The following is a 288358-nucleotide window of genomic DNA, read 5'->3' as shown; positions in this document are numbered from 1 at the left end:
GGAATGTAGAATAGAATATAATGGAATGTAGAATGGAATGGAATGGAATGTGGAATGGAAAGTGGAATGGAATGGAATGGAATGTGGAACGGAAAAGAATGGAATGTGGAATGACTTGTGGAATGGAACGGAATGGAATGTGGAATTGAATGTGGAATGCAATGTGGAATGGAACGCAGAATGCAATCCGGATTGGAATGTAATGGAATGTGGAATGGAATGTGGAATGGAATGGAATGGAATGTGGAATGGAAGGTGGAGTTGAATGGAATGAAATGTGGAATGGAATGAAATGGTATGGGGAATAGAATCTGGAATGGAATGGAATGGAATTTGGATTGGAATATTGAACTTTATGTGGAATGGAATGTAGAATGGAATGTGGAATGGAAAGTGGAAAGGAATGTGCAATGGAACTTGGAAGAGAATGTGGAAATGAATAGAATGGAATGTGGAATGGAATGGAATGGAATGGAATGTGGAATGGAATGGTGTGGAATGTGGAATGGAATGTGGAAAGAAATGTGGAATGGAATGTGGAATGGATTGTGGAATGGAATGGAATGTGAAATCAAATGGAATGGAATGATACGTGGAATGGAATGTGAAACTGAAAGGAATGGAATGTGGAATAGAATGTGGAACGGAATGGAATGGAATGTGGAATGGAATGGAGTGGTATGTGAAATGGACTGGAATTTAATATGGAATGGATTGTAAAGTAATGAAATGGAATGTGAAATTGAAGTTGGAATGGAATGGAATGGAATGTGGAAAGGAATGTGGAAACGACTGTATTGGAATGTGTAATGGAAGATGGAATGGAATGGAATGGAATGTGGAATGCAATTGAATGAAACGTGGAATGGAAGGTTGAATGGGACTTGGAATGGAACTTGAAATGCAACGAGGAGTGAACGGTTGAATGCAATCGAATGAATTCTGGAATGGAATGTAATGGAACGTGTAATGGAAATGAATGGAATGTGGAATGGAAAGGAATGGAACGTGGAATGCCATGGAATGGCATGGAAAGTTGAATGGAATGGAATGGAATGGAATGGAATGTGCAATGGAATGGAATGTGCAATGGAATGGAATGGAGTGTGGAATGGAATAGAATTGAATGTGGAATGGAATGGAATGGAATGCGGAGAGGGATTGAATGGAAAGGAATGTGGAATTGAATGCAATGTAATAGAATGAAATGTAATGGAATGTGGAATGCACCGTGGAATGGAAGGTGGAACGGAATTGAATGGATTGTGGAATGGAACTTAATGGAATGCAATGGAATAGAATGAAATGGAATGGAATGTGGAATGGAATTTGCAATGGAATGGAATTGAATGGAATGTGGAATGGAATGGAACGTGGTATGAAACGTAGAATGGAACTTGGAATGGAATGTGGAACGGATCGTGGAACAGAATGTGAAATGGAATTTGTAATGGAACGTGGAAAGGAACCTGGAATGGAATGAAATTAAATGCGGAATGGAATGTGGAATGCAGAGTGGAATTGAATGTGAAATGGAATTTGTAATGGAACGTGGAATGGAACCTGGAATGGAATGAAATGGAATGCGGAATGGAATGTGGAATGGATCGTGGAAAGGAAAGAAGCATGGAATGAAATGGATTGTGGAATGGCATGTGCAATGGAATAGAATGGAATGTGGAATGGAATGTGGAATAGAAAGTGGAATATAGTGCAATGGAATGTGGAAAGGAATGTGAAGTGAAATGGAATTTAATGTGCAATGGAATGTGTAATGGCATGTGGAATGCAATGGAGTATAACGTGGAACGGAATGTGGAATGGAATGGAATGGAATATGGAATGGAATGTGGTATGGAAAGAGGCATGGTATGTGGAATGGAATGTTGAATGGAAAATAAAGTAATGTGGAAAGTAATTTGGAATGGAATGTGGAATGGAAAGTGGAATGGAATGGAATGGAAGATGGAATGGAAAGTTGAATTCAACGTGCAATGGAACGTGGAAAGGAACGTGGAATGGAACATGGAACGGAACGTGGAAAGGAATGTGCTATGGAATGTGGAATGGATCGTGCAATGGAATGTGCATTGAAATGTGAAATGGAACGTGGAATAGAATGGAATGGAACATGGAATTGAACGTGGAATGGAATGGAATGGAAAACGGAATTGAATGTGGAATGGAAGGTGCAATGGAATGGAATGGATCATGGAATGGAACGTGGAATGGAATGGAATGGAACGTGGAATGCAATGTGGAATGGAATGTGGAATGAAACGTGGAATGGAATGTGTAATGGAATGTGGAAAGGAAGGTTATGGAATGTGGAATGGAATGCAATGGCATGTGGAATGGAATTCAACGGAATGCAGAATGGAATGTGCTATGGAATGGAATGGAATTTAATGGTATGGAATGTGTAATGGAATTGAATGGAATGTGCAGTGGAATCTGTAATGGAATGGAATGGAACCTGGAATGGAACATGGAATTTAACGTGGAATGGAACACGGAATGGAACGTGGAATGGAACGTGGAATGGAATGTGCAATGGTATGCGGAGTGGAAAGTGGAACGAAATGGAATGAAACGTGGAATGGACCATGGAATTGAATGGAAAGGAACTTGTAATGGAATGTGGATTGGAATGTAGAATGGAACGTGGAATGGAACGTGGAATGGAATGGAATGGAATGTGGAAGGGAACGCGGAATGGAACGTGGAAAGGATCCTGGAATTGAATGGGCAATGGTAAGCGGAATGAACATGGAATGGAATAGAATGGAACATGGAATGGAATGTGGATTGGAAAGTGGAATGGAATGTGAAATGGAATGGAATGGAAAGTGTAATGGAACGTGCACAGGAACGTGGGATGTGGCTTGGAATGGAACGTGGACAGAAACATAGAATGTAACGTGGAATGGTATGGAATGGAATGTATAGTGAAACGGAATGGAATGTCAAATGGAATGAGGAATGGAATGTGGAACTGAATGTGGAATGGAATGTGGAGTTGAAAGTGGAATGGAATGTGGAAATGAATGTGGAATGGAACAGAATGGAATGTGAAATGGGAAGGAATGGAATGTGGAATGGAATCTTGAGTGGAATGTGGAAAGGAATGTGGAATGGAATGAGGAAAGAAATGTGGAATGGAAAGGAATGGAATGAGAAATGGAATGGAAAGGAATGCGGAATGGAATTGAATGGAATGTAGAACAGAATGTGGAACGCAATGTGGATTGGAATGTGGAAAGGAATGTGGAATGGAATGTGGAACATAATGTGGAATGCAATGTGGGATGGAATGTGGAAAGGAATGTGAAATTAAACGGAATGTAATGTGAAATGGAATGGAATGGAATGTTGAATGGAGAGGGATGGAATGTGGAGTGTAATGTGGAATGAAATGGAATGGAATGTGGAATGGAATGTGGAATGGGACGTGTAATGGAAAGTGGAATGGAACGAGAAATGGAACGTCAAAAAGAATGTGGAATGGAACAGAATGGAATGTGGAATGGAATGGAATGGAATGGAATGTGGAATGGAATGGAATGGAATGCGGAATGGAATGGAATGGAATATGGAATGGAATGGAGTGGAATGGAATATGGAATGGAATGTGGAATGGAATAAAATGGAATGTGGAATGGAATGGAATGGAATTTGGAATGTCATGTGGAATGGAATGTGGAATGTAATATGGAATGGAATGGAATGGAATGTGGAATGGAAAGGAATGGAATGTGGAATGGCTTGTGGAATGGAACGTGAAATGTAATGTGAAATAGAACGGAATAAAATGTGGAATTGAATGTGGAATGGAATGTGGAATGGAACGTGGAATGGAATGTGGAATATAACGTGGGGTGGAATGGAATGACATGTGGAATGGAATGAAATGGAATATGGTATGTAATGTGGAAAGTAATGGAATGGAATTTGGAATGGAATAGATTGGAATGTGGAACAGAATGGAATGGAATGTGTAGTGGAAAGGAATGCAATGGAATGTGGAATGGAATGCAACGGAATAGAATGAAATGTTTGCAATGTGAAATGGACCATGGAATGGAAGGTGGAATGGAATGGAATGAATTGTGGAATGGAATGGAAAGGAACGTGGAATTTAAATTAATTGAACGTGCAATGAATTGGGTTGGTATGTAATGTGGAATGAAATGCAATGGAATGGAATAGAATGTGTAAAGTAATTGATTGGAATGTGGAATTGAATAGAATAGAAAGTGTAATTGAACATTTTGGAATGTGGAGAAGATTGGAATGGAAAGGAATGTGGAATGGAATGCAATGGAATAGATTGAAATGGAAGGGAATGTGGAATGGAATGTGAAATGTAATGGAATGCAATGCAATGTGGAATGAAATGGAACGTGGAATGGAACGCGGAATGAAACTTGGAATGGAATGTCGAAAGGAAAGTGGAATGCAATGTGAAATGGCATTTGGAATGGAACATGGAATGGAACCTGGAATGGAATGGAATGGAATGTGGAATAGAAGGTGGAATGGAAAGAGGAATGGAAAGGAATGTATTGTGTAATGGAATGTGCAATGGAATGGAAATGAATGTGTAATGGAATGTGGAATACAATGTGGAATACAATGGAGTGGAATGCGGAATGGAAAGTGGACTGGAATGGAATGGAATGTGGAATAGAATGGAATGGAATGTGGAATCAAATGTGGAATGCAATGCAAAGGGATGTGGAATGGAATGTGGACTAAAATGGAATTGAATAAGGAATGGAATGTGGTATGGAATGTGGAAAGTATTGTGCAATGGAATGGAATATACTGTGGAATGGAATGTGGAATAGAATGGAATGGAAAGTGGAATTGAAGGTGAAATGTAATTTGGAATGATATGTGGAATGGAACGTGGAATGGAACATAATGTAATATGGAATGGAAAGTGGAAAGGAATGTGGAATGGAAAGTGGAATGGAATGCTCGGAATGTGGAATGGAAAGTGGAATGGAATGCTAGGAATGTGGAAAGGAATGTGCATTGGAATGTGGAATAGAATAGAATGGAATATGGAATGGAATGTGGACAGGAATGGAATGGATTGTGGAATGGAATGGAATGGAATGTGGAATGGAATGCTGAGTGGAAGGTGGAATGGAATATGGAATCCAATGGAATGGAATGTGGAATACAATGTGGAATAGAATGTGAAATGGAATGGAATGGAAAGTGGAATGTAATGTGGAATATAATGTGGAATTGAATATGGAATGGAATTGAATGGAATGTGGAATGGAATGGATAGGAATTTAGAAAGGAATGTGTAATGGAATGAAATGGAATGTGTAATGGAATGGAATGGAATGTGGAATGGAATGTGGAATGGAACGGAATGGAATGTGGAATGGAATGTGAAATGAAGTGTGGAATGGAATGTGGAATGGAAAGGAATGGACTGTGGAATGAAATGTGTAATGGAGAGTGGAAGGGAATGTGGAACGGCACGGAATGGAGTGTGTAACGGAATGTTGAATGAAATATGGAATGGAATGGATTGTGTAATGGAATGGAATGGAATGGTATGGAAAATGGAATGGAATGGAATGGAATGTGGAATGGATCGTGGAAAGGATCATAGAATGGAACGTTTAATGGAAAGTGGAATGGAAGGTGGAAAGCAAAGGAATGGATCATGGAATGGAATGTGGAATAGAATGGAAAGGAACGTGGAATGGAATGTTGAATGGCGTGGAATGGAATGTTGAATGGCATGGAATGGAACTTCTAATGTAATGTGGGATGGAATGGAATGGAATGTGGAATGAAAGGTGCAATGGAATGTGGAAAAGAATGTGGAATGGCATGTGGAATGGAACGTGGAATGTAATTGAATGGTATGTGGAATGGAATGGAAAGGATTGTGGAATAGAATGGAATGGAATGGAATGTGGAATAGAATGGAATGCCATGGAATTTAATGCGGAATGGAATGGAATGGAATGTGAAATGCAATGTAATATAATTGAATATGAAATTGAATGTAATGGAACTGAATGTGGAATGGAATGGAATGGAATCTCGAAAGGAAAGTAATGGGGAGTGGAATGCAATGTGGAATGCAATGTGGAAAGGAATGTGGAATGGATTGCAAAGGAAAGTGGAATGGAATGTGGAATGTAATGTCGAGTGAAATGGAACGGAATGTGGAACGGAAAGGAATGGAGTGGAATGTGGAATAGGATGAAAAGGAATGAAATGTGGAATGGAATGTGGAAAGTAATGGAATGGAATGTGGAATTGAATGGAATTGAAAGTGGAACGGAATGGAATGGAATGTGGAAAGGAATGGAACGTGGAATGGAATGGAATGGAATGTGGATTGGAATGGAATGGAATGTGCAATGGAATGGAGTGGAATGGAATGGAAAGTGAAATGGAATGCAGAATGCAATGGGAAATGGAATGCAGAATGGAATGTGAAATGGAAAGTGGAATGGAATGAAATGGATCATGGAAAGAAATGGAATGGAACGTGGAATGGAAAGTGGAATGGAAATTGGAAAGTAATGTGGAATGGAATGTGAAATGGAATGTGCAATGGAATGTGGAAATGAATGGATTGGAATGTGCAGTGGAATGTGGAATGGAAAAAAATGGAATGTGGAATGGACTTTGGAACGGAACGTGGAATGGAACGTGGAATAGAACGTGGAATGAAATGTGGAATTGAATGGAATGCAATGTGGAATGAAATGTTGAAAGGAAAGCAAAGAAATGAGGAATGGAATTTGGAATGGAATGGAATGGAATGTTGAATGGAATGGGGTGGAACGTGGAAAAGAATGTGGAATGGAATGTGGAAGGGAATGTGGAAAGGAATGGAATGGAATGTGGAGTGGAATTGAATGGAATGTGGATTGGAATGGAATGGAATGTGGAATATAATGGAATGGAATAGAATGGAATGCGGAATTGAAAGGAATGGAATGTGGAATGCAATGGAATGGAATGGAATGTAGAATTGAATGGAATGGAATGAAGAAACTAATGGAATATAATGTGGAATAGTATGGAATGCAACGTGGAATAGAATGTGGAAAGTAATTGAATGGAATGTGGAATGTAATAGAATGGAATGTGGAACACAATGGAATGGAATGGAATGTGGTATAGAATGGAAGGCAATGGAATGGAATGCGGAATGGAATGGAATGGAATGTGGAATGCAAGGGAATGGAATGAAATGTGGAATTAAATGGAATTGAATGTCGAATGTAATGGAATACAATGTGCAATGGAATGGAATGGAACGTGGATTAGAATGTGGAATGGCATATGGAATGGAATGTGGAATGGAATTGAATGGAATTGAATGGAATGTGGGATATAATGGAATAGAATTTGGAATAGAATGTAATGGAATGGAATGTGGAATAGAATGGAATGCATTGGATTGGAATGTGGAATGGAATGGAATATAATGTAGAATGGAATCTTGATTGGAATGTGGAATTGAATGTGGAATGAAATGTGGAATGGAAAGGAATGTAATGTGGAATGGAACTTAATGGGATGTGGAATGGCATGTGAAATAGAGTGTGTAAAGGAATGTGGAATGCAAAGTAATAAAATGTGGAAAGGAATGTGGAATGGATTGTGGAATGGAATGGGGAATGGAATGGAAAGGAATGTGGAATGGAATGTGGAATGGAATGTGCAATGGAATGGAGTGGATTGTGGAATGGAATTGAATGGAATGCTGTGGAATATGGAATGGAATGCAGTGGAAAGTGGAATGGAACGTGGAAAGGAACGTGGAATGGAACGTGGAATGCAACGTGGAATCGAAGGTGGAATGGAATGCAATGGAATATGAAAAGGATTGGAACTTGGAATTGAATGGATTGGAATGTGGATTGGAATGGAATGGAATGTGCAATGGAATGGAATGGAACGGAATGGAAATTGAAATGGAAAGTGCAATGGACTGTGAAAAGGAATGTGGAATGGAATGTGGAATGGAAAGTGTAATGGAATGAAACGGAACGGGGAATGGAATGGAATGGATTGTAGAATGGAATGGAATGGAAAGTGGAATGGAATGTGTGATGGAATGGAATGTGTGATGGCATGGAATGGAATGTGGAATGGAATGTTGAGCGGAATGTGGAATGGAATGTGGAACGGAACGAAATGGAATGTAGAATGGAATGTGGAATGGAATGTGGAATGAAAAGGAATGTAAAGTGAAATGTAATGTGGAATGGAATGTGGAATGGAAAATGGAATAGAATAGAATGCAATGTGGAATGGAACGTGGTATGGAATGGAATGGAATATGTAGTGGAACGTGGAATGCATTGTGGCATGGAAAGTGGAATGGAATGAAATGTGGAATGGAAATGAACAATGTGGAATGGAAAGTGAAGTGAAACGTGGAATTGAAGGTTGAATGGAATGGAAAGGAAAGTAAAATGGAATGGGGAATGGAATGTGGAAGGGAACATGGAATGTAATGCAGTGGAATATGGAATGGAATGTGGAATAGAATGAGGAATGGAATGTGGAAAACACTGCCATGAATGTGTAATGGAATGTGGAATAGAATGTGAAATGGAATGTGTAGTGGAATGGAATGTGGAATGGAATAGATTGGAATGTGGAAAGGAATGTTGAATGGAATGCAATGGAATGTGGCATGGAATGGAATGGAATGTGTAATGCAATGTGGAATGTAATGAGGAATGAAACGGAATGGAATGTGGATTGCAATGTGGATTGAAGTGTGGAATGGAATGTGGAAAGGAAAGGAATTGAATGTGGAATGGAAAGAAATTGAATGTTGAATGGAATGTGGAATGGAATGAGCAATGGAATGGAATGCATTGTGGAATAGAAACGAATGGAATAGTAAGGAATATGGAATGCAGAGGAATGTAATGTGGAAAGGAACGTGGCATGGAACATGGAATGGGAGGTGGAATGGAATGCAATGGAAGGAGGAATGGAATGTGGAATGGAATGGAATGGTATGTGGAATGGATTGGAATGTGGAATGGAATGGAATTGAATGGAATGTTGAACTGAAGATTGAATTGAATGGAACCGAATGTGGAAAGGAATGTGGAAAGGAGTGCAGTGGAATGTGGAAAGGAAGGTCGAATGGAATAGAATGTGGAATGGAATGGAATGAAACGTGGAACGGAACGTGGAATGCAATATGAAATGGAACGTGGAATAGAATGGAAAGTTATGTGGAATGTAACGTGGAATGCAATGGAATGGAACGCGGAATTGAAAGTGGAATGGAATGTGTAATGGAATGTATTTGATGTTGGAATGGAACGTGGAAAGGAATGGAAAGGAACGTGGAATGTAATGTGGAATGGAATGTGGAAGGGAACATGGAATGGTACGTGGAATGGAATGAAATGTGGAATGGACTGTGGAATGGAATGGAAAGGAAGGTAATGGAATGGGGAATGAAATGTGAAATGGAATGGAATGGAATGCGGCATCGTATGAAATGGAATGTTGAAAGGGATGTCGAATGGAATGGAATGGAATGTGGAATGGATTGTAGAATGGAAAGTGGAATGGAATGGAACAGACTGGGAATGGAAAGTGCAATGGAATGTTTAAGGGAATGTGGAATGGAATGTGGAATAGAACGGAAAGGAATGTGGAATTGAAAGTGGAATGCAATGTGGAATGGAACGTGGAATTGAACGTGGATTGGAGTGGAATGGAACGTGAAATAGAATGTGGAATGGAATGGAATGGAATGTGGAATGGAATGTGGAGTGGAATGGAATGGAATGTGGAATGGAATGAAATGGAATGTGGAATGGAATGTAGAACAGAATGGAATGGAATGTGCAATGAAATGGAATGGAACATGGAGTGGAATGTGAGATGGAATGGAATGCAATGTTGAATTCAATGGAATGGAATGTGGAATGGATTGTGGAATGGAATGGAATGGAATGTGGAATGGAATGTGAAATAGAATGTGCAAACTAATGTGGAATGTAATGGACTGAAATGTAAAATGGAATGTGGAATAGAATGGAATGGAATGTGGAATGGAATATGAAATGGAATGTTGAATGGAATGTGGAATGGAATAAGGATTGGTTTGGAACGGAATATGGAATTGAATGGAATGGAATGTGGAGTGGAATGTGGAATGAAAAGGAATTGATTGTCGAATGGAATGGAATGAATTGAAGAATGGAATGTGAAATGGAATGTGAAATGGAGTGTGGAATGTAATGGAATGGAATGTGGAATGGAATGTGGAATGGACAGTAGAACAGAAAGGAATGGAATGTCGAATAGAACGTGGAATGGTATGGAATGGAATGTGGAATCGAACGTTGAACGGAACGTGCAATGGAATCTGGAACGTAATGTGGAATGGAAGGAACAAAGGAATATGCAACAGAAAGTGTAATGGAACGACGAATTGAAAGAAATGGAACCTGGAATGCAACATGCAAAGGAATGAAATGCAACGTGGAATGGAATGTGGATTGGAAAGCAGAATGGAACGTGGAATGGAATGTGGAATGGAATGTAATGGAATGTGGAATGGAATTGAATGGAATATGGAATGGAATGTGGAATGGAATGTGGAATGGAATGGAATGGAATGTGAATAGGAATTGAATGGAATGAGGAATGGAATGGAATGCAATGTGGAATGGAATGTGGACTGGAAAGCTTTGGAATGTGGAATATATTGTGGAAAGAAATGGAATGGAATGGAATATGGAATGGAATGTGGAATGGAATGTGGAACGGAATGTGGACTGGAATGTCAACAGGAGTGCAATGGAATGTGGAATGGAATGTGGAATGGAGTAGAATGGAAAGTGGAATGGAATGTGGATTGGACAGAGGACAGGAAATCAATGGAATGTGGAACGGAATGTGGAATGGAATGCAATGGAATGTGGAATGGAAAGTGAAATGGAACAGAATGGAATGGAATGTGGAATAGAGTGAAATGGAATAGAATGAATTGTAAGGTAATGTGGAATAGACTGTGTAATGGATGGTGGAATGGATTGGAATGGAAGGTGGAATGGAATGGAATGGAACGTGGAACAGAAAGGAATGGAATGGGTAATGGAAAGGAATGTAATGTGGAATGCAATGGAATGGTATGGAATGTGGAATCGAATGGAGTGGAATGGAATGGAATTTGCAATGGACTGGATTGGAATGTGGAATGGAATACAAAAGAATGTGGAATGGAATGGAGTGGAATGTGGAGAGGACTCGAACGGATTGGAATGAGGAATGGAATGCAATGTAATAGAATGAAATGGAATGCAATGTGGAATGGAATGTGATATGGAATGGAATGCAATCGAATGTGGAATGGAATGGAACATGGAATGGAATGTGGAATGAAATGTGGAATGGAACGTGGAATAGGACGAGGAATGGAATGGAATGGATTGTGGAATGGAATGTGCAATGGAGCAGAATGGACTGTGAAACAGAATGTGGAATAGAATATATAATAGAATGGAATGGAATGTGGAATGAGAAGTGGATTGGAATAGAATGGAAAGGAATGTGGAATGCAAAGTGGATTGGAATGAAACGGAATGTGGAATGGAATGGAGTGGAATGTGGAATTGAAAGAGGACTGGAAGGCAAAGGGATGTGGAATGGAATGAGGAATGGATTGTGGAATGGTATGTGGAATGGAATGTGGAATGGAACATAATGTAATGTGAAATAGAACGTCTAAGAGAATGGAATGGAACGTGGAATGAAGTGGAATGGTACGCGGAATTGAATGTGGAATGGAACGTGGAATGGAATAGAACGAGGAATGGAATGGAAAGGAACGTGGGATGGAATGTGGAATGAAGTGTGGAATGCAACGTGGAATTGAATGAGGAATGGAATGTGGAATGGAAAGTTATGGAATGTGGAATGGAATGGAATGGAATGTGGAATGGAATTTAATGGAATGCAGAATGGAATGTGTAATGGAATGGAATGGAAGGTGGAATGGAATGTGGAAACGAATGGAATGTGGAATGGAATGGAAGTTAATTGTATGGAATGTGGAATGGAATGGAATCTAATGTGCAGTGGAATCTGGAATGGAATCAAATGGAATGTGGAATGGAAAATGGAATTGAACGAGGAACGGAACGCGGAATGGAACGTGGAATGGAACATGGAATGAAATGTGGAATGGAATGTGGAATGGAAGGGAATGTAATGTGCAATGCAATGTGGAATGGAATGGAATGAAATGGAATGGAATGTGGAATTGAATTCAATGGAATGTGTAATGGAAATGAATGGAATTTGGAATGGAATGGAATGTTATGATATATGGAATGGTATTGAATGGTATGCACTGGAACGTGGAATGGAATGGAATGTGGAATAGAATGGAATAAAACGTGAAATGGAAAGTGAAATGGAGTGTAGAATGGGACGTGGAATGGAATGCTGAATGGAAAGTGGAACGGAAAGTTATGGGATGTGGAATGGAATGGAATGGAATGTGTAATGGAATGGAATGGAATGATGAATGGAATGAAATGGAATGTTGAATGGAATGTGGAATGGAATTGAACTGAATGTGGAATGCAATGGAATGGAATGTGGAAAGGAATGGAATGGAACGTCGAATGCAATGTCGAATGCAATGTGGAATGGAATGGAATGGAATGTGGAATGGAATGGAATGCAATTTGGAATGGCAGAGAATAGTATGGAATGCGGAATGGAATGGAATGGAACGGGGAATGGAATGTGGAATGGAATGTAGAATGGAAAGTGGAATGGAATGGATTGTAATGCAATCTGGAATGGAATGTGGAATGCAATGAAATGGAATGCGGAAAGGAATGTAATGGAATGTGGAAGAGAATGGAACGTGGAATGGAAGGGAATGCAATGTGGATTGGAATGGAATGGAATGTGGAATGGAATGTGAAATGGAATGTATAAGGGAATGTGGAATGGAATGAAACGGATCATGGAATGGAATGAAATGGAACGTGGAATGGAAAGGAATGGGAAGTGGAATGGAATGGGGAATGTAACGTGCAATGGAATGTGCAATGGAATGCGGAATGGAACGAGGAATTGAATGGAATGGAATGTTGAATGGATCGTGGAATGGAATGGAATGGAACGTGTAATGGAAAGTGAACTGGAATATGGAATGGAACGTGGAATGGAATGGAAAGCAACGTGGAATGGAACTTGAAAAGGAACGTGGACAAGAACATGGAACGTAAAGTGGAATGGAAATGATTGGAATGAGGAATGAAATGAAATGGAAGGGAATGTGGAACGGAATGTGGAATGGAATGTGGAATGGAATGTGGAAAGGAATGTGGAAAGGAATGTGGAATGCAGTGGAATGGAATGTGAAATGGAATGGATTGGAATGTGGAATGGAATGTGGATTGGAATGTGTAATGGAAGGTAGAATGGAATGCGGAAACGAATGTGGAATGTAACGGAATGGAATGTGAAATGGATTGGATTGGAATGTGGAACTGAATGGAATGGAATGTGGAATGGAACTTGGAAAGCAACGTGTACAGGAACGTATAATGAAACGTGGAATGGAAAGGAATGGAACGAGGAGTGACCCGAAATGGAATGGTATGTGGAATGGAATGTGGAACGGAATGTGGAATGGAATGTGGAATGGAATGTGGAAAGGAATGTGCAATGGAGCGGAATAGAATGTGAAATGGAATGGATTGGAATGTGGAATGGAATATGGATTGGAATGTGTAATGGACGGTGGAATCGAATGTTGAAACTAATGTGGAATGTAACGGAATGGAATGTGAAATTGAATAGATTGGAATGTGGAAACGGACGGAATGGAATGTGGAATGGAACTTGGAAAACAACGTGGACAGGAACATGGAATGTAACGTGGAATGGTAAGCAATGGATTGTGGAATTAAGTGAAATGGATTGGAATGTGGAATGGAATGTGTATTGCAATGTGGAACGGAATGTGGAATGGAATGTGGAATGGAATGTGGAAAGGAATGTGGAATGGAGCGGAATGGAATGTGAAATGGAATGGATTGGCATGTGGATTAGAATGTGTAAAGGACGTTGGAATGGAATGTGGAAACGAATGTGGAATGGAACGGAATGGAATGTGAAATGGAATGGATTGGAATGTGGAACCGAATGGAATGGAACGTGGAATGGAATGTGGAATGAATTTGAATGGAGTGTGCAATGGAATGGAATGGAACGTAGAATTGAATCTGGGACAGAATGTGGAATGGAATGTGGAATGGAATGTGGAAAGGAATGTGGAATTGAACGGAATGGAATGTGAAATGGAATGGAATGGAGAGTGGAAAGGGATGTGGAATGAAGTGGAATGGAATGTGGAATGAAATGTGGAAATGAATGTGGAAAGGAGAGGAATGGAATGTGGAATTGAATGTGGAATGGAAAGGAATGGAATGTGGAATTGAATGTGGAATGGATTGTGGAATGTAATGTGGAACGGAATGTGAAATGGAATGTGGAATGAAAAGGAATGGAATGTGGAGTGGAATGGAATGGAGAGTGGAATGGAATGGAATGGAAAGGAATGGAATGTGAAGTGGAATGGAATGGAATGGAATGTGGAATGGAATGGAATGGAATGTGGAAAGAAAGTGAAATGCAATGGGATGGAATGTGGAACTGAATGAAATGGAAAGTGGAATGGAATGGGGAATGGAATCTGGAAAGGTATGTGGAATGGAATGTGTAATGGACTGTGGAATGGAGTGTGAAATTGAATGTGGAATGGATTGTGGAAAGGAATGTGAAATGGAATCTGGAATGGAATGGAATTTAATGTGAAATGGAATGCAATGGAATGTGGAATGGAATGTGGAATGTAATCTGGAAAGGAATGTGGAATGGAAAGGAATGGAAGGTGCAATGGAATGTGGAATTGAGTGTGGAATGGAATGTGTAATGGAATGGATTAGAATGTGGAATGGAATGTAGAATGGGGAATGGAATCTGGAAAGGTATGTGGATTGGAATGGAATGGAATGTGTAATGGACTGTGGAATGGAGTGTGAAATTGAATGTGGAATGGATTGTGGAAAGGAATGTGAAATGGAATCTGGAATGGAATGGAATTTAATGTGAAATGGAATGGAATGGAATGTGGAATGGAATGTGGAATGTAATCTGGAAAGGAATGTGGAATGGAACGGAATGGAAGGTGCAATGGAATGTGGAGTGGAGTGTGGAAAGGAATGTGGAATGGAATGGAATAAAATGTGGAAAGGAATGTAGAATGGAGTGTGGAATGGAAAGTGGAATGGACTTGATGGAACGTGGAATAGAATGTGGAATGGAATGTAGCAAAGAACGTGAAAAAGAATGGAAATGACTGTGGAATTGAACGTGGAATGAAATGAAATGGGACGTGGAACGGAAAGAGGAATGGAACGCAGAATGGAGAGGAATGGCACTATAAATGGAAAGTGGAATGGAATGTGGAAATTAATGGAATGGAATTTGGAATGGAATGTAAAATGGAATGTGGAATGGAATGGAATGGAATGTGGAATGGAATCGAGTGGAATGTGGAATGGAATGTGGAATGGAATGTGGAATGGAATGCGGAATGAAAGTAGAATGGAACGGAATGGAACGTAAAATGGAATGTGGAATGTAATGGATTGGAATGTGGAATGAATATGGAATGGAATGGCATGGAATGTGAAATGGAATGCGGAATGGAATGGAATAGAATGTGGAATGGGTTGTGAAACGCAATGTAGAAAGGAATGTGGAAAGGAATGTGGAATGGAACGGAATGGAATGTGAAATGCAATGGAATGGAATGTGGTATGCAATGTGGAATGTAATGGAATGAACTGAGGTATAGAATGTGGAAAGGAACGTGGAATGGTATGGAATGGAATGTGGGATGGAATGTGGAATGGAGTGTGGATTGGAATGTGGAATGGAATGTGGAATGCAATGAGGAAACGAATGTGGAAAGGAATGCGGAATGGAACGGAATGCAATGTGGAATGGAATGTGAAATGGAATGTGGAATGGAATGGAATGGAAAGTGGAATGGAATGGAATGGAATGTGGAATGGAATGTGGAATGGAATGTTAAATGGATTGTGGAATGGAATGTGTAATGGAACGGAATGCAATGTGAAACGGAATGTGGAATGGAATGTGTAATGGGAAGTCAAATATAATGCAGTGGAATGTGGAATTTAAGGTGGAATGGAAAGGAATGGAACGTGGAATGGAATGTGGGATGGAATGTGGAATGGAATGTGGAATGGAATGGAAAGGAGTGTGCAAAGGAATATGGAAAGTAATGAGGAATGGAATGTGGAAAGAAACGCAATGGATTGTGGAATGGAAAGTGGAAGGGAACGTGGAACGGCATGAAATGGAATGTAGAACTGAATGGAATGGAATGTGAAATGGAATGGAATGAAATGTGGAATGGAAAGTGGAATAGAACGTGGAATGGAAGGTGGAATGGAACGTGGAATTGAATGGAATGGAAAGTGCAATGGAATGTGCAAAGGAATTGAAAGGACTGGGCCAAGGAATATGGAATGGAATGTGGAATGGAATGCAGAATGGACCTTGGAATGGAACGTGGATTGAAAAGCAGAATGGAATGGAATGGAAAGTGGAATGGAACGTGGAATTGAAAGTGGAATGGAAAGTGGAATGTAATGTGGAACGGAATGGAAAAGAATGTGGAATAGAATGTAGAATGCAAAAGGGAATTGAATGGAATGGAATAGAACGGGACAAGGAATGTGGAATGGAATGTCAAATGGAACGTAGAATGGAATGTGGAGTGGAATGGAATGGAATGTTATGTGGAATGGAATGTGGAATGAAATGTGGAAAGGAATGGAATGTAATATGGAATGAAATGTGGAATGGAATGGAATGGAATGGGGAATGGAATGGAATGGAATATGCATTGGAACGCGGAATGGACCATCGAATGTAATGGAATGGAACATATAAGGGAATGTGGAATGGAATGAAATGGAACGTGGAATGGAATGTGGGATGGAATAGAATGGAAAGTGGAATGGAATGGAATGGAAAGTGGAATGGAATGTGGAATGGAATTTTTAATGGAGGGTGGAATGGAATGTATAATGGAATGGAAATGAATGTGGAATGGAAGGTGGAATGGAATGCGGAATGGAACTGATGTAATTGGGAAAGGTATGTGTAGTGGAATGTGGAAAGAAAAGTGGAACGGAATTTAATGGAACATGGAAAGGAACGTGGAATGGAATGGAACGTGGAAAGTAACGTGGGATGCAACGTGAAATGCAATGTTTAAAGGAATGCAAAGGAAGGTGGAATGGAATGGAATGGAATGTGGAATGGAATGAAATGGAATATGGAAGGGAATGGAATGTAGAATGGAATGTGGAATGCAATGTGGAATGGAATGTGGAATGGAAAGTGGAATGGAAAGCGGAATATAACCTAGAATGTAACGTGGAATGGAAAGTGGAATGGAATAGAAAGGAATGTGGAAAGGAATGGAATGTAATATGGAATGGAAAAGAATAGAATCTGGAATGGAAAGTCGAATGCAATGGAATGGAAAGGAATGTGGAATGGAAAGTATTGGAATAGAATGTGGAAAGGAAAGTCACGGAAAGGAATGTGGAATTGAAGATGGAATGGAATGTAATGGAATGTGGAGAGGAATGGAGTATGGAATGTGGAATGGTAGGAATGGAACATGGAATGGAACGTGGAATGGAATGAGGAATGGAAAGTGGAATGCAACGTGGAATGGAAAGTGGAAGGGAAAGTGGAATGGAAAGGAATGGAAAGTGGAGTGGAATGGAATGGAATGGAATGTGGAATGGAATGTGGAATGGAATGAAATGGAATGTGGAATGGAATGGAATGGAATGGAATGTGGAATTAAATGGAATTGAATGGTGTGGAATGCGGAATGGAATCGAATCGAATTTGGAATGAAATTGAATAGAAATCTATGGAATGTGAAATGGAATGGAATGCAATGTGGAATGGAACGTGGAATGGAACGTGGAATGGAACGTTGAATGGAACATGGAATGGAATGTGGAATATAACGTGGAACGGAATGTGGAATAGAATATGGAATGGAATGGTATAGAATTAGTAATGAAATGGAATGCAACGGAATGCAATGTCGAATGGGACGGAATGGAATGCGGAAAGGAATGGAGTGGAATGGAATGTGGAATTGAATGGAATGGAATGTGGAATGGAATGGAATGGAATGTGAAATAGAATGGAATGGAATGGAATGTGGAATGGAATGTGGAATGGAATGGAATGGAATGTGGAATGGAATGGAATGGAATGTGGAATGGAATGGAATGGAATGTTTAATGGAATGGAACGGAATGTGGTGTGAAATGGAATGGAATCTGGAATGGAATTGAACGTGGAATGGAATGGAATCTTGAATGGAATTGAACGTGGAATGGAAAGGAATGTGGAATGCAATGGAATGGAATGTGGATTGGAATGGAATGGAATGTGGAATGGAATTGAATGGAATGGAATGGAATGTGAAATTGAATATACAAAGAAATGTGGAATGGAATGGACTGGAATGTGAAATGGAATGTGTAGTGGAATGAAATGGAATGTGGAGTGGAATGTGGAATGGAATGTGGAAAGTAACATGGAATGGAATGGAATGGAAAGTGCAATGGAATGTGGAATGGAATGGAGTGCAATGGATTGTGTAATGGAATGTGGAATGGAATGTGTAATGGAATGGAAAGAAATGAGGAATGGAATATGGAGATTAATGGAAAGGTATGTGTAATGGAATGTGGGGTGGAATAGAATGGAATGTGGAATGCAACGCAATGGAATGTGGAATAGAATGTGGAATGGAAAGGAATGGAATGAGGAATGGAAAGTTGAATGGAATGTTTAGCGGAGTGGAATGGAAAGAAGAATGCAATGTCAAATGTAATGGAATGGCACATGGAATTAAAGGTGGAATGGAATGGCATGGAACATGGAATGCAATTTGCGATGGAATGGAATGGACTGGATTGTGGAACGGAATGTGGAATGGAATGGAGTGGAATGTGGAATGGACTCTCAAATGGAATGTAATGGAATGTTAAATGGAATGTGGATTGGAATGTGGAATGGAACGTGGAATGGAAAGTGCAATGGAATGGAATGTAACGTGAAATGGAATGTGGAGTGGAATGGAATGGAAAGAGGAATGGAATGTGGAATGTAATGGGATGGATTGTGGAGTGGAATGGAATGGAATGTGGAATGAAATGTGGAATGGAAAGTGGAATGGAACGGAATGTAATGTGGAATGGAATGTGAAAAAGAATGTGGAATGGCATGTAATGTAACGTGTAATGGAATGTGGAATGGAATAAAATGGAACTAGGAATGGAACACGGAATGTAACGTGGAATGCAATGTGGAATGGAATGGAATTGAATGTGGAATGGAATGGAATGGAATGTGTAATGGAATTGACTGGAATGTGGAATGAAATGTGGAGTGGTATGTGGAATGGAATGTGGAGTGGAACGGCATGAAATGTGGAATGGAACATACAGTGAAGTGTGGAATGGAATGTAGAATGGAAGCTAATGTAAAGTGGAAGGGAATGTGGAATGGAATGTGGAATGGAATTTAAAATGTAATGGAAAGGAATGTGGAATGGAAGGTGGAATGGAATGTGGAATGGAATGTGGAATGGAATGTGGAAGGGAACACGACATGAAATGGAATGGAATGTGGAATGGAATGTGGAATACAATGTGGAATGGAATGTCGAATGGAATTGAACGGAATGTGCAAAATATTGGAATGGAACGTGGAATAGAATGTGGAATGGAATGTGTAATGGAAAGCAATATAGTGCTGAATGGAATGGATTGGAATGCAGAAAGGAATGTGTAATGGAAAGCAATGGAATGTGGAATGGAACGGAATGGAATGTGGAATGGAGTGTGGAATGGAATGTGGAATGGAATGTGGAAAAGAAAGTGGAATGGAATGGAATGGATTGTGGAATGGAATGGAATGGAATGGTATGGAATATGGAATGGAATGGAATGGAATGCGAAATGGAAAGAGGAAAGGAACGTGGAATGCAACGTGGAATGTAACGTGAAATGGAAGTTGGAATTGAATGGTATGGAAATTGTAATGGAATGTGGGATGGAATGGAATGGAATGTGGAATTGAATGTGGAATGCAATGTGGATTAGAATGTGGAATGGAATGTGGAATGGAATGTGGACAGTAATTGAATGGAATGTGGAACGGAATGGAATGGAATGTGGAATAGAATGCAATGGAAAAGAATGTGGAACAGAATGTGGAACAGAATGTAGAATGTAATGAGGAATGGAATGGAATGCAAAGTGGAATGCAATGTTGAATGGAATGATTAATGGAAGGTGGAATGGAATGGAATGGAATGTGGAATGGAACGGAAGTTATTTGGAATGTAACGTGGAATGGAATGTGGAAAGGAAACTGGAACGGAATGGAACAGAACGTGAAACGGAACGTGGAATGGAACATGTAATACAAAGTGGAATGGAATGTGGAGTGGAATGGAATGGAATCTGAAATGGAATGGAAGGCATTGTGGAATGAAAAGTGGAATAGAATGCGGAATGGAATGTGGAATGGAACGGATTGGAATGTGGAATATAATGTGGAGTGGAGCATGCTATCAAATGTGGATTGGAACGGAATGGAAAGTGGAATGGAATTTGTAATGGTATAGTGGAATGGAACGTGAAATGGAATGGAATGGAATGTGGAGAGGAACGTGGATTTTAATGGAAAGGAACACAGAATGGATCGTGGGATGCAACGTGGAATGGAATGGAATGGAACGTGGAAAGTAATGTGGAGTGGAATGCGGAAAGGATTGGAATATGGAAAGGAATGGAAAGGAATGGAATGGAGAATGGAATGCAAAGGAATGTGTAACGGAATGTTGAATGGAATGCGAAATGGAAGGCAGAATGAAATGTGGAATGGAACAGAATGGAACATGGAAAGGAAAGGAATGGAACGTGGAATGGAAAGTGGAATGGAACATGGAATTGAATGTCGGATGGTATGGAGTGTAATGGAATGTGGAATGGATTGTGTAATGGAATGGAATGGAATGTGGAATGGAATGTGGAATGGAATGAAGCAGAATGAGGAATGGAATGTAGAATGGAATGTGGAATGCAGTGTGGCATGGAAAGTTGAATGCAATGGATTGGAAGGTGGAAATGAATGTAGAAATGAATGGAAAGGAAAGTGGAATGGAAAGTTTAAAGGAAAGTGAATGGAACGCGGAATGGAATGTGGAATGAAATGGAATTGAATGTGGAATTGAGTGGCTTGGAATGTGTAACAGAAAGTGGAATGGAATTTTGAATGGAAAGGAATGGATTGCAGAATGGAATGTGGAATGGAATGTGGAATGGAATGTGGAATGGAAAGGAATTGAATGTGCAATGGAATGGATTTTAATTAGGAAAGGAATGTGGAAGGGAATGCAATGCAATGTGGAATGTAACGCAATGGAATGTGGAATAGAAAGTGGAATGGAATGTGAAAAGGAATGGAACGGAATGTGGAATGGAATGTGGAATGCCGTGTGGAATGGAATGCGGAATGGAACGGAATGAAATGTGGAATGGAACATGGCAAGGAGTGTGGAGTGGAACGTGGAATGGAACAGAATGGAAAGTGGAATAGAATGTGGAATGGAATATGGAATGGAAAGTGGAATGGATTGGAATGGAATGCAAAAAGAAATGGAATGGAATGTGGAATTGAACGTTGAATGGAATGTAATGGAACATGGAATGGAACGTGGAATGGAAAGTTGAAAGCAATGTAATGTCACGTGGAATTAAAAGTGGAAAGGAATGTGGAAAGGATTGGAATGTGGAAAGGAATGGAATGGAATGGGAAATGGAAGGGAATGGAAGGTGAAATGGAATGTGGTTTGGAATGTGGAACGGAATGGAATGGAATGTGGAATGGTGTGGAATGGAAAGTGGAATGAAATGTGGAATGGAACGTGGAATGGAATATCGGATGCAATGGAATGCAATGTTGAATGCAATGGAATGGAATGTGGAATGGAATGTCAAGTGGAATGGAATGGAATGAAATGTGGAATCGAGTGTGAAATGGAATGTGGAAAGGAATGTGGAATTGAATGGAATGGAATGTGGAATGGAAAGGAAAGGAATGTGGAACGGAATATGAAATAGAATGTGGAATGGAATGTGGAATGCAGTATAGAATGGTGTGGAATGGAATATGGAATTGAATGGAATGCAATGTGGAATGGAAAGTGGAATGGGATGGAAAGGATTGAAGAATAGAATGTTTAATGGAATGTGGAAAGGAATCTAGAATGGAATGGAATGGAATGTGGAATGGAATGTGGAATGGAATGGAATGCAATGTGGAATGGAATGTGGAATGGAATGTAATGTAATGTGGAATTGTATGGAATGGAATGTGGAATGCAATCAAATGGAATGTGGAATGGAATGGAATGGAATTGAAAGGAATGTGGAATGGAATGGAATGTGGAAAGCAATGGAATGTAATGTGCAATGGAAAGGAATGGAATGTGCAATTGAAGGTGGAATGGAGTGGAATGGAATGTGGTAAGGAATGTGGAAGGCAGTGGACTGGAAAGTGGAATGGAAGATAGTATGGAATGGAATGTGGAATGGAATGGGATGAAACGTGGAATGGATCGTGGAATGGAATGTGGTTTGGAAGGTGAAGTGGAATTTGGAATGGAACGTGGAATGAGAGGTGGAATGGAATGGAATGCATTGTGGAATTGAATGGTATGGAATATGGAGAGGAATGGAATTGAAAGTGGAATGGAATGGAATGGAATGTGGAATGGAATGTAGTGGAATGGAATGTGGAATGGAATGCAATGGAAAGTGGAATTGAATGTGGATTTGAAGGGAATGGAATGAGGAATGGAATGTGAAATGGAATGCAATGGAATGAGAAATGGATCGTGGAATGGAACGTGGAATGGGATGCGGACTGGAAAGTGGAATGGAATGCAATGGAATGTGTAATGCAATGGAATGCAATGTTGACCGGAATGGAAAGAAACGTGGAATGGAAAGGAATGGAATGTGTAATGGAAAGAAAGGGAATGTGGAATGCCATGGAAAGTTATGTAATTTTCAATGGAATGGAATGGAATGGAATGGAAAGTGCAATGGAATGGAATGGAATGTGGAATGGATTAGGATGGAATCTGAAATGGAATGGAATGGAATAAGGAATGGGATGCAATTGAATGGAATATGGTGTGCCATGCAATGGAATAGAATGAAATGTAATGGAATGCGGAATGTTTCGTGGGATGGAAGGTGGAATGGAATGGAATGCATTTTGGAATGGAAGGGAATGTGGAATGGAATGGAATGGAATGTGGAATGGAATGTTGAATGGAATGATTAATGGAATGTGGAATGGAAAGGAATGGAATCCGGAATGGAATGTTGGATGGAATGTGGAATGGAAGATAAGTAATCTGAAATGTAATGTGGAATGGAAACTGGAATGGAATGGAATAGAATGTGCAATGGAACGTGTAATGGAATGGAATGGAAAGTGGAACAGAACGTGGAATGGAACGTGGAATGCAACGTGGAATAGAATGTGGAGTGGAATGGAATGGAATGTGGAATGGAATGGGATGCAATTTGGAACGAAATGTGGAATCGAATGTGGAATGGAATGTGTAATGGAACACAATGGAATGTGGAGCAGAACGTGGAATGGAATGGAATGGAACATGGAGTGGAAAGTGGAAAGGAAAATGGAATGGAATGGAATGGAACGTTGAATGGAATGTCGACCGGAAAGTGGACAGGATTGGAATGTGTAAACGAATTGAATGGAATGTGGAATGGAATGGAATGGAAAGTGGAATGGAATGGTAAGGAATGTGTAATGGAAAGACGAATGGAATGCGAAATGCAAGGTGGAATGAAATGTGGAATGGAACAGATTGGAACATGGAATGGAAAAGAATGGAATGTCAAATGGAATGGAATGGAATGGAATGTCGAATGGAAGGTGGAATTGAATGTAATGGAATGTGGAATGGAATGTGGAATAGAATAGAATGGAATGTGGAATGGAATGTGGAATGGAATAGAATGGAATGTGGAATGGAATGTGAAATGGAACGTGGAATGGAAAGTGGAATGGAATGGATTGGAATGTGGAATGGAATGTGGGATGGAATGGAATGGAATGTGTAATGGAATGTGGAATGCAGTGTGAAATGGAATGGAAAATGGAATGTAATGTAGAATGGAATGGAATGGAATGTTTAAATGGAATGGTATGGAATGCAGAATGGAATATGTTCCGTAATGGAATGCAATGTGCAATGGAATGTGGAATGTATTGGAATGGAACGTGGAATGAAACGTGGAATGGAACGTGGAATGAAATATGGGATAGAATAGAATGGAATCTGTAATGAAAGGGAATGGAATGTGGAATGGAATGTGAAATGGAATGGAATGGAAAGGAATGGCATGTGTAAGGCAATGGTATCGAATGTGGAGTGGAAGGAAACGGAACGTGGAATGCAATGAGGAATGAAACGAGGAATGCAATGTGGAATGGAACGTGTAATGGAAAGTGGAATGGAATGGAATGGAATGTGGAATGGTAGGGAATGGAACGCGGAATGCAACGTGGAATGGAAAGTGGAATGCAACGTGGAGTGGAACTTGGAGTGGAACGTGGAATGGAATTGAATGGAATGTGGAATGGAATGGAATGGAATGTCGAATGGAATGGAATGTAGTGGAATTTGGAATGGAATGTAATGGAATGAGAAATGTAATGGAATGGAATGTGGAATGGAATGGAATGGAATGGAATGGAAAGTGGAAAAGAAAGGAATGGAATGGAATGTGGAATGGAATGTCGAATTTAATGTGGAATTGAATGGAAAGGCATGTGGAATGGAATGGAATGGTGCGTAGGATGGTTTCGACTGGAAAGGGGAATGGAATGTGGAAAGGAACGAGGAATGGAGTGGAATGGAACTTGGAATCGAATGTGGAATGGAATGCAATGGTATGTGGAATGGAACTTGGAATGGAACGTGGAATGGAATGCAATGGAATATGGAATGGAATGCAATGGAATGTGAAATGGAACATGGAACGGAATGTGGAATGGAAAGTGGAATTGAACGTGGAATGGAATGGAATGGAAGGTTGAATGGAATGTGGAATGGAATGTGGAATGGAACGTTCCATTTCACATTCCATTCCATTCCATTCCAAATTCCTTTCCATTCCATTCCGCATTCCATTCAATTGCATTCCACATTCCATTCCACATTCCATTCCATTACGTTGCACAATCCTTTCCATTCCATTCCACATTACATTCCACACTCCATTCCACATACCATTCCATTCCATTCCACTTTCCATTCCATTGCAGTTCACATTCCATTCCATTCCATTCAACATTCCATTCCACATTCCATTCCTTTCCATTCCACATTCCGTTCCATTGCATTCCACATTCCATTCCATTCCATTCCATTCTATTCCACATTCCATTCCCCATTGCATTCCACGTTCCTTTCCACGTTCTATTCCACATTCCATTCCATTCCATTCCACATTCCATTCCACGTTCCATTCCATTCCATTCCGCATTGCTTTCCACATTCCACTCCATTCCATTCCACATTTCATTCAACATTCCATCCCATTCCATTTCACATTCCATTCCACGTTACATTCCATTCCATTTCATATACCATTCCACATTCCATTCCATTCAATTCCACATTTAATTCCACATTTCATTACATTGCATTCCACATTCCATTCCATTCCATTTCAAATTTCATTTGATTCTATTGCATTCCACTCTACATTCCATTGCATTCCATTCCGGATTCCATTCCATTCCGTTCCACGTTCCATTCCACAATCCATTCCAATCCATTCCATTCCACGTTACAGTACATATTCCATTCCATTCCATTCCAGAGTGCATTCCAAATTCTTTTCCATTCCTTTCCACATTCCAAGGTGTTCCATTCCACATTCCATTCCATTCCATTCCACATTCCATTCCACATTCCATTTCATTCCATTCCATTGCACATTCCATTCCACATTCCATTCCATTCCACATTCCATTCCACATTCCATTACATTCCATTCCACAAACCATTCCAAATTCCTCCCCATTCCACATTCCATTCCACATTCCATTCCATCATATTCCACATTCCATTCCATTCCACATTGCATTGAATTCCTTTCCACCTTCCATTCCCCGTTACATTGCATGATCCATTCCACGTTGCATTCTACCTTCCATTCAATTCCACTCCACAATACATTTCACCATTCATTTGACGTTCCATTCCATGTTCCATTCCCCGTTTCATTCCATTACATTTCATGTACCATTCCGCATTCCATACCATTCCATTCCACATTCCATTCCATTCCATTCCATTCCACATTCCATTCCATTCCATTCCATTCCATTCCACATAGCATTCCATGATCCATTCCACGTTCCATTCCATTACATTGCACATTAAATTGCACATTCCTTTCCATTCCATTGCGTTCCACATTCCATTCCATTCCATCCCACATTTCATTTCAAATTCCATTCCATTCCTTTCCATTCCTTTCCAAATTCCATTCCACATTGCATTCCATTCCGTACCATTCCACATTCCAATCCACATTCCATATTCCATTCCATTTCATTCCTTTCCTTTCCATTCAATTCCATTCCAAATGCCATTCCACATTCCATTCCATTCCATTCCTTTTCATTCCATTCCTTTCCATTCCATTCCATGTTACATTCCAGATTCCATTCCATTCCACATTCCCTCCACTGCAAATTCCATTCCACGTTCCATGCCAAGTTCCATTCCACGTTCCATTCCACGTTCCATTCCACATTCAATTCCATTCCATTCCACATTCCTTTCCACTGCATTCCACTTTCCATTCCATTCCAGATTCCATCCATTCCATTTCTCTTTCTTTTCGATTCCATTCCACGTTCCATTCCACATTCCGTTCCATTCCATTCCACTTTCCATTCCATTCCATTCCACGTTCCATTCCACATTCCTTTCCATTCCATTCCACGTGCCATTCCATATTAGATTCCATTCCACTCCACATTCAATTTCTTTCCATACCACATACCATTCCACAATCCATTCCTCTCCATTACATTCGACATTGCATCCCATTCTATTTCCTCCCATTTCACATTCCATTCCGTTGCATTCCGCATTCCTTTCCATTCCATTCCACATTCAATTCAACATTCATTTTCAAGTTCTATTCCACTTTCCATTCCATGTTCCATTGGACGTTCCATTCTGCGTTCCATTCCAAATTTCATTCCATTCCATTTCAAATTCCATTCCATTCCATTCCATTAAATTCCACATTCCATTCCATTGCATTCCATTGCCCATTCCATTCCATTCCAAATTCCATTCCACTTTCCGTTCCACATTCCATTCAATTACATTCCACATTTCACATCTTTCCACATTCGATTCCACATTCCATTCCTCATTGCATTCCATTCCTTTATGCATTTCTTTCCATTCCATATTACATTCCACATTCCATTCCACATGCCATTCCATTCCACATTCCATTCCATTCCATTCCACATTCCATTCCATTCCATTCCACATTCCATTCAATTCAATACCCTTCCATTCCAAATTCCATTCCTTTCCATTCCACATTCCATTACATTCCATTGCAAATTACATTTCACTCCATTCCATATTCCATTCCATTCCACATTCCATTCAATTCAATACCCTTCCATTCCAAATTCCATTCCTTTCCATTCCACATTCCATTCCATTCCATTGCAAATTACATTTCACTCCATTCCATATTCCATTCCATTCCATTCCACATTCCATTCCATTCCATTGCACATTCCATTCCATTGGATTCCACTTTCCATTACATTCCATTCCACATTCCATTCCACATTCCATTCCATTACGCATTCCATTCCATTCCGTTCCACACTGCATTCCATTCCATTCCATTCCACATTCCATTCAACTTTCCTTTCCATTCCATACCACATTCCATTCCATTCCATTCCACATTCCATTCCAATCCAAATTCCATTCCACATTCCATTCCAGTCCATTCAATTCCATTTTCCATTCCATTCCACTCCATTTCATTCCAAATTCCATTCCACATTCCATTCCACATTCCATTCTGTTGCATTCCATTGCATTCCACATTCCATTCCATTCCATTCCACATTCCATTCCATTGCATTTCACACTATATTCCACTCAATTCCATTACATTCAAAATTCCATTCCATTGCATTCCACATTCCATTACATTCTATTCCACATTCTATTTCACATTCCTTTCCATACCATTCCACGTTCCATTCCAAATTCAATTCCATTCCATTCCACATTCCATTCCGTTCCAATCCATTCAAGTCCACATTCCTTTCCATTCCATTCCATTACACATTCGATTCCATTACGTTACACATTCCATTCCATATATATTCTATTCCACTCCATTACACATTCGATTCCATTACATTACACATTCCATTCCACATTCATTCCATTGCATTCCACTTTCCATTCCACAATCCATTCCACATTCCGTCACATTCCATTCCACATTACATTCCATTCCATTCCACATTCCATTCCCTTCCTTTTCTTTACTTCTCATTCCATTTCATTTCATACTCCATTCCACATTACCTTCCATTCCACTCCACGTTCCATTCCGCATTCCATTCCATTCCATTCCACATTCCATTCCATTCCATTTCATATTCTATTCCATTCCATTCCACATTCCAATCCATTCGATTCCACATACCATTCTATTCCATTCCATTCCACATTCCATTCCATTCCATTAAACATTCTATTCCACATTGCATTCCATTACACATTCCATTCGTGTATCCATTCCATTCCACATTGTATTCCATATTCCTTTCCATTCCAATCCCTATTCCATTCCATTGCATTACATATTCTATTCCACTTTCCATTCCATTCCATTCCACATTCCATTCCACAATCCTCTCCTTTACGTTTCACATTATATTCCATTCCATTCAATTGCATTCCATTCCCTTCAATTCCACATTCCATTCCTCTTTCCATTCCATTCCATTCCACATTCCATTCCATATTTCATTACATTCCATTGAACATTCCATTACACTTTCCATTCACTTTCATTGCACTCCACATTCCTTTCCGTTCCATTCCTTCATTCTACTTTCCAATCCATTCCATTCCATTCCTGCTTTCTACCTTCCAATCCATTCAATTTCACATTCATTTGCATTCCATTCCACATTCCATTGCATTCCATTCCACATTCAATTGCAAATTCCATTCCATTCCATTCCATTCCACATTCCATTGCAAACTCCATTCCATTCCATTCCAGATTCCATTCCAAATTGCATTCCATTCCATTCCACGTTCAATTCCACGTTCCATTCCTCTTTCCTTTCTACGTTCCATTCCACGTTCCATTCCACATTTCTTTCCACTGTCCATTCCATGTTCCATTCTAAATTTCATTCCATTCCATTTCATATTCCATTCCAATTTCCATTCCATTCTATTCCATGTTCCATTCCATATTCCATTCCATTCCATTCCACATTCCATTTAATTTTGTTTCGCATTCCATTCCATTGCATTCCATTCCATTCCACATTCCATTCCATTCCATTCCATTGCATTCCACATTCCATTCCATTGCATTCCATTACATATTCCATTCCACATTCCATTCCACGTTCCATTCCATGTTCCATTCCATTCCATGATACATTCCAATCCACCTTCCATTCCATTCCATTCTACCATCCATTCCATTCCATTCCACATTCCATTCCACATTCCATTACGTATCATTCCACATTGCATTAAATATTCCATTCCACGTTCCATTCTATTCCCTTCCACATTCCATTCCATTCATTTCCACATTCCATTCCACACTCCATTCCATTCCATTCTTCATTCCATTGCGTTACATTCTTCATTCCATTGCATATTCCATCCCATTTCATTCCACTTTCCATTCCATTCTTTTCCATTCCATTCCTGATTCCATTTCACATTCCATTCCTTTCCATTCTATGTTCCTTTCCATTCCTTTCCACGTTCCATTCCACATTTCATTCCATTTCATTACACATTCCATTCCATTCCATTCCATTCCATTCCATTCCATTCCATTCCATATTCCATTCCATACCATTCCATTGCACAATCCATTCCATTTTATTTCACATTCCATTCCTTTCCATTCCATTCCACAGTCCATTCCATTCCTTTCCACATTCCTTTCCGCATTCCATTCCACTTTCCACTCCATTGCATTCCACATTCCAATCCGTTTCGTTCCAATCCTTTCCATTCCCCATTCCATTTCATTCGATTCTACATTCCATTCCCCTCCTTTTCACAATCCATTCCATTCTATTCCACATTCCATTCCATTCCATTCCACTCCACTTTGCATTCCATATTCCATTCCACGTTCCATTCCACTTTCCATTACACATTCCACTCCACGTTCCACTCCATGTTCCATTCCATTCCATTCCATGTTCCATTCCTCATTCCATTTCACTTTCCATTCCATTCTATTTCACATTCCGTTGCACATTCCATTCCGCTTTCCATTCCCTTCCATTCCTCATTCCATTCCATTCCGTTCCACATTTCATTCCACTTTCCATTCCATTCCATTCCATATTCCATTACACATTCCATTCCATTCCACATTCCATTACACATTCCATTCTATTACAGTCCACATTACATTCCATTCTTTTCCCTTAAATTCCTCATTCCATTTCACATTCCATTCCATTCCATTCCATGTTCTATTCCACATTCCATTCCACGTTCCTCTCCACATTTCATTCCGTTTCATTCTACATTCCATTCCATTCCATTCCTCATTCCATTCCACATTCCATTCCATATTCCATTCTATTCCATTCCATATTCCTTTCCATTCCATTCCACTTTCCATTGCATTCCATTCCTCATTCCATTCCATTGCATTCCACATTCAATTCCATTCAGTTCCACATTCCGTTCCAATCAATTCCAATCGATTCCTATCCATTCCACATTCCATTCCACTGCCTTACACATTCCTTTCCACATTCCATTCCATTCCATTCCATATTCCATTCCATTCCAAATTCCATACTATTCAATTCCACATTCCAGTCCATTCCATTCCACTGCATTCCACATTCCATTCCTTTCCATTCCACTTTCCATTCCATTCCATTCCACATTCCACTCTATTCCATTCCACTTTCCATTCCATTAACCTTCCTTTCCTTTCCATTTCATTCACATTCCATTCCTTTCCACTCCAGATTCAATTCCATTCCATTCCACATTAAATTAGACTCCATTCCATTCACCTTCCATTACTTTCCATTTCATTCGCATTCCATTCCTTTCCATTCCACATTCAATTCAATTCCATTCCACATTAAATTCCATTGCATTCCACATTCCGTTCCATTCCACATTCCATTGTATTCCATTTATTTCCATTCCACATTCCATTCCACACCATTCCATTCCATTCCATTCAATTTCACATTCCATTAACTTTCAATCCTTTCCACAGTCCTTTCCATTCCATTTCACATTCCATTCCCTTCCATTGCATTCCACAGTGCATTCTATTCCATTCCTTTCGGTTCCACATTCCATTCTGTATTACATTCCATTCCAAATTCCATTCCACTTTCCATTCCTTTCCTTTCTACTTTGCATTGCATTCAATTCCACATTCCATTGCATTCAATTCCGCATTCCATTGCATTCAATTCCACAATTCGTTCCATTCCATTACACATTTCATTCTATAGCCTTCCATTCCACTTTCCATTCCAAATTCCATTCCACATTCCATTATATTCCATTCCATTCCATTTTCCATTCCATTCCGCGTTCCTTTCCACTTTCAATTCCACATTCCATTCTATTCCATTCCATTGCATTCCATGTTCCATTCCACATTCCATTCCACATTCCATTGCATTGCATTCGACATCCCATTCCAATCCATTACACGTTCCATTCCATTCCACATTCTATTTCACATTCCATTCCATTCCATTCCACTTTCCCTTCCACATTCAATTCTATTCCATTCCACACTCCATTCCATACCATTCCACATTCCCTTCTATTTCCATTTCACTTTCCATTCCATTACATTCCACATTCCATTGCATTCCATTCCACATTCTCTTCCATTTAATTCCATTCTATTCCACTTTCCACTACCCTATCCTTTGCATTCTGGTACACATTCCATTCCATTCCAATTTGCATTCGATTCCATTCCACTTTCCATTCCATTCCATTGCACACTGCATTCCATTCCATTCCATTCCACACGCCATTCCCATCCATTCAACATTGCATACCACGTTCCATTAAATTCCATTCCACTTTCCGTTCCACATTCCATTGCACATTCCATTGTTTACCGTTCCATTCCACTCCACGTTCCATTCCACATTCCATTCCCCATTCATTTCCACTCCATTCCGCGTTCCACTCCATTTCATTCCATTCCATTGCATTCCATCTTCCATTCCTTTTCATTGCATTCCACATTCCTTTCCAATCCATTCTATTTTCCTTTTCATTCCTTTCCACATTCCGTTCCACATTCCATTCCATTACACTATCGTTTTCACATTCCATTCCACTTTTGATTTCACATTCCATTCAATTCCATTACATTCCATTCTGTTGCATTCCATATTACATTCCCTTCCATTCCATTAAACATTCCATTACATTCCACTGCATATTCCATTCCATTCCATTTCACATTCCATTCCATTCCATTCCACGATCCATTCCATATTCCATTCCATTCCACATTCTATTCCAATTCATACCACATTCCATTCCACATTCCTTTCCATTCCACTCCATTCCATTCCATTCCACCTTCCATTCCACATTCCGTTCCACATTCCATTCCCCATTCTATTCCATTCCTCTCCATTCCATTTCATTCCACGTTCCAATCCACATTTCATTCCACATTACGTTCCACATTCCATTCCATTCCATTCCACTTTCCATTCCACATTCCATTCCACATTCCATTCCATTACATTCCATTACTTTACATTCCGTTGCACATTCTGTTCCATTCCACATAGCATTCCATTAATTTCCCCATTCCATTCCATTCCTCTCTATTCCATTTCATTCCACGTTCCATTCCACATTTCATTCCACATTCCATTCCACATTCCACTCCATTCAATTCCACTTTCCATTCCACATTCCATTCCACATTCCTTTAAATTCCATTCCATTACATTACATTACATTGCACATTCTGTTCCATTCCACATTCCAGTCCATTAATTTCCACATTCCATTCCATTCCTTTCCACATTCCATTCCATTGCATTCCATTCTATTCCATTCTATTGCACCTTGCATTTCAGTTTCCGTTCCACGTTCCATTCCACATTCCTTTCCATCCCATTGCATTCCACATTCCATTCCACATTCCAACCCACTCTATTCCAAATTACTTTCCATTCCATTTCACACTCCATTCCACATTCCAATCCACTACATTCCAAATTCCATTCCACATTCCACTTCATACCATTCCACAGTCCATTCCTTTCTTTTCCACTTTCCATTCCACATTCCATTCCATTCCACATTCCATTCCATTTTCCATTCCATTACATTGCATTCCACTTTCCATTCCATTCCATTCCAAATTACACTACATTCAATTCCACATTCCATTCCACTTAAAATTCCATTCTATTCCACGTTGCATTACTCATTCCTTTCCACATTCCATTCCAATCCATTCCATTCCACATTCAATTCCATTCTATTCTATTTCAATCCACTTTCTATTGCATTCCATTCCACATTCCATTGCATTGCATTCCACATTCCATTCCATTCCATTCCACATTCCATTCCGTTTGCTTTCAATTCCATTCCATTCCTCATTCCATTCCATTCCTTTCCATTCCATTCCACTTTACATACCCTTCCATTCCACATTCCAATCACTTCCATTCCAAATTCCATTCCATTCCATTCCACATTCCATTCCATTCAATTCCATATTCCATTCAACTTTCCATTCAATTCCATTCCATTCCACATTCTGTTCCATTCCATTCCACATTCCATTGCATTCCATTCATATTCGATTCCACATTCCATTCCATTCCACATTCCATTGCATTCTATTCCACAGTAAATTCTACATTCCATTCCATTCCATTCCACGTTCCTTTCCCTTGCTTCCTATATTCCATTCCATTCCATTGCATTCCACATTCGATTCCATTCGATTCCATATTCCATCCCATTCCATTCTATATTCCTTTCCATTCCATTCGACATTCCATTCCATTTCATTTCACATTCCATTCCAATCAATTTCACATTCCATTCCATTCCATTCCATTCCACATTCCATTCCGTTCCATTCCACAATCAATTCAATTCCATTCCATTCCATTCCACATTCCATTCCACATACCATTGCACATTCCATTCCGTTGCATTTCACATTCCATTAAATTCCATTCCATTTCACATTCCGTTCCATTACTTTCCATTCCACTTTGCATTCCATTTCATTCCATTAAACATTCTGTTCCAGATTCCATTCCCAAACATTCCAAATCCCATTCTGCTTTCAATTCCATTCTATTACACCTTCCATTCCACATTCCATTCCATTCTATTCCGCATTCCATTCCATTCCATTCCACATTCCATTCCATTCCATTCGATATTCCATTCCATTCCACATTCCATTCCACATTGCATTCCATTACACATTCCATTACACATTCCATTCCATATTCAATTCCCCATTCCATTCCATTTCATTTAATTCTTTTCCATATTGCATTCCTTATTCCATTCCATTCCTGTCAATTAAATTTCCTTTCAGTCCACATTCCATTCCATTCCACATTCCATTCCATCTATTTCACATTCCTTTCCATTACATTCCTTTCCTTTCTATTGCAACTTCTATTCCACATTCCATTCCATTTCATTCCAGGTTCCATTCCACAATTCACTCCACATTCCATTCCATTCCATTCCATTCCATTCCACGTTCCATTCCACACTCCATTCCACATTCCATTCCATTCCATTCCGTTCCATTACACGTTCCATTCCACACTTCATTCCACCTTCCATTCCGTTCCATTTCATTCCATTCCACATTCCATTCCACATTCCATTCCATTCTATTCCACATTCCATTACACTCCATTCCATTCCATTGCATTCCACATTCCAATTCTGTCCATTCTGTTCGACTTTCCAATCCATTCGACATTCCATTCCATTCCATTCCACATTCCTTTCCATTCCATTACAATTTCCATTACACATTCCATTCCACATCCTATTCCATTCCATTCCACTCCATTCCACATCCCATTCCATTCCATTCCACGTTGCATTCCACATTTCATTCTATTCCACATTCGATTCAATTCCACGTTACTTTACACATTCCTTCCCACATTCTTTTCCGTGTTCCAATCCACTTTCATTCCATTGTATTAAACATTCAGTTCCGCATTCTATTCCATTCTGTTCCATTCCATTGCACATTCTGTTCCATTCCACATTCCATTCCATTCCATTCCACATACCATTCCATTCCATTTTATTCCACATTCCATTCGACTTTCCGTTCCACATTCAATTCCATTGCATTCCACATTCCATTCCTTTCTGTTCCACGTTCCAATCCATTCAATTCCACATTCCATTCCATTCCATTCCACTTTCCATTCCATTCCGTTCCACATTCCATTCCATTGCATTCAACGTTCCATTGCACATTGCATTCCATTCCATTTCATTGGATTCCACATTCCATTCCTTTCCATTCCATTACACTTTGCATTCCGTTTCATACCACATTCTATTCCATTCCTTTCGACATTCCATTTCTGATTGAATTCCATTCCATTCCATGTGCCTTTCCACTTTCCTTTCAATTCCAATCCATATTCCATTCCAATGTATTCCACATTCCATTCCACATTCAATTACATTGCATTGCATTCCATTTCATTCCACGTTTCATTCCACATTCCGTTCCATTCCATTTCGCATTCCTTTGCACGTTCCATTTCATGTTCCATCCCACGTTAAATTCCACGTTCCATTCCACTTTCCATTCCTTTCCTTTCAACATTCCATTCCATTCCATTCCACATTCCATTCCATTCTAGGTTCCATTCCAAATTCCATTCTATTCTATTCCACATTCCATTCTATTGCATTCCGCATTCCATTCCACATTCCATACTATTCCATTCCATTCCAAATTACATTCCACATTCCTTTCCTGTCCATTCCACATTCAATTCCATTCCATTCTGCATTGCATGCCATTCCATTCCACATTCTATTCCACATTCCATGCCATTCCATTCCATTCAGCATTCCTTTCCATTTCCACTTCACATTCCATTCCATTCCATACTATTCCACATTCCGTTCCATTCCATTCCATTCCTTTCCACATTCCATTCCATTCAATTCCATTCCACATTGCTTCCCACGTTCCAATCCATTGATTTCCACATTCCATTCTGTTCCATTCCGTATTCCATTCATTTCCATTCCACATTCCATTCCTTTCCATTCCACATTCCATTCCATTCAAACCGATTACACATTCCGTTCTATTCCATTCCATTCCATTCTGCATTCCATTCCATTCCATTCCACTTTCCATTACAGATTCCATTCCATTCCATTCCACTTTCCATTCCACGTTCCATTCCATTTCACTCCACATTCCAGTCCACATTACATTCTGTTCCATTCCACATTGCTTTACACATTTCATTCCAATCCATCCCACATTCCATTCCACGTTCCATCCCATTCCATTCCACATTCCATTCCAACTGGCTTTCTGCGTTCCATTCCACCTTCCCTTAGACGTTCCATTCCACATTCCATTCCACATTTCATTCCATTCCATTTCATATACCATTCCACTTTCCCTTCCATTCCATTCCATTCCACATTCAATTCCACTTTCCATTCCATTCCATTCCACATTCCTTTCCAATCCATTGCAAATTCCATTCCTTTCCATTTCACATTCCATTCCATTCCATTGCATACCACATTCCTTTCTATTCCATTCCACACTCCATTAATTTCCATTTCATTCCATTCCATATTCCATTCCACATTCCACTCCACATTACATTACATTCCTTTTCACATTCCATTCCGTTCCACTCAATTCCACAGTCCATTCCATTGCATTCCACATTCCATTCCACATTCCATACCAAATTCCAATCCACATTCCATTGCATTCCATTCCACAATCAATTCCATTGCATTCCACATTCCATTCCTTTCGTTTTCACATTCCATTCCATTCCATTCCATTCCACAGTCCATTCCATTGCATTCCACATTCCATTCCACATTCCATTCCAAATTCCATTCAACATCTCTTTCCATTCCATTCCACATTCCATTTCATTCCATTCCATTGCATTCCAGATTCCGTTCCATTTCATTCCATTCCACATTCCCTTCCACATTCTATTGCATTCAATTCCACATTGCATTCCCCATTCCACTCCATTCCATTCCACATTCCATACCATTCCACTCCTCCTTCCATTCCATTCCATTACACATTTCATTCCATTCCATTCCAATTCTTTCCATTGCATGCCACATTCCATTCCAATCCATTCAATTCCATATTCGTTTCCATTGCATTCCACATTCCATTGCATCCCATTCCACATTCCATTCCATCCCATTACACTTTCCATTCCACTTTCCATTACACTGCATTCCACATTCCATTCCCATTCCATTCCATTCCATTCCACATTCCATTCTAAGCATTCCGCATTCCATTCCTCATACCATTCGATTCCGTTCCACATTCCATTCCACATTCCATTGCATTCCATTCCACATTCCATTGCAATCCATTCCACATTCCATTTCATTGCATTCCACATTCCATTCCTATCCATTCGACATTCAATTCCGCTTTCCATTTCTTTCCATTCCACATTCCATTTCACATTCCATTCCATTTCATTCCACGTTCCATTCCACATTCCATTCCATTCCTTTCCACATTCCTTTCCATTCCATTCCAAATTCCATTCCATTCCATTCCACAATGCTTTACATTGCATGCCACATTCCCTTCCAAATTGCATTACATTCCTTTCCACATTCCATTCCATGACACTTCACCTTCCATTCCATTCCTTTTCACATTCCATTCCACATTCAATTCCATTCCATTCCACGTTTCGTAACATTCCGTATTCCATTCCATTCCATACGATTCCACATAGAATTCCAATCCACTTTCCATTACACATTCCATTCTATTCCATTCCAAATTCCAGTCCATTCCACAATCCATTCAATTCCGTTCCACAATCCTTTACATTCCATTCCTCATTCCATTCCAAATTCCATTACTTTCCTTTCCACATTCCATTCCATTGCAGTTCACATTCCATTCCATTCCATTCCACATTCCATTCCATTCCATATTCCATTACGTTGCATTCTATTCCAATTTCCCATCCTTTGCCTTGCAATCCGCATTCAATTCAGTTCCTTTCCGTTCCACGTTTCATTCCACATTCCATTCCACATTCCATTCCATTCCACTCCATTACATTCCACATTCCATTCCATTCCATTCCACATTCCATTCCATTCCATTCCATTCCTCATTTCATTCAACGTTCCATTCCATTCCATTTCACATTGCATTCCACATTACATTCCATTCCATTTCATACACCATTCCATATTCCATTCCATTCCATTCCACATTCAATTCCTCGTTTCATTATATTCCATTCCACATTCCATTCAATTCCATTTCAAATTCCATTCGATTCCATTGCATTCCACTCTACATTTCATTGCATTCCATTTCACATTCCATTCCATTCCATTGCACGTTCCATTCCACATTCCATTCCACTCCATTCCATTACAGGTTCAATTGCACATTCCATTCCATTCCATTCCAGAGTGCATTCCAAATTCGTTTACATTCCATTCCACATTCCATTCCTTTCAACGTTCCACTCCACGTTCCATTCCATCCTCCATTCCATGTTCCGTTCCACGTTCTATTCCAATCCATTCCGCATTCCATTCCATTCCATTCCACATTCCATTCCTTTCCATTCCGCATTCCATTCCATTTCATTTCACTTTCATTTTCACATTCCATGCCATTCCATTCCACATTCCTTTCCACATTCCATGCCATTCCATTCCAAAAATCATTCCATTCCATTCCACATTCCATTCCATTCCATTCCACATTCCATTCCATTGCCGTTAACATTCCATTCCATTCCATTCCACATTGCATTCCACATTCCATTCCATTCTATTCTACATTCAATTCCGTACCATATTCCATTCGATGTCATTCCATTCCAAATTCCATTCCATTCCATTCCACGTTGCATTCCATTCCATTCCACATTCCATTCCAATCTACATTCCATTCCATTCCATTCCATTCCATTACACACTGCATTCCACTGCATTCAATTCCACATTCCATTCAAAATTCCATTCCATTCCACATTCCATTCCATTCCATTCCTCGTTCCATTCCACATACCATTCCACATTCCATTCCATTCCACGTTCCATTCCACATTCCATTCCCTTCCATTCCACATTCTATTCCGCATTCCCTTGCATCGCATTCCACATTCCATTGCACATTCCATTTCATCTCATTCAACATTACATTCCACATTCCATTACATTCCATTCCAAATTCCATTCCACATTCCATTCCACATTCCATTGCATTGCATTCCATTCCACATTCCGTTCCAGTACACAATCCATTCCACTTTCCATTCTACGTTCTATTCCATTCCATTCCACTTTGCATTCCATTCCATTACATATTCGATTCCACACACCGATTCATTGCATTCAACATTGCATTCCACATTCCATTCCAAATTTCATTCCATTCTATTCAACTGCGTTCCACTTTCCATTCCATCCCACATTCCTATCCACATTCCATTCTATATTCCATTCCACATTCCATTCCATACCATTCCACATTCCATTCTACATACCATACCGCAGTCCATTCCATTCCATTCAACACTACATTCCATTCCACATTCCATTCCTCATTCCTTTCCATTCCATTCCAAATTCCATTCCACATTCCGTTCAATTCCATACCACGTTCCATTCCATTCCACATTCCATTCCACCTTCCATTCCTCATTCCTTTCCATTCTCTTCACATTCAATTCCATTCCACATTCCATTCCACTTTCCATTCCGCATTCCATTCCATTCCATTCCACATTCCATTCTACATTCCATTCTATTCAAATACACTTTCCATTCCACATTCCGTTCTACGTTCCAATCCAAGATGCATACCAAATTTCATTCCATTCCATTTCACTTTCCATTCCATTTCATGCCACATTCATTTCCATTCCATTCCACATTCCATTCCATTGCATTCCATTCCGCATTCCTTTCCATTCCACGTTCCATTCCACTTTACATTCCACTTTCCATTCCACGTTCCATTCCAATCCATTCCTTTCAACATTCCATTCCATCCCATTCCACATTCGATTCCACACTCCGTTTCATTCCATTTCACATTCCATTCCACACTCCATTTCACATTCCATTCCATTCCAATCCATTCCATTCCACATTACTTTCCATTCCACATTACGTTCCAGATTCCATTCCACATTCCATTTCATTCCATTCCACATTCCATTCAACATTCCATTCCACATTCTATTACATTAAGTTCCACATTCCATTCCATTCCACGTTCCAATCCACATTCCATTCCTGATAACATTCCTTTCCATTACACATTTGTTTCCATGCCACATTCCATTCCGCATTCCATTCCACTTTCCATTCCATTCCATTTCATTCCACATTCCATTCCATTCCATTCTTCGTTCCATTCCACTTTACATTACACATTCCATTCCTTTCCATTTCATTCCATTCCATTCCATTCCATTCCATTCCATTCCACATTCCATTCCATTCCATTCTGATGCCTTCCACATTACCTTCCATTCCATGACACTTTCCATTCCCTTCCATTCCGCATTCCATTCCACATTCCATTCCAAGTTGCATTCCACTCCGTTCCACCTTCCATTGCATTCTACGTTCCATTCCATTCCATTCCACGTTTCATTCCATTCCACGTTCCGTTCCATTCCATTCCATGCTCCATTACATTCCATTCCACGCTCCATTCCATTCCACGTTCCATTCTACATTCCACTCCACTTTCCATTCCACGTTCCATTCCACGTTCCATTCCTTTCCATTCCACTTACCAATCCTCATTCCATTCGACATTCCATTTTATTCCGTTCCACATTTCTTTCCATATTCCAATCCACAATCACATTTCATTCCACATTCCATTGCATTACTTTCCACATTCCATTCCATTCTTTTCCATTCTATTCCTCTTTCCATTACACATTCCTTTCCATTGCATTCCAAGTTGCATTCCATCCCATTCCACATTCCATTACACATACCATTCCATTGCATTCCAAGTTGCATTCCATTCCATTCCACATTCCATTACACATACCATTCCATTTCTTTCAACATTCCAATCCATATTGCATTCCTTTCCATTCCACATATCACTGCATTTCATTCCCTTCAATTCCATATTCAATTCCATTACATTCCTCATTCCATTCCATTCAATTCACGTCCATTTGAAATTCCATTCCATTCCATTCCACATTCCATTCCATTCCATTCCATTCCATTCCACATTCCATTACATTCCTTTCCACATTCCTTTCCCTTCCATTGCACATTCCATTACATTCCTTTCCACATTCCGTTCTGTTACATTGCACATTCAATTCCAGTCCATTACATTCCATTCAACATTGGATTTCATTGATTCCATTTCACATTCCTTTCAACATTCCATTCCATTACATTCCACATTCCATTCCATTCCATTCCTCATTGCATTCCGCATAACATTCCACATACCATTCCACATTCCATTACATTCCAATCCACATTCCATTCCGTTTCATTTCACGTTCCATTCCGCATCCCATTCTATTCCATTCCGCATTCCATTACACATTCCATTCCATCACATTCAACGTCCCATTCCACATTCCTTTACATTCCGTTCCACTTTCCATTCCACTTTCCATTCTATTCCATTCCACATTCCATTCCATTCCACGTTTCATTGCAGATTCCATTCCACCTTCCATTCCACGTTCCATTCGATTCCATTCCAGATTCCATTCCCTTCCATTCCTCATTCGATTCCACACACCGTTTCATTCCATTCCACATTCCATTCCACATTCCGTTCCCGATTCCATTCCTTTCCATTGCATTGCATTCCATATTCCATTCCATTCCACATTCCATTCCACATTCCATTCCACATTACATTCCACATTCGATTACATTCCATTCCACATTCCAAACTACATTCCCTTCCACATTCCATTCCCTTCCATTCCACATTACATCACATTCCAATTTCCATTCCATATTCCATTCCACTTTCCATTCCAATCCATTCCACATTCCATTGCACATTCCATTCAATTCCATTCCACATTCCATTCCATTCCCCTTTACATTCAACATTCCATTCCTCATTCCCTTCCATTCCATTCCTCATTCCATTCCATTCCATATTCCACTACACATTCCATTTCCCATTCCATCTCTTTCCATTCTATTCCGTTCCACCTTCCATTCCATTTCATTGCATGTTCTATTCCACATTACATTCCACATTCCATTGCATTCCATTCCACATTCCATTCCATTCCATTTCACATCACATTACATTCCATTCCACTTTCCATTCCACGTTCCAATGCAATACATTCCACATTCCTTTCCAAATTACTTTCCATTCCATTACACATCCCATTATGCTTTCTATTCCTTTCTATTCCACATTCCATTGTCTTCCATTCCACATTCCGTTCCACATTCCATTCCACGTTCCATTCCTCGTTCCATTCCACGTTCCACTTCACTTTCCATTGCACGTTCTATTCCTCGTTGAGTTCCACGTTCCATTCCATTCCATTCCACTTTGCATTCCACATTCCGCTTCATTCCATTCCACGTTCCATTCCACATTCCATTCAATTTAATTCCACATTCCATTCCACTGCATTCCAAATTCCATTCCACATTCCGTTACATTACATTCCATTCCACATTCCATTTCATTCCATTCTATGCCTCATTCCATTCCTTTCCCTTCTATTCCATTCCACCTTGCATTCCACATTCCATTCCACGTTCCTTTCCATCCCTTTCCACTTTCAATTCCATTCCATTCAACATTCCATTCCACATTCCATTCCATTCAATTAAAGATTGCATCCCATTCCATTCCGCATTCCATTCCATACGATTTCATTCCATTCTGCATTGCATTCCATTCCAGTCCATTTCACATTCCATTCTTTTCGATTCCATTACACATTCCATTCCACTCCACATTGCATTCCATTCCATTCCATTCCACATTCCATTCCCTTCCATTCCACATTCCATTCCATTCCATTACATTCTACATTCCATTCCCTTCCATTCCACATTCCATTCCATTCCATTACATTCCACATTCCATTCCATTCTGTTACACGTTCCCTTCCTCATTCCATTACACATTCCCTTCCATTCCATTCCACGTTCCATTCCATTCCATTCCGCTTTCCATCAGCATACCGTTGCATTCCTTCCCACATTCCATTACGTATTCCATTACATTCCAATCCACATATCATTCCTTTACTTTCTCTTCCTTTCCACATTGCATTCCATTCCATTCCACATTCCGTTCCAATCCATTCCATTCCAAATTCCATTCCATTCCATTCCACATTCCATTCCATTCCATTTCACATCCCATTACATTCCATTCCACCTTCCATTCCATTCCACATTCCATTCAATTCCATTCCATCCTATTCCATTTAATTCCGTTCCACATTGCATTCCATTCCATTCCATTCCATATTCTCTTCAACATTTCATTTCATTCCATTCCACATTCTATTCCATTCCATTCCACGGTCCATTCCACATGCCATTCCACATTCCATTCCATTCCATTCCACATTCCATTCAACATTCCATTCCGCATTTCATTCCATTCCCTCCCACATTCCATTACACATTGCATTCTATCCCATTCCACATTCCAGTCAACTTTCCATTTCGTTCCATTCCACATTCCATTCCACATTCCATTACACATTGCATTCTATCCCATTCCACATTCCAGTCAACTTTCCATTCCGTTCCATTCCACATTCCATTCCACATACCATTACAATCCATTCAACTTTCCAATCCATTGCTTTCCACATTCCATTCAACATTCCATTCCATTCCATTCCATTCCAAAATCCTTTCCACATTCCATTCCACTCCATTCCACCTTCCATTTCATTCCATTCCACATTCTATCCCACATTCCATTCTATTCTATCCCCATTCCATTCCATTCCATTCCATATTCCATTCCATTTCATTCCACTTTCTATTCCACATTCCATTCCATTCCATTCCATGCTTCATTGCATTTAATTTCACATTCGGTTAAGTTTAGTTAAACATTCGTTTCCATTCCATTGAATTCAAGTCCTCATTCCGTTCCATTCAATTTCTCATTCCATTCCATTCACTTCTACATTCCACTCCATTCCATTCCAATCAAGTCCACTTTCCATTTCACATTCCATTCCATTCCATATAAGTCCATATCGCATTCCATTCCATTCCATTCCACATTCCATGCCATTCCATTCTACATTCCATCCCAGATTACATTCCATTCCATATCACATTGCATTCGACGTTCAATTCCGCTTTCCATTCCTTTCAATTCCACGTTACATTCCACGATCCTTTCCACATTCAATGACACGTTCCATTCCACGTTCCATTACATTCCATTCCATGTTCCATTCCATGTTCCATTCCACTTTCCATTACACATTCCATTGAACATTTGATTACTTATTCGATTCCTTTACATTCCACATGCCATTGCAAATTACATTCTACATTCCAATCCACATTCCATTCCATTGCATTTCACATTCCATAACACATTCCATTCCATTCCATTCCCTTGAATTCCACATTCCATTCCACATTCCATTCCACGTTTCTTTCCATGTTCCTTTCCACGTTCCATTCCACATTCAATTCAGTTCCATTCCATTGCATTCCACATTCCATTCCATTCCACATTCCATTTCACTTTCCATTCCAATGCTTTCCAAATTCCATTCTATTGCATTTTTCATTCCATTCCATTGCATTCCACATTACATTTCATTTCACAATTAATTCCATTCCCCATTCCACTCCATTCCATTCCACTTTCCATTTCATTCCATTCCACGTTTCATTCCATTCCATTCTATTCCATTCCAAATTCTATTCCACATTCCATTCCATTCCATGCCATTCCACATTCCATTGCACATTCCAGTCCACATTGCTTTCCATTAAATCCCACATTACATTCCAGTATAATCCACTTTCCATTCCATTCCATTTCACATACTATTCCATTCCATTCCATTCCATTCTATTCCGTTCCATTCCACATTCCATTCCATTTATTTCCACATTACATTCCACGTTCCATTCCACGTTCCATTCCACGTTCCATTCCACATTCCATTCCAAGATACTTTCCACGTTCCATTCCGCTTTCCATTCCTCATTGCATTCCACTTTCCATTCCACTTTCCATTCCTCATTCCATTCCACATTCCATTCCAAATTCCATTCCATTCCATTCCACATTGCATTGCCTTCCATTCCACATTCTTTTCCATTCATTCCACATTCCATATCACATTCTTTTCCTTTCCATTCCAAATTCCTTTCTCTTCCATTCCACATTCCATTCCATTCCACATTCCTTTCCATTCCACATTCCATTTCATTCCATTCCATTCCATTCCAAGTTCCATTCCATTCCTTTCCACATTCCATTCCATTCCATTCCACATTCCATTCCATTCTACATTCAATTCCATTTCACGTTCCATTCCCCATTCCATTCCCCATTCCATTCCGCATTCCATTCCATTCCATTTTCCATTCTACATTCCATTCCATTCCATTCCGGATTCCATTCCACATTCCTTTCCACATTCCATTCCACGTCCCATTCCACTTTCCATTCCACATTCCATTCCACATTCCTTTCCACATTCCATTGCACATTCCAGTCCACATTGCTTTCCATTCCATCCCACATTACATTCCAGTATAATCCACTTTCCATTCCATTCCATTTCACATACTATTCCATTCCATTCCATTCCATTCTATTCCGTTCCATTCCACATTCCATTCCATTCATTTCCACATTACATTCCACGTTCCATTCCACGTTCCATTCCACGTTCCATTCCACATTCCATTCCAAGATACTTTCCACCTTCCATTCCACTTTCCATTCCTCATTGCATTCCACTTTCCATTCCTCATTCCATTCCACATTCCATTTCAAATTCCATTCCATTCCATTCCACATTGCATTGCCTTCCATTCCACATTCTTTTCCTTTCATTCCACATTCCATTCCACATTCTTTTCCTTTCCATTCCAAATTCCTTTCTCTTCCATTCCACATTCCATTCCATTCCACATTCCTTTCCATTCCACATTCCATTTCATTCCATTCAATTCCATTCCAAGTTCCATTCCATTCCTTTCCACATTCCATTCCATTCCATTCCACATTCCATTCCATTCTACATTCAATTCCATTTCACGTTCCATTCCTCATTCCATTCCACAATCCATTCCGCATTCCTTTCCATTCCATTTTCCATTCTACATTCCATTCCATTCCATTCCACATTCCATTCCACATTCCTTTCCACATTCCATTCCATGTCCCATTCCACTTTCCATTCCACATTCCATTCCACATTCCTTTCCATTCAATTCTATGTTCCATTCCACAATCAATTCCATTTGTTTCCACATTCCATTCCTTTTCTCTTCCCTTTCCATTCCACATTCCGTTCCATTCCATTCCACTCCACATTCCATTCCATTCGGTTCCACATCCCATTACATGTTCTATTCCATTCCTTTCCACATTCCATCCCATTCCACATTCCATTCCATTCCATTGCACATTCCATTCCACGAACCATTCCACGTTCCATTTCATTCCATTCCACCTTCCTTTCGATTTTCCATTCCATGTTACATTCCACATTCCATTGTACATTGCATTCCACATTCAATTCCATTCCATTCCACATTCCAATGCACATTCCATTACACAGTACTTTCCATTCCATTTCACATTCCATTCCATTCCATTAAACATTCCATTACACCTTCCATTCCGTCCATACCACATTCCGTTCCACGTTCCATTCCATTCCATTCCACTTTCCACTCCATGTAGCATTCCACGTTCCATTACACATTCCATTCCACTTTACATTCCATGTCCCATTCCATGTTCCATTACACATTCAATTCCAATTTCCATTCCATTCCATTGCAGATTCCATTCCATTCCATACCACATTCCATTCCATTACATTACCCTTTCAATTCCATTACATTCCATATTCCATTGCATTCAATCTGACGTTCAATTCCACTTTCCTTTCCATTCCATTCCACATTCCACTTCACATTCCATTCCATTCCATTCCATGTTCCATTCCTTTCCAATCCAAGTTCCATTCCATATTCCGTTCGATTTCATTCCACATTCCATTCCAGATTCCGTTCCATTCCTTTCCACATTGTGTCTCATTACATTCTCTTCCATTCCACTTTCCATTCCCTTCCATTCCACTTTCCATTCCCTTCCATACCACATTCCATTTCATTCCATTCCACATTCCATTCCACATTCAATTCCACTTTCCCTTCCACAATCCATTCCTCTTTCCATTCCATGTTCCATTCTATGTTGCATTCCACGTTCCGTTCCAAATTCCATTCCGTTCCATTTCAAATTCCATTCCATTTCATTCCATTCCATTCCACATTCCATTCCATTCCATTCGACATTCCATTCCATTGCATTTCATTCCATATTCCTATCCATTCCACGTTCCATTCCACGTTCCATTCCACGTTCCTTTCCATGTTCCATTCCATTCCAATACACTTTTCATTACATTCTATTCCCCATACGATTCCACAATCCATATCATTCCATTCCACATTCCATTCCTCGTTCCATTCCATTTCACATTCCTTTCCATTCCACTTTCCATTCCAGATTCCATTCCAACTTCCATTCCACATTCCACTCCATTCCATTCCACATTCCATTCCACATTCTGTACAACATTCGACACCATTCCATTCCACATTCCATTCCATTGCATTCCACATTCCATTCAACTTTCAATTCCACATTCCATTCAATTCCATTCCACATTCCTTTCCATTCCACATTCCAATCCATATTCCATTCCACATTAAATTGCGTTCTATTGCATTCCATTCCATTCCATTCCACATTTCACACCATTCCGTTCCATTCCATTCCACGTTCCATCCCACTTTAAATTCCAATGCATTTCACATTCATTCCATTCCATTCCACATTCCATTCCATTCTATTAAGCATTCCATTCTATTTGCATTTCACATGCCATTCAATTCCATTCCATTCCACATTCCTTTCCATTTCCTTTCACATTCCATTCCAAATTCTGTTCCATTCCATTCTACATTCCATTATGTTCCATTTAACACTCCATTGCATTCCATTCCACTTTCAATTCCACATTTCATTCCATTCCATTCCACATTCCTTTGCCATCCACATTCAATTCCATTCCATTCCACATTCCAATCCACATTCCATTTTATTCCTTTCCATTTCATTCCATTCCACGTTCCTTGCCTTTCCATTATACATTCCATTCCACATTCCATTCCATTGCACATTCCATTACATTCCATTCCACGTTCCCTTCCACATTCCATTCCATTCCATTCGACATTCCATTCCACATTCCATTCCATTCCATTCCATTCTACATTCCTTTCCTTTCCATTCCACATTCCTTACCATTCCATTCCATTCCATGTTCCATTCCACATTCCATTCCATGACATACCACATTCCATTCTATTCCATTACACAGTCCACTCCATTCAATTCAATTCAAGTCCAAATTCCATTCCATTCCATTCCATTCCATTCCACATTCCATTCCATTCCATTCCATTCCACATTCCATTGCATTCCATTCCATTCCACATTCAATTCCTTTCCAGTCCACAGTCATTTCCATTCCATTCCATTCCATTCCAATTTCCGTTCCTTTCCGTTCCGCATTCTGTTACACATTCCATTCCATTCCATTTCACACTTCATTCCATTCAAGTCCAGATTCGATTCCATTCTATTCCACATTCCATTCCATTCCATTACAGTCAAGTTCAGATTGCATTCCACATTCTATTCCATTCCATACCAGTCCCCATTCCATTCTTTTCCATTCCATACCACATTCCATTCCATTCCATTCCACATTTCCTTCCACATTCCATTCCATTCAATTCCACATTCCGTTCCCTTCCTTTCCACATTCCGTCCCACATTCCATTCCACATTCCATTACATGATCCATTCCACGTTTCACTCCACGTTCCATTTCATGTTCATTCCATTCCACTCCACTTTCTAATCCACGTTAAATTCCATTTTCCTTTCCATGTTCCAGTCCATTAAATTCCATATTCTATTCCAAATTACATTCCATTCCATTACACATTCCTTTACACATTCCATTCCATTCCATTCCATATTCCATTCCCTTACATTCCACATTCCATTCCAAGTTCCATTCCACGTTCCATTCCACCTTCCACTCCACATTCCATTCCATGTTCCTTTCCATTTTTCATTCCATTCCATTGCCAATTCCATTCCACATTCCATTCCATTCCTTTCCACACTCCATTCCACATGAATTTCCGTTCCATTCCACATTCCATTCCATTCCATTCCACATTCCATTCCATTCCAATCCCCTTTCCATTACATTCCACATTCCATTCCATTCCTTTCCACATTCCATTCCATTTCTTTCCACATTCCGTTCCATTCTATATTCTATTCCATTCCATTCCATTCCAAATTCCAATCCTTTCAAATCTTTTCCATTCCACATTCCATTCTGTTCCATTCCACATGCCATTCCTTTCAAATCTACATTACTTTGCACTTTCCATTCCATTCTATTCCATTACTTTCCACATTCCATTCCATTGCATTCCACACACCATTCCATTCCATTGCATTCCACATTCCATTCCATTGCATTCCGTTACAGATTCCATTCCATTTCGTTCCAGATTCCATTCCATATTCCATTCCATTCCATTCCATTCCATTCTGTTCCACGTTCCATTCCACATTTCATTCCACTTTCTATTCCATTACATTCCACCTTTCATTCCATTCCATTCCTCATTCCATTCCACATTCCATTACACATTGCATTCCACATTCCATTCCATTCCTTTCAACATTCCATTCAATTCCATTGCACTTTCCCTTTGACGTTCCTTTCCACTCCTTTCCACTTTCCATTCCATTCCATGATGTATTCAATTACATTCCACGTTCCATTCCACGTTCCATTCCACTTTCCATTCCATTCCATTGCACGATGAATTCCTCATTCCACTCCACATTCCATTCCATTAAATTCCACATTCCAATCGGCATTCAATTCCACGTTCCATTCCACATTCCATTCCACATTCCATTCCGTTCCATTCCATACCATTCCAAATTCCATTCCTTTCCCTTCCACATTCCATTCAATTCCATTTCTTTTCATTCCACATACGAATGCACATTCTATTCCATTCCATTCCACATCCCATTCCACATTACATTCCACATCCCATTCCACATTCCATTCCATTCCATTCCTCATTCCATTCCATTCTATCCACATTCCATTCCATTCCATTCCACTTTCCATTACAATTACCAATCCACATTCCATTCCATTCCACTTCACATTCCATTCCATTACATTCCATCCACATTCCATTCTTTCCATTCCACATTCTATTCCATTCCATTCCATTCCACATTCCATTCTCATTCCATTTCAATCCATTTCACATTCCACTACATTCCATTCAATTCCAAATTCCATTCCATCCCATTCCATTCCATTGAAAATTCCATTCCACATTCCATTCCATTAAATTCCACATTCCATTCCACATTAGATTCCATTCCATTCCACATTCCATTCCCTTGCCTTCCACCTTCCATTCCATTCTATTACAGTCCACTTTCCTTTTCATTCCATTGCACATTCTGTTCCCTTGCATTCCACATTCCATTCTATTCCATTCCGTTCCATTTCATTCCATATTCCATTCCATTCTGTTCCACATTCCATTCCATTCCATTCCACATTCCATTCTATTCCTTTCCACATTCCATTTCACATTCCATTCCATTCCATTTCGCAATCCATTGCATTCCATTAAACATTCCATTCCATTCCACTTTCCATTACATTCCATTTGAATTTGCAATCCATTACATTCCATTCCACATTCAATTCCACATTCCATTCCACATTCCATGACATTCCACTGCAATTTCCATTCCGTTCCATTCCTCATTCCCTTCCATTCCATTCCACATTCCATTACATTCCGCATTCCACATTCAATTCCCTTCCATTCCATTAAACATTCCATTCCATTCCTTTCCACATTCCATTCCGTTCATTTCCACATTGCATTCCATTCCACATTCCACATTGCATTCCATTCCATTCCACATTCCATTCTTTCCACACTCCACATTCCATTCCATTCCACATTCCAGTCCATTCCGTTCCATATTACATTCCACATTCCATTCCATTCCATTCCATTCCATATTCCATTATATTCTATTCTATTCCACATTGCATTCCATTCCATTCCATTCCACATTCCATTCCATTCCATTCCTTTCCATTCCACGTTCCATTCCAGAATCCATTCCACATTCCCTTACATTCCATTCCATTCCAAGTTCCATTCCACATTCCATTCCATTACATTCAAAATTCTATTATGTTCCATTCCACATTCCATTCCATTCCATTCCTCAATCCATTCCATTGAATTCCATTGCATTCCACATTCAATTCCATTCCATTAAGTTCCATTACACATTCCATTGCTTTCCATACCACATTCCTTTCCGTTTCATTCCACATTACATTCCATTCCATTCCACATTCTATTCCACATTGAATTCCATTCCTTTACACATTCCACTCCGTTCCACTAAACATTCCATTCTTTTTCCATTTCACTTTAAATTCCATTCCATTGAATTCCACATTCCGTTCTGTTCCCTTCCATTACATTCCACATTCCATTCCATTCCACATTGCATTCCTTTCCATTCCGTTGCATTCCGCATTCCATTCCATTCCATTCCAAATTCCATTCCGTTCCATTCCAAATTCCATTGCATGTTCCATTCTGTTCCATTTCACCTTCCATTCCATTCCATTACACATTCCATTCTATTCCATTAAACATTCCATTCTATTTCTATTTCACCTTCCATTCCATTCCATTACATTCCACATCAAACTCCATTCCGATACATTCCATGTCACATTTCAACCCACTTTCCATTCCATTCCATTTCAATTTGCATTCCATTCCATTCCACAAACCATTCCACATTCCACATTCCATTCCATTCCATTCCACATTCCATTCCATTACATTAAACATTCCATCCTATTTCCATTTCACTTTCCATTCTTTTCCATTCCATTACACATTCCGTCCCATTCCATTCCATTCCATTCCACATTCTATTCCTTTCCATTGCATTCCAAATTCCATAACGTTCCCTTACACATTCCACTCCACATTCCTTTCTATTGCTTTCGAGATTGCATTGCACATTCCATTGCATTCGATTCCACATTCCATTCCATACCATTCCACGTTGCATTCCCCATTCCTTTCCATTTCATTCCAAATTCCACTCTATTCCATTCCACTTTCCTTCCAGTTCGATTGCATTCCATTCTACATTCCAATCCACATTGTTTCCACATTCCATTCCACATCCCATGCCATTCTTTTCACTTTCCACTCCATTCCATTACATTCCACATTCCATTGAATTCCATTTCACATTCCATTCCATTCCATTCCACATTTCATTTCACATTCCATTCCACTCCATTTCACATTCCATTCCACTCCATTCCACATTCCATTTCACATTCCTTTCCATTCCATTCCACTTTACATTCTACCTGCATTCCACATTACATTCCACGTTCCATTCCACATTCCATTCCATTGCATTCCACATTCCATTCCACTTTCCATTCTGCGTTCCCTTCGATTTCATTCCATGTTCCATTCCACATTCGTTTCCATTCCATTCCACATTACATTCCACATTACATTGCCTAGCAATTCACAATCCATTCCACATTCCATTCCACATTCCATTCCGCTGTCCATTCCAAATTCCATTCCACATTCCAGTCCACGTTCCATTCTCATTCCATTGCATTTCTTTCCACTTTCCATTCCACATTCCATTGCAAACCAAGTCACATGCCATTCCACATTCCAATCCATTCCATTCCATTCCATTCCATATTCTATTCCACATTCCATTCCACATTCCATTCCTCTGTCCATTCCATTCCATTCCACATTCCATTCAATTTCAATCAACATTCCATTTCACATTTCATTCCATTCCATTTCACATTCCATTCCACATTCCATTCCACATTCCATTCCATAGCAGTTGAGATTCCATTCCCTTCCATCCATTCGTTTGCATGTTCCGTTCCATTTTCCATTAAATTCTATTCCACATTCCAGTCCATTCCATTACTCATTCTACTCCATTCCAATCCACTTTTTATTCCAGAATTCATTCCATTCCATTCCACATTCCATTCCATTCCATTCCCCGTTCCATTCCATTCCATTTCATTCCATTGCATATTCCATTCCATTCCATTCCATTCCACATTCCATTCTGCATTCCATTCCACGTTCTCTTCCATTCCATTTCTCGTTCCTTTCCACTTTCCATTCCACGTTCCATTCCATTCCATTCCACATTCCAATCGACATTGCATTCCATTCCATTCCACGTTACATTCCACATTCCTTTCCATTCCATTGCATATTCCATTCCACTTTCCATTCGACATTAAATTCCATTCTATTCCACATTCCATTCCACATTCCATTCCACATGCCATTCCCTTCCATTCCACATTCCATTTCTTTCTATTCCAAGTTCCATTCCACGTTCCGTTACACGTTTCATTCTACGTTCCATTCCACTTTCCCTTCCATTACAATCCACATTCCATTTCAAATTCCATTCCATTTCATTCCACATTCCAAACCATTCCATTCCATTCCATTCCACATTGCTTTCCTTTCTATTCCACATTCCATTCCACTTTCCATTCCAAGTTCCATTCCATATACCATTCCATGTTGTATTCCACATTCCCTTCTACTTTCCACTCCACGTTCCCTTCTATTCCAGTCCACATTCCATTACACATTCAATTCCATTCCATTCCACATTCCATTCCATTAATTCCACATTCCATTCCATTCCATTCAACATTCCATGCCACATTGCACTCCATTCCATTCCACATTCCATTCCACATTACTTTCCATTATGTCCGTATTCCATTTCAATCCATTCCACACTCCATTCAACATTTCATTCCACATCCCATTGCATTGCATTCCACATTCCATTCCGTTTCATTCCATGTTCCATTCCAGGTTCCTTTCCACATTCCATTCCAGATTCCATTCCACTTTACGATCCATTCCATTCCACGTTCCATTCCACGTTCCATTCCATTCCATTCCACTTTCCTTTCTTCATTCCATTCCACATTCCATTCCACATTCCATTCCATTCCATTCAATATTCTATTGCACATTCCATTCCACATTCCATTGTACTTTCCATTACATTCCATTCCTCATTCCATTCCACATTCCATTGCATTACATTCCACATTCCATTCCACTTTCCATTTCATTCCACTCCTCATTCCATTCCTCATTGCATTCCATTCCATTCCACATCCCATTCCACATACCATTCCATCCTTTTTACATTCCATTCCATTCCATAACACATTCCATTCCACTTTTCTTTCCACATCGCATTCCTTCCCTTTCCATATTCCATTCCACATTCCATTCCACCTTCCTTTCCTCATTCCATTGCATTCCATTTCACATTCCATTCCTCATTCCATTCCACATTCTATTCCACATTCCATTGCATTCCAATTCACATTCAGTTCCACATTCCTTTCCACATTCCATTCCGCAGTCCATTTTGCAGTCCATTCCACATTCCATTCCACATTCCATTCCACGTTCCATTTTCATTCCATTGCATTTCATTCCACATTCCATTCCACAATCCATTGCATTTCAATTCACATGGCATTCCACATTCCATTACATTGTATTCCATTCCTTTCCACCTTCCATTCCACATCCATTCCACTGTCCATTCTGCAGTCCTTCACTTTCCTTTCCACTTTCCATTCAATTGCTATCCACATTCCATTCCATATTTCATTCCATTCCATTCCACATTCCATTCCACATTCCATTCCACATTCCATTCCATTGCATTCCACATTTGATTCCATTCCATTCCATTCCATGTTCCATTCCAATTTCTTTTAAATTCAATTCTATATTCCAGTACATTCCAATCCACATTCCATTCGATTCCAATCCACAATTCTTTCCACATTTCTTTCCATTCCATTCCACATTCCATTCCACATTCCATTACATTCCATTCCACAATGCATTCCCTTCCATTCCATTCCATGTTCCATTCCACATTCTTTTCCATTCCATTGCACATTCCATTCGACACTCAATTCCACATTCCATTCCACATTCCATTCCGTTCCATTCCACATTTCTTTTCACATTGTATCCAACGTTCCATTCCACGTTACATTGCACATTCAGTTCCATTGAATTTCACATTCCGTTCCACAGTCCATTCCGTTCCTTTCCAACTTCCATTCCACATTCCATTCCACTTTCCATTCAATTCCATTCTCCTTTCCATTCCACGTTCCATTTCATTCCATTCCACGTTCCATTCCATATTCCATTGCATTATGTTCCAGGTTCCATTCCACACTGCAATCCACCTTCCATTCCATATTCTATTGCGTTCCATTCCACATTCCATTCCACAATCCATTCCACATTCCAATCCACTTTCCATTCCACATTCCATTAAAATACCTGCCACATTCCATTCCACATTCCATTCCATTCCATTCCTCACTCCATTCCACATTCCATTCCACATTCCGTTCCATTCCATTTCACATTCCATTCCACATTCCATTCCACTTTCCATTCCGCGTTCCATTCGATTTCATTCCATGTTCCATTCCACATTCCATTCCATTCCATTCCAGTTTCCATTCCACATTTGATTGCATTTTCCATTCCACTTTACATTCCGTTCCATTCCACATTGTAATCCACAATCCATTCCATTCCATTACACATTCCATTATATTACGGTGCACATTTCATTCCACATTCCCTTCCATTTCATTCCATATTCTATTCCAAGTTCCGTTCCATTGAATTCCACGTTCCATTACACGTTTGATTCCACATTTCATTCCACATTCCATTCCACATTCCAATCCATTCCATTCCACATTCCATTTCACATTCCATTCCATTCTATTCCACATTCCGTTCTCATTCCCTTTCATTGCATTCCACATTCCATTCCACATTCCATTCTATTCAATTCCACATTTCATAACACATTCCACTCCATTGCATTCCACATTCCATTCCACTTTCCATTCCACTTTCCATTCCATGTTCCTTTCCACGTTCCATTCCACGTTCCACTCCATTCCATTCCACGTTGCATTTCATTACATTCCACATTCCGTTTCACAATCCGTTCCACATTCTATTTCACTTTCCATTCCATTCCATTCTATTCCATTCTTTTACAAATTCCATTCCATTAAATTCCACATTTCATTCGATTCAATTGCACATTCCTTTCCACGTTCCATTCCACATTTCATTCCATTTCATTCTATTCCACTTTCCACTCCATTCCATTGCACAATCCATTAAACATTCCATTTCATATTCCATTCAACTTTATATTTCATTGTATTACACATTCCAATCCATTCTATTCCTCATTTCATTCCATTCAATTCCACATCGCATTCCACTCCATTCCATTTCATTTCATTCCACATTCCACTCCATTCTTTTCCATTCCACATTCCATTCCATTCCATTCCACGTTCCATTCCACGTTCCATTCCACGTTGCGTTCCATGTTCCATTCCACGTCCTATTTCACATTCCAATCCTTTCCATTCCACATTCCATTCCATTCCATTCCATTCTACATTCCATTTCATTCCATTCCACGTTCCATTCCATTCCATTCCACATGCCATTCCACGTTCCATTCCATTCCATTCCACGTTCCATTCCACGTTGTGTTCCACATTCCATTCCACATTCCAATGCATTGAATTCCACATTCCATTCAATTCAGTTTCACGTTTCTTTCCATATTCCATTCTACATTGCATTCCACATTCTATTTCACGTTCCATTCCACAATCCATTCCACATTCAATTCCAGGATAGATTGCACGTACCATTCCACATACCATTCCACTTTGCATTCCACATTCCTTTCCAAGTTCCATTCTATGTTCCATTCCACATTCCTTTTCATTCCATTCCAAGTTCAATTCTATGTTCCATTCCATTCCATTCGATTCAACTTTCCATTCTATATTACATTGCACATCACATTCCACGTTCCATTCCATGTTCCATTCCACATCGCATTCCACGTTCCATTCCATGTTCCATTCCACATTCCGTTCCATTCCACATTCCTTTCCATTCCATTCCACTTTCCATTCCACATTCCATTCCACTTTAAATTCCACATCACATTCCACGTTACATTCCCTTCCATTGCAGATAACATTCCACATTCAATTCCACATTCCATTCCGTTCCACTCCACTTTCCATTCCACATTCCATTCCATATTCCACTCCACATTACATTCCTCTTTCCATTCCACATTCCATTCCATATTCCATTCCACATTCCTTTCTATTCCATTCCACTTTCCCTTCCACATTACACTCTCTTTCCATTGCATTTCATTTAAAAATTGCATTTCACATTCCTTTGCATTCCTATACACAGTCCATTCCACATTCCATTCCATTCCATTCCAGTTTCAGTTCCGCATTCCATTGAACATTCCCTTCCGAAGGACATTCCAAATTCCATTCCACATTCCATTCTCATTCCATTACATTTCTCTCCACTTTGCATTCCACATTTCATTATACATTCCATTCCATCCCATTCCACATTCCATTCCATTCCAATCAACGTTCCATTCCACAATTAATTCCATTCCATTCCACATTCCATTCCACTTTCCATTCCCCATTCCATTCCAGTCCATTTCAAATTTCATTCCATTCCATTCCATTCCATATTCCAATCCACTTTCCATTACATTCTATTCCACATTCCATTCCACATTCCATTCCATTCGAATGCACATTTCTTTCAACAATTCATTCCATTTCTTTACACTTTCTATCCCACATTGCTTTCCACGTTCCATTCCATTACATTCCACATTCCATTCCACATTTCTTTCCATAATCTATTCCACATTCCATTCCATTACATTCCACATTCCATTCCATTCCATTCCACATTCCATTGCATTCCATTCCACATTCCATTCCATGTTCCATTCAATTCCATTCCACGTTCCATTCAACGTTCTATTCCACATTCCATTCAACGTTCCAGTCCATTCCAAACTGCGTTCCATTCCACGTTCCATTCCACAGTCCATTCCACATTCCATTCCATTCGATGCCACATTCCATTCCACATTACTTTCCACAGTCCATTCCACATTTCATTCCACATTGCAGTCCATTCCATTTCACATTCCATTCCATAATACTTTCCACATTCCTTTCCACATTTCATTCCATTCCGCATTCCATTCCATTCCATTTCACATTTCAATTCGTTATATTCCACATTCCATTCCACATTCCATTCCACATTCCATTCCACATTCCGTTCCATAATCCTTTGCACATTCCATTGCATTTCATTCCTCATTCCATTCCATTCCATTCCACATTCCATTCTATTTCATTTCGCATTCCATTCTGTTCAATTCCACATTTATTTCGACATTTAATTCCACATTCCATTCCACATTGCGTTCCATTCCTTTCCACATTCCTTTCCACATTCCTTTCCATTGCATTCCACATTCCATTCCACGTTCCATTCAATGTTCTATTCCACCTTCCATTCCATTCCATTCCACGTCCATTCCAATTTCCATTAAATTCAATTCCACGTTCCATTCCACATTCCATTCCATTCAATTCCACATTACATTTCACATTCCATTAAACATTCCATTTCACATTCCATTCCACATTCCATTTCACATTCCATTCTACATTCCATTTCACATTCCATTCCATTCCATTACACTTTCCATTTCCCATTCCATTCCACATTCCATTCAACATTCCATTTCACATTCCATTCTGTTCCCTTCCAAAACTCATTCCATTCCATGTTCCCTTCCACATTCCATTGCATTCCACGTTCCATTATGCATTCCATGCCATTCCAATCCACTTTCCATTCCACATTCCAATCTACATTCCATTCCTCATTCCATTCCACGTTCCATTCCATTCCATTCCACGTTCCATTCCGCATTCCATTCCGCGTTCCATTGCACGTTCCTTTCTACGTTCCTTTCCACGTTCCATTCCATTCCATTCCATATTCTCTACCATTAATTTACATTCCTCTCCACACTTCAATACATTCCATTTCACATTCCATTCCCTTCCTTTCCACATTGCATTCCACATTCCATTGCTTTAAATTCCTCATTCCATTACATTCCACTCCGCATTCCTTTCCTTTACATTCCACATTTCATTGCACATTCCATTCCACATTCCTTTGCATTCCATTCCACGTTCCATTCAACGTTCCATTCCACATTCCATTCCACATTCCATTCCGTTCCATTACACATTCCTTTCCACATTTCATTTCACAATCCATTCCTCATTCCATTCCACATTCCATTCCATTGCACATTCCGTTCCATTCCATTCCACATGCCATTGCATTCCATTCCACATCCCATTCCACGTTCCATTAAATTCCATTCCACATTCCATTCAACGTTCCTGTCCATTCCAATCCATGTTTCATTCCACCTTCCATTCCACCTTTCATTCCACATTCCATTCCTCATTCCATTCCATTCGATTCCACATTCCATTCCATTCCGCTCCACATTCCATTTCACATTTCATTTCACATTGCAGTCCATTCCATTCCACATTCCATTCCACATTACTTTCCACGTTCCATTCCACATTTCATTCCACATTGCAGTCCATTCCATTCCACCTTCCATTCCACTTTCCATTGCACATTCCATTCCACTTTCCTTTCTTTTCCGCAGTCCATTCCATTCCATTTCAGATTCCATTCCGTTATATTCCACCTTCCTTTCCACATTCCATTCAACTTTACATTCCACATTCCGTTCCATAATCCTTTCCACATTCCATTGCATTCCATGTCTCATTCCATTCCGTTGCATTCCACATTCCATTCCATTTCATTTCACATTCCATTCTTTTCAATTCCACATTCATTTCCACATTCCATTCCACATTCCGTTCCACATTCCATTCCACTTTCCGTTCCATTCCATTCCACATTCCATTCCACATTCCATTCTATTCAATTCCACATTCCATTTCACATTCCATTCCACATTCCATTTCACATTCCATTCCACATTCCATTTCACATTCCATTCCATTCCTTTCCACATTCCATTTCCCATTCCATTCCACATTCCATTCCACATTCCATTTCCCATTCCATTCCACATTCCATTCAACATTCCATTTCCCATTCCTTTCCATTCCCTTCCAAATTTCATTCCATTCCATGTTCCCTTCCACATTCCATTGCACATTCTACTCCTCATCCCATTCCTTTGCATTCCACGTTCCATTACACATTCCCTTCAATTCCATTCTACTTTCCATTCCACATTCAAATCTACATTCCATTCCCCATTCCATTCCACGTTCCACTCCATTCCATTCCACATTTCATTCCACTTTCCGTTCCATTCCAATTCCAAGTTCCATTCCACATTACATTCCACATTGCATTCCATTGTATTCCGCATTCCGTTCCACATTCCATTCCATTCCACTCCACGTTCCATTCCAAGTTACATTCCACGTTCCATTCCACTTTGCATTCCATTCCATTCCACATTACATTCCACTTTCCATTCCATTCAATTCCACGTTCCATTCCACATTCCATTGCACATTCCATTCGAATTTCTCTTCCACATTCCATTCCACGTTTCATTCCATGTTCCATTTCGTTCAAGTTCCTATTGACATTGCATTTCATTCTATTCCACGTTCCATTCCACATTCCATTCCAGTACATTACACATTGCATTCCTCATTTCATTCCACATTGCATTAAATTCCATTCCACGTTCCATTCCACTTTCAATTAGACTTTCCTTTCTACGTTGCATTCCACTTTCCATCATATTCCATTCCACGTTCCATTCCACATTCCATTCCACGTTCCATTCCAAGTTTCTTTCCACGTTTCATTCCACGTTCCATTCCACGTTTCATTCCATGATCCATTCCATGATCCATTCCACACTCCATTCCATTATATTTCACGTTCCATTCCACATTCTATTCCACGTTCCACTCGAAGTTCCATTACACCTTCCACTCCATGTTCCATTCCATTCCATTCTACTCCATATTCCATTCCATTCCATTCCATTCCACATTCCATCGTATTCCATTAAACATTCCTTTCCACATTCCATTCCACCTCCCATTCCACTTTACATTCCATTCCATTTCACATTCCATTCCCTCCAATTCCACATTCCATTCCACATTGCATTCCACATTCCATTCCATTCCATTCCACATTCCATTCCACATTCCATTCCATTCCATTCTATTTCAGATTCCATTCCATTCCACTTCATTCCATTCCACATTTCATTTCATTCCACTCCACATAACTTTCCATTCCTTTCCACATTCCATTCCATTCCATTCCATATTCCCTTCCATTACATATTCCAGTCCTTTCCGTTCCATTCCACATTGCATTCCATTCCTTTCCATGTTCCATTCCAGTCCTTCCTATTCGATTCCATTCCATTCCACATTCCATTCCATTTCACATTGCATTCCATTCCACTCCACATTTCATTCCATACCATTCCACATTCCATTCAATTCCATTCCGCATTCCATTCCATTGCAATCCACATTCCATTCCATTCCGCCATCCATTCCATTCCATTCCATTACACATTACATTCCACATTCCGTTGCATTCCACATTCCATTATATTCCATTCCAAATTCCATTTCATTCCATTCCATATTCCATTCCATACCATTCCACTTTCCATTCCATTCCATTCCTCATTTCATTCCATTCCATTCAACTTCCCGTTCCATTTCTTTCCTCATTCCATTCCATTCCATTTTCAATTCCATTCCATTCCTCATTCCATTCCATTCCATTTTCCATTCCATTCCATTCCATTACACATTCCATTTCACTTTCCATTCCATTTCAAATTTCATTCAATTCCATTCCATTCCACATTACATTCAATTCCTTTCCATTCCAAATTCCTTTCTATTACATTCCACATTCCAATCTGTTCCATTCTATTCCTTTCCATTCCCCATTCTATTCCATTCAATTGTACTTTCCATTCCATTACATTGCATTCCATTCCGCATTCCATTCCATTCCATTCCATTCCACATTCCATTCCATTCCAATCCACATTCCATTCCATTCCATTTGATTCCACATGCCATTCCAAATTGCATTCCATTCCATTCCATTTTCCACACCATTCTATTCCACTTTCCATTCCATTCTGTTCCATTACACATTCCATTCCATGTCATTCCACTTTCCATTCCATTCCATTCCATTCCACATTCAATTCCATTCCAATTCACTTTCCATTCCATTCCATTTCGCATTCCACAATCCATTCCACGTTCCATTCCACTTTCTATTCCACGTTGCATTCCACGTTTCATTCCACTCCATTCCATGTTCCATTCCACATTGCATTACACATTCCATTCCATTCAATTCCACATTTGATTCGATTCCATTGCACATTCCTTTCCATTCCATTCCATTCCATTCCACATTCCATTCCATTCCATATTCCAATCGATTCCATTCCATTTTCCAATCCATTCTATTCCATTCCATATTCCATTCCATATTCCATTCCATTCAACATTCCAATCCATTCCAGTGCATTCTCCATTACATTCCTTTCCATTCCATTCCATTCCATTTCACATTCCATGACAAATTCCATTCCATTCCACATTTCATTCCATTCCATTCCATTCCACATTCCATTCTATTCCATTCCATTCCATTCCATTCCATTCCTCATTCCATTACACATTCCATTCCATTCCAACCTGTATTCCATTCCATATCATTCCATATCATTCCACTTTACATTCCATTCCATTACACATTCCATTCCTTTCCTTTCCACATTCCATTCCTTTCCATTCCACATTCCTTTCCATTCAATTCCATTTCATTCCTTTCCTCATTCCATTCCATTTCAACAAATTCCACATTCAGTTCCACTCCATACCATATTCCACTCCATTCTCTTCAACATTCCATTCCATTCCATTCCATTCCATTCCATTCCATTTCAAATTCCATTCCATTGCATTCCACATTCCATTGCATTCCTTTCCAAATTCCATTCCATACCATTCCACATTTTATTCTATTCCATTCCATTCCATTCCTTTCCACATTCCATTCAATTCCATTGAATTCCAGATTCAATTCCATTCCATTCCATATTCTATCCCATTCCATTCCACATTCCATTCCATTCCACATTCCATTCCACATTCCATTCCATTCCACATTTTATTCCATTCCATTCCATTCCACATTCCATTCCATTCCTTTCCACATTCCATTACATTCCACATTGTATTCCATTCCATTCCATTCCATTCCACATTCCATTCCATTTCACTTCACATTCTGTTCTGTACAATTCTACATTCCTTTCCACATTCCATTCCATTCCATTGCACATTCCATTTCACATTCCTTTCCATTCCATTCGACATTCAATTCCATTGCATTCCACGTTAAATTCCAAGTTACTGTCACTATTCGATTACAAGTTCCATTCCGCATTCCTTTCCATTCCATTCTGCATTCTATTCCTTTATACTCCACATTCCATTCCACTTTCCATTCCACTTTCCATTCCACATTCATTTTCACATTCCATTCCATTCCATTTCACATTCCTTTCCACGTTGCATTACACATTGCATTCCATCCCATTCCACATTCTGTTCCACAATCCATTCCATTCCATTCCACATTCCATTCCATTCCATTCCACATTCCATTCCATTCCATTCCGCATTCCATTCCACATTCCATTCCATTCAATTTCACCCACTCCACATTCCATTCCACATTCCATTGCACATTCTTTTCCATTCCATTCCACATTACATTCCATGTTCCATTCCACCTTCCATTCAACGTTCCATTCCATGTGCCATTCCATTCCATTCTACATTTCATTTCACTTTCCATTAAAATCAATTCCACTTTCCATTTCAAATTCCATTCCATTCCATTCCACATTCCATTTAATTCTATTTCACATTCCATTTCCCATTCCATTCCACATTCCATTCCATTCCATTCCATTCCACATTCCATTATACGCTACATTCCATTCTATTTCACATTTCATTCCACTTTACATTTCACATTCCATTCTACATTCCATCCCATTCTTTTCAATATTCCATTCCACAATCCATTGTATCCCATTCCACATTTCATTCCTTTCCGTTCCATTCCATTCCACATTCCATTCCATTCATTTCCATTCCACTTTCCATTTCACAATCAATTTCACTCCCTTCCACTTTCCATTCCATTCCATTCCAGTCCACATTCCATTCCATTCCATTCGATTCCACGTTGCATTCCATTCCATTACACATTCCATTGCATTCCACATTAATTCCATTCTGTTCCACATTCAATTCCATTCCGTTTCTTTCCACGTTCCATTCCATGTTCCTTTCCACGTTCCATTCCACATCCCATTCCACGTTCCACACCATCTTCCATTCCATTCAATCCCACATTCCATTCCATTCCATTCCACATTCCATTCCATATTCCATTCCATTACAATACACATTCCATTACACATTCCATTCCATTTCATTCTACATTCCATTCCACTTTACATTCCAATCCATTCCATTCCTCATTCTATTCCATTCCATTCCACATTTCATTCCATAATCCATTACATTCCATTCCATTCCTCCTTCTATTCCATTCCGTTCCACATTCCATTCCACATTCCATTCCATTCCATATTCCGTTCCATTCCATTCAAGTCCACATTCCATTCCATTCCATTCCAGTCCACGTTCAACTTCCATATTCCATTTCATTCCATTGCACATTCCATTCCACATTTCACTCCATTCCATTCCACATTCAATTCCACATTCCATTCCATTCCATTCTATTCCACATTCCATTCCACTTTAAATTCCTCTTTACATTCCACATTCTCTCTCATTCCATTCCACATTCCATTCATTCCTATTCAACATTTCATTCCTTTCCATTCTATTCCATTCGATATTTCATTCCATTCCATTCCATTCCACAATCCATTTCACAATCGATTACATTCCAATCCACATTACATTCCTTTCCATTACAGTCCACATTCCATTCCATTCCATTGCATTCCACACTCGATTCCATTGCATTCTTTTCCATTCCAATCCATTCCACAATCCACTCCATTCCTTTCCACAGTCCATTCCATTCCATTCCATTCAATTCCACCTTCCATTCCATTCCATTCAACATTCCACTCCTTTTCATTTCACGTTCCATTAGTTTCCATTCCATATTCCACAATCCATTACATTCCATATTCCATTCCACATTCCATTAAACAGTCCATTCCACTTTCCATTCAAAGTTGCATTCCACATTCCATTCCACTTTCCATTCAACATTCCATTACATACAAGTCCACATTCCATTACATTCCCTTCCACTTTCCTTTACATTCCATTTCATTCCACTTCCATTCCACTCCATACCACATTCAATTCATTTCCATTCCACGTTCCATTCCATTCCAAATTTCATTGCATTCCATTCCACTTTCCATTCCACATTCCACTCCATTCCATTCCATTCCATTCTTTTCGATTCCAAATTCCTTTCCATTACATTCTATTTTGTATTCAATTACATTCCATTCCATTTCATTCCACATTGCATTCCACATTCCATTCCATATCACTCCCCATTCCATTCCATTCCTTTCCATTCAACATTCCATTCCATTCCATTCCACTTTCCATTCCAATCAATTCAACATTCCATATTCAATTCCATTCCATTCCACATTATTTCCATTCCATGCCACATTCCATTACATTCCGCTACATATTCCATTCCATTCCATTCCATTTCAGTTTCCTTTGCACATTCCACTCCATTCCATTCAGTCTTCCATTCCACATTCCATTACTTTCCATTCCACATTGTATTCCATTTCATTCCACATTCCTTTATATTTCATTCGACTTTCCATTTCAAATTCCATTCCATTCCAGTCCACATACCATTCCACATTCCTTTCCATTATATTCCACATTCCACTTCATTCCATTCCACATTCAATTCCATTCTACATTCCATTCCACATTCCATTCAATTCCATTCCACATTCTCTTCCATTCCTTTCCTCATTCCTTTCCATTCCATTCCACATTGCATTCCATTCCGTTCCACATTCCGTTCCGCATTCAATTACATTCCATTGAAGATTCCATTCCAAATTCCATTCTATATTCTATGTGAAATGGAATGGAATGTAAAGTGGAATGGAATATGGAATGGAATGGAATTGAATGCAATGTGGAATGGAAAAGAATGGAATGGAAAATGTAATGGATTGGAATTCAATGTGGAATGGAATGCATTGGAATGTGGAATGGAATGCAATGGAATATGGAATGGAATGGAATTAAGTGTGGAATGGAATGTGGAATCGAATGGAATCGAAAGTCGAATGGAATGGAATGGAGTGTGGATTGGAAATGGAATGAGGAACGGAGTGTGGAATGGAATGTGGAATGGAATGGAATGGAATGTGGAATGGAATGGGGAATGGAATGGAAAGAATGTGGAATGTAATGTGGAATGGATTATGGAATGGAATTTGGAATGGCATGTGGAAATCAATGGAATGGAATGTGTAATGAAATGTGGAATGGAATGGAAAGGGATGTGGAATGGAATGCGTAATGCAATGTAAAGGAATGTGGAATGGAATGTAATGGAATGTGTAATGGAATGGAATTGAATGTGGAATGGAAATTGGAATGCAATGTGGAATGGAATGTTGAATGGGATGTGGAACGGAACGTGGAATGGAATGGAATGTGGAATGCAATGTGGAATGGAATGTGGAATATCATGTGGAATGGAATGTGAAATAGAATGGAATGGAATGGGGAAAGGAAACTGGAATGGAATGGAAAGGAATGTGGAATGGAATGTGGAATAGAACGTGGAATGGAATGCAGAATAGTACATGGAATTGAATGGAATGGCATGTGGAATGGAACCTGGAACAGAATGTGGAAAGGAACATTGAATGGAATGCAGGAATGGAATGCAATGCCAAGTGAAATGGAAAGGAAGGTGGAATGGAATGGATTGGAATGCTGACTGGAATGGAATGGAATGTGGAAAGGAATTTGGAATTGAATAGAATGCAATGTGGAATGGAATGGAATGTGGAAAGGAATTTGGAATTGAATAGAATGCAATGTGGAATGGAATGTGGAATGGAATGATACATCGAATGGAATGAAAAGAAATGTGGAAGGGAATTGAATGGAATGTAGAATTTAATGTGGAAAGGAATGGAATGCTATGTGAAATGGAATGTGGAATCGAATGGAATGTGCAATCGAATGGAATGTGGAATGGAATGTTGAATCGAATGTGGAATGGAATGGAATGTTAGACGGATTGTGGAATGGAATGGAAAGGAATGGAATGTGCAGTGGAATGGAATGGAATGCGGAATGGAATGGGATGGAATGCCGAATAGAGTGGAATGGATTGGAATGGAATGGAACGCGGAATGGAATTGAATGGAATGAGGAATGGAATGTAGAATGGAATGTGGAAAAGGATGCAATGCAATGTGTTATGGAATGCAATAGAATGTGGAATGGAATGCAAAAGAATGCAGAATGGAATCTGTAATGGAATGGAATGCAAAGAGGAATAGAAAGTGGATTTGAGCAGAAGTTGGAATGGAAGGGAATGGAATGTGGAAAGGAATGGAATGGAATGGAATGTGGAATAGAATATGGAATGGATTTTAATGGAATGTGAATGGATGGTATAGTGGAATGGAAACAAATGTGTAATGTAATGGAATGTAATGGAAAGGAATGTGGAATGGAAAGTAATTGAATATGGAATGGAATATGGAATGGAATGTAACGGAATATGGAATGGAATGTGGAATGGAAGGGAAAGAAATGTGTAAAGGAATGTGGAATGGAATGGAATGGAATGTGGAATCGAAAGTGGAATGGAATGGAATAGAATGTGGAATGGAATGTGGAATGGAATGGAATGGAATGTGGGATTGAATGGAATGTGGAATGGAATGTGAAATGGATTGTGGAATGGAATGTGGAACGGACTGTGGAATGGATTGTGGAATGGAAAGAGGAATGGATTGTGGAATGGAATGGAATGGAATGTGGAATCGAAAGTGGAAAGGAATGGAATAGAATGTGGAATGGAATGTGGAATGGAATAGAATGTGGAATGGAATGTGGAATGGAATGGAATGTGGAATGGAATTGGGAATGGAATGGAATGGAATGTGGAATGGAGTGTGGAATGGATTGTGGAATGGAATGTGGAATGTAATGTGGAATGGATTGTGGAATGGAATGTGGAATGGATTGTGGAATGGAATGTGGAATGGAATGAGGAATGGTTTGTGGAATGGAATGTGGAATGGAATGTGGAATGGAATGAAATGGAATGTGTAATGAAATGTGGAATGGAACGGAAAGGAATGTGCAATGGAAAGTGGAATGCAATGGAATGGAATGTGGATTGGAATGCAATGAAATATGGAATGGAATGGAATTGAATGTGGAATGGAAATTGGAATGGAACGAGGAATGGAATGTGAAATGGAATGTGGAATGGAACGTGGAATGGAATGAAATGTGGAATGGAATGTGGAATGGAACGTGTATGAAATGCAACATGGAATGGATTGTGGAATGGAATGTTGAATGGAATGTGGAATAGAATGGAATGGAATATGGAATGGAACGTGGAATGGTATGGAATGGAATCGAATGGAATGTGAAATGGAATGAGGAATGGAATGGAATGGAATGGAATGGAATGTGGAATAGAACCTGCAATGGAATGTGGAATGGAACTTTGAATGTAATGCTGGAATGGAATGGAAAGCCGCGTGAAATGGAATGGAAGGTGGAGTGGAATAGAATGGAATGCGGAATAGAATGGAATGGAAAATAGAGTGGAATTTGGAATGGAATGGAATCCATAGTAAAATGGAATGTGGAATGGAATGATACGTGGAATGGAATGGAATGGAATATGAAATGGAACGGAATGGAATGTAGAATGGAACGTGGAATGGAATGGAATGCAATGCATAATGGAATGTGGAATCGAATGGAATGTGGAATCAAATGGAATGTGGAATATAATGTGGAATTGAACATGGAATTAAATGGAATGTGGAATTGATTTCGGAATGGAATGGAATGGAATGAAATGTGCAGTGGAATGGAATGGAATGTGGAATGGAATTAGATGGAATGCGGAATGTAATGGAATTGAATGTAATGGAAAGGAAAGTGGAATGGAATGAAATGTCATGTGAAATGGAATGGAATGGAATGTGGAATGGAATGTGGAATGGTATGTGGAATGGAATGCAGGAATGGAATTTAATGCTGAATGAAACGAAATGGAAGGTGGAATGGAATGGAATGGATTGGAATGTAGAATGGAATGGAATGGAATGCGGAATGGAATGGAATGGAATGTTGAATGGAATCTGGAAAGGAATGCAACGCAATGTGGAATGGAATGGAATTGAATGTGGAATGTAGAATGTAACGTGGAATTCAATGTGGAATGCAGAATGGAATGTGGAATTGAATGGAATGCAATATGGAATGGAATGTGGAATCATATGAAAGGTGGAATGGAAGGGAATGGAATGCAATGGAATGGAATGTGGAATGGAATATGTAATTGATTAGAATGGAAAGTGGAATGGAAGGTGTAGTGGAAAGGAATGAAATGTTGAATGGAATGGAATGGAATGGAAAGGAAAGTGGAATGGAATGGAATGTGGAATGGAATGGAATTCTGTATAGAATGTAAAGTGGAATGGAATGGAAATAAATGAAATGAGCAATGGAATATTTGATGGAATGCAATGGAATGTGAAATGGAATGTGGAATCCAATGGAATATAATGTTGAATGGAATGGAAAAGAAAGTGTTATGGAATGGAATGGATTGTGCGATGGAATGTGGAATTTAATGGAATGGAATGTGCAATGGAAGGTGGAATGGAATGGATTGGATGGTGGAATGGAACGTGCAATGGAACGTGGAATGTAATGCAATGTAACATGGAATAGAAAGTGGAATGTAACGTGGAATTTAATGGAATGGAACGTGGAATGGAAGGTGGAATTCAACGTGGAATGGAACGTGGAATGGAATGTAATAGAACGTGGAATGGAACGTGGAATGGAAAGTGGAATGTCAGGGATTGGAACGTGGAATTCAACATGGAAAGGAAAGTAGAATTTAACGGGGAATGGAACGTGGAATGGAACGTGAAAGGAACATGGAATAGAATGGAATGGATGGTGGAATGGTGAGAAATGGCCTCTGGAATGGTATGGAATGGAATAGAATGTGGACTGGTATGGAATGGAATGGAATGGAATGTGGAATGGAATGGAATCGAATGTGGAGTGGAATGGAATGTGTAATGGAATTGAATGGAATGTAGAAGGGAATGTGGAATGAAACGTGGAATGGAGTGGAATTTGGAATGTACTGTGTGAATAGATTGGAATGGAAAGGAAGGTGGAATGGAATGGAATGCAGTGTTGAACGGAACGTCCAATGGAAAGAGGAATGGAACGTGGAATGGAATAGAATGTGGAATGGAATGTGGAATGGAACATGGAATGGAAAGGAATGTGGAACGGATTGTGGAATGGAATGGAATGGAAATTAATGTGGAATGGAATTGAATGGAATGTGAAATGGAATGGAAAGTGGAATGGAATTGAAGGGAATATTGAGTGGAATGGAATGGAATGGAATGTGGAATGGAAGGGAAGGGAATGTGCAATGGAATGGAATGGAATATGGAATGGAATGGAATGGAATGCAATGTGGAATGGAACGGAATGGAAGGCAATGTGGAGTCCAATGGAATGGAATGTGGAGTGGAATATGAAATGGAATGGAATGAAATGTGGAATGGAACGTGGAATTTAACGTGGAATGGAACTTGGAATGGAACTTTGAATGGAAAGTGAAATGCAATTGGAATGGAACGTGGAATGGAATGGAAAGGAATTTAAGGGAATGTGAAATGGAGTGGAATGGAATGTGGAATGGAATGGAATGGAATCGAATGTGGAGTGGAATGGAATGTGTAATGGAATTGAATGGAATGTGGAAGGGAATGTGGAATGAAACGTGGAATGGAGTGGAATTTGGAATGTATTGTGCGAATGGATTGGAATGGAAAGGATTGTGGAATGGAATGGAATGCAGGGTTGAACGGAGTGTCCAATGGAAAGAGGAATGGATCGTGGAATGGAATAGAATGTGGAATGGAATGTGGAATGGAACATGGAATGGAATGGAATGTGGAATGGATTCTGGAATGGAATGGAATGGAAATTAATGTGGAATGGAATTGAACGGAATGTGAAATGGAATGGAAAGTGGAATGGAATTGAAGGGAATATTGAGTGGAATGGAATGGAATGGAATGTGGAAAGAAAGGGAATGGAATGTGCAATGGAATGGAATGGAATATGGAATGGAATGGAATGGAATGCAATGTGGAATGGAACGGAATGGAATGAAATATGGAGTCCAATGGAATGGAATGTGGAATGGAATATGAAATGGAATGGAATGAAATGTGGAATGGAACGTGGAATTTAACGTGGAATGGAACTTGGAATGGAACTTGGAATGGAAAGTGAAATGCAATTGGAATGGAATGTGGAATGGAATGGAAAGGAATTTAAGGGAATGTGAAATGGAGTGGAATGGAATGTGGAATGGAATGGAAAGGAATGTGGAATGGAATGTAGAATGGAATGTAATGAAATGGAATGGAATGTGGAATGGAGTGGAATGTAGAATGGAATGGAATGGAATGCGTAATGGAATGTAATGGAATGTAGAATTGAATGTGGAAAGGTATGCAAGGCAATGTGGAATGGAATGTGGAATCGAATGGAATGTGGATTGGAATGGAACGGAATGTGGAATGGAATGGAATGGAATGGAATGTGGAATGCCATGTGGAATGGATTGGACAGGAATGTGGAATGGAAGTTGTAGTGGAATGGAATGGAAAGTGGAATGGAATGGAATAAAATGGAAAGAAAAGTGGAATGGAATGGAATGGAATATGGAAAGGAATGTGGAATTGAATGGAATGGAAAGTGGAATGGCATGGAATGGAATGATGAATGGAAGGAAATGGAATGTGGAATGGAATGGGGAATGGTACGGAATGGAACGGAATGGAATGTGGAATGGAATAGAATGGAATATAGAACAGCATTTGGAATGCAATGGAAAGAAAATTGGAATGGAAGGTGGAATGTCAGGTGGCTTGGAACATGGAATGATACGTGGAAGGGAATGGAATAGAACATGGAATGGAACGTGGAAGGGAATGGAATGGAACGTGGAATGGAATGTGGCATGGAACGTGGAATGGAACGTGGAATGGAATTGAATTGAACCTGGAATGGCATGGATTGGAATGTGGAATGGAATGGAAGGGAATGTGGAATAGAATGGAATGGAAGGTGGCATGGAATGGAATTCAATGGAATGTGGACAGGAATGGAATGGAATGTGGAATGGAATTTCGAATGGAATTGAAAGGAATATGGAATAGTATGGAATGGAATGTGGAACACAATGGAATGGAAAGTAGAATGGAATGGAACGGAATGTGGAAAGGAATGTGGAATGGAGCAGAATGGAATGTGGAGTGGAATCGAATGGAATATGGAATGGAATGGAATGGAATGTGGAAAGGAATGGAATGGTTTTGCAATGGAATGGAATGGAATTTGCAGTGGAATGGAATGGAATGTGGAGTGGAATTGACTGCATTGGAACGTGGAATTGAATGGAATGGAATGTGAAATGGAATGTAGTGGAATGTGGAATTGAATTGAATCTAATGCACCTTGTAATTGAATTCAAACGGTCGTGGATTGGAATGTAATGAACGTGGAATGGAATGGATTGGAATGTGGTAGGGAATGGAACAGAAGGTGCAATGGAATGGAATGGAATCGAATGTGGAATGGATTGGAATGTTGAATGGAATGGAAAGGAATGGAACTTGGAATGGAGTGGAATGTGGAATGGAATGGAATGTGGATTGGAATTGGATGGAATGGAATGGAAAGTGGAATGGAATGGAATGGTAAGTGGAATGGAATGGATCGTAAAGTGGAATCAAATGGAATGAAACTTGGAATGGATTGGAATGTAATGTAGAATGGAACGGAAGGGAATGGAATGTGGAATGGAATAGAATGTGAAATGGAATGGGATGGAATGCAGAATGGCATGGAAAGGAATGTGGAATGGAATGGAATGTTGTATGGAATGTGCAGTGGAATGGAATGCAATGTGGAATGCACTATGGATGGAATGTTGAATGGAATGTGGAATGAAATGAAATGGAATGTGGAATGGAATCTGGAATGGAAAGTGGAATATAATGGAATGGAATGCGGAATGGAACATGGAATGTAAGGTTGAATGGAACATCGAATGGAACGTGAGATTGAATGACGAATTGAAAGTGGAATGGAACATTGAATGTAAAGTTGAATGGAATATCGAACAGAACGAGCGATGGAACGACAAATGGAACGTGCAATGGAATGCAGAATGAAATATGGAATGGAACGGAATGGAATCTGAAGTGCAATGTAATGGGATGTGGAATGGAATGGAATGTGGAATGGAATGGAATGGAATGTGGAATGGAATGTGGAATGGAATGTGGAATGGAAATGAATGGAATGGCAAGCAATGTGGAATGGAAAGGAATGGAATGGAATGTGGAATTGAATGGAACAGAATGAAAAGGAATGGAAAGGAATGGAATGGAATAGAATGTGGAATGGAATGGAATGATATGTGCAGTGGAGGGGAATGAAATGGAATGTGGAATGGAATGGAATGTGGAATGGAATGTGGATAGGAATATTATGTGGAATGGAATGGAATGTGGAATGGAATGCATTGCAATGTGGAATGGATTGAAATAGAATGTGGAATGAAATTAAATGTAATGTGGAATGGACAGGAATGGAATGGAATATGGACTGGAATGGATTGATATGGGATGTCGAATGGAATGGAATGGAATGTGAACTGCAATGGAATGGAATGGAATGTTCAATGGAATGTGGAATGGAATGGAATAGAATGGAATGGAATACGGAATGGAATGTGGAATGAAATGGAATGGAATGTGGAATGGAATGTGGAATGGAGTGGAATGTGGAATGGGATGGAATGTGGAATGTAGAATGGAATTGAATGGAATGGAAACTGGAATGGAATGTGGACTGGAATGGAATGGAATGTAACGAAATGTGGAATGGAATGTGAAATGGAATGGAATGGAAAGGAAAGTGAAATGGAATGGAATGTTGAATGAAATGCAATGGAATGGAATGGGATGTGGAATGGAGTGGAATGGAATGGAATGTGGAATGCAATGGAATGAAATGTGGAGAGGAGTGGAATGAAATACAAAATGGAATGGAATGTTGAGTGGAATGGAATGGAATGTGAAATGGACTGGAATTCAATGGAATGGAATGGAAAGAGAAATGGAATGGAATGGAATGTGGAAAGGAATTGAATGGAATGTGGAAAGCAATGGAATGGAATATGAAATGGAAAGTTGCATGGGAATGCAATGTGGCGTGGAGTGGAATGGAATGTGGAGTGGAATGGAATGGAATTTGGAGTGGTTTGGAATGGAATATGGAATGGAATGTGGCCTGGAATAAAATGGAATGGAATGGAATGGAATGTGGAATGGAAGGGAATGAAATGTGGAATGGAATGGAATGGAATGCAACGTGGAATGGAATGGAATGGAAAGTGGAAAGGAATGGAATGAAATATGGCATGGAATGAAATGTGGAATGGTATGCGAAATGGAATGAAATGGAATGGACTGGAATGGAATGTGGAATGGAATAGAATGTGGAGTGGAATGGAAAGGAATGTTGGAAGGAAAGTGAAATGTAATGGAATGGAATGTGGAATGGAATGTGGAATGGAGGGAATGGAATGTGGAATGGAATATAATGGAATGTGGAATGGAATGGAATGGAAAGGAATGTGGAATGGAATGGAAAGGAATGTGGAATGGAATGGAAATGAATGTGGAATGGAATGCAGTAGAATGTGGAATGGAATGTGGATTGGAATGGAAAGTGGAATGGAATGGAATGTAATGGAATGGAATGTATAATGGAATTGAATGTGGAATGGAATGGAAGGAAACATGGAAAGGAAGGAGGAATGGAACGTGGCATGGAATATAGAATGGAAATTGGAATGGAATGTAATGGAACGTGGAATGTAATGGAAGGGAATGTGGAATCAAACGTGGAATGGAACAGATAGGAATGTGGAATGGAATGCGAAATGCAATGGAATGGAATGTGTAATATAATGTAATGCAATGTGGAACGGAATGGAAAGGAACGTGGAATGGAAATTGTAATGAAACGTGGAATGGAAGGTGGAATGGAATGGAATGCAGTGGATTGTGGAATGTTATGTGGAATGGAATGTGAAATGGAATGTAATGGAATGTAGAATGGAATGTGCAAAGAAACCGAATTGCATTTGGAATGGAATGCAATGGAATGTGGAATGCAACGTGGAATGGGGTGGAATGGAATGTGGAATGGGAGGTGGAAAGGAATGTGGAATGGAAAGTGGAATGGAATGGAATGTGGAATGGAATGTGTAATGGAACGTGGAATGGAATGGAATGTAGAATGGATTGTGGAATGGAATGTGGAAAACTATGTGGAATGCAATTTAATGGAATGTGGAATGGAATGTGAAATGAGATGGAATGGAATGTGGAATGGAATGGAATGGAGAATGGAATGAAAAGTGGAATGGCATGGAACGTAATGTGGAATGGAACGGAATGGAATGTGGAATGGAATAGAATGGGGAATTGAATGGGATGGAATTTGGAATGGCTTGGAATGGAATATCGAATGGAATGGAATGGAATGTGAAATGGAATGTGGAATGGAATGGAATGCAATAAGGAATGGAATGTGGAATGGAAGGTTGAATGTATTGTGTAATGGAATGGAATGGAATGTGGAATGAAATGTGGAATGGAATGGAGTGGAATGGAATCGAATGTGGAATAGAACGTGGATTGGAACCTGGAATGGAACTTGGAATGTTACGTGGAATGAAATGTCAAATGGAACGTGGAATGGAATGTCTAATGGAACGTGGAATGGAATGCGCAATGGAATGTGCAATGGAATGGAATGGAATGAAATGCAATGTGGAATTGTAGGTGGAATGGAAAAGAATAGAAAGTGGAATGGAAGTGAATGGAATGGAACACGGAATGGATTGGAATGTGAAGTGGAATGGAATGGAATGGAATTGGACGTGAAATGGAAAGGAAGGTGCAGTGGAATGAAATGTGAAATGGAATGGATTGGAAAGTAGAATGGAATGGAATGGAAGGTGGCATCAAATGTATGGAACAGGGAATGGAATGGAATGCAAGGTGGAATGGAATGGATAACAACGTGGAATGGAATTGAGTGTCATGGGGAATGGAATGGAATGGAATGTGGAATGGAACGTATTGGAATGGAATGTGGATTCGAATAGAATGTGGAATGGAATGGAATGTCGACTGGACTGGAAAGTGGAATGGATTTGAATGAATCGTGGAATGGATTGGAAAGGAATGGAAAGTGGAATGGAACGTGGAATCGAAAGGAAAGGAATGTGGTATGGAACATGGAATGGAATGCAATGGAATGTGGAATGGAAAGTGGAATGGAATGGAATGGAACGTGGAATGGAAGGCGGAACGGAAATTGGAATGGAATGTGGAATATGGAATGGAATGGAATGGATGTGGAATGGAATAGAATTGAATGTGTAATTGAATGGAATGGAACGTGGAATGGAATGGAATCGAATGAATTTGGAATCGAACAGAATGTAATGTGGAATGGAATGCGGAATGGAATGCAATGGAATGTAGACTGGAATGGAATCCCATGTGCAATGGAATGGAAAGGAATGTAGAATTGAATGGAATGGAATGTGGAATGCAATGTACAATGGAAGGAAATAGAATGGAATGGAATTGAACGTAGAATGGAATGGAATGGAATGTGGAATAGAATGTGGAATGGAACGGAATGGAAGGAGGAATGGAATGTTGAATGGAATGAAATGGAATGCGGAAAGTAAATTGGAATGGAATGTGGAAAGGAATGGAAGGGAAGGTGCAAAGGAATGGAATGGAATCTGGAAAGGAATGTGGAATGCAAAGAAATGGAAAGTAGAATGGAATGGAATGGAATGTGAAATAGAATGGAAAGGAATGTGGACGGAATAAAATGGAATGTGGATTGGAATGGCATGGAATGTGGAATGGAATGGAATGGAATGTGGAATAGAATGTGGAATGAAATGCACTCTCAAATGGAATGGAATGAAATGTGGAATTGAATGGCATAAGAAATATAATGGAATGGAAAGTGAAATGCAATGGAATGGAATGTGGAATGGAATGGAATGGAATGTGGAATGGAATGTAGAATGGAATGGAATGGAATGTGGAATGCTATGGAATGGAAAGTGGAATGGAATGGAATGGAAGATTGAATGGAATGTGGAATGGAATGGAATGGAATTGAATGTGGAATGGAAGGGAATGGAATGTGGAATGTGGAATGGAATGGAATGCGGAATGGAATGGAATGGAATGGATTGGAATGAAATGTGGAAAGGAATGGAATGGAATGTGGAATGGAATGGAATGGAACGTGTAAAGAAATGTGTAATGAAATGGAAAATTATGGAATGGAATGTGGAATTAAATGGAATGGAATGTGGAAATAAATGGAATCGAATGGAATGTGAAATGGAAATAGAATGGAATGCTTAATGGAATGGAATGGAATGTGGAAAGTAATGGAAGGGAATGTGGAATAGAATGTGGAATGGAATGGAATGGAATGTAGAATGGAATGGAATGGAAAGTGGAATGGAATGGAATGGAATGTGTCATGGAATTTAATGGAACGGAATTGAATATGGGATGCAATGGAATTGAATGGAATGGAAAGAGGAATACAATGGAATGGAATCGGTAATGGAATGGAAAGGAATGTGTAACGGAATGGAAAGGAATGTGGAATGCAATGTGGAATAGTATGGAATTTAATGTGGAATGGAATGGAATGCACTGTGCAATGCAATGTGGAATGGAAAGGAACGGGGGGTGGAATGTGTAAGGGAATTGAATGGAATCTGAAATGCAATGTAAGGGAATGGAATGTGGAATGGAATGGAATGGAATAGAATGGAACGAAATGTGGAATGGAATGGATTGGGATGGAATGGAATGTGGAATGGAAGGTAATGGCATGTGGAAAGAAATGGATTAGAATTTGGAGTGCAATGTGGAATGGAATGGAATGGAAGGGAATGTTGAACGGAATGTGGAATGGAATGGAATGGAATGGAAAGAAATGTGTAATGGAAAGGAATGGAATGGAATGTGAAATTGAAATAGAATGGAATGTTTAATGGAATGGCATGGAATGTGGAATGAAATGAAATGGAATGTGGAATGGAATGTGGAATGGAATGGAATGGAAAGTGAAATGGAATGGAATGGAAAGTGGGATGGAATCTGAAATGGAATGTAACGGAATGGAGTTTAGTGTGCAATGGAATGGAATGGAAATGAATGTGAAATGAAATAGAATCGAATGTTTAATGGAATGGAATCGAATATGGAATGGAATGGAATGGAACGTGGAAAGGCATTTGGAATGGAATGAGATGGAAAGTGGAAGGGAATAGAGTGGAATGTGGAATGGAATGGAATAGAATGTGGAAAGCAAAGGAATGGAATGGAATGGAGTGTGGAATGGAATGGAATGTGGAATGGAATGGAATGGAATGGAACGAAAAGTGGAATGGAACGGAAAGGAATGGAATGTGAAATGGAAATAGAATGGAATGCTTAATGGAATGGAATGGAATGTGGAAAGTAATGGAAAGGAATGTGGAATAGAATGTGGAATGGAATGTGGAATGGAATGGAATGGAAAGTGGAATGGAATGGAATGGAATGTGTCATGGAATTTAATGGAAAGGAATTGAATGTGGAATGCAATGGAATTGAATGGAATGGAAAGAGGAATACAATAGAATGGAATGTGGAATGGAATGGAATGGAATGTTGAATGTAATGGAATGGAACTTGAAATGGAACGTGGAAAGGAATGTAATGGAATGTGGAATGGATTGTGGAATGGAACGTGGAAAGGAACGGAATGTAATGGAATGGAATGTGGAAAGGATTGAAATGGAATGGAATGGAATGTGGAATAGAATGGAAAGTAATTGAATATGGAATAGAATTGAATGAAATGGAATGTGGAATGAAATGTGTAATGGAACTGAATGGAATGTGGAATGGAATGGAATGGAATGTGGAATGGAATGGAATTTGGAATGGAATGGAAAGGAATGGAATAGAATATAAAGTGGAAGGGAAGGGAATGGAATGTGGAATGGAAAGGAATGGACTGTGGAATGGAATGGAATGGAAAGGAAGGTGGAATGGAATGGAATGGAATGTGGAATGAAATGGAATCTAATGTGGAATGGAATGGGGAATGGAAAGGAATGGGATGTGGATTGGAAGGTGAAATAGAAAGTAATGGAATGTAGAATGGAATGGAATGGAATGTGGAATGGAATAGAATGGAAATTGGAATGGAATGGAATGTGAAATGGAAGGAAATGGAATGTGAATGTGATGTGGAATGGAAAGTGGAATGGAATGGAATAGAATGTGGAATAGAATAGAATGGAATGTGGAATGGAATAGAATGGAAAGGAATGTGAAGTGGAATGGAATGGACTCTGGAATGGAATCTGTAATGGAAGGTGGAATGGAATTTAATGGAATGTGGATGGAATGGAATGGAATCTGGAATGGAATGGAAGGTAATGTGGAATGGAATGGAATGGAAAGTGGAATGCAATGGAATGGAATGTGGAATGGGATGTGGAATGGAATGGTATAGAATGTGGAATGGAACGTGGAAGTCAAAGTATTGGAATTGAATGGAATGTGGAATTGAAAGGAATGCAATTTGGAATGGTATTTAATGGAATGGAATCGAATGTGCAATGGAATGTGGAATGGAATGTGGAAAGGCATGCGGAATGGAATGTGGAATGGAATGGAATGGAATGTGGAGTGGAATGAGAAATGTAACGTGGAATGGAATGTAATGGAAAGTGAAATGGAAAGTGGAATGGAATGTGGAATGGAACGTGGAATGGAATTGAATACAACGTGGAGTTTATTGGAACGTGCAATGGAGTGGAAAGGAGCGTGGAATGGATTGTAGAATGGAATGGAATGAAATGTGGAATGGAATGGAATGGAAGGTGGAAAGGAATGTCTAATTGAATGTGGAATTGAACGTGGAATGGAATGGAATGGCATGGAATATGGAATGGAATGTGGAATGGAATGGAATGGAAGCTGTAATGGAATGGAATGGAATGGAATGGAATGTGGAACGCAATGGAATGGAATGGTATGTGGAAAGCAACGGAATGGAATGTGGAATGGAATGGAATGGAATGGATTGGAAAGTGGAAAGGAATGTGGAATGGAAAGGAAAGGAATGTGGAATAGAATGGAGTGGAATGTGGAATGGAATGGTATGCAATGTATTGGATTGTGGAATGGAACGGAATGTGGAATGGAATGGAATGGAATGGAATGTAGACTGGAACGGAATTGGAATGGAATGGAATGGAATGTCGAATGGAATGGAATAAAATGTGGAAATGGAAAGTGGAAAGGAATGGAATGGAATTTCGAATGGACCGGAATGTAATGTGCAATGGAACGTGGAATGTAATGTGTAATGGAATCGAACGGAATGTGGAACGCAATGGAATGGAGGGTGGAATGGAAAGTTAAATGGAATGCAATCAAATGTGGAATGGAATGGAATGGAACATGGAATGGAATGGAAGGGGGTGTAGAATTTAATGGAATGGAATTTGGAATGGAATGTTGAATGGAATGGAATGGCATGTGGAATTGAATGTGGATTGAAATGGAATGGAATTGAATGGAATGTGAAATGGAGTGGAAAAGAATGTGGATTAGAATGGAAAGGAAAGTGGAATGGAATGGAATGGAATGTGGAATGGAATGTGGAAAGGAAGGGAGTGGAATGTGGAATGGAATGGAATGGAATGTGGAATGCAATGTAGTATGAATGGAATGGAAAGTGAAATGGAAGGGAATGGAAAGTGGAATGGAATGGAATGGAATGGGGAATGGAATGGAATGGAATTTGGAATGGAATAGAATGCAGTGTGGGATGGAATTGAATGGAATGTGGAATGGAATGCAAAGGAATGTGGAATGGAATGGAATTGAATGTGGAATGGAATGGAATGTGGAAAGGAATGGAAGGTGGAATGGATTTCAATGGAAAGTGGAATTGAATATAATCCAAAGGAATGTGGAATGGAATTGGGAATGGAATTGAATGTGGAATGGAATAAAATGTGGAATGGAAAGGAATGGAATCTGCAAAGGAATGGAATGGAATGTGGAATGGTATGGAATGGAATGGAAAGTGGAATGGATTGGAATGGAATGTGGAACGCAATGGAGTGGAATGTGGAACGCAATGGAATGGAATGTGGAATGGAATGGAATGGAATGTGGAATGGAACGTGGAATGGAACGCGGAATGTAACATGGAATGGAAGGTGGAACATAATGTGGAATGGAAGGGAATGGAAATTGAAATGGAATGGAAGGTAAAGTGGAATGGAACATAATGGGAAGGAATGGAATGTGGAATGGAATGGAATGGAATGTGGAATGGAATGGAATGAAATGAAATTGAATGGATTGGAATGTGGAATGTAATCAGGAATGGAACGTGCAATGGAATGGAAAGGACAGTGGAATGAAATCGAATGCGGAATGGTACGTGGAATGTAATGTGGAATGGAATGTAATGAAAGGAAATGACGAATGGAATGTGGAATGGAATGTGGAATAGAATGGAATATGGAATGGAATTGAATGCATTGTGGAATGAAATGCGGAATGGAAAGTGCAATGGAATGGAATGGAATGTAGAATGGAATGTGGAACGCAAAGTGGAATGTAATGTAATGTGGAATGGAAGGGAATGGAATGTGGAATGGAATGTAGAAAGGAATGCGAAATGGAATGGAAGGGAATGTGGAATGGAATCTGGAATGGAATGTGGAATGTAATGTGGAATGGAATGGAATGTGGAATGGAATTAAATGGAATGTGGAATGAAATGTGGAATGGAATGTGGAATGAAATGGAATGCAGAATGGAATGCAATGGAATGGAATGTGCAATGGAATGGAATGTTGAATGGGATGGATTGGAATATGTAATGGAATGTGGAATGGAATGGAAAGGAATGCAGAGTGGAATGTGGAATGGAATGGAATGGAATGCTGAATGGTAAGAGGAATGGAACGTGGAATATAATGCAATGGAATGTGGAATGCAATGGAATGGAAAGTTGAATGGAATGAGGAAAGGAATGGAATGGAATGCAAAGTGGAGTGGAATGGAATGCAAAGTGGAAAGGAGTGGAATGCAATTGAAAGGATTGTGGAATTTATTGGAATGGAATGTGAAATGGAACGTGGAATGGAATGGAATGTGACATGGAATGGAATAGAACAGAATGGGAAATGGAAGGGAATGCATCTTAGAATGGAATGGAACGGAACGTGGAATGCAATGGAATGAAATGTGGATAGTAATGGAATTGAAATTGGAATTCAATGGAATTGAATGTGGAATGGAATGGAATGGAATGTGGAATGGAAAGGAATGGAATGAGAAATGGAATGGAATGGAATATGAAACGGAATTTGGAATGTAAGAGAATGCAGTGCAGGATGGAATGGAATGGAATATGGAATGGAAAGCAATGGAATGTGGAATGGAATTTAATTGAATGTGGAATTGAATGGAATGTGGAATGGAATGGAATGGAAGGTGGAATGGATTGGAAGGGAATGGAATGTGGAATGGAATTGAATGGAATCTGTAATGGAAAGTGGAATGCAATCGACTGGAATGGAATGGAATGTGGAATGTAATGCAATGTGGAATGGAATGGAATGGAATGTGGAATGGCATGAAATGCAATGTGGAAAGGACTGCAGTGGAATGTGGAATGGAATGTGTAAAGGAATGCAACGGAATGTGGTATGGAATGTGGAAAGGAATGGAATGGAATGGTTAACAGTATTGAATGGAATGTGTAATGTAATTGAAGGGTATGTGGGAAGGAATGTGGAACTGAACGTGGAATGGAATATGCAATTGAATGGAATCTGGAATGGAATGAGAAAGGAATGGAATGGTATGTAGAATGGAACATGGAATGCAATGTTGAATGGAATGTGGAATGGAATGGAATGGAACTTGGAATGGAATGGAAAGGAATGGAATGTGGAATGGAATGGAATGGAATGGAACGTGGAATGGAATTGAATGGAATGTGCAATGGAATGGAATATAAAGTGGAATGGAATGAAATGGAACTTGGAATGGAATGGAAAGGAATGGAATGTGGAATGGAATGGAATGGAACGTGGAATGGAATTGAATGGAATGTGCAATGGAATGGAATATAATGTGGAAAGGAATCTGGAATGGAAAGGAATGGAAAGTGGAATGGAATATGAAATGGAATATAGTGGAATGGAATGGAATGTGGAATGGACTTTAGTGGAATGGAATGGAAAATTGAATGGAGTTCGGAATGGAAAGGAATGTGGAATGGAAAGTGGAATTGAACGGAATGGAATATGGAATGGAATGTGGAATGGAATGTGGAATGGAACGTAGAATGCTATGTGGAATGGAATGAGGAATGGAATGTGGACAGGAATGGAATGGGATTTGGAATGGAATGCAATGGAATGTGGAATGAATAGGAATGGAATGAGGAATGGAAAGGAATTGAATGGAGTTGAGTGTGGAATGGAATGTAATGGAATAACTAATGAAACTTAGAATGGAATGAAATGGAACGCGGGATTGAATGGAATGGACGGGAATAGAACATGGATTGAAATGGAATGGAATGTGGAATTTAACGTGGAATGGAATGTGGAATGGAACGTGTAATGTGTTGGAATGTCAAAAGGAATGGGAAATGGAACGTGGAATGAAATGGAATGGAATGTGGAATGGAATGGGGAATGGAAACACGAATGGATCATGGAATGGAATGGAATGTGGAATTCAATGGAATGGCATATGCAATGGATTGTAATTCAATGTGGAATGGAATGGAATGGAATGGAATGTGGAACGAAATGTAGAATGGAATGGATTGGAATGTGGAATGGAATGTGGAATGGCATGATTAATGGAACGTGGAATGCTATGTGGAATGGAATGTGGAATGGAACGTGGAAAGGAATGGAATGTGGAAAGGAATATGTAATTTAATTGAATGCAGTGCTATCTGGAATGGAATGGAATAGAATGTGGAATGGAATGGAATGGAATCTGGAATAGAAAAAAGTAGAATGGAATGTGTAATAGAATGTAATGGAATGTGAAATGGAATGTAATGGAATGTAGAATGGAATGTGGAATGGAATGGAAAGGAATGTGAAGTGGAATGGAATGGAATGGAATGGAATGTGGAATGGAAAGTGGAATGGAGTGGAATTGAATGTGGAATGCAGTGGAATGCAATGTGGAATGGAATGGAATGGAAAGAAGAATGGAGTGCGGAATGGAATGTGGAATGGAATGCGGAATGGAATGCGGAATGCAATGGAATAGAATGTGGAATGGAATGGAATGGAATGTGGAATGGAATGGGCAATGGAATGGAATGGAATTTGGAATGCAATGCAGAATGGAATGGAAAGGAAAGTGGAATGGAAAGTGAAACGGAATGGAATGGAATGTATAATAGAATGCAGAATGGAACGGAAAGGAATGTGGAATGGAATGTGGAACGGAAAGGAATGGAATGTGGAATGGAATGGGGAATGGAATGGAAAGGAACTTGGAATGGAATGGAATGGAATGTGGAATGGGATGTGAAATTGAAAGGAATGGAATTCCTACTGGAAGGTGGAATGAAATGGAATGCATTCTGGAATGGAATGGAATGGAATGTGGAATTCAATGTGGAATGGAATGGATTGGAATGTGAAATGGAACGTGGAATGGAAAATGGAATAGAATGTTTAATGGTACATGGAATGGAATGGAAAGTGGAATGGAATGGAATGGAACGGAATATGGAATGGAACGTGCAATGCAAAGAGGAATGAAACGTGGAATGTAGTGGAACATGGAATGGATTGTGGAATGTAACTTGGAATGGAATAGAATGTGGAATGGATTGTGGAATGTAATTTGGAATGGAAAGTGGAATGGAAAGGAATGGAAGGTGGAAAGGAATGTGGAATGGGATCAAAGGAATGTGGAATGGAATGGATAGCAATGTGGAATGAAACGTGGATTCGCATGGAGTGGAATGTGGAATGGAATGTAGAATGGAATGTGGAAGGGAACGTGGAATGGAATGAAATGCGGAATGGAAAGTGGAATAGATCGTGGAATGGAATGGAATGTGGCACGGATAGTGGAATGGAAGGTGGTATGCAATGTGGAATGGAATGCAATGGAATGTGGAATGGAATGTGGAAAAAATGGAATGGAATGTGGAATGGAATGTGGAATGAAATGGAATGGAATGTGGAATGGAATGGAATGGAATCTTGAATTCAACGTTAAGTGGAATGGAATGGAATGTGAAATGGAACGTGGAATGAATTGTGGAATGGAACTTGTAATGGAATGGAAAGTGGAATGGAATATGGAATGGAACATGGAATGGAATGTATTGTGGAATGGAATGGAATGGAATGTGGAATGGAACGTGTAATGGAAAGTGGAATGGAACGTGTAATGGAGTGGAAAGTGGAATGGATCGTGGAATGGAACTTGCAATGGAATTGAATGTTGAATGGATTGTGGAATGTAATTTGGATTGCAACGTGAAATGGAATGGAATGGAATATGGAATGGAATGTGGAATGAGATTGAATGAAACGTGGAATGGAATGGACTGGAATGTGGAATGGAAAGTGAAATCAAATCGAATGGGATGTGGAATAGAACGTGGAATGGAATGTGGAAAGGAACGTGGAATGGAATGGAATGCGGAATGGAAACTGGAATGGATCATGGAATGAAATGGAATTTGGAAAGAATTGTGGAATGGAAAGTGGTATGGAATGTGGAATGGAAAGGAATGGAATGTGGAATGGAATGTGAAATGGAACGTGGAGTGGAAAGGAATGGAATGGAATAGAATGTGGAATGGAAAGTGGAATGGAATGGAAGTGAATGCGGAATGGAATGGAAAGCAATGTGGAATGGAATGTGGAATGGAATGTGGAATGTAATGGAGTGCAACGTGGAATGGGATGGAATGCAATCGAATGGAATGTGGAATGGAATGGAAAGGGAAGTGAATTGGAATACTATGGAACGTGGAATGGAATGGAATGGAGTGGAAATTGGAATGGAATGGAATGGAATGGAATGGAATGGAATGGAATGTGGAATGGAATGTAGAATGGAATGTGGAATGGAATGTGGAATGGAATGATGAATGTAATCTGCAAAGGAATGTGGAATGCAATGGAATGAAACTGGAATGGAACGTGGAATGGATGGTGGAATGGAACGTGGAATGGAAGATGGAATGGAATGTGGAATGGAATGGAATGGAATGTAAAATGGAACATGGAATGGAACGGAATGGAACGTGGAATGGAATGGAATGGAGAGTGGAATGGAATCTAATGGAATGTAGAATGGAATGGAGTGGAATGTAGTATGGAATGGAAAGGAAAGTGCAATGCAACGTGGAATGGAATGGAATGGAATGTGGAAAGGAATGAAAGGGAATGCGGAATGGAATGGATTGGAATGTGGAATGGAATGTGGAATGCAATGGAATGGAATGTGGAATGGTTTGGAATGGAGTGGAATGTGGAATGGAGTGGAAAGAAATGTGGAATGGAAAGTAGAATGGAATCTGGAATTCAATGCTGAATGCAATGTGGAATGGAATGGAATGGAATGTGGAATGTAGTGGAATAGAAAGTTAATTGGAATGGAGTGGAATGGAATGGAATGTGAAATGCAAAGAAATGTGGAAGGGAATTCAATTCAATACTGGAATGGATTGGAAAGGAATGTGAAATGGAATGGAATGGAAACTGGTATGGAAATTGGAATGGAATGGAATGGAATGTGGAATGGAATGGAATGGATTGCGGAATGGAATGGAATGGAATGAAATGTGGAATGGAATGGAATGGAAACGAATGGAATGGAATGTGGAACAGAATCTAATGGAAAGTGGAATGGAATGTACTGGAAAGTGCAAAGGAATGGAAAGAAAAGTAGAATGTAACGCAATGGAAAGTGGAATGAAATGGAATGGAACGTGGAATGGGATGGAACGGAATGGAATATGGAATGGAATGTGGAATGGAATGTGGACTGGAAAAAAATGGAATGTGGAATGGAAAGGAATGGAATGCGTAATGGAATGGAATGGAATGTGGAATGGAATGTGGAATGGAATGTAGAATGAATGTGGAATGGAATGTGGAATGGAATGATGAATGTAATCTGCAAAGGAATGTGGAATGCAATGGAATGAAACTGGAATGGAACGTGGAATGGATGGTGGAATGGAACGTGGAATGGAAGATGGAATGGAATGTGGAATGGAATGGAATGGAATGTTAAAGGGAACATGGAATGGAATGGAATGGAACATGGAATGGAATGGAATGGATAGTGGAATGGAATCTAATGGATTGTAGAAAGGAATGGAGTGGAATGTAGTATGGAATGGAAAGGAAAATGCAATGGAACGTGGAATGGAATGGAATGGAATGTGGAAAGGAATGAAAGGGAATGTGGAATGGAATGGATTGGAATGTGGAATGGAATGTGGAATGCAATGGATTGGAATGTGGAATGGAATGTAATGGAGTGGAATGTGGAATGGAGTGGAATGAAATGTGGAATGGAATGTAGAATGGAATCTGGAATGCAATGCTGAATACAATGTGGAATCGCATGGAATGGAATGCGGAATGTAGTGGAATAGAAAGTTAATTGGAATGGAATGGAATGGAATGGAATGTTAAATGCAAAGAAATGTGGAAGGGAATTCAATCCAATATTGGAATGGTATGGAAAGGAATGTGGAATGGAATGGAATGGAAACTGGTATGGAAATTGGAATGCAATGGAATGGAAGGTGGAATGGAATGGAATGGATTGCGGAATGGAATGGAATGGAATGGAATGTGTAATGGAATGGAATGGAAACGAATGTAATGGAAAGTGGAATAGAATGTAATGGAAAGTGGAATGGAATGTAATGGAAAGTGCAATGGAATGGAAAGAAAAATAGAATGTAACGCAATGGAAAGTGGAATGAAATGGAATGGAACGTGGAATGGGATGGAATGGAATGGAACATGGAATGGAATGTGGAATTGAATGTGGACTGGAAAAAAATGGAATGTGGAATGGAAAGAAATGTGCATTGGAATGTGGACTGGAAAGGAATGGAATGCGCAATGGAATGGAATGGAACGGAATGAAATGTGGAATGGAATGTTTAATGGAATGTGGAATGGAATGTTTAAAGGAATGTGGAATGGAATGTGGTATGGGAAGTAATGGCTTGTGGAATGGAATTGAATGGAATATGGAATGGTATCAGGACTGGAAAGGAATGGAATGTGGAATGGTATGGAATGGTATGAGGAATGGAATGGAATGGAATATGGAATGGAAAGTGGAATGAAATGGAATGGAATGTGGCATGGAATGAGGAATTGAATGTGGATTGGGAAGGAATGGAATGTGGAATGGAGTGGAATGGAATGTGAAATGGAATGGAATGGAATGTGGAATGGAATGTGCAATGGAAAGGAATGCAACGTGGAATGAAATGTGGAATGGAATGTGGAAATTAAAGTGGATTGCAATTTCCAATGGGATGGAAAGGAATGTGGAATAGAATGCAATGTAGTGTGGAATGGAATGGAATGGAGAGCAATGTAAAATGGCATGGAATGGAATGTTTATTGGAATGTGGAATGCAATGTTTAATGGAATGAAGTCGAATGTGGCGTGGAATGAGGAACGGAATGTGGAATGGAATGGAGTGGAATGTGGAATTGAATCGAAATGAGTGGAAAATGAAATGGAGAGGAATGTGGAATGGAATGGAATGTATAATGGAATGTGGAGTGGAATTAAATGGAATGTGGAATGGAATGTGGTATTTAATGGAAAGGAATATAATATAGAATGTGGAATTGAATGTGGAATGGAACGTGGAATGGAATGGAATGGAACGTGGAATGGAAAGTAAGGGAACGTAGAATGCAATGCAGCAGAATGTGGAATGGAATGGAATGGAATGAAATGGAAATTGAAATGGCATGGAATTGAATGTGGTATGGAATGGAATGGAATGGAATGGACTGTGGAAAGGAATGTAATGCAATGGAATGGACTGGAATGGAATGTGGAATGGAATGGAATGGAATGTGGAATGGAAGGTGAAATGGAATGGAATGGAGTGGAATTTCAAATGTAACTTAATGGAGTGAAACGTGAAATGCAATAGAATGGAATGGAAGGCGGACAGGAATGGAATGTAATGTGGAATGGAACGTGAAATGGAACGTGAAATGGAATGTGGAATGGAATGGAATGGAACATTTAGTGGAAAGTGGAATGGAACGTGGAATGGAATGTGAAATGCAATAGAATGCAATGTGGAATGCAATGGAATGGAAGGTGGAATGGAGTGGAATGCAATGTGGAATGGAATGGAATGGAATGTGGAAATGAATGGGACGGAATTTGGAATGGAATGTGGAATGTAGTGGAATGGAAAGTGGAATGGAATGTGGAATGGAATGGAATGGAATGTGGAATGGAAAAGAATGGAATGTGAAAAGGAATGGAATGGAATGTGGAAAAGAATGGAATGCAATGTGGAATGCAACGGAATGGAATGTGGAATGGAATGTTGAATGTAATGATTAATGGAATGTGGAATGGAATGGAATGGAATGTGGAATGGGATGTGGAATGGAATGTGGAGTGGCAAGGAAGTAATGTGGAATGGAATGTGGAAAGGAATCTGGAACGGAATGGAATAGAACATGGAAAGTGACGTTTAATGGAATGGAATGGAACACGGAATGGTATGTGGAATGGAACGGGTAATGCAATGTGGAATAGAAAGTGGAATGGAATGGAAAGGAATATGGAATGAAATGGAATGCAATATGCAATGAAATGTGGAATCGAATGTGGAATGGAATGTGGAATGGAAAGGAATGGAATGTGGAATGGAATGTGGAGTGGAGAGTGGAATTGAATGTGGAATGGAACGGAATGGAAAGTGAAGTGGAATTTGTAATGGAATTGTGGAAAGGAACGTGAAATGCAATCGAATGGAATGTTTAGCAGAACGTGGAGTGGAATGGAATGGAACATGGAATGGAACGTGGAATGGAAAGTGGAATGGAATGGAATGGAATGTTTAATGGTATCTGGACTGGAAAGTGGAAAGGATTGGAATGTGGAAAGGAATGGAATGGAATGTGGAATGGAAAGTGGAATGGCGTGGTAAGGAATGTGTAATGGAATGTGTAATGGAATGTGGAATGGAATGGAAAGGAATGTAGAATGGAATGAAGAATAGAATGTGTAATGGAACGTGGAATGGAATGCAATGCAACGCGGAATGGAACGTGGAAAGGAAAGTGGAATGGAATATGGAATGGAATGTGTAATCTATTGTGGAATGGAACGTAGAATGTAAAGGAGTAGAACGTGTAATAGAACAAGGAATTGAATGGATGTAACGTGGAGTGGAACATGGAATGCAATGTGGAATGTAATGTGGAATAGAAGGTGGAATGGAATGTAATGGAATGTAGAATTGAACGTGAAATGTTATGGAATGGAAAGTGGAATAGAATGTGGAATGGAACCTAATGGAACGTGGAATGGATCATGGAATGGAACGTGGAGTGGAAGGTAGAATTGAAGAGAATGGAATGTGGAATGAAAGGGAATGGAATGTGGAATGGAATGTGGAATGGAATGTGGAATGGAATGTAATGGAATGGAATGTGGAAAGGAATGGAATGTAATGTGGAATGGAAAGAATGGAATTTGGAATGGAATAGAATGGTATGGAATGTAGAATGGAATGGAATGGAGTGGAATGGAATGTGGAATGGAATGGAATTTAGTGTGGAATGCAAAGGAATGGAATGTGGATTGGAAAGGAATAGAACGTGGAGTTGAATGGAATGGAATGGAGTGGAATGTGAAATGGAATGTGGAAGTGAATGTGAAATAGAATGTGGAAAGGAATGAGGAACGGAGTAAAATGGAACGTGGAAAAGAATGGAATGGAATGTGGAGTGGAATGGAATGGAAGCTGGAATGGAAAGAGGAATAGAACTTTGAATGCAACGTCGAATGGAATGTGGAAGGAATGTAGAATGAAACGGAATGGAATGTGGAATGGAATATAATGGAATGCAGAATGGAATGTGGTATGGAAAGGAATGGAACGTGAAACGGAATGTGGAATGGAATCGACTGTGTAGTGGAATGTAATTTAATGGTATGGAATATGGATTGGAATGAAATGAAAAGTGCAGTGGAATATGGAATGGAATGGAATGGAACGTGCAATGGAACATGGAATTGAACATGGAATGGAACGCGGAATGGAAAGTGGAATGGAACGTGGAATGAAATGTCGAATGGAATCTAATGGAAGGTGGAATGGAAGGGAAAGTAATGTGTAATGGAATGTGGAATGGAAGTAAATGTAATGCGTAATGGAATGTGGAAGGGAATAGAATGAAATGTAATGGAATGTGGAATGGAATGCAACGGAATGTCTAATGGAAAGGAATGGAATGTGGAATGGAATGGAATAATATGGAATGTGGAATGGAACTGAATGAAATGGAATGGAATGTGGAATGGAATGGAATAGAATGTGGAATATAATGGGATGAAACGTTGATTGGAATGTGAAATGGAATGTGGAATGGAACGTGGAAAGGAATGTGGAATGGAATGTGGAATTAAATGGAATGGAATGGGGAATGGGATGTGGAATGGAATGGGGAATTGAATGATGAATGGAATGGAATGAAATGTGGAATCGGATGGAATGGAATGTGGAATGGAATGTGGAATGGAATGGAATGGAATGTGGAATGAATTGTGAAATGGAATGTGGAATGCATTGGAATAGAATGTGGAATGGAATGTGCAATGGAAAGGAATGGAATGTGGAATGGAATGTGGAATTGAATGTGGAATGGAATGTGGAATGGAACGTGGAATGGAATGTGGATCGGAATGGAATGGAACGTGGAATGGAACGTGGAATGGAATGTGGAATGGAATGGAATGGAATGTATAAGGGATCATGGAGTGGAATGGAATGGAATGTGGAATGGAATGAAATCGAATGTGGAATGGCATCTGGAATGGAATGGAATGAAATTTGGAATGGAATGTTGAATTTAATCTGGAATGTATTGTGGAATGGAACATGGAATGGAAAGTGCAATGGAACGTGGAATTGAACGTGGAATAGAATGTGGAACGGAATAGAATGGAATGTGGAATGGAATGGAATGGAATGGAATGGACTGGAATGTGGAATGCAATTGAATGAAAAGTGGAATGGAATTTTGAATGGAATGGAATGGAACGGAATGCAATGTGGAATTGAAGATGGAATGGAATGTGGAATGGAATGTGGAAAGGAATGTTGAAAGGAGTAGAGTGGAATGTGGAATGGAAGGTGGAATTGAATGGAATGGAATGTGGATTGGAACGGAATGAAACGTGGACTGAAAAGTGGAATGGAACATAGAATGGAACATGGAATGGAACATTAAATGGAAGGTGGAATGGAATGGAAATGATTGTGGAATGTAATGGAAGGCAACCTGGAATGGAACGTGGAATCTAAGTGGAATGGATGTGGAATGGAATGTGGAATGGAATGGAATGGAATGTGGAATGGAATGGAAAGGAACGTGGAATGGAATGGAATGTAACGTGGAATGGAATGGAATGGAACGTGGAATGGAAAAGAATGGAATGTGGAATGCAATGGAATGGTATAGAATGATGAATGGAATGGAATGGAAAGGAAAGGAATGTGCAATGCAATGGAATGGAATGTGGAATGGGATAGAATGGAATGTGGAAAGGAATATGGAACAGAATGTGGAATGGAATGGGATGGAATCTGGAATGGAATGAGGAATGGAATGCAATGGAATCTAATGTAATGTACTGGAATGTGGAATGGATCGTGGAATGGAAGGTGGAACGGAATGGAATGGATTGTGGAATGGAACGGAATGGAACATGGAATGGAAAGGAATGCAATGTGTAATTGAAAGGAAAGTAATGTGGAATGCAATGGAATGATATGGAATGTGGAATGGAATGCAGTGGAATAGAATGAAATGGATAAAAATGTGGAATGGAATTTGGAATGGAAAGTAATGCAATAGAATGTGGAATGGAATTGAACGTTGAATGAAATGTGGAATGGAACGTGGAATGGAATGTGGAATGGAACGTAGAATGGAATTTGAAATGGAATTTGGAATGGAAAATGGAATGGAAGGGAACGGCACGTGGAGTGGAATGTGGAATGGAACGTGGAATGGAACCTAGAATGAAATGGAATGGAATGTGGCAGGGAATGTGGAATGCAACGTGGAATAGAAGGAGGAATGGAATGGAATAGATTGTGGAATGCAATGTGCAATGAAATGGAATGGAATGTGGAAAGGAATGTGGAATAGAATGTGGAATAGAATGGAATGGAATGTGGAATAGAGTGTGGAATTGAACGTGGAATGGAACAGAATGGAATGTGGAATGCAATGTGGAATGGAATGTGGAAGGGAGAGTGGAATGCAATGGGTAATGGAACGGAATGCAAAGAGAAATGGAATGGGGAATGGAATGTGTAATTGAATGTCAAATGAAATGCAACGGAATGTGGAATTGAAAGTGTAATGGATTGGCGTGGAATGGAATGGAATGTGGGAAGGAAAGTGGAATGGATTGTGGAATGGAATGTGGAATGGATTGTGGCATGGAATTTAAAGAATGTGCAAAGGAATATGGAATGGAATGTGGAATGCAATGTGGAATGCAATCTGGAATGGAAAGTGGAATGGAATGCAAAGGAATGTGGAATGGAATGTGGAATGGAACGTGAAGCAGCATGAAATGGAACGTAGAATGGAATGAAATGGAACATGGAACAGAACGTGGAATGGAACGTGGAATGGAATGGAATGGAACGTTGAAAGGAAAGTGGAATGGAACGTGTAATTGTATGGAATGGTACGTGGATTGGTATGGATTGGAATATGGAATGGAATGTGGAAGGTAATGGATTGGAATGTGGAATGGAATGTGAAATGAAATGTGGACTGGAAGGTGGAATGGAATGGATTGAAATGTGCAGTGGAATGTGGAATGGAATACAATGGAATCTGGAATAGACCATGGAATGGAACGTGGAATGGAACGTGGAATGCAACGTGGAATGAAATGTGGAATGGTAAGGAATGGGATATGGAATGCAATGTTGAAAGGAAAGGAATGAAACGAGGAATGGGATGTGGAATGGAATGGAATGGAATGTTGAATGGAATGGAGTGGAACGTGGAAAAGAATGTGGAATGGAATGTGGAAGGGAATGTGGAATGGAATGGAATGGAATGCGGAGTGGAATGGAATGGAATGTGGAATAGAATGGAATGGAATGGAATGGAATGGAATGGGATGCGGAATTGAATGGAATGGAATGTTGAATGCAACGGAATGTAATGGAATGTAGAATTAAGTGGAATGGAATGTAGAAAGTTATGGAATAGTATCTGGAACAGTATCGAATACATTGTGGAATAGAATGTGGAATGGAATGTGGAATGGAATGTGGAAAGTAATTCAGTGGAATGTGGAATGTAACAGAATGTAATGTGGAATAGAATGGAATGGAATGGAATGTGGAATAGAATGGAAGGTAAAGGAATGGAATGCGGAATGGAATGGAACGGCATGTGGAATGCAACGGAATGGAATGAAATGTTGAATTAAATGGAATGGAATGTCGAATGGAATGGAATACAATGTGCAAAGGAATGGAATGGAACATTGGTTATAATGTGGAATGGCATGTGTAGTGGAATGGGGAATTTAATTTAATGGAATGTGGAATATAATGGAATGGAATGTGGAATGGAATGTAATGGAATTGAATGTGGTGTAGAACGCAATGCAAAGGAATGGAATGTGGAATGGAATGGAATAGAAGGTAGAATGCAGTCTTGATTGGAATGTGGAATGGAATGTGGAATGAAATGTGGAATGCAAAGAAATGTAATGTGGAATGCAATGTGGAATGGAATGTGGAATGGAAAGTGGAATGGAATGGAATGGAAAGTGGAAGGGAACATGGAATGGAATGAAATGTGGAATGGAATGGAATGGAATGTGGAATGGAATGTGAAATGGATTGTGGAAAGGATAGTTGAATGGAATGTTGAATGGAATGGAATGGAATGTGGAATGAAATGTGGAATGGAATCTGGAATGGAATGTGGAATGGAATGTCGAAATGAACATGAAATGCAATGAAATGGAATGTGAAATGGAATGTGGATTAGAATGTGGAATTAAAGTGGAAAGGATTTGAATGGAATGTGGAAAAGAATTTGGAAAGTAATATGAAATAGAATGGAATGTGGAATGGAATGGATTGGAATGTGGAAAGGAATGTGGAATGGAATGTGAAATGGAACGTGGAATGGAATGTGGAATGGAATGAAATGGAACTTGGAATGGAACATGAAAAGGAATATGAAATCGAATGGAATGGAATGTAGAATGGAATGTGGAAAGTAATGGAATGGAATGTGGAATGGAATGTGCAATGGAATGGAATGGAATGTTCAAAGGGATGTAGAATGCAATGTGTAAGGGAATGCAATGGTTGTGTCAAATGGAATATGGAAAGAAATGTCGAATGGAATGGAATGGAAGTTGGAATGGAATGGAATGGAACGTGAAATGGAACGTGGAATGGAACGCGGAAAGGAAATTGGAATGGAATGGAATGAAATGTGGAAAGTAATGTAGGATGGAATGTGGAATGCAATGGAATGAAATGGAATGGAATGGAAAGGGATTGTGGAATGGAACCTTTAATGGAACGTGGAATGGAATGTAATGGAATGTGGAATGGAACGTGGAAAGGTACGTGGAATGGAACGTGGAATGGAATGAGGAATGGAATGGAAAGGAATGCGGAATGGAATGTGGAAAGGAATGTGAAAAGCAATGTGGAATTGAATTGAATGGAATGTGGAACAGAACGTGGAATTGAATGGAATGGAACATGGAATGGAACATGGAATGGAATGGAATGAACGTGGATTGGAACGTGGGAAGGAACGTGGAATGGAATGTGGAATGGAATGTGGAATGGAATTGGAAATGGAAAGGAATGGAATGTTCAAAGGAATGTGGAAACGAATGTGGAATAGAATGGAATGGAATGTGGAATGGAATGTGGAATGGAATGTGGAATGTAATGAGGAATGCAATGTGGAATGGAATCTGAAATTGCTTGGAATGGAATGTGGAATGGAACGAGGAAAGGAATGTGGAATAGAATGGAATGGAATGTGGAATGGAATGTAGGGGGTTGTGAAAAGCAATGTGGAAAGGAATTTAATGGAATGTGGAATGGAAAGAGGAACGGAATGTGGAAAGGAATGCGGAATGGAACGGAATGGAATGTGCAATGGAATGTGGAATGCAGTCTGGATTGGAATGTGAAATGGAACGGAATGGAATGTGCATTGGAATGTGGAATGGAGAGAATGGAACGTGGGTTGGAATGTGGAGTGGCACGGATTGGAAATTGGAATGGAATGTGGAATAGAATGGAATGGAATGTGGAATGGAATGTTGAGTGGAATGTTGAATGGAATGTGGAATGGAAAGAAATGGAATGTGGAATGTAATGTGGAATGTAATGGGGAATGGAAAGGAATGTAATGTGAAATGTAATGTGGAATGGAATGTGGAATGGAAAATGGAATGGAATAGAGTGCAATGTGGAATGCAACGTGGTGTGGAAAGGAATGGAAAGTGGAATGCATCATGGAATGGAAAGTGGAATGGAATGAAATGTGGAATAGACTTAACGGAATGTGGAATGGAATGTGAAAAGGAACGTGGAATTGAAGGTTGAATGGAATGGAAAAGAATGTGGAATAGAAAGTGGAATGGAATGTGGAATGGAACATGGAATGCAATGCAAAGGAATGTGGAATGGAATGTGGAATAGAATGAGGAATGGAATGTGGAATGGAATGCAATGGAATTTGTAATGGAACGTGGAATAGAATGTGAAATGGAATGTGCAGTGGAATGGAAAGTGGAATGGAATAGAATGGAATGTGGAAAGGAATGTTGAATGGAATGCAATGGAATGTGGCATGGAACGGAGTGGAATGTGGAATGCAATGTGGAATGTAATTTGGAATGCAACGGAATGGAATGTGGATTGCAATGTGGAATGGAATGTGAAATGGAATGTGGAATGGAAAGGAATTGAATGTGGAATGGAAAGGAATTGAATGTGGAATGGAATGTGGAATGGAACGAGCAATAGAATGGAATGCATTGTGGAATGGAAAGGAATGGAATAGTGTGGAATATGGAATGGAGTGGAATGGAATGTGGAATGGACGGTGGAAAGGAACGTGGAACGGAACGTGGAATGGAACATGGAATGGAAGGTGGAATGGAATGCAATGGAATAAGGAATGGAATGTGGAATGGAATGGAATGGTATGTGGAATGGAATGCAATGTGTAATGGAATGGAAGGGAATGGAATGGAATTTGGAATTAAAGTTGAAATGGAATGGAATGGAATGTCGAAAGGAATCTGGAAAGGAGTGGAGTGGAATGTGGAAAGGAATATGGAATGGAATAGAATGTGGAATGAAAAGGAATGAAACGTGGAATGGAACGTGGAATGCAATGTGAAATGGAAAGTAGAATAGAATGGAATGGAATGTGGAATGTAACATGGAATGTAAGGGAATGGTACACGGAATTGAAAGGGGAATGGAATGCATAATGGAATGTATTTGATCATGGAATGGAACGTGGAAAGGAATGGAAAGGAACATGGAATGGAATGTGGAATGGAATGAGGAATGGAATGTGGAATGATGCGCGGAATGGAATGGAATGTGGAATGGAATGTGCAATGGAATGGAATGGAAAGGGGAATGAAATGTGAAATGGAATGGAATGGAATGCAGCATCGAATGGAAGGGAATGTTGAATTGGATGTGGAATGGAATGGAATGGAATGTGGAACGGATTGTGGAATGGAAAGTGGAATGGAATGGAACAGAATGAGGAATGCAATGTGCAAAGGAATGTGGAATGGAATTTGGAATGGAATGTGGAATAGAACGGAATGGAATGTGGAACTGAAGGTAGAATGCAATGTGGAATGGAATGTGGAATTGAACATGGAATGGAATGGAATGCAACGTGGAATAGAATGGGGAATGGAATGGAATGCAATGTGGAATGTGGAATGGAACGTAGAGTGGAATGGAATGGAATGTGGAATGGAATGAAATGGAATGTGGAATGGAATGTGGAACAGAATGGAATGGAATGTGGAATGGAATGGAACATGGAATGGAATGTGAGATGGAACGGAATGCAATGTTGAATGCAATGGAATGGAATGTGGAATGGAATGTGCAATGCAATGGAATGGAATGTGGAATGGAATGTGAAATGGAATGTGCAAAGGAATGTGGAATGGAATGGAATGAAATCTAAAATGGAAAAAGGAATGGAATGTGTAATGGAAAGGAATATAATGTGGAATGAAAAGGAATGGTATGGAATGCGGAATAGAATGGAATGGAATGGAATGGAATGTGCAATGGAATGGATTGGAATGTCGAATGGAATAGAATAGAATGTGGAATGGAATGGAATGGAATGTGGAGAGGATTGGAATGGATTGGAATGTGGAATGGAATGCAATGTAATAGAAAGAAATGGAATGCAATGTGGACTGGAATGTGGAATGGAATGGAATGAAATGGAATGAGGAATGGAATTGAACGTGAAATGGAATGTGGAATGGAATGTGGAATGGAATCTGCAATGGAAACCGGAATGGAATGGAATGGAATGTGGAAAAGAATGTGGAATGGAACGTGGAATGGAACGAGGAATGTAATGGAATGGATTGTGGAATGGAATGTGTAATGGAATGGAAGGGAAAGTGTAATGGAATGTGGAATAGAATATGGAATAGAATGGAATGGAATGTGGAATGGGAAGTGGATTGAAATGGAATGGAATTTGGAATGGAATGGAGTGGAATGTGGAATCGAAAGTGGACTGGAATGCAATGGGATGTGGAATGGAATGTGGAACGGTATGTGGAATGGAATGTGGAATGGAACATAATGTAATGTGAAATGGAACGTGGAAGAGAATGGAATGGAAAGTGCAATGGAACATGGAATGAAATGGAGTGGTATGCGGAATTGAATGTGGAATGGAACATGGAATGGAATAGAACGTGGAATGGAATGGAAAGCAACATGGGATGGAATGTGGAATGAAATGTGGAATGCAACGTGGAATTGAATGAGGAATGGAATGTGGAATGGAAAGTTAAGAATATGGAATGGAATGGAATGGAAAGTGGAAAGGAATTTAATGGAATGCAGAATGGAATGTGGAATGGAATGGAATGGAAGGTGGAATGGAATGGAATATGTAATGGAATGGAAGTTAATGGTATGGAATCTGGAATGGAATGGAGTGTAATGTGCAGTTGAATCTGGAATGGAATGGAATGGAACATGGAATGGAACGTGGAATTCAACGAGGAATGGAAGAAGGAATGGAACGTGGAATGGAACATGGAATGAAATGTAGAATGGAATGTACTGGAATATGGAATGGAAGGAAATGTAATGTGCTATGGAATGTGGAATGGAATGGAATGAAATGGAATGGAATGTGGAATGGAATTCATGGGAATGTGTAAAGGAAAGGAATGGAATATGGAATGGAATGGGATGTTATGAAATGTGGAATGGAATTGAATAGTATGGAATGGAACGTGGAGTGGAATGGAATGTAATGTGGAATAGAATGGAATGAAACTTGCAATGGAAAGTGAAATGGAATGTAGACTGGGACGTGGAATTGAATGCTGAATGGAATGTGGCATGGAAAGTTATGGGATGTGGAATGGAATGGAATGGAATGTGGAATGGAATGGAATGGAATGTGGAATGGAATGAAATGGAATGTTGAATGGAATGTGGAATGGAATGGAACTGAATGTGGAATGGAATGGAATGGAATGTGGAAAAGAATGGAATGGAATGTGGAATGAAATGTCGAATGCAATGTGGATTGTAATGGAATGGAATGTGGAATGGAATGGAATGCAATGTGGAATGGCAGAGAACAGTAAGGAATGCAGAATGGAATGGAATGGAATGGGGAATGGAATGTGGAATGGAATGTTGAATGGAAAGTGGAATGGAAAGTTGAATGGAATGGATTGTAATGCAATGTGGAATGGAATGTGGAATACAATGAAATGGAATGTGGAATGGAATGTAATGCATTGTGGAACGGAATGGAACGTGGAAAGGAAAGGAATGCAATGTGGATTGGAATGGAATGGAATGTGGAATGGAATGTGGAATGGAATGTATCAAGCAACGTGAAATGGAATGGAATTGACTGTGGAATTGAACGTGGAATAAAAAGAAATGGGACGTGGAATGGAACGTGGAATAGAAGGTGAAAAGGAGAGGAATGGAACATTAAATGGAATGTGGAAATAAATGTGGAAAGGAATGGAATGGAATGTGGAATGGAAAGTGAAATAGAATGTGGAATGCAATGGAATGGAATTTGGAAAGGAATGGAAAGGAATGTGGAATGGAATGTGGAATGGAACGTGTAATGGATTGTGGAATGAATGTGGAATGGAACGGAATGGAATGTGAAATGGAATGTGGAATGGAATGTGAAATGGAATGTGGAATGGAATGGAACCGAATGTGGAAAGAATGTGGAACGGAAAGGAATGGAATGTGAAATGGAATGTGGAATGGAATGGAATGGAACGTGGAATGGAACGTGGAAAGGAAATTTGAATGGAATGGAATGAAATGTGGAAAGGAATGTTGAATGGAATGTGGAATGGAATGGAATGGAATGGAATGGAAAGGGGAACGGAATGTGAAATGGAATGTTTAATGGAATGTGGAATGGAATGTAATGGAACATGGAATGGAACGTGTAATGTGGAATGGAAAGTGAAATAGAATGTGGAATGGAATGTGGAATGGAATGTGAAACGCAATGTGGAATTGAATGGAATGGAATGTGGAACTGAACGTGGAATTGAATGGAATGGAACATGGAATGGAACATGTAATGGAATGGAATGAAATGTGGAATGGAACGTGGGATGGAATGAGGAATGGAATGTGAAATGGAATGTGGAATGCAATGGGAAATGGAATGGAATGGAATGTGGAATGGAATGTGGAAAGGAATGTGGAATAGAATGAAATGGAATGTGGAATGGAATGTAGTGGGTTGTGGAATGCAATGTGGAATGGAATTCAATGGAATGTGGAATGGAATGAGGAATGGAATGTGGAAACGAATGTGGAATGTAACGGAATGGAATTCAAAGTAATGTGGAATGGAATGAGGAATGGAATGAGGAAACGAATGTGGAATGTAATGGAATGGAATGTGCAATGGAATGTGGAATGGATTGTGGATTGGAATGTGAAATGGAATGGAATGGTATGTGGAATGTGATGTGGAATTGAATGTGGAATGGACGGAATGTAACGTGGATTGGAATGTGGAATGGAATGTTGCATGGAACGTTAAATGGAAATGAATTGACTGTGGAACTGCAGGTGGAGTGAAATGGAATGGGACGTGGAATGGAACGTGGAATGGAAAAGAATGGAACGGTAAATGGAATGTGGAATGGAATGTGGAAACGAACGGAATGGAATATGGAATGGAATATGTAATGGAATGTTGAATGGAATGTGGAATGGAATGGAACTGAATGTGTAATGGAATGGAATGGAATGTGGAATGGAATGGAATGGAAAGTAGAATGCAATATCGAAGGCAATGTGGAATGGAATGGAATGCAACGTGGAATGTAATGGAATGCAATGTGGAATGGCAGGGAATAATACGGAATGTGGAATGGAATGGAACGGGGAAAGGAATGAGGAATGGAATCTCGAATGGAAAATGGAATGGAATGGACTGTAAAGCAATGTGGAATGGAAGGTGGAATGCAATTAAATGGAATGTGGAACGGAATGGAACCTGGAATGGAAAGGAATGCAATGTGGACTGGAATGGAATGGAATGTGGAATGAAATGTAAAATTGAATGTATAATGGAATGTGGAATGGAATGAAATGGATCATGGAATGGAATGAAAGGGAACGTGGAATGGAAAGGAATGGGAAGTGGAATGGAATGTGGAATGGAACGTGGAATGGAATGTGAAATGGAATCCTTAATGGATCGTGGAATGGAATGGAATGGAACGTGTAATGAAATGTGAATTGGAATCTGGAATATAACATGGAATGGAGCATGGAATGTAATGGAATGCAACGTGGAATGCAACTTGGAAAGGAACGTGGACAGGAACGTGGAATGTAACGTGGAATGGAAAGGAATGGAATGCGAAATGAAATGAAAAGGAATGGAATGTGGAATGGAATGTGGAAGTGAATGAATGTGGAAAGGAATGTGGAATGGAGGGGAATGGAATGTAAAATGGAATGGACTGGAATGTGGAATGGAATGTGGATTAGAACGTGTAATGGACGGTGGAATGGAATGTGGAAACGAATGTGGAATGGAACGGAATGGAATGTGAAATAGAATGGATTGGAATGTGGTACGGAATGGAAAGGAATGTGGAATTGAATGAGGAATGAAATGGAATCGAGTTTGGAATGGAATGGAATGGAATGTAGAATTGAATGTGGGAAAGAATGTGGAATAGAATGTGGAATGGAATGTGGAATTGAACGGAATGGAATGTGAAATGGAATGGAATGGAAAGTGGAATGGGATGTGGAATGGAATGGAATGGAATGTGGAATGGAATGTGGAAATGAATTTGGAATGGAAAGGAATTCAATGTGGAATGGAGTGTGGAATTTAATGTCAAATGGAATGGAATGGAATGTGGAAAGGAATGTGAAATCGAAATGCATGCAAAGTGGAAAGGAATGGAATGGAACGTGGAATGGAATGGAATGGAACGTGGTATGGAACATGGAATGAAACGTGGACAAGGGCATGGAATGTAGCATGGAATGGAATGGAATGGAATGTGGAATTTAATGGAATGGAATGTGGAATGGAATGTGGTATCGGAGGTGGAAAGGAATTTAATGGAATGTGGAATGAAATGTGGAATGGAAAGTGCAATGGAATGGAATGGAATGTGGAATGGGATGTGGAACGGAATGTGAAACGGAATGTGGAAATGAATGTGGAAAGGAAGGTGGAATGTAAGGGAATGGAATGTGAAATGCAATGGAATGAATGTGGAATGTAATGTGGAATGTCATGGAATGGAATGTGGAATGGAATGTGGAATGAAGTGTGGATTGGAATATGGAATGGAATGTGGAATGCAATGAGGAAAGGAATGTGGAAAGGAATCTGGAATGGAACGGAATGGAATGTGGAATAGAATGTGGAATGGATTGTGGAATTGAATATGTAATGGAATGGAATGCAATGTGAAATGCAATGTGTAATGGAATGTCAAATATAAAGCAAAGGAATGTGGATTTTAACGTGGAATGGAATGGAAAGGAACGTGGAATGGAATGTGTGTTGGAATGTGGAATGGAATGTGGAATGGAATGGAAAGGAATGTGCAAAGGAATATAAAATGTAATGTAGAATGGAATGTTAAATGGAACGCAATGGATTGTGGAATGGAATGTGGAAGTGAAAGTGGAACGACATGAAATGGAACGTGGAATTGAATGGAATGGAATGTGGAATGGAATGGAATAGAACAAGGAATGGAAAGTGGAATAGAACGTGGAATGGAATCTGGAAGGTAACGTGGAATGGAATGGAATGCAATGTGCAATGGAATGTGGAAATGAATTGAAAGGAATGTGCCAAGGAATATGGAATGGAAAGTGGAATGCAATGTGGAATGGAACGCAGAGGAATGTGGAATGGAATGTGGAATGGACTGTGGAATGGAAAGTTTAATGAAAAACAGAATGGAATGGAACGGAAAGCGTAATGGAACATGGAATTGAACGTGGAATGGAAAGTGGAAAGGAATGGAAAGGAAAGTAGAATGTAATGTGGAATGGAATGGAAAGGAATGTGGAATGGAATGTAGAATGCAAAATGGAATGGAATGGAATGGAATGGAATGGGAAAAGGAATGTGGAATGGAATGTGAAATGGAACGTGGAATGGAATGTGGAATGGAATAAAATGGAACTTGGAAAGGAACATGGAATAGAATGCGGAATCGAATGGACTGGAATGTAGAATGGAATGTGGAAGGTAATGGAATGGAATGTGGAATGGAATGCGCAATGGAATGGAATGGAATGTGCAAGGGAATGTAGAATGGAATGTGGAATGGAATGCAATGGTATGTCAAATGGAATGTGGAATGGAATGTGAAATGGAATATGGAAAGAAATGTCGAATGGAATGGAATGGAACGTGGAATGGAACGGAATGGAATGGAATGTAGAATGGAACGTGGAATGGAACGTGTAAAGGAAATTGGAATGGAATGGAATGAAATGTGGAAAGGAATGTTGAATGGAATGTGGAATGGAATGGAATGTAATGGAATGGAATGGAATTTGGAACGGAATGTGGAATGGAACGTTTAATGGAACGTGGAATGTAATGTAATGGAACGTGGAATGGAACGTGGAATGGTACGTGGAAAGGAACATGGAATGGAATGTGGAATGCAATGGAAAGGAATGTGGAATGGAATGTGAAATGCAATGTGGAATTGAATGGAATGGAATGTGGAATGGAACGTGGAATTTAATGGAATGGAACCAGGAACAGAACACGGAATGGAATGCAATAAATCATGGAATGTATCTTGGGATGGAACGTGGAATGGAAAGTGGAATGGAACGGAATGGAATTTGGAATGGAATGTGAAATTGAATGGAATGGAATGTGGAATGGTATGTGGAATGCAATGTAATGGAATGTGGATTTTAAAGGAATGGAATGTGGAATAGAAATTTTAATGGAATGGAATGGAATGTGCAACGGAACGTGGAATGGAATGGAGTGGAACGTGGAATGGAATTTTGAATGGAAATTGGAGTGGAACGTGGAATGGAATCTGGAATGCAACCTTGAATGAAATGTGGAATGGAATGTGGAATGGAATGGAATGGAATATGGAATGGAATGAAATAGAATGAATAATGGAATGTGGAATAGGATGTGGAATGGAACAGAATGAAATGGAATGGTTTGTGGAATGGAATGTGGAATGGAATGTGGAATGGAAAGTGGAATGTAATGTAATGGAACTTGGAATGGAAATTGGAAGGGAACGTGAAATTGAATGTGGCATGAAACGTGGAATGGCATGGGCAATGGAATGTGGAATGGAACGTGGAATGTAACGGAATGGAAAGTCTAATGGAATGTGGAATGGAATGGAATGGAACGTGGAATGGAACGTGGAATGGAATGTGGAATGCAATGTCGAATATAATGGTATGTGGAATGGAATGCAATGCAATGCAATAAATGAATGGAATGGAATGCGGAATGGAATGGAATGGAATGTGTAATGGAATGGAATGTGGAATGGAGTGGCATGGAATGGAATGTGGAAAGGAATGGAATAGAATACAGTGAAATAAAATGTGGAAAGGAATGGAATGTGGAAAGGAATAGAATGTGGAATGGAATGAAAAGGAATGGAATGAAATGGAATGGAATGTGGAATGCAATGTAATGGAATGTGGAAAGGAATGGAATGGAATGGAGTGGAATGGGAAATGGAATAGAATGGAATGCGGAATGCAATAGAATGTGGAATGGAATGGAATGGAATGGACTGGGGAATGTTATGTAATTTAACATGAAATGGATTAGAATGGAAACTGGAATGCAATGTAAAGGAATGTGGAATGGAATGGAATGGAATGTCCAATGGAATGTGGAATGGAATGGAATTGAATGTGGCATGGGATGTGGAATGGAAAGTAAAGGAATGTGAAATGGAAAGAAATGGAATGTGGAATGGAATGCGCAATGGAATGTGGAATGGAATGTGGAACGGAATTTGCAGTGGAATGTGGAATGGAATGTGGAATGGAATGTGGAATGGAAAGTGGAATGGAAAGTGGAATGGAATGGAATAGAATGTGGAAAGGAACATGGAATGAAAAGTGGAATGGAACATGGAAAGGAACGCAGAATGTAATGTGGAAGGGGAAGTGCAATGGAATGGAATGGAAAGTGGATTGGAACATGGAATGTAACGTTGAATGGAACATGGAATGTAACATGGAATGGAAAGTGGAATGGGATGTGCAATGGAATGTGGAGTGGAAAGTGGAATGGAAGGAAATGTAACGTGGAATGAAATGGAATGGAAATTGGAAAGGAACGTGGAACAGAACATGGAAAGGAATGTGGAATGGAACGTGGAATGGAATGTGGAATGCAATGTGGAAGGGAATGTGGCATGGAATGGAATGGAATGGAATGGAATGTGGAATGGAAAGTGCAATGGTTCCTGTAATTGAACGCGGAATGGATTGTGGAATGGAACTGGAAGGGAATGTGGAACGTGGAATGGAATATGGAATGGAATGTGAAGTTGAATGGATTGGAATGTTGACTGGAACGTGGAATGTAATGGAATGGAATGTGGAATGGAAAGGCATGTAACGTGGAATGGGACATGGAATGGAAAATGGAATTCAACGTGGAATGGAGAGTGGAATGGAATGTCGAATCGAATGGAATGGAATGTGAAATGGAATGGAAAGGAATGTGGAATGGAAAGGAATGGAACGTGGAATGTAACGTGGAATTGAATGTGGAATGGAATGGAATGGAAGATGGAATGCAACGTGGAATGAAATGGAATGGAAAGTGGAATTGAATGGAATGGAACGTGGAATTTAATGGAAAGGAACGTGGAATGGAATGTGGAATGTAATGGAATGGAACTTGGAATGCAACGTGGAATGGAAAATGGAATGGATCGTGGAATGGAACGTGGAATGGAATGGATTGGAATGCGGAATGGAATGGAATGGAATGGAATGTGGAATGGAAAGGAATGCAAACTGGAATGGGACATGGAATGGAACATGGAATGCGACATGGAATGGAAAGTAGAATGGAATGTGGAATGAAATGGAAGAGAACCGAATGGAATGCGGAATGCAATGGAATGAAATTTGGAATGGAATGGAATAGATTGGAATGGAATGTGGAATGGAATGGAATGGATTGGAAAGTGAAATGTAATGTGCAACGGAATGTGAAATGGAATGTGGAATGAAATGTGGAACGGAATGAATTGGAACATTGATTGGAATGGAATGGAACGAGTAATGGAATGGAATGGAATGGAACATGGAATGGAACGTGGAATGGAGCATGGAATGGAATGTGGTATGAAAAGTGGAATGGAATGGAATGGAATGTGGAAGGGAATGTGGAAATGAATGCAAAGGAATGAAAACGGAATGTGGAATGGAATGCAATGGAAAGTGGAATGGAATGTTGAATGGGATGTGGAATGGAATGTGCAATGGAATTTTGAATGGGATGTGGAAAGGAATGTGGAACGGAATGTGGAATGCAATGTGGAAAGGAATAGAAAGAAATGTGGAATGGAATGTTCATTGGAATGCAATGGAATTTGGAACGGAATGGAATGGACTGCGGAATGGAATTTGGAATGGAATGTTGAATGGAATGTGGAATGGAATGGAATGGAATGGAATGATGAGTGGCATGTGAATTGGAATGCAATGGAATGTGGATTGGAAAGTGGAAAGAAATGCAATGGAATGAGAATGGAGTGTGGAATTGAATGTGTAATGAAATTTGGAATGGACTGTGGAATGGAATGTCGAATGGAATGTGGAAAGGAATGCGGAATGGAATGGAATGGACTTTGGAATGGATGGTGGAATGGAATGGAATGCTATATGGAATGGAATGTGGATAGGAATGTTTAATGGAAAGTGGAAAGGAATGGAGTGGAATGTGGAATGGAATGTGAAATGGAATGTGGAAAGGAATGGAATATAATGTGGAATGTAATCTGGAATGGAATGTGGAAGGGAAATTGGAATGGAATGGAATGGAATGTGGAATGGAACACGGAATGGAACGTGGAATGGAACGTGGAATGTGATGTTCAATGGAATATGGAACGGAAAGTTGAATGGAATGGTATGGAACATGCAATTGAACGTCGAAAGGAATGGAAAGGAATGTGGAATGGAAGGTAGAATGGAATGTGGAAAGGAATGGGGAAAGGTACGTGAAATCAAATGTGGAATGGAATGTGGAAGGGAATGTGGAGTGGAATGGAATGGACTTTGGAATGGAATGTGGAATAGAATGAAATGGAATGTGGAATGGAATGAGCAATCGGACGTGGAATGGACTAGAATGGAAGGTGAAATGGATCTTAGAACGGTATGGAAAAGAACACGCAATGGAATATGGAATGGAACGTGCAAAGGAAAGTGGAATATAGTGTGGAATGGAATTTGGAAAGGAATGTGAAATGGAATGTGTAATGGAAAGTGGAATGGAATGGAATGGAACGTGGAATGGAACCTGGAAAGGAATGGAATGCCACGTGAAATGGAATGTGGAATGGAATGTGGAATGGAACATGGAATGGAATGGAATGGAATGTGGAATGGACTGGGATGGAATCTGGAATGGAACGGAATGGAATGTGGAATGCAATGGAATGAAATCTGGAAAGAAATGTGGAGTGGAATGGAATGGAATGTGGAATGGAATGTGGAATGGAATGTGAAATGGAATGCGGAATGGAATGTGGAATAAAACTTGAAACGAAACGAGGAATAGAATGGAATTTAACTTGTAATGGAATGTGGAATGGAATGTTGAATGGAAAGGAACGGAATGTGAAATGGAAAGTGGAATGGAATGTGGAATGGAATGCAATGGAATGTGGACTGAAACGGAATGTTATGTGGAACGCATTGTGGAATGGAATGTGGAAAGGAATGTCAAATGAAACGGTTTGGAAAGTGCAATGGAATGTGTAATGGAGTGCTGAATGGAATGTGGAATGGAACGGAATGGAATGTTGAATTACATGTGGAATGTAACGTGTTTTGTAATGTGGAATGGAATGTGGAATGGAGTGGAAAGTTATGAGGAATTCAATGTGAAAGGGAATTTGGAAGAGAATGGAAGGGAATCTGGAATAGAATGGAATGGAGTGTGGAATGGAACGTGGAATAGATTGGAATGGAATCTGGAATGCAATGTGGAATGGAATGTGTAAAGGAATATGGAATGGAACAGAATGTAATATGGAATTAAATGTGGAATGGAGTGTGTAATGGAATGTGGAATGGAAAGGACAGGAATGTGGAATGGAATGTGGAATGGATTGGAATGGAATGAGGAATGGAAGGTGGAATGGAATGTGGAATGGAATGTGGAATTCTAAGTGGAATGGAGTATGGAATGGAATGTGGAATGGAGTGTGGAATGGAAAGTGGAATGGAATGAAATGGAGTGTGCAATGGAATGTGGAATGTAACTAAATGGCATGGGAAATGGAGGGTGAAATGGAGGGTGGAATGGAATGTGGAGTGGAATGGAAAGTGAAGTGGAATGGAATGTGGAATGCACTGTGGAATGGAAAGTGGAATGGTACGGAATGGAATGTGGAATGGAAAGTGGAATGGAATGTGGAATGGATAGTGGAATGGAGTGTGGAACAAAATGTGGAATGGAAAGTAATTGAATGTGGAATGGAATGTGGAAAGAAATGTGGAATGGAATGGAATAGATTGTGGAAAGCAACGGAATGGAATGGTAAGGAGTGTGGACTGGAATGGAATGGAATGTGCAATGAAACCTGCAGAGGAACGTGGAATGGAACGTGGAATGGGAAGTGGAATGAAAGGTGGAATTGAATGGAATGGAAAGTGTAATTGAATGTCAGATGGAATGGAATGGAAAGTGTAATGGAATATGGGTTGGAATGGAATGGAATGTTCAATGGAATGTGAAAGGGAACGTGGAATAGAATGTGGAATGCAATGTGGAATGGAATGTGAAATATAATTGAATGCAATGTGGAATAGAATGAAATGGAATGGAACGTGGAATAGAATGGAATGGATTCGAATGGAATTCGGAGTGGAATTGAATGGAATGTGGAATGCAATGGAATGGAATGGAATGTGAAATTGAATAAAATGGAATGTGGACAGAAATGCAATGGAATGTGGAATGGAATGGAATGGAATGTGGAATGAAATAGAATGGATCATGGAATGAAATGTGGAATGGAAGAGAATGGAACATGGAATGGAATGTGGAATGGAATTTGGAATGGAATGTGGAATGGAATGGAATGGAATGTGGAATGGAATGGAAAGGAATGTGGTTTGGAATGGAATGGAAAGTGGAATAGAATGGAATGCAATGGAATGTGCAATGGAAAGTGGAATGGAATGGAATGGAAAGTGGGATGGAATGCAATGGAACATGGAACGGAATGGAATGGAATGTGGAACCGAATGGAACGCAGAATGGAATGCAATGGAATGTGGAATGGAATGGAATGGAATATGTAATGGAATAGAATGGAATGGAATGGAAAGTAAAATGGAATGAGAATGGAATGTGAAATGGAATGTGGAAAGGAATGTGGAATGAAAATTGGAATGGAATGAAATGGAACGTGGAATGAAATGGAATGGATCCTGGTCTGCAATGGGGAATGCATCATGTAAGGGAACGTGTAATGTAATGAAACATGGAATGGAATGGAATGGAATGTGGAATGGAATGTGAAATGGAATGTGGAATGGAATGCTGAATGGATTGTGGAATATAATGTAATGGAATGGAATATGGAATGGAAGGAATTTGAATGTGGAATGGAACGTGGAAAGGAATGTGGAATGGAACATGGAATGGAACGTGGAATGGAACGTGGAATGTAATGGAATGGAAGATGGAATGGAATGTGGAATGGAATGGAATTGAACTTGGAATGGAATGTGGGATGGAATGGAATGGAATGTTGAATGGAATGTAGAATTAAATGTGGAATGGAAAGTGGAATGGATTGGAATGGAATGTGGTATGGAATGGAATAGGATCTGAAATGGAATGTGCAATGGAATGTGGAACGGAATCTGGAATGGCACGTGGAATTGAACGTCGAATGGAATGGAATGGAACGTGTAACGGAATGTAAAATGGAACGGAATGGAATGAGGAATGGAATGTGGAATGGAAAGCAGAATATAATGGAATCGAATTTGGAATGCAATGTAGAATAGAATGGAATGGAATGTGGAAAGGAATGTGGAATGGAATGTTGAATGGAATGATTAATGGAATGTGGATTAGAATGGAATGGAAAGTGGAATGGAATGTGGAATGGAATGTGCAATGGAATGTGGAATGGAACGTAAATAATGTTTAATGGAATATGGAATGGAATGTGGAAGGAAACTGGAACGGAATGGAATGGAATGTGGAATAGAACGTGGAATGCAAAAGAATGGTAAGTGGAAAGGAACGTGGAATGGAACGGGGAAAGCAAAGTGGAATGGAATGTGGAATGGAATGGAATGGAATGTGTAATGGAATGGAATGCAATGTGGAATGATATGTGGAATGGAATGTGGAATGGAATGTGTATTGGAATGGAATGGAATGTGGAGTATAATGTGGAGTAGAGAGTAAAATAGAAAGTGGAATGGAACGGAATTGAAAGTGGAATGGAGTTTGTAATGGAATTGTGGAATGGAACATGAAATGGAAAGGAATGGAATGTGGAGCGGAACGTGGAAAGGAATATAATGGAAGATGGAATGGATCGTGGAATTTAACGTGGAATGGAATGGAATGGAACATGGAATGGAATGTAGAATGGAATGTGGAAAGAATTGGAATGTGGAAAAGAATGGAATGGAATGTGGAATGGAATGGAATGGAATGTGGAATGGAATGGAATTGAATGTGGAATGGAATGGAAAGGAATGTGTAATGGAATGTGGAATGGAATGGGAAATGTAAGCTGGAATGAAATCTGGAATGGGAATAAATGGAACACAGAATGGATTGAATGGAACGTGGAATTGAACGTGGAATGGAACGTGGAATGGAATTTCGGATGGAATGGCACGGAATGTTGAATGGAATGGAATGGAATGTGGAATGGAATGTGGAATGGAATGTGGAATGTATTATGGAATGGAATGGAATAGAAAGTGGAATTTAATGGGTAATGGAATGCAGTGGAATGAGGAATGGAATGTGGAATGGAATGTTGAATGGAATGGAATGGATTGTGGAAAGCAATGTGGCATGTATAGTGGAATGCAATGGATTGGAATGTGGAAAGGAATGTGGAATGGAATGGAACGTGGAATGGAGAGTTTTGTGGAACGTGCTTTGGAACGTGGGATGGAATGTGGAATGGAATGGAATGGAATTGAATGTGGAATGGAATGGGATGGAATGTGTAATGGAATGTGAAATTGAATGTGGAATGGAATGTTGAATGGAATGCAATGGAATGAGGAATGGAATGTGGAAGGGAACATGGAATGGAGTGAAATGGAATTTGGAATACAATGTGGAATAGAATGTAGAATGGAATGTGGAATTTAATGGAATGGAATCGAATGTGAAAAGGAATCTGGAAGATTCGTGGAATGGGATGTGTAACGGAATTGAATGGAAAAAGGATTGGAATGGATTTTAATATGGAAAGGAATGTGGTAGGTAATGCAATGGAATGTGGAAAGGAAAGGAATGGAATGTGCAGTAGGATGTGGAATGGAATGTAGAAAGGAATGGAACGGAAAGTGGAATGGAATGTGGAATGGAGTGTGGAATGGAACGTTTAATTGAACGGAATGGATTGTGGAATGCAATTTGGAATGGAATGGAATGCAATGTGGAATGCAACGTGGAACTGAATCTTGAATGCAATGTGGAACGGCAAGTGGAATGGATTGGAATGGAACGTTAAATGGCATGGAATGGAAAGCGGAATGGAACGTGGAATGGAATGGAATGGGAAATAGAATGCAACGTGGAACGGAACGTCAAACGGAATGGAATGGAACGTGGAATGGAATTTGGAATGAAATGTGGAAAATTTGTAATGTGGAAAGGAATGGAATGGAATGTGGAATGGAAGGGAATGAAAAGTGAAATCGAATGTTGATTGGAATATGGAACAGAATGGAACGGAACGTGGAATGAAATGAGGAATGGAACACGGAATGGAAAGTCGGTTGGAATGGAATGCAACGTTGAATGCAATGGAATGGAATGTGGAATGGAATGTGGAATGGAATCGAAAGGAAAGTGGAATGGAATGTGGAATGGAATGTGGAATGGAATGTGTAGTGGAATGGAAAGGAATGTGCAATGGACGGTGGTATGGAGTCTATTGAAGTGTGGAATGGAATGTGGAATGGAATGTGGAATGGAATGTTGAATGGAATGTGGAATAGAATGTAATGGAATGGAATTTATTGTGGAATGAAATGTAGAATGGAATGTGGAATGGAAAATGTAATGGAACGGAATGGAATGTGGAATGCAATGTGGAATGAAATGTGGAATCGGACATGGAATGCAATGGAATGGAATGTGGAACGGAACTTGGAATGGTATGGAAGAGAACGCGCAATGGAACGTGGAATGGAACGTGGAAAGGAAAGTGGAATCGAATGTGGAATGAAAAACGGAAGGGAATGTGCAATGGAATGAGGAATGAAAGGTTGAATGGTACGTGGAATGGAATGTGTAATGGAACGTTGAATGAAACGTGGAATGGAATGGAATGGAAGGTGGAAAGGAACGTTCAACTGAATGTAATGCAATGTGGAATGGAATGTGGAATGGAATGTGGAATGGAACGTGGAAAGGAATGGAATGAAAAGTGGAATGCAATGGGATGGAATATGGAATGGAGTGGAATGGAATGTGGAATGGAATGGAATCGAATGGAATGTGGAATGGAATGGACTGTGAAATGGAATGGAATGGAACGTGGAATAGAATGCGGAATGGAATGTGGAAAACAATGGATTGGAATGTGGAATGGAATGGCATGGAATGTGGAATAGAAGGGAATGGAATGGAATGGAATGCGGAATGGAATGGAATGGAATGTGTAATGCAATAGAATGGAATGGAATGAGGAACTGAATGGAATGGAATGTGTAATGGAATGGAATTGAATGTGGAGTGGAATGTGGAATGTAATTGAATGGAATGTGGTATAACATGGAATGGAATGTGGAAAAGAATGGAATGGAATGAAATGTTGAATAGAATGGAATGCAATGCAATGGAATACGGAATGTAATGGAATGGAATGTGGAAAGCAATATAATGGAATGGAATGTGAAATTGAATGGAATGGAATGTGGAATGGAAAGGAATGGAATGTGGAATTGAATGGAATGGAATGTAAAAGGTAATGTGGAATGATATTTGGGATGGAATGGAATGGAATGAAATGTGGAATTGAAAGTAATGGATTGTGGAATAAAATGGAATGGAATGGAATGGAATGGATTGTGGAATAGAATGGAATGGAGTGAAATGAGAAATGGAAAGTGGAATGGAATGTGGAATGTAATGGAATGGAATGCTGAATGGAACAGAATGGAATGTGAAACGGAATGTAATGTGGAATGAAATGGAATGGAATGTGGATTGGAATGGAATGGAAAGTGAATTGGAATTTGGAATGGAAAGTGAAATGGAATTTGGAATGGAATGTAAAATGGAACGTGAAATGGAGTGGAAGTGAACGTAGAATTGAACGTGCAATGGAATGTAATGAGACATCGAATGGAATGTGGAATGGAACGTGGAATGTAATAGAATGCAACGTGAAATTGAAAGTGGAATTGAACGTGGAAATGAATGGAATGGAATATGGAAAGGAATGGAATAGGGAATTGAAAGGAATGGAATGAGAAATGGGATGTGAAATGGAAACAGGAATTGAATGTGGAATGGAATGGATGTAACATGGAATGAAATGGAATGGAACGACGAATGGATAGTGGAATGGAACGTGGACAGCAACGTGGAATGGAAGGTGGAACGGAATGAAATGCAATGTGGATTGGAGAGGAATGCAATGTGGAATCAAATGTGGAATGGAATGGGAAGGAATATGGAATGGAATGAGGAATGCAATGTGGAATGGAATGGAATGGAATGTGGAATGGAACGGAATGCAGCGTGGAATTGAATGGAATGGAAGGGAATTCGAAATGGAATGTGGAATGGAACGTGAAACGGCAAGAAATGGAACGTACGATGGAATAGAATGGAACGTGGAATGGAATGGAATGGAACATGGAATGGAAGTTGGAATGGAACGTGGAATGGGGTGTGGTATGGACTGTGGAATGGAAAGGAATGCACTGTGGAATGGAATGTGGAATGGAATTTAAAGAATTTTCAAAGGAATATGGAAGAGAATGTGGAAGGGAATGTGGAATGGAATGCAACAGAATGTGGAATTGAATGTGAATGGAAAGTGGAATGGAAAGTGGAAAGGAATGGAATGGAAACTGGAATGGAAAGTGGAATGGAACGTTGAATGGAAATTGGAATGGAATGGAAAGGAACGCAGAATGGAATGTGGAATGGAATGGAAAGGAATGTGGAATGGAATGTAGAAAGGAAAGTGGAATTGAATGGAAAGGAATGGAATGTGAAATGGAATGTGGAATGCAATATGAAATGGAACGTGGAATGGAATGTGAAATGGAACGTGGAATGGAATGTGGAATGGAATGAAAAGGAACGTGGAATGGAACGTGGAATGGAATGTGGAATGGAATGGAATGGAATGTGGAATGGAATGTGGAATGGAATGGAATGTGGAATGGAATGGAATGTGGAATGGAATGTGCAATGCAATGGAAAGGAATGTGCAAAGGAATGTGGAATGGAACGTGGAAGGGAATGCAGTGGTATGTCAAAGGGAATGAGGTATGGAATGTGAAATTTAATGTGGAAAGAAATGTCGAATATAATGGAATGGAACGTGGAAAGGAATGGACTGGAACGATTAATGGATCGTGGAATGCAACGCGGAAAGGAATGTGGAATGGAATGCAATGGAATGTGGAATGGAATGTGGAAAGGAATGGAATGGAATGGAATTTGGAATGGAATGGAATGGAATGGAATGGAAAGGATTGTGGAATGCAATGTGAAATGGAACCTGGAATAGAATGGAGTATAATGAGGAATGGAAAGTGAAATATAACTGAATGGACCTTGGAATGGAACGTAGAATGGAATGTTGAATGGAATGTGGAATGGAATGGAATGGAGTGTGGAATGGAATGAAATGGAATGTGGAATGGAATGGAAGGGACTATGGAATGTAAACTGGAACGCAATGGAATGGAATGGGGAATGGAATGGAATGGAATATGAAATGGAATGTGGAAAGGAATGTGAAATGCAACGTAGAATGGAATGCAATGCAAAGTGGAATGGAATGGAATGGAATGTGAAAAGCAAGGTGGAACGGAATGTGGAATGGAATGTGCAAAGAATTTTGAATGGAAGGGAATGGAATGTGAAGGAAAGAAATGTGGAATGGAATGTGGAATGGAATGTGCAATGGAATGGAATGGAATGTGGAATGGAATGGAATGAAAAGTGGAAAGTAAAGTGGAATGTATTGGAATGGGATGGGGAATGGAATGGAATGGAATGTGAAATGGAATGTGGAATGGAATGTAAAATGGAATGTGGAATGGAATGGAATGCAATGTGGAATGGAATGGAATAGAATATTTAATGCAATGCGGAACGGAATGTGGAATGGAACGTGAAATGGAATGTGCAAAGAATGTTGAATGGAAGGGAATGTAATTTGAAATGTAATGTGGAATGTAATGGAATGAAATGTGGAATGGAATGTGGAACGGAATGTGCAATGCAATCGAATGGAATGTGCAATGGAATGGAATGAAAAGTGGAAAGTAAAGTGGAATGTGATGGAATGGGATGGGGAATGGAATGGAATGGAATATGAAACGGAATGTGGAATGGAATGTAAAATGGAATGTGGAATGGAATGGAATGCAATGTGGAATGGAATGGAATAGAATATGGAATACAATGTGGAACGGAATGTGGAATGGAATGTGGAATGGAATGTGGAAAGGAATGTGGAATGGAATGTGAAATGGAATGTGGAATGTGGTATGGAATGTGGAAAGGAATGTGGAATGGAATGTGAAATGGAATGTGGAATGCAATGGAATGTGGAAAGGAATGTGGAACGGTATGTGGAAAGGAATGTGGAATGGAATGTGGAAATGAATATGGAATGGAACGGAATGGAATGTGAAATTGAATGGAATGTAATGTGGAATGGAAGGTGGAATGGAATGGAATGCAATATGGAATTTAATGTGGAATGGAACAGAATGAAATGTGGAAAGAAATGTGGAGTGAAACGTAGAATGGAATAGAATGGAATGTGGAATGGAATGGAAAGGAATGGTATGGAACGTGGAATGGAATGGAATGTAAAGTGGAATGGAATGGAATGGAAAGTGGAATGGAATGTGGTGTGGAATGGTAAGGAATGTGGAATGGAATGGAATGGAATGTGGAATGGAATGGAAAGGAATGTGGAATGGAATTAAATGGAACGTGGAATGGAACTTATAATGGAATGTGAAATGGAAAATGGAACGGAACGTGTAATGGAACGTGGAATGTAATGACAATGGAATGGAATGGAATGGAATGTGTAGTAGAAGGGAAAGGAATGTGGAATCGAATGGAATGGAATGGATTGGAATATGGAATGCAATGGAAATGAATGTGGAATGGAATGGAATGTAGAATTGAAAGTGGAGTGGAATATGGAATGGAATTGAATGGAATGTGGAAAGGAAAGGTATGGAATATGGAATGGAACGCAGTGGAATATGCAATGAAATGGACCATGAAATGGAATGGAATGGAATATGGAATGTGAAATGGAATGTGGAATAGAATGTTAAGTGGAATGTGGAATGGAATGAGAAATTAAATGGGGAATGGAATGTGGAATGAAATGAGGAATGGAATGAAATGGAGCATGGAATGGAATGGAATGGAACGTGAAATTTAATGGAAAGAAAAGTGGAATGGAAAGTGGAATGGAATGGAATGGAATGTGGAATGGAATGGAATGCAATGTGGAATGGAATGGAATGGAATTCAGAATGGAATGGAATGGAATGTGGAATGGAATGGAATGGAATGTGGAATGGAATGGAATGGAATGTGGAATGGAATGGAATGGAATGCGGAATGTAATGGAATGGAATGTGGAATGGAAAGTGGAATGGAATGGAATGGAATGTGGAATGGAATGGAATAAAATGTGCAATGTAGTGGAATGGATTGTGAACTGGAATGGAATGGAATGGAATGGAACATGGAATGGAACGTGGAATGGAACTTGGAATGGAACGTGGAATGAAATGTGGAATGCGGAATGGGATGGAATGGAAAGTAGAATGGAATGGAATGGAACGTTGAATGGAATGGAATGGAATGTGGAATGGAATGGAATGGAATGTGGAATGGAAGGGAATGGAATGTGGAATGGAATGGAATGGAATGTGCAATGGAATGTGGAATGGAATTCGGAATGGAATGTAACGCAATGTGGAATGGAATGGAATGGAAAGCAATGTGGAATGGAAAGTGGAATGGAATGGAATGGAACGTGGAACGGAAGGTGGAATGGACCATGAAATGGAAAATGCAATGGAACGTGGAATGGGACGTGGAATGGATTGAGAAATGGAATGGAACGGAATGTGAAATGGAAGGGAAAGGAATGCAGAATGGAACGTGGAATTGAATGTGGAATGTAATGTGGAATGGAATGGAATGGAATGTGGAATTGAATGTGGAATGTAATGTGAAATGGAATGGAATGGAATGTGGAATGGAATAAAATGGAATGGAATGTGGAATGGAATACAATGGAATGTGAAATGCAATGGAATGGAATGTGGAATGGAATGGAACTGAATGTGGAATTGAATGCAATTGAATGCGGAATGGCATTGAATGGCATGTGGAATGGAATGTAATGGAATAGTATTTGGAATGGAATTTAATGGAATGGAATGGAATGTGGAATAGAATGCAATTTAATGGAATGCTGAATGGAATCAGGAATATAATGGAATGGATTGTGGAATGGAATGGAATGAAATCTGGAATGGAATATGGAATGGATTATGGAATGGTGTGTGGAATGGAATGGAATGGAATGTGGAAAGGAAAGCAATGGAATGTGTAATGCAATGGAATGCAATGAAATATGGAATGGAATATGGAATGGATTATGGAATAGAATGTCGACTGAAAAGGAATGGAATTAAACAGAAAATGGATTGTAATGGAATGCAATGTGAATGGAATGGAATCGAACATGAAATGGAATGGAACGGAATGTGGAATGGAATGTAATGGAAGGCGGAAAGCAATGTGGAATGGAATGCAATGTGGAATGGAAGGTGGAATGAAATGGAATAGAATGGGGAATGGTAAGTGGAATGGAATGGAACGGAATGTAGAATGTAACGTGGAATGGAATGGCGAATGGAATGTGGAATGGAATGGAATGGAATGTGGAATGGAATGGAAAGGAATGCGGAATAGAATGGAATGGAATGTGGAATGGAATGTGGAAAGGAATGTGGAATGGAATGGAATGGAATGTGGAATGGAATGTGGATTGGAATGGAATGGAATTGAAAGTGGAATGGAATCGAATGGAATGGAAAGTGAAATAGAATTCAATGGAACGATGAATGGAATGGAAGCAAATATGGAATGGAGTGGAATGAAACGTGGAATGGAACGGAATGGAATGTGGAATGGAACGTGGAATGGAACAAGGAATGGAAAGTGGAATGGGATGTTCAATGGAATATGGAATGGAAAGTTGAATGGAATGGAATGGAACGTGGAATTGAACGTGGAAAGGAATGGAATGGAATGTGGAATTGAACATAGAATGAAACATGTAAAGTAATGAGGAATGGAACTTGAAATGTAATGTGGAAAAGAACGTGGAAGGGAAAGTGGAATGGAACGGAATGGAATGGAAGGGAATGTGGAATTTTATGGAATGGAAAGGAAAGGAATGTGCAATTGAATGGAACGGAATGAGGAATGAAATTGTTTGGAATGTGGAATGCAATGGAATGCAACTTGGAATGGAATGTGGAATGGATTGTGCAATGGAATGAAATGGAATGTGGAATAGAATGGAGTGGAATGGAATGTGGAATGGAATTTTTAAAGGAACGTGGAACGGAAAGGAATGGAATGTGGAATGGAATGGAATGGAATGTGTAATGGAATGAAATGGAATGTGTAATGGAATGGAATAGAATGGAACGGAAAGTGAAATAGAATGTGGAACGGAATGAGAATTGGAATGCGGAACGGAATGTGGAATGAAATGTAAACGAACGTCGAATGGAATGGAAGTGAACGTGGAATGCAATGGAAAGGAAAGTGGAATGGACGGTGGAATGAACATGGAATGGAAAGTGCAATGCAATGTGGAATGGAATGTGGAATGCAAAGGAATGTAATGTGGCATGAAATGTGAAATGGAATGGGATGGAACGTGGAAACGAATGTGGAATGTAATGCAACGGAATGAGAATGGAAAGTGGAATGGAATGGAATGGATTGTGGAAAGGAATGTGGTATGGAATGGATTGGAATGTGGAATGGAATGTGGAATGGAATGCGGAATGGCACGGAATGGAATGTGGTATGTAATGTGTTGGAATGTGGAATGGAATGTGGAATGGAATTCGTAATGGTACAGAATGGAATGAGGAATTGAATGTGTAATGGAATGTGGAATGAAACGTGGAATGGAACGTGGATTTGAATGGAATGGAACATGGAATAAAATGTGGAATGGAATGGAAGGGAATGTGGAATGAAATGTGGAGTGTAATAGAAAGGAATGTGGAACGAAATGGAATGGAATATGGAAGGGAATGTGGAATGGAAGGGAATGGAATGTGGAACGGAATGTGCAATGGAAAGTGGAATGGAAAGTTTAATGGAATGGAATGGAATGTGGAATCCAACATGGAATGAAATCGAATGGAAAGTCTAATGGAAAGTGGAATGGAATGTGGAATGGACTGTGGAACGGAATGCAATGGAATGTGGAATGGAATGGAATGGAATGGGGAATGGATTCTGGAATGCAACGTGGAATGGAATGGAATGAAATGTGGATTGGAATGGAATGGAATGTGGAATGGAATGGAATGGAATGTGGAATGGAATTTAATGGACATTGGAATGGAATGGAATGGAATGTGGAATGGCAAGTGAATTGCTATGCAACGGATTGTGGAATAGAATGTGTAACGAAACGCAATGGAATGAGAATGGAACGTGGAATGGAATGTGGAATGGAATGTGGAATGTAATGTGGAATGGAACGCAATGGAATGTGGAATGGAACGTGGAATTGAATATGGAATTGAAAGGAATGGAATGTGGAATGGGAAGTGGAATGAAATGCGGAATGGAAGCTGGAATGTAATGGAATGGAACGTGTAATGGAATATGGAATGGAATGGAATGGAAAGTGGAACGGAAAGGAATGGAATGTGGAATGGAATGGAATGGAATAGAATGTGGAATGGAACGTGGAATGGAATGTGGAATAGAATGTGGAATGGAATGTGGAATTGAATGGAATGGAATGTGGAATGGGATGAAATGGAATGTGGAAAGGAATCTGGAATGGAATGCAATGGAATGTGGAATGGAACGGAATGGATTGTGGAATGGAATGTGAAATGGAATATGTAATAGAACGGAATGGTATGTGGAACGGATTGTGGAAAGGAGTGTGGAATGGAATGTGTAATGGAAGAGAATGGAATGTGAAATGGAATGTGGAATCAAAAGTGGAATGGAATGGAATGGATTGTGGAATGAAATGGTACCGAATGGTATGGAATGTGGAATGGAATGGAATGGAACGTGGAATGGAACGTAGAATGGAACGTGGAATGGAATGTGTAATGCAACGCGGAATAGAATGGAAAGGAAAATAGAATGGAATGTGGGAAGGAATGTAATGGACTGTGGAATGGAATGTGGAATAAAATGGAATGGAATGTGGTAGGCAATGTGGAATAGAATGTGGAATGGAATGGAAGGAATGTGGAATGGAATGTGAAATGGAATGCAATGGAATGTCAAATGGAATGAGGTAAGGAATCTGAAATGGAAAGTGGAATGGAATGAGGAATGGAAAGTGGAATGTATCATGGAATGGAAAGTGGAATAGAATGAAATGCAACGTGTAACGGAATGTGTAATGGAATTCAATGGAATGCGGAATGGAATGTTTAATGGAATGCGGAATGGAATGGAGTGGAATGTGGAATGGAATGTGGAATGGAACGGAATGGAATGTAGAATGGCGAGGGGAACGAAATGAAATGGAATGTGGAATGGAATGGAATGGAATGTGGAATGGAATGTGGAATGGAATGTAATGGAATGCAATGGAATGTCGAAAGGAATACAATGGAATGGAATGGAATGCGGAAATGAGTCGATTGGGAAGTGGAATGTAACGGAATGTAATGTGGAGTGCAATGGAATGGAATGGAATGGAAGGTGGAATGGAATATGAAATGAAATGAGGAATGGAACGTGGAATGGAATGAAATGGACCTCAGAATGGAGTGGAATGGAACGTGGAATGTAATGTAATGGAAGGTTGAAAGGAATGTGGAATTGAACATGGAAAGGAAAGTGAAATGGATAGTATAATGGAATGTAATGGAATGTGGAATTGAATGGAATGGAATGTGGAAAGGAATGGAATGGAATGTGAAATGGAATGGAATGGAATACGGAATGTAACGTGGAATGGATTGAAACGGAAAGTGGAATGGAACCTCTAATGGAAAGTGGAAAGCAACGTGGAATGGAATGGAATGCAACTTGGAATGGAATATGGAATGGAATGTGGAATGCAATGGAATAGAAGGTGGAATGGAATTGAATGGACCGGAATGGAATGTGAAATGGAATGTGGAATGGAATATGCAATAGAATGGAATGGAATGTGGAATGGAATGGAATGGAATGGAACGTGGAATGGAACGTGGAATTGAATGGAATGGAATGCGGAGTGGAACGTGGAATGGAAAGTGGAATGGAACACGATATGGAAAGTGGAATGGAATGAAATGGAAAGTGGAATGGTATGTGGAATTGAATGAGGAACAGAACGTGGAATTCAATGTAATGGAATGTGGCATGGAATGTGGAGTGGAACGTGCAATGGAATGGAGTGTAATGTGGAATGGAATGGAATGAGGGATGGAATGTGGAATGGAATGTGGAACGGAATGGAATGTGGAATGGAGTGTGGAATGGAAAGGAATGGAATATGGAAATTAATGCTCAGTGGAATGTGGAATGGAATATGCCGGAATGTGGAATGGAATGTGGAATGGGAAATTGAATGGAAAGGAATGAATTGTGGAATGGAATTTGGAAAGGAATGTAGAATGAAAAGTTGAAGGGAATGGAATGGAATGTGGAATGGAATTTGAAATGGAATTTGGAAATGAATGGAATGGAATGAGGAATGGAATGGGATGTGGAATGGAATGGAATGTTTAAATGGAATGGAATGGAATGTGGAATGGAATGTGTACTGGAATGGAACACTTTGTGGAATGGAATGTGGAATGGAATGGAATGTGGAATGGAATGTTCAATGGAATGTGGAATGGAATGTGGAATTGGAATGCAATGGAATGTGGAATGGAACGCGGAATGGAATGTGGAATGGAATTTGGAATTTAACGTGGAATGGAATGGAATGGATTGCGGAATGGAATATGGAATGGAAAGTGGAATGGAAATTTGAATGTAACGTGGAATGAAAAGTGGAATGGAATGTGGAATGTAATGGAATGGAATGTGGAATGGAACGTGGAATGGAACGTTCAGTGGAATGGAATGGAACGTTTAATGAAATGCGGAATGGAATGGAATGGGATGTGTAATGGAATGGAATCCAAAGTGCAATGGAAAGGAATGAAATGCGGAATGGAACATGGAATAGAACGTGGAAAGCAATGTGGAATGGAACGTGGATTGGAATGTGAAATGGAAGAGAATTTAATGCGGAATTGAATGGTATGGAATGTGCAATGGAATGGAATGGACTGGAATGTGGAATGGAATGGAATGAAATGTGGAATGGAATGGAATGGACTCTAATGGAATGCGGAATTGAATGGAATAGAATGTGGAATGGAATGGAATGGAATGTCGAATGGAATGGAATGGAACGTGAAATGGTATTTGGAATGCAGTGTGGAATGGAAAGTGGAATGTAATGGAATGGAAAGTGTAATAGGATGGAATGGAATGGAAGGTGGAATGCAATGTGGAATGGAATGTGGAATTGAATGGAATGGAATGTGGAATGGAATGGAATGGAATGTGAAATGGAATGGATCGGAATGTGGAATGAAATGGAATGGAATGGAATGGAAAGTGAAATAGAATGTGGAATGGAAAGTGGTATTGAATGTGGAACGGGAGGTGGAATTGAATGTGGAATTGAATTGAATGGATTGAGAAATGGAATGTGCAATTGAATGGTATGGAATGTGGAATGGAATGTGGAATGCAATGTGGAATGGAATGGAAAGAAATGTGGAATGGAATGTGGAATGGAACATGGAAAGGAACGTGGAATTGAATGGGGAATTGTATGGAATAGATTGTGGAATGTAATGTGCAATGGAATGGTATGGAATATGGAATGGAATGTGGAATGCAATGTGGAATGGAATGGAATGTGGAATGGAATGTGGAATGGAACGTGGAATGGAACGTGGAATGGAATGGATTGGAATGTGGAATGAAATGTGGGATGGAATGGAATGGAATGTGTAATGGAATGTGGAATGCAGTGTGAAATGAAATGGAATGTGGAATGCAATGAGGAATGGAATGCAATGGAATGTTTAAATGGAATGGTTTGGAATGTGGAATGGAATATGGTCTGGAATGGAATGCAATGTGGAATGGAATGTGGAATGTATTGGAATGGAACGTGGAATGGAACGTGGAATGGAACGTGGAATGGAATGTGGAATGAAATGTGGAATGGAATAGAATGGAATCTGTAATGGAAGGAAATGGAATGTGGAATGGAATCTGCAATGGAATGGAATGAAAAGGAATGGAATGTGTAAGGCAATGAAAAGGAATGTGGAGTGGAAAGAAATGGTACGTGGAATGGAACGTGGAATGAAACGAGGAATGCAATGTGGAATGGAACGTGTAATGGAAAGTGTAATGGAATGGAATGGAATGTGGAATGAAGGGAATGGAATGTGGAATGCAACGTGGAATGGAAAGTGGAATGCAACGTGGACTGGAACTTGGAATGGACTGTGGAATCGAATTGAATGGAATGTGGAATGGAATGGAATGCAATGTCTAATGGAATGGAATGTAGTGGAATTTGGAATGGAATGGAATTGAATACGAAATATAATGGAATGGAATGTGGAATGGAATGGAATGGAATGGAATGGAATGGAATGGAATGGAATGTTGAATAGAAAGTAATGGAATGGAATGTGGAATGGAATGTCGAATTGAATGTGGAATTGAATGGAAAGGAATGTGGAATGGAATGGAATGGAACGTAGGATGTTTTGGAATCGAAAGTGAAATGGAATGTGGAAAGGAACGTGGAAAGGAGTGGAATGGAACTTGGAATGGAACGTGGAATTGAGCATGGAATGGAATCTGGAAAGGAATGTGGAATGCAATGGAATGCAATGTGGCATGGAATGTGGAATGGAATGGCATGGAATTTGGAATGGAATGTGAAATGGAATTGTATGTGAAAAGGAATGGAATGGAAAGTGAAATGGAATGGAATGGAATGTGGAATTGAATGCAATGAAACGTGGAATGGAATGTGGAATGGAATGTGGAAAACAATGTGGAAAGGAATGGAATGTGGAATGGAAGGTGGAATTGAATGTAACGGAATGGAGAATGGAACGTGAAATGGAACATGGAATGGAATGGAATGGAAGGTGGAATGAAATGGAATGGAAAGTGGAATGGAATCTGGAATGAAATGGAAAGGAACGTGGAATGGAACGTGGAATGGAATGCAATGGAAGTTGGAAGGGAATGGAATGGAATGTGGAATTGAATGTAGAATTGAATGGAATGGAATGGAATGGAATGTGTAAAGGAATGTGGAATAGAATGTGGAATGGAATTGAATGGAATGCAATTGAATGTGGAATGGAATGGAATGGAACGTGGAATGGAACATAGAATGGAATAGAATGTGGGAAGGAATGTGGAATAGAATGTGGAATGGAATGTTGAATGAAATGGAATGGAACGTGGAATGGAACGTGGAATGGAATGTAATGGAAGGTGGAAGGGAATGGAATGTAATGTGGAATTGAATGTAGAATGGAATGGAATGGAATGGAATGTGGAAAGGAATGTGGAATAGAATGTGTAATGGAATTGAACGGAATGTAATTGAATGTGGAATGGAATGCAATGGAACGTGAAATGGAACGTAGAATAGAATAGAACGTGGAAAGGAATGTGGAATAGAATGTGGAATGCAGTGGAATGGAATGTGGAAGGGAAAGTGGAATAGAATGGAATATGGAAGGGGAGGTGGAAAAGAACGTGGAATGGAAAGTGGAATGGAATTGAATGTAATGTGGAATGGAATGTGGAATAGAATGCAATGGAAAGTGGAAGGGAATGTGGAATGTAATATGAAATGGAATGTGGAATGGAATGGAATGGAATGTTGAATGGAATGTGAAATGGAATGGAATGAGGAATGGAATGCAATGAAAGGGGGAATGGCTTGCAATGGAATGTGGAATGGAATGGAACGCAATGTGGAATGTAATGGAATGGAATGAAATGTGGAATGGAATGGAATGGAATGAGGAATGAAATGTGGAATGGAATGGAACGGAAAGTGAAATGGAATGTGGAATGGAATTGAATGAAATGTGGAATGGAATGGAAAGTGGAATGGAATGGAATGGAAATGAAAGTGGAATGTCATGGAATGCGGAATGGAAAGGAATGCAATGTGGAATGGAATGGAATGGAATGGAATGTAGAATGGAACGGAATGGAAAGTGGAATGGAACGGAATGGAAAGTGGAATGGAATGGAGTGGAATATGAAAAGGAATGGAATGGAATTGAATGTGGAATGGAATGAAATCGAAAGAGGAGGGGAGAATAATGAAATGTGGAATGGAATTTGGATTTGAATGGAAATGAAAGGAAAGGAATGTGGAACTGAATGGAAAGTGGTGTGGAAAGGAATGTGAAATGGAATGTAATGTAATGTGGAATTGAACGTAATGGAAAGTGGAATGGAATTGAATTGAATGTGGAATGGAATGGAATGGAATGTGAAATGGAATGTGAAATGGAATGGAATGAAATGCAATGTGGAATGGAATGGAATTTACTGCGGAATGTAATATAATGGAAGCTGGCATGGAATGGAAATGAATGTTGAATGGAATCTGTAATGGAATGGTATGGAATGGAATGGAATTGAATGGAAAATGGAATTGAATGTAATGGAATGGAATGTGGAATGGATTGGAATCGAATCTGGAATTGAATGGAATGGAATGAGGAATGGAATGGAATGGAATGTGGAATGTAATTGAATTGAAGGTGGAATGGAAAGGAATGGAATGTGAAATGGAATGGAATGGAATGCAATGAGGAATGGAATGGAATGGAATATGGAATGGAATGCAATGTAGTGAAATGTGGAATGGAATGGAATTGAACCTGGAATGGAATGGAAATGAATGTGGAATGGAATGGAATGCAATGCAATGTGGAATGCAATGGACTGCAATGTGGAGTGGAATGGAATGCAATGTGAAATGGAATGGAATGGAAGGTGAAATGGAATTGAATTGAATGTACAATGGAATGCAATGGAATGTTGAACGGAATGTGTAATGGAATGGTATGGAATTGAAAGGAATGTGGAATGGAATTGAATGGAATATGGAATGGAATGGAATGTAGTGAAATGTGGAATGGAATGGAATTGAATCTGGAATGGAATGGAAATGAATGTGGAATAGAATGGAATGGAAAGCAATGTGGAATGCAATGGACTGCAATGTGGAGTGGAATGGAATGCAAAGTGAAATGGAATAGAATGGAAGGTGAAATGGAATTGAATTGAATGTACAATGGAATGGAATGGAATGTGGAATAGAATGTGGAATGGAATGTAATGGAATGTGGAATGGAATGGAATGGAATGGAATGGAATTTGGAATGGAAAGTGGAATGGAACGGAATGGAATTAAAAGTGGAATGGAATAGAATGGAACGTAAAAAGGAATGTGGAATGGAATGGAAAGGAATGTGGAATGAAAAGAGGAATAGAGTGGATCATGGAATGGAATGTGGAATGGAATGGAATGGAATGTGGAAAGGAATGGAATAGAATGTGGAATGGAATGTGGAATGGAATGTGGAATGGAAGTGAATGGAATGTGGAATGGAATGTGGAATCCAATGTCATGGAGTGTGGAATGGAATGGAATGAGAAGTGGAATGGAATGGAATGTGGCATGGAATGAAACGTGGAATGGAATGGAATGGAATATGGTTTGGAATGGAATATAATGTGCAATTGAAGGGAATGGAATGGAATGGAATGTGAAATGGAATGTGGAATGGAATGTGAAATGGAATGGGGAATGGAATGTGTAATGGAATGAAATGGAACGTGGAATGGAATGGAGTGGAAAGTGGAAAGGAGTGGAATGGAATGTCAAATGCAACGTGGAATGGAACGTGGAAAGAAAAGTGCAATGGAAGATGGAGTGGAATGTGAAATGGAATGAAATGGAATGGAATGGATTGGAATGGAATGGAATGGAATGGAATGGAATGGAATGGAATGAGGAATGGAATGGAGTGGAATGCAATGTGGAATGAAATGGAATGGAATGGAATGAAAAGTAATGGAATGCGGAATGGAATGTAATGGAATGTGAAATGGAATGGAAGGGAATACGGAATGGAATGGAATGGAATGTAGAATGGAATGGAATGGAAAGGAATGGAACATGGAATTGAATGTGGAATGAAATGGAATGGAAAGTGGGATGGAATGTGGAATGGAATGGAGTGGAATGTAGAATGGAATGGAATGGAATGTGAAACGGAATGGAATGGAATGTGGAATGGAATGGATTGGTCGGGAAGAGACGTTGGAAAGGAAAGTGGAATAGAGCATGGAATGGAACTTGGAACGGAATGGAATGGAATGTGGAATGCAATGGTGTGCAATGTGGATTGGAATGCAATGGAATGTGGAATGGAATGTGGAATGGAATGGAATGGAGTGTGGAATAGAATGTGGAATGGAATGTAATGGAAAGTACAATGAAATTTGGAATGGTGTGTGGAATGGAATGCAATAGCATGTGGACGGCAAGGTGCAATGGATTCGAACGGAATGTGGAATGGAATGTGGAATGTAATGTGAAATAGAACGGAATGGAATGTGGAACGGAATGGAATGGAAAGTGGAATTCAATGTGGAATAGAATGGAAAGGAATGTTGAATGGAAAGTGCAGGTTACTTGAATGGAATATAGAATGAAATGAAATGGAATGTGGTATGGAATGTGGAACGGAATGGAATGAAATGTGGGATGGAATGTGTAATGGAATGTGGAATGGAAAGTGGAAGGGAAAGTGCAATGGAAAGTGGAATAGAACGTGGAATGGAATGTGGAATGGAATAGAATGGAATGTGGAATGGAATGGAATGGAATGTGTAACGGAACGGAATGGAATGTGGAATGGAATGGAATGGAATGTGGACTGGAATGTGGAATGGAATGGAATGGAATGGAATGGAATCTGGAATTGAGGTTAGAATAGAATGGAAGGTGGAATGGAACGTGGAATGGAATGGAATGGAATTGAATGTGGAATAGAATGGAATGGAAGGTGGAATTGAACGGAATGGAATGTGGAATGGAATAGAATGGAATGTTGAATGGAATGGAATGGAACGTGGAATGGAATGTGGAATTTAATGGAATGGAATGGGGAATGGAATGGGGAATGGAATGTGGAATGGAATGTGGAATGGAAGGTGGAATGGAATGGAATGGAATGTGGAATGGAATGGAGTGGAATGTGGAATGGAAGCTGGAACGGAATGGAATGGAATGTGGAATGGAATGGAATGAAACATGGAATGGAACATGGTATGGAAAGTGTACTGGGAAGTGGAATGGAATATGGAATGAAATTGAATGGGATGTGGAATGGAATGGAATGGAATGTGGAATGGAATGGAATGTGGAATGGAATGGAATGGAACGAGGAATGGAAAGCATTAGAGTGTGTTATGGAAACGAATGGAATGTTCAATGCAGTGGAATTGTACAGAATGTGGAACGGAATGGAAGAGAATATAATGGAATGTGCAATGGAATGGAATGAAATGGAATGGAATGGAATGTGGAATTGAAGGTGGAATGGAATGGAATGGAATGTGGAATTGAATGTGGAATGGAATTGAGTGGAATGTGGAATGGAAGGTGGAATGGAATGGAATGGAATGTGGAATGGAACGTGGAATGGAACCTGTAATGGAAAGGAATGGTATCTGGAATGGAAAGTGGAATGGAAAGTGGAATGGAACCTGTAGTGAAATTTAATGAAACGTGGAAAGGAAAGTGCAATGGAAAGGAATGGAATGTGGAATGGAATGTGGAATAGAAAGTGGAATAGAATGGAATGGAATGTGGAATACAAAGTGGATTGGAATGGAATGGAATGCTGAATGGAATGGAACGGAATGTGGAAAGGAATGCAGACAGTAATGCATTGGGAAGTGAAATGGAATGTGGAATGGAATGGAATATAATGTGGAATGGAATGTGGAATGGAAATAAATGGAATGTGGAATGGAATGTGGAATGGATTGTGGAAAGGTATGTGTAATGAAATGGAATGGAAAGGGGAATGCAATGTGGAATGGAATATAATGTAGTGTGGAAAGGTTTGTGTAATGAAATGGAATGGAAAGGGGAATGCAATGTGGAATGGAACATAATGTAGTGTGGAATGGAATGTGGAATGGAACCAAGTTGAACATGGAATGGAAAGTGGACTGGAATGTGGAATGGAAAGGAATTGAACATGCAATTGAATGTCGAATGGAATGGAATGGAAACTGGATTGGAATGTGGAATGAAATGTGGAATGGAATGGAATGGAATGGAATGGAATGGAATGGAATGTGGAATGGAATGGAATGGAATGTGGAATGGAATGTAGAATAGAATTTGGAATGGAATGTGGAATGCAATGTGGAATGTAGTGGAATGGAATGTGGAAGGGAAGCGAATGGAATTTGCTATGGAATGTGGAGGGGAATGGAATGGAATAGAATGTGCAATGGAATGGAATGAAATGTGGAATGGAATTCAATGGAATGTGGAATAGAATAGAATGGAATGCAGTGGCATGTGAAATGAAATATGGAAAGGAATGTGGAATTGGATGTGGAATGGAATGAAATACAGCATGGAATATAGTAGAATGGAACGTGGAATTGGAAGGGAATGAAACGTAGAAAGGAACGCGGAATATAAAGCAGAATGGAACGTGGAATGGAACATGGAATGGAACGTAGAACAGAAAGAAAAGGAAAGTGGAATGGAATGGAATGGAATGTGGAATCAATTGTGGAATGGAATGAAATGTGGAATCGATATTGGAATGGAATTGAATGGAATGTGGAAAGCAAGGTGGAATGAAATGGAATTGAATGTGGAATGGAATGTGGAATGGAATGCAACGCAATGTGAAATGGAATAGAATGTAGAATGGAATGGAAAGGAAAGTGCAATGCAAAGAAAAGGAATGAAATGTGGAATGCAATGGAATGGAATGTGGAATGGAATGTTGAATGGAATCTGGAATGGTATGAGGAATGGAATGTAAAGGATTGTGGAATGGAATGGAATGGAATGTGGAATGCAATGTGAAATATAAAGGAAAGGAATGTAGAATGGAAACTGTATTGGAATAGAATGGAATTTGGAATTGAATGGAATGGAAGGTGGAATGGAATGAGGAATGGAATAGAATGGAACGTGGAATGGAAAGGAATGGAATGTGGAATGGAATGGAATAGAATTGAAAGCAATGAGGAAAGGAATACAATGGAATATGGAATGGAACGTGGAATGGAATGTGGAATGCATTGTGGAATGGAACGTGGAATGGAAAAAGGAATGGAATGAAATTGAACGTGTAATGGAATGTGTAATGGAATGTGGAATGGAATGTGTAATGGAACGTGGAATGGAAGGTGGAATGTAACGTAGAATGGAATGGAAGGGAATGTGGAATGGAATGGAATGCAATGTGGAAAGGAATGTTTAATGGAATGGAGTGGAATTTGGAAAGGAATGTGGAATGGAATGGAATGGAATGGAATGGAATGTGGAATGGAATGGTATGGAAAGTGGAATGGAATGGAATGGAATGTTTAATGGAATGTGGACTGGAATACAAGGGAACGTGTATTGGGAAGTAGAAGGGAACGTGGAATGCAACGTGGAATGGAATATGGAATGAAACTTGGAATGAAACGTGGAATGGAATGTGGAATAGAATGGAAAGGAATGTGGAAAGGAATGTGGAATGGACTGTGGAATGGAGTGGAATGGAATGGTTTGGAATGTGGAATGGAATGGAGTGGAATTTGAAGTGGAATGAGGATTGGAATGGAAGAGAAAGTGGAATGGAACGTAGAATGAAACGTGGAAGGAAACGTGGAATGGAAAGTGGAATAGAATGAAATGGAATGTGGAATGGAAGGGAATGGCATGTGGAATGGAATGTGGAATGGAACGTGGAATAGAATGGAATGTCATGTGGAATGGAATGTGGAATGAAACGTGGAATGGAATGGAATGTGGAATGGAATATGGAGTGGAATGGAATGGAATGTGGAATGTAACGTGGAATGGAATGGAATGGAACGTCGAATGCAATGTGGAATGGAAAGGAATGGAACGCGGAATGGAATGGAGTGGAACGTGCAATGGAAAGTGAAATGGAAAGAGAAATGGAATGGAATGGAACGTGGAATGGAATGTAGAACGGAACGTGAAATGAAATGGAATGGAATAGAATGTGGAATGGAATGAAATGGAATGGAATGGAACGGAGTATGGAAGGGAATGGAATGTGGAATGGAAGGGAATGGAATGGGGAATGGAAAGGAATGGAATGGAAGGGAATGGAGTGTAAAGTGGATTAGAAAAAATGGAATATGGAATGGAATAGAATGGAATGGAATGTGGAATGGGATTCAATGAAATGGAATTTGGAATTAATGGGAATGGAATGTGCAATGAAATGTGGAATGGAATGGATTGGAATGTGGAATTGAAAGAATGGAATGTGGAATGCAATGGAATTGTATGGAATGTAGAATGGAATGGAATGGAATGGAACTTAAGGTGGAATGGAAGGGAATTTAGTGTGGAATGCAATGGAATGGGATGTGGACTGGAAAGGAATGGAAAGTGGAATAGAATGGAATGGAAAGGAATGCAATGGAATGGAATGTGGACTGGAAAGGAATAGAAAGTGGAATTGAAAGGAATGGAAAGGAATGCAATGGAATGGAATGTGGACTGGAAAGGAATGGAAAGTGGAATCGAATGGAATGGAAAGGAATGCAATGTGAAATGGAATGTGGAATGGAATGTGAAATGGAATGTGGAATGGAATGTGAATTGGAAAGTGGAATGGAGTGTGGAACGTAATGAAATGGAACGTGGAATGGAATGGAATGGAACGTGGAATGCAAAGGAATGGAAGCCGGAATGGAACGTGGAATGGAACTTGGAATGGAAGGTGGAATGAAAAGTGGAAGGAATGTGGAACGGAATGGAATGGAATGTGGAATGGAAAGTGGAATTGAAAGTAGAATGGAATGGAATGGAATGTGGAATGGAATGTGGAATGGAATGTGGAATAGAATGGAATTTAATGTGGAATGGAATGTGGAATGGAACGTGGATTGTAACGTGGAATGGAATGGAATGGAATGTGGAATGGAATATGGAATGGAATGGAATGGAATGTGCAATGTAATGTGGAACGGAATGGAATGGAATGTCGAATGAAACGTGGAATGGAATGAATGGAAGGTGGAATGGAAAGTGGAATGGAACAAGAAATGGAATGGAGTGGAGCGTGGAATGGAATGTAGAATGGAACGTGGAATGCAATGGTATGGAATGGAATGTGGAATGGAATGAAATGGAATGGAATGGAATAGAAAGAAGTGAAAAGTGGAATAGAATAGATTGGAATATGGAATGGAATGGAATGGAATGGAATGTGGAATGGAATGGAATGGAATGGAATGGAATGTGGAATGGAATGGAATGCAATGGTATGGAATGCGGAATGGAATAGAATGGAATGTGAAATGGAATGTGGACAGGAATAGAAGGGAACGTGGAGTGGAAATTAGAAGGGAACGTGGGAGGCATCGTGGAATGGAATATGGAATGGAACTTGGAATGGAACGTGTAACGGAATGAAGAATAGAATGGAAAAGAATGTGGAATGGGATGTATAGTAATGTTTCATGGAATTCAATGGAATGGTTTATAATGTGGAATGGAATGGAAAAGAATTTGAAATGAAATATGGATTGGAATGAAATGGAATGGAAGTGATTGGAGTGGAGTGAAAAGTCGTAAAGAATAGAATGGAATATGGAATGGAATGGAATGTGGAATGGAATTTAATGGAATGGAATTTGGAAACGATGGGAATGGAATGTGCAATGGAATGTGGAATGGAATGGAATGGAATGTGGAATTGAAAGACTGGAATGTGGAATGTAATGGAATTTAAAAAGAAATGTGGAGTGGAATATGGAATGAAATGTGGAATGGAACTTGGAATGGAACGTCTAATGGAATGCAATGGAACGTGAAATGGAATGTGGAATGGAATGGAATGGAATGTGGAATGCAATGTGGAATGGAATGTAGAATGTAATGGAATAGAATGTGGAATGGAATGTGGAATAGAATGGAATGGAATGTGGGATGGAATGCGGAATGGAAAGGAATGGAATGTGGAATGGAATGGTGAAAGGAATGTGGAATGGAATGTGGAATGGAATGGAATGGAATGTAGAATGGAATGTGGAATGAAACGGAACAAATGTCGAATTGAATGTGGAATGGAATGTGGAAAGGAAAGTGGAACGGAATGGAATCTAATGTGGAATGGAACGTGGAATTGAATGGAAGGGAACGAGGAATGGAACATGAAATGGAACGTGGATTGCAAAGTGGAATGGAATGTTTAATAGAATGGAATGGAATGTGGAATGGAATGGACTTGAAAGTCGAATGGAAAGAAATATAGAATGTAAAGTTGAATGCAATGTGGAATGTAATTTGGAATGGATTGTGGAATGGAACGGAATGAGGAATGAAATGTCGAATGGAATGTGGAATGGAATGGAAAGGAATGTGGAATGGAATGGATGGTGAAATGGAATGTTGAATGCAAAGTGTAATGGAATGTGGAATTGAATGGAATTGAAAGTGGATTGAAACGTGGAATGGAAAGTGGAATGGAACGTGGAAATGAATGGAATGAAATGAGGAATGGAATGGAATGGAATGTGGAATCGATTGTGGAAGGGAATGGAAGGGAATGTGGAATCGATTGTGGAATGGAATGGAATGGAATGTGTAATGGAATGGAAGGGAATGTGGAATGGAATGTGGAATGGAATGGAATGGAAATCGAAATGAAATATGGAATATAATGGGAATGGAATGTGAAATGTAATGTGGAATGGAATGTGGAATGGGGTGGAAAGGAAGATAGAATGGAATGTGGAATGGAATGGAGTGGAATTTCAAATGGAATGTGGAATGGAAAGTGGAAATGAATGTAATGGAATGGAATTTAATGTGGAATGGAATGTGGAATGGTATGTGGAATAGAATGTGGAATGGAACGGAATGGAATGTGGAATGGAATGAGAATTAAACGGAAAGAAATGTGGAATGGAACTTGGAATGGTATGCAACAGAACGCATAATGGAACGTGGAATGGAATGTGGCAGGGAATTTAATGAAATTTGGAAAGCAAAGTGGATTGGAATGTGGAATGGATTGTCGAATGGAATGTGGAATGCAACTTGGAAAGGAATGTGCAATGGAACGTGCAATGGAACGTGGAATGGAATGGAATGCGGAATGGAATGTGGAACGCAATGGAAGGCAACGTGGAATGGAAGGTTGAATGGAATGTGGAAAGGGACGTGGAATTGAATGGAAGGGAATGTGGAATGTAACATGCAATGGAACGTGGAATGCAAAGTGGAACAGAATGTTTAATGGAATGGAATGGAATGGGGAATGGAATGGACTGGAAAGTGGAATGGAATAGAATGTAGAATGTAAAGTTGAATGCAGTGTGGAATGTAATTTGGAATGGATTGTGGAATGGAAAGGAATGATGAATGAAATGTCGAATGAAATGGAATGGAATGTGGAATGGAATGGATGGTGAAATGGAATGTTGAATGAAATGTGTAATGGAAAGTGGAATTGAATGGAATTGAAAGTGGATTGAAACGTGGAATGGAAACTGGAATAGAACGTGGAAAGGAATGTAATGGAAAGTGGAAGGGAATGGAATGCAAAGTGCAATCGATTGTGGAATGGAATGGAATGGAATGTGGAATCGATTGTGGAATGGAATGGAATGGAATGTGTAATGGAATGGAAGGGAATGTGTAATGGAATGTGGAATGGAATGGAATGGAAATCGAAATGCAATGTGGAATGTAATGGGAATGGAATGTGAAATGTAATGCGGAATGGAATGTGGAATGGAGTGGAATGGAAGGTAGAATGGAATGTGGAACGGAATGGAATGAAATGTGGAATGGCATGTGGAATGGAAAGTGGAAAAGAATGTGATGGAATGGAATATAATGTGGAATGGAAAGTGGAATGAAATGCGGAATGGAATGTGGAATGGAATGCGGAATGGAACGGAATGGAATGTGGAATGGAATGTGGAATGAAACAGAATGAAATGTGGAATGGAACTTGGAATGGTATGCAACAGAACACATAATGGAACGTGGAATGGAATGTGGCAGGGAATTTAATGGAATGTGGAAAGCAAAGTTGATTGGAATGTGGAATGGATTGTGGAATGGGATGTGGAATTGAACTTGGAAAGGAATATGCAATAGAACGTGGAACGGAACGTGGAAAGGAATGGAATGGAACGTGGAATGGAATGTGAAACGGGATGGAAGACAACGTGGAATGGAATGTTGAATGGATGTGGAATGGATCACAGAAAGGAATGGAATGGAACGTGGAATGGAATGGGATGGAACGTGGAATAAAATGGAATGGAATGTGGAATGGAAAGGAATGGAATGTGGAACGGAATGGAATGGAATGTGGAATAGTATGCAATGCAATGAAATGGAATGCAAAATGGAATAGAATAGAATGTGGAATGCAATTGAAAGGAGTGGAATGTGGGTTTGAAGGGAATGGAGTTTGGTATGGAATGGAATAGAATGGAATGTGGAACAGAAGGGAAAGGAATGGAATGGAATCCGGAATCAAATGGAATGGAGTGTGGAATGCAATATAATGGAATGGAATGTGAAATTCATTAGAAGAGAATGTGGAATGGAAGGTGGAAAGGAATGTGGAATGGAAAGGAAAGTAATGTGGAATTTAATGTGGAATGGAAAGTGGAAAGGAATAGAATGGAATGTGGAATGGAATGTGTAAAGGAATAGAAAGGAATGTGGAGTGGAACGTGGAATGGAACGTGTAAGGTAACGTGGAATGGAATGAAATGTGGAATGGAATTTAATGGAATGTGGAATGGAATGTGAAATGGAATGAGGAAAGAATGCTGAATGGAATGTGCAAGGAAACATGGAATGGAATGGAATGGAATGTGGAATGGAATGTGGTATGGATTGGAATGAAATGTGTAATAGAATGTGGAATGGAACATGGAATGGAAAGGAATGGAATGTGGAATGGAATGTGGAATGGAATGGAATGGAATGTGGGATAGATTGGAAAGGAATGTGGAATAGAATGTGGAATGGAATGTGGAATGGAATGGAATGGAACAGAATGTGGAATGGAATGGAATGGAATGTGGAATGGAATTGAATGGAATGTGGAATGGAACGTCGAATGGATTGGCATGGAATTTGGAATGGAATGTTGAATGGAATGGAATGGAGTGGAATGGAATGTAATGGAATGTGTAATGTAATGTGTAATGTAATCCGGAATGTGATGGAATGCAAAGTCAATGGGAACGTGGAATGGAAATTGGAATGGAATGGAATGGAATGTGTAATGTAATGTGTAATGTAATGCGGAATGTGATGGAATGCAAAGTCGATGGGAACGTGGAATGGAATGTGGAATGGAAAGTGGAATGGAATGTAATGGAATTTTAAACGGCACGTGGAGTGGAATGGAATGGAACGTGGAGTGGAACGTGGAATGGAACGTGGAACGGAACGTGGAAGGGAATGAAACGTGGAATGGAACGTGGAGTGGAATGTGGAACATAACGTGGAAGGGAACCTGGAAAGGAATGAAATGTGGAATGGAATGGAATGCAATGTGTAATGGAATGTGAAATGGAATGTGGAATGGAATGTTGAATGGAATGCAAAGCAATGTGGAATGGAATGTGGAATGAAATGTGGAATGGACTGTGGAAGAGAACATGGAATGGAATGGAATGGTTTCTGGAATGGAATGTGGAATGGAATGTAGAATGGGATGTGGAATGGAATGGAATGGAATGTGGAATTGAATGTGGAAAAGAAAGTGGAATGGAATGTGGAATGGAATGGAATGGAATGTGGAATGGACCGGAATGGAATGTCGAATGAAATGTGGAATGGAACAGAATGGAAAGTGGATTGGGGTGTGAAATGGAATGTATAATGGAACGGAAAGGAATGTGGAATGGAATGTGGAATGGAATGGAATGGAATGTGGAATTGGGTGTGTAATGGAATGTGGAATGGAACAGAATGGAATGTGGAATGGAATATGGAATTGAACCGGGAATATAATGTGCCATGGAATGTGGAATGGAAAGTGGAATGGAACATGAAATGGAATGGTATGGAACGTGGAATGGAATGTGGAATGGAATGGAATTGAAGGTGTAAGGGAACGGAATGGAATGTGGAATGGAAAGGAATGGAACCAGGAATGGGACATGCAAAGGAACATGGAATGTGAGGTGGAATGGCACGTGGAATGGAATGTGTAATGCAATGGAATGGATTGTGGAATGGAATGGAATGGAATAGGTAATGGAATGGAATGGAGTGGAACATGGAAGGGAATGGAAGGGAATGGAAAACGGAATGCAATGGAATGGAATGTGGAATGGAATGGAATGCAATGTAATTGAAAGTGGAATGGAATGGAATAGACTGGAATGGAAGAGAATGTGGAAGTGAATGGAACGGAATGTGGAATGGAATAGGTTGGAATGTGAAATGGAATGGAATGGAACATGGAATGGAATGGAATGGAATGGAACGTGGAATGGAATTTGGAAACGAATGTGGAGTGAAGTGGAATGGAATGTGTAATGGAATGGAATGTGTAATATAATGGAATGGAATGGAAAGTGAAATAGAATGTGGAATGAAAAGTGAAATGGAATGTGGAATGGAATGTGGAATGGAATGAAATGGAAATTGGAATGGAATGTGGAATGGAATGAAATAGTACGTGGACTGGAATGGAATGGAACGTAGAACGGAATGCAATGGAACCTGGAATGGAACGTGGAATGGAACTTGGAAAGGAAAGTGGAAAGTAAAGTGGAATGGAATGTGGAATGTAATGGAATGGAATCTGGTATGAAATGCGGAATGGAGTAAAATGGAATGAGAATAGAATGTAGAATGGAATGTAGAATGGAATGGAATGGAATGGAAAGTGGAATGCAATCTGGAATGTAATGGATTGGAATGTGGAATGGAATGTGGAATGGAATGTGGAATGGAACGGAATGGAATGAGGAATGGAATGTGGAATGGAATGGAATGGAATGTGGAATGGAACATGGAATTAAATCCCCTGGAATATGGAATGGAATGTGGAATGAAATGTGGAATGGAATGTGGAATGGAATGTGGAAAGGAATGGAATGCAATGTGGAATGGAATGTGGAATGGAATGTGTAATGGATTGTGGAATGGAGAATGGAATGGAAAGGAATAAAATGTGGAATGGAATGTGGAATGGACTGTGGTATGGAAATTGGAATGGAATGCAATGGAAGTTGGAATGGACTGTTGTATGGAACTCGGAATGGAATGCAATGGAATGTGGAATGGAACGTGAAATGGCATGCAATGGAACGTGGAATGCAACGTGGAATGGAACGTAGAATGGAATGTAATGGAACGTGGAATGGAATGTGGAATGCAACTTGGAATGGAATGGAATGGAATGTGGAACTGAACGTGAAATGTAATGGAAAGTTACGTGAAATGTAACATGGAAAGTAATGTGGAATGGAATGTGGAATGGAAAGTGAAATGGAATGGAATGGAATGTGGAACAGATCGTGGAATAGAATGGAATGGAACATGGAATGGAACGTAAAACGGAACGTGGAATGGAATGTGGAATGGAACTCGGAATGGAACGTGCAACGGAAAGTCGAATGGAAAGTGGAATGGAATGGAATGGAATGTGGAATGGAATGGAATGGAATATGGAATGGAATGTGGAATGGAATGGAATGGAACGTGGAATGGAACCTCTAATGGAATGTAGAATGGAATGTGTAATGCAATGTAATGGAACGTCTAATGGAAAGTAGAATGGAACTTGGTACTGAATGGAATGGACCGTGGAATGGAATGTGGAATGGAATGTGTAATGTAATGGAATGAAACGTGAAACGCAATGTTGTGGAATGCGGTATGGAATGTGGAATGGAATAGAATGGAATGTGGAAAGGATTGTGGTATGGCATATGGAATTGAATGGAATGGAATGTGGAATGGAATGTGGAATGGTATGGAATAGAATGAGAAAGGGAATGATGAATGCAATGTGCAATGGAATGTGGAATGGAATGTGGAATGAAATGGAATGGAATGTGGAATGAAATGTGGAAGGGAAAGTGGAATGGAATGCGGAATGGAACTTGTAATGGAACGTGGAATGGAATGGAATGGAACATGGAATGGAACATGGAAAGGAACGTGGAATGGAATATGTAATGCAAAGTAGAATGGAATGTGCACTGAAACGTGGAATGGAATGTGGAATGGAACGTGGAATGAAATGGCATGCAATGTGGAATGGAACGTGATTGGAATGGAATGTGGAATGTATCTTGCAAAGTAATGTGAAATGGAATGTGGAATGGAAGTAGGAATGGAATGTATAAAGGAATGTGGAATTTAACGTGGAATGGAATGGAATGGAATGTGGAATGGAACGTGGAATGGAATGGAATGGAAGTTGGAATGGAACATGGAATGGAATGTGGAATGGAACGTGGAATGGAAAGTGGAATGGAATGGAATGGAATGTGGAATAGAACGTGGAATGGAATGTGGAATGGAATGTGGAAGGGAATGTGGAATGCAACGGAATGGAATGTGGAATGGAATGTGGAAACAAATGGAATGGAATGTGGAATGGAATGTAGAATTGCATTTGGAATGTAATGTGGAGTGGAACGTGGAATGGAAGGGAATGGAGTGTGGGAAGGTATGGAATGTGGAATGGAATGTGGAATGAAATGTGGAATGGAATGGAAGGTGGAATGGAATGTGGAAAGGAATGATTGGAATGTTTAAATTGAATGGAATGGAATGTGGAATGTAATGTGGACTGCACTTGAATGCAATCTGAAATGGAATGTAATGGAATGTGGAACGGAGTATTTAATGGAAAGTGGAATGAATTGTGGAGTGGTAGGTGGAATGGTACGTGGAATGGAACGTGGAATGGAAAGTGAATGTAGCATGGAATGGAATGGAATGGAACATCGAATGGAATGGGGAATGGAACGTGGAATGGAAAGTGAATGTAGCATGGAATGGAATGGAATGGAACATCGAATGGAATGTGGAATGGAATGTGGAATGGAATGGAATGCAAAGTGGAATGGAATGGATTGGAATGTGGAATAGAATGTGGAAAGGAACGGAAAGGAAAGTAGAATGCAATATGGAATGCAAAGGAAAGGAAAGAGGAATGTAATGTGCAATGGAATGTAATGGAATGTGGAATGGATAGGAATGGAATGTGGAATGGAATGGAATGGAATGTGGTATAGAATGTGGTATGGTATTTGGCATGGAATGGAAGGGAATGTGGAATGGAATGTGGGAATCGAATGTAGTGGAATGTGAAAGGGAATGTGGAATGCAATGTGGAATGCAATGAAATGCAACTTGGAATGAAATGTGGAATGGAATGGAACGCAAAGAGAAATGGAATTTGCAAAGGAATGTGGAATGGAGCCTGGAATGGAAGATGGAATGGAATGAAATGGAATGTGGAATGGAATGGAATGGAATGTGGAATGGAATGGAATGCGGAATGGAATGGAATGTTTAAATTGAATGGAATGGAATGTGGAATGGAATGTATTCTGGAATGGAACACAATATGGAGTGGAATGTGCAGTGGAATGTAATGGAAAGGAATGTTCAAAGGAATGTTGCAAGGAATGTGGACTGGAATGGAATGGAAAGTGGAATGGAATGTGGAATGGAATGTGGAATTGAACGTGGAATGGAACGGAATGTATTGTGGAATGGAATATGGAATGGAAAGTAGAATGGAAAGTGGAATGCAACGTGGAATGGAATGTGGAATGGAATGGAATGGAATGTGGAATGGAACGTGGAATGGAATGGAATGGAACGTTTAATGGAATGTGGAATGGAATGGAATGGGATGTGTAATTGAATGGAATGGAATGTGCAATGGAAAGAATGAAAAGAGCAATGAAACATGGAATAGAACGTGGAATACAATGTGGAATGGAACGTGGAATGGAATGTGAAATGAAATGGAATGGAATGGAATGGATTGTGGAATAGAATGGAATGGACTCTAATGGAATGCAGAATTGAATGGAATAGAATGTGGAATGTAATGGAATGGAATGTCGAATGGAATGAAATGCAACGTGGAATAGAATGTGGAATGAAATGTGGAATGGAAAGTGGAATGGAATGGAATGGAAAGTGTAATAGAATGGAATGGAATGGAATGTGGAATGCAATGTGGAATGGAATGTGGAAATGAATGTAATGGAATGTGGAATGGAATGGAATGGACTGCGGAATGGAATGGATCGGAATGTGGAATGAAATGGAATGGAATGTAATGGAAAGTGAAGTAGAATGTGGAATGGAATGTAATGGAAAGTGAAATAGAATGTGGAATGGAAAGTGGAATTGAATGTTGAATGGAACATGGAATTTAATGTGGAATTGAATCGAATGGATTGTGAAATGGAATGTGCAATGGAATGGTATGGAATGTGGAATGGAATGTGGTATGGAACGTGGAATGGAAAGTGGAATGGAATGGATTGTAATGTGGAAAGTAATGTGGGATGGAATGGAATGGAATGTGTAATGGAATGTGGAATGCAGTGTGAAATGGAAAGGAATGTGGAATGCAATGTGGAATGGAATGGAATGGAATGTTTAAATGGAATGGCATGGAATGTGTAATGGAATATGTTCTGGAATGGAATGCAATGTGTAATAGAATGTGGAATGTATTGGAATGGAACGTGGAATGGAACGTGGAATGGAACGTGGATTGAAATGTGGAATGCAATAGAATGGAATCTGTAATGGAAGGGAATGGAATGTGGAATGGTATGTGCAATGGAATGGAAAGGAAAGGAATGGAATGTGTAAGGCAATGGAATGGAATGTGGACTGGAAAGAAATGGATCATGGAATGGAACGCAGAATGAAACGAGGAATGCAATGTGGAATGTATCGTGTCATGGAAAGTGGAATGGAAAGGAATGGAATGTGGAATGGAAGGGAATGGAATGTTGAATGGAAAGTGCAATGCAATGTGGAGAGGAACTTGGAATGCAATGTGGAATGGAATTGAATGGAATGTGAAATGGAATGGAATGGAATGTCGAATGGAATGGAATGTAGTGGAATTTGGAATGGAATGGAATGGAATGCAAAAGATAATGGAATGGAATGTGGAATGGAATGGAATGGAATGGAATGGAATGGAATGTGGAATAGAAAAGAATGGAATGCAATGTGGAATGGAATGTCGAATTGAATGTTCAATTGAATGGAAAGGAAAGGGGAATGGAATGGAATGGAAGGTAGAATGGTTTGGAATGGAAAGTGGAATGGAATGTGGAAAGGAACGTGGAATGGAGTTGAACGGAACTTGGAATGGAACGTGGAATGGAATGCAATGGAATGTGGAATGGATCATGGAATGGAATGTGGAATAGAAAGTGGAATTGAACGTGGAATGGAATGGAATGGAAGGTTGAATTGAATGCAGAATGTTATGTGGAATGGAACGTGGAATGGAATGGAATGGAACGTGGAATAGAACATGGAAAGGAATGTGGAATGGAACATGGAATGGAATGTGGAATGTAATGTGGAATGGAAAGGAATGGAAAATGGAATGGAAAGGAATAGAATGAGGAATAGAATGCAATGGAATGTGCAATGATATGTGGAATGGAATGTGTAATAGAATGTGGAATGGAATGCAGTGGAAGGTGGAATAGAAAGTGGAATGCAATGGAATGGAAAGTGAAGGGGAACTTGGAAGGGAACATGGAATGGAACGTGGAATGGAATGTGGAATGCAGCGTGGAATGGGATGTGCAATGGAATGTGGAATGGAATGGAATTTAATGTCGAATAGAATGGAAGTTGTAATGGAATGTGGAAAGGAATAGGATGTTTAAATAGAATGGAAATCAACGTGGAATGGAATGTGGACTTGAATGGAATGCTATGTGGAATGGAATGTGAAATGGAATGGAATGGAATGTGGACTGAAAAGGAATGGAACAAGAAATAGAACATAGAATAGAAAGTGGAAAGCAACGTGGAATGCAACGTGGAATGGAATGGTAAATGGAACGGAATAGAATGTGGAATGGAATGGAATGGAATGTGGAATGGAATGTGGAACGGAATGGAATGGATTGGGTAATGGAAAGGAGTGGAAAGTGAAATGGAATGTGAAATGGAATGTGAAATGGAAACTGGAATTGAATGTAGAATGGAATGGAAAGGAACATGGAATGAAATGGAATGGAACCTATAATAGAACGTGGAATGCAACGTGGAATGGAATGAAATGGAATGTGAAATGGAAAGGAATGCAATTTGGAATTAAATGTGTAATGGAATGGAATGGAATATGGAATGGAATGTGGAACGGAATGTGGAGTGTAACGGAATGGAATATGGAATGGAAAGGAATGGTATGTGGAATGGATTGTTTAACGGAATGTGCAATGGAATTGAATGGAATGTGGAATGGAATGGAATGGAATGTGGAATGGAATGCGGAATGGACTGTGGAATAGAATGTGGAATGGAATGGAATGGAATGTGGAATTGAATGGAATGGAGTGTAATGGAATGTGGAATGGAATAGAATGGAAACTGGTATTGAATGGAATGGAATGTGGAATGGAATGGAGTGGAATGTGGAATGGAATGCAATGGACTGTGGAATGGAAAGGAACGGAATGTGGAATTGAATAGAATTGAATGCGGAATGGAAAGGAATGGAATATGGAATGGAATGGAATTGAATAGAATTTGCACTGGAATGGAAAGGAATGGAACGAAAAGTAGAATGAAATATAATGGAATGCAATGTGGAATGGAATGTGGAATGGAATGTAATGGATTGCGGAATAGAATGGAATGAAATGTGGAATGGAATATGGAATGGATTCTGGAATGGTGTGTGGAATGGAATGGAATGGAATGTGGAATTGAATAAAATGGAAGGTGGAATGGAATGGAATTGAACAGAATGTGGACTGGAGTGGAATGAAATGAAAGAGAATGAGGTTTGGAATGGAATGGAATGTGAAATGGAATGGAATGGAATGTGGAATGGAATGGAATGGAATATGTACTAGAATATGAAATCAAATGCGGAATAAAATGAAATAGAATTTAAAATGGAATTGAATGGAATGCAATGTGGAGTGGAATGGAATGGAATGTGGAATGGAACGTGAATGGAATGGAATGAAATGTGGAATGGAATGGAATGGGGAATGTAATATGGAATGGAATGGAATGGAATGGGGAATGGAAAGTGGAATGGAAAGGAAAGTGGAATGGAAGGTGGAATGCAATGGAATGGAATGTGGAATGGAATGGAAAGGAACGTGGAATGGAAAGGAATGGATTGTGGAAAGGAATGGAATGGAATGTGAAAGGAATGCAATGGAATGAGGAATGTAATGTAAATGTTATTGTAATGGAATGTGGAATGGAAGGGAACGGAATGTTGAATGGAATGCAATGGAATGTGGAATGGAAAGGAATGGAATGTGGGTGGAATGGAATGGAATGTGGAACGCAATTGATAGGAATGGAATCGAAGGTTGAATGGAATGTAATGGAATGTGGAATAGAATTTTGAACGGAATGGATTGGAATGTGGAATGGATGTCGAATGGAACGTGAAATGGAATGTTGAATGAAATGTAGAATTCAAAGGAATGGTATGTGGAAAGGAATGTGGAATGGCATGTCATGGAACGTGGAATGGAAAGAAATGGAATATGGATCGGAATGTGGAATGGAACTTGGAATGGAACGTGGAACATAATATAAAGTGTAATGGAATGGAATGTAATGGAATGGAATGTGGAATGGAATTGAATTTAATGGAATGGAATGTGGAATGGAATGAAATGGAATGGATAATGGAATGAAATGGAATGGAATGGAACGTGGAATGGAATGGAAGGGATAAATGGAATGGAATGTATCATGGAATGGAATGGAATGGAACGTGGAATGGAGTGCAATGGAACATGGAATGGAATATGGAAAGGAATGGAAAGGAGTGGAATGCATAGTGGCATGGAATACAGCATGAAATGCAATGTGGAATGGAATGGAAAGAAATGTGGAATGGAATGCGGAATGTAATGGAATGGAATTTGGAAAGTAATGTGGATTGGAATGGAATGTGGAATGGAATGTGGAAGGGAATTGAATGAAACATCGAATGGATTGCAATGGAATGTGGAATGGGATGTAAGAGAATGTGGAAAGTAATGGAATGGAATGTGGAATAGAATGGAATGTAATCTGGAATGCAATGGAATGGAATGAAATGTGGAATGAAAAGGAATGAAAAGGAAAGGAATTTGGAAAGTAACGGAATTGAATGTGTAAAGGAATGTGGAATTGAATGGAATGGAATGAAATGCGGAAAGGAATGGAATGGAATGTGCAAAGGAATGTGGAATGTTGTGGAATGAAATGTGGAGTGGAGAGTGGAATGGAATGGAAAGGAATGTGCAATGAAATGTAATGGAATCTGGAATGAAATTGAGTCGAATGTTATGTGGACTGTAATGGAATGGAATGGAATGGAATGGAATGGAATGTGTAATGGAAAGGAATGGAATGTGGAATGGAATGTGGAATGGAAAGTGGAATGGAATGTGGAAAGGAAAAGAATGGAACGGGGAATGGAATGTGCACTGGAATGGAATGTGTTGTGGAATGGAATGTGGAATGGAATAGAATGGAATGGTATGTGGAATGCAAAGGAATGGAATGGAGTGGAATGTTGAATGGAATGGAATTGAATGTGGAATGGAATGAAACAGAATCTGGAATAGAAAGGAACGGAATGGAATGGAATGGAATGTGGAATGCAAAGTGGAAAGTAATGGAATGGAATGGAATGAAATGTGGAATGGAATGGAATGGAATGTGGAATGGAATGGAATTTTGAATGGAATGGAACTGAATGGAATGAAATGGAATGGAATGGAACAGAATGGAATGGAATTGAATGGAATGGAATGGAATGTCTAATGGAATCCGGAATGGAACGAGGAATGGAATGGAATGGGGAATGCAAAGAGGAATGTAATGGAATGGAATGTGGAATGGAATGGAACGGAACGTGGAATGCAGCGTGGAATGGAATAGAATGGAACGGAATGGAATGTGCAATGGAATGTGGAATGGAAGTCGGAATGGAATGGAATGGAGTGGAATGTGGAATGGAAGGTGGAATGGTACGTGGAATGGAATGCAATGGAACGTGGAGTGTAATGTGGACTGGATTGTAATGGAATGTGGAATGGAATGGAAAGGAAAGTGGAATTGAATGTGAAATGGATTGGAAAGGAATGTGGAATGGAACGGAATGGAATGTGGAATGTATTGGAAAGGAATGTGTAATGGAATGCATTGGATTGTATAATGGAATGGAATGGAAAGGAATTTATAATGGTATGGAATTGACTGGAATGGAATGCGTAATGGAAATGAATGGAATGGAATGGAATGTAGAATGGAATGGAATGGAATGTCGAATGGAATATGGAATGGAATGGAAAGGAATGGAAAGGAATGGAATTTTGAATGGAATGGAATCTAATGTTGATGGAATTTAACCGGCATTGGAATGGAACGTGGAATGGAATGTGGAATGGAATGGAATGGAATTGAAAGGAATGTGGAATGGCATGTGAATTGAAATCCAACCGATTGTGGAATAGAATGTGCAATGAAACGCAATGGAATGAGAATGGAATGTGGAATAGAGTGTGGAATGGAAGGGGGAATGAACTGCGGAATGTAATGTGGAATGGAATGTGGAATGGAATGGAATGTGGGATGGAATGTGGAATGGAATGGAATTGGATGTGGAATGAAATGTGGAATGGAACGTGTAATGAAATGGAATAGAATGTGGAAAGGAATGGAATGGAATGTGTTATAGGTTCTGGACTGGAATGGAATGCAATGTGGAATGCAATGTGGCATGGAATGGAATGGAATGTGGAATGAAATGTGGAATGCAATGGAATGGAATGTGGATGGAATGTGGAATGGAATGTGAAATGGAATGTGGAATGGAATGAAATGGATTGTGGAATGGAACGTGGAATTGAATACAGAACGGAACGGAATGGAATGTAAAATGGGAAGTGCAATGGAATGCGGAATGGAACCTGGAAAGTAATGGAATGGAACTTGTAATGGAATATGGAATGGAATGGAATGGAAATTGGAATGGAAAGGAATGGAATGTGGAATGGAATGGAATGCAATGTGGAATGGAATGTGGAATAAAATTGGAATGGAATGTGGAATTGAATGGAATGGAATGTGGAATGTAATATTGAATGGAATGGAATGGTATGTTGAATGCGAAACGGAAAGGAGTGCGGAATGGAATGTGGAATGGAACAGAATGGAATGTGCAATGAAATGTGGAATCAAAAGTGGAATGTAATGGAATAGATTGTGGAAGGCAATGGAATGGAATGGTATGGAATGTCGAATGGAATGGAATGGAATGTGAAATGGAACTTGGAATGGAACGTGGAAGTGAATATGGAATGCAACGTGCAATAGAATGGAATGGAAAGTGGAATGGAATGTGGAATGGAATGCAATGGACTGCGGAATGGTATCTGGAATGGAATGTGGAATGGAATGGAATGGAATGTGGCAGGCAATGTGGAATGGAATGTGGAATGGAATGGAAGGAATGTGGAATGGAATGGAATGGAATGTCAAATGGAATGTGGAAAGGAATCTGAAATGGAAAGTGGAATGGAATGTGGAATGGAATGTGGAATGTAACGTGGAATGGAAAGTGGAATAGAATGGAATGCCACATGGAACGGAATGTGGAATGGAATGGAATGGAATGCGGAATGGAGTGTGGAATGGCATGAAATGGAATGTGGAATTGAATGGAACGGAATATGGAATGGAATGTAGAATGGAATGCAATGGACCGTGGAACGGTATCTGGAATGGAATGTGGAATGGAACGGAATGGAATGTGGCAGGCAATGCGGAATGGAATGTGGAATGGAATGGAAGGAATGTGGAATGGAATGGAATGGAATGTCAAATGGAATGTGGAAAGGAATCTGAAATGGAAAGTGGAATGGAAAGTGGAATGGAATGTGGAATGTAACTTGGAAAGGAAAGTGGAATAGAATGGAATGCCACGTGGAATGGAATGTGGAATGGAATGGAATGGAATGCGGAATGGAGTGTGGAATGACATGAAATGGAATGTGGAATTGAATGGAAAGGAATATGGAATGGAATGTGGAATGGAAAGGAATGCAATATGGAATGGAATGTGGAAAGGAAAGTGGAATGGAATGCAATGGAATGTGGAATGGGACGCGGATTGGACTGGAATGGAAAGTGGAATTGAACATGGATTGTAAACTGGAATGGAATGGAATTTAATGTGGAATGGAATGGAATGTGCAATGGAATGTACAACTGAATGAGGAATGGAACGTGCAATGGAACGTGGAATGGAATGGAAGGAAATGTGGAATGGAATATGGAATGGTATGGAATGGAGTCTGGAATGGAGTGTAGAATGGAATGTGGAATGGAATGTGGAGTGGAACGGAATGTGGAATGGAATGGAAGGTGGAATGGAATGTGCAAAGGAATGGATGGAGAGGAATGTGTATTGGAATGTGGAATGCAATGGAAAGAAATGTGGATGAAATGGAATGGAATGGGGTATGGAATGGTTTTCAATGTAGAATGGAATGTGGAATGAAAGGGAATGGAAAGAAATTGAAAGTGGAATGGAATGGAATGGAATGTGAAATGCAATGGAATTTAATATGGAATTGAATGGTTTGGAATGTGGAATGGAACGGAATGGATTGGAAAGTGGAATGGAATGGAATGGACTCTAATGGAATGCGGAATTTAATGCAATAGAATGTGGAATGGAATAGAAAGGAATGTCGAATGGAATGGAATGGAATGTGGAATGGAAAGTGGAATGCAATGTGGAATGGAAAGTGGAATGTAATGGAATGGAAAGTGTAACAGAATGGAATGGAATGGAATGTGGAATGCAATGTGAAATGGAATGTGGTATTGAATGGAAAGGAATGGAATATGGAATGGAATGGATTGGAATTTGGAATGAAATGGAAGGGAATAGAATGGAAAGTGAAATAGAATGTGGAAGGGAAAGCGGAATTGAATGTGGAACGGAACTTGGAATTGAATGTGGAATTGAATGGAATGGATTGTGAAATGGAATGGGCAATGGAATGGTATGGAATGGGGAATGGACTGTGGAATGCAATGTGGAATGGAATGGAAAGAAACGTGGAATGGAATGTGGAATGGAACGTGGAAAGGAACGTGGAATTGAACAGGGAATTGAATGGAATAGATTATGGAAAGTAATGTGCAATGGAATGGTATGGAATATGGAATGAAATGTGGAATGCAATGTGGAATGGAATGGAATGGAATGTGGAATGGAATGTGGAATGGAACGTGGAATGGAACGTGGAATGGAATGTGGGATGAAATGCAATGGAATGTGTAATGGAATGTGGAATGCAGTGTGAAATGGAATGGAATTTGGAATGCAATGTGGAATGGAATGGAATGGAATGTTTAAATGGAATGGTTTCGAATGTGCAATGGAATATGGTCTGGAATGGAATGCAATGTGGAATGGAATGTGGAATGTGCTGGAATGGAACGTGGAATGGAACGTGGAATGGAACATGGAATGAAATGTGAATGGAATGGAATGGAATCTGTAATGGAAGGGAATGAAATGTGGAATGGAATGTGCAATGGAATGGAAAGGAAAGGAATGGAATGTGTAAGGCAATGGAATGGAAGGTGGAGTGGAAAGAAATGGAATGTTGAATGGAACGCGGAATGAAACGAGGAATGAAATGTGGAACGGAAAGTGTAATGGAAAGTGAAATGGAATGGAATTGAATGTGGAATGGAAGGGAATGGAACTTGGAATACAACGTGGAATGTCATATAATGGAATGTGGAAAGGGAAGTTAACGGAATGTGGAATGAAATGGGTAGTGGAACGTGCAATGGAACGTGGAAAGGAATGGAATGGATTGTGGAATTGAACGTGGAATTGAAGGTGGAATAGAAAGCAATGGAACGTGGAACGGAATGTGGAATGGAATGGAATGGAATGTGGAATGCAGCATGGAATTGAATAGAATGGAATGTGGAATTGAATGTGGAATGGAATGTGGAATGGAACGTGTAAAGGAATGGAATGCAATTTAATGTGGAATGGAATGTGGAATGGAATGTGGAATGGAACGTGGAATGGAATGGAATGGAATGGAATGGTACGTGGAATGCAGTGTGAAATGGACTGGAAAAGAATGTGGAATGGAACGGAATGGAATGTGGAGTGTAATGTGGAATGGATTGGAAATGAATGTGTAATGGAATGTAATGGATTGTATAATGGAATGGAATGGAAAGGAATGTGGAATGGTATGCAACGGAATGGAATTGAATGTCTAATGGAAAGGAATGGAGTGGAATGGAATGTGGAATGGAATGGAATGGAATGTCTAATGGAATATGGAATGGAATGGAATGGAATGGAAAGGAATTGAATGTGGAATGGAATGGAATGGATTGGACTGGAATGGAATGGAAAGTAGAATGAAATGGAATGGAATGTGGATTGAAATAGAATGGAATGGAATTGAATTGAATGTGGAAAGGAATGGAATGTGGATTGGAATGGATTGTGTAAAAGAGTGGAATGGAATGTTCAATGGTATGTGGAATGGAATGGAAATGAATGTGGAGTGGAGGGTGGAATGTATTGTAATGGAATGGAATGGCATTGATTGTGGAATGGATTGGAATGGAATGTGGAATGGAATGGAATTGAATGTGGAATGTAATGTGGAAAGAATGGAATGGAATGTGGAATGGAATGTGGAGTGGAATGGAATAGAATGGAATGAAATGGAATGTGAAATGGAGTTGAATTTAATGTGGAATTGAATGGAATGGAATGAAATGTGAAATGGAATGAAATGGAGTGTGAAATGGAGTTGAATTTAATGTGGAATTGAATGGAATGGAATGAAATGTAAAATGGAATGCAATGGAATGTGGAATGGAATGGAATGGAATGTGGAATGGAATGTGGAGTGGAATGTAATGTAATGGAATGGAATGTGGCATGGAATGTAATAGGATGTGGAATGCAATGGATTGGAAAGAAATGGGGATTGCAAAGGAATGGAATGCAATGGAATGTCGAAGGGAATGGAATGGAATGTGGAAGGCAATTGAATGGAATGGAATGGAATGTGGAATGGAAGGTGGAATGTAATGGAATGTTAAATGGAATGGAATAGAATGTGGAATGGAATGGAAAGGAATGAGGAAGGGAATGGAATGGAATGGAATGTGGACTGGATTGGAATATAATGGAATGGAATGTGGAATGGAATGCAATGGAATCTGGAATGGGATGTGGAATGAAATGTGGAATTGAGTGGAATGGAATGTGGAAAGGAATGGAAAGAAGTGTTGAATGCAACCGACAGGAATGTGGAATGGAATGGAATGGAATCTGGAATGCAATGGAATGGAATGGACTGTGAACGGGAATGAAATATAATGGAATGGAATGTGGAATGCAATTTGGAATGGAATGTGGAAGGAATGGAATGTTGAATGAAATGGAATGGAATGTGGAAGGGAATGGAATGGAATGTGGAATGGATGGGAATGTAATGGAATGTGGATTGCAATGGAAAGAAAAGGAGTGGAACGTGGAATTGAATGGAATGGAATGTGGAATTTAACGGAATGGAACGTGGACTGGAAGAGAATGCAATATAATGGAATGTGGAATGGAAGGTAATGGAGAGTTTTGGAATGTGGAAGGGAAAGGAATGGAATATGGAATGGAATGGGAAAAGGAATGGAATGGAATTTAGAATGGAATGTGGAAAGTAATGGAATGGACAGTGTAATGGAACGGATTGTAATGTGTAATGGAATGAGGAATGCAATGGAATAGAATGGAATGGAATGTGCAATGTCGAATGGAACAAAATGTGGAATGGAATGTGGAATGGAATTGAATGCAATATGGAATGGTATGGAGTGGAATGTGGTGGAATGGAATGTTGAATGGAGTGTGAAATCTAATGGACAGGAATGTTGAATGGAAAGTAATGGAATCTAGAATGGAATGGAATGTGGACTGGAGGAGAACAGAATGGAATGGAATGTGGAATGGAATAGAATGGAATCTGCAATGGAAGGTGGAATGGAATCTGGAAAGGAATGTGGAATGGAATGGAATGGAAAGGAATGGAATGGAATGTGGAAGGTAATGGAATGGAATTTGGAATGGAATTGAATTGAACGAGTGGAATGGAATGGAATGTGTAATGGGATGTGGAATGGAATGGAAATAATGTGGAATGGAAAGTGGAATGGAATGGAATGGGAAGTGGAATGGAATGTGGAATGCAATATGATGTGGACTGGAATGGAATGGAATGGAATGGAGTGTGGAATGGAAAGCAATGGAAAGTGGATAGGAATGGAATGGAATGGACTGGAATGGAATGTGCAATGGAATGTGGAATGTGGAATGGAATGGAATGTGGAATGGAATGTGGAATGGAATTGAATGCAATGTGGAATGGTATGGAGTGGAATGTGGAATGGAATGCGGAATGTAGGGGAACGTAATGTAGAAAGGAGTGTGGAATGAAATGGACAGGAATGTGGAATGGAATGGAAAGGAATCTGGAATTGAATTGAATAGAACAGAATGTGTCCTGCAATGGAATGGAATCGAATGTAATGTGGAATGGAATGGAGTGGAATGTGGAATGGAATCTGGTAAGGAATGTGGAATGGAATGGAAGGGATTGGAATGGAAAGGAATGTGGAATGTAATGGAATGGAAGTTGAAATGGAATGGAATTTAATGGAATAGAATGGAATGTGGAATGGAATGTAGAATGGAATGGAATGGGATGTCGAATGGAATGTGGAATGGAATTGAATGGAATGGAATGTGGAATGGAATTTGATAGGGAATCTGGAATGGAATGTGCATTGGAATGTAATGGAATGCATTAGAATGCGGAATGGAATGGAATTGAATGTGGAATGGAATGGAATGGAATGTGGAATATATTGCAATGAGGAATGGAATGGAATGGAATGGAATGGAATGTGGAAAAGAATGTGGAATGGAGTCTGGAATGAAATGAGGAAAGGAATGGAATGGAATTGAATTTAACGTGGAATGGATTGGGATGGAAATTGGAACGGAATGAAATTTTACGTGGAATGAAATGGAATGGAATGGAATGAGGAATGGAATGAAATGGAATGGAATGCAATGGAAAGTGTAATTTAATGTGTAGTGGAATGGAATTGAATGGAATGGAATGTAGAATGGAATGGAATGGAATGGAATAGAATTTGGAATGCAATCTGGAATGGAATGCAATGTCTAATGGAATGAGTGGAATGTAATGGAAGGTGGAATGGCATGGATTAGAATGGAATGGAATGGGGAATGGAAAGTGGAATGGAATGGAATGGAATGTGGAATGGAAAGTGGAATGGAATGGAATGGAATGTGGAACAGAACCGAATGGAATGTGAAATGGAGTGGAATGTAATTGAAAGTAGATTACAATGGAATGGAATCGAAAGGAATGTTTAAAGGATTGGAATGTGGAATACAATAAAGGTAATGGAATGCAAAATGGAATGGAATAGCATGTCGAATGGAAGGGAATGGATTGGAATCGAATGTGGAATGAAATGGAATGGAATGTGGAATTGAATGGAAAGGAAAGTGGAAAGCAACGTGGAAAGTAATGGAGTGGAACGTGAAATGGAGTGGAAAGCAATGTGTGATGGAATGAGGAACGGAACGGTATGGAATGTGGAATGGAATGAGGAATGGAATAGAATGGAATGTGGAACGGAATGTGGAAATGAATGTAATGTGGAATGGAAAGTGGAATGGAATGGAAACGAAAGTGAAATGGTATGGAGTGGAATGTGGAATGCAATGTGGAATGTAGTAGAATGGAATGTGGAATGGAATGGAATGGGAGGTGCAATGGAATGGAATATGGAATGGAATGGAATGGAACGTGAAATGGAATTGAGAATGAAATGTGGAAAGGAATGGAATGGAATTGAATGTGGATTGGAATGGAATGGAATGTGTAAAGGATTGGAATGGAATGTGGAATGGAATGGAATGGATGGTGGAATGGTATGGAATGTAATGGAATGGAACTTGGAACGGGATGCAATGAAACGGAAAGGGATGTGGAATAGAAAGTGGAATGAAATGGAATGGAATGGAATGGAATGGAATGTGAAATGGAATGTAGAATGGAATCTGGAATGGAACGTGGAATGGAATGGAATGGAATTGAAAGGAATGTGTAATGGAATGGAAAGGAATGTGTAATGGAATGGAATGGAATGTGGAATTGACTGGAATGTAATGGAATGGAATGTGGAATGGAAAGTGGAAGGGAATGCAATGGAATGGAAAAGAATGGGGGATGGAAATTGGAATGCAATGGAATGGAATGTGGAATGGAATGCAATGGAATGTAAAATGCACTGGAATGTAATGGAATGTGGATTGCAGTGGAATGGAATCAAATGGAATGCGCAATGGAATGGAATGAGGAATGGAATGGAATGGAATGGAATGTGGAATCGAAGGGAAGGGAATTTAATGGAATGTGGAATGGAATGGAAAGGGATATGGAATGCAATGTGGAATGGAGTGGAAAGGAATGTGAAATGGAAGGTGGAAAGTAGTAGAATGGAAGGCGGAATGGAGTGGAATGTTATGTGTAATGGAATGAGGAATGGAATGGAATAGAAAGGAATGGAATGTTGAATGTAATGTAGTGGAATACGGAATGGAACATGGAATGGAATGGAATGAGGAATGGAATGTGGATTTTAATGGAATGTTAAATGGAATGGATTAGAAAGTGGAATGGAATGGAATGGAATGTGTGATGGAATGAATGGAATGTAGAATGGAATGTGGAATGGAATAGAATGGAATGAGGAAGGGAAGGGAATGGAATTGAATGGAATGTGGACTGGAATGGAATGGAATGGAATGGAATGTGGAAACTAATGTAATGGAATGTGGAATGGAATGTGGAATGGAGTGGAATGTGGAAAGGAATTGAATGGAGTGTTGAATGTAATGGACAGGAATGTGGAATGGAATGGATTGGAATCTGGAATGGAATGGAATGGAATAGAATGGACTGTGGACTGGAATTTAATGTAATGTAATGGAATGTGGAATGGAAAGTGGAATGGAATGTGGAATTGAATGGAATGGAATGTGGAATGGAATGGAATGGAATGGAATTTAAAATGGAATGGAATGGAATTTAAAATGGAATGGAATGGAATGTGGAATGGAAGGGAATTCAATGTAATAGAAAGTGGAATGGGAGGCAATGGAATGTATTGGAATACGGAAAGGAATGGAATGGAATATGGAATGGAATATGGAAAGAAATGGAATGGGATTTGGAATGGAACATGAAAAGTAATGGAATGGATAGTGAAATGGCACGCATTGTAATGTGTAAAGGAATGAGGAATGGAATGGAATAGGATGGAATGGAATGGCTAATGTGGAATGGAATGAAATGTGGAGTGGAATGTGAAATGTAATTGAATGCAATATGGAATGGTATGGAGTGGAATGTGGAATGGAATGTGGAATGTAGTGGAATGGAATGTGGAATGGAGTGTGGAATCTAATGGACAGGAAAGGTGAATGAAAAGTAATGGAATCTGGAAGGGAATTGAAGGAAATGGAATGGAATGTGGACTGGAATAGAATGGAATGTGATGGAATGTGCAACGGACTGGACTGGAATGTGCAAAGGAATGTGGAATGGAATGTGGAATGCAATCTGGAAAGGAATGCGGAATGGAACAGAATGGAATGAGGAAGGGAATGGAATGGAATGGAATGTGGACTGGAATCGTTAGGAATGTGGAATGGAATGTGAAATGGAATTGAATGGAATATGGAATGGAATGTGGAATGGAACTGAATGAGGATTGCAATGGAATGGAATCCAATGGAATGTAGAATGGAAACGAATGGAATGTGGAATGGAATGTAGAATGGAATGGGATGGAATGTGGAATGGAATGTGAATTGGAATGGAATGTGGAATTGAATGTGGAACTCAATGGAATGGAATGTGGAATGGAATGGAATGGAACGTGGAAAGGAATGTGGAATTCAATGGAATGGAATGTGGAATGGAATGGAAAGGAATGGAATGTGGAATGGAATGTGGAATGGAAAGTGGAATTGAATGGAATGGAATTTGGATGGTAGAAATAATGGAACGTGGAATGGAATGGAATGGAACGTGGAATGGAACGTGAAATGGAACGTGCAATGGATCGTGGAATGGAATGGAATAGAACGTGGAATGGAATGGAAAGTGGAAAGGAATCGAATGGGATGTGGAATGGAATAGAATGGAAAGCAGAATGGAATGGAAAGTGGAATGGAATAAGGAATGGAATGGAATGGAATGTGGAATGGAATGGAAAGGAAAGTTGAATGTCATGGAATGGAAAGTGGAATGGAATGGAAACTTGAATGGTGTGGAATGGAAAGTGGAATGCAATAAGGAATGGAATGGAATGGAATGTGGAATGGAGGGAGGAATGGAACGTTAAGTGGAATGTAATGGGTCGTGGATTAGATCGTCTACTGGAAGGTGTAATGCATCGTGGAATGAAATGGAATGGAACATGGAATGGAATGGAAAGTAGAATGAAATGGAACGGAACGTGGAATTGAATGGAACGTGGAATTGAATGGAATGGAACATAGAATGGAGTGGAATGGAAAGTGGAATTGAATGGAATGGAAAGTGGAACGGAATGGAACATAGAATGGAGTGGAATGGAACGTGGAATGGAATGTGGAGTGGAATGGAAAGGAATGGAATACAAAGTGGAATGGAACACAGTGTGGAATTCAATGCGGAATGGAATAGAATGCAGATTGGGATGTGGAATGTAATGGAATGGAATTTGGAATGGAATGTGGAATGGAATGGAATCTGGAATGGAATGTGGAATAGAATGCAATCTGGAATGGAATGTGGAATGGAATTGAATGGAATGTGGAATGGAGTTTAATGGAATGGAATGAAATGTGGAATGGAATGTGAAAAGGAATGTGAAATGGAATGGAATGTGTAATGGAATGCAATGGAATGGAACGTGGAATGGAACGCGGAATTGAATGTGGAAAGCAAAGGAATGGAAAGGAATGGAATGTGAAATGGAATGGAATGGAATGCAAAGGAATGAGGAAAGTAATGGAATGGAATGTGGAATGGAATGTGAAATAGAATGAAATGGAATGTGGAATGGAAAATGGAATGGAATGTGGAATGGAATGTAATGCAATGGATTGGAATGGAAAGTGGAATGGAATGTGGAATTGAACGTGGAATGGAATGGAATAGAATGTGGAATGGAATGTGCAATGGAATGGAGTGGAATGTGGAATGGAATGTGCAATGGAACGTGAAATGGCATGGAATGTAATGTGGAATGGAATGTGGAATAAAATAGAATGGAATGGAATGGAACGTGGATTCCAATGTGGAATGGAATAGAATGGAATGGAATGTGGAATGGAAAGGAATGGAATGGAATGTAATGTGGAAAGCAATGGAATGGAATGGAATGTGGCATGGAATGGATTGGAATGGAATGGAATGGAATTTAGAATAGAATGGAATGAGGAATGGATCTTAATGCAATGTGGACTGGAATGCAATGGAATGTGGAATGCAATGTGGAATGTAATGTAATAGAATGGAATGGAATGGAATTTGGAATGGAATGGAAAGTGGAATGGATCAGAATGCAATGTGGAATGGAATGTAGAATTGAATGGAACGGAATGGAATGGAATGTGGAATGCAATGTGGAATGGAACGTGAAATAGAAAGTGGAATGGAATTGAATGGAATGGAAAGGAATTAGAAATGAAATGTGGAATGGAATGGAATGGAACGTGGAATGGAACGTGGAATGGAATATAACGTGGAATGGAATGTGGAATAGAATGTGGAATGGAATGGAATGGAATGTGCAACGGAATGTGGAATGGAATGGAATGGAATGGAACGTGGAATGGATCGTGGAATGGAATGTAGAATGGAACCTGGAATATAATGTGGAATGGAATGGAATGTGGCATCGAAAGTGGAAAGGAATGGAATGAAATGTGGAATGGAATGGAATGCAATGTGGAATGGAATGGAATTGAATGTGGAATGAAATGTGGACTGGAATGGAAGGCAATGTAGAATGGAAAGTGAAATGGAATGGAATGGAATGTGGAATTGATTCTATAATGGAATGTGGATTGGAAGGTGGAAGGCAATATGATTGATCGTGGAATAGAAAGTGGAATGGAAAGGGGACTGGAATGCAAAGGAATGTGGAATGGAATGGAATTGTATGTCGATTAGAATGTGGACTGTAATGGAATGCAATGTGGAATGGAATATGGAATGGAATCGAATGGAATGCAGAATGGAATGAGGAATGGAATGTGGAATGGAATGTGGAATGGAACTGAATGGAATGTGGAATGGACTGTGGAATGGAATGCAATGGAGTGCGGAATTTGTTGGAATGGAATGTACAATGGAATTTAATGGAATGAGGGATGGAATGGGATGGAATGGAATGGAACGTGGAATGGAATTGAATTGAATGTGGAATGCAATGGAAATGAACGTGGAATGCAATGTGGACTGCAATGGAGGGCAATGTGGAATGGAATGTGAAATGGAAGGGAATGGAATGTGGAATGGATTTTATAATGCAATGTGGAATGGAAGGTGGAATGCAATAGAATTGATCGTGGAAAGGAAAGTGGAATGGAAAGTGGACTGGAATGCCATGGAATGTGGAATGGAATGGAATGGAATGTCGATTAGAATGTGGACTGTAATGGAATGCAATGTGGAATGGAATGTGGAATGTAATGCGGAATGGAATGACGAAAGGAATGAGGAATGGAATTTGGAATGGAATGTGGAATGGAACTGAATGGAATGTGGAATGGAAAGTGGAATGGAATGTGGAATGGAATGTAATGGAATGTGGAATTGGATGGAATGGAATGTGAAATGGAATGGAATGGAATGAAATGAGGGATGTAATGGAATGGAATGTGGAATGGAATTGAATGGAATGTGGGCTGGAATGGAATGCAATGTGGAATGGAATGTGAAATGGAATGGAATGGAATGTGGAATCGATTCTATAATGGAATGTGTAATGGAAGGTGGAATGCAATAGAATTGATCATGGAATGGAAAGTGGAATGGAAAGTGAACTGGAATGCAATGGAATGTGGAATGGAATGGAATGGAATGTCGATTAGAATGTGGACTGTAATGGAACGCAATGTGGAATGGAATGTGGAATGGAATCGAATGGAACGCGGAATGGAATGAGGAATGGAATGTGGAATGGAATGTGGAATGGAGCGGAATGGAATGTGGAATGGAATGTGGAATGGAATGTGGACTGGAAAGTGGAATTTAATGTGGAATGGAACGTAGAATGGAATGGAATGGAACGTGGAATGGAACTTGTAATGGAACTTGGAATGGAACCTGGAATGGAACGTGGAATGGAATGTGGAATTGAACGTGGAATTGAATAAAATGGAACACGGAATGGAATGTACAATGAACGTGGAATGGAAAGTAGAATAGAATGGAATGGAACGGAACGTGGATTGGAATGGAATGGAAACTGGAATGGAATGTGGAATGGAATGGAATGGAATGTGGAATACAATGTGTAACAGAATGGAAAGGAATCAGGAATGGAATGGATTGGAATGGGATGGAATTCGGAATGGAATGGAATGGAACGTGGAATGGAATGTGGAATGGAATGGAATGGAACGGAATGGAAAGTGGATTGGGGTGTGAAATGGAATGTATAATGGAACGGAATGGAATGTGGAAAGGAATGTGTAATGGAGTGTGGAATGGAATGTGGAAAGGAATGGAATTGAATGTGGAAAGTGGTGTGTAACGGAATGTGGAATGGAACGGAATAGAATGTGGAATGGAGTATGGAATACAACTTGGAATGCAATGTGGAATGGAAATTGGATTGGAAATTGGAGTGGAACATGGAATGGAATGGTATGGAACGTGGAATGGAATGTTGAATGGAATGGAATGGAAAGTGTAAGGGAATGGAATGGAATGTGGAATGGAAAGGAAATGAAGGAGGAATGGGACATGGAAAGGAACATGGAATGTGACGTGGAATGGCAAGTGGAATGGAATGTGTAATGCAATGGAATGGAATGTGGAAGGCAATGGAATGGAATGTGGAATGGAATGGAATGGAGTGGAAAGCGGAATGGAATGGAATGGAATGGAATGTGGAATGGAATGAAATAGACTGGAATGGAATGGAATGTGGAATTGAATGGAATGGAATGTGGAATGGAAAGGAATGGAACGTGGAATGAAATGTGGAATGGAATGTGAAATTTATTTTGTAATGGAATGGAATGGAAAGTGGAACAGAATGGAATGGAATGGAATGTGGAAACGAATGTGGAATGAAGTGGAATGGAATGTGTAATGGAATGGAACGTAATGTGTAATATAATGGAATGGAATGTAAAGTTAAATAGAATGTGGAATGGAAAGTGAAATGGAACTTGGAATGGAATGTGGAACGGAATGAAATAGAACGTGGACTGGAATGGAATGGAACGTAGAATGGAATGGAATGGAATGTGGAATGGAATGTGGAATGGAACTTGGAATGGAACATGGAAAGTAAAGTGGAATGGAATGTGGAATGGAATGGAATGGAGTCTGGTGTGAAATGTGGAATGGAGTACAATGGAATGAGAATGGAATGTAGAATGTAATGGAATGGAAAGTGGAATGGAATCTGGACTGGAATGGATTGGAACGTAGAATGGAATGGAATAGAATGTGGAATGGAATGTGGAATGGAACTTGGAATGGAACATGGAAAGTAAAGTGGAATGGAATGTGGAATGGAATGGAATGGAGTCTGGTGTGAAATGTGGAATGGAGTACAATGGAATGAGAATGGAATGTAGAATATAATGGAATGGAAAGTGGAATGGAATCTGGAATGGAATGGATTGGAATGTGGAATGGAATGTGGAGTGCAATGTGGAATGGAACAGAATGGAATGTGGAATGGAATGTGGAATGGAATGGAATGGAATGTTTAATGGAACATGGAATTAAATCGACTGGAACGTGGAATGGAAAGTGGAATGAAATGTGTAATGGAATGTGGAATGGAATATGGAAAGGAATGGAATAGAGTGTGGAATGGAATGTGGAAAGGAGTGTGGAATGGAATGGAATGTGGAATGCATTGTGGAATGGAATTTAATCGAATGTGGAATGCAAACTGGAATGGAATGCATTGTGGAATGGAAAGTGGATTGTAACGGAATGGAATGTGGAAAGGAATGTGGTATGGAACTTGGAATGGAATGCAATGGAATGTGGAATGGAACGTGAAATGGAATGCAATGGAACGTGGAATCAAAAGTGGAATGGAACGTGGAATGGGATGGAATGGAACGTGGAATATAAAGTGGAATGCATCTTGGTATGGAATGGAATGGAATGTGGAACTGTCCGCGAAATGTAATGCAAAGTTATGTGGAATGTAACGTGGAAAGGAACATGGAATGGAATGTGGAATGGAAAGTGAAATGAAATGGAATGGAAAGTGGAATGGATTGTGGAATAGAATGGAATGGAACATGGAATGGAACGTAGAATGGAACGTGGAACGAAAGGTGGAATGGAAAGCGGAATGGAAAGTGCAATGGAAAGTGGAATGGAAAGTGGAATGGAATGGAATGGAATGTGGAATGGAATGGAATGGAATATGGAATCTAATGTGGAATGGAATGGAATGGAACATGAAATGGAATATGGAATTTAACATCTAATTGAATGTAGAATGGAACGTGGAATGGAATGGAATGGAACGTCTAATGGAAAGTAGAATGGAACGTGGAATGGAAAGGAATGGACCGTGGAATGGAATGTGAAATGGAATGTGTAATATAATGGAATGGAACGTGTAATGCAATGGAGTGGAATGTGGTATGGAATGTGGAATGGAATGGAACGGAATGCGGAATGGATTGCGGTATGGCATGTGGAATGGAATGGAATGGAATGTGGAAAGGAATGTGGAATCGTATGGAATAGGATGAGAAAGGGAATGGGGAATGCAATGTGCAAGGGTATGTGGAATGGAATGTGTAATGAAATGGAATGGAATGTGGAAAGGAATGGGGAGTGGAATGGAATCTAAACTGGAATGGAATGTGGAATGGAATGTGGAATGGGATGTGGAAGGGAAAGTGGAACACAATGCGGAATGCAACATGGAATGGAACGTAAAATGGAATGGAATGGAACATGGAATGGAAGGTGGAATGGAACTTGGAATGGAATGTGTAATTCAACGTAGAATGGAATGTGCACTGAAACGTGGAATGAAATGTGGAATGGAACGTGGAATGGATCTTGATTGGAAGGGAATGTGGAATGTATCGTGGAACGTAACGTGAAAGGGAAAGTGGAATGGAAGTTGGAATGCAATGTACAATGGAAAGTGGAATGTAACGTGGAATAGAATGGAATGGAAAGTGGAATGAAACGCGGAATGGAACGGAATGGAACGTGGAATGGAACATGTAATGGAATGTGGAATGAAACCTGGAATAGAATGGAATGGAATGTGGAATGGAATTTGGAAGGGAATGTGGAAGGGAATGTGGAAGGCAACGGAATGGAATGTGGAATGGAATGTGGAATGGAATGGAATGGAATGTGGAATGGAACGTGGAATGGAAAGGAATGAAAGGGAATGGGGTGTGGAATAGAATGTGGAATGAAATGTGGAATGGAATGGAAGGTGGAATGGAATGTGCAATGGAACGTATTGGAATGTGGAATGTAATGTGAAATGGAATGTGGAATGGAACAGAATGGAATGTGTAAAGCAATGTGGAATGGAATGGAATGTAATGTGGAATGGAATTGAATGGAATATGGAATCTAATGTGGAATGGAATGGAATGGAATTGGAATGGAATATGGAATGGAACCTCTAATGGAATGTAGAATGGAACGCGGAATGGAATGTAATAGAACGTATAATGGAAAGTAGAATGGAACGTGGAATGGAATGGAATGGACCGTGGAATGGAATGTGGAATGGAATGTGTAATGTAATGGACTGGAACGTGAAATTCAATGGAGTGGAATGTGGTATGGAATGCGGAATGGAATGGAATGGAATGTGGAATGGATTGTGGTATGGCATGTGGAATTGAAAGGGACGGAATGTGGAATGGAATGTGGAATGGTATGGAATAGAATGAGAAAGGGAATGGGGAATGCAATGTGCAAGGGAATGTGGAATGGAATGTGGAATGAAATGCAATGGAATGTGGAAAGGAATGTGGACTGCAATGGAATCTAAAGTGGAATGGAATGTGGAGGGGAATGTGGAAGGGAAAAGGGAATGGAATGCAGAATGGAACGTGGAATGGAAACTGGAAAGGAATGGAATGGAACATGGATTGGAACGTGGAATGGAACGTGGAATGGAATGTGTAATGCAGCATAGAATGGAATGTGCACTGAAACTTGGAATGGAATGTGGAATGGAATGTGGAATGGAACATGGAATGGAATGGCATGCAATGTGGAATGGAACACAATGGAAGGGAATGTGGAATGTATAGTGGAATGTAACGTGAAATGGAATGTGGAATGGAAGTTGAAATGGAATGTACAATGGAATGTGGAATGCAATGCAATGGAACGTGGAATGGAACTTCTAATGGAATGTAGAATGGAACGTGGAATGGAATGTAATGGAATGTCTAATGGAAAGTAGAATGGAACGTGGAATGGAATGGAACGCACCGTGGAATGGAATGTGGAATGGAATGTGTAATGTAATGGAATGGAACGTGAAATTCAATGGAGTGGAATGTCGTATGGAATGTGGAATGGAAAGGAATGGAATGTGGAATGGATTGTGGTATGGCATGTGGAATTGAATGGAATGGAATGTGGATTGGAATGTGGAATGGTATGGAATAGAATGAGAAAGAGAATGGAGAATGCAATGTGCAAGGGAATGTGGAATGGAATGTGGAATGAAATGGAATGGAATGTGGAAAGGAATGTGGACTGGAATGGAATCTAAAGTGGAATGGAATGTGGAGAGGAATGTGGAAGGGAAAATGGAATGGAATGCACAATGGAACATGGAATGGAACGTGGAAAGGAATGGAATAGAACATGGATTGGAACGTGGTATGGAACGTGGAATGGAATGTGTAATGCAACATAGAATGGAATGTGCACTGAAACGTGGAATGGAATGTGGAATGGAATGTGGAATGGAACGTGGAATGGAATGGCATGCAATGTGGAATGGAACACAATGGAAGGGAATGTGGAATGTATCGTGGAATGTAACGTGAAATGGAATGTGGAATGGAAGTTGAAATGGAATGTACAATGGAACGTGCAATGTAACGTGGAATGCAATGGAATGGAAAGTGGAATGGAACGTGGAATGGAATGGAATGCATAGTGGAATGGAACGTGTAATGGAATGTGGAATGGAACGTGGAATGGAACGTGGAATCTATAGGAATGGAATGTGGAATGGAATTTGGAATGGAATGTGGAAGGGAATCTGGAAAGGAATGTGGAAGGCAACGGAATGGAATGTGGAATGGAATGTGGAATGGAATGGAATGGAATGTGCAGTGGAATGTGGAAATGAATTTGGAATGGAATGTGGAATGGAACGTGGAATGGAAAGGAATGGAATGTGGAATGGTATGGAATGGAGTGTGGACTAGAATGTGGAATGAAATGTGGAATGGAATGGAAGGTGGAATGGAATGTGGAATGGAATGGATTGGAAGGTTTAAATGGAATGGAATGGAATGTGGAATGTAATATGGACTGCAATGGAATGCAATCTCTAATGGAATGCAATGGAATGTGGAACGGAATGTTTAATGGAAAGTGGAATGAATTGTGGAGTGGAATGTGGAATGGAACGTGGAATGGAATGGAATGAATCGTGGAAAGGAACATGGAATGGAACGTGGAATGGAAGGTGAATGTAGCGTGGAATGGAATGGAATGGAACATGGAAGGGAATGTGGAATGGAATGTGGAATGGAATGGAATGGAAAGTGAAATGGAATGGATTGGAATGTGGAATAGAATGTGGAAGGGAACGGAATGGAATGTGGAATGCAATATGGTATTGAAGGGAATGGAAAGTGGAGTGTACTGTGGAATGGAATGCAATGGAAAGTGGAATGGATTAGAATGGAATGTGGAATGGAATGGAATAGAACGTGGAATGGACTGTGGAATGGAATGTGGAGTGGCACGTGGAATACAAATGAATGCAATGTGGAATGGAAAGAGGAATGGAATGTGAAATGGAACGTGGAATGGAAAGCAATGCGGAATGGTACGTGAAATAGACAAGAATGGAAAGAGGAATGCAACGTCGAATGGAATGTGGAATGGAAAGTGAAATGGAGTGGAATGGAAAGTGGAATGGATAGTGGAATGAAATGGAAAGGAAAATGGAATGGAACGTACAATGGAATGTGGAATGGAATGTGGAATGGAATGTGGAATCGAATGTGCAATGGAACGTGGAAGGGAACGTGGAATGGAACGTGGAATGGAATGGAATGGAACGTGGAATGGAAAGTGGAATTGAATGTATAATGTAATGGAATGGAATGTGGAATGCAATGGAATGGAATGTGGTATGGAATGTGGAATGGAATGGAATGGAATGTGGAATTGAATGTGGAAACGAATGGAGTGGAAAGTGGAATTGAATGTGGAAACGAATGGAGAAGAATGTGAAAGGGAATGTGGAATGCAATGTGGAATGGAATTTTGAATGAAATGGAATGGAATGTGGAATGGAATGGAATGTAATGTGGAATGGACTTTGGAAAGGAATGGAATGGAATGTGGAAAGGAATGTGGAATGGAATGTGGAATGGAATTGAATGAAATGTGTAATGGAATGTGGAATGGAATGTAGAATGGAACGTGCAATGGAATGTGGAATGGAACGTGGAATGGAATGGAATGAAACAAAGAATGAAACATGGAATGGAAAGTGGAATGGAATGTGTAATGGAACATCAAATTGAGTGTGCAATGGAACGTGGAATGGAAAGTGGAATGGAATGTGGAATGGAACATGGAATGGAATGGCATGGAATGTGAAATGGAACTTGATTGGAATGGAACATGGAATGTAACGTGGAATGTAACGTGGAATGGAATGTGGAACGGAACTTGGAATGGAATGTAAAATGGAATATGGAATGGAATGTGGAATGGAATGTAATGGTAAGTGGAATGGATAGGAATGCAAAGTAGAAAAGAATGTGGAATGAGATGGAATGGAATGTGGAATGGAATGAGGAATGGAATGGAATTGAATGTGGAATGGAATGGAATGGAATACGGAATCTAATGTGGAATGGAATGGAATGGAATGGAATACGGAATCTAATGTGGAATGGAACGGAATGGAACATGGAATGGAATATGGAATGCAACCTCTAATGGAATGTAGAATGGAACGTAGAATGGAATGTAATGGAATATCTAATGGAAAGTATAAAGGAACGTGGAACGGAATGGAATGAACCGTGGAATGGAATGTTGAATGGAATGTGTAATGTAATGGAATGGAACGTGAAATGCAATGGAGTAGAATGTGGTATGGAATGTGGAATGGAATGGAATGGAATGTGGAACGGATTGTGGTATGCCATGTGGAATTGAATGGAATGGAATGTGGAATGGAATGTGGAATGGCATGGAATAGAATGAGAAAGGTAATGGGGAATGCAATGTGCAACGGAATGTGGAATGGAATGTGGAATGAAATGGAAAGGAATGTGGAAATGAATGTGGAGCGAATGGAACCTAAGTGGAATGGAATGTGTAATGGAATGTGGAATGGAATGTGGAAGGGAAAATGGAATGGAATGCGGAATGGAACATGGAAAGGAACGTGGAAAGGAATGGAATGGAACATGAAATGGAACGTGGAATGGAACGTGGAATGGAATGTGAAATGCAACATAGAATGGAATGTGCACTGAAACGTGGAATGGAATGTGAAATGGAATGTAGAATGGAACGTGGAATGGAATGGCATGCAATGTGGAATGGAACATGATTGGAAGGGAATGTGGACTGTATCGTGGAATGTAACGTGAAAAGGAATGTGGAATGGAAGTTGAAATGGAATGTACAATGGAATGTGGAATGTAACGTGGAATGTAACGTGTAATGGAATGGAATGGAAAGTGGAATCGAACGTGGAATCGAATGGAATGGATTGTGGAATGGAACGTGAAATTTAATGTGGAATGGAACGTGGAATGGAAAGTGGAATGTAGTGGAATAGAATGTGGAATGGAATGAGGAATGGAATGTGGAAGGGAATGTGGAAAGTAATGTGGAAGACAAAGGAATGGAATGTGGAATGGAAAGTGGAATGGAATGGAAGGGAATGTGGAATGGAAGGTGGAAATGAATTTGGAATGTAATGTGGAATGGAACGTGGAAAGGAAAGGAATGAAAAGTGGAATGAAAAGGAATGAAATGGAATGGAATGTGGAAAGTAACGGAATTGAATGTGGAAAGAAAAGTGGAATTGAATGGAACGGAATGGAATGCGGAAAGGAATGCAATGGAATGTGGAATGGAATGTGAAATGTAGTGGAATGGAATGTGGAAAGGAGAGTGGAATGGAATGGAAAGGAAGGTGGAATGAAATGTAATGGAATCTGGAATGGAATTGAATCACAAGGAATGTAGACTGGAATGGAAAGGAATGGAATGGAATGGAAAGTGGAATGGAATGGAATGGAATGTGGAATGGAATGTGGAAAGGAATAGAATCGAATGGGGAATGGAATGTGCAATGGAATGGAAGGTGATGTGGAATGGAAGGTGGAATGGGATGGAGTGGAATGGAATGTGGAATGGAAAGGAATGGAATGGAATGGAATGTTGAATGGAGTGGAATTGAATGTGGAATGGAATGGAATGGAATCTGGAATGGAATGGAATGGAATGGAATGTGAAATGGAATGTGGAAAGGAATGGAATGGAATGGAATGAAATGTGGAATGGAATGGAAGGCATTGTGGAATGGAATGGAATGTTGAAATGAAAGGAATTGAAAGGAATGAAATGGAATGGAATGGAACAGAATGCAGTGGAATGGAATTGAATGGAATGGAATGTGCAATGTAAAGTGGAATGGAATGGAATGGAATGTGGAATGGAATGGAAAGAATGTGGAATACATCGTAGAATGGAATAGAATGGAACGGAATGGAATCTTGAATGGAATGTGGAATGGGATGTGGACAGGAAGGTGAAACGGAATGGAATGGAATGGAATGTGGAATGGAATGTGGAATGGAACTTGGAATGGAATGGAACGTGGAGAGGTATGTGGAATAGATTGGAATGGAATGTGGAATGGAATGGAATGGAACGTGGAATGGAATGTGAAATGGATTGGAAAGGAATGTGTAATGGAACGGAATGGAATGTGGAATGGAATGTGGAATGGATTGGAAAGGAACGTGTAATGGAATGTAATGGATTGTGTAATGGATTGTATAATGGAAAGGAAGGGAAAGGAATGTGGAATGGTATGGAATGGAATGTAATTGAATGTGTAATGGAAAGGAATGGAATGGAATGGAATGGAATGTGGAATGAAATGGAATGGAATGGAATGGAATGGAATGTGGAATGGAATGGAATGGAATGTCGAATGGAATATGGCATGGAATGGAATGAAACGGAATGGAAAGAATGGAATATGGAATGGAATGGAATGGAATGGAATGGATTGGAAAGGAATGGAATGTGGAATGGAATGGAATGGAATGTGGAATGAAACGGAATGGAATGGAATGGAATGGAATGTGGAAAGGAATGGAATGTGGATTGGAATGGATTGTGTAAAAGAATGGAATGGAATGTTCAATGGTATGTGGAAAGGAAAGGAAATGAATGTGGAATGGAATGTGGAATGGATTGGAATGGAATGGAATGGAATGGATTGTGGAATAGATTGGAATGGAATGTGGAATGGAATGAATGGAATGTGGAATGTAATGTGGAAAGAATGGAATGGAATATGGAATGGAATGTGGAGTGGAATGGAACAGAATAGAATGAAATGGAATGTGAAATGGAGTTGAATTTAATGTGGAATGCAATGGAATTGAATGAAATTTGAAATGGAATGGAATGGAATGTGGAATGGAATGGAATGGAATGTGGAATGGAATGTGGATTGGAATGGAATGGAATGGAATGGAATGTGGCATGGAATGTAATACAATGTGGAATGAAATGGATTGGAAACAAATGTGGAATGCAAAGTAATGGAAAGGAATGGAATGTGGAATGGAATGGAATGGAATGCAACAGATTGTGGAATGGAAAGTGGAATGTAATGGAATGTTAAATGGAATGGAAAAGAATGTGGAGTGGAATGGAATGGAATGAGGAAGGGAATGGAATGGAATAGAATGTGAACTGGAATGGAATGTAATGGAATGGAATGTGTAATGTAATAGAATGGAATGTGGAATGGAATGTGGAATAGAATGTGGAATTGAGTGGAATGGAATGTGGAAAGGAAGGGAATGAAGTGTAGAATGCAATGGACAGGAATATGGAATGGAATGGAATGGAATCCGGAATGGAATGGAATAGAATTGACTGTGGACTGGAAAGGAATGTAATGCAATGGAATGGGTAATGGAATTTGGAATGAAATGTGGAATGGAATGTGGAATGGAATGTGGAACGGAATGGAATGTTGAATGAAATGTAATATAATGTGGAATGGAATGGAATGGAATGTGGAATTGATGGGAATGTAATGGAATGTGGATTGCAATGGAAAGAAATGTAATAGAATGTGGAATTGAATGGAATGGAATGTGGAATGGAAGGGAATGCAATATAATGGAATCTGGAATGGAAGGGAATGGAGAATATTGGAATGTGGAAGGTAATGGAATGGAATATGGAATGGAATGTGAAAAGGAATGGAATGGAATTTGGAATGGAACGTGGAAAGTAATGGAATGGATTGTGTTATGGAACGGATTATAATGTGAAATGGAATGAGGAATGCAATGGAATAGAAAGGAGTGGAATGTGGAAAGTGGACTGGAAAGAAATGTGGAATGGAATGTGGAATGGAATTGAATGCAATAGGGAATGGTATGGAGGGGAATGTGGAATAGAATGTGGAATGTACTGGAATGGAATGTGGAATGGAGTGTGGAATCTAATGGACAGAAATGTTGAATGGAAAGGAAAGGAATCTGGAATAGAATTGAATGTGGAGAGGAGGAGAACGGAATGGAATGGAATGTGGAATGGAATGCAATGAAATGTGTAATGGAATGTGGATTGGAATGTGCAATGGAATCTGGAAGGGAATGGAATGGAATGGAATGGAACGGAATGGAATGTGGAAGGTAATGCAATGGAATGTGGAAAGGAATTGAATTGAATGAGTGGAATGGAATGGAATGTGGAATGGGATGTGGAATGGAATGGAAAGAATGTGGAATGGAAAGTGGAATGGAAAGGAATGGGATGTGGAATGGAACGTGGAATGCAATATAATGTGGACTGGAATGGAATGGAATGGAATGGAATGTGGAATGGAATGCAATGGAATGTGGATTGGAATGGAATTGAAGGGAATGGAATGTGGAATGTGGAATGGAATGGAATCTGCAATGGAATGTGGAAAGTGGAATGGAATGGAATGTGGAATTGAATGTGGAATGGAAATGAATGCATTGTGGAGTGGTATGGAGTGGAATGTGGAATGTAATGTGGAATGTAGTGGAATGGAATGTAGAATGGAGTGTGGAATGTAATGCACAGGAATGTGTAAAGGAATGGAAAGGAATCTGGAATGGAATGGAATGGAAGAGAATGTGGCCTGGAATGGAATGGAATGGAATGGAATGTGGAATGGAATGGAGTGGAATGTGGAATGGAATGTGGTAAGGAATGTGGATTGGAATGGAATGGATTGGAATGGAAAGGAATGTGAAATGTAATGGAATGGAATGGAATTTGAAATTGAATGGAATTTAATGAAATAGAATGGAATGTGGAATGGAATGTTGAATGGAATGGAATGGGATGTGGAATGGAATGTGGAATGGAATTGAAAGGAATGAAATGTGGAATGGAATTTGGTATGGAATCTGGAATGGAATGTGCAATGGATTGCAATGGAATGGATTTGAATGTGAAATGGAACGGAATTGAATGTGGAATGGAATGGAATGTAATATGGAATGGATTGCAGTGAGGAATGGAATGGAATGGAATGGAATGGAATGTGGAATGGAATGTGGAATGGAATGGAATGGAACGGAAGGGAATGGAATGGAATGGAATGTGGAAGTGAATGTGGAATGGAATCTGGAATGAAATGAGGAAACGAATGGAATGGAATCGAATTTCATGTGGAATAGATTGGAATGGAACGTGGAATGGAATGGAATTTTATGTGGAATGGAATGGAACGGAATGGAATGTGGAATGGAATGGAATGGAATGTGGAAAGGAATGGAATGGAATGAAATGGAACGGAATGGAAAGTGTAATTTAATGTGTAGTGGAATAGAATTGAATGGAATGGAATGTAGAATGGAATGGAATTGAATGGAATCGAATTTGGAATGCAATCTGCAATGGAATGCTATGTGTAACGGAATGAGTAATGGATTGGAATGGAGTGAAATGTAATGGAATGTGGAATGGAATGGAATAGAATAGATTGGAATGGAATGTGGAATGGAAAGTGGAATGGAATGGAATAGAATGTGGTACGGATCGAATGGAATGTGAAATGGATTGGAATGTAATTGAATGTACATTGCAACGGAATGGAATCGAAAGGAATGTGGAAAGGATTCGAATGTAGAATACAATAAATGTAATGGAATGCAAAATAGAATGGAATAGCATGTGAAATGGAAGGGAATGGATTCGAATGGAAGTGGAATGAAATGGAATGGAACCAGGAGTTGAATGTGGAATGGAAAGGAATGGAAAGTGGAAAGGAACGTGGAAAGTAATGGAATGGAACGTGAAATGGAGTGGAAAGTAATGTCTGAAGGAATTAGGAATGGAATGGTTTGTAATGTGGAATGGAATGAGAAATGGAATGGACTGGAATGAGGAATGGAATGTGGAAATGAATGGAATGTGGAATGGAATGTTGAATACAATGTAATGTGGAATGGAACGTAGAATGGAATGGAAAGGAAAGTGAAATGGTATGGAGTGGAATGTGGAATGGAATGTGGAATGTAGTAGAATGGAATGTGGAATGGCATGTAATGGAATGTGGAACGGAATTGAAGGGAACGTGGAATGGACTCGGGAATGAAATGTGGAAAGGAAAGGAATGGAATTGAATGTGGAATGGAATGGAATGGAATGTATAATGGAATGGAATGGATGGTGGAATGGAATGGAAAGTAATGGAATGGAATGTGGAATGGAATGCAAAGAAAGGGAAAGGAATGTGGAATGAAAAGTGGAATGTAATGGAATGGAATTGAATGGAATGGAATAGAATGGTTAATGGAAAGTAGAATGGAATCTGGAATGGAATGTGGAATGGAAGGGAATGGAATGGAAAGCAATGTGTAATGGAATGGAATGGAATGTGGAATTGAACGGAAGGGAACGGAATGGAATGTGGAATGGAAAGTGGAATGGAATGCAATGGAATAGAAAAGAATGTGGGAAGGAAATTGGAATGCAATGGAATGGAATGTGGAATGGAATGCAATGAAATGTGGAATGCACTGGAATGTAATGGAATGTGGATTTCAATGGAAGGAAATATAATGGAATGCACAATGGAATGGAATGAGGAATGGAATGGAATGTGGAATTGAAGAGAATGCAATTTAATGAAATGTGGAATGGAATGGAAAGGGATATGGAATGGAATGTGGAATGGAATGGAATGCAATGTGAAATGGAAAGTGGAAAGTAATGGAATGGAAGGTGGAATGGATTGGAAGGTTATGTGTAATAGAATGAGGAATGGAATGGAATAGAAAGGAATAGAATGTGGAATGGAATGGAATAGAATATGGAATGGAACGTGGAATGGAATGGAATATGGAATGGAATGTGGAATGGAATGTGGAATGTAATGGAATGTTAAATGGAATGGATTAGAATGTGGAATGGAATGGAAAGGAATGTGTGATGGAATGAATGGAATGTGGAATGGAATGTGGAACGGAATGGAATGGAATGTTGAACGGAATGGAATGGAATGTGAAATGGAATTTGGAATGGAATGTGGAATGGAGTGGAATGTGGAAAGGAATTGAACGGAGTGTAGAACGTAATGGACTGGAATGTGGAATGGATTGGATTTGAATCTGGAATGGAATGGAATATAATTGACTGTGGACAGGAATTTAATGTAATGGAATGGAATGTGGAATGGAATGTGGAATAGATTGTGGAATAGAATGGAATGGAATGTTGAATGAAATGGATTGGAATGTGGAATGCAATGGAATGGAACGTGGAGTGGATGGGAATGGAATGGAACGTGGACTGGATGGGAATGTAATGGAATATGGATTGCAATGGAAATAAATGGAATGGAATGTGGAATTGAATGGAAGGGAATGTGGAATGGAATGGAATGGAATGGAATTTAAAATGGAATGTAAAGGAATGTGGAATGGAAGGGAATTCAATGTAATGGAAAGTGGAATGGAAGGCAATGGAATATACTGGAATGTGGAAAGGAATGGAATGGAATATGGAATGGAATGTTGAATGAAATGGAATGGAATTTGGAATGGAATATGGAAAGAAATAGAATGGATAGTGAAATGGAATGGATTGTAATGTGTAAAGGAATGAGGAATGGAATGGAATGTGGAATGGAATGGAATGTGGAATGTGGAATGGAATGAAATGTGGAATGGAATGTGGAATGGAAGTGAATGCAATATGGAATGGAATGTGGAATGTAATGCAATGGAATGCTGAATGGAATGTCAAATGGAAGGTGAAATGGCATGGAATGGAATGTGGAAGGGAATGTGGAATGTACTGGAATGCAATGTGCAAGGGAATGGAATGGAATGTGGAATGGAATGGAATGGAATGGGATGCTGAATGAAATGGAATGGAATGAAATGGAATGCAGAATGCAATGTGGAATGGAATGGAAAGAAATGGAATGTGGAATGGAATGGAATGGAATGCAACACGGAGTGGAATTTGGAATGGAAATTGGAATGGAATCTGGTATGGAATGGAATGTGGAATGGAAACGAGTGGAATGGAAGGAAAGTGGAATGGAATGGAATGGAAGGGAGTGGAATGTGGAATGGAAGGGAATGGAATGTGGAATGGAATGGAAATTAACATGGAATGGAATGGAATGCAATATAATGTGGAATGGAATGGAATGGAATGCGGAATGGAATATGGAATGGATTTTAATGCAATCGAAGTTGGAATGGAATGAAAAGGAATGTTGAATGGAATGGAATGAAATGAAATGTGGACTGGAATGGAATGGAACGTGGAATGAATGGGAATGGAAAGGAATGGAATGTGGAGTGGAAGAGAATTGAATGGGGAATGGATTGCGGAATGGAATGGAATGGAATGGAACGTGGAATGGAAGGCAATGGAATGTGGAATGGAATGGAATGGAATGGAATGGAATGTGGAACGGAATGGAATGGAATGTGGAATGGAATGGAATGGAATGTGGAATGGAATGGAATGGAATGTGGAATGGAATTTAATTTAACATGGAATGGAATGGAATGGAATGTGGAATGGAATGGAATGTGGAATTGAATGTAATGGAATGTGGAATGGAATATGAAATGGATTGGAGTGGAATGGAAGGTGGAATGGAATGGAAATTAATGTGGAAGGGAATGGAATTGAATTAAATGTGGAATAGAATGGAATGGAATGTGGAATGGAATGGAATGGAATGAGGAATGGAAAGTCTAATGGATCTACTAATGGAATGGATTGGAACACAATGGAATGGTGAACGGAATGTGCAATGGGAGGTGGAATGGAATGTCTTGGAACTAAATGTAAAGTGGAATGGAATGTGGAATGGAAGGTGGAATGAAATAGAATGGAATGGAATGTAATACCAAAAGCAATGTCTAATGGAACGTGGAAGAGAATGGAATTTAATGTGGAATGGAATGTGGAGTGGATTGGAATGGAATGTGGAATGGAAGACAATGGAAAGTGGAATGGAACGTGGAATGGAATGGAATGGAATGAGGAATGGAATGTGTAATGGAATGGAATGGAATGTGGCATGAAACGGAATGGAATGGAATGGAATGTGGAATTGAATAAAATAGAATGGAATGTGGAATGGAAAGAGCAACGGAATGTGGAAAGCATTGGAATGGAAAGGAATCGAATGTGGAATGGTACGGAAAGGAATGGAATGGAATGTGGAATATAATGGAATGCAATGTGAAATGGAATGGAAGGGAATGTGGGATGGAACGTGGAATGGAATGTGGAATGGAATGGAATGCAATGGATTGGAACAGAAAGTGTAATGGAATGTAGAATGGAACGTGGAATGGAAGAGAATAGAATGAGGAATGGAATGTGGAATGTATTGCAATGGAATGTTGAATGGAATGTGCAATGGAAGGTGAAATGGCATGGAATGCAATGTGGAATGGAATGTGGAATGGACTTGAATGCAATGTGGAAGTGAATGGAATGGAATGTGGAAAGGAATGGAACGGAATTGGATGTGGAATGAAATGGAATGGAAAGGAATGGAATGTTGAATGCAACGTGGAATTGAATGGAAAGAAATGCAATGTGGAATGGAAAGGTATGGAATGCAATGTAGAAGGGAATTTGGGATTGAACTTGGAATGGAAAGTGGTATGGAATGGAATGTGGAATGGAAACGAATGGAATGAAATGGAAAGTGGAATGGAATGAAATGGAATGTGGAATGGAATGGAATGGAAGGGAATGGAATGTGGAATGGAATGTGGAGTGGAATGGAGTGTGAATTGGAAATACAATGGAATGTGAAATGGAAATATAATGCAACGTGGAACGGAGTGGAATTGAATGTGGAACAGAGTGGAATGGAATGTCAAATGGAACGTGGAAGGGAATGGAATGTGTAATGGAATGGAATGGTATGTGGAATGGAATGGAATGGAATGTCAAACGTAATGGACAGGAATGGAATGTGGAATGCAATGGATTGGAATGGAAAGGAATGGAATGGAATGGAATGTGGAATGGAACGGAATGAAATATGGAATGGAATGTGGAAATGAATAGAATGTTATGTAGAAAGGAATGTGCAATTGAATGGAATGGAACGTGGAATCGAAGGGAACGGAACGTGGAATGGAATGGAATGTGAGGTGTTATGGTATGAGGAATGGAATGGAATAGAATGGAAAGGAATTTGGAATGTAATGGAATGTAACGTGGAATGGGAAGTGGAATGGAATGGAATGGAATGTGGAATGGGAAGTGGAAAGGAATGGAATGGAATGTGGAATGGAATGGAATGGAATGTGGAAAGGAAATTGGAATGGAATGTGAAAGGAATGGAGCGGAGTGTGTAATGGAATATGGAATGGAATGTGGAATGGAGTGGAATGGAATGTGGAATGGAATATGGAGTGCAATGGAATGGAATGTGGAATTGAATGCAATGGAATGTGAAATGGAATGTGAAATGGAAAGTGGAATGGAATGGAAAGGAAAGTGGAATGGAATGAGGAATGGAGCGTGGAATGCAATGCAATGGAATGTGGAATGGAACATGGAATGGAACATGGAATGAAACGTGGAATTGATCGTGGAATAGAATGAGTTATCGAATGTAGAATAGAGTGGAGTGGAACGTGGAATGGAAAGAGGAAAGGAACGTAGAATGGAATGGAATGGAATGGAACGTGGAATGGAAAGTGGAATGGAACGTGGAATGGAACATGGAATGGAAGGGAATGGAAAGTGGAATTTAATGGAATGGAACGTGGAACCGAATGGAATGGAATGTGAAATGCAATGGAATGGAATGTGAAACGGAATGTGGAATAGAACGTGGAATAGAATGGAATGGAATGGTATGTGGAATAGAATATGCAATAGAATGGAATGGAATGCTATGTGGAATGGAATGGAATGTGGAATGGAATGGAAAGTGGAATGGAATGGAATGGAACGCAATGCAGAATGGAATGGAAGGGAAAGTGGAAATGAATGGAATGGAATAGAATAGAATGTGGAAATGGAACGGATAGTGGAATGGAATGTGGAATGGAATGTGGAATGGAATGTGGAAATGAATGTGGAATGGAATGGAATGTGGAATGGAATGGAATGTGGAATGGAACGTGGAATGGAATGGAAAGGGATGCGGAGTGGAGTGGAATGAAATGGACTGTGGACTGAAATAGAATGGAAAGGAACGGATTGTGGAATGGAATGTGGAATGAAATGAAATGGAAAGGAATGTGGAATGGAATGTGGAACTGAAAATGTAATGCAATTTGCAATAGAACGGAGTGGAATGGAATGGAATGGACTGGAATGTGGAAAGGATTGGGATGGAATGTGGAAAGGAATGGAATATGCAATGGAATGGAATGGAATGGAATGGAATGGAATGGAATGGAATGGAATATGGAATGGAATGGAATGGAATGAATTGTGGAATGGAATGGAATGTATTGTGGAATGGAATGGAACGGAATGGAATATAATGTGCAATGGAATCTGGAACGGAATGTGGAATGAAATGCAAAGTGGAAAGGAATGGAATGGAATGGAATGGAAAGTAATGTGGAATGGAATGGAATGGAATGAAATGTGGAATGGAATGTAGAATGGAACTTGAAATGGAAAGTGGAAAGTAATGGAATGGAAAGTGGAAAATAATGGAATGGAAAGTGGAATGGAATGGAATGGAACGTGGAATGGTATGGAATGGAAAGTGTAATGGAATGGAACGTGTAATAGAGTGAATTGGAAAATGGAATGGAAAGCGGAATTGAATGGTATGGAATGTGGAATGCAATGTGGAAAGGAATGGAATGGAATGTGGGATGGAATGTGGAATGGAATGTGGAATGGAATGTGGAACGGAATGGAATGTGTATTGGAAGGAGGAATGGAACGTGGAAGGGAACCTGGTATGGAATGGAATGGAACGTGGAATGGAATGGAAAGTGGAATGGAATGGAATGGAAAGTGAAATGGAATGGAATGGAACGTTGAATGCAATGGATAGTGAATGGAGAGCAATGGAACGTTAAATGGAATTTGGAATGGAATGGAATGGAATGTAAAAAGTAATGGAGTGGAATGTGGAATGGAAAGTGGAATGGTACCTGGAATGTAACTTGGAATGGAATAGAAAAGAATGTGGAATTGAATGTGGAATGGAATGGAATGGAATGTGGAACGGAATGGAATGGAATGTGGAATGGAATGAGGAATGGAATGTGGAGTGGCATACGGAATGGAACAGTGTGCAATGTGAATTGGAATGTGGATTGGAATGTGAAATGGAATGTGGAAGGAATGCAGTGTGGAATGGAACGTGTATTGGAATGGAATGGAACATGGAATGGAACGTGGAATGGAATGTGGAATGGAAAGTGGAATGGAATGGAATGCAACGTGGAATGGATCGTGTAATGGAATGGAATGGAACGTGGAATGGAATGTGGAATGGAACGTGGAATGGAATGTGGAATGCAACGTGGAATGGAATGTGCAAAGGAATGTGAAATGGAACGTGGAATGGAATGGAATGGAAAGTGCAATGGTACATGGAATGGAACGTGGAATAGAATGGAGTGGAATGTGGAATGGAATGTAGAATGGAATGTGGAATTTAATGTGGAAGAGAATGTGGAATGGAATTAAATGGAAAGTGGAATGGAAAGTGGAAAGTAATGTGGAATGGAATGTGGAATGGTACAGAATTAAATGTGCAATGGAATGTGGAATGGAATGAGGAATGGAACGTGGAATGCAATGGAATAGAAAGTGAAATGTGATGGACAGGAATGTGGAATGGAACGTGGAATGGAATGTGGAAGGGAGTTTGGAATGGAACTTGGAATGGAAAGTGGAATGGAATGGAATGGAATGTGTAACGGAATGGAATGGAATGTGGAATAGAATGTGGAAAGGAATGTGCAGTGGAATGGAATGGAATTTGGAATGGAGTGGAATGGAATGTGGAATGGACTGTGGAATGGAATGGAATGGAATTTGGAATAGAATGTGTAATGAAATGGAATGGAATGTGAAATGGAATGGAATGCAATGCGAAATGGTACGTGGAATGGAACATGGAATGGAACTTGAAATGGAATGTGGAATGGAATGGAAAAGAATGAGAACGGAATGGATTGGAATGTGGAATAGAATGTGGTATGGAATGGAATTGAATGTTGAATGGAATAGAATGGAATGGTATGGAATGTGGAATGGAATGGAAAGGGAGGTGGAATGGCACGTAGAATGGAATGGAATGGAACATGGAAAGGAATGCGTAATGGAATGAGGAATGGAACGCTGAATGGAACGTGGAATGGAGTGGAATGGAACGTGGAATGCAATGTGGAATGGAATGTGGAATGGGACGTGGAATAGAATGTGGAATGGAATGTGGAATGGGACGTGGAATAGAATGTGGAATGTAATTTGGAATGGAAAGGAATCAAAAGTGGAATGGAAAGGAATGGAATGTGGAATGGAATGCAATGGAATGTGGAATGGAATGTGGAATAGAATGGAATGGAAGGCGGAATAGTATGTGGAATGGAATGGATAGCAATCCGGAATGGAATGGAATGGAATGGTATAGAATGTGGAATGGAACGTGGAATGGAATGGAATGTGGAATGGAATGGAATGGAATGTGCAATGGAATATGGAATGGAATGTGGAATACAACATGGAATGTAAGGTGGAATTGAATGGAATGGAGTGTGGAATGGAATGTGGAGTGGAATGGAATGGAATGTGGAATGGAATGGAATGCAAAGTGGAAAAGAAAGGAATGAAACGAGGAATGGAACATGGAATGGAACGTGGAAAGCAACATGGAATGGAACGTGGAATGTAATGTGAAATGCAATGGAATGGAATGTAATGTGGAATAGAATGGAACGGAAAGTGGAATGGAATGGAATGGCGTGGAATGTGGCATGGAATGGAATGGAATGGAAAGGAATGCGGAATGCAATGGAATGAAATGTGGAATGCAATGGAATGGAATGGAATGGAATGGAATATAATGGAATTTGGAATAGAATGGAATGGAATGTGTAATGGAATGGAATGGAATGTGGAATGGAATGTGGAAAAGGATGTGGAATGGAAAGTGTAAAGGAAAGTGCAATGGAATGGAATGGAATGTGGAATGGAGAGTGGAATTGAATCGAATGGAACATGGAATGGAAAGTAGAATGGAAAGGAGTGGAACGTGGAATCGAATATGGAATGGAAAGTCGAATGGAATGGTCAATGGAATTTGGAATTCAACGTGGAATGGAATGGAATGGAAAGTGGAATGGGACGTGGAATATACTCTAATGGAATGGAATGGAATGTGGAATGGTATGTGGAATGGACTGTGGAATGGAACGTAGAATGGAACAGAACGGAATGTGGAATGTAATGTGGAATGGAATATGCAAAGGAAAGTGGGACGGAATGGAATGGATTGTGGAAAGGAACGTGGAATTTAATGGAAAGGAACGTGGAATGGAACCTGGAATGGAACGTGGAATGGAACGAGCAATGTAATGAAGAATGGAATGTGGAATGGAATGTGGAATGGAATGGAAAGGAATGGGGAATGGAATGTGCAATGGAATGTGGAATGGAACGTGGAATGTAATCGAATGTAACGTGGAAAGGAACATGGAATGAAAGGTGGAATGGAAAGGGCAAAGGAATGTGTAATGTAACGTGGAATGTAATGCAATGGAAACTGGAATGGAACTTGGAATGCAATGTAAGGGATTGTGGAATGGAATCTGGAATGGAATGTGCAATGGAACCTGGAATGGAAAGTGGAATGGAACCGAATGGATTGTGGAATGGAATGTGGCATGGAATGGAATGGGATGTGGAATGAAACGTGGAATGGATTGTGTAATGGAATGGAATGGAATGTGGAAATAATGTAATGGAATGTGGAATGGGATACGCACTGGAATGGAACGGAATGTGGAATGGAATGGAATGTGGAAAGGAATGAATGGAATGTGGAATGGAATGTAATGGATTGTAGAAAGGAATGTGGAATGGAATGTAGAATGGAATGTGGAATGGAACGGAATGGAATGCAGAATGGTATGTGGAATGGAATGTGGAATGGAAAGTGGATTTGAAAGGAATGGAATGTCGAATGGAACGTGGAATGTAATGGAATGGAATGTGGAAAGGAATTTGGAATGGAAAGAGGAATGGAGTGGAATGGAATGTCGAATGGATCGTGAAATGAAATGGATTGGAACATGGAATGGAACTTGCACTGGAAGGTGGAATGGAACATGGAATGGAATGTGGAATGCAGCGTGGAAAGGAATGTGGAATGGAACCTGTGATGGAATGGAATGGAAGATAAAATGGAACGTAGAATGGAATGCAATGGAACGTGGAACAGAATGTGGAATGGAATGAGGAGAGGAATGTGAAATGGAAAGTGGAATGGAAGGGAATGGAACGTGGAATGGAATGTGGAATGAAATGTGGAATGCAAAGGAAAGGAATGTGGAAGTGAATGTGGATTGGAATAGAAAGAATTCCGAAATATATTGGAATGGAATGGTGTGGAATATAGAATGGAATGGAATGGAAGGTGGAATGGAACGTGGAATGGAACATGAAATGGAATGTGGAATGCAAAGGAATGGAATGGAATGTGTAATGGAATGTGTAATGGAAAGCGGAATGGATTGGAATGGAATGGAATTGAAAGGAATGTGGAATGAAATGGAATGGAATGGGGAATGGAAAGGAATGGAATGCGAAATGGAATGGAATTTTATGGATTGTTAAATGGAATGTAATGGAATTGAATGGAATGTGGAATGCAATGTAATGGAATGCAATGGAATGTCGAAAGGTATGCAATGGAATGGAAAGGAATGCGGAATTGAATTGATTGGAAAGTGGAACGCAATGGAATGGAATGTGGAATGCAATGGAATGGAATGGAATGGAAGTTGGAATGGAATATGAAATGGAATATGGAATGGAACGTGGAATAGAATGAAACGGAAAGTGGAATGGAACGCCTAATGGAAAGTGGAATGCAACATTAAATGGAATGGAATGGAACGTGATATGGAATGTGGAATGGAAAGTGGAATGCAATTTAAAAGAAGGTGGAATGGAATTGAATGGAATTGAATGGAATGGAATGGAATGTGAAACGGAATGTGGAATGGAAAATGGAATGGAATGGAATGGAACGTGGAATGGAATGGAATGGAATGGAACGTGGAATGTAACGTGGAATGGAATGGAATGGAATGTGGAGTGGAACGTGGAATGGAATGTGGAATGGAAAGTGGAAGGGAAGGGAATGGAATGTGGAATGGAATGTGGAATTGAATCTGGAATGAAATGTGGAATGCAATCTAATGGAATGTGGGATGGAATGTGGAGTGGAATGCGGAATGGAATGGAGTGGAATGTGGAATGTAATGCGGAATGGAATGGAATGGCATGTGGAGCGGAATGTGGAAAGGAATGTGGAATGGAGTGGAATGTGGAATGTAATGCGGAATGGAATGGAATGGCATGCGGAGCGGAATGTGGAAAGGAATGTGGAATGGAATGGAATGTGGAATAGAGTATGGAATGGAAAGGAATGGAATGTGGAATAGAATGCTCAATGGAATGTGGAATGGAATATGTCGGAACGTGTAATGGAATGTGGAATGGAAAGTTGAATGGAAAGGAATGGAATGTGGAATGGAATGTGAAATGCAATGTAGAATGGACAGTGGAATGGAATGGAATGGATTGTGGAATGCAATGTGGAATGGAATGTGGAAATGAACGTGGAATGGAAGGTAGAAAGTAATGGAATCGAATGTGGAATGGAGTGGGGAATGGAATGGAAAGGAATGTGCACTTCAATTTGCAATGGAATGGAAAGGAATGTGGAATGCAAAGGAACGTGGAAAGGAATGTGGAATGCAACATAATGGAATGTGGAATGAAATGTGGAATGCAATGAAATGCAATTTGGAATGAATGTGGAATGGAATGGAATGCAATGAGGAATGGAATGTGCAAAGGAATGTGGATTGGAGCGTAGAATGGAAGACGGAATGGAATGGAATGGAATGTGGAATGGAATGTGGAATGGAATGGAATGGAATGTAGAATTTAATGGAATGTGGAATGCAGCGGAATGTTTAAATGGAATGGAATGGAATGTGGAATGGAATGTTTACTGGAATGGAACACTATGTGGAATGGAATGTGGAATGGAATGTTGAATGGAATAGAATTAAATGTGGAATGGAATGGAATGTGGAATGGAATGAAATGTTTAAACAGAATGGAATGGAATGTGGAATGGAATGTGTACTGGAATGGAACACTATGTGGAATGGAATATGGACTGGAATGGAATGGAAGGGAATGTGGAATGGAATTTTCAATGGAATATGGAATGGTATCTGGAATGGAATGTAATGGAATGTGGAATGGATTGTGGAATGGAAGGTGGAATGGAACGTTCAATGGAATGTGGAATGGAATAGAATGGAATGTGGAATGGAATGTGGAATGCAACATGCAATGGAATGGAAGGCAACGATTATTGAAATGTGGAATGGAATGGAACGGGATGTGTAAAGGAATGAAATGGAACGTGCAATGGAAAGGAATGAAACGAGGAATGGAACATGGAATAGAACGTGGAATGCAACGTGGAACGGAACGTGGAATGGAATGTGAAATGGAATGGAATTTAATGTGGAATTGAATGGTATGGAATGTGGAATGGAATGGAATGGATTGGAATGTGGAATGGAATGGAATGGAATGGAATGGAATGTGGAATGGAATGGAATGGTCTCTAATGGAATGCGGAATTGAATGGAATGGAATGTGGAATGGAATGGAATGGAATGTCGAATGGAATGGAATGGAACATGGAATGGAACGTGGAATGAAATGTGGAATGGAAAGAATGGAATGTGGAATGGAATGTGGAATGGTATGGAATGGAATGGAATGTGGAATGCAATGTGGAATGGAATGTGGAATTGAATGGAATGGAATGTGGAATGCAATTGTATGGAATGTGGAATGGAATGGATCGGAATGTGGAATGAAATGTAATGGAATAGAATGGAAAGTGAAATAGAATCTGGAATGGGAAGTGGAATTGAATGCGGAACGCAACGTGAAAATGAATGTGGAAATGAATCGAATGGATTGTGAAATGGAATGTGCAATGCAATGGTATGTAAAGTGTAATGGAATGTGGAATGCAATGTGGAATGGAATGGAAAGAAATGTGGAATAGAATGTGGAATGGAACGTGGAAAGGAAAGTGGAATTGAATGGAGAATTGAATGGAATTGATTGTGGAATGTAATGTGCAAAGGAATGGTATGGAATATGGAATGAAATGTGGAATGCCATGTGGAATGGAATGGAATGGAATGTGGAATGGAACTTGGAATGGAAAGTGGAATGGAATGGATTGGAATGTGGAATGGAATGTGGGATGGAATGGAATGGAATGTGTAAAGGATTGTGGAATGCAGTGCGAAATGAGATGGACAGTGGAATGCAATGTGGAATGCAATGGAATGGAATGTGGAATGGATCACGGAATGGAATGTGGAATGGAAAGTGGAATTGAACGTGGAATGGAATGGAATGGAAGGTTGAATGGAATGTAGAATGGAACGTGGAATGGATCGTGGAATGGAACGTGGAATGGAATGTGGAATGTAATGTGGAATGTAAAGGAATGGAATATGGAACGGAAAGGAATAGAATGAGTTATGGAATGCAATGGAATGTAGAATGGAATGTGAAATGGAATGGAATGGAGTGTGGAATAGAATGTGGAATGGAATGGAATGGAATCCGGAATGGAATGTAACGGAATGGTAAGGAATGAGGAATGGAAAGCGGAAGTGAATGTGGAATGCTATGGAATGGAATCTGGAAGGGAATGTGGAATGGAACGGAAGGGAATGGAATGGAAAGTGGAGTGGAATGTGGAATTGAATGAGGAACGAAACGCGGAATGGAACGTGGAATGGAAAGGAATGTGAAATGGAATGTGGAATGGAATGGAATGGAATGTACAATGGAATGTGGAATGGAACGGAATGGAATTTTTAAAGGGAATGCAAAGGAATGTGTAATGAAATGCAGACTGGAATAGAATGCAATGTGGAATGCAATGTGGAATCCAATGTGGAACGGAATATAATGGAATGTGGAATGGAAAGTTAATGGGAAATGGAATGAAATGTGTAGTGGAACGTGTAATGGAACGTGGAAAGGAATGGAATGGATTGTGGAATTGAACATGGAATGGAAGGTGAAATAGAAAGTAATGGAACGTGGAACGGAATGTGGAATGGAATGGAATGGAATGTGGAAAGGAATGTGGAATGGAATGCAACGCAATGGGGAATGGATTGTGGCATGGAATGTGGAATGGAATGGAATGGAATTTGGAATGCAATGTGGAATGGAATTGAATGTGAAAAGGAATGGAGCGGAAAGTGAAATGGAATGGAATGGAATGTGGAATGGAATGCATTGGAATGTGGAATGGAATGTGGAATGGAATGTGGAAAGGAACGTGGAAAGGAATGTAATGTGGAATGGAAAGTGGAATGGAAAGTAATGGAAAGTAGAATGGAACGTGCAATGGAACATGGAATGGAACGGAATGGAAAGTGGAATGAAATGGAATGGAATGTGGAACGGAATGTAGAATTGAATGGAATGGAATGGAATGGAATGTGGAATGCAATATGGAATGGAACGTGGAATAGAATGTGGAATGGAATTGAATGGAATGGAATATAATGTGGAATGAAATGTGGAATGGAAAGGAATGGAACATGGAATGGAACGTGGAATGGAATAGAACGTGGAATGGAATGTGGACTAGAATGTGGAATGGAATGGAATGGAATGTGCAATGGAATGTGGAATGGAATGGAATGGAACGTGGAATGGATCGTGGAATCGAACGTAGAATGGAAAGTGGAATATAATGTGGAATGGAATGGAATGGAATGTGGCATCGAAAGTGGAAAGGAATGGAATGAAATGTGGATTGGAACGGAATGCAATGTGAAATGGAATGGAATTTAATGGAATTTGGAATGGAATGGAATTGAATGTGGAATGGAATGTGGACTGGAATGGAAGGCAATGTGGAATGGAATGTGAAATGGAAGGGAATGGAATGTGGAATCGATTCTATAATGGAATGTGGAATGGAAGGTGGAATGCAACAGAATTGATCGTGGAATGGAAAGTGGAAAGGAAAGTGGACTGGAATGCAATGGAATGTGGAAAGGAATGGAATGGAATGTCGATTAGAATGTGGACTGTAATGGTATGCAATGTGGAATGGAATGTAGAATGGAATCGAATGGAATGTGGAATGGAATGAGGAATGGAATGTGGAATTGATTATGGAATGGAACTGAATGGAATGTGGAATGGAATGTGGAATGGAATGTGGAATTGGATGGAATGGAATGTGGAATGGAATGGAATGGAATGAGGGATGGAATGGGAATGGAATGAGATACGGAATGTAATGGAATGTGGAATGGAATTGAATGGAATGTGGAATGGAATGGAATTGAATGTGGAATGGAATGTGGACTGGAAGGGAATGCAATGTGGAATGGAATGGGAAATTGAATGGATGGAATGTGGAATCGATTCTATAATGGAATGTGGAATGGAAGGTGGAATGCAATAGAATTGATCGTGGAATGGAAAGTGGAATGGAAAGTGGACTGGAATGCAATGGAATGTGGAATGGAATGGAATGGAATGTTGATTAGAAAGCGGACTGTTTTGTAAAGCAATGTGGAATGGAATGTGGAATGGAATCGAATGGAATGCGGAATGGAATGAGGAATGGAATATGGAATGTAATGTGGAATGGAACGGAATGGAATGTGGAACGGAATGTGGAATAGAATGTGGACTGGAAAGTGGAATGTATTGGGGAATGCAACGTGGAATGTAATGGAATGGAACGTGGAATTGAAAGGAATGGAACATGGAATGGAATGTGGAATGGAACGTGGAATGGAAAGTAGAATGGAATGGAATGGAATGAAAGGTGGAATGGAATGGAATGGAATGTGGAATGGAATGTGGAATGGAATGGAATGGAATGTGGAATAGAATTTGTAACAGAATGGAAAGGAAACAGGAATGGAATGGATTGGAATAGGATGGAAATCGGAATGGAATGGAATGGAACGTGGAATGGAATGCGGAATGGAATGGAACGGAATTCAATTTAATGTGGAATGGAATGTGGAATGGAGTGGAATGCGATGGAATGTGGAATGGAATGGAATGGAATGGAACGTGGAATGGAATGGATTGGAATGGAATGTGGAATGGAATGGAATGGAATATGGAATGGAATGGAATGGAATGAGGACTTGAATGGAATGGGAAGTGGAATTTACTGGAATGGAATGTGGATTGGAAAGAATGGAATGGAATGGAAGGAGGAATGGAATGTGAAATTGAATGTGGGTTGTAATGGAATGGAAGGTGGAATGGAATGTGAAACGGAATATGGAATGGAACGTGGAATGGAATGAAATGGAACGTGCAATGGAATGGAATGGAAAGAGGAATGGAGTGGAATGGAACGTGGAATGGAAAGTGGAATGCAAAGTCCAATGGTAAGTGGAATGGAACGTGGAATGTAAAGGAATGGTACGAGTAATGTAAAGCAATGGAATGTGCAGTGGAATAGAAAGGAATGTGGTATGGAATGTGGAATGGAATGTGGAATGAAACGGAATGGAATGTGGAAGGGAATGTGTAATGGAATGTGCAAAGGAACTTGGAATTGAAAGTGGAATGGAACGTGGAATGGAATGTGGAATGGAAAGGAATGGAATCTGGAATGGAATGGAACGGAATGGAATGTGTAATGGGATGGAATGGAATGTGGAACAGAATGTGGATTGGAATGGAATGGAATCCGGAAAGGATTGGAACGGAATGGTATGGAATGTGGAAAGGAATGAAATGCAATGGATCATGGAATGGAATTTGGAATGTAAAGTGGATTGGAATGTGGAATGGAATGGAATGGAATGTGGAATGCAAGGTAATAGAAGGCGGAATGGAATGTGGAATGGAAAGGAATGAAATGGAGTGGAATGGGGAATGGAATGTGGAATGGAACGTGGAATGGAAAGTGGAAGGGAAGGGAATGGAATGTGGAATGGAATGTGGAATTGAATCTGGAACGTAATGTGGAATTCAATCTAATGGAATGTGGCATGGAATGTGGAGTGGAATGCGGAATGGAATGGAGTGGAATGTGGAATGTAATGCGGAATGGAATGGAATGGCATGCGGAGCGGAATGTGGAAAGGAATGTGGAATGGAATGGAATGTGGAATAGAGTATGGAATGGAAAGGAATGGAATGTGGAATGGAATGCTCAATGGAATGTGGAATGGAATATGTCGGAACGTGTAATGGAATGTGGAATGGAAAGTTGAATGGAAAGGAATGGAATGTGGAATGGAATGTGAAATGCAATGTAGAATGGACAGTGGAATGGAATGGAATGGATTGTGGAATGCAATGTGGAATGGAATGTGGAAATGAACGTGGAATGGAAGGTAGAAAGTAATGGAATCGAATGTGGAATGGAGTGGGGAATGGAATGGAAAGGAATGTGCACTTCAATTTGCAATGGAATGGAAAGGAATGTGGAATGCAAAGGAACGTGGAAAGGAATGTGGAATGCAACATAATGGAATGTGGAATGAAATGTGGAATGCAATGAAATGCAATTTGGAATGAATGTGGAATGGAATGGAATGCAATGAGGAATGGAATGTGCAAAGGAATGTGGATTGGAGCGTAGAATGGAAGACGGAATGGAATGGAATGGAATGTGGAATGGAATGTGGAATGGAATGGAATGGAATGTAGAATTTAATGGAATGTGGAATGCAGCGGAATGTTTAAATGGAATGGAATGGAATGTGGAATGGAATGTTTACTGGAATGGAACACTATGTGGAATGGAATGTGGAATGGAATGTTGAATGGAATAGAATTAAATGTGGAATGGAATGGAATGTGGAATGGAATGAAATGTTTAAACAGAATGGAATGGTATGTGGAATGGAATGTGTACTGGAATGGAACACTATGTGGAATGGAATATGGACTGGAATGGAATGGAAGGGAATGTGGAATGGAATTTTCAATGGAATATGGAATGGTATCTGGAATGGAATGTAATGGAATGTGGAATGGATTGTGGAATGGAAGGTGGAATGGAACGTTCAATGGAATGTGGAATGGAATAGAATGGAATGTGGAATGGAATGTGGAATGCAACATGCAATGGAATGGAAGGCAACGATTATTGAAATGTGGAATGGAATGGAACGGGATGTGTAAAGGAATGAAATGGAACGTGCAATGGAAAGGAATGAAACGAGGAATGGAACATGGAATAGAACGTGGAATGCAACGTGGAACGGAACGTGGAATGGAATGTGAAATGGAATGGAATTTAATGTGGAATTGAATGGTATGGAATGTGGAATGGAATGGAATGGATTGGAATGTGGAATGGAATGGAATGGAATGGAATGGAATGTGGAATGGAATGGAATGGTCTCTAATGGAATGCGGAATTGAATGGAATGGAATGTGGAATGGAATGGAATGGAATGTCGAATGGAATGGAATGGAACATGGAATGGAACGTGGAATGAAATGTGGAATGGAAAGAATGGAATGTGGAATGGAATGTGGAATGGTATGGAATGGAATGGAATGTGGAATGCAATGTGGAATGGAATGTGGAATTGAATGGAATGGAATGTGGAATGCAATTGTATGGAATGTGGAATGGAATGGATCGGAATGTGGAATGAAATGTAATGGAATAGAATGGAAAGTGAAATAGAATCTGGAATGGGAAGTGGAATTGAATGCGGAACGCAACGTGAAAATGAATGTGGAAATGAATCGAATGGATTGTGAAATGGAATGTGCAATGCAATGGTATGTAAAGTGTAATGGAATGTGGAATGCAATGTGGAATGGAATGGAAAGAAATGTGGAATAGAATGTGGAATGGAACGTGGAAAGGAAAGTGGAATTGAATGGAGAATTGAATGGAATTGATTGTGGAATGTAATGTGCAAAGGAATGGTATGGAATATGGAATGAAATGTGGAATGCCATGTGGAATGGAATGGAATGGAATGTGGAATGGAACTTGGAATGGAAAGTGGAATGGAATGGATTGGAATGTGGAATGGAATGTGGGATGGAATGGAATGGAATGTGTAAAGGATTGTGGAATGCAGTGCGAAATGAGATGGACAGTGGAATGCAATGTGGAATGCAATGGAATGGAATGTGGAATGGATCACGGAATGGAATGTGGAATGGAAAGTGGAATTGAACGTGGAATGGAATGGAATGGAAGGTTGAATGGAATGTAGAATGGAACGTGGAATGGATCGTGGAATGGAACGTGGAATGGAATGTGGAATGTAATGTGGAATGTAAAGGAATGGAATATGGAACGGAAAGGAATAGAATGAGTTATGGAATGCAATGGAATGTAGAATGGAATGTGAAATGGAATGGAATGGAGTGTGGAATAGAATGTGGAATGGAATGGAATGGAATCCGGAATGGAATGTAACGGAATGGTAAGGAATGAGGAATGGAAAGCGGAAGTGAATGTGGAATGCTATGGAATGGAATCTGGAAGGGAATGTGGAATGGAACGGAAGGGAATGGAATGGAAAGTGGAGTGGAATGTGGAATTGAATGAGGAACGAAACGCGGAATGGAACGTGGAATGGAAAGGAATGTGAAATGGAATGTGGAATGGAATGGAATGGAATGTACAATGGAATGTGGAATGGAACGGAATGGAATTTTTAAAGGGAATGCAAAGGAATGTGTAATGAAATGCAGACTGGAATAGAATGCAATGTGGAATGCAATGTGGAATCCAATGTGGAACGGAATATAATGGAATGTGGAATGGAAAGTTAATGGGAAATGGAATGAAATGTGTAGTGGAACGTGTAATGGAACGTGGAAAGGAATGGAATGGATTGTGGAATTGAACATGGAATGGAAGGTGAAATAGAAAGTAATGGAACGTGGAACGGAATGTGGAATGGAATGGAATGGAATGTGGAAAGGAATGTGGAATGGAATGCAACGCAATGGGGAATGGATTGTGGCATGGAATGTGGAATGGAATGGAATGGAATTTGGAATGCAATGTGGAATGGAATTGAATGTGAAAAGGAATGGAGCGGAAAGTGAAATGGAATGGAATGGAATGTGGAATGGAATGCATTGGAATGTGGAATGGAATGTGGAATGGAATGTGGAAAGGAACGTGGAAAGGAATGTAATGTGGAATGGAAAGTGGAATGGAAAGTAATGGAAAGTAGAATGGAACGTGCAATGGAACATGGAATGGAACGGAATGGAAAGTGGAATGAAATGGAATGGAATGTGGAACGGAATGTAGAATTGAATGGAATGGAATGGAATGGAATGTGGAATGCAATATGGAATGGAACGTGGAATAGAATGTGGAATGGAATTGAATGGAATGGAATATAATGTGGAATGAAATGTGGAATGGAAAGGAATGGAACATGGAATGGAACGTGGAATGGAATAGAACGTGGAATGGAATGTGGACTAGAATGTGGAATGGAATGGAATGGAATGTGCAATGGAATGTGGAATGGAATGGAATGGAACGTGGAATGGATCGTGGAATCGAACGTAGAATGGAAAGTGGAATATAATGTGGAATGGAATGGAATGGAATGTGGCATCGAAAGTGGAAAGGAATGGAATGAAATGTGGATTGGAACGGAATGCAATGTGAAATGGAATGGAATTTAATGGAATTTGGAATGGAATGGAATTGAATGTGGAATGGAATGTGGACTGGAATGGAAGGCAATGTGGAATGGAATGTGAAATGGAAGGGAATGGAATGTGGAATCGATTCTATAATGGAATGTGGAATGGAAGGTGGAATGCAACAGAATTGATCGTGGAATGGAAAGTGGAAAGGAAAGTGGACTGGAATGCAATGGAATGTGGAAAGGAATGGAATGGAATGTCGATTAGAATGTGGACTGTAATGGTATGCAATGTGGAATGGAATGTAGAATGGAATCGAATGGAATGTGGAATGGAATGAGGAATGGAATGTGGAATTGATTATGGAATGGAACTGAATGGAATGTGGAATGGAATGTGGAATGGAATGTGGAATTGGATGGAATGGAATGTGGAATGGAATGGAATGGAATGAGGGATGGAATGGGAATGGAATGAGATACGGAATGTAATGGAATGTGGAATGGAATTGAATGGAATGTGGAATGGAATGGAATTGAATGTGGAATGGAATGTGGACTGGAAGGGAATGCAATGTGGAATGGAATGGGAAATTGAATGGATGGAATGTGGAATCGATTCTATAATGGAATGTGGAATGGAAGGTGGAATGCAATAGAATTGATCGTGGAATGGAAAGTGGAATGGAAAGTGGACTGGAATGCAATGGAATGTGGAATGGAATGGAATGGAATGTTGATTAGAAAGCGGACTGTTTTGTAAAGCAATGTGGAATGGAATGTGGAATGGAATCGAATGGAATGCGGAATGGAATGAGGAATGGAATATGGAATGTAATGTGGAATGGAACGGAATGGAATGTGGAACGGAATGTGGAATAGAATGTGGACTGGAAAGTGGAATGTATTGGGGAATGCAACGTGGAATGTAATGGAATGGAACGTGGAATTGAAAGGAATGGAACATGGAATGGAATGTGGAATGGAACGTGGAATGGAAAGTAGAATGGAATGGAATGGAATGAAAGGTGGAATGGAATGGAATGGAATGTGGAATGGAATGTGGAATGGAATGGAATGGAATGTGGAATAGAATTTGTAACAGAATGGAAAGGAAACAGGAATGGAATGGATTGGAATAGGATGGAAATCGGAATGGAATGGAATGGAACGTGGAATGGAATGTGGAATGGAATGGAACGGAATTCAATTTAATGTGGAATGGAATGTGGAATGGAGTGGAATGCGATGGAATGTGGAATGGAATGGAATGGAATGGAACGTGGAATGGAATGGATTGGAATGGAATGTGGAATGGAATGGAATGGAATATGGAATGGAATGGAATGGAATGAGGACTTGAATGGAATGGGAAGTGGAATTTACTGGAATGGAATGTGGATTGGAAAGAATGGAATGGAATGGAAGGAGGAATGGAATGTGAAATTGAATGTGGGTTGTAATGGAATGGAAGGTGGAATGGAATGTGAAACGGAATATGGAATGGAACGTGGAATGGAATGAAATGGAACGTGCAATGGAATGGAATGGAAAGAGGAATGGAGTGGAATGGAACGTGGAATGGAAAGTGGAATGGAAAGTCCAATGTTAAGTGGAATGGAACGTGGAATGTAAAGGAATGGTACGAGTAATGTAAAGCAATGGAATGTGCAGTGGAATAGAAAGGAATGTGGTATGGAATGTGGAATGGAATGTGGAATGAAACGGAATGGAATGTGGAAGGGAATGTGTAATGGAATGTGCAAAGGAACTTGGAATTGAAAGTGGAATGGAACGTGGAATGGAATGTGGAATGGAAAGGAATGGAATCTGGAATGGAATGGAACGGAATGGAATGTGTAATGGGATGGAATGGAATGTGGAACAGAATGTGGTTTGGAATGGAATGGAATCCGGAAAGGATTGGAACGGAATGGTATGGAATGTGGAAAGGAATGAAATGCAATGGATCATGGAATGGAATTTGGAATGTAAAGTGGATTGGAATGTGGAATGGAATGGAATGGAATGTGGAATGCAAGGTAATAGAAGGCGGAATGGAATGTGGAATGGAAAGGAATGAAATGGAGTGGAATGGGGAATGGAATGTGGAATGGAACGTGGAATGGAAAGTGGAAGGGAAGGGAATGGAATGTGGAATGGAATGTGGAATTGAATCTGGAACGTAATGTGGAATTCAATCTAATGGAATGTGGCATGGAATGTGGAGTGGAATGCGGAATGGAATGGAGTGGAATGTGGAATGTAATGCGGAATGGAATGGAATGGCATGCGGAGCGGAATGTGGAAAGGAATGTGGAATGGAATGGAATGTGGAATAGAGTATGGAATGGAAAGGAATGGAATGTGGAATGGAATGCTCAATGGAATGTGGAATGGAATATGTCGGAACGTGTAATGGAATGTGGAATGGAAAGTTGAATGGAAAGGAATGGAATGTGGAATGGAATGTGAAATGCAATGTAGAATGGACAGTGGAATGGAATGGAATGGATTGTGGAATGCAATGTGGAATGGAATGTGGAAATGAACGTGGAATGGAAGGTAGAAAGTAATGGAATCGAATGTGGAATGGAGTGGGGAATGGAATGGAAAGGAATGTGCACTTCAATTTGCAATGGAATGGAAAGGAATGTGGAATGCAAAGGAACGTGGAAAGGAATGTGGAATGCAACATAATGGAATGTGGAATGAAATGTGGAATGCAATGAAATGCAATTTGGAATGAATGTGGAATGGAATGGAATGCAATGAGGAATGGAATGTGCAAAGGAATGTGGATTGGAGCGTAGAATGGAAGACGGAATGGAATGGAATGGAATGTGGAATGGAATGTGGAATGGAATGGAATGGAATGTAGAATTTAATGGAATGTGGAATGCAGCGGAATGTTTAAATGGAATGGAATGGAATGTGGAATGGAATGTTTACTGGAATGGAACACTATGTGGAATGGAATGTGGAATGGAATGTTGAATGGAATAGAATTAAATGTGGAATGGAATGGAATGTGGAATGGAATGAAATGTTTAAACAGAATGGAATGGAATGTGGAATCGAATGTGTACTGGAATGGAACACTATGTGGAATGGAATATGGACTGGAATGGAATGGAAGGGAATGTGGAATGGAATTTTCAATGGAATATGGAATGGTATCTGGAATGGAATGTAATGGAATGTGGAATGGATTGTGGAATGGAAGGTGGAATGGAACGTTCAATGGAATGTGGAATGGAATAGAATGGAATGTGGAATGGAATGTGGAATGCAACATGCAATGGAATGGAAGGCAACGATTATTGAAATGTGGAATGGAATGGAACGGGATGTGTAAAGGAATGAAATGGAACGTGCAATGGAAAGGAATGAAACGAGGAATGGAACATGGAATAGAACGTGGAATGCAACGTGGAACGGAACGTGGAATGGAATGTGAAATGGAATGGAATTTAATGTGGAATTGAATGGTATGGAATGTGGAATGGAATGGAATGGATTGGAATGTGGAATGGAATGGAATGGAATGGAATGGAATGTGGAATGGAATGGAATGGTCTCTAATGGAATGCGGAATTGAATGGAATGGAATGTGGAATGGAATGGAATGGAATGTCGAATGGAATGGAATGGAACATGGAATGGAACGTGGAATGAAATGTGGAATGGAAAGAATGGAATGTGGAATGGAATGTGGAATGGTATGGAATGGAATGGAATGTGGAATGCAATGTGGAATGGAATGTGGAATTGAATGGAATGGAATGTGGAATGCAATTGTATGGAATGTGGAATGGAATGGATCGGAATGTGGAATGAAATGTAATGGAATAGAATGGAAAGTGAAATAGAATCTGGAATGGGAAGTGGAATTGAATGCGGAACGCAACGTGAAAATGAATGTGGAAATGAATCGAATGGATTGTGAAATGGAATGTGCAATGCAATGGTATGTAAAGTGTAATGGAATGTGGAATGCAATGTGGAATGGAATGGAAAGAAATGTGGAATAGAATGTGGAATGGAACGTGGAAAGGAAAGTGGAATTGAATGGAGAATTGAATGGAATTGATTGTGGAATGTAATGTGCAAAGGAATGGTATGGAATATGGAATGAAATGTGGAATGCCATGTGGAATGGAATGGAATGGAATGTGGAATGGAACTTGGAATGGAAAGTGGAATGGAATGGATTGGAATGTGGAATGGAATGTGGGATGGAATGGAATGGAATGTGTAAAGGATTGTGGAATGCAGTGCGAAATGAGATGGACAGTGGAATGCAATGTGGAATGCAATGGAATGGAATGTGGAATGGATCACGGAATGGAATGTGGAATGGAAAGTGGAATTGAACGTGGAATGGAATGGAATGGAAGGTTGAATGGAATGTAGAATGGAACGTGGAATGGATCGTGGAATGGAACGTGGAATGGAATGTGGAATGTAATGTGGAATGTAAAGGAATGGAATATGGAACGGAAAGGAATAGAATGAGTTATGGAATGCAATGGAATGTAGAATGGAATGTGAAATGGAATGGAATGGAGTGTGGAATAGAATGTGGAATGGAATGGAATGGAATCCGGAATGGAATGTAACGGAATGGTAAGGAATGAGGAATGGAAAGCGGAAGTGAATGTGGAATGCTATGGAATGGAATCTGGAAGGGAATGTGGAATGGAACGGAAGGGAATGGAATGGAAAGTGGAGTGGAATGTGGAATTGAATGAGGAACGAAACGCGGAATGGAACGTGGAATGGAAAGGAATGTGAAATGGAATGTGGAATGGAATGGAATGGAATGTACAATGGAATGTGGAATGGAACGGAATGGAATTTTTAAAGGGAATGCAAAGGAATGTGTAATGAAATGCAGACTGGAATAGAATGCAATGTGGAATGCAATGTGGAATCCAATGTGGAACGGAATATAATGGAATGTGGAATGGAAAGTTAATGGGAAATGGAATGAAATGTGTAGTGGAACGTGTAATGGAACGTGGAAAGGAATGGAATGGATTGTGGAATTGAACATGGAATGGAAGGTGAAATAGAAAGTAATGGAACGTGGAACGGAATGTGGAATGGAATGGAATGGAATGTGGAAAGGAATGTGGAATGGAATGCAACGCAATGGGGAATGGATTGTGGCATGGAATGTGGAATGGAATGGAATGGAATTTGGAATGCAATGTGGAATGGAATTGAATGTGAAAAGGAATGGAGCGGAAAGTGAAATGGAATGGAATGGAATGTGGAATGGAATGCATTGGAATGTGGAATGGAATGTGGAATGGAATGTGGAAAGGAACGTGGAAAGGAATGTAATGTGGAATGGAAAGTGGAATGGAAAGTAATGGAAAGTAGAATGGAACGTGCAATGGAACATGGAATGGAACGGAATGGAAAGTGGAATGAAATGGAATGGAATGTGGAACGGAATGTAGAATTGAATGGAATGGAATGGAATGGAATGTGGAATGCAATATGGAATGGAACGTGGAATAGAATGTGGAATGGAATTGAATGGAATGGAATATAATGTGGAATGAAATGTGGAATGGAAAGGAATGGAACATGGAATGGAACGTGGAATGGAATAGAACGTGGAATGGAATGTGGACTAGAATGTGGAATGGAATGGAATGGAATGTGCAATGGAATGTGGAATGGAATGGAATGGAACGTGGAATGGATCGTGGAATCGAACGTAGAATGGAAAGTGGAATATAATGTGGAATGGAATGGAATGGAATGTGGCATCGAAAGTGGAAAGGAATGGAATGAAATGTGGATTGGAACGGAATGCAATGTGAAATGGAATGGAATTTAATGGAATTTGGAATGGAATGGAATTGAATGTGGAATGGAATGTGGACTGGAATGGAAGGCAATGTGGAATGGAATGTGAAATGGAAGGGAATGGAATGTGGAATCGATTCTATAATGGAATGTGGAATGGAAGGTGGAATGCAACAGAATTGATCGTGGAATGGAAAGTGGAAAGGAAAGTGGACTGGAATGCAATGGAATGTGGAAAGGAATGGAATGGAATGTCGATTAGAATGTGGACTGTAATGGTATGCAATGTGGAATGGAATGTAGAATGGAATCGAATGGAATGTGGAATGGAATGAGGAATGGAATGTGGAATTGATTATGGAATGGAACTGAATGGAATGTGGAATGGAATGTGGAATGGAATGTGGAATTGGATGGAATGGAATGTGGAATGGAATGGAATGGAATGAGGGATGGAATGGGAATGGAATGAGATACGGAATGTAATGGAATGTGGAATGGAATTGAATGGAATGTGGAATGGAATGGAATTGAATGTGGAATGGAATGTGGACTGGAAGGGAATGCAATGTGGAATGGAATGGGAAATTGAATGGATGGAATGTGGAATCGATTCTATAATGGAATGTGGAATGGAAGGTGGAATGCAATAGAATTGATCGTGGAATGGAAAGTGGAATGGAAAGTGGACTGGAATGCAATGGAATGTGGAATGGAATGGAATGGAATGTTGATTAGAAAGCGGACTGTTTTGTAAAGCAATGTGGAATGGAATGTGGAATGGAATCGAATGGAATGCGGAATGGAATGAGGAATGGAATATGGAATGTAATGTGGAATGGAACGGAATGGAATGTGGAACGGAATGTGGAATAGAATGTGGACTGGAAAGTGGAATGTATTGGGGAATGCAACGTGGAATGTAATGGAATGGAACGTGGAATTGAAAGGAATGGAACATGGAATGGAATGTGGAATGGAACGTGGAATGGAAAGTAGAATGGAATGGAATGGAATGAAAGGTGGAATGGAATGGAATGGAATGTGGAATGGAATGTGGAATGGAATGGAATGGAATGTGGAATAGAATTTGTAACAGAATGGAAAGGAAACAGGAATGGAATGGATTGGAATAGGATGGAAATCGGAATGGAATGGAATGGAACGTGGAATGGAATGCGGAATGGAATGGAACGGAATTCAATTTAATGTGGAATGGAATGTGGAATGGAGTGGAATGCGATGGAATGTGGAATGGAATGGAATGGAATGGAACGTGGAATGGAATGGATTGGAATGGAATGTGGAATGGAATGGAATGGAATATGGAATGGAATGGAATGGAATGAGGACTTGAATGGAATGGGAAGTGGAATTTACTGGAATGGAATGTGGATTGGAAAGAATGGAATGGAATGGAAGGAGGAATGGAATGTGAAATTGAATGTGGGTTGTAATGGAATGGAAGGTGGAATGGAATGTGAAACGGAATATGGAATGGAACGTGGAATGGAATGAAATGGAACGTGCAATGGAATGGAATGGAAAGAGGAATGGAGTGGAATGGAACGTGGAATGGAAAGTGGAATGCAAAGTCCAATGGTAAGTGGAATGGAACGTGGAATGTAAAGGAATGGTACGAGTAATGTAAAGCAATGGAATGTGCAGTGGAATAGAAAGGAATGTGGTATGGAATGTGGAATGGAATGTGGAATGAAACGGAATGGAATGTGGAAGGGAATGTGTAATGGAATGTGCAAAGGAACTTGGAATTGAAAGTGGAATGGAACGTGGAATGGAATGTGGAATGGAAAGGAATGGAATCTGGAATGGAATGGAACGGAATGGAATGTGTAATGGGATGGAATGGAATGTGGAACAGAATGTGGATTGGAATGGAATGGAATCCGGAAAGGATTGGAACGGAATGGTATGGAATGTGGAAAGGAATGAAATGCAATGGATCATGGAATGGAATTTGGAATGTAAAGTGGATTGGAATGTGGAATGGAATGGAATGGAATGTGGAATGCAAGGTAATAGAAGGCGGAATGGAATGTGGAATGGAAAGGAATGAAATGGAGTGGAATGGGGAATGGAATGTGGAATGGAACGTGGAATGGAAAGTGGAAGGGAAGGGAATGGAATGTGGAATGGAATGTGGAATTGAATCTGGAACGTAATGTGGAATTCAATCTAATGGAATGTGGCATGGAATGTGGAGTGGAATGCGGAATGGAATGGAGTGGAATGTGGAATGTAATGCGGAATGGAATGGAATGGCATGCGGAGCGGAATGTGGAAAGGAATGTGGAATGGAATGGAATGTGGAATAGAGTATGGAATGGAAAGGAATGGAATGTGGAATGGAATGCTCAATGGAATGTGGAATGGAATATGTCGGAACGTGTAATGGAATGTGGAATGGAAAGTTGAATGGAAAGGAATGGAATGTGGAATGGAATGTGAAATGCAATGTAGAATGGACAGTGGAATGGAATGGAATGGATTGTGGAATGCAATGTGGAATGGAATGTGGAAATGAACGTGGAATGGAAGGTAGAAAGTAATGGAATCGAATGTGGAATGGAGTGGGGAATGGAATGGAAAGGAATGTGCACTTCAATTTGCAATGGAATGGAAAGGAATGTGGAATGCAAAGGAACGTGGAAAGGAATGTGGAATGCAACATAATGGAATGTGGAATGAAATGTGGAATGCAATGAAATGCAATTTGGAATGAATGTGGAATGGAATGGAATGCAATGAGGAATGGAATGTGCAAAGGAATGTGGATTGGAGCGTAGAATGGAAGACGGAATGGAATGGAATGGAATGTGGAATGGAATGTGGAATGGAATGGAATGGAATGTAGAATTTAATGGAATGTGGAATGCAGCGGAATGTTTAAATGGAATGGAATGGAATGTGGAATGGAATGTTTACTGGAATGGAACACTATGTGGAATGGAATGTGGAATGGAATGTTGAATGGAATAGAATTAAATGTGGAATGGAATGGAATGTGGAATGGAATGAAATGTTTAAACAGAATGGAATGGAATGTGGAATCGAATGTGTACTGGAATGGAACACTATGTGGAATGGAATATGGACTGGAATGGAATGGAAGGGAATGTGGAATGGAATTTTCAATGGAATATGGAATGGTATCTGGAATGGAATGTAATGGAATGTGGAATGGATTGTGGAATGGAAGGTGGAATGGAACGTTCAATGGAATGTGGAATGGAATAGAATGGAATGTGGAATGGAATGTGGAATGCAACATGCAATGGAATGGAAGGCAACGATTATTGAAATGTGGAATGGAATGGAACGGGATGTGTAAAGGAATGAAATGGAACGTGCAATGGAAAGGAATGAAACGAGGAATGGAACATGGAATAGAACGTGGAATGCAACGTGGAACGGAACGTGGAATGGAATGTGAAATGGAATGGAATTTAATGTGGAATTGAATGGTATGGAATGTGGAATGGAATGGAATGGATTGGAATGTGGAATGGAATGGAATGGAATGGAATGGAATGTGGAATGGAATGGAATGGTCTCTAATGGAATGCGGAATTGAATGGAATGGAATGTGGAATGGAATGGAATGGAATGTCGAATGGAATGGAATGGAACATGGAATGGAACGTGGAATGAAATGTGGAATGGAAAGAATGGAATGTGGAATGGAATGTGGAATGGTATGGAATGGAATGGAATGTGGAATGCAATGTGGAATGGAATGTGGAATTGAATGGAATGGAATGTGGAATGCAATTGTATGGAATGTGGAATGGAATGGATCGGAATGTGGAATGAAATGTAATGGAATAGAATGGAAAGTGAAATAGAATCTGGAATGGGAAGTGGAATTGAATGCGGAACGCAACGTGAAAATGAATGTGGAAATGAATCGAATGGATTGTGAAATGGAATGTGCAATGCAATGGTATGTAAAGTGTAATGGAATGTGGAATGCAATGTGGAATGGAATGGAAAGAAATGTGGAATAGAATGTGGAATGGAACGTGGAAAGGAAAGTGGAATTGAATGGAGAATTGAATGGAATTGATTGTGGAATGTAATGTGCAAAGGAATGGTATGGAATATGGAATGAAATGTGGAATGCCATGTGGAATGGAATGGAATGGAATGTGGAATGGAACTTGGAATGGAAAGTGGAATGGAATGGATTGGAATGTGGAATGGAATGTGGGATGGAATGGAATGGAATGTGTAAAGGATTGTGGAATGCAGTGCGAAATGAGATGGACAGTGGAATGCAATGTGGAATGCAATGGAATGGAATGTGGAATGGATCACGGAATGGAATGTGGAATGGAAAGTGGAATTGAACGTGGAATGGAATGGAATGGAAGGTTGAATGGAATGTAGAATGGAACGTGGAATGGATCGTGGAATGGAACGTGGAATGGAATGTGGAATGTAATGTGGAATGTAAAGGAATGGAATATGGAACGGAAAGGAATAGAATGAGTTATGGAATGCAATGGAATGTAGAATGGAATGTGAAATGGAATGGAATGGAGTGTGGAATAGAATGTGGAATGGAATGGAATGGAATCCGGAATGGAATGTAACGGAATGGTAAGGAATGAGGAATGGAAAGCGGAAGTGAATGTGGAATGCTATGGAATGGAATCTGGAAGGGAATGTGGAATGGAACGGAAGGGAATGGAATGGAAAGTGGAGTGGAATGTGGAATTGAATGAGGAACGAAACGCGGAATGGAACGTGGAATGGAAAGGAATGTGAAATGGAATGTGGAATGGAATGGAATGGAATGTACAATGGAATGTGGAATGGAACGGAATGGAATTTTTAAAGGGAATGCAAAGGAATGTGTAATGAAATGCAGACTGGAATAGAATGCAATGTGGAATGCAATGTGGAATCCAATGTGGAACGGAATATAATGGAATGTGGAATGGAAAGTTAATGGGAAATGGAATGAAATGTGTAGTGGAACGTGTAATGGAACGTGGAAAGGAATGGAATGGATTGTGGAATTGAACATGGAATGGAAGGTGAAATAGAAAGTAATGGAACGTGGAACGGAATGTGGAATGGAATGGAATGGAATGTGGAAAGGAATGTGGAATGGAATGCAACGCAATGGGGAATGGATTGTGGCATGGAATGTGGAATGGAATGGAATGGAATTTGGAATGCAATGTGGAATGGAATTGAATGTGAAAAGGAATGGAGCGGAAAGTGAAATGGAATGGAATGGAATGTGGAATGGAATGCATTGGAATGTGGAATGGAATGTGGAATGGAATGTGGAAAGGAACGTGGAAAGGAATGTAATGTGGAATGGAAAGTGGAATGGAAAGTAATGGAAAGTAGAATGGAACGTGCAATGGAACATGGAATGGAACGGAATGGAAAGTGGAATGAAATGGAATGGAATGTGGAACGGAATGTAGAATTGAATGGAATGGAATGGAATGGAATGTGGAATGCAATATGGAATGGAACGTGGAATAGAATGTGGAATGGAATTGAATGGAATGGAATATAATGTGGAATGAAATGTGGAATGGAAAGGAATGGAACATGGAATGGAACGTGGAATGGAATAGAACGTGGAATGGAATGTGGACTAGAATGTGGAATGGAATGGAATGGAATGTGCAATGGAATGTGGAATGGAATGGAATGGAACGTGGAATGGATCGTGGAATCGAACGTAGAATGGAAAGTGGAATATAATGTGGAATGGAATGGAATGGAATGTGGCATCGAAAGTGGAAAGGAATGGAATGAAATGTGGATTGGAACGGAATGCAATGTGAAATGGAATGGAATTTAATGGAATTTGGAATGGAATGGAATTGAATGTGGAATGGAATGTGGACTGGAATGGAAGGCAATGTGGAATGGAATGTGAAATGGAAGGGAATGGAATGTGGAATCGATTCTATAATGGAATGTGGAATGGAAGGTGGAATGCAACAGAATTGATCGTGGAATGGAAAGTGGAAAGGAAAGTGGACTGGAATGCAATGGAATGTGGAAAGGAATGGAATGGAATGTCGATTAGAATGTGGACTGTAATGGTATGCAATGTGGAATGGAATGTAGAATGGAATCGAATGGAATGTGGAATGGAATGAGGAATGGAATGTGGAATTGATTATGGAATGGAACTGAATGGAATGTGGAATGGAATGTGGAATGGAATGTGGAATTGGATGGAATGGAATGTGGAATGGAATGGAATGGAATGAGGGATGGAATGGGAATGGAATGAGATACGGAATGTAATGGAATGTGGAATGGAATTGAATGGAATGTGGAATGGAATGGAATTGAATGTGGAATGGAATGTGGACTGGAAGGGAATGCAATGTGGAATGGAATGGGAAATTGAATGGATGGAATGTGGAATCGATTCTATAATGGAATGTGGAATGGAAGGTGGAATGCAATAGAATTGATCGTGGAATGGAAAGTGGAATGGAAAGTGGACTGGAATGCAATGGAATGTGGAATGGAATGGAATGGAATGTTGATTAGAAAGCGGACTGTTTTGTAAAGCAATGTGGAATGGAATGTGGAATGGAATCGAATGGAATGCGGAATGGAATGAGGAATGGAATATGGAATGTAATGTGGAATGGAACGGAATGGAATGTGGAACGGAATGTGGAATAGAATGTGGACTGGAAAGTGGAATGTATTGGGGAATGCAACGTGGAATGTAATGGAATGGAACGTGGAATTGAAAGGAATGGAACATGGAATGGAATGTGGAATGGAACGTGGAATGGAAAGTAGAATGGAATGGAATGGAATGAAAGGTGGAATGGAATGGAATGGAATGTGGAATGGAATGTGGAATGGAATGGAATGGAATGTGGAATAGAATTTGTAACAGAATGGAAAGGAAACAGGAATGGAATGGATTGGAATAGGATGGAAATCGGAATGGAATGGAATGGAACGTGGAATGGAATGCGGAATGGAATGGAACGGAATTCAATTTAATGTGGAATGGAATGTGGAATGGAGTGGAATGCGATGGAATGTGGAATGGAATGGAATGGAATGGAACGTGGAATGGAATGGATTGGAATGGAATGTGGAATGGAATGGAATGGAATATGGAATGGAATGGAATGGAATGAGGACTTGAATGGAATGGGAAGTGGAATTTACTGGAATGGAATGTGGATTGGAAAGAATGGAATGGAATGGAAGGAGGAATGGAATGTGAAATTGAATGTGGGTTGTAATGGAATGGAAGGTGGAATGGAATGTGAAACGGAATATGGAATGGAACGTGGAATGGAATGAAATGGAACGTGCAATGGAATGGAATGGAAAGAGGAATGGAGTGGAATGGAACGTGGAATGGAAAGTGGAATGCAAAGTCCAATGGTAAGTGGAATGGAACGTGGAATGTAAAGGAATGGTACGAGTAATGTAAAGCAATGGAATGTGCAGTGGAATAGAAAGGAATGTGGTATGGAATGTGGAATGGAATGTGGAATGAAACGGAATGGAATGTGGAAGGGAATGTGTAATGGAATGTGCAAAGGAACTTGGAATTGAAAGTGGAATGGAACGTGGAATGGAATGTGGAATGGAAAGGAATGGAATCTGGAATGGAATGGAACGGAATGGAATGTGTAATGGGATGGAATGGAATGTGGAACAGAATGTGGATTGGAATGGAATGGAATCCGGAAAGGATTGGAACGGAATGGTATGGAATGTGGAAAGGAATGAAATGCAATGGATCATGGAATGGAATTTGGAATGTAAAGTGGATTGGAATGTGGAATGGAATGGAATGGAATGTGGAATGCAAGGTAATAGAAGGCGGAATGGAATGTGGAATGGAAAGGAATGAAATGGAGTGGAATGGGGAATGGAATGTGGAATGGAACGTGGAATGGAAAGTGGAAGGGAAGGGAATGGAATGTGGAATGGAATGTGGAATTGAATCTGGAACGTAATGTGGAATTCAATCTAATGGAATGTGGCATGGAATGTGGAGTGGAATGCGGAATGGAATGGAGTGGAATGTGGAATGTAATGCGGAATGGAATGGAATGGCATGCGGAGCGGAATGTGGAAAGGAATGTGGAATGGAATGGAATGTGGAATAGAGTATGGAATGGAAAGGAATGGAATGTGGAATGGAATGCTCAATGGAATGTGGAATGGAATATGTCGGAACGTGTAATGGAATGTGGAATGGAAAGTTGAATGGAAAGGAATGGAATGTGGAATGGAATGTGAAATGCAATGTAGAATGGACAGTGGAATGGAATGGAATGGATTGTGGAATGCAATGTGGAATGGAATGTGGAAATGAACGTGGAATGGAAGGTAGAAAGTAATGGAATCGAATGTGGAATGGAGTGGGGAATGGAATGGAAAGGAATGTGCACTTCAATTTGCAATGGAATGGAAAGGAATGTGGAATGCAAAGGAACGTGGAAAGGAATGTGGAATGCAACATAATGGAATGTGGAATGAAATGTGGAATGCAATGAAATGCAATTTGGAATGAATGTGGAATGGAATGGAATGCAATGAGGAATGGAATGTGCAAAGGAATGTGGATTGGAGCGTAGAATGGAAGACGGAATGGAATGGAATGGAATGTGGAATGGAATGTGGAATGGAATGGAATGGAATGTAGAATTTAATGGAATGTGGAATGCAGCGGAATGTTTAAATGGAATGGAATGGAATGTGGAATGGAATGTTTACTGGAATGGAACACTATGTGGAATGGAATGTGGAATGGAATGTTGAATGGAATAGAATTAAATGTGGAATGGAATGGAATGTGGAATGGAATGAAATGTTTAAACAGAATGGAATGGTATGTGGAATGGAATGTGTACTGGAATGGAACACTATGTGGAATGGAATATGGACTGGAATGGAATGGAAGGGAATGTGGAATGGAATTTTCAATGGAATATGGAATGGTATCTGGAATGGAATGTAATGGAATGTGGAATGGATTGTGGAATGGAAGGTGGAATGGAACGTTCAATGGAATGTGGAATGGAATAGAATGGAATGTGGAATGGAATGTGGAATGCAACATGCAATGGAATGGAAGGCAACGATTATTGAAATGTGGAATGGAATGGAACGGGATGTGTAAAGGAATGAAATGGAACGTGCAATGGAAAGGAATGAAACGAGGAATGGAACATGGAATAGAACGTGGAATGCAACGTGGAACGGAACGTGGAATGGAATGTGAAATGGAATGGAATTTAATGTGGAATTGAATGGTATGGAATGTGGAATGGAATGGAATGGATTGGAATGTGGAATGGAATGGAATGGAATGGAATGGAATGTGGAATGGAATGGAATGGTCTCTAATGGAATGCGGAATTGAATGGAATGGAATGTGGAATGGAATGGAATGGAATGTCGAATGGAATGGAATGGAACATGGAATGGAACGTGGAATGAAATGTGGAATGGAAAGAATGGAATGTGGAATGGAATGTGGAATGGTATGGAATGGAATGGAATGTGGAATGCAATGTGGAATGGAATGTGGAATTGAATGGAATGGAATGTGGAATGCAATTGTATGGAATGTGGAATGGAATGGATCGGAATGTGGAATGAAATGTAATGGAATAGAATGGAAAGTGAAATAGAATCTGGAATGGGAAGTGGAATTGAATGCGGAACGCAACGTGAAAATGAATGTGGAAATGAATCGAATGGATTGTGAAATGGAATGTGCAATGCAATGGTATGTAAAGTGTAATGGAATGTGGAATGCAATGTGGAATGGAATGGAAAGAAATGTGGAATAGAATGTGGAATGGAACGTGGAAAGGAAAGTGGAATTGAATGGAGAATTGAATGGAATTGATTGTGGAATGTAATGTGCAAAGGAATGGTATGGAATATGGAATGAAATGTGGAATGCCATGTGGAATGGAATGGAATGGAATGTGGAATGGAACTTGGAATGGAAAGTGGAATGGAATGGATTGGAATGTGGAATGGAATGTGGGATGGAATGGAATGGAATGTGTAAAGGATTGTGGAATGCAGTGCGAAATGAGATGGACAGTGGAATGCAATGTGGAATGCAATGGAATGGAATGTGGAATGGATCACGGAATGGAATGTGGAATGGAAAGTGGAATTGAACGTGGAATGGAATGGAATGGAAGGTTGAATGGAATGTAGAATGGAACGTGGAATGGATCGTGGAATGGAACGTGGAATGGAATGTGGAATGTAATGTGGAATGTAAAGGAATGGAATATGGAACGGAAAGGAATAGAATGAGTTATGGAATGCAATGGAATGTAGAATGGAATGTGAAATGGAATGGAATGGAGTGTGGAATAGAATGTGGAATGGAATGGAATGGAATCCGGAATGGAATGTAACGGAATGGTAAGGAATGAGGAATGGAAAGCGGAAGTGAATGTGGAATGCTATGGAATGGAATCTGGAAGGGAATGTGGAATGGAACGGAAGGGAATGGAATGGAAAGTGGAGTGGAATGTGGAATTGAATGAGGAACGAAACGCGGAATGGAACGTGGAATGGAAAGGAATGTGAAATGGAATGTGGAATGGAATGGAATGGAATGTACAATGGAATGTGGAATGGAACGGAATGGAATTTTTAAAGGGAATGCAAAGGAATGTGTAATGAAATGCAGACTGGAATAGAATGCAATGTGGAATGCAATGTGGAATCCAATGTGGAACGGAATATAATGGAATGTGGAATGGAAAGTTAATGGGAAATGGAATGAAATGTGTAGTGGAACGTGTAATGGAACGTGGAAAGGAATGGAATGGATTGTGGAATTGAACATGGAATGGAAGGTGAAATAGAAAGTAATGGAACGTGGAACGGAATGTGGAATGGAATGGAATGGAATGTGGAAAGGAATGTGGAATGGAATGCAACGCAATGGGGAATGGATTGTGGCATGGAATGTGGAATGGAATGGAATGGAATTTGGAATGCAATGTGGAATGGAATTGAATGTGAAAAGGAATGGAGCGGAAAGTGAAATGGAATGGAATGGAATGTGGAATGGAATGCATTGGAATGTGGAATGGAATGTGGAATGGAATGTGGAAAGGAACGTGGAAAGGAATGTAATGTGGAATGGAAAGTGGAATGGAAAGTAATGGAAAGTAGAATGGAACGTGCAATGGAACATGGAATGGAACGGAATGGAAAGTGGAATGAAATGGAATGGAATGTGGAACGGAATGTAGAATTGAATGGAATGGAATGGAATGGAATGTGGAATGCAATATGGAATGGAACGTGGAATAGAATGTGGAATGGAATTGAATGGAATGGAATATAATGTGGAATGAAATGTGGAATGGAAAGGAATGGAACATGGAATGGAACGTGGAATGGAATAGAACGTGGAATGGAATGTGGACTAGAATGTGGAATGGAATGGAATGGAATGTGCAATGGAATGTGGAATGGAATGGAATGGAACGTGGAATGGATCGTGGAATCGAACGTAGAATGGAAAGTGGAATATAATGTGGAATGGAATGGAATGGAATGTGGCATCGAAAGTGGAAAGGAATGGAATGAAATGTGGATTGGAACGGAATGCAATGTGAAATGGAATGGAATTTAATGGAATTTGGAATGGAATGGAATTGAATGTGGAATGGAATGTGGACTGGAATGGAAGGCAATGTGGAATGGAATGTGAAATGGAAGGGAATGGAATGTGGAATCGATTCTATAATGGAATGTGGAATGGAAGGTGGAATGCAACAGAATTGATCGTGGAATGGAAAGTGGAAAGGAAAGTGGACTGGAATGCAATGGAATGTGGAAAGGAATGGAATGGAATGTCGATTAGAATGTGGACTGTAATGGTATGCAATGTGGAATGGAATGTAGAATGGAATCGAATGGAATGTGGAATGGAATGAGGAATGGAATGTGGAATTGATTATGGAATGGAACTGAATGGAATGTGGAATGGAATGTGGAATGGAATGTGGAATTGGATGGAATGGAATGTGGAATGGAATGGAATGGAATGAGGGATGGAATGGGAATGGAATGAGATACGGAATGTAATGGAATGTGGAATGGAATTGAATGGAATGTGGAATGGAATGGAATTGAATGTGGAATGGAATGTGGACTGGAAGGGAATGCAATGTGGAATGGAATGGGAAATTGAATGGATGGAATGTGGAATCGATTCTATAATGGAATGTGGAATGGAAGGTGGAATGCAATAGAATTGATCGTGGAATGGAAAGTGGAATGGAAAGTGGACTGGAATGCAATGGAATGTGGAATGGAATGGAATGGAATGTTGATTAGAAAGCGGACTGTTTTGTAAAGCAATGTGGAATGGAATGTGGAATGGAATCGAATGGAATGCGGAATGGAATGAGGAATGGAATATGGAATGTAATGTGGAATGGAACGGAATGGAATGTGGAACGGAATGTGGAATAGAATGTGGACTGGAAAGTGGAATGTATTGGGGAATGCAACGTGGAATGTAATGGAATGGAACGTGGAATTGAAAGGAATGGAACATGGAATGGAATGTGGAATGGAACGTGGAATGGAAAGTAGAATGGAATGGAATGGAATGAAAGGTGGAATGGAATGGAATGGAATGTGGAATGGAATGTGGAATGGAATGGAATGGAATGTGGAATAGAATTTGTAACAGAATGGAAAGGAAACAGGAATGGAATGGATTGGAATAGGATGGAAATCGGAATGGAATGGAATGGAACGTGGAATGGAATGTGGAATGGAATGGAACGGAATTCAATTTAATGTGGAATGGAATGTGGAATGGAGTGGAATGCGATGGAATGTGGAATGGAATGGAATGGAATGGAACGTGGAATGGAATGGATTGGAATGGAATGTGGAATGGAATGGAATGGAATATGGAATGGAATGGAATGGAATGAGGACTTGAATGGAATGGGAAGTGGAATTTACTGGAATGGAATGTGGATTGGAAAGAATGGAATGGAATGGAAGGAGGAATGGAATGTGAAATTGAATGTGGGTTGTAATGGAATGGAAGGTGGAATGGAATGTGAAACGGAATATGGAATGGAACGTGGAATGGAATGAAATGGAACGTGCAATGGAATGGAATGGAAAGAGGAATGGAGTGGAATGGAACGTGGAATGGAAAGTGGAATGGAAAGTCCAATGTTAAGTGGAATGGAACGTGGAATGTAAAGGAATGGTACGAGTAATGTAAAGCAATGGAATGTGCAGTGGAATAGAAAGGAATGTGGTATGGAATGTGGAATGGAATGTGGAATGAAACGGAATGGAATGTGGAAGGGAATGTGTAATGGAATGTGCAAAGGAACTTGGAATTGAAAGTGGAATGGAACGTGGAATGGAATGTGGAATGGAAAGGAATGGAATCTGGAATGGAATGGAACGGAATGGAATGTGTAATGGGATGGAATGGAATGTGGAACAGAATGTGGTTTGGAATGGAATGGAATCCGGAAAGGATTGGAACGGAATGGTATGGAATGTGGAAAGGAATGAAATGCAATGGATCATGGAATGGAATTTGGAATGTAAAGTGGATTGGAATGTGGAATGGAATGGAATGGAATGTGGAATGCAAGGTAATAGAAGGCGGAATGGAATGTGGAATGGAAAGGAATGAAATGGAGTGGAATGGGGAATGGAATGTGGAATGGAACGTGGAATGGAAAGTGGAAGGGAAGGGAATGGAATGTGGAATGGAATGTGGAATTGAATCTGGAACGTAATGTGGAATTCAATCTAATGGAATGTGGCATGGAATGTGGAGTGGAATGCGGAATGGAATGGAGTGGAATGTGGAATGTAATGCGGAATGGAATGGAATGGCATGCGGAGCGGAATGTGGAAAGGAATGTGGAATGGAATGGAATGTGGAATAGAGTATGGAATGGAAAGGAATGGAATGTGGAATGGAATGCTCAATGGAATGTGGAATGGAATATGTCGGAACGTGTAATGGAATGTGGAATGGAAAGTTGAATGGAAAGGAATGGAATGTGGAATGGAATGTGAAATGCAATGTAGAATGGACAGTGGAATGGAATGGAATGGATTGTGGAATGCAATGTGGAATGGAATGTGGAAATGAACGTGGAATGGAAGGTAGAAAGTAATGGAATCGAATGTGGAATGGAGTGGGGAATGGAATGGAAAGGAATGTGCACTTCAATTTGCAATGGAATGGAAAGGAATGTGGAATGCAAAGGAACGTGGAAAGGAATGTGGAATGCAACATAATGGAATGTGGAATGAAATGTGGAATGCAATGAAATGCAATTTGGAATGAATGTGGAATGGAATGGAATGCAATGAGGAATGGAATGTGCAAAGGAATGTGGATTGGAGCGTAGAATGGAAGACGGAATGGAATGGAATGGAATGTGGAATGGAATGTGGAATGGAATGGAATGGAATGTAGAATTTAATGGAATGTGGAATGCAGCGGAATGTTTAAATGGAATGGAATGGAATGTGGAATGGAATGTTTACTGGAATGGAACACTATGTGGAATGGAATGTGGAATGGAATGTTGAATGGAATAGAATTAAATGTGGAATGGAATGGAATGTGGAATGGAATGAAATGTTTAAACAGAATGGAATGGAATGTGGAATCGAATGTGTACTGGAATGGAACACTATGTGGAATGGAATATGGACTGGAATGGAATGGAAGGGAATGTGGAATGGAATTTTCAATGGAATATGGAATGGTATCTGGAATGGAATGTAATGGAATGTGGAATGGATTGTGGAATGGAAGGTGGAATGGAACGTTCAATGGAATGTGGAATGGAATAGAATGGAATGTGGAATGGAATGTGGAATGCAACATGCAATGGAATGGAAGGCAACGATTATTGAAATGTGGAATGGAATGGAACGGGATGTGTAAAGGAATGAAATGGAACGTGCAATGGAAAGGAATGAAACGAGGAATGGAACATGGAATAGAACGTGGAATGCAACGTGGAACGGAACGTGGAATGGAATGTGAAATGGAATGGAATTTAATGTGGAATTGAATGGTATGGAATGTGGAATGGAATGGAATGGATTGGAATGTGGAATGGAATGGAATGGAATGGAATGGAATGTGGAATGGAATGGAATGGTCTCTAATGGAATGCGGAATTGAATGGAATGGAATGTGGAATGGAATGGAATGGAATGTCGAATGGAATGGAATGGAACATGGAATGGAACGTGGAATGAAATGTGGAATGGAAAGAATGGAATGTGGAATGGAATGTGGAATGGTATGGAATGGAATGGAATGTGGAATGCAATGTGGAATGGAATGTGGAATTGAATGGAATGGAATGTGGAATGCAATTGTATGGAATGTGGAATGGAATGGATCGGAATGTGGAATGAAATGTAATGGAATAGAATGGAAAGTGAAATAGAATCTGGAATGGGAAGTGGAATTGAATGCGGAACGCAACGTGAAAATGAATGTGGAAATGAATCGAATGGATTGTGAAATGGAATGTGCAATGCAATGGTATGTAAAGTGTAATGGAATGTGGAATGCAATGTGGAATGGAATGGAAAGAAATGTGGAATAGAATGTGGAATGGAACGTGGAAAGGAAAGTGGAATTGAATGGAGAATTGAATGGAATTGATTGTGGAATGTAATGTGCAAAGGAATGGTATGGAATATGGAATGAAATGTGGAATGCCATGTGGAATGGAATGGAATGGAATGTGGAATGGAACTTGGAATGGAAAGTGGAATGGAATGGATTGGAATGTGGAATGGAATGTGGGATGGAATGGAATGGAATGTGTAAAGGATTGTGGAATGCAGTGCGAAATGAGATGGACAGTGGAATGCAATGTGGAATGCAATGGAATGGAATGTGGAATGGATCACGGAATGGAATGTGGAATGGAAAGTGGAATTGAACGTGGAATGGAATGGAATGGAAGGTTGAATGGAATGTAGAATGGAACGTGGAATGGATCGTGGAATGGAACGTGGAATGGAATGTGGAATGTAATGTGGAATGTAAAGGAATGGAATATGGAACGGAAAGGAATAGAATGAGTTATGGAATGCAATGGAATGTAGAATGGAATGTGAAATGGAATGGAATGGAGTGTGGAATAGAATGTGGAATGGAATGGAATGGAATCCGGAATGGAATGTAACGGAATGGTAAGGAATGAGGAATGGAAAGCGGAAGTGAATGTGGAATGCTATGGAATGGAATCTGGAAGGGAATGTGGAATGGAACGGAAGGGAATGGAATGGAAAGTGGAGTGGAATGTGGAATTGAATGAGGAACGAAACGCGGAATGGAACGTGGAATGGAAAGGAATGTGAAATGGAATGTGGAATGGAATGGAATGGAATGTACAATGGAATGTGGAATGGAACGGAATGGAATTTTTAAAGGGAATGCAAAGGAATGTGTAATGAAATGCAGACTGGAATAGAATGCAATGTGGAATGCAATGTGGAATCCAATGTGGAACGGAATATAATGGAATGTGGAATGGAAAGTTAATGGGAAATGGAATGAAATGTGTAGTGGAACGTGTAATGGAACGTGGAAAGGAATGGAATGGATTGTGGAATTGAACATGGAATGGAAGGTGAAATAGAAAGTAATGGAACGTGGAACGGAATGTGGAATGGAATGGAATGGAATGTGGAAAGGAATGTGGAATGGAATGCAACGCAATGGGGAATGGATTGTGGCATGGAATGTGGAATGGAATGGAATGGAATTTGGAATGCAATGTGGAATGGAATTGAATGTGAAAAGGAATGGAGCGGAAAGTGAAATGGAATGGAATGGAATGTGGAATGGAATGCATTGGAATGTGGAATGGAATGTGGAATGGAATGTGGAAAGGAACGTGGAAAGGAATGTAATGTGGAATGGAAAGTGGAATGGAAAGTAATGGAAAGTAGAATGGAACGTGCAATGGAACATGGAATGGAACGGAATGGAAAGTGGAATGAAATGGAATGGAATGTGGAACGGAATGTAGAATTGAATGGAATGGAATGGAATGGAATGTGGAATGCAATATGGAATGGAACGTGGAATAGAATGTGGAATGGAATTGAATGGAATGGAATATAATGTGGAATGAAATGTGGAATGGAAAGGAATGGAACATGGAATGGAACGTGGAATGGAATAGAACGTGGAATGGAATGTGGACTAGAATGTGGAATGGAATGGAATGGAATGTGCAATGGAATGTGGAATGGAATGGAATGGAACGTGGAATGGATCGTGGAATCGAACGTAGAATGGAAAGTGGAATATAATGTGGAATGGAATGGAATGGAATGTGGCATCGAAAGTGGAAAGGAATGGAATGAAATGTGGATTGGAACGGAATGCAATGTGAAATGGAATGGAATTTAATGGAATTTGGAATGGAATGGAATTGAATGTGGAATGGAATGTGGACTGGAATGGAAGGCAATGTGGAATGGAATGTGAAATGGAAGGGAATGGAATGTGGAATCGATTCTATAATGGAATGTGGAATGGAAGGTGGAATGCAACAGAATTGATCGTGGAATGGAAAGTGGAAAGGAAAGTGGACTGGAATGCAATGGAATGTGGAAAGGAATGGAATGGAATGTCGATTAGAATGTGGACTGTAATGGTATGCAATGTGGAATGGAATGTAGAATGGAATCGAATGGAATGTGGAATGGAATGAGGAATGGAATGTGGAATTGATTATGGAATGGAACTGAATGGAATGTGGAATGGAATGTGGAATGGAATGTGGAATTGGATGGAATGGAATGTGGAATGGAATGGAATGGAATGAGGGATGGAATGGGAATGGAATGAGATACGGAATGTAATGGAATGTGGAATGGAATTGAATGGAATGTGGAATGGAATGGAATTGAATGTGGAATGGAATGTGGACTGGAAGGGAATGCAATGTGGAATGGAATGGGAAATTGAATGGATGGAATGTGGAATCGATTCTATAATGGAATGTGGAATGGAAGGTGGAATGCAATAGAATTGATCGTGGAATGGAAAGTGGAATGGAAAGTGGACTGGAATGCAATGGAATGTGGAATGGAATGGAATGGAATGTTGATTAGAAAGCGGACTGTTTTGTAAAGCAATGTGGAATGGAATGTGGAATGGAATCGAATGGAATGCGAAATGGAATGAGGAATGGAATATGGAATGTAATGTGGAATGGAACGGAATGGAATGTGGAACGGAATGTGGAATAGAATGTGGACTGGAAAGTGGAATGTATTGGGGAATGCAACGTGGAATGTAATGGAATGGAACGTGGAATTGAAAGGAATGGAACATGGAATGGAATGTGGAATGGAACGTGGAATGGAAAGTAGAATGGAATGGAATGGAATGAAAGGTGGAATGGAATGGAATGGAATGTGGAATGGAATGTGGAATGGAATGGAATGGAATGTGGAATAGAATTTGTAACAGAATGGAAAGGAAACAGGAATGGAATGGATTGGAATAGGATGGAAATCGGAATGGAATGGAATGGAACGTGGAATGGAATGCGGAATGGAATGGAACGGAATTCAATTTAATGTGGAATGGAATGTGGAATGGAGTGGAATGCGATGGAATGTGGAATGGAATGGAATGGAATGGAACGTGGAATGGAATGGATTGGAATGGAATGTGGAATGGAATGGAATGGAATATGGAATGGAATGGAATGGAATGAGGACTTGAATGGAATGGGAAGTGGAATTTACTGGAATGGAATGTGGATTGGAAAGAATGGAATGGAATGGAAGGAGGAATGGAATGTGAAATTGAATGTGGGTTGTAATGGAATGGAAGGTGGAATGGAATGTGAAACGGAATATGGAATGGAACGTGGAATGGAATGAAATGGAACGTGCAATGGAATGGAATGGAAAGAGGAATGGAGTGGAATGGAACGTGGAATGGAAAGTGGAATGCAAAGTCCAATGGTAAGTGGAATGGAACGTGGAATGTAAAGGAATGGTACGAGTAATGTAAAGCAATGGAATGTGCAGTGGAATAGAAAGGAATGTGGTATGGAATGTGGAATGGAATGTGGAATGAAACGGAATGGAATGTGGAAGGGAATGTGTAATGGAATGTGCAAAGGAACTTGGAATTGAAAGTGGAATGGAACGTGGAATGGAATGTGGAATGGAAAGGAATGGAATCTGGAATGGAATGGAACGGAATGGAATGTGTAATGGGATGGAATGGAATGTGGAACAGAATGTGGATTGGAATGGAATGGAATCCGGAAAGGATTGGAACGGAATGGTATGGAATGTGGAAAGGAATGAAATGCAATGGATCATGGAATGGAATTTGGAATGTAAAGTGGATTGGAATGTGGAATGGAATGGAATGGAATGTGGAATGCAAGGTAATAGAAGGCGGAATGGAATGTGGAATGGAAAGGAATGAAATGGAGTGGAATGGGGAATGGAATGTGGAATGGAACGTGGAATGGAAAGTGGAAGGGAAGGGAATGGAATGTGGAATGGAATGTGGAATTGAATCTGGAACGTAATGTGGAATTCAATCTAATGGAATGTGGCATGGAATGTGGAGTGGAATGCGGAATGGAATGGAGTGGAATGTGGAATGTAATGCGGAATGGAATGGAATGGCATGCGGAGCGGAATGTGGAAAGGAATGTGGAATGGAATGGAATGTGGAATAGAGTATGGAATGGAAAGGAATGGAATGTGGAATGGAATGCTCAATGGAATGTGGAATGGAATATGTCGGAACGTGTAATGGAATGTGGAATGGAAAGTTGAATGGAAAGGAATGGAATGTGGAATGGAATGTGAAATGCAATGTAGAATGGACAGTGGAATGGAATGGAATGGATTGTGGAATGCAATGTGGAATGGAATGTGGAAATGAACGTGGAATGGAAGGTAGAAAGTAATGGAATCGAATGTGGAATGGAGTGGGGAATGGAATGGAAAGGAATGTGCACTTCAATTTGCAATGGAATGGAAAGGAATGTGGAATGCAAAGGAACGTGGAAAGGAATGTGGAATGCAACATAATGGAATGTGGAATGAAATGTGGAATGCAATGAAATGCAATTTGGAATGAATGTGGAATGGAATGGAATGCAATGAGGAATGGAATGTGCAAAGGAATGTGGATTGGAGCGTAGAATGGAAGACGGAATGGAATGGAATGGAATGTGGAATGGAATGTGGAATGGAATGGAATGGAATGTAGAATTTAATGGAATGTGGAATGCAGCGGAATGTTTAAATGGAATGGAATGGAATGTGGAATGGAATGTTTACTGGAATGGAACACTATGTGGAATGGAATGTGGAATGGAATGTTGAATGGAATAGAATTAAATGTGGAATGGAATGGAATGTGGAATGGAATGAAATGTTTAAACAGAATGGAATGGTATGTGGAATGGAATGTGTACTGGAATGGAACACTATGTGGAATGGAATATGGACTGGAATGGAATGGAAGGGAATGTGGAATGGAATTTTCAATGGAATATGGAATGGTATCTGGAATGGAATGTAATGGAATGTGGAATGGATTGTGGAATGGAAGGTGGAATGGAACGTTCAATGGAATGTGGAATGGAATAGAATGGAATGTGGAATGGAATGTGGAATGCAACATGCAATGGAATGGAAGGCAACGATTATTGAAATGTGGAATGGAATGGAACGGGATGTGTAAAGGAATGAAATGGAACGTGCAATGGAAAGGAATGAAACGAGGAATGGAACATGGAATAGAACGTGGAATGCAACGTGGAACGGAACGTGGAATGGAATGTGAAATGGAATGGAATTTAATGTGGAATTGAATGGTATGGAATGTGGAATGGAATGGAATGGATTGGAATGTGGAATGGAATGGAATGGAATGGAATGGAATGTGGAATGGAATGGAATGGTCTCTAATGGAATGCGGAATTGAATGGAATGGAATGTGGAATGGAATGGAATGGAATGTCGAATGGAATGGAATGGAACATGGAATGGAACGTGGAATGAAATGTGGAATGGAAAGAATGGAATGTGGAATGGAATGTGGAATGGTATGGAATGGAATGGAATGTGGAATGCAATGTGGAATGGAATGTGGAATTGAATGGAATGGAATGTGGAATGCAATTGTATGGAATGTGGAATGGAATGGATCGGAATGTGGAATGAAATGTAATGGAATAGAATGGAAAGTGAAATAGAATCTGGAATGGGAAGTGGAATTGAATGCGGAACGCAACGTGAAAATGAATGTGGAAATGAATCGAATGGATTGTGAAATGGAATGTGCAATGCAATGGTATGTAAAGTGTAATGGAATGTGGAATGCAATGTGGAATGGAATGGAAAGAAATGTGGAATAGAATGTGGAATGGAACGTGGAAAGGAAAGTGGAATTGAATGGAGAATTGAATGGAATTGATTGTGGAATGTAATGTGCAAAGGAATGGTATGGAATATGGAATGAAATGTGGAATGCCATGTGGAATGGAATGGAATGGAATGTGGAATGGAACTTGGAATGGAAAGTGGAATGGAATGGATTGGAATGTGGAATGGAATGTGGGATGGAATGGAATGGAATGTGTAAAGGATTGTGGAATGCAGTGCGAAATGAGATGGACAGTGGAATGCAATGTGGAATGCAATGGAATGGAATGTGGAATGGATCACGGAATGGAATGTGGAATGGAAAGTGGAATTGAACGTGGAATGGAATGGAATGGAAGGTTGAATGGAATGTAGAATGGAACGTGGAATGGATCGTGGAATGGAACGTGGAATGGAATGTGGAATGTAATGTGGAATGTAAAGGAATGGAATATGGAACGGAAAGGAATAGAATGAGTTATGGAATGCAATGGAATGTAGAATGGAATGTGAAATGGAATGGAATGGAGTGTGGAATAGAATGTGGAATGGAATGGAATGGAATCCGGAATGGAATGTAACGGAATGGTAAGGAATGAGGAATGGAAAGCGGAAGTGAATGTGGAATGCTATGGAATGGAATCTGGAAGGGAATGTGGAATGGAACGGAAGGGAATGGAATGGAAAGTGGAGTGGAATGTGGAATTGAATGAGGAACGAAACGCGGAATGGAACGTGGAATGGAAAGGAATGTGAAATGGAATGTGGAATGGAATGGAATGGAATGTACAATGGAATGTGGAATGGAACGGAATGGAATTTTTAAAGGGAATGCAAAGGAATGTGTAATGAAATGCAGACTGGAATAGAATGCAATGTGGAATGCAATGTGGAATCCAATGTGGAACGGAATATAATGGAATGTGGAATGGAAAGTTAATGGGAAATGGAATGAAATGTGTAGTGGAACGTGTAATGGAACGTGGAAAGGAATGGAATGGATTGTGGAATTGAACATGGAATGGAAGGTGAAATAGAAAGTAATGGAACGTGGAACGGAATGTGGAATGGAATGGAATGGAATGTGGAAAGGAATGTGGAATGGAATGCAACGCAATGGGGAATGGATTGTGGCATGGAATGTGGAATGGAATGGAATGGAATTTGGAATGCAATGTGGAATGGAATTGAATGTGAAAAGGAATGGAGCGGAAAGTGAAATGGAATGGAATGGAATGTGGAATGGAATGCATTGGAATGTGGAATGGAATGTGGAATGGAATGTGGAAAGGAACGTGGAAAGGAATGTAATGTGGAATGGAAAGTGGAATGGAAAGTAATGGAAAGTAGAATGGAACGTGCAATGGAACATGGAATGGAACGGAATGGAAAGTGGAATGAAATGGAATGGAATGTGGAACGGAATGTAGAATTGAATGGAATGGAATGGAATGGAATGTGGAATGCAATATGGAATGGAACGTGGAATAGAATGTGGAATGGAATTGAATGGAATGGAATATAATGTGGAATGAAATGTGGAATGGAAAGGAATGGAACATGGAATGGAACGTGGAATGGAATAGAACGTGGAATGGAATGTGGACTAGAATGTGGAATGGAATGGAATGGAATGTGCAATGGAATGTGGAATGGAATGGAATGGAACGTGGAATGGATCGTGGAATCGAACGTAGAATGGAAAGTGGAATATAATGTGGAATGGAATGGAATGGAATGTGGCATCGAAAGTGGAAAGGAATGGAATGAAATGTGGATTGGAACGGAATGCAATGTGAAATGGAATGGAATTTAATGGAATTTGGAATGGAATGGAATTGAATGTGGAATGGAATGTGGACTGGAATGGAAGGCAATGTGGAATGGAATGTGAAATGGAAGGGAATGGAATGTGGAATCGATTCTATAATGGAATGTGGAATGGAAGGTGGAATGCAACAGAATTGATCGTGGAATGGAAAGTGGAAAGGAAAGTGGACTGGAATGCAATGGAATGTGGAAAGGAATGGAATGGAATGTCGATTAGAATGTGGACTGTAATGGTATGCAATGTGGAATGGAATGTAGAATGGAATCGAATGGAATGTGGAATGGAATGAGGAATGGAATGTGGAATTGATTATGGAATGGAACTGAATGGAATGTGGAATGGAATGTGGAATGGAATGTGGAATTGGATGGAATGGAATGTGGAATGGAATGGAATGGAATGAGGGATGGAATGGGAATGGAATGAGATACGGAATGTAATGGAATGTGGAATGGAATTGAATGGAATGTGGAATGGAATGGAATTGAATGTGGAATGGAATGTGGACTGGAAGGGAATGCAATGTGGAATGGAATGGGAAATTGAATGGATGGAATGTGGAATCGATTCTATAATGGAATGTGGAATGGAAGGTGGAATGCAATAGAATTGATCGTGGAATGGAAAGTGGAATGGAAAGTGGACTGGAATGCAATGGAATGTGGAATGGAATGGAATGGAATGTTGATTAGAAAGCGGACTGTTTTGTAAAGCAATGTGGAATGGAATGTGGAATGGAATCGAATGGAATGCGGAATGGAATGAGGAATGGAATATGGAATGTAATGTGGAATGGAACGGAATGGAATGTGGAACGGAATGTGGAATAGAATGTGGACTGGAAAGTGGAATGTATTGGGGAATGCAACGTGGAATGTAATGGAATGGAACGTGGAATTGAAAGGAATGGAACATGGAATGGAATGTGGAATGGAACGTGGAATGGAAAGTAGAATGGAATGGAATGGAATGAAAGGTGGAATGGAATGGAATGGAATGTGGAATGGAATGTGGAATGGAATGGAATGGAATGTGGAATAGAATTTGTAACAGAATGGAAAGGAAACAGGAATGGAATGGATTGGAATAGGATGGAAATCGGAATGGAATGGAATGGAACGTGGAATGGAATGTGGAATGGAATGGAACGGAATTCAATTTAATGTGGAATGGAATGTGGAATGGAGTGGAATGCGATGGAATGTGGAATGGAATGGAATGGAATGGAACGTGGAATGGAATGGATTGGAATGGAATGTGGAATGGAATGGAATGGAATATGGAATGGAATGGAATGGAATGAGGACTTGAATGGAATGGGAAGTGGAATTTACTGGAATGGAATGTGGATTGGAAAGAATGGAATGGAATGGAAGGAGGAATGGAATGTGAAATTGAATGTGGGTTGTAATGGAATGGAAGGTGGAATGGAATGTGAAACGGAATATGGAATGGAACGTGGAATGGAATGAAATGGAACGTGCAATGGAATGGAATGGAAAGAGGAATGGAGTGGAATGGAACGTGGAATGGAAAGTGGAATGGAAAGTCCAATGGTAAGTGGAATGGAACGTGGAATGTAAAGGAATGGTACGAGTAATGTAAAGCAATGGAATGTGCAGTGGAATAGAAAGGAATGTGGTATGGAATGTGGAATGGAATGTGGAATGAAACGGAATGGAATGTGGAAGGGAATGTGTAATGGAATGTGCAAAGGAACTTGGAATTGAAAGTGGAATGGAACGTGGAATGGAATGTGGAATGGAAAGGAATGGAATCTGGAATGGAATGGAACGGAATGGAATGTGTAATGGGATGGAATGGAATGTGGAACAGAATGTGGTTTGGAATGGAATGGAATCCGGAAAGGATTGGAACGGAATGGTATGGAATGTGGAAAGGAATGAAATGCAATGGATCATGGAATGGAATTTGGAATGTAAAGTGGATTGGAATGTGGAATGGAATGGAATGGAATGTGGAATGCAAGGTAATAGAAGGCGGAATGGAATGTGGAATGGAAAGGAATGAAATGGAGTGGAATGGGGAATGGAATGTGGAATGGAACGTGGAATGGAAAGTGGAAGGGAAGGGAATGGAATGTGGAATGGAATGTGGAATTGAATCTGGAACGTAATGTGGAATTCAATCTAATGGAATGTGGCATGGAATGTGGAGTGGAATGCGGAATGGAATGGAGTGGAATGTGGAATGTAATGCGGAATGGAATGGAATGGCATGCGGAGCGGAATGTGGAAAGGAATGTGGAATGGAATGGAATGTGGAATAGAGTATGGAATGGAAAGGAATGGAATGTGGAATGGAATGCTCAATGGAATGTGGAATGGAATATGTCGGAACGTGTAATGGAATGTGGAATGGAAAGTTGAATGGAAAGGAATGGAATGTGGAATGGAATGTGAAATGCAATGTAGAATGGACAGTGGAATGGAATGGAATGGATTGTGGAATGCAATGTGGAATGGAATGTGGAAATGAACGTGGAATGGAAGGTAGAAAGTAATGGAATCGAATGTGGAATGGAGTGGGGAATGGAATGGAAAGGAATGTGCACTTCAATTTGCAATGGAATGGAAAGGAATGTGGAATGCAAAGGAACGTGGAAAGGAATGTGGAATGCAACATAATGGAATGTGGAATGAAATGTGGAATGCAATGAAATGCAATTTGGAATGAATGTGGAATGGAATGGAATGCAATGAGGAATGGAATGTGCAAAGGAATGTGGATTGGAGCGTAGAATGGAAGACGGAATGGAATGGAATGGAATGTGGAATGGAATGTGGAATGGAATGGAATGGAATGTAGAATTTAATGGAATGTGGAATGCAGCGGAATGTTTAAATGGAATGGAATGGAATGTGGAATGGAATGTTTACTGGAATGGAACACTATGTGGAATGGAATGTGGAATGGAATGTTGAATGGAATAGAATTAAATGTGGAATGGAATGGAATGTGGAATGGAATGAAATGTTTAAACAGAATGGAATGGAATGTGGAATCGAATGTGTACTGGAATGGAACACTATGTGGAATGGAATATGGACTGGAATGGAATGGAAGGGAATGTGGAATGGAATTTTCAATGGAATATGGAATGGTATCTGGAATGGAATGTAATGGAATGTGGAATGGATTGTGGAATGGAAGGTGGAATGGAACGTTCAATGGAATGTGGAATGGAATAGAATGGAATGTGGAATGGAATGTGGAATGCAACATGCAATGGAATGGAAGGCAACGATTATTGAAATGTGGAATGGAATGGAACGGGATGTGTAAAGGAATGAAATGGAACGTGCAATGGAAAGGAATGAAACGAGGAATGGAACATGGAATAGAACGTGGAATGCAACGTGGAACGGAACGTGGAATGGAATGTGAAATGGAATGGAATTTAATGTGGAATTGAATGGTATGGAATGTGGAATGGAATGGAATGGATTGGAATGTGGAATGGAATGGAATGGAATGGAATGGAATGTGGAATGGAATGGAATGGTCTCTAATGGAATGCGGAATTGAATGGAATGGAATGTGGAATGGAATGGAATGGAATGTCGAATGGAATGGAATGGAACATGGAATGGAACGTGGAATGAAATGTGGAATGGAAAGAATGGAATGTGGAATGGAATGTGGAATGGTATGGAATGGAATGGAATGTGGAATGCAATGTGGAATGGAATGTGGAATTGAATGGAATGGAATGTGGAATGCAATTGTATGGAATGTGGAATGGAATGGATCGGAATGTGGAATGAAATGTAATGGAATAGAATGGAAAGTGAAATAGAATCTGGAATGGGAAGTGGAATTGAATGCGGAACGCAACGTGAAAATGAATGTGGAAATGAATCGAATGGATTGTGAAATGGAATGTGCAATGCAATGGTATGTAAAGTGTAATGGAATGTGGAATGCAATGTGGAATGGAATGGAAAGAAATGTGGAATAGAATGTGGAATGGAACGTGGAAAGGAAAGTGGAATTGAATGGAGAATTGAATGGAATTGATTGTGGAATGTAATGTGCAAAGGAATGGTATGGAATATGGAATGAAATGTGGAATGCCATGTGGAATGGAATGGAATGGAATGTGGAATGGAACTTGGAATGGAAAGTGGAATGGAATGGATTGGAATGTGGAATGGAATGTGGGATGGAATGGAATGGAATGTGTAAAGGATTGTGGAATGCAGTGCGAAATGAGATGGACAGTGGAATGCAATGTGGAATGCAATGGAATGGAATGTGGAATGGATCACGGAATGGAATGTGGAATGGAAAGTGGAATTGAACGTGGAATGGAATGGAATGGAAGGTTGAATGGAATGTAGAATGGAACGTGGAATGGATCGTGGAATGGAACGTGGAATGGAATGTGGAATGTAATGTGGAATGTAAAGGAATGGAATATGGAACGGAAAGGAATAGAATGAGTTATGGAATGCAATGGAATGTAGAATGGAATGTGAAATGGAATGGAATGGAGTGTGGAATAGAATGTGGAATGGAATGGAATGGAATCCGGAATGGAATGTAACGGAATGGTAAGGAATGAGGAATGGAAAGCGGAAGTGAATGTGGAATGCTATGGAATGGAATCTGGAAGGGAATGTGGAATGGAACGGAAGGGAATGGAATGGAAAGTGGAGTGGAATGTGGAATTGAATGAGGAACGAAACGCGGAATGGAACGTGGAATGGAAAGGAATGTGAAATGGAATGTGGAATGGAATGGAATGGAATGTACAATGGAATGTGGAATGGAACGGAATGGAATTTTTAAAGGGAATGCAAAGGAATGTGTAATGAAATGCAGACTGGAATAGAATGCAATGTGGAATGCAATGTGGAATCCAATGTGGAACGGAATATAATGGAATGTGGAATGGAAAGTTAATGGGAAATGGAATGAAATGTGTAGTGGAACGTGTAATGGAACGTGGAAAGGAATGGAATGGATTGTGGAATTGAACATGGAATGGAAGGTGAAATAGAAAGTAATGGAACGTGGAACGGAATGTGGAATGGAATGGAATGGAATGTGGAAAGGAATGTGGAATGGAATGCAACGCAATGGGGAATGGATTGTGGCATGGAATGTGGAATGGAATGGAATGGAATTTGGAATGCAATGTGGAATGGAATTGAATGTGAAAAGGAATGGAGCGGAAAGTGAAATGGAATGGAATGGAATGTGGAATGGAATGCATTGGAATGTGGAATGGAATGTGGAATGGAATGTGGAAAGGAACGTGGAAAGGAATGTAATGTGGAATGGAAAGTGGAATGGAAAGTAATGGAAAGTAGAATGGAACGTGCAATGGAACATGGAATGGAACGGAATGGAAAGTGGAATGAAATGGAATGGAATGTGGAACGGAATGTAGAATTGAATGGAATGGAATGGAATGGAATGTGGAATGCAATATGGAATGGAACGTGGAATAGAATGTGGAATGGAATTGAATGGAATGGAATATAATGTGGAATGAAATGTGGAATGGAAAGGAATGGAACATGGAATGGAACGTGGAATGGAATAGAACGTGGAATGGAATGTGGACTAGAATGTGGAATGGAATGGAATGGAATGTGCAATGGAATGTGGAATGGAATGGAATGGAACGTGGAATGGATCGTGGAATCGAACGTAGAATGGAAAGTGGAATATAATGTGGAATGGAATGGAATGGAATGTGGCATCGAAAGTGGAAAGGAATGGAATGAAATGTGGATTGGAACGGAATGCAATGTGAAATGGAATGGAATTTAATGGAATTTGGAATGGAATGGAATTGAATGTGGAATGGAATGTGGACTGGAATGGAAGGCAATGTGGAATGGAATGTGAAATGGAAGGGAATGGAATGTGGAATCGATTCTATAATGGAATGTGGAATGGAAGGTGGAATGCAACAGAATTGATCGTGGAATGGAAAGTGGAAAGGAAAGTGGACTGGAATGCAATGGAATGTGGAAAGGAATGGAATGGAATGTCGATTAGAATGTGGACTGTAATGGTATGCAATGTGGAATGGAATGTAGAATGGAATCGAATGGAATGTGGAATGGAATGAGGAATGGAATGTGGAATTGATTATGGAATGGAACTGAATGGAATGTGGAATGGAATGTGGAATGGAATGTGGAATTGGATGGAATGGAATGTGGAATGGAATGGAATGGAATGAGGGATGGAATGGGAATGGAATGAGATACGGAATGTAATGGAATGTGGAATGGAATTGAATGGAATGTGGAATGGAATGGAATTGAATGTGGAATGGAATGTGGACTGGAAGGGAATGCAATGTGGAATGGAATGGGAAATTGAATGGATGGAATGTGGAATCGATTCTATAATGGAATGTGGAATGGAAGGTGGAATGCAATAGAATTGATCGTGGAATGGAAAGTGGAATGGAAAGTGGACTGGAATGCAATGGAATGTGGAATGGAATGGAATGGAATGTTGATTAGAAAGCGGACTGTTTTGTAAAGCAATGTGGAATGGAATGTGGAATGGAATCGAATGGAATGCGGAATGGAATGAGGAATGGAATATGGAATGTAATGTGGAATGGAACGGAATGGAATGTGGAACGGAATGTGGAATAGAATGTGGACTGGAAAGTGGAATGTATTGGGGAATGCAACGTGGAATGTAATGGAATGGAACGTGGAATTGAAAGGAATGGAACATGGAATGGAATGTGGAATGGAACGTGGAATGGAAAGTAGAATGGAATGGAATGGAATGAAAGGTGGAATGGAATGGAATGGAATGTGGAATGGAATGTGGAATGGAATGGAATGGAATGTGGAATAGAATTTGTAACAGAATGGAAAGGAAACAGGAATGGAATGGATTGGAATAGGATGGAAATCGGAATGGAATGGAATGGAACGTGGAATGGAATGCGGAATGGAATGGAACGGAATTCAATTTAATGTGGAATGGAATGTGGAATGGAGTGGAATGCGATGGAATGTGGAATGGAATGGAATGGAATGGAACGTGGAATGGAATGGATTGGAATGGAATGTGGAATGGAATGGAATGGAATATGGAATGGAATGGAATGGAATGAGGACTTGAATGGAATGGGAAGTGGAATTTACTGGAATGGAATGTGGATTGGAAAGAATGGAATGGAATGGAAGGAGGAATGGAATGTGAAATTGAATGTGGGTTGTAATGGAATGGAAGGTGGAATGGAATGTGAAACGGAATATGGAATGGAACGTGGAATGGAATGAAATGGAACGTGCAATGGAATGGAATGGAAAGAGGAATGGAGTGGAATGGAACGTGGAATGGAAAGTGGAATGCAAAGTCCAATGGTAAGTGGAATGGAACGTGGAATGTAAAGGAATGGTACGAGTAATGTAAAGCAATGGAATGTGCAGTGGAATAGAAAGGAATGTGGTATGGAATGTGGAATGGAATGTGGAATGAAACGGAATGGAATGTGGAAGGGAATGTGTAATGGAATGTGCAAAGGAACTTGGAATTGAAAGTGGAATGGAACGTGGAATGGAATGTGGAATGGAAAGGAATGGAATCTGGAATGGAATGGAACGGAATGGAATGTGTAATGGGATGGAATGGAATGTGGAACAGAATGTGGATTGGAATGGAATGGAATCCGGAAAGGATTGGAACGGAATGGTATGGAATGTGGAAAGGAATGAAATGCAATGGATCATGGAATGGAATTTGGAATGTAAAGTGGATTGGAATGTGGAATGGAATGGAATGGAATGTGGAATGCAAGGTAATAGAAGGCGGAATGGAATGTGGAATGGAAAGGAATGAAATGGAGTGGAATGGGGAATGGAATGTGGAATGGAACGTGGAATGGAAAGTGGAAGGGAAGGGAATGGAATGTGGAATGGAATGTGGAATTGAATCTGGAACGTAATGTGGAATTCAATCTAATGGAATGTGGCATGGAATGTGGAGTGGAATGCGGAATGGAATGGAGTGGAATGTGGAATGTAATGCGGAATGGAATGGAATGGCATGCGGAGCGGAATGTGGAAAGGAATGTGGAATGGAATGGAATGTGGAATAGAGTATGGAATGGAAAGGAATGGAATGTGGAATGGAATGCTCAATGGAATGTGGAATGGAATATGTCGGAACGTGTAATGGAATGTGGAATGGAAAGTTGAATGGAAAGGAATGGAATGTGGAATGGAATGTGAAATGCAATGTAGAATGGACAGTGGAATGGAATGGAATGGATTGTGGAATGCAATGTGGAATGGAATGTGGAAATGAACGTGGAATGGAAGGTAGAAAGTAATGGAATCGAATGTGGAATGGAGTGGGGAATGGAATGGAAAGGAATGTGCACTTCAATTTGCAATGGAATGGAAAGGAATGTGGAATGCAAAGGAACGTGGAAAGGAATGTGGAATGCAACATAATGGAATGTGGAATGAAATGTGGAATGCAATGAAATGCAATTTGGAATGAATGTGGAATGGAATGGAATGCAATGAGGAATGGAATGTGCAAAGGAATGTGGATTGGAGCGTAGAATGGAAGACGGAATGGAATGGAATGGAATGTGGAATGGAATGTGGAATGGAATGGAATGGAATGTAGAATTTAATGGAATGTGGAATGCAGCGGAATGTTTAAATGGAATGGAATGGAATGTGGAATGGAATGTTTACTGGAATGGAACACTATGTGGAATGGAATGTGGAATGGAATGTTGAATGGAATAGAATTAAATGTGGAATGGAATGGAATGTGGAATGGAATGAAATGTTTAAACAGAATGGAATGGTATGTGGAATGGAATGTGTACTGGAATGGAACACTATGTGGAATGGAATATGGACTGGAATGGAATGGAAGGGAATGTGGAATGGAATTTTCAATGGAATATGGAATGGTATCTGGAATGGAATGTAATGGAATGTGGAATGGATTGTGGAATGGAAGGTGGAATGGAACGTTCAATGGAATGTGGAATGGAATAGAATGGAATGTGGAATGGAATGTGGAATGCAACATGCAATGGAATGGAAGGCAACGATTATTGAAATGTGGAATGGAATGGAACGGGATGTGTAAAGGAATGAAATGGAACGTGCAATGGAAAGGAATGAAACGAGGAATGGAACATGGAATAGAACGTGGAATGCAACGTGGAACGGAACGTGGAATGGAATGTGAAATGGAATGGAATTTAATGTGGAATTGAATGGTATGGAATGTGGAATGGAATGGAATGGATTGGAATGTGGAATGGAATGGAATGGAATGGAATGGAATGTGGAATGGAATGGAATGGTCTCTAATGGAATGCGGAATTGAATGGAATGGAATGTGGAATGGAATGGAATGGAATGTCGAATGGAATGGAATGGAACATGGAATGGAACGTGGAATGAAATGTGGAATGGAAAGAATGGAATGTGGAATGGAATGTGGAATGGTATGGAATGGAATGGAATGTGGAATGCAATGTGGAATGGAATGTGGAATTGAATGGAATGGAATGTGGAATGCAATTGTATGGAATGTGGAATGGAATGGATCGGAATGTGGAATGAAATGTAATGGAATAGAATGGAAAGTGAAATAGAATCTGGAATGGGAAGTGGAATTGAATGCGGAACGCAACGTGAAAATGAATGTGGAAATGAATCGAATGGATTGTGAAATGGAATGTGCAATGCAATGGTATGTAAAGTGTAATGGAATGTGGAATGCAATGTGGAATGGAATGGAAAGAAATGTGGAATAGAATGTGGAATGGAACGTGGAAAGGAAAGTGGAATTGAATGGAGAATTGAATGGAATTGATTGTGGAATGTAATGTGCAAAGGAATGGTATGGAATATGGAATGAAATGTGGAATGCCATGTGGAATGGAATGGAATGGAATGTGGAATGGAACTTGGAATGGAAAGTGGAATGGAATGGATTGGAATGTGGAATGGAATGTGGGATGGAATGGAATGGAATGTGTAAAGGATTGTGGAATGCAGTGCGAAATGAGATGGACAGTGGAATGCAATGTGGAATGCAATGGAATGGAATGTGGAATGGATCACGGAATGGAATGTGGAATGGAAAGTGGAATTGAACGTGGAATGGAATGGAATGGAAGGTTGAATGGAATGTAGAATGGAACGTGGAATGGATCGTGGAATGGAACGTGGAATGGAATGTGGAATGTAATGTGGAATGTAAAGGAATGGAATATGGAACGGAAAGGAATAGAATGAGTTATGGAATGCAATGGAATGTAGAATGGAATGTGAAATGGAATGGAATGGAGTGTGGAATAGAATGTGGAATGGAATGGAATGGAATCCGGAATGGAATGTAACGGAATGGTAAGGAATGAGGAATGGAAAGCGGAAGTGAATGTGGAATGCTATGGAATGGAATCTGGAAGGGAATGTGGAATGGAACGGAAGGGAATGGAATGGAAAGTGGAGTGGAATGTGGAATTGAATGAGGAACGAAACGCGGAATGGAACGTGGAATGGAAAGGAATGTGAAATGGAATGTGGAATGGAATGGAATGGAATGTACAATGGAATGTGGAATGGAACGGAATGGAATTTTTAAAGGGAATGCAAAGGAATGTGTAATGAAATGCAGACTGGAATAGAATGCAATGTGGAATGCAATGTGGAATCCAATGTGGAACGGAATATAATGGAATGTGGAATGGAAAGTTAATGGGAAATGGAATGAAATGTGTAGTGGAACGTGTAATGGAACGTGGAAAGGAATGGAATGGATTGTGGAATTGAACATGGAATGGAAGGTGAAATAGAAAGTAATGGAACGTGGAACGGAATGTGGAATGGAATGGAATGGAATGTGGAAAGGAATGTGGAATGGAATGCAACGCAATGGGGAATGGATTGTGGCATGGAATGTGGAATGGAATGGAATGGAATTTGGAATGCAATGTGGAATGGAATTGAATGTGAAAAGGAATGGAGCGGAAAGTGAAATGGAATGGAATGGAATGTGGAATGGAATGCATTGGAATGTGGAATGGAATGTGGAATGGAATGTGGAAAGGAACGTGGAAAGGAATGTAATGTGGAATGGAAAGTGGAATGGAAAGTAATGGAAAGTAGAATGGAACGTGCAATGGAACATGGAATGGAACGGAATGGAAAGTGGAATGAAATGGAATGGAATGTGGAACGGAATGTAGAATTGAATGGAATGGAATGGAATGGAATGTGGAATGCAATATGGAATGGAACGTGGAATAGAATGTGGAATGGAATTGAATGGAATGGAATATAATGTGGAATGAAATGTGGAATGGAAAGGAATGGAACATGGAATGGAACGTGGAATGGAATAGAACGTGGAATGGAATGTGGACTAGAATGTGGAATGGAATGGAATGGAATGTGCAATGGAATGTGGAATGGAATGGAATGGAACGTGGAATGGATCGTGGAATCGAACGTAGAATGGAAAGTGGAATATAATGTGGAATGGAATGGAATGGAATGTGGCATCGAAAGTGGAAAGGAATGGAATGAAATGTGGATTGGAACGGAATGCAATGTGAAATGGAATGGAATTTAATGGAATTTGGAATGGAATGGAATTGAATGTGGAATGGAATGTGGACTGGAATGGAAGGCAATGTGGAATGGAATGTGAAATGGAAGGGAATGGAATGTGGAATCGATTCTATAATGGAATGTGGAATGGAAGGTGGAATGCAACAGAATTGATCGTGGAATGGAAAGTGGAAAGGAAAGTGGACTGGAATGCAATGGAATGTGGAAAGGAATGGAATGGAATGTCGATTAGAATGTGGACTGTAATGGTATGCAATGTGGAATGGAATGTAGAATGGAATCGAATGGAATGTGGAATGGAATGAGGAATGGAATGTGGAATTGATTATGGAATGGAACTGAATGGAATGTGGAATGGAATGTGGAATGGAATGTGGAATTGGATGGAATGGAATGTGGAATGGAATGGAATGGAATGAGGGATGGAATGGGAATGGAATGAGATACGGAATGTAATGGAATGTGGAATGGAATTGAATGGAATGTGGAATGGAATGGAATTGAATGTGGAATGGAATGTGGACTGGAAGGGAATGCAATGTGGAATGGAATGGGAAATTGAATGGATGGAATGTGGAATCGATTCTATAATGGAATGTGGAATGGAAGGTGGAATGCAATAGAATTGATCGTGGAATGGAAAGTGGAATGGAAAGTGGACTGGAATGCAATGGAATGTGGAATGGAATGGAATGGAATGTTGATTAGAAAGCGGACTGTTTTGTAAAGCAATGTGGAATGGAATGTGGAATGGAATCGAATGGAATGCGGAATGGAATGAGGAATGGAATATGGAATGTAATGTGGAATGGAACGGAATGGAATGTGGAACGGAATGTGGAATAGAATGTGGACTGGAAAGTGGAATGTATTGGGGAATGCAACGTGGAATGTAATGGAATGGAACGTGGAATTGAAAGGAATGGAACATGGAATGGAATGTGGAATGGAACGTGGAATGGAAAGTAGAATGGAATGGAATGGAATGAAAGGTGGAATGGAATGGAATGGAATGTGGAATGGAATGTGGAATGGAATGGAATGGAATGTGGAATAGAATTTGTAACAGAATGGAAAGGAAACAGGAATGGAATGGATTGGAATAGGATGGAAATCGGAATGGAATGGAATGGAACGTGGAATGGAATGTGGAATGGAATGGAACGGAATTCAATTTAATGTGGAATGGAATGTGGAATGGAGTGGAATGCGATGGAATGTGGAATGGAATGGAATGGAATGGAACGTGGAATGGAATGGATTGGAATGGAATGTGGAATGGAATGGAATGGAATATGGAATGGAATGGAATGGAATGAGGACTTGAATGGAATGGGAAGTGGAATTTACTGGAATGGAATGTGGATTGGAAAGAATGGAATGGAATGGAAGGAGGAATGGAATGTGAAATTGAATGTGGGTTGTAATGGAATGGAAGGTGGAATGGAATGTGAAACGGAATATGGAATGGAACGTGGAATGGAATGAAATGGAACGTGCAATGGAATGGAATGGAAAGAGGAATGGAGTGGAATGGAACGTGGAATGGAAAGTGGAATGGAAAGTCCAATGGTAAGTGGAATGGAACGTGGAATGTAAAGGAATGGTACGAGTAATGTAAAGCAATGGAATGTGCAGTGGAATAGAAAGGAATGTGGTATGGAATGTGGAATGGAATGTGGAATGAAACGGAATGGAATGTGGAAGGGAATGTGTAATGGAATGTGCAAAGGAACTTGGAATTGAAAGTGGAATGGAACGTGGAATGGAATGTGGAATGGAAAGGAATGGAATCTGGAATGGAATGGAACGGAATGGAATGTGTAATGGGATGGAATGGAATGTGGAACAGAATGTGGATTGGAATGGAATGGAATCCGGAAAGGATTGGAACGGAATGGTATGGAATGTGGAAAGGAATGAAATGCAATGGATCATGGAATGGAATTTGGAATGTAAAGTGGATTGGAATGTGGAATGGAATGGAATGGAATGTGGAATGCAAGGTAATAGAAGGCGGAATGGAATGTGGAATGGAAAGGAATGAAATGGAGTGGAATGGGGAATGGAATTGAAAGGAATGTGGAATGGAAAGGCATGTAATGTGGATTGCAATGGAATGGTATGTGGAATGGAAAGGAATTCAATGTGGAATGGAATGAAACGGTGTGGAATATGGAATGAAAAGGAATGGAATGGAAGGTAATGTGGAATGGAATAGAATGGAATGTGGAATGGAATGGAATCGAATGTGGAATGGAATGGAATGCAGAATGGTATGGAATGGTATTTGGAATGGAATGTAAGGCAATGGAATGGAATGTGGAATTCAATGGAATGGGAAGTGGAAAGTAATGGAATGGAATATGGAATGAAAAGGAATGGAATGGAAGGTAATGTGGAATGGAATAGAATGGAATGTGGAATGGAATGGAATCGAATGTGGAATGGAATGGAATGCAGAATGGTATGGAATGGTATTTGGAATGGAATGTAAGGCAATGGAATGGAATGTGGAATTCAATGGAATGGGAAGTGGAAAGTAATGGAATGGATTGTGGAATGGAATGCAATGGAAGGTGCAATGGAATGTGAAATGGAATGTGGAATGGAACGTGGAATGGAATGGAATGGAATGCGGAATGTAATGGAATGGAATGTGGAATGGATTGTATTGGAATGGGATGTGGAATGGAATGGAATGTAATGTGGAATAGAAGGGAATGGAATGTGGAATGGAATGAAATGGAATGGATTGGAATGTGGAATTTAATGCAATGGAATGTGGAATGGACTGGCATGTGGAATGGAATGTGGAATGGAAAGAATGGAATGTGGAATGGAATGTGGAATGGTATGGAATGTAATGGAATGGAATGTGGAGTGGAATGGAATGGAACGTGGAATGGAATGGAATGGAATGTGCAATAGAAGGGAATGGAATGTGGAATGGAAAGGAATGGATTGGACTGTAATATGGAATTTCATGCAATGGAATGTGGAATGGAATGGTATGTGGAATGGAATGTGGAATGGAAAGAATCGAATGAGGAATGGATTGGAATCGAATGTGGAATGGAAAGAATGGATTGTGGAATGGAATGTGGAATGGTACCGAATGGAATGGAATGGAAAGTGGAATGGAATGGAATGCAACGTGGAATGGAATGGAATTGAATGTGGAATGGAATGGAAAGGAATGACATTGGAAGTGGAATGGAACGGAATGGAATGTGGAATGCAAGGAAATGGAATGTGGAATGGAATGTGTAATGGAAAGAACGGGATGAGCAATTGAATGGAATGGAATGTGGAATGGAAAGAATGGAATGTGGAATGGAATGTGGAATGGTATGGAATGGGATGGAATGGATTGTGGAATGGAATGGAATGGAACATGGAATGGAATGGAATGGAATGTGGAATGGAATGTGGAAAGGAAGGGAATTGGATGGGGAATGGAATGGAATGTGGAATGGAAGGGAATAGAATGTGGAATGGAATGGAACGGAATGGATTTGAATGTGGAATGGAATGCAATGGAATGTGGAATGGAATGGAATGGATAGGAATGTCGAGTGGAATGCAATGGAATGTGGAATGGAATTGAAGGGAATGGTATGTGCAATGGAATGTGGATTGGAATGTGGAACTGTATTGAATAGAAAGTGGAATGGAAAGAAATGGAATGTGGAATGGAATGCAATGGAATATGCAATGAATTGGTACATGAAATGGAATTGAATGGAATGTGGAATTGAATATTACTGAAGGCTAAATGGAAAGGAATGGAATGTGGAATGGAACGGAATGGAATGGAATGTGGAATGATATGTAGAATGGAATGAAATGGAACGTGGAACGGAACGTGGAATGGAACATGCATTGGAAAATGCAATGGAACGTGGAATGGGAAGTTGAATGGATTGAGTAATGGAATGGAATGGAATGTGGAATGGAATGTGGAATGGAGTGCAGAATGGAATGTGGAATAGAATGTGGAATGGAATGGAATGGAACGTGGAATTCAATGGAATGGAGAGGAATGGAATGTGAAATGGAATGGAATGGAAAGTGGAAATAAATGGAATGGAATGTGGAATTGTATAGAACTGAATGCTAAATGGAAAGGAATGGAATGTGGAATGGAATGGAATGGAATAGAATTTGCAATGGAATGGAAAGGAAAGGAACGAAATGTTGAATGAAATGGAATGTGGAATGGAATGGAAAATGGAATGAAATGAATGTGGAATACAATGCAAAGGAATGTGGAATCGAATGTGGAATGGAATGGAAACATAAGTGAAAAGGAATGTGGAATGGAATGGAAAGTGGAATGGAATGTGGAATGGCAAGTGGAAAGGAATGTGGAATAGAATGGAATGGAATGGAATGGAATGCAATGTGGAATGGAAAGGAATGTGGAATGGAATGGAATGGAATGGAATGGAACAGAATGGAATGGAATGTGGAATGCAATGTTGAATGGAATCTGCAGTGAAATGTGGCACGGAATGGAATGGAATTGAATGGAAATTTGTACGGAATGGAATGGAAAGTGGAATGCAATGAGGAAGAGAATGGAATGGAATGGATTGTGGAATGCAATGGATGTAATGTAAAGGAACGGAATGTGGAATGGAATGTGGAATGGAATGTGCAATGGAAAGAAATGTGGAATGAAAAATGTAATGGAATGCAATGCAATGGAATGGAAAGTGGAACGGAATCTGGAACGGAATGTGCAATGGAATATGGAATGGAATGGAATGGAATCTGAAATGGAATTTGGAATGGAAAGTGCAGTGGAATGTGGAATGGAATGGAATGTGGAATGGAAAGTGGAAAGCAATGGAACAGAATGTGGAATGGAATGGAATTTAATGTGGTATGGAACGTGGAGTGGAATGGAATGGAATGCAATTGAATGTGGAATGGAACACGGAAAGGAATGTAATGGAATGTGGAATGGAATGTGCAGTGTAAAGGAATGGAATGGAATGTGGAATGGAATGGAGTGGAATGTGGAATGGAATGGACTGGAATGTGGAATGGAATGGAATGGAATGAGGAATGGAACGTGGAATGGAATGGAAAGGAATGTGGAATGGAACGTGGAATGGAATATAATGGAATAAAATGGAATGTGGAAACGAATGTGGAAAGGAAATTGGAAAGGAATGGAATGAAATGGAATTGGTTGTGTAATATGTTGCGGAATGGAACAAGGAATGTAATTGAATGGAATGTGGAATGGAATGAAAATTGGAATGGAATGGAATGGAATGGAATGGAATGGAATGTGCAATGAAAGGGCTGAAATGAGGAATGGAATGTGGAATGGAATATGGAATGGAATATAGAACGGAATACAATGGAATGTGGAAAGTAACGGAATGGAACTTGGAATGGAATGGAATGGAATGTGGAATGGAATGGAATGGAAACCAATGTGGAAAGGAATGGAATGGAATATGGAATTGAATGGAATGGGATGTGGTGTTGAATGGAATGGAGTGAAATGTGGAATGGAATTGAATGGAATGTGGAAGTGAAAGGAATTCAATGTTTATATGAATAAAATGGATCATGGAATGGAATGTGGAATGGAATGGAATGGAATGTGGAATGGAAGGGAATGGAATGTGGAATGGAACGTGGAATGGAATGGAATGGAATGGAATGAGGAATGGAATGGAATGGAATGGAATGTGGAATGGAAGGAAATGGAATGTGAAATGGAACGTAGAATGGAATGGAATGGAATGGAATGAGGAATGGAATGGAAAGGAATGTGGAATGGAACGTGGAATGGAATATAATGGAATAAAATGGAATGTGGAAACGAATGTGGAAAGGAAATTGGAAAGGAATGGAATGAAATGGAATGGGTTGTGTAATATGTTGTGGAATGGAACAAGGAATGTAATTGAGTGGAATGTGGAATGGAATGAAAATTGGAATAGAATGGAATGGAATGGAAGGGAATGTGGAATGAAAGGGCTGAAATGAGGAATGGAATGCGGAATGGAATATGGAATGAAATATAGAACGGAATACAATGGAATGTGGAAAGGAACGGAATGGAACTTGGAATGGAATGGAATGGAATGTGGAATGGAATGGAATGGAAAGCAATGTGGAAAGGAATGGAATGGAATATGGAATTGAATGGAATGGAATGTGGTGTTGAATGGAATGGAGTGAAATGTGGAATGGAATCGAATGGAATGTGGAAATGAAAGGAATTCAATGTTTAATTGAATAAAATGGATCATGGAATGGAATGTGCAATGGAATGGAATGGAATGTGGAATGGAAGGGAATGGAATGTGGAATGGAACGTGGAATGGAATGGAATGGAATGGAATGAGGAATGGAATGGAATGGAATGGAATGGAATGTGGAAAGGAAGGAAATGGAATGTGGAATGGAACGTGGAATGGAATGGAATGAGGAATGGAATGGAATGGAATGGAATGGAATGTGGAATGGAATGGAATGGAATGTGGAATGAAATGTGGAAAGGAATGGAATAAAAGGAGGAATGGAACGTGGAACGGAACGTGCAAAGGAATGTGGCATGGAACGTGGAATGGAATGGAATAGAATGTGAAATGGAATCGAATGGAATGTTGAATGGAATGGAATGGAATGTTGAATGGAATGGAATGCAACGTGGAATGGAATGTAATGCAATATGGAAAGGAATGTGTAATGGAATGGAATGGAATGTGTAATGGAATGTGGAATGGAATGGAATGGAATGTGGAATGGAATGTTGAATGGAATGGAATGGAAAGTGGAATAGAATGTGGAATGGAATGTGGAAGGGATCATGGAATGGAATGGAATGGAATGTGGAATGCAATGGAATGGAATGTTTAATGCAATGTTGAATGGAATGTAAGGGATCGTGGAATGGAACGTGGAAAGGAAAGTGGAATGGAATGTTGAATAAAATGGAATGGAGTGTGAAATGGCTTGGAAAGGAGCATGGAATGGTATGGAATGGAATGATTAATGGAAAGTTGAATGGAATAGAATGCAATGTGGAATGGAATGTGGACTGGAATGGAATGGAATGTGGAATGGAATCTGCAATGGAATGTGAAATGGAAAGGAATGGATAGTGTAATCAAATGTTTAATGGAAAGAAATGCGGAATGGAATGTGGAATGGAATGGAATGGAATGAAAGGCAATGTGGAATGGAATTGAATGGAATGCACTGTGGAATGGAATGGAATGTAATGGGGAATGGAATGGAATGGAATGTGGAATGGTATGGAATAAAATTTGCACTGGAATGGAATGGAATGCAATGGAATATGAAACGGAATGGAATGGAATGTGGAATGGAATGGAATGGAATGGGGAATGGAATTGAATGCCATGTGGTAGGGAATGGAATGGAATGTGGAATGGAATGGAATGGATTGTGGAAAGGAATGGAATGGAATGGAATGTGGAATGGAACGTGGAATGGAATGGAATGCTATGGAATGGAATGTGGATTGGAATGGAATGCAATGTGGAATGGAATGGAATGGAATGTGGAATGGAATGTGGAATGGAATTTGGAATGGAATGGAATCTGAAATGGAATTGAATGCAATGTGGAATGGAATGTGGAATGGAATTTGGAATGGAATGGAATGTGAAATGGAATTGAATGGAATGTGGAATGGAATGTGGAATGGAATAGAAGGAAATGTGGAATTGAATGTGTAATGGAACTCTTTGGAATGTGGAATGGAATGTGGAATGGAATGTGGAGTGGAATGGAATGTGGAATGGAATGTGGAGTGGAATGGAATGGAATGGAATGCAATATGAAATAGAATGGAATGGAATGCGAAATGGAATGGAATGGAACGTGGAATGAAAGGTAGAATGGAATGGAATGAAATGTGGAGAGAAATGTGGAATGGAATGGAATGGAAAGTGGAAAGGAACGTTGAATGGAACGTGGAATGCAATATGCAACGGGATGGAATGGAATGTGGAATGGAATGGATTGGAATGCAATGTGGAATGGAATCGAATGAAATGAGGAATGGAATTGAATGGAATGGAATATAATGGAATTTGAAATGGAATGGAATGGAATGTGGAATGGAAGGGAATGAAGTGGATGGTGGAATGGAATTGAATGGAGTATGGAGTGCAATGTGGAATGGAACGTGAAATGGAATGGAGTGGAATGTGGAATGGAACGGAATGGAAAGGAATGTGGGATTGAATGTGGAATGGAATGGAATGGAATGTGAAATGGAATCGAAAGGAAAGTGGAATGGAATGGAATGAAATGTGGAATGGAATGTGGAATGGAATAGAATGCAACGTGGAATGGAACGGAATGCAATGTGGAAATGAATGTGGAATGGAATGGAATGGAATGTGGAATGGAATGGAACGGAATGTGGAATGGAATCTGGAATGGAATGTAATGGAAAGTGGAATGAAACATGGAATGGAATGTGGAATGGAAAGTGGAATGGAATGGAATGGAATGGACTGTGGAATGCAATGGAATGGAATGTTTCATGCAATGTGGAATGGAATGGAATAGATCGTGGAATCGAATGTGGAGTGTAATGTGGAATGGAATGGAATGGAACTTGGAATGGAACGTGGAATGGAAGTTGTAAAGTAATGTGGAATGGAATGCGGAACGGAATGGAATGGAACGTTGAACATAATGTGGATGGAATGTGGAAGGGAATGGAATGGAATGTGGAATGGTAGGTAGAATGGAACGTGGAGTGGAACGTGGAACAGAAAGTGGAATGGAATGTGGAATAGAAAGGAGTGGAATGTGAAATGGAATGGAAAGGAACATGGAATGGAATGGAATGGAATGTGGAATGGAATGTGAAATGGAATGGAATGCAATGTGGAATGGAATGGAATGGAATGTGGAATGGAATCCAGAATGGAATGTCAATTGGAAAGCAATGGAAAGTGTAATCGAATGTGGAATGGAATGGAATGTGGAATGGAATGTGGAATGGAATGGAATGGAATGCAATGTGGTATGGAATGGAATGTGGAATGGAATGGAATGGAATGTGGAATGGAATGGAATGGAATGTGGAATGAAATGGAATGGAATGTGGAATGGAATGGAATGGTATTTGGACTGGAATGGAAAGGAATATGAAATGGAATGGAATGGAATGTGGAATGGAATGGAATGTGGAATGGAATCGAATTGAATTTGAACTGGAATGGAATGGAATATGAAATGGAATGTAATGGAATGTGGAATGGAATGGAATGGAATGTGGAATGCAATGGAATGGAATGTGGAATGGAATGGAATGGATTGTGTAATGGAATGGAATGGAATATGGAATGGAATGAGGAATGAAACGGAATGGAATGTGGACTGGATTGGAATGGAATGGAATGGAATGTGGAATGGAATTGAATGGAATGTGGACTGGAATGGAATGGAATGGAATGGAATGCAGAATGGAATGTGGAATTGATTGGAATGGAATCTGGAATGTAATGTGGAATGGAATGGAAAGGAATGTGTAATGGAATGTGGAATGGAATGGAATGGTATGGAATGGAATGTGGAGTGGAATGGAATGGAATGTGCATTGGAATGGAATGGAATGTGGAATGGTATGTGGAATGGAATTTGGAATGGAATGGAATGGAATTTGGAATGAAATGTGGAATGGAATGGAATGTGAAATGGAATGAAATGGAATGTGGAAAGGAATGTGGAATGGAATAGAAGGAAATGTGGAATGTAACGCGGAATGGAATGTGAAATGGAATGGAATGGAATGTGGAATGGAATGGAATGAAATGTGGAATGGAATGTGAAACGGAATGGAATGGAATTTGGAATTGAATGGAATGGAAAGTGGAATGGAGTGGAATGGAATGTGGAATGGAATGGAATGGAATGTGTACTGGAATGAAATGGAATGGAATGGAATGTGAAATTTAATGGAATGGAATGTGCAATGGAATTGAATGGACTGTGGAATGGAATGGAATGGAATGTAGAATGGAATGTGGAATGGAATGGTATTTAATGTGAAATGTAATGTGGAATGGAATGGAAAGTGGAATGGAATGGATTGGATTGTGGAATGGAATGGAATGGAATGGAATGTGGAATTGAATATAATGTGTAATGGAATGGTATGGAATATGGAATGGAATGCAATGGATTGGACTGGAGTGGAATCTAATGGAGTGGAATGGAATGCAGTGGGGTGTACTGGAGTGACCTTGAGTGGATTGGAGTAAAGTGGAAAGAAACGGATTAGAATGAAGTACATTGGAATGGAGTGGAGAGGTTTTGAGGGGACTGTAGTGGATTGAATCTAAAAGGAATGAAAAGAATTGGAAAGTAGTGGAGTGGAGATTGTTGTGGTGTCATGGAAGGGATTTGATGGAATGTCGATGAGTGTATTAGTGAGGAGTGGAATTGAGTGGAGTGGAATGGAGTGGAGAGGAGAGGAATGTCATGGAATGGAGTAGAATGAAATGGAAAGGAGTGGAGTGGAAAGGAATGGAATGGACTGTAGTGCAGTGGAGTGTAATGGGGTGGATTGGACTGGAATGGAGTGCAATGGAATGGATTGAAGTGGAATGAAGTGGAGTGGAATGGAAGGGAATGGAATTGAATGGAGAGGAGTGGCGTGGAGTGGAGGGAAAAGGAGTGGAGTGGAATGGAATGGAGTGGAGTGGAATGGAATGGAGTGGAATGGAATCGAATGTAATGGAATGGATTGAAGATGAATGGAGTGGAGTCGAGTAGAATGGAGTGGAGTGGAGTAGAATGGAATGGAATGGAGTGGACTGGAACTGATTTGAGTGCAGTGGAGAGAAATGGAGTTGAATGGAGAGAAATGGAATGTAGTGGAATGGATTTGACAGGAGTAGAATGGAGAAGAGTGGAATGGAATAGAATGCAGTGGAATGGATTGGATTGGGTTGGAGTGGAATGGAGTGGAATGGAGTGGAAATTATTGGAATGTAATGGAGTGGAGTGGAAAGGAATGGAATGGAATGGAGTGGATTTGTGTGGAGTCAAGTGGAATGGAATGGAATGGAATGAAGGGGAAGGGAATAGAATGGAGTGGAGTGGAAAGGAATGGCATGGAATGGAGTGGAGTGGAGTGAAGAGGAGTGGAGTAGATTGGAAAGGAGTGTTGCGGACCGGAATGTAGTGGAATGGAATCTAATGCAGAGGAATGGAGTGGAATGGAATGGAATGGAGAGGAATGGAATAGAATGGAATGGACTGGAGTGGAGTGGAATGGAGTGGAATGGAGTGGAATGAAACTGAGTAGAGTGGAATGGAATGGAATGAAAGGGAATGGAGTGCAGTGGATTGGATTGGAGTGGCGTGCAGAGGAATGGCAACAAACTGAATGGAGCAGAATGAAATTGAAAGGATTGGAGTGGAGTGGATTGGAACAGAATGGAATGGAGTCGAGTGGAATAGAATGGAATGGAATGCACTGGAATGGAGTGGAATATAATTGAGTGGAGTTAAGTGGAATGGAGTGGAATGTACGGGAATGGTGTGGAATGGAATTGAATTAAGTGAAATGGAATAGAATGGAATGGAGTGGAATGGAATGCAATGGAGTAGACAGGAGTGGAATCTAATGGAATGGAATGGTATGGAGTGGGGTGTAATGGAGTGGAGTTGAGTGGATTGGAGTAAAGTGGAAGGAAACAGAGTGGATTGGAGTAGAATTGAATGGAGTGGAGTGGATTTGTGTGGAGTGCAGTGGATTGGAGGGAAATGGAATGAAATGGATTGGAATGGAGTGAAGAGGAGATTTGTGGGTTGACATGGAATGGATTTGATGGAACGCAGTGAGTGTAATAGAGTGGAGTGGAATGGAGTGGAGTGGAATGGAGTGGAGTGGAAAGGAATGTCATGGAATAAAGTAGAATGAAATGGAATGGAGTTGCGTGGAAAGGAATAAAATGGAGTGGAGTACAGTGGAGTGGAGTGGACTGGAAAGGAGTGCAATGGAATGGATTGGAGAGGAATGGAGTAGAGTGGAATGGAATGGAATGGAGTTGAGTGCAGAGGAGTGGCGTGCAATGGAGTGCAATAGAGTGGAGTGGAATATAGTGGATTGGAATGGAATGCAGTGGAATGGAATCGCATGTAATGGAATGCAGAGGAGTTGAATGGAGTGGAGTCGGGTAGAATGGAGTTCAGTGGCATAGAATGGAATGGAATGGAGTGGACTGGAGTTGAATTGAGTGGAGTGGAGAGGAATGGAGTTGAATGGAAAGAAATGAATTATAGTGGAATGGATTTGACTGGAGTAGAATGGAGAAGAGTGGAATGGAATGGAATGGAGTGGAATGGAATGGAGTGGAATGGAGTGGATTGGAGTGGAAAGAATTGGAATGGAATGGAGTTAAGTGGAAATGAATGGAATGGAATGGAGTGGATTTGAGTGGAGTGAAGTGGAATGGAAGAGAATGGAATGAATGGGAATTGAATAGAATGGAGTGGAGTGAAATGGAATGGCAGCGAATGGTGTGGAGTGGAGTGGAGTGGAGTGGAGTGGAGTGGAGTAGAGTGGAAAGGAGTGTTGCGGACAGGAATGTAGCGGAATGGAATCTAATGCAGAAGAATGGAGTGGAATGGAATGGAATGTAAGGGACTGGAGTGAAGTGGAATGGAATAGAGTGGAGTTGAACGAAACTGAAAGTAGTGGAAGGGAATGGAATGAAAGGGAATAGAGTACAGTGGAATGGATTGAAGTGGTGTGGAGAGGAATGGCCTCGAAATGAATGGAGCAGAATGAAATGGAATGCATAGGAGTGGAGTGGATAGTGACGGAAGGGAAAGGAGGTGATTGGAATAGTGTGGAATGGAATGCAATGGAATATAATTGAGTGGAGTTAAAGGGAATGAAGTGGAATGTACGGGAACGGTGTGGAATGGAATTGAATGAAGTGAAATGGAATGGAATGGAATGGAGTGGAATGGAATAGAATGGAGTGGACTGGAGTGGAACCTAATAGAGTAGAATGGAATGGAGTGGGGTGTAATCGAGTGGAGTTGAGGGGATTGGAGTAAAGTGGAAAGAAACGGAGTAGAATGGAGTAGAATGGCATGGAGTGGAGTGGATTTGCGTGGAGTGCCGTGGATTGGAGGGAAATGGAATTTAATGGATTGGAATGGAGTGGAGTGGAGATTGGTGGAGAGTCATGGAACCGATTTGATGGAATGGAGTTGAGAGTAATAGAGTGGAGTGGAATGGAGTGGAGTGGAATGGAGTGGAGTGTAAAGGAACGCATGGAATGGAGTAGAATGCAATGGAATGGAGTGGAGTGGAAAGGAATAGAATGGAGTGGAGTGCAGTGGAGTGGAGTGGAGTGGACAGGAATGGAATGGAGTTGAGTGGAGAGGAGTGTCGTGGAATGGAGTGAAATGGAGTGGAGTGGAATGGAATGGAGTGGAGTGAAATGGAATGGAGTCGAATGGAGTGGACTGGAATTGAATTGAGAGGAGTGGAGAGGAATGGAATTGAATGGAAAGAAATGGACTGTAGTGGAATAGATTTGACTGGAGTAGAATGGAAAGAGTGGAATGTAGTGGAATGGAATGGAATAGGATGGAGTCGAATGGAGTGGAGAGGAGTGGAAAAGATTGGAATGGAATGCAGTTGATTGGAAAGGAATAGAATGGAATGGAGTGGATTTGAGTGGAGAGAAGTGGAATGGAATGGAATGGAATGAAGGGGATTGTAATAGAATGGAGTGGAGTGGAATGGAATGGCATGGAAAGGAGTGGAGTCGAGTGGAGTGGAGTGGAGTAGAGTGGAAAGGAGTATCGCGGATTGGAATGTAGTGGAATGGAATCTAATGCAGAGGAATGGAGTGGAATGGAATAGAATGGAGTGGAATGGAATAGAATGGAATGGAATGGACTGGAGTGGAGTGGAATGGACTGGAGTGGAGTGGAATGAAACTGAGTGGAGTGTAATGGAATGGAATGAAAGGGAATGGAGTGCAGTGGAATTGATTGGAGTGGCGTGGAGAGGAATGGCATCGAACTGAATGGAGCAGACTGAAATGGAATGGATTGGAGTGGAGTGGCTAGGAATGGAATGGAATGGAGTCGAGTGGAATAGAGTGGATAGGAAAGCAGTGGAATAGAGTGGAATATAATTGAGTTGAGTTAAGTGGAATGGTGTGGAATGTACGGGAACGGTGTGGAAAGGAATTGAATGAAGTGAAATGGAATGGAATGGAGTGGAATGTAATGGAATGGATTGGACTGAAGCTGAATCTAATGGAATGGAGTGGGGTGTAATGGAGTGGACTTGAGTGGATTGGAGTAAAGTAGAAAGAAGCGGAGTAGAATGGAGTAGAATGGAAAGGAGTGGGGTGGATTTGAGTGGAGTGCAGTGGATTGGAGCGAAATGGAAAGAAAAGAATTGGAATGGAGTGGAGTGGAGATTGGTGGGGTGTCATATAATGGATTTGATGGAATGGAGTTGTGTGTAATAGTGAGGAGTGGAATGGAGTGGAGTGCAATGTAGTGGAGTGGAAAGGAATATCATGGAATGGATTGGAATGCAATAGAAATGATTGGAGTGGAAAGGAATAGAATGTAGTAGAGTGCAGTGGATTGGAGTGGAGTGGATTGGACTGGAATGGAGTGCAATGGAATGGATTGGAGTGGAATGAAGTGGAGTGGAATGGAATGGAATGGAATTGAGTGGAGAGAAGTGGCGTGGAATGGAGTGAAATGGAGTGGAGTGGAATGGAGTGGAGTGGAGTGGAATGGAATGGAGTGGAATGGAATCGAATGAAATGGAATGGATTGGAGTTGAATGGAGTGGAGTCGAGTAGAATGGAGTGGAGTGGAATAGAATGGAATGGGATGGAGTGGATTGGAGTTGAATTGAGTGGAGCGGAGAGGAATGGAGTTGAATGGAGACAAATGGAATGTAGTGGAATGGATTTGACTGCAGTAGAATGGAGAAGAGTGGAAGAGAATGTAATGTGGTGGAATGGATTGGAATTGGATGGAGTGGAATGGAGTGGAGTGGAGTGGAAAGGACTGGAATGGAATGGAGTTGAGTGGAAAGGAATGGAATGGAATGGAGTGGATTTCAGTGGAGTGAAATGCAATGGAATGGAATGGAATGAAGGGGAATGGAACAGACTGGAGTGGAGTGGAATGGAATGGCATGGAATGGAGTGGAGTGGAGTGGAGTGGAGTAGAGTAGATTGGAAAGGAGTGTTGCGGACCGGAATGTAGTGGAATGGAATGTAATGCAGAGGAATGGAATGGAATGGAATAGAATGGAATGGACTGGAGTGGAGTGGAATGGAATGGAATGAAAGGGAATGGAGTGCAGTGGAATGGATTGGTGTGCCGTGGAGAGGAATGGCATTGAACTGAATGGAGCAGAATGAAATGGAATGGATCAGAGTGGAGTGGATTTAACGGAATGGAGTGGAGTCGAGTGGAATAGAGTGGAATGGAATGCAGTGGAATGGAGTGGAATATAATTGAGTGGAGTTAAGTTTAATGGAGTGGAATGTACGGGAACTGTGTGGAATGGAATTGAATGAAGTGAAATGGAATGGAATGGAATGGAGTGGACTGGAGTGGAATCTAATGGAGTGGAATGGAATGGAGTGGGGTGTAATGGAGTGGAGTGAAGTGGATTGGAGTAAAGTGGAAAGAAACGGTGCAGAATGGAGTAGAATGGAATGGAGTGGAGTAGATTCGAAAGGAGTGCCATGGATTGGAGTGAAATGGAGTGAAATGGATTGGAATGGAGTGGAGTGGAGATTGGTGGAGTGTAATGGAATGGATTTGATGGAATGGAGTTGAGTGTAATAGAGTGGAGTGGAATGGAGTGGAGTGGAGTGGAGGGGAAAGAAATGTCATGGAATGGAGTAGAATGCAATGGAATGGAGTGGAGTGGAAAGGAATAGAATGGAGTGGAGTGCAGTGGAGTGGAGTGGAGTGGACAGAAAAGGAGTGCAATGAAATAGATTGGAGTGGAATGGAGAGGAGTGGAATGGAATGGAATGGAATGGAGTTGAGTGGAGAGTAGTGGAGTGGAATGGAGTGGAGTGGAATGGAATGGAATGGAGTTGAGTGGAGAGTAGTGGAGTGGAATGGAGAGGACTGGAATGGAATGGAATGGAGTTGAGTGGAGAGTAGTGGAGTGGAATGGAGTGAAATGGAGTGGAGTGGAATGGAATGGAGTGTAGTGGAATGGAATGGAGTGGAATGAAATCGAATATAATGGAATGGAGTGGATTTGAATGTAGTAGAGTCGAGTAGAATGGAGTGGAGTAAAATAGAATGGAATGGAATGGAGTGGAATGCAGTTGAATTGAGTGGATTGGATAGGAATGGATTTGAATGGAAAGAAATGGAATGTAGTGGAATGGATTTGACTGGAGTAGAATGGTGAAGAGTGGAATGGAATACAGTGGAATGGAGTGGAGTGGAGTGGAAAGGATTGGAATGGAATGGAGTAGAGTGGAAAGGAATGGAATGGAATGGAATGGATTTGAGTGCAGTGAAGTGGAATGGAATCGAATGGAATGAAGGGGAATGGAATAGGATGGAGTGGAGTGGAATGGAATGGCAAGGAATGGAGTGGAGTGGAGTGGAGTAGAGTGGAAAGGAGTGTTGTGGACTGGAATGTAGTGGAATGGAATCTAATGCAGAGAAATGGAGTGGAATGGAATAGATTGGATTGGAAGGGAGTAGAGTGGAGTGGAATGGAGTGGAGTGGAGTGGAATGACACTGAGTGGAGTGGAGTGGACTGACACTGAGTGGAGTGTAATGGAATGAAATGAAACGGAATGGAGTGCAGTGGAATGGATTGGAGTGGCGTGGAGAGGAATGGCATCGAACTGAATGGAGCAGAATGAAATGGAATGGATTGGAGTGGAGTGGATTGGAACGGAATGGAATGGAGTCGAGTGGAATAGAGTGGAATTGAATGTAGTGGAATGGAGAGGAATATAATTGAGTGGAGTTCAGTGGAATGGAGTGGAATGTACGGGAATGGTGTGGAATGGAATTGAATGAAGTGAAATGGAATGGAATGGAATGGAGTGGAATGGAATGGAATGGAGTGGACTGGAGTGGAATCTAGTGAAGTGGAATGGAATGGAGTGGGGTGTAATGGAGTGGAGTTGAGTGGATTGGAGTAAAGTGGAAAGAAAAGGAGTAGAATGGAGTAGAATGGAATAGAGTGGAGTGGATTTGAGTGGAGTGCAGTGGATTGGAGAAAAATGGAATGAAATGGATTGGAATGGAGTGGAGTGGAGATTGGACTGGTATCATGGAATGGACTTGATGGAATGAAGTTGACTGTAATAGAGTGGAGTGGAATGGAGTGGTGTGGAATGGAGTGGAGTGGAAAGCAATGTCATGGAATGGAGTAGAATGCAATGGAATGGAGTGGAGTGGAAAGGAAAGGAATGGAGTGGAGTGAAGTGGAGTAGAATGGAGTGGAGTGGACTGGAATGGAGTGCAATGGAATGGATTGGAGTGGAATGGATTGGAGTGGAATGGAATGAAATGAAGCTGAATGGAGAGGAGTGGCGTGGAATGAAGTGAAATGGCGTGGAATGGAATGGAATGGATTGGAATGGAATGGAAAGGAGGGGAATGGAATCGAATGTAATGGAATGGAGTGGAGTTGAATGTAGTGGAGTCGATTAGAATGGAGTGGAGTGGAATAGAATGGAACGGAATGGAGTGGATTGGAGTTGAATTGAGTGGAGTGGAGAGGAATGGAGTTGAATGGAAAGAAATGGAATGTAGTGGAATGGATTTGACTGGAGTAGAAAGGAGAAGAGTGGAATGGAATGGAATTGAGTCGAATGGAATGAAATGGAATGGAGTGGAATGGAGTGGAGTTGAGTGGAAAGGATTGGAATGGAATAGAGTTGAGTGGAAAGGAATGGAATGGAATGGAGTGGAGTTGAGTGTAGAAAGTTGAATGGAAGGGAATGGAATGAAGGGGAATGGAATAGAATGAAGTGGAGTGGAATGGAATGGTATGGAATGTAGTGCAGTGGAGTGGAGTGGAGTGGAGTGGAGTGGAGTGGAGTGGAGTAGAGTGGAAAGGAGTGTTGCAGACTGTAACGTAGTGGATTGGAATCTAATGCAGAGGAATGGAGTGGAGTGGAATAGAATGGAATAGAATGGAATTGACTGGAGTGGAATAGAGTGGAGTGGAGTGGAATGAAACTGAGTGGCATTGAATGGAAAGGGATGAAAGGGAATGGAATGCAATAGCATGGATAGAAGTGGCATGGAGAGGAATGGCATCGAACTAAATGGAGCAGAATGAAATGTAATGGGTTGGAGTGGAGTGGTTTGGAAGGGAATGGAATGGAGTCGAGTGGAATAGAGTGGAATGGAATGCAGTGGAATGGAGTTGAATATAATTGAGTGAAGTTAAGTGGAATGGAGTGGAAAGTAAGGGAACGGTGTGGATTGGAATTGAATGAAGTGAAATGGAGTGGAATGGAATGGAGTGGAATGGAATGGAATGGAGTGGAATCTAATGGAGTGTAATAGAATGGAATGGGGTGTAATGGAGTGGAGTTGGGTGGATTGGAGTAAAGTGAAAAGAAACGGAGTAGAATGGAGTAGAATGGAATGGAATGGAGTGGATATGAGAGGAGTGCAGTGGATTGGAGCGAAATGGAATGAAATGGATTGGAATGGAGAGGAGTGGAGATTGATGGGTTGTCATGGAATGGATTTGATGGAATGGAGTTGAGTGTAATAGAGTGGAGTGGAATGGATTGGAGTGGAATGGAGAGGAGTGGAAAGGAATGTCATGGAATGGAGTAGAACACAATGGAGTGGAGTGGATTGGAAAGGAATAGAATGGAGTGGAGTACAGTGGAGTGGAGTTGAGTGGAGGGAACAGGAATGATGTGCAATGGAATGGATTGGAGAGGAATGGAGTGGAGTGGAATGGAATGGAATGGAGGTGAGTGGAGAGGAGTGGAGTGGAATGGAGTGAAAAGGATTAGAGTGTAATGGAATGCCGTGGAGTGGAATGGAATGGAGTGGAATGGATTCGAATTTAATGGAATGGAGTGGAGTTGAATGGAGTGGAGTCGAGTAGACTGGAGTGGAGTGGAATAGAATGGAATGGAATGGAGTGGACTGGTGTTGAATTGAGTGGAGTGGAGTGGTATGGAGTTGAATGGAAAGAAATGGAATGTATTGGAGTGGATTTGACTGAAGTAGAATGAAGAAGAGTGGAATTGAATGGAATGGAGTGGAATGGAATGGAATGGAATGGAGTGGAATGGAGTGGAGTGGAGTGGAAAGAATTGGAATGGAATGGAGTTGAGTGGAAAGGAATGTAATGGAATGGAGTGGATTTGAGTGGAATGAAGTGGAATGGAACGGAATGGAATGAAAGGGAATGGAATAGAATGGAGTGGAGTGGAATGAAATGGCATGGAATGGAGTGGAGTGTAGCGGAGTGGAGTGGAGTACAGTGGAAAGCTGTGTTGCGGACTGGAATGTAGTGGAATGGAATCTAATGCAGAGGAATGGAGTGGAATGGAGTAGAATGGAATGGAATGGACAGGAGTGGAGTGGAATGGATTGGAGTGGAGTGGAATGAAACTGAGTGGAGTGGAACGGAATGGATTGAAAGGGAATGGAGTGCAGTGGATTGGATTGGAGTTGCGTGGAGAGGGATAGCATCGGACTGAATGGAGCAGAATGAAATGGAATGGATTGGAGTGCAGTTATTGGAATGGAATGGAATGGAGTCGAGTGGAACAGAGTGGAATGGAATGCAGTGGAATGGAGTGGAATATAATTGAGTGGAGTTAGGTGGAATGGAGTGGAATGTACGGCAATGGTGTGGAATGGAATTCAATGAAGTGAAATGGAATGGAATGTTATGGAGTGGAATGGAATGGAATGGAGTGGACTGGAGTGGAATCTAATGGAGTGGAATGGAATGGAGTGGGGTGTAATGGAGTGGAGTTGAGTGGATTGGAGTAAAGTGGAAGGAAAAGGAGTAGAATGGAGTAGAATGGAATGGAGTGGAGTGGATTTGAGTGGTGTGCAGTGGACTGGAGCGAAATGGAATGGAACGGATTGGAATGGAGTGGAGTGGAGATTGGTGGGGTGTCATGGAATGGATTTGATGGAATGGAGTTGAGTGTAATAGACCGGAGGGGAATGGAGTGGAGTGGAATGGAAAGCAATGTCATGGAATGGAGTAGAATGCAATGGAATGGAGTGGAGTGGAAGAATAGAATGGAGTGGAGTGCAGTGGAGTGGAGTGGACTGGAATGGAGTGCAATGGAATGGACTGGATTGGAATAGAGTGGAGTGGAATGGAATGGAGTGGAGTGGAGTGGATCGTAGTGGAATAGAATGGAAAGGAGTAGAGTGGAAAAGAATGGACTGGAGTATAATGGAGTGCAATTTAGTGGAGTGGAGTGGAGTGGAATGGAATGGAGTGGAGAGGAATGGAGTGGAATGGAATGGAGTGGAGAGGAATGGAGTAGAATGGAACGGAGTGTAATGCATAGAAGTGGAGTGGATGGCAGTAGAGTGCAGTTGAATGGAATGGAATGGAGTGGAGTGGAATGGAAAGGAATCGAGTGGAATGGAGTGGAGTGGAGTGGAGTGGAATGGAGTGCAGTGGACTGGAGTGGAGTGCAATGGACTGAAGTGGAGTGCAGTGGAATGCAATGCAGTTTAATGGAATTAAAGGGAATGGAATTGAGTTGAGTGGAATGGGTGGAATGGATTGAAATGGAGTGCAATGGATTGGAATGGAATCGAATGGAATGGAGCAGAGTGGAGTGGAGTTGAAGAGAATGGAATGGGATGGAGTGGAATGGAGTGGCATGTAGTGGAGTAGAGTGGAATGGAGTTGAGTGGAAGGCAATGGAAAGGAGTGGAGTGCAATGGAGTCAAGTGGAATATAATAGAGTGGAATGGAATGGAATGGAGTGGAATGGAATGGAATGGAATGGGATGGAGTGCAATGGAATGGAATGAAATGGAGTGGCTTGGAGTGGAGTGGAGTGTAATGGAATGGCATGTAGTGGAGAGAAATGGAGTGGAGTGGAATGCAGATGAGTGGAGTACATTGGAGTGGAATGCAGGTAAGCGGACTACATTGCAGTAGAAAGGAATGGAGTGGAATGGTGTGGAATGGAGTGGAGTGGAATGCAGTGGAATGATATGAAATGGGATGGAATGTAGGAGAGTGGAATGGTATGAAATGGAATGGAATGTAGGAGAGTGGAACGGAATAGGGTGGAATGGATTGTGATTAAGTGGAGTGGAGTGGAATAGAATATAGCGGAGTGGAGTGCAATGGAGTGGAGAGGATTGGAGTGGACTGAAGTGGAATGGAATGGAATGAATTGGGGAGGAATGGAGTGGAATGGAATGGATTGGAATGAAGTGGAGTGGGTTGGAGTGGAGTGCATTTGAATGAAATGGAATGAAATGAAGTTGAGTGGAATGAAATGCAGTGGAATGGAATGGAATGGAGTGGAAGAAATGGAGCGGAATGGAAAGGAATGTAATGGAATGGAGTGGAGTGGAGTGGAATTGAGGGGAGTGGATTGTAATGGAGTGGAGGGGAATGGAATGGAATTGTACAGAGTGGAGTGGAATGGAATGGAGTGGAGTGGAGTGGAATGGAGAGGAGTGGAATGAAATGGAACGTAATAGATTGGGATGGAGTGGAATGGAGTGGAGTATTGAGGAATGGAGTGTAAAGGAATGGAGTGGAATAGAATGGAGTGGAGTGGCGTGGAGAGTAATGCCGTGGAGTGGAGTGCAGTGGAGTAGAAAGGAGGGTAGCGGATTGGAGTGCAGTGAATTGGAATGAAATGGAATGTAATGGAAAGGGATGGAGTGGAATGGAGAGGAGTGGTGAGGAAAGGAGTGTAATGGAATGGAAGGAACCGGAGTGTAAAGGAATGGAATGGAATGGAGTGTAAAGGACTGAAATGGAGTCGAATGGCGTGGGGTGGACTGTAATGGGGTGGAATGGAATGGAATGGAGTGTAATGGAATGGAGTGAAGTGGAGTGCAGTGTAGTGCAAAGGCCTGGAATGGAGTAGAGTGGAATGGAATGGAGTGAAATGAAATGAAATGGATTGGAATGGAATGGAATGGCATGGAATGGAGTGGATTGGAGTGGAATGGATTGCATTGCAGTGAAAAGGAATGTAATGGAATGGAAAGAAATTTAATGGAATGGAGTGGAGTGGAGTGTAATGGAATGGAATTGATTGGAAAGTAGTGGAGTGGAGTGGAATGCAATGGAGTGGAGCAGAATGGATTGGAATAGACTGGAGTGGTGTGCAGTGGAACGGAATGTTATGGACTAGAGTGGAGTGGAGTGGACTGGAATGGAGGGGAAGAGAGTGCAAGGGAGTGAAATGGAATGGAGGGGAAGATAGTGCAAGGGAGTGAAATGGAGTGGAGTGGAATGGAGTGGAATTGACTGAAATATAACGGAAAGGAAGGGAATGGAGTGGAATGGGGTGGAATGAATTGGAATGGAGTGGAGTGGAGTGTAATGCAATGTAGTTTAATGGACTTGAAAGGAGGGGAGAGGAATAGAGTTTAGTGAAGTGGAATGGAATGGAATGGAGTGGAGTGGAATGGAGTGGAATGGTACAGATTGGAATGGAGTGGAGTGAAGTAGAGTGTATTGCAGTGGAATGAAGGGGAATGGAATGGAGTGGAGTGGAATGGAATGGAGTGGAGTGGAGTGGAATGGAATGTCATGGAGTAGAGTGGAATGGAGTGGAGTGGAGTGGAATGGAGTGGAATGGAAAGGAGTGGAATGGAGTGGAATGGAGTAGAATGGAGTGGAGTGAAGTGGAATGGAGTGTAGTGGAGTGGAGTGGAATGTAGTGGAGTGGAGTGTAAGGATATGGAGTGGAGTGGAGTGTTAAGGAATGCAATGCAATTGTATGGAATGGAATGGAGTGGAATGGAAAGGTGTGGAGTGGAATGGAGTGCAATGGAATGCAGTGGATTGGAGTGGAGTGGAATGGAAAGGATTGGCCTGGAAAGGTGTGGAGTGGAATGGAATGGAATGGAGTGGATTGGAATGGAATGGAATGGAGTGGAATTGAGGGGAACGGAATGGGGTGGAATTTAATGGAATGGAGTGCAGTGGAGTGGAGTAGACAGGAATGGAATGTAGTGTAATGCATTGGAATGGAAAGGAGTGAAGTGCAGTGCAATGGAATGCAATGCAGAGAGATGCAGTGCAGTGGACTGGAATGGAGTGGAAGGGAGTGGAATGTACTGGAGTGGAATGGAGTGGAACGGAATGGAACGGAATATAGTATTGTGGAATGGAATGGAGTGGAATGGAGTGGAGTGTTGTGGAGAGGAGTGGAATAGAGTGGAGTGGAATGTTATGTTTTGGAGGGGAGTGGAATGGAATCGAATGGAGTAGAATGGAAGGGAATGGAATGGAGTGGAATGAAATGGAGTTGAGTTGAATGCAGTGTAAATGAATGGATTGGAGTGAAGTGGAGTGGAATGGAAAGTAATAGATTGGAGTGAAATGGTGTGAAATGGAATGGAGTGGAATGAATTTTAGTGGAGTTGAGTGGAGTGTAGATCTGTTCAATGGAATCGAATGGAAAGGAGTGGAGTGGAATCGAATGGAGTCGAGTGGAATGGCATGAAATGGAGTGGAGAACAGCAAAGTGGATTGAAGAAGAGTGGGGTGGAGTGGAGTGGAATGGAGTGGACTGGAATGGAATGGAATGAAATGGAATAGAGTGGAGTGGAATGTAGCGGAGTGTTGTTGAATGGAGTTGAATGGAATGGAATTGAATGGAATGGAGGGGAGTGGATTGGAGCTTAGTGGAGTGGAGTATGTGGAATGGATTGCAATGGAGAAGAATGGAATGAAATAGAATGCAGAGGAGTGGAGTGGAATTGAGTGGTTTGGACTGGATGTAGTCGAGTGGAATGGAACGGAATGGAATATAGTGGAGTGGAAAGGAGTGGAGTGGAATGAAGAGGAGTGGAGTGCATTGGAGTGGAATGGAATGGAATGTAGTGGAGTGGAGTGCAGTGCAAGCAAAAGGAATGGAATGGAATGGATTGGAGTGGAAAGGATTGGAGTGGAGTTGAATGGAAAGGAATGGAATGGAGAGGAATGGAATGGAGTGGAATGGAGTGCAGTGGAGAGGAATGGAATGGACTAGACTGGAATGGCGTTTAATGGAATAGAGTGGAGTGGATTGGAGTGTAATGCAATGGAATGAAATGGAGTGGAATGGAGTGGAATTGAATGGAGTGAAATAGACGGGAATGGAGTGGAATGGATTGGAGAGGAGTGGAATAGAGTAGAATGGACTGGAATTGAGTGGAATGGAATGGCATGAAATGGAGTGCAGTGGAGTGAAAAGGCCTGGAATGGAGTAGAATGGAATGGAATGGAATGGAATGAAATGTAATGGATTGGAATGGAATGGAATGGCACGGAATGCAGTGGAGTGGAGTGGAATGGAATGGACCAGATTTCAGTGGAAAGAAGTTGAATTGAATGAAATGTAATGGAAAGGAATTAAATGGAATGGAGTGGAGTTGAGTGTAATGCAGTGGAATTGATTGGAATGTAGTGCAGCAGAGTGGAATACAATGGAGTGGAGCGGAATGGATTGAAATCGATTGGAGTGGCATGCAGTGGAATGGAATGTTATGGAGTGGAGAGGAGTGGAGTGGACAAGAATTGAGTGAAATAGACTGGAATGGAGTGAAATTGAATGGAGTTGAATGGAGTAGAATGGATTGAAATGGAATGGAATGGAGTGGAGTGGAGTGGAATGCTGTGGAGTGGATTGGAATGGAGTGGAGTGGAGTGTTATAGAATGGAGTTGAATGGTATTGAAAGGAGTGGAGAGGAATAGAGTATAGTGAAGTGGAATGGAATGGGATGGAGTGGAGTGGAAGGGAGTGTAACGGCATGGTTTGGAATGTAGTGGAGTGAAGTTGAGTGGATTTCAGTGGAAAGAAGAGGAATGAAAGGGAGTGAAGTGGAATGGGATAGAGTGGATTGGAGTGGAATGGAATGGCGTGGAGTGGAGTGGAGTGAATTGGAGAGGAGTGGAATGGATTGGAAAGGAATATAGTGGAATGGAAAGGACTGGAGTGGAGTGGAATAGACTGGAGTGGAATGGAATAGAGTGGAGTGGAATGGCATGGAATGGAATGGAGTACAGTGAATTGCAGTGAAATGGAGTTCAGTGGAGTAGAGTGGATTGGAATGGAGTGGAATGGAGTGGAATGCAGTGGAGTGGAATGGACTGGAATGGAATGGAATGGAGCGGAGTGAACTGGAATGAAGTGGAGTGGAGTGGAGTGGAGTGGAATGGAGTGGGGTGCAGTGTAATGAAAAGGAGTGGAGTGGAGTGGAATGGAGAGGAATGGAAAGGAGTGGAGTGGAATGGAGTACAACGAAATGGAATGGAGTGGAATGCAGCGTAATGAAATGGATTGGAGTGGAGTGGAGTGGAATGACGCGGAATGGCCGTGAATGGAAAGGAATGTAGTGGAATGCACTGAAATGGAGTGGAGTGGAATCGAGTGGAAAGGAATGGAGTAGAGTGTAATGGAATTGACTGGAGTGGACTGGAGTGGGGTTTAAAGAAGTGGACTGGAGTGGAATGGAATGAAGTGGAGTGGAGTGGAATGGAATGTACCATAGTGAAAAGGAATGGAACGGAATGGAGTGGAAGGGAATGGAGTGGAGTGGAGTGGGGTGCAGTGGAATTGAATCGAGTGTAGTGGAATGGAGTGTAGGGGAATGGAGTAGAGTGTAGTGGAAAGGAATGTGGTGGAATAAAATGCAATGCAATTGAATAGAGTGCCGTGGATTGGAATGAGTGGAATGGATTGGAATGGAGTGGAGTGGATAGGAATTGAATGGAATGAAATGAAGCAGAGTGGAGAGGAATGGAGTGGAGTGGAATGGAGTGTAGTGGAGTGAAATGGAATGGAATGGAGTGGAGTGGAATGGACTCGAATGCATAGGAGTGGAATGGTGTGGAATTGAGTGGATGTAGTGGAATGTAATGGACAGGAATGGAATGGAATTGAGTGGACTGGAATGGAATGGATTGGAGTGGAATGGAATGTGTTGGAGAGGAGTGGAGTGGAGTGGAATGGACTAGAAATGGAATGGAGTGGAATGGTCAGGAATTGAGTGGATAGATTGCATTGTAGTAGGATTGAATAGAATGGAATTGAGTGGAATGGAATGGAATGGAGCGGAATGGAACGGAATGGAATGGAAAGGAACGGAATGGAACAGAATGGAATGGAATGGAATGGAATTGAGTGGAGTGGAGTGGAATGCAATGGAATTGAGTGGAGTGGTGTGGAAAGCAATAGAATGGATTGAAGTGGAATGGACTGGAATGAAATGGAGTGGAAAGTTGTGGATTTGAGGGGATGGAGTGGAGTGTAGTGGAATGGAATGGAATCGGAATTGAGATGAGTTTAATGGCATGGAGTGGAGTGGAATGGAATGTCGTCGAATGGAATGGAATGGAGTGAAATGTAATGAAATGTAACGTAATGGAGTGGAGTGGAGTGGATTAGAATGGAGTGAAGTGCAATGTAGTGGAGTGGAATGGAATGGATTGGAATGGTGTGGATTGGAGAAGTATTTAGTGGAGTGGAGTGGAGTGGAGTTGAATGGAATGGAATAAAATGGAGTGGGATGGAATGGAATGGAATTGAAACTAATAGAATGGAATGCAGTGTAGTAGTGTGTAATGGAGTGGAGTTGAGTCGAATGGAGTGGAGTGGAATAGAATGGAATGGAGTGGAATGGAATTTAGTGGAGTGGAGTGCAATGCAGTTGAGTGGAGAGCAATGGACTGGAAAGAAGGGGAATGTGGTGGAATAGAGTGGAGTGGAATGGAGTGGAATGGAGTGCAGTGGGGTTGTATGGAATGGAGTGGAGTGGATTGGGCTGGATTGGAATGGAGTGGAATGGAATGGAAAGGAATGGAGTCGAAAGAATGGAGAGGAGTGGAATGGAGAGCAATGGAGTGCAGTGGAGTGGAGTGGAATTGAATGGAATGAAGTGGAGTAGAGTGGAAAGGAGTGGAGTGGAATGGAATTGAGAGGAGTGAAATATAATGCAGTGGAATGGAATTGATTGTAATGGAATGGAGTGGAGTGGAGTTTAATGGAATGGAGTGGAGTGGAGTCGAGTCGATTTGAATGGAGTGGAATGCAATGAAATGGAATGGAGTGGAAAAATGGAGTTGAGTGGAAAGGAGTGCAATGGAGTGGAGTGGTGTGGAGTGGAATTGAGTTGAAAGAAGTGGAGTTGAGTGGAAAGGATTGGAGGGGAATAGAATGGATTGGAGTGAAATATAATGAAGTGGAATGGAATTGAATGTCATGGAATGGAGTGGAGTGGAGTGGAATGGAGTGGAGTGAAGTGGAATGGAGTGCAATGGAATAAAATGGCGTGGAATGGAGTGAAGTGGACTGGAATGGAGTTCAATGGAATAAAATGGCATGGAATGGAATGGAGTGGAGTAGAGAGGACTGGAATGCAGAGGAACGGAGTAGAATGGAGGGGAGTGAAATGGAATAGAGTGGAGTGGACTGTTATGGAATCGAGTAGAGTGGAGTTTAATGGAAAGGAATGTAGTGCATTGGAGTGGAGTGCAATGGAGTTGAATGGAGTGGAGTAGAGAAGAATGGAGTTGAATGGAGTGGAATAGAATGGTGTGGAGTTGAATGGAATGCAATTGAATGGAATTGAGCGGAGCGGAATGCAATGGAGTGGAGTGGAATGGAGTGGAGTGGATGAAGTGGAGTGCAGTGGAATGCAATGAAATGGAATGGAATGTAGTGGACTGGAATGGAAGTGGTCTGGAATGAATTGGAATGGAACGGAGAGGAGTGAAGTGGAATCCAAAGGATTGAAAAGTACTGGACTGCAGTGGACTGTAACGTAGAGGAATGGAGTGGAATAGAGTGGAGTGGATTGGAGTGGAATGGAATGGAATGGAATGGATTGGAGGGGAGTGGAATGAAGTGAAGTGGAGTGCATGAAGTGGAGTGCAGTGGAATGGAATGGAGTGGAATGGAGTGGAGTGGAATGGAATGTAGTGGAGTGGAGTGGAGGGGAATGGAGTGGGGTGGACTGGAATGGAGTGGAGTGGAATGGAATGGAGTGGAATTGAATGGAATATAACGCAATGGAGTGGAGTGAAGTGGAGTGGAAATGAGTGGAGTGGAGTGGAAAGGAATGGGGGAGAGTGAGAGGGAGTGGAATGGAATGGAGTGGAGTGAAGTGGAGTGTAATGGAATTGAATGGAGTGGAGTGCAATGGAGTGGAATGGAAAAGAGTGGAAAGAAGCGGAATGAAGTGGAATCAAAAGGAATGGACTGGCAGGGAGTGGAATGGAATGAAATGGAATGGAGAGGAATGGAATGTCATGGAATTTAGTGGATTGGAGTTGAAAGGCATGAAAGGGACTGGAGTTGAATGGAATGGAGTGGAATTAAATTGAATGGATTGGAATGGAATGGAAGGGCATGGAATGGAGTGGACTGGAGTGAAAGAAGTGGAATGGAATAGAATGGAATGGAATAGAGTGGAGAGGAAAGAACTGTAGTGGAGTGGAATAGCGTGGAGAGTAATGGCATGCAATGTACTGATGTGGAGTGGAGTGGAATGGAGTGGAGTAGAGTTGGAATGGAGTTGAATGCAATGGAATGGAATGGCGTGGAGTGGAATGAAGTGGAGAGGAATGGAGTATAGTGGAATGGAATGGAATGGAATGGAGTGCAATGGAATGTAAAGTAATGGAATTGAGGGGATGGCAGTGTAATAGATTGGAGTGGAGTAGAATAGAGTAGAGTGGAATGGAATGGAAAGGAATGGAACGGAGTGGAGTGGAATGGAGGGCAGTGGAATAGAGTAGAGTGCAGTGGAGTGGAAAGGAATTGTGTGGAGTGGTATGGAGTGGAGTGGATTGGAATGGAATGGATTGGATTGGAATACAGTGGACACAAGTGGAGTGGAATGGAGTGGAGTGGAAAGGAGTGGAGTGGAGTGTAAAGGAGAGGAATGCAATGGAGTTGAATGGAATGGAGTGTCATGGAGTGGAGTGGAGTGGAATGAAATGTAGTAGACTGGAATGGAGTGAAATGGAATGGAATTGGATGGAATTGAGCGGAGTTTAATGCAATGGAGTGTAGTGGATTTGAGTGGAGTGGATGAAGTGGACTGCAGTGCACTGAAATAGAATGGAATGGAATGGAGTGGAGTGGAATGGAAGTGATGTGGAATGGAATGGAATGTAGTGGAGTGCAGTGGAATGCAACGGATTGAAAAGGACAGGACTGAAGTGGACTCTAATGGAGTGAAATGGATTGGAATGGAGTGGAGTGGATTGGAGTGGAATAGAATGGAATGGAATGGAGTGGAGGGCAGTGGAGTGGAGTGAAATGGAATGAAGTTGAGTGGATTAAGGGGAATGCAGTGGAATGGAAAGTGATGGAATGCAGTGGGGTGGAATGGAATGGATTGGAGCGGAATGGAATGTAGTGTAATGGAGTGGAGTGGACTGGAATAGAGGGGAGTGGAAATGAATAGAGTGGAATTGAATGGAATGGAATGGAGTGGAGTGGAGTGGAAAGGACTGGAAAGCAGTGTAATAGAATGGAATGGAGTGGAGTAGAGTGGAATGGAGTCGAGAAGGGTGGAGTGGAGTGGTGTGGATATGAATGGAATTGAGTGGAATGGAGTGCAGTGGAGTGGAATGGAGTGGAGTGGAGAGGAATGAATTGGAATAGAATGGTACGGAATGGAATGGAATGGAATGTACTTGAGTGGAGTGGAATGGAATAGAATGGAAAGAAGTGTAGTGGAATGGAGTGGTGTGGACCAGAATGGATTGGAGTGAAATGGAATAGAGTGGATTGGAATGGAATGGAATGGATTGGAGGGGAATGGAGTGGAGTGGAGTGGAATGGAGTGGTGTGGATTGGAAAGGAAAGAATGTAGTGGAGTGGAGTGGAATGGAGTGGAGTGGAATGGAGTTGAATGGAAAGATATGGAAAGGAGTGGAGTGGAATGGAGAAGAGTGAAATGGGGTGAAGTGGAATGGAATGGAATGCAGATGAAGAGAATGTAATGGAATGAATGGAAAGGAGTGGAGTGGAGTGGAATGGAGTGCATTGGAATGGAGTATAGAGGAGTCGAAAGGGATGGAATGGAATGGAGTGGACTGGAAAGCAGTGGAGTGGAGTTCAGTGAAGAGCAATTTAACGTGTTGAGGTGGAGTGGAGTGGAGTGGATTGGAATGCAAAGGAATGGAATGGAATGCAGTGGATTGTAATGGAGTGGAGTGGAAAGGAGTAGAGTGGAATGGAATGGAATGCAGTGGAATGAAATGGGAAGGAGAGGTATGGAATGGAATGGAGTGCAGTAGAAATGAGAGGAAAGGATTCCAGTGGAGTAGAGTGGAGTGGAGTGGAATGGAAAGTAATGGAATGCAGAGGAATGGAACGGAATGGACTGGAGTGGAAAGCAATGGCTTGGAAAGGATTGGAGTGGAGTGGAGAGGAGTGGAGAGGAATGAAAACTAATAGAATGGAATGGAGTGGAGTGGAATGTAGTGGAATATTATTGAGTGGATTAGATTGGAATGGAGTGGAGTGGGTTGGAGTGGAATGGATTGGCGTGGAGTGGAGTGGACTGGAATAGAATGGAATGGAATGGAATAGAGTGGAATGGAATTAAATGGAATGGAGTGGAATGGAATGGAATGGAATAGACTGGAGTGGAGTGGAATGAAATGGAATTTAGTGCTCGGAATGGAATGGAATGGATTGGTATGTAATGGAATGGATTGGAGTGCAGTGGACTAGAATGGAGTGAAGTGGAATGGAATGCAGTAGAGTGGAGTGGAATGGAGTGGAGTGGAGATGAATGGAGTGGAGTGGAATGGAGTGGAGTGTAAAGGAACGCATGGAATGGAGTAGAATGCAATGGAATGGAGTGGAGTGGAAAGGAATAGAATGGAGTGGAGTGCAGTGGAGTGGAGTGGAGTGGACAGGAATGGAATGGAGTTGAGTGGAGAGGAGTGTCGTGGAATGGAGTGAAATGGAATGGAGTGGAGTGAAATGGAATGGAGTCGAATGGAGTGGACTGGAATTGAATTGAGAGGAGTGGAGAGGAATGGAATTGAATGGAAAGAAATGGACTGTAGTGGAATAGATTTGACTGGAGTAGAATGGAAAGAGTGGAATGTAGTGGAATGGAATGGAATAGGATGGAGTCGAATGGAGTGGAGAGGAGTGGAAAAGATTGGAATGGAATGCAGTTGATTGGAAAGGAATAGAATGGAATGGAGTGGATTTGAGTGGAGAGAAGTGTAATGGAATGGAATGGAATGAAGGGGATTGTAATAGAATGGAGTGGAGTGGAATGGAATGGCATGGAAAGGAGTGGAGTCGAGTGGAGTGGAGTGGAGTAGAGTGGAAAGGAGTATCGCGGATTGGAATGTAGTGGAATGGAATCTAATGCAGAGGAATGGAGTGGAATGGAATAGAATGGAGTGGAATGGAATAGAATGGAATGGAATGGACTGGAGTGGAGTGGAATGGACTGGAGTGGAGTGGAATGAAACTGAGTGGAGTGTAATGGAATGGAATGAAAGGGAATGGAGTGCAGTGGAATTGATTGGAGTGGCGTGGAGAGGAATGGCATCGAACTGAATGGAGCAGACTGAAATGGAATGGATTGGAGTGGAGTGGCTAGGAATGGAATGGAATGGAGTCGAGTGGAATAGAGTGGATAGGAAAGCAGTGGAATAGAGTGGAATATAATTGAGTTGAGTTAAGTGGAATGGTGTGGAATGTACGGGAACGGTGTGGAAAGGAATTGAATGAAGTGAAATGGAATGGAATGGAGTGGAATGTAATGGAATGGATTGGACTGAAGCTGAATCTAATGGAATGGAGTGGGGTGTAATGGAGTGGACTTGAGTGGATTGGAGTAAAGTAGAAAGAAGCGGAGTAGAATGGAGTAGAATGGAAAGGAGTGGGGTGGATTTGAGTGGAGTGCAGTGGATTGGAGCGAAATGGAAAGAAAAGAATTGGAATGGAGTGGAGTGGAGATTGGTGGGGTGTCATATAATGGATTTGATGGAATGGAGTTGTGTGTAATAGTGAGGAGTGGAATGGAGTGGAGTGCAATGTAGTGGAGTGGAAAGGAATATCATGGAATGGATTGGAATGCAATAGAAATGATTGGAGTGGAAAGGAATAGAATGTAGTAGAGTGCAGTGGATTGGAGTGGAGTGGATTGGACTGGAATGGAGTGCAATGGAATGGATTGGAGTGGAATGAAGTGGAGTGGAATGGAATGGAATGGAATTGAGTGGAGAGAAGTGGCGTGGAATGGAGTGAAATGGAGTGGAGTGGAATGGAGTGGAGTGGAGTGGAATGGAATGGAGTGGAATGGAATCGAATGAAATGGAATGGATTGGAGTTGAATGGAGTGGAGTCGAGTAGAATGGAGTGGAGTGGAATAGAATGGAATGGGATGGAGTGGATTGGAGTTGAATTGAGTGGAGCGGAGAGGAATGGAGTTGAATGGAGACAAATGGAATGTAGTGGAATGGATTTGACTGCAGTAGAATGGAGAAGAGTGGAAGAGAATGTAATGTGGTGGAATGGATTGGAATTGGATGGAGTGGAATGGAGTGGAGTGGAGTGGAAAGGACTGGAATGGAATGGAGTTGAGTGGAAAGGAATGGAATGGAATGGAGTGGATTTCAGTGGAGTGAAATGCAATGGAATGGAATGGAATGAAGGGGAATGGAACAGACTGGAGTGGAGTGGAATGGAATGGCATGGAATGGAGTGGAGTGGAGTGGAGTGGAGTAGAGTAGATTGGAAAGGAGTGTTGCGGACCGGAATGTAGTGGAATGGAATGTAATGCAGAGGAATGGAATGGAATGGAATAGAATGGAATGGACTAGAGTGGAGTGGAATGGAATGGAATGAAAGGGAATGGAGTGCAGTGGAATGGATTGGTGTGCCGTGGAGAGGAATGGCATTGAACTGAATGGAGCAGAATGAAATGGAATGGATCAGAGTGGAGTGGATTTAACGGAATGGAGTGGAGTCGAGTGGAATAGAGTGGAATGGAATGCAGTGGAATGGAGTGGAATATAATTGAGTGGAGTTAAGTTTAATGGAGTGGAATGTACGGGAACTGTGTGGAATGGAATTGAATGAAGTGAAATGGAATGGAATGGAATGGAGTGGACTGGAGTGGAATCTAATGGAGTGGAATGGAATGGAGTGGGGTGTAATGGAGTGGAGTGAAGTGGATTGGAGTAAAGTGGAAAGAAACGGTGCAGAATGGAGTAGAATGGAATGGAGTGGAGTAGATTCGAAAGGAGTGCCATGGATTGGAGTGAAATGGAGTGAAATGGATTGGAATGGAGTGGAGTGGAGATTGGTGGAGTGTAATGGAATGGATTTGATGGAATGGAGTTGAGTGTAATAGAGTGGAGTGGAATGGAGTGGAGTGGAGTGGAGGGGAAAGAAATGTCATGGAATGGAGTAGAATGCAATGGAATGGAGTGGAGTGGAAAGGAATAGAATGGAGTGGAGTGCAGTGGAGTGGAGTGGAGTGGACAGAAAAGGAGTGCAATGAAATAGATTGGAGTGGAATGGAGAGGAGTGGAATGGAATGGAATGGAATGGAGTTGAGTGGAGAGTAGTGGAGTGGAATGGAGTGGAGTGGAATGGAATGGAATGGAGTTGAGTGGAGAGTAGTGGAGTGGAATGGAGAGGACTGGAATGGAATGGAATGGAGTTGAGTGGAGAGTAGTGGAGTGGAATGGAGTGAAATGGAGTGGAGTGGAATGGAATGGAGTGTAGTGGAATGGAATGGAGTGGAATGAAATCGAATATAATGGAATGGAGTGGATTTGAATGTAGTAGAGTCGAGTAGAATGGAGTGGAGTAAAATAGAATGGAATGGAATGGAGTGGAATGCAGTTGAATTGAGTGGATTGGATAGGAATGGATTTGAATGGAAAGAAATGGAATGTAGTGGAATGGATTTGACTGGAGTAGAATGGTGAAGAGTGGAATGGAATACAGTGGAATGGAGTGGAGTGGAGTGGAAAGGATTGGAATGGAATGGAGTAGAGTGGAAAGGAATGGAATGGAATGGAATGGATTTGAGTGCAGTGAAGTGGAATGGAATCGAATGGAATGAAGGGGAATGGAATAGGATGGAGTGGAGTGGAATGGAATGGCAAGGAATGGAGTGGAGTGGAGTGGAGTAGAGTGGAAAGGAGTGTTGTGGACTGGAATGTAGTGGAATGGAATCTAATGCAGAGAAATGGAGTGGAATGGAATAGATTGGATTGGAAGGGAGTAGAGTGGAGTGGAATGGAGTGGAGTGGAGTGGAATGACACTGAGTGGAGTGGAGTGGACTGACACTGAGTGGAGTGTAATGGAATGAAATGAAACGGAATGGAGTGCAGTGGAATGGATTGGAGTGGCGTGGAGAGGAATGGCATCGAACTGAATGGAGCAGAATGAAATGGAATGGATTGGAGTGGAGTGGATTGGAACGGAATGGAATGGAGTCGAGTGGAATAGAGTGGAATTGAATGTAGTGGAATAGAGAGGAATATAATTGAGTGGAGTTCAGTGGAATGGAGTGGAATGTACGGGAATGGTGTGGAATGGAATTGAATGAAGTGAAATGGAATGGAATGGAATGGAGTGGAATGGAATGGAATGGAGTGGACTGGAGTGGAATCTAGTGAAGTGGAATGGAATGGAGTGGGGTGTAATGGAGTGGAGTTGAGTGGATTGGAGTAAAGTGGAAAGAAAAGGAGTAGAATGGAGTAGAATGGAATAGAGTGGAGTGGATTTGAGTGGAGTGCAGTGGATTGGAGAAAAATGGAATGAAATGGATTGGAATGGAGTGGAGTGGAGATTGGACTGGTATCATGGAATGGACTTGATGGAATGAAGTTGACTGTAATAGAGTGGAGTGGAATGGAGTGGTGTGGAATGGAGTGGAGTGGAAAGCAATGTCATGGAATGGAGTAGAATGCAATGGAATGGAGTGGAGTGGAAAGGAAAGGAATGGAGTGGAGTGAAGTGGAGTAGAATGGAGTGGAGTGGACTGGAATGGAGTGCAATGGAATGGATTGGAGTGGAATGGATTGGAGTGGAATGGAATGGAATGAAGCTGAATGGAGAGGAGTGGCGTGGAATGAAGTGAAATGGCGTGGAATGGAATGGAATGGATTGGAATGGAATGGAAAGGAGGGGAATGGAATCGAATGTAATGGAATGGAGTGGAGTTGAATGTAGTGGAGTCGATTAGAATGGAGTGGAGTGGAATAGAATGGAACGGAATGGAGTGGATTGGAGTTGAATTGAGTGGAGTGGAGAGGAATGGAGTTGAATGGAAAGAAATGGAATGTAGTGGAATGGATTTGACTGGAGTAGAAAGGAGAAGAGTGGAATGGAATGGAATTGAGTCGAATGGAATGAAATGGAATGGAGTGGAATGGAGTGGAGTTGAGTGGAAAGGATTGGAATGGAATAGAGTTGAGTGGAAAGGAATGGAATGGAATGGAGTGGAGTTGAGTGTAGAAAGTTGAATGGAAGGGAATGGAATGAAGGGGAATGGAATAGAATGAAGTGGAGTGGAATGGAATGGTATGGAATGTAGTGCAGTGGAGTGGAGTGGAGTGGAGTGGAGTGGAGTGGAGTGGAGTAGAGTGGAAAGGAGTGTTGCAGACTGTAACGTAGTGGATTGGAATCTAATGCAGAGGAATGGAGTGGAGTGGAATAGAATGGAATAGAATGGAATTGACTGGAGTGGAATAGAGTGGAGTGGAGTGGAATGAAACTGAGTGGCATTGAATGGAAAGGGATGAAAGGGAATGGAATGCAATAGCATGGATAGAAGTGGCATGGAGAGGAATGGCATCGAACTAAATGGAGCAGAATGAAATGTAATGGGTTGGAGTGGAGTGGTTTGGAAGGGAATGGAATGGAGTCGAGTGGAATAGAGTGGAATGGAATGCAGTGGAATGGAGTTGAATATAATTGAGTGAAGTTAAGTGGAATGGAGTGGAAAGTAAGGGAACGGTGTGGATTGGAATTGAATGAAGTGAAATGGAGTGGAATGGAATGGAGTGGAATGGAATGGAATGGAGTGGAATCTAATGGAGTGTAATAGAATGGAATGGGGTGTAATGGAGTGGAGTTGGGTGGATTGGAGTAAAGTGAAAAGAAACGGAGTAGAATGGAGTAGAATGGAATGGAATGGAGTGGATATGAGAGGAGTGCAGTGGATTGGAGCGAAATGGAATGAAATGGATTGGAATGGAGAGGAGTGGAGATTGATGGGTTGTCATGGAATGGATTTGATGGAATGGAGTTGAGTGTAATAGAGTGGAGTGGAATGGATTGGAGTGGAATGGAGAGGAGTGGAAAGGAATGTCATGGAATGGAGTAGAACACAATGGAGTGGAGTGGATTGGAAAGGAATAGAATGGAGTGGAGTACAGTGGAGTGGAGTTGAGTGGAGGGAACAGGAATGATGTGCAATGGAATGGATTGGAGAGGAATGGAGTGGAGTGGAATGGAATGGAATGGAGGTGAGTGGAGAGGAGTGGAGTGGAATGGAGTGAAAAGGATTAGAGTGTAATGGAATGCCGTGGAGTGGAATGGAATGGAGTGGAATGGATTCGAATTTAATGGAATGGAGTGGAGTTGAATGGAGTGGAGTCGAGTAGACTGGAGTGGAGTGGAATAGAATGGAATGGAATGGAGTGGACTGGTGTTGAATTGAGTGGAGTGGAGTGGTATGGAGTTGAATGGAAAGAAATGGAATGTATTGGAGTGGATTTGACTGAAGTAGAACGAAGAAGAGTGGAATTGAATGGAATGGAGTGGAATGGAATGGAATGGAATGGAGTGGAATGGAGTGGAGTGGAGTGGAAAGAATTGGAATGGAATGGAGTTGAGTGGAAAGGAATGTAATGGAATGGAGTGGATTTGAGTGGAATGAAGTGGAATGGAACGGAATGGAATGAAAGGGAATGGAATAGAATGGAGTGGAGTGGAATGAAATGGCATGGAATGGAGTGGAGTGTAGCGGAGTGGAGTGGAGTACAGTGGAAAGCTGTGTTGCGGACTGGAATGTAGTGGAATGGAATCTAATGCAGAGGAATGGAGTGGAATGGAGTAGAATGGAATGGAATGGACAGGAGTGGAGTGGAATGGATTGGAGTGGAGTGGAATGAAACTGAGTGGAGTGGAACGGAATGGATTGAAAGGGAATGGAGTGCAGTGGAATGGATTGGAGTTGCGTGGAGAGGGATAGCATCGGACTGAATGGAGCAGAATGAAATGGAATGGATTGGAGTGCAGTTATTGGAATGGAATGGAATGGAGTCGAGTGGAACAGAGTGGAATGGAATGCAGTGGAATGGAGTGGAATATAATTGAGTGGAGTTAGGTGGAATGGAGTGGAATGTACGGCAATGGTGTGGAATGGAATTCAATGAAGTGAAATGGAATGGAATGTTATGGAGTGGAATGGAATGGAATGGAGTGGACTGGAGTGGAATCTAATGGAGTGGAATGGAATGGAGTGGGGTGTAATGGAGTGGAGTTGAGTGGATTGGAGTAAAGTGGAAGGAAAAGGAGTAGAATGGAGTAGAATGGAATGGAGTGGAGTGGATTTGAGTGGTGTGCAGTGGACTGGAGCGAAATGGAATGGAACGGATTGGAATGGAGTGGAGTGGAGATTGGTGGGGTGTCATGGAATGGATTTGATGGAATGGAGTTGAGTGTAATAGACCGGAGGGGAATGGAGTGGAGTGGAATGGAAAGCAATGTCATGGAATGGAGTAGAATGCAATGGAATGGAGTGGAGTGGAAGAATAGAATGGAGTGGAGTGCAGTGGAGTGGAGTGGACTGGAATGGAGTGCAATGGAATGGACTGGATTGGAATAGAGTGGAGTGGAATGGAATGGAGTGGAGTGGAGTGGATCGTAGTGGAATAGAATGGAAAGGAGTAGAGTGGAAAAGAATGGACTGGAGTATAATGGAGTGCAATTTAGTGGAGTGGAGTGGAGTGGAATGGAATGGAGTGGAGAGGAATGGAGTGGAATGGAATGGAGTGGAGAGGAATGGAGTAGAATGGAACGGAGTGTAATGCATAGAAGTGGAGTGGATGGCAGTAGAGTGCAGTTGAATGGAATGGAATGGAGTGGAGTGGAATGGAAAGGAATCGAGTGGAATGGAGTGGAGTGGAGTGGAGTGGAATGGAGTGCAGTGGACTGGAGTGGAGTGCAATGGACTGAAGTGGAGTGCAGTGGAATGCAATGCAGTTTAATGGAATTAAAGGGAATGGAATTGAGTTGAGTGGAATGGGTGGAATGGATTGAAATGGAGTGCAATGGATTGGAATGGAATCGAATGGAATGGAGCAGAGTGGAGTGGAGTTGAAGAGAATGGAATGGGATGGAGTGGAATGGAGTGGCATGTAGTGGAGTAGAGTGGAATGGAGTTGAGTGGAAGGCAATGGAAAGGAGTGGAGTGCAATGGAGTCAAGTGGAATATAATAGAGTGGAATGGAATGGAATGGAGTGGAATGGAATGGAATGGAATGGGATGGAGTGCAATGGAATGGAATGAAATGGAGTGGCTTGGAGTGGAGTGGAGTGTAATGGAATGGCATGTAGTGGAGAGAAATGGAGTGGAGTGGAATGCAGATGAGTGGAGTACATTGGAGTGGAATGCAGGTAAGCGGACTACATTGCAGTAGAAAGGAATGGAGTGGAATGGTGTGGAATGGAGTGGAGTGGAATGCAGTGGAATGATATGAAATGGGATGGAATGTAGGAGAGTGGAATGGTATGAAATGGAATGGAATGTAGGAGAGTGGAACGGAATAGGGTGGAATGGATTGTGATTAAGTGGAGTGGAGTGGAATAGAATATAGCGGAGTGGAGTGCAATGGAGTGGAGAGGATTGGAGTGGACTGAAGTGGAATGGAATGGAATGAATTGGGGAGGAATGGAGTGGAATGGAATGGATTGGAATGAAGTGGAGTGGGTTGGAGTGGAGTGCATTTGAATGAAATGGAATGAAATGAAGTTGAGTGGAATGAAATGCAGTGGAATGGAATGGAATGGAGTGGAAGAAATGGAGCGGAATGGAAAGGAATGTAATGGAATGGAGTGGAGTGGAGTGGAATTGAGGGGAGTGGATTGTAATGGAGTGGAGGGGAATGGAATGGAATTGTACAGAGTGGAGTGGAATGGAATGGAGTGGAGTGGAGTGGAATGGAGAGGAGTGGAATGAAATGGAACGTAATAGATTGGGATGGAGTGGAATGGAGTGGAGTATTGAGGAATGGAGTGTAAAGGAATGGAGTGGAATAGAATGGAGTGGAGTGGCGTGGAGAGTAATGCCGTGGAGTGGAGTGCAGTGGAGTAGAAAGGAGGGTAGCGGATTGGAGTGCAGTGAATTGGAATGAAATGGAATGTAATGGAAAGGGATGGAGTGGAATGGAGAGGAGTGGTGAGGAAAGGAGTGTAATGGAATGGAAGGAACCGGAGTGTAAAGGAATGGAATGGAATGGAGTGTAAAGGACTGAAATGGAGTCGAATGGCGTGGGGTGGACTGTAATGGGGTGGAATGGAATGGAATGGAGTGTAATGGAATGGAGTGAAGTGGAGTGCAGTGTAGTGCAAAGGCCTGGAATGGAGTAGAGTGGAATGGAATGGAGTGAAATGAAATGAAATGGATTGGAATGGAATGGAATGGCATGGAATGGAGTGGATTGGAGTGGAATGGATTGCATTGCAGTGAAAAGGAATGTAATGGAATGGAAAGAAATTTAATGGAATGGAGTGGAGTGGAGTGTAATGGAATGGAATTGATTGGAAAGTAGTGGAGTGGAGTGGAATGCAATGGAGTGGAGCAGAATGGATTGGAATAGACTGGAGTGGTGTGCAGTGGAACGGAATGTTATGGACTAGAGTGGAGTGGAGTGGACTGGAATGGAGGGGAAGAGAGTGCAAGGGAGTGAAATGGAATGGAGGGGAAGATAGTGCAAGGGAGTGAAATGGAGTGGAGTGGAATGGAGTGGAATTGACTGAAATATAACGGAAAGGAAGGGAATGGAGTGGAATGGGGTGGAATGAATTGGAATGGAGTGGAGTGGAGTGTAATGCAATGTAGTTTAATGGACTTGAAAGGAGGGGAGAGGAATAGAGTTTAGTGAAGTGGAATGGAATGGAATGGAGTGGAGTGGAATGGAGTGGAATGGTACAGATTGGAATGGAGTGGAGTGAAGTAGAGTGTATTGCAGTGGAATGAAGGGGAATGGAATGGAGTGGAGTGGAATGGAATGGAGTGGAGTGGAGTGGAATGGAATGTCATGGAGTAGAGTGGAATGGAGTGGAGTGGAGTGGAATGGAGTGGAATGGAAAGGAGTGGAATGGAGTGGAATGGAGTAGAATGGAGTGGAGTGAAGTGGAATGGAGTGTAGTGGAGTGGAGTGGAATGTAGTGGAGTGGAGTGTAAGGAAATGGAGTGGAGTGGAGTGTTAAGGAATGCAATGCAATTGTATGGAATGGAATGGAGTGGAATGGAAAGGTGTGGAGTGGAATGGAGTGCAATGGAATGCAGTGGATTGGAGTGGAGTGGAATGGAAAGGATTGGCCTGGAAAGGTGTGGAGTGGAATGGAATGGAATGGAGTGGATTGGAATGGAATGGAATGGAGTGGAATTGAGGGGAACGGAATGGGGTGGAATTTAATGGAATGGAGTGCAGTGGAGTGGAGTAGACAGGAATGGAATGTAGTGTAATGCATTGGAATGGAAAGGAGCGAAGTGCAGTGCAATGGAATGCAATGCAGAGAGATGCAGTGCAGTGGACTGGAATGGAGTGGAAGGGAGTGGAATGTACTGGAGTGGAATGGAGTGGAACGGAATGGAACGGAATATAGTATTGTGGAATGGAATGGAGTGGAATGGAGTGGAGTGTTGTGGAGAGGAGTGGAATAGAGTGGAGTGGAATGTTATGTTTTGGAGGGGAGTGGAATGGAATCGAATGGAGTAGAATGGAAGGGAATGGAATGGAGTGGAATGAAATGGAGTTGAGTTGAATGCAGTGTAAATGAATGGATTGGAGTGAAGTGGAGTGGAATGGAAAGTAATAGATTGGAGTGAAATGGTGTGAAATGGAATGGAGTGGAATGAATTTTAGTGGAGTTGAGTGGAGTGTAGATCTGTTCAATGGAATCGAATGGAAAGGAGTGGAGTGGAATCGAATGGAGTCGAGTGGAATGGCATGAAATGGAGTGGAGAACAGCAAAGTGGATTGAAGAAGAGTGGGGTGGAGTGGAGTGGAATGGAGTGGACTGGAATGGAATGGAATGAAATGGAATAGAGTGGAGTGGAATGTAGCGGAGTGTTGTTGAATGGAGTTGAATGGAATGGAATTGAATGGAATGGAGGGGAGTGGATTGGAGCTTAGTGGAGTGGAGTATGTGGAATGGATTGCAATGGAGAAGAATGGAATGAAATAGAATGCAGAGGAGTGGAGTGGAATTGAGTGGTTTGGACTGGATGTAGTCGAGTGGAATGGAATGGAATGGAATATAGTGGAGTGGAAAGGAGTGGAGTGGAATGAAGAGGAGTGGAGTGCATTGGAGTGGAATGGAATGGAATGTAGTGGAGTGGAGTGCAGTGCAAGCAAAAGGAATGGAATGGAATGGATTGGAGTGGAAAGGATTGGAGTGGAGTTGAATGGAAAGGAATGGAATGGAGAGGAATGGAATGGAGTGGAATGGAGTGCAGTGGAGAGGAATGGAATGGACTAGACTGGAATGGCGTTTAATGGAATAGAGTGGAGTGGATTGGAGTGTAATGCAATGGAATGAAATGGAGTGGAATGGAGTGGAATTGAATGGAGTGAAATAGACGGGAATGGAGTGGAATGGATTGGAGAGGAGTGGAATAGAGTAGAATGGACTGGAATTGAGTGGAATGGAATGGCATGAAATGGAGTGCAGTGGAGTGAAAAGGCCTGGAATGGAGTAGAATGGAATGGAATGGAATGGAATGAAATGTAATGGATTGGAATGGAATGGAATGGCACGGAATGCAGTGGAGTGGAGTGGAATGGAATGGACCAGATTTCAGTGGAAAGAAGTTGAATTGAATGAAATGTAATGGAAAGGAATTAAATGGAATGGAGTGGAGTTGAGTGTAATGCAGTGGAATTGATTGGAATGTAGTGCAGCAGAGTGGAATACAATGGAGTGGAGCGGAATGGATTGAAATCGATTGGAGTGGCATGCAGTGGAATGGAATGTTATGGAGTGGAGAGGAGTGGAGTGGACAAGAATTGAGTGAAATAGACTGGAATGGAGTGAAATTGAATGGAGTTGAATGGAGTAGAATGGATTGAAATGGAATGGAATGGAGTGGAGTGGAGTGGAATGCTGTGGAGTGGATTGGAATGGAGTGGAGTGGAGTGTTATAGAATGGAGTTGAATGGTATTGAAAGGAGTGGAGAGGAATAGAGTATAGTGAAGTGGAATGGAATGGGATGGAGTGGAGTGGAAGGGAGTGTAACGGCATGGTTTGGAATGTAGTGGAGTGAAGTTGAGTGGATTTCAGTGGAAAGAAGAGGAATGAAAGGGAGTGAAGTGGAATGGGATAGAGTGGATTGGAGTGGAATGGAATGGCGTGGAGTGGAGTGGAGTGAATTGGAGAGGAGTGGAATGGATTGGAAAGGAATATAGTGGAATGGAAAGGACTGGAGTGGAGTGGAATAGACTGGAGTGGAATGGAATAGAGTGGAGTGGAATGGCATGGAATGGAATGGAGTACAGTGAATTGCAGTGAAATGGAGTTCAGTGGAGTAGAGTGGATTGGAATGGAGTGGAATGGAGTGGAATGCAGTGGAGTGGAATGGACTGGAATGGAATGGAATGGAGCGGAGTGAACTGGAATGAAGTGGAGTGGAGTGGAGTGGAGTGGAATGGAGTGGGGTGCAGTGTAATGAAAAGGAGTGGAGTGGAGTGGAATGGAGAGGAATGGAAAGGAGTGGAGTGGAATGGAGTACAACGAAATGGAATGGAGTGGAATGCAGCGTAATGAAATGGATTGGAGTGGAGTGGAGTGGAATGACGCGGAATGGCCGTGAATGGAAAGGAATGTAGTGGAATGCACTGAAATGGAGTGGAGTGGAATCGAGTGGAAAGGAATGGAGTAGAGTGTAATGGAATTGACTGGAGTGGACTGGAGTGGGGTTTAAAGAAGTGGACTGGAGTGGAATGGAATGAAGTGGAGTGGAGTGGAATGGAATGTACCATAGTGAAAAGGAATGGAACGGAATGGAGTGGAAGGGAATGGAGTGGAGTGGAGTGGGGTGCAGTGGAATTGAATCGAGTGTAGTGGAATGGAGTGTAGGGGAATGGAGTAGAGTGTAGTGGAAAGGAATGTGGTGGAATAAAATGCAATGCAATTGAATAGAGTGCCGTGGATTGGAATGAGTGGAATGGATTGGAATGGAGTGGAGTGGATAGGAATTGAATGGAATGAAATGAAGCAGAGTGGAGAGGAATGGAGTGGAGTGGAATGGAGTGTAGTGGAGTGAAATGGAATGGAATGGAGTGGAGTGGAATGGACTCGAATGCATAGGAGTGGAATGGTGTGGAATTGAGTGGATGTAGTGGAATGTAATGGACAGGAATGGAATGGAATTGAGTGGACTGGAATGGAATGGATTGGAGTGGAATGGAATGTGTTGGAGAGGAGTGGAGTGGAGTGGAATGGACTAGAAATGGAATGGAGTGGAATGGTCAGGAATTGAGTGGATAGATTGCATTGTAGTAGGATTGAATAGAATGGAATTGAGTGGAATGGAATGGAATGGAGCGGAATGGAACGGAATGGAATGGAAAGGAACGGAATGGAACAGAATGGAATGGAATGGAATGGAATTGAGTGGAGTGGAGTGGAATGCAATGGAATTGAGTGGAGTGGTGTGGAAAGCAATAGAATGGATTGAAGTGGAATGGACTGGAATGAAATGGAGTGGAAAGTTGTGGATTTGAGGGGATGGAGTGGAGTGTAGTGGAATGGAATGGAATCGGAATTGAGATGAGTTTAATGGCATGGAGTGGAGTGGAATGGAATGTCGTCGAATGGAATGGAATGGAGTGAAATGTAATGAAATGTAACGTAATGGAGTGGAGTGGAGTGGATTAGAATGGAGTGAAGTGCAATGTAGTGGAGTGGAATGGAATGGATTGGAATGGTGTGGATTGGAGTAGTATTTAGTGGAGTGGAGTGGAGTGGAGTTGAATGGAATGGAATAAAATGGAGTGGGATGGAATGGAATGGAATTGAAACTAATAGAATGGAATGCAGTGTAGTAGTGTGTAATGGAGTGGAGTTGAGTCGAATGGAGTGGAGTGGAATAGAATGGAATGGAGTGGAATGGAATTTAGTGGAGTGGAGTGCAATGCAGTTGAGTGGAGAGCAATGGACTGGAAAGAAGGGGAATGTGGTGGAATAGAGTGGAGTGGAATGGAGTGGAATGGAGTGCAGTGGGGTTGTATGGAATGGAGTGGAGTGGATTGGGCTGGATTGGAATGGAGTGGAATGGAATGGAAAGGAATGGAGTCGAAAGAATGGAGAGGAGTGGAATGGAGAGCAATGGAGTGCAGTGGAGTGGAGTGGAATTGAATGGAATGAAGTGGAGTAGAGTGGAAAGGAGTGGAGTGGAATGGAATTGAGAGGAGTGAAATATAATGCAGTGGAATGGAATTGATTGTAATGGAATGGAGTGGAGTGGAGTTTAATGGAATGGAGTGGAGTGGAGTCGAGTCGATTTGAATGGAGTGGAATGCAATGAAATGGAATGGAGTGGAAAAATGGAGTTGAGTGGAAAGGAGTGCAATGGAGTGGAGTGGTGTGGAGTGGAATTGAGTTGAAAGAAGTGGAGTTGAGTGGAAAGGATTGGAGGGGAATAGAATGGATTGGAGTGAAATATAATGAAGTGGAATGGAATTGAATGTCATGGAATGGAGTGGAGTGGAGTGGAATGGAGTGGAGTGAAGTGGAATGGAGTGCAATGGAATAAAATGGCGTGGAATGGAGTGAAGTGGACTGGAATGGAGTTCAATGGAATAAAATGGCATGGAATGGAATGGAGTGGAGTAGAGAGGACTGGAATGCAGAGGAACGGAGTAGAATGGAGGGGAGTGAAATGGAATAGAGTGGAGTGGACTGTTATGGAATCGAGTAGAGTGGAGTTTAATGGAAAGGAATGTAGTGCATTGGAGTGGAGTGCAATGGAGTTGAATGGAGTGGAGTAGAGAAGAATGGAGTTGAATGGAGTGGAATAGAATGGTGTGGAGTTGAATGGAATGCAATTGAATGGAATTGAGCGGAGCGGAATGCAATGGAGTGGAGTGGAATGGAGTGGAGTGGATGAAGTGGAGTGCAGTGGAATGCAATGAAATGGAATGGAATGTAGTGGACTGGAATGGAAGTGGTCTGGAATGAATTGGAATGGAACGGAGAGGAGTGAAGTGGAATCCAAAGGATTGAAAAGTACTGGACTGCAGTGGACTGTAACGTAGAGGAATGGAGTGGAATAGAGTGGAGTGGATTGGAGTGGAATGGAATGGAATGGAATGGATTGGAGGGGAGTGGAATGAAGTGAAGTGGAGTGCATGAAGTGGAGTGCAGTGGAATGGAATGGAGTGGAATGGAGTGGAGTGGAATGGAATGTAGTGGAGTGGAGTGGAGGGGAATGGAGTGGGGTGGACTGGAATGGAGTGGAGTGGAATGGAATGGAGTGGAATTGAATGGAATATAACGCAATGGAGTGGAGTGAAGTGGAGTGGAAATGAGTGGAGTGGAGTGGAAAGGAATGGGGGAGAGTGAGAGGGAGTGGAATGGAATGGAGTGGAGTGAAGTGGAGTGTAATGGAATTGAATGGAGTGGAGTGCAATGGAGTGGAATGGAAAAGAGTGGAAAGAAGCGGAATGAAGTGGAATCAAAAGGAATGGACTGGCAGGGAGTGGAATGGAATGAAATGGAATGGAGAGGAATGGAATGTCATGGAATTTAGTGGATTGGAGTTGAAAGGCATGAAAGGGACTGGAGTTGAATGGAATGGAGTGGAATTAAATTGAATGGATTGGAATGGAATGGAAGGGCATGGAATGGAGTGGACTGGAGTGAAAGAAGTGGAATGGAATAGAATGGAATGGAATAGAGTGGAGAGGAAAGAACTGTAGTGGAGTGGAATAGCGTGGAGAGTAATGGCATGCAATGTACTGATGTGGAGTGGAGTGGAATGGAGTGGAGTAGAGTTGGAATGGAGTTGAATGCAATGGAATGGAATGGCGTGGAGTGGAATGAAGTGGAGAGGAATGGAGTATAGTGGAATGGAATGGAATGGAATGGAGTGCAATGGAATGTAAAGTAATGGAATTGAGGGGATGGCAGTGTAATAGATTGGAGTGGAGTAGAATAGAGTAGAGTGGAATGGAATGGAAAGGAATGGAACGGAGTGGAGTGGAATGGAGGGCAGTGGAATAGAGTAGAGTGCAGTGGAGTGGAAAGGAATTGTGTGGAGTGGTATGGAGTGGAGTGGATTGGAATGGAATGGATTGGATTGGAATACAGTGGACACAAGTGGAGTGGAATGGAGTGGAGTGGAAAGGAGTGGAGTGGAGTGTAAAGGAGAGGAATGCAATGGAGTTGAATGGAATGGAGTGTCATGGAGTGGAGTGGAGTGGAATGAAATGTAGTAGACTGGAATGGAGTGAAATGGAATGGAATTGGATGGAATTGAGCGGAGTTTAATGCAATGGAGTGTAGTGGATTTGAGTGGAGTGGATGAAGTGGACTGCAGTGCACTGAAATAGAATGGAATGGAATGGAGTGGAGTGGAATGGAAGTGATGTGGAATGGAATGGAATGTAGTGGAGTGCAGTGGAATGCAACGGATTGAAAAGGACAGGACTGAAGTGGACTCTAATGGAGTGAAATGGATTGGAATGGAGTGGAGTGGATTGGAGTGGAATAGAATGGAATGGAATGGAGTGGAGGGCAGTGGAGTGGAGTGAAATGGAATGAAGTTGAGTGGATTAAGGGGAATGCAGTGGAATGGAAAGTGATGGAATGCAGTGGGGTGGAATGGAATGGATTGGAGCGGAATGGAATGTAGTGTAATGGAGTGGAGTGGACTGGAATAGAGGGGAGTGGAAATGAATAGAGTGGAATTGAATGGAATGGAATGGAGTGGAGTGGAGTGGAAAGGACTGGAAAGCAGTGTAATAGAATGGAATGGAGTGGAGTAGAGTGGAATGGAGTCGAGAAGGGTGGAGTGGAGTGGTGTGGATATGAATGGAATTGAGTGGAATGGAGTGCAGTGGAGTGGAATGGAGTGGAGTGGAGAGGAATGAATTGGAATAGAATGGTACGGAATGGAATGGAATGGAATGTACTTGAGTGGAGTGGAATGGAATAGAATGGAAAGAAGTGTAGTGGAATGGAGTGGTGTGGACCAGAATGGATTGGAGTGAAATGGAATAGAGTGGATTGGAATGGAATGGAATGGATTGGAGGGGAATGGAGTGGAGTGGAGTGGAATGGAGTGGTGTGGATTGGAAAGGAAAGAATGTAGTGGAGTGGAGTGGAATGGAGTGGAGTGGAATGGAGTTGAATGGAAAGATATGGAAAGGAGTGGAGTGGAATGGAGAAGAGTGAAATGGGGTGAAGTGGAATGGAATGGAATGCAGATGAAGAGAATGTAATGGAATGAATGGAAAGGAGTGGAGTGGAGTGGAATGGAGTGCATTGGAATGGAGTATAGAGGAGTCGAAAGGGATGGAATGGAATGGAGTGGACTGGAAAGCAGTGGAGTGGAGTTCAGTGAAGAGCAATTTAACGTGTTGAGGTGGAGTGGAGTGGAGTGGATTGGAATGCAAAGGAATGGAATGGAATGCAGTGGATTGTAATGGAGTGGAGTGGAAAGGAGTAGAGTGGAATGGAATGGAATGCAGTGGAATGAAATGGGAAGGAGAGGTATGGAATGGAATGGAGTGCAGTAGAAATGAGAGGAAAGGATTCCAGTGGAGTAGAGTGGAGTGGAGTGGAATGGAAAGTAATGGAATGCAGAGGAATGGAACGGAATGGACTGGAGTGGAAAGCAATGGCTTGGAAAGGATTGGAGTGGAGTGGAGAGGAGTGGAGAGGAATGAAAACTAATAGAATGGAATGGAGTGGAGTGGAATGTAGTGGAATATTATTGAGTGGATTAGATTGGAATGGAGTGGAGTGGGTTGGAGTGGAATGGATTGGCGTGGAGTGGAGTGGACTGGAATAGAATGGAATGGAATGGAATAGAGTGGAATGGAATTAAATGGAATGGAGTGGAATGGAATGGAATGGAATAGACTGGAGTGGAGTGGAATGAAATGGAATTTAGTGCTCGGAATGGAATGGAATGGATTGGTATGTAATGGAATGGATTGGAGTGCAGTGGACTAGAATGGAGTGAAGTGGAATGGAATGCAGTAGAGTGGAGTGGAATGGAGTGGAGTGGAGATGAATGGAGTGGAGTGGAATGCAATGGAATGGAATGGAGTGGAGTGGAGTGGAATTGAGTGGAATAGAGTGGAATGGAGTTGAATGGAAAGGAATGGAATGGAATGGAGTGCAGTGGAGTGCAGTTAAGTGGAATGGAGTAGAGCAGAATGGATAAAAATGGAGTGCAATGGAATGTAATGGAATGGAATGAAAAGGAGTGGAGAGGAATGGAGTGAAAAGGAATGGAGAGGAATAGAGTGGAGTGGTATGGAGTGGGGTGGAGTGGAATAGAGTGGAGTGGAGTGGAATTGAATGGAATGGAGTGAGATAGAATGGAGAGGATTGGAGTGGAATGGAGTGGAAAGTAATGTAGTGGGATGGAATGGAGTGTAGTGGAGGGGAGTTGAGTGGAGTGGAGAGGAACGGAGAGGAAAGGAAAGGAATTGAGTGCAAAGGAGTGCAATGGAGTGGAAGGGAACATAATTTAATGAAATAGAATAGAATGGAGTGGAACTGAATCTAATGGAGTGGAATGGAGTGGAGTGGAGAGCAGTGGCGTGGAATGGAATGGAGTTGAGTCAATTGGAGTGGAATGGAATGAAATGGAGTGGATTAAAGTGGAGTGGAACGGTATGGAATGGAGTGGAGTGGAATGGAATGGTATGGAATGGAGTGTAATTGACTGGAGTGGAGTGGATTGGACTGAAGTGGAATTTACCGGAGTGGAGTGGATTGGATGAGAGTTGAGTGGAATGGAATGGAATGCTGTGGAATACAATGGAAAGTCGTGAAATGGAATTCAGTGTCACAGAATGGAGTAGAGTGGAGTGGTGTGGAGTAGAACGGAGTGTAGTGGAATGGAATAGATTGGAATCAATGGAAAGCGGTGGAATGGAATGGATTGGAATGCAGTGGAGTGGATTGGAATACAATAAAATGGAGTGGAGTGGAATGGAGTGGAGTGGAGTGGAATGGAGAGCAGTGAAAAGGAGTGTAATTGACTGGAATGGAGTGTAGTGGATCGCAGTGTAATGGAATGGAATGGAGTTGAGTAGAGTGGACTGAAAGGGAGGTGAAGGGAGTGGAATGGCATGGAATAGATTGGAGTGGAATGGAGTAGAACGGATTGGGATGGAATGGAGTGGAATGAAATTGAGCGGAGTGGAGTGAAGTGGAGTGCAATGGAATAGATTGGAGTGCAATGGACTGGAGTGGAAAGGAATGGAGTGGAATGCAGTGGAGTGGAATAGAGTGGAGCCGAGTCGAATGGCATAGAATAGAGTGGAGTGGACTGCGTTGGGATGGAATGGAATGCAGTGGAGTGGAGTGGAAAGGAGTGGAGTGGAATAGAATGGAATACAGGGGAATGGAGTGGATTGGAAAGGCGTAGAATGGAATGGAGTGGAATGGAGTTGAATGGAGTGGAGTCGAGTGAAATGGCTGGCAATGGGAGGAAACGAAATGGTATGGAGAGGAATGGAATGGAATGGAATGGAACGGAGGGGAATGGAGTGGAATGGAGTGTATTGGAATGTAGTGGAGGGCAGTGGGATGGAAAGGAATGGAATGGAGTGAGGTGGAGTGGAATACAATGGAATGGAATGGAGTTGAATGGAGTGGAGTGCAGTAGAATGGAGTGGAGTGTGCAGGAATGGAGTGGAGTGGAATTGCTAGGAGGGGAGTGGAGTGGTAAGTAATGGAATGTATTGGAGCTTGTTGGAAGGGAATGGAGTGGGGAGGAATGGTGTGGAAAGGAATGTAGTGGAATTGAATGGAGTGAAATGGAGTTGAATGGAGTGGAGTGGAATAGAGTGGAATGGAGCGGAATGGACTGTAATGGAGTGGGAATTGAATGGAATGGAGTGCAGTG

This window comes from Pongo abelii, chromosome 15, assembly GCF_028885655.2.
Source record: "Pongo abelii isolate AG06213 chromosome 15, NHGRI_mPonAbe1-v2.0_pri, whole genome shotgun sequence".
In the NCBI taxonomy this organism is placed as follows: Eukaryota; Metazoa; Chordata; class Mammalia; order Primates; family Hominidae; genus Pongo; species Pongo abelii.
The sequence above is the reverse complement of the archived record's forward strand: the minus strand, read 5'-3'. Positions refer to the sequence as shown.